This window comes from Culex pipiens, chromosome 2, assembly GCF_016801865.2.
Source record: "Culex pipiens pallens isolate TS chromosome 2, TS_CPP_V2, whole genome shotgun sequence".
Taxonomy (NCBI): domain Eukaryota; kingdom Metazoa; phylum Arthropoda; class Insecta; order Diptera; family Culicidae; genus Culex; species Culex pipiens.
The window spans coordinates 132,865,351-133,153,708 of record NC_068938.1 but is presented as its reverse complement, the minus strand read 5'-3'; the positions used below and the strand labels follow the sequence as shown (position 1 = coordinate 133,153,708).

Here is a 288,358-nt window from a genome sequence, read left to right as displayed (position 1 = left end):
TCGTCGGTGAGTTTGTCGGTTGTGTGCGCGCGTGTGTGTGTGAAGGTGCGGCTGGCTCTGGTTGAAAAAATGACAGTTGAGCCAGTCCGTTTTGCGATGCCTGTCTGTCGGGTCGCGTGTTTTTTTCGCGTCGTTCGTCGTCGGTGAGTTTGTCGGGTGAGTGCGCGCGTGTGTGTGTGAAGGTGCGGCTGGCTCTGGTTGAAAAATGACAGTTGAGCCAGTCCGTTTTGCGATGCCTGTCCCTCGGGTCGCATGTTTTTTTCGCGTCGTTCGTCGTCGGTGAGTTTGTCGGTTGTGTGCGCGCGTGTGTGTGTGAAGGTGCGGCTGGCTCTAGTTGAAAAATGACTGTTGAGCCAGTCCGTTTTGCGATGCCTGTCCGTCGGGTCGCATGTTTTTTTCGCGTCGTTCGTCGTCGGTGAGTTTGTCGGTTGTGTGCGCGCGTGTGTGTGTGAAGGTGCGGCTGGCTCTGGTTGAAAAAATGACAGTTGAGCCAGTCCGTTTTGCGATGCCTGTCTGTCGGGTCGCATGTTTTTTTCGCGTCGTTCGTCGTCGGTGAGTTTGTCGGGTGAGCGCGCGCGTGTGTGTGTGAAGGTGCGGCTGGCTCTGGTTGAAAAATGACAGTTGAGCCAGTCCGTTTTGCGATGCCTGTCCGTCGGGTCGCATGTTTTTTTCGCGTCGTTCGTCGTCGGTGAGTTTGTCGGTTGTGTGCGCGCGTGTGTGTGTGAAGGTGCGGCTGGCTCTGGTTGAAAAAATGACAGTTGAGCCAGTCCGTTTTGCGATGCCTGTCTGTCGGGTCGCATGTTTTTTTCGCGTCGTTCGTCGTCGGTGAGTTTGTCGGGTGAGCGCGCGCGTGTGTGTGTGAAGGTGCGGCTGGCTCTGGTTGAAAAATGACAGTTGAGCCAGTCCGTTTTGCGATGCCTGTCCCTCGGGTCGCATGTTTTTTTCGCGTCGTTCGTCGTCGGTGAGTTTGTCGGGAGAGCGCGCGCGTGTGTGTGTGAAGGTGCGGCTGGCTCTGGTTGAAAAATGACAGTTGAGCCAGTCCGTTTTGCGATGCCTGTCCGTCGGGTCGCATGTTTTTTTCGCGTCGTTCGTCGTCGGTGAGTTTGTCGGTTGTGTGCGCGCGTGTGTGTGTGAAGGTGCGGCTGGCTCTGGTTGAAAAAATGACAGTTGAGCCAGTCCGTTTTGCGATGCCTGTCCCTCGGGTCGCATGTTTTTTTCGCGTCGTTCGTCGTCGGTGAGTTTGTCGGGTGAGTGCGCGCGTGTGTGTGTGAAGGTGCGGCTGGCTCTGGTTGAAAAATGACAGTTGAGCCAGTCCGTTTTGCGATGCCTGTCCCTCGGGTCGCATGTTTTTTTCGCGTCGTTCGTCGTCGGTGAGTTTGTCGGTTGTGTGCGCGCGTGTGTGTGTGAAGGTGCGGCTGGCTCTAGTTGAAAAATGACTGTTGAGCCAGTCCGTTTTGCGATGCCTGTCCGTCGGGTCGCATGTTTTTTTCGCGTCGTTCGTCGTCGGTGAGTTTGTCGGTTGTGTGCGCGCGTGTGTGTGTGAAGGTGCGGCTGGCTCTGGTTGAAAAAATGACAGTTGAGCCAGTCCGTTTTGCGATGCCTGTCTGTCGGGTCGCATGTTTTTTTCGCGTCGTTCGTCGTCGGTGAGTTTGTCGGGTGAGCGCGCGCGTGTGTGTGTGAAGGTGCGGCTGGCTCTGGTTGAAAAATGACAGTTGAGCCAGTCCGTTTTGCGATGCCTGTCCGTCGGGTCGCATGTTTTTTTCGCGTCGTTCGTCGTCGGTGAGTTTGTCGGTTGTGTGCGCGCGTGTGTGTGTGAAGGTGCGGCTGGCTCTGGTTGAAAAAATGACAGTTGAGCCAGTCCGTTTTGCGATGCCTGTCTGTCGGGTCGCATGTTTTTTTCGCGTCGTTCGTCGTCGGTGAGTTTGTCGGGTGAGCGCGCGCGTGTGTGTGTGAAGGTGCGGCTGGCTCTGGTTGAAAAATGACAGTTGAGCCAGTCCGTTTTGCGATGCCTGTCCCTCGGGTCGCATGTTTTTTTCGCGTCGTTCGTCGTCGGTGAGTTTGTCGGTTGTGTGCGCGCGTGTGTGTGTGAAGGTGCGGCTGGCTCTAGTTGAAAAATGACTGTTGAGCCAGTCCGTTTTGCGATGCCTGTCCGTCGGGTCGCATGTTTTTTTCGCGTCGTTCGTCGTCGGTGAGTTTGTCGGGTGAGCGCGCGCGTGTGTGTGTGAAGGTGCGGCTGGCTCTGGTTGAAAAATGACAGTTGAGCCAGTCCGTTTTGCGATGCCTGTCCGTCGGGTCGCATGTTTTTTTCGCGTCGTTCGTCGTCGGTGAGTTTGTCGGGTGAGCGCGCGCGTGTGTGTGTGAAGGTGCGGCTGGCTCTAGTTGAAAAATGACAGTTGAGCCAGTCCGTTTTGCGATGCCTGTCCGTCGGGTCGCATGTTTTTTTCGCGTCGTTCGTCGTCGGTGAGTTTGTCGGGTGAGCGCGCGCGTGTGTGTGTGAAGGTGCGGCTGGCTCTGGTTGAAAAATGACAGTTGAGCCAGTCCGTTTTGCGATGCCTGTCCGTCGGGTCGCATGTTTTTTTCGCGTCGTCCGTCGTCGGTGAGTTTGTCGGTTGTGTGCGCGCGTGTGTGTGTGAAGGTGCGGCTGGCTCTGGTTGAAAAATGACAGTTGAGCCAGTCCGTTTTGTGGTTACCTGTATGTTTGTCTATTCCTTTCTATTGACGTGGCTTTTTTTCTTCTTAGGGACCATCCACAAACCACGTGGACACTTTTTAGGAAATCTCAACCCCCCCCCCCCCCTCGTGGACAATTGTCCATACAAAAAAAACTTTTTTGTATGGATCGTGGACAATCGCCATACCCCCCCCCCCCCCTAAAGTGTCCACGTGGTTTATGGATGGTCCCTTAGTTAGATTGTAAAGTTCAAATATCGCGATCGTCTTTCTCGTTAGTCAGTCGGGTTTCTTTGTTCTATGATTCGCGATTGTTTCATGGGAAGATTCGTTCTTAATTGCCTTAGCATATAGCTTTCGTTTCTCGCGAAATCACCTTTTAGCATTATAGCTCGTAAAGCACGGTGACAAATATTGTTTCAACGCGATTGTTCAAGTCCTTCAGATAACTCATAACTCATCAGTAATTAATTGGTCGCTCATCTTATAAAAACTTAAAAGTATAAATAGTCTCAGGTCAACTCTACGTAAATGTGTTACGCTGAGTATAATATTTCACCTTTTAATTACACACAATTTTGATTCTATCTTTCCACAGCCGGCTGTCTAAGATTAAATCATTTGTGCTAAACTCCACCAAATAACCGGGAATGGTCTCATCCGCATCATCCGATTGTTTGCCTTGAGAATGCATAATACATCACCCTATCACTCAACGAAATTCATTGATTATTGGGCCACATCATCATCCTCTATGATGAATCCTGGCCATTACCCTTTCCCACTAACAAAATCCCAAGTAGAAGTAGTTTTCCGGCACACGCGGGGGTGTGGATATCGTATAGAACCCACCCTTGGTAGCAGCCTGTGCTAACTAACATTCCCGTCCCGTTCCCTCGAGATCTACAAACTGACATGGCGGGCGCCGTTGGTGGCCAATGACTGTTTCCTATTAGCAACGGCTCTAGTTTTGATGATCGTGATGTTTTATCTTTTCAGCGCATTCATGCATGCTGTTGATAAGGGAAACATTATTTGATCGTTGAAGCGTATGACCGGTTGTGTTGATAGGATATTACGGTTCTGTTCAGTAACGGAGAAGGACAACCATGGGTGGTCTCTCATGCTCATGCTCATGCTCATGCTAATTCAGTATTTCAAGTATTTCTAAGTCTTAAACTTTCTCGTTGGGAGCAGATGGGCATCAAACCCAGGACCATTCGCTTACAAAGCGAATATCGTAACCAGTCGGCCACGGCCGCTCCTTAGTAAGATTGGCGTAGTTGTCTTAATTGGATTGTATGGATGTTAGAGTAGGGTGAGTCACAAAAGCAAAAAGTTGAGCTAGATCGGATAGGCGGGCAGAATATCATAGTTTCATATCTAAAGAAGCTCTCCTGAAATTTTCAGCCAATTCGGTTCAGAATTCGAGGTGCCCAAGCGATTTCAATTTTGTATTGGATATTGGGCCAGTTAGTATGGGGAAAACGGCACTTTTTATACTTTATTCTTCTAAAAATCCAGAACTGGACCGAATAACATACTGTGTAAACTGTTTATAGATTTTTTTATGGGGAACATCTTTGTAGAACATCGCGAAACGATCTGAGCAGAACTGGCTTAGTTATAAGTGGTTTAAGCTAAGTTGTTTTTCCAGGGTTAAATCCAGGACTAAAGTATAGTCTTTTTATCTTATCGGTCACTATGATCTGTGAATGTTTTTTTGACATGTGGTGGACTGATTTTTCAAACCGTTTCAATTATTCGTTCAAACTGGAATGATGGTGCGAACAAGGAAAGAAACCTCGCTTTATTTGATCGGTGCAGCAAGATCGGAGCCGTTAAGCAACCTGCAGAAGCTCCCCACCGTGCGTGAAACGCTGCTGCGGTTTGCATTTCTAGCATGAGAGCAACGAAACGTGAACCAGGCTCTCCTGGTGACGACAACTGAGCTGCTTGAGATATGGCGACGATCTTCAATTCCGGGTAAAGACCGAAAAAACGTCAAAAAATGTGTCCAAAAACAGGTTGACCTCTGGAAGCTGCTGAAAAAACACAAGAACAAAGAAACAGAAAGAAAAAACTATTTCATCAGCCAGTTGGACACTTTGTTGGACATTTCCTCTGCAAAAGTGGAAGAAGAACTTTTGATTCTTTTTTTAATGACCAGGGGAACGAGCGCAGATTCAATCTATATTCGATAAATGCCTCAGTTCTGAAGACGAAACTGTTGAAGATTATGCTGCAGAAGATGAAGCTACGGGAGGAAAAAAGGAGAAGTTGTGGGAGGTGAAGAGGCGGAAGACGCGATGACGGTAGATGATGTGGCTGGTAGTTTAAGTATCTCTCCCTTATAAATATAATTGAGCTTCTTATTTATAATAATAAAAAAATAAACCAAATATTTTAGAGTCCTATCAAGACGTATCAAGAGATGACCCGGACTACATTCCGGAACCAAAACGAGCTAGAATAACCCGGGAAGGCCAGAGCAACCAAGATTCCGTAGATGTTCTCACGGAACATGTTGTCAGCGCTCTGGACCGCAACAAAATTTCTAATCGCCAAGCATTGAAGATAATTGCGCCGGTGGCAGCTGCTTTTGGTGGAAAGTTGGCTAAAATACCACTTTCGTGCAGCACGATTCGACGCAAAAGGAAACAGTGTCGCCAAGAGATCGCGGAAAGGATCACGGCCGAATTCGAAGCAGCTGGACCTGTGGTGGTACATTGGGACGGTGTGAAGCTCGAGAACATATCCAACTCTGGCCATTTAGAAAGACTCGCGATATTAGTATCGTGGGATGGAAAAGAAAAGCTTCTTGGTACGGCTACACTGGAACAGGCCACAGGTATTTATTATTTTTATCCTTAAAAAATAGAATAAAACAAACAAATATTCATTTATAAGGTGAAGGAGCATCGAACGCAGTTCACAATCGCCTGGAGGAGTGGATATGCACACCGCTGGTTCGAGGTTTATGCTTCGACACGACCAGCGTTAACACTGGAAGGTTGAATGGTAATATTTTATCATTAGTTTATGTCAGATATCTTAATTTTTTTTAAAAAATGATAAATTTGTAGGTGCTTGCGTAAACCTAGAAAGGATGCTCGGCCGCGATCTGATGTGGCTGGCATGTCGGCATCACGTTCTGGAACTGGTTCTTGCCAAAGCGTTTTGTGTATGCTTTGGGCCTACAAAATCTCCCGAGACACCGCTTCTCAAACGTTTTCGAGAGAAGTGGCCAGAAATATCTAAGGACAAAGTCAAGCCTTTGACCGTTACAAAGAAGTTCAAGGAGCAAAAGGAATTTGTGGTCGATTTCCTCAAAACTTCAACGGAATGGTCTAGAAACGACTACAAAGAGCTAAATGACCTGACGTTGTTAGTTTTGGGGAACCGACCCGAAAGTTGCACATGAAAAAGCCCGGCCCCAGCCACCACGCCCGGTGGATGGCCAAGTTGATATATGCGACAAAAATCTACCTGCTACGTGGTCTAGGAAGAGCGTTTGAACTCACAAAAGAAGAGGTCAAGCAGTTGCACCGGTTTGTTCGCTTCGGAGCATTGCTTTACGTAAAGCCTTGGATCGAAGCACCGCTTGCCGCGGAGGCTGCATTCAACGACTTGAGCTTATGAAGGCAGCTACAATCATTTCGTTCTACTGATCCTGAGCTAGCGACAAAAACTTCCACCGTCCTGGAATGGCATTTGTGGTATATGTCGGACGAGCTGATCGGTCTTGCGTTCTTTTCGGATCAGGTTGCTGTAAATATATTTTTAAAAATTTACAAAAAATAAATAAAGTAATTTCAGCTGACCACAAGCGAGAAAGCAAGAATGGTTTCGGCAATGCAAAAGAAACCCGAAGGCGTACGATCGGTGGTTGCCAATCCGGAACTGCTTACGAACTCCTGCTTTGATTGCTTTGTGTCCAAACGAACAGCCAAATTCTTCACCCAGCTGATGATTGACGATTCATTCGTCCGTCTTCCGCCGGATGAGTGGTTCGAGAACGAAGCGTACCGGGATGGACAGCGAGTCGTTCAAAACCTTCAAGTGGTCAACGACTTGGCCGAGCGCGGCGTTAAGCTGTCCAAGGATTACAACAAGCTTCTTACCAAGGATGAAGCTGAGAACGAACGTGTGCTGCAGGTTGTCGAACAGAACCGGAAGCAAATTGAAACAAACTGCACGAAGACTTGTTTTGATAAAATGTTTTCTTAGATTTTTATTTTTTATTGTTGTTTGCGTTACCATGTTCTGTTACAATTCATTGTTTAATCCTTAAAATATCGATTTCACTTTATAAAGGCAAATCTGTAAAATAACAAATAAAAATAATATTGGTTGACTCGTAGCTCCACGTATTTATTTCTGATCATCAGTATGTCCCAGCTTCCAAATATCTCAGCAGATTCTTCTTCATCGCACCTTATGTGAGGCCTCGGCTTCTATTCTGGAGTATTCTTTGGAAAAGACTTGTTTTTGATGCCACAAGACCAGCAGTCGATGACCGTTTTCCCTTGCAAATCTTTTCCTATTTTTACAGGTTTCTGTCCATTTTCTTAATCGCCGTCGAACTCTTGCAGTCAACCCAGTCCGACCTTGGACCCGTTCTTGTGGATTCCTTTCTGCGTTGACAATAGGTTTCCGTCAATTTCGGATTTGGTTAGCCCATAATCTGTATTTTTCTAGTTTTGTCCTTGCCACAGAAAGGCCTATAATGGTATTCGGGTATAAAGAGCTGTTTTGGATTAAGTTCAATATCTACATAAACTTCCACTTCTTATAATTTTAAAGGAATATTGTCAACAAAAGAAAACGACTTGTCATGACTTGACAACGTTTCTCAGATCATAGTGACCGATAAGATAAAAAGACTATACTTTAGTCCTGGATTTAACCCTGGAAAAACAACTTAGCTTAAACCACTTATAACTAAGCCAGTTCTGCTCAGATCGTTTCGCGATGTTCTACAAAGTTGTTCCCCATAAAAAAATCTATAAACAGCTTACACAGTATGTTATTCGGTCCAGTTTTGGATTTTTAGAACAATAAAGTATAAAAAGTGCCGTTTTCCCCATACTAACGGGCCCAATATTCAATACAAAATTGAAATCGCTTGGGCACCTCGAATTCTGAACCGAATTGGCTGAAAATTTCAGGAGAGCTTCTTTAGATATGAAACTATGATATTCTGCCCGCCTATCCGATCTAGCTCAACTTTTTGCTCTTGTGACCCACCCTAATGTTAGAGTAGATGAAAGAGTTATTTGAACAATATTATGGAAAGCTCTCACCAAAAACACGAAATCTTCAACAGCTTGATTCCAATCTTCTCGGCACGTTCCTCTTGAATCATCAGCAGGAAAAATCATCAGTAGAATTCCGGGGAGCGAACCTGGTACCGATACACGACTTTGAAATAAACGGACGATGATCACCACCCACACCTTCTTTCTCGATGTTCCAGCAACGCTTGTATTAACAACCACTTCGCGATTGTTGTTCCTGCCTTTTTTGCTTTCGTTGATGTGGAAGTTGAATTTCTTATGTTCGTATGGCTTACAATTGTAACAAGACCTTCAAATTTTAACTTATTTCACAAATTTTAAAGAAAATTTTAAGACGATCAGAAAGTGAAAAATGACAGCAAACGAAAAAAAAAACGCGTCCGACCCCAGGCACAGCTTGCTTCGATCCTCGGATTGGGCAAATCATTGTTAGTTTAAAATGATAAAACTTTTGTAAATGTAAAGAACGTTTTTTCGGCATGAATCATTTTGATCGAATCGGTGAACCTTGGTGGATAAAAGTACAACTTGTGCGGAGAAAACTTGTAGCACAAATTACATTTTTTTCCTTTGAATTGCTGCATACGTGACTTGAAATTTAAATTTTACCTTTCTGGAATTAGAAGAAGAAAAAAACCACTTGTCTGTGGCATCCCTAATCAATCCCAGCCTGGAAGGGATATCTGCTCCCACAGCACTGGTAACCCGACTATGGCGAAGCCCACAGCGCAGATATCGCCAAAGCAGGTGCGATAAGGATTTATAGCAGGTACCGCGATGATTCTTCGCGTCTCGACTCCTCATTGTGGATTAGGACTTTGAATTTGGTGGACGTTTGTCGTTCGTTTTCTCTTGCAGAAGCCAAACTCTGTGAACGCGAAAACAGTTTTTTTTTTCAAATTGTCATGTGCGTCAACCGCCAACGGCAATAAAAGTTTGTGTTAAGCAGAGTTGAGTGTTTTAAATCTTGGCACGTGTTTCACAGGAAAATCAATTATAGTGGCGGGAGCAGCAACAAAAGTACAGAAGTTTATCGGGGTGTAGATGAGTGATTGTGAGTCGACGGTATCGATTAACTGATAAGAGCTTTGTTTTTGCGAGCTAAGCCAGACGAATGCGACAATGTTCTAAAGACGCTCAGCTGAGCTAAGTCCGAGGGCTGAACGAGTGAACGAGCGTGAAAAGGCACGATGCGCCAGGACTTGAACAGCAGGTCGACGGCGGAGTCAAGTTCGGTGGCGCGTGGTTCGTCCATTCAAAATAGAAGAATTGATAAGGATTTGAGCTGAGATAACTCTCAACGGACGGAACGGGAAGTGATTAGGTCATACGGCTTAGTCCGCCATGACAGGGGCTGGTGGGGGTGGGGCGAAGCTACCGTTGACTGTGTTTATCACCCTGATTGGGTTAAGCTTCCTGCAATTGTTTTTGGTGCTAAGTTTGAGTTCCGACCTCGGTGGGGCCGCCCAGGGCACGGTCAGTGAAGATGTGGCGAACGTCAGACAAAAGCTGTCAGCTCTACTGGGGCTGCCACCGGTGTCCAACGAGTATCCACTTAAGGCACAACTTCCGGTGGACCATAACCAGCAGCTGCGGTTCAAAGCCGCGGTGAACGCACTTCGACCCTTGGTTCGAACCAACGACGAACAGCTGTTGGAAGCAATACGGGATGAAATCATCAAGGCTAAAATTACCTCAGCATCGAGTCCAGACGAAGCCGACCCGGAATGCATTCTAGGACGAGCTCATCATTACCTAGCTCACTGGTTGAACGTCAACGGATCGATCAACACGGCCAACACAGGTGAGTACGTCTGAAGATATCGAACTTCAGGTGGGCCACTTGGCGTCTAAATGTGAAATAATTGGCGGAGGAGGAGATTAAAACCAGCTTATCGAGACCATTGTTTCTTTTTTTTCAACCTCTGCAAGGATTTTGTTTGTGTAAATATGTCAGCACTTTTGGTAGGAATAATCTGGTTTCTATCGGAAAAGGCTATCGCGAATAGCAGATTTAATGCACTGAAAGGTCTTCCACAAGTAATGGTTCCCTGACCTTCCACTTTAAAAAAAAAAAAAAACGAAACTATTGGCACTACGCCCCCCGGGGCATGGCCTTCCTCTAACGTGGGATTTCTGCTCCAGCGCCTCTGACGAGACAGGAGAAACCGGGACCGACGTTTTACTTTACCATCCGATAGAAGCTCAGTGGATAAGGCGGGAATCGAACCCGCGTCTCATATCATCATCGGGATCGGCAGCCGAAGCCGCTACCCCTGCGCCACGAGACCCATCCACTTTTTTTATCATCATCATATTTATCATACAGTCATCCTTCATATTCGGAACAGTTTACAGATCGGCCAATAATGCTCAAAAAATCATGGCAATTCGTTAAGTAAACATAATGACTCGCTTTTACCTTCATATGAAAGCTTTTCTTGTGATCTTTCGATTGATTTTTACGTTTTATATCAAGTTTTCAAAGAAAAACATTGACCCTTGAAACCCACAAATTCAAAACACTTTTTCTTACGGATGTAAACAAACTTTGAGCAGTTCTCTCAGATTTCGTGTTTGGATTTTTTTGTATTATTTAATCCGGCTGAAACTTTTTTGGTGCCTTCGGTATTCCCAAAGAAGCCATTTTGCATCATTAGTTTTTCCATATCAATTCCCATACAAATTTGGCAGCTGTCCATACAAAAACGATGTATGAAAATTCAAAAATCTATGTCTTTTGAAGAAAGTTTTTGATCGATTTGGTGTCTTCGGCAAAGTTGTAGGTATGGATAAGGACTACACTGAAAAAAATGATACACGGTTAAAAATTGTGATTTTTAGTTTAACTTTTTGTCACTAAAACTTGATTTGCAGAAACACACTATTTTTATTTTTTTTATTTTTTGATATGTTTTTGGGGACATAAAATGCCAACTTTTTAGAAATTTCCAGGTTGTGCAAAAAATCTTTGACCGAGTTATGAATTTTCGAATCAATAATCAAATTTCGAATTCCTGGGAAATTTTAAAATTTCCCGGGAAACGGGAAATAATTTTATTTCGGGAAATCCCGGGAATTTCCGAGATTTTTTTCCCAAGACGGGAAATTGGACGCTCTACATGCAAAGGTTTAAAAAGCAGTAAAATTGATGTTTTCTAAGTCTCACCCAAACAACCCACCATTTTCTAACGTCGATATCTCAGCAACAAATGGTCCGATTAACAATACTAAAATATAAATATGAAACATTCGTGAATTCGGGCCAAACATTCAATATTACGCCTTTTTGAAATGTTAGTCTTGATTAAAAAAAATAAAAATATGTTTTCGAAAAGATCGGAAAATTGTTTCATATTTTAACATTGAAAATTGGACCATTAGTTGCTGAGATATCGACGTTAGAAAATGGTGGGTTGTTTGAGTGAGACTTAGAAAACATCAATTTTACTGCTTTTTAATCCTTTGCATGGCAATATCTCAGCAACTAAAGGTCGTATCAACAAAGTTCAAAAAAGCAAAATATAGAGAATTTTCTCAGCCTTTCAAAAATATTTTTTCAGAAGTGGGCAAACATGTGCACTAATTTAAAAAAAAATGGAAAACTGCGACTATTTTCAAAAACCTAAAAATGGCTATAACTTGAAAACGGTGCACTTTATGAGCATGGTTGACTGCCAATGAGCTGCTACTCCGTTATTGACCGTTATTGGTAGATGATATGACCAGGAAGTGAAACATAATCGTTGCCTTTCGAGCTTCGACGCTATGAGAAGGACGTAATTAGGGGGACAGGGGGTAATATGCACCCCCTAAGGGAAAACTGTGATTTCTCATCCATAACAGCATTTCTGTGAAAGAATTTCGTTAGATGTTCATAAATAACTATTATTTAACGTCATCCAAGTGAAAAAAGTCTTTGAAAACCTCAAAATTGTTTAAAAATAGCAGATTTCTAAAAATATTTTTGATTCATTTCAAACAACCATGCGGGGCAATATGCACCGCAACATTGGGGCAAAATGCACTACAACAACGGGGCAAAATGCACCACAACATGGGGCAAAATGCACCGGCTAAAAGCAGTTTTCACTAGTCACCACTAGATGACACCGCTGTTTTTACAAAGGTGCTTCACAGCGGTGCATTTTGCCCCGACCACGCTTTTTGCAGAAAATTTATTAAAAATGCATTTTTTGATGTTTTTGGACTCATCTATCTACAAAATGATGAAGATTATGGCAAAACAAATATGCCTCAACACTTACAATAACAATAAATGCTTTTTATATTGTTCAAAAATCATAATGAATGTTCAATGAAAATTAGATGAAAACACAACAATTTAAAGTTTTGCAAATAACTTAAGCTGTTTTTAAACCACGATGCTCAATTTTTTCCAGCATGGTTTAGCAGTGTTAAGCTTACAATTTCTATGATTTTTTCCCCGGAAAATTCTTCCAAATACCGAGAAAAGCAGGGGGTGCATTTTGCCCCGGGGGTGCATATTACCCCCTCTCCCCCTATATACTCAATCCCGTAATTTTTTAACTTCTTACCGTCGGCGTGCCATCCGGGCCACGATGCTAAGGGAAGGGCTTTCTAAACTATATGAAATTTTTAGCAACGTATTATTCGTTATCATGTAAACCTCAAATAGTGCTGATACAACTAACTGTTTCAATCGATTTCATGAAATTCTTCGCGCACGACTGCAACAAACTTCACCACGAGTTTACCCAGTTCGGACCGCGAACAACCAGCTCAACAACAGAGAGACAATATATACCCGACGGCGCGAAGCCTTCTATCAATAAATTCAAGAATCTTCTAGAAAGTCGTGGATTCTCGCGCGTCGATTCGCCAACAGATCTCTCCCACGAACACCTCACGACTGAGGGCCCACCTCCAAGGCCACGACGCGACACATTTTTCAATAAATACCAGAATCTTCTAGCACTTTCTCGCGGAATCTCACGCGTCGATTCGCCGAAAACGGTGCACTTTATGAAAATTCCACTAAAGTACTTTTTGATTGCAAATTTGATTTAACATCGAAAAATGAAGTTAAAACATTTTTGCGACCAATATTTTGATTTTTTTTTAAATCAGATTTTTTGCACAACCTGGAAATTTCTGAAAAGTTGGCATTTTATGTCCCCTAAAACATATAAAAAAAATAGTGTGTTTTTGCAAATCAGGTATTAGTGACAAAAAGTTAAACTAAAAACCACCAAATTTTTTACGATGCAACGGCTTCGAGATATAGACATGTTTAAATCACAACATACAAAAATATTTAAATATTTAAATAGCATACGCCCTTCTCAAATGTTATTTTCGAGTACAATTGGCTCCATATACACAAAAATGGCTTATATAGGCCCCGGACAACAGTGTCTAAAAAGTTTCATTGAAATCGGAGAGGGTCGGGCACAAAAGTACCAGAAAAATACCCGATTTGAGCTGGAATTGCTCTTTTATGTCAAAAAGAGCCCCGCACAGCAACCAAGGAAGCTGTTGTCTTCTTATTCCAAAAATGTCAAACTTACGGACCCAATCCTGCAATAACGGGATTGTAAAATTAATCAAATTTTGTGGACAGTACTTTAGGGGATGAATAAATAGTAGTTTTTACAACAAGTTGCAAAAAGAAGATTTTTTCAGCACGTGTCGTACATTTATCCAACGAGGTTCACCGAGTTTCACTTTTCAGCATTTGTTTTGAAATGTGTTTCTATTCGATTCTATTATTTTTACTAGATAAAAGTAGGCTGTTTCGTCACGCGAGAATGACAGGAAAAGTAAGTAGTTTCACGACGGAATTGCAAAAACAATATTTCGATAGTACTTGTAGTTGTGAAGATACTAAAATGTCTGTAACAAAAATCTGGGTGTCAAAGCTCTGGTTGATGTGCACCGTTAAACATCCACTTAAAATCCTTTGCGGTCGTACAAAGGGTCATTGTACTCAGAAAATTAAGCTTTATCGTTGTGAACAATAATATCAGCAATTATGTGGTCAAATCTAATTTAAGGACATTGTAGTCTTACTCATGTCCTATCAAATGACATAGGAATTTTGAAGAAATATTAGTTTTTATATGAAAATGACAATGTTATTTTTGCCTTTTATGCATAACTTAACAAGGAAGCGACCATAACTGAAGCCATTTTGATGGCAGAAATCTTCCAGCAGACACACGTTTCCCCCAGAAACGAGCCTTATTAGTTGAGACTAAGATTTCTGAGAGCCATGTTATCATTGTTCCTCCAAATGGATTTTTAACAAGGATAAGTAACTACATATTTCTTTGTTATCACAGCACTACGAGGAAAATACCTGGATCTGTCGAACAACGTGATTCTCAATCTGTACAACCATATCAAACCGTTTTTAAGGGTCACCGACAATAAGGTTTGTAGTTTAGATGATCTTTTGGCATAGCAACTAAATTCACTTCTTGTGTTTCAGAAACTTGTCTACCTCTCCATGGCAAACAGTGGCATCAACAGCATTCCCTCATTCGAGCTGACCTTAGTCAATGAAACTTTGGCTTACTTTTCCCTTATGGGCAATACACTAACTTCGTGTAAGAAACAGATTACCAACAACTCAACAGATAATACCAACCTTGATGTCTTTCCACCCCCAGCATTCGCCCTTCCTGAGCTGAAGAATCTTCTCGTGCTGGACGTTCGCCGTTGCAACCTTTTCTATCTCCCAAACAACGCATTCGCCAACACTCCAAACCTGGAAAAGCTGTTCCTTGCTCACAACTCGTTGATCAAACTGCGTTCAACGCACTTTACCGGTCTCTTCAAGCTTCGCCACCTGGATCTGTCGTACATCACGCAGTACCGGTACTCCAGCCTGTCCGGCTATGGCGAACAGGATCCGTACACCTCGCTGACCGAGGGATTAGAGCTCGAGGACAGCTTGTTTGATGGGCTGGGAAACTTGAGCTTTTTGGACTTGTCGCACACGAAGCTGTTGACGAGCAGTGCCAGGGCGTTCCAGCATCTGACGGTGAAGCAGCTGAGCTTGTGCTACACGGGGATTCCGATTTTGGTGGGTACGATGATGCGAGGGACGCTGCAGGTGCTGGATATTTCCGGGAATCCGGGGATTGCTTCGGCTATTCATCACGATAAAACAGACGCCAGAGGGTTCAATGGCAATTTGGAGATTTTGGTTTGCGAGAACTCGACCGTGAAGCACTTGAGCTGGCTCAGTGGGATGACCAACTTGAGAGTGCTGATGCTTGCTTCGAACAATATCAATCAGCTGACGAATAATTCGTTTGCCAGCATGGCTAATCTGGAGATTCTGGATTTGAGCAGTAATCACATTAGCAATTGGCACCAGCGGGTTTTTGAAGCGAACCCAAACATTTACATACTGGACCTGTCCGATAACAACATCAACGTACTGACGAACGAAATGCTGTACGACTTTGCAAATGTTCAGTTTCTGGCGATTGGTCAGAACAACTTCGTTTGCCACTGCCTTTGGCGAGAATTCATAGAATTGGCCGCGAAAAACGCACAGAGCATAACTTGCCTGCTGAACAGCATCCTGAACCAACTCTCGGATCCATCCAAGGCACAAGATGATGAGGACGAAAATGCCGCCAATTCGAGTGAAACAACAACGATCAAATCATTACCCGACAGAGATTTCTCACTCATCGAGAGAATACCAATCACGGAGGAACCCCCGCTGGAAATGCTGGAAGTCTCCACCAACGAGTACAACGTTCTGTTCCGTGTGGTTCACAGCTACGTTTCAACGATTTACGACAGCAGTGAAAAGTTCCTGACCTCGATGGAGAAGTACAACCTGGGCAGGGCACCCCTTCGAGTTTACCGCAAAATGGTCGAAGCACGGGTCAATGCACGCTTCCGATCGAACATCTGTAGCGAAGAGCCGGCCTCGCCAACCGATCCGTCCACCACGACTACGATCGCCGCCGAAGAAGACGTCAACCCGCTGAACGGACTAAAGATCCAAATCATAGACTTTGACGAAGATCACTACAAGTGCATAGATCTGGACGATTCCGAGTTCTACCTGTTTGAGCAGGAACGGTGCACCTTCGACAGATCCTTGCTACCCAGCCTCAATCTGCCCACCTACAACGGCACAACGGCCAACATTATTAAATTTACCCTAATATTCTTCGGCTTTGCACTTATCGCCTTTATCATCTATATCTCCAAGTGGGACCACGTCAAGTACTTTTGCATTATCGTCCGGAATGCAACCATCTTGAGTATGATGAAGCACAAAAACGAATCGATGCTGAACGGACGGAAGGAAAGCCTTACGTCGGTGGTTAGCGGGGGCTACATGTACGATGTGTTTGTGAGCTACTCGGAGCAGGATCGGCAGTGGGTGCTGGACGAGCTGCTGCCGAACATGGAAAAGACCGAGGACATTAACGTGTGTTTGCACGAGCGGGACTTTGAGGTGAGTCGCTTTTTTTTACTCGGCAGATTACGAGTGATGGTCTATTAATACTAGAGCGTTATAAAATCCCACATTTTTTTTTTAACAAGTTTGTCGAGAAAAAGGTTATTTATTAAATTTGTGGGTGGTTGATGCCCTCCTCATTATTTTTTTTTTTTTTGTAAAATAAAATGGCAGATTACAGTTATTCTCTGAATTATACTTTAAGCTAATGATAGTCAGGTTGTCAGATCTTCAAATTTCAAACTCAAACCGGTGTTGACAATTCAGCAATGGGTTGTTGGACGATATTTGAGCACGTGGTTTCATGTTTTTGATAGCTGTCGTGGAGGTATTAGACAATGACAAACAAACTCGCACGTTTTGACAGTTTGGCCTGAAAAAGTTCGATTTTGATGGATGGTCATAGTCTTATATTTCCTTCTGTCGTTCCAATTAGGGGATTAGAATTCGCTCATTCGATTGTAGTTCCATTCGAATTAGCGAGGCCGCTCTGTATTTGGTTAAAAAGAACTACTTTTCCTAGAGCAGTTATCTACGGAATAGATATTTTTTTCTTTAATTTTATTTTTTGTATTTTTTAATCCGGCTGAAACGTTTTTGGTGCCTTCGGTATGCCAAAAGAAGCCATTTTGCATCCATTAGTTCGTTCATATAATTTTCCATACAAATTTGGCAGCTGTCCATACAAAAATGATATGTGATAATTCAAAAATCTGTATCTTTTGAAGGAATTTTTTGATCGATTTGTTGTCTTCGGCAAAATTGTAGGTATGGATATGGACTACACAGTAAAAAAATTGTGATTTTTAATTTCACTTTTTGTCACAAAAACTTGATTTGCAAAAAAACACTATTTTTATTTTTTTTATATATGTTTTAGAGGACTCCCAACTTTTCAGAAATTTCCAGAATGGGAAAAAAATCTTTGACCGAGTTATAATTTTTTGAATCAATACAGATTTAAAAAAAAATCGAAATATTGATCGCAAAATTTTTCAACTTGAGTTTTCGATGAAAAATCGAATTTGCAATCAAAAAGTTCTTTAGTGATTTTTTGATAAAGTGCACCGTTTTCAAGTTAAATCCATTTTAAGGTAACTTTTTTGAAATTTTTTTCAGTTTTTCATTTTTAAAATTAGTGCCCAAACTTTGATTTTTTTTTTGAAACACTGAGAAAATTCTCTACAAATTCAAAAAAATATTTTCAAAAATTTAAAATCAAGACTAAAAAAATATAAAAATTTTAATAACAAGCCATAGTCTTCACATTTAAATGAAAAAAGTGTTTTAAAATGCATTTTACACTAGTTCAGTTGTTTTGCAATCATTAGTTTTCAAAAAATCTAAGATCTGACAAAAACAAAAATTGTATCGAAAAAAAAGATTTGGCATCGAAAATTTTCAAAAAATCTTAAGATTTTTTAATAAACCCAAACATGTTAAAACTGATTTTAAACGCAGGAGAAAAAAAACGAAGTTGACTTTATAGCTGTCGGCCACCATTGCTAGTACCAACCACTAGTGTTCTTCCTTTTATCTACAAGGACTTCGCCGCCCTGGGCTCCTAAGTGTATGAAAGTATGGCACGGAGCGACGGCGCCGAATACCCATATTTACACAAAGAATTTTAGAGCGCCCGCCGCGGGATTCGAACCGGCGACCTCTGGATTGTGAGTCCAGTGCGCGGTCCGATTGATCCACACGGGCGGGACGGAGAACGCAGGAGAATGTATTTTAATTTGATTTCAGTTGATTGCACTAGAATTTTCATTGAAATTTTGAAGTTTATTGTAAAAATTTTTCGGGCCAATTTTGAAGGGGGGGGGGGGGGGGGTGACAAAAACTTTTAAAAATATTTGTACAAGCCTTATCACAAATTCACTAAAGTACTTTTTGATTGCAAATTCGATTTTCAAAAAATGAAGTTGAAAATTTTTTGCGACCAATATTTTGATTTTTGGAAAAAATCTGTATTGATTCAAAAAATCATAACTCGGTCAAAGATTTTTTGCCCATTCTGGAAATTTCTGAAAAGTTGGCATTTGATGTCCTCTAAAACATATTAAAAAAAATAATAAAAATAGCATTTTTTTGCAAATCAAAATCACCACATTTTTTTACTGTGTATCATTTTTTTCAGTGTAGTCCATAACCATACCTACAACTTTGCCGAAGACACCAAATCGATCAAAAAATTCCTTCAAAAGATACAGAATTTTGAATTTTCACATATCATTTTTGTATGGACAGCTGCCAAATTTGTATGGAAAAGTATATTGACAAACGAATGATGCAAAATGGCTTCTTTGGGCATACCGAAGGCACCAAAAAAGTTTCAACCGGATTCAAAAATACAAAAAAAAATCGAATGACCGAAATTTCAGAGAATTGGTCCCTAGTCTTCCTATTTTTAATATCAAATAAGAGTTCTGCAACCCCGTTTTAGTTAAATTTGAATATTGAATGGTTGATTACCATACCATGATCAAATGCAATTTTTCAGTATTTCATGACCACCATTTCGGCCGCCATCTTGGATTTCAAAGTTCTAAATCACTTTAGAATAGTTTAGGGGCTATACTAAAGTTTGACAATGAAAATTAAGACAAAGAAAAAAATGACTCTAGTAAAGTTGACAGAATAGTTGCATTTGGTATTCTATTGATTTTGATTCCCCATCCGATGGAAGGTTGGAGCAGATGGGAATCGAACCCATGATCTTCCGCTTACGAAGCGGACAGGTTTGCCATTCGGCCAAGCCTGCTGCCAGCATGTAAAAAATATAAAAATCAAAATTTTGTCAAACCAAAATCTCTTTTTAAGTCACTTGCCAGATCCTTTGTGGATAATATTTTAAATTAGACGCAATTTAAACTAGTTTTCGGCTTTATTCATTTGGTGAAAAAAATAAGAACAACCACAAAAACAAAAAATAAGAAGAATTTTTTTTCCTAAATGAGAGGATAATCGTGACTTTTTGCCTTCCTCACCTCACTGAGGCAAGGCTATAAAATCACTCGAAAAATGAGCTTCTTAAATACACCTCCTAGATATACCTTCACGTATACCTATCGACTCAGAATCAAATTCTGAACAAATGTCTGTGGGGATGTGTGTAGACATGATTTTTTTTTCCACACGATTATCTCAGAACTGACTGAACCGATTTTGGCCGGATCCGTCTTATTCTGTTCGTTTTGGGGTCCCCTAAGACCCTATTAAATTTTATTCTGTTTAGTTAGGTATTTAAAAAGTTATGCCAAGAAAAAGATTTTTGTAGATACAAAAAGGGTGATTTTTTGCCTAACCTCAAAAGACCGGGTCTTTTTGTTTACGTGTGAGAGTCGCGCCAGATTCAAAACGCCCGGTTGCCACATTGCTTCAAATGAGAGTCTGCATGTTTTCTGGAAAAGTCTGTATCAGGTATATATTTTTTTTCATAAACTTATTTTCATTATTACTTTGTAAATGTGAGGAAGGCACCACCACCTAATGGTGGATTAAGAAACGTTTTTCTAAATGCAAAATTAGTGTTTGTGAGTTTTGAAATCAGCCAAATGAGCTAAGCCATTGGATTTCAAGTACCTACAATAAGGAAACAAAAAAAAAACACATCATAGTGATTGCAAACTGATGAATTGGCTTTAGGCATTGACGCTAAAATTTAAAAATGATTATAGTTTAGTATTGAAAATATGACCATTAATTGCTAAAACATCTGAAATTTAAAAATAAATGCTTGTTGGGTAACACCTAGAAATTCTAAAAATAATGTTTTTTTCACTCAGGTTGGCGTCAGTATCCTGGAAAACATAATCCATTCCATGGACAAATCCCGAACCCTCCTACTAGTCATATCGGAGGCCTTCCTGCTCAGCCACTGGTGCCAGTTTGAGATGCATCTCGCCCAGCACAGGTTCAACACCTCAAACCCATCTTCCCAAATCAATTCATACTTACACGATCTTCTCTCCTCACCAGACTCCTGGAAACTCGCCGCGACCAGCTGATTCTGGTGCTGCTGGAGGAAATTCCTCGCTCGAAGCGCCCCAAAACGCTTCACTACCTGATGAAAACAAACACGTACATCGTTTGGCCACGCCCGGAGCCGGAAGTCAAGCCCTCAGCCAAGAGTAAACGTGCCGACGCGAAGAAGATTGCCACGCGGAAAGAGAAGAGCGCCCAGGCGCTGGTCGAGGAGCGGCGGCTGTTTTGGAAGCGACTACGGAAGGCGATCACCGGCGATGTCGTCTGGGAACCGGACATTGGAGGGGGTGGTGGAAGTGAGGGTGGTGGTGGTGGTGTTAGTAGTAAGGTTAAAGTTCCTCCCGAGAGTTCGTGCTGAAGGTGTAATGTAAATAGAGTTTAATAAATCCGCTTTCAAGGCAATAAACTGTGATATGAAGAGTTTGTGTTTTGTTCTTCTGATGTTTTGTTGTTTTTAGGTGAGAAATGAAATTCTGTTTGTTTTGCTTCCGTTTTTTCATTTCCTTTTTATATAAATATCTTCTTTTTATGTAATATATCATTTTATAATATTTTTTTATAATATATAATAACAATTTTCTGGTTTTCTCTGATTTGAATGTGAATTTAAAAGTTTTGTGGCTGTAGTCAAAACGAGTTTTCCTCAACTAATACAAAGGTGTTTGTGTGGTTGTGTTGTTTTTACGTTCTAAGGGGATGCAGTTTTTCTTCTGCGGAATTTCTGTTCCCTTTGCCTTGAAGCAGTAGTTAAAGTGAAGTTGTCAGCCGGAATAAGAGCAATAATAATCCGCCAAATGAAAAACGAAAAACAAAAACTTCTATTAAGTATACTAGGAGTGTGTTACAATTGAACAATGATTAACCGAAGGCAATCCGTTCCTCCCCACGAAGGTTCTGTGGTCAAACGGATGGAAGGTGACGACACTCCCCCGGGGTGGGTGGAATCGGTTGAATTCCGGAATTTGCCGCACGCGTGCTACTTTAAAACGGAGCTCTTTTTTTCTTCTTCTTCTAGTACTAGATTTCTGCGCCGCGCGTGATCACGATTTGCTTTCTCAGAATAACTTTTCTCTTACTAACTTAAACTTGTAGTGACATTCCTTACTTTATGTAGGACCGAATTAAAAAGTGTTTCACCGTGTTTGAGGGGATAGGAATTGTCAAACGGAGCCGCGATCTATTTTTCTCCCTAACTTCTTCTATTGCGCTGGACGACGGACGTGCACTACTTTCTTCACTTTATTCTCTAGGTTAGTCAAAAAACTGCTCGACAAAAACGATCCACTGCTGACTAAAAGGCGGACTTGGGTGGCCGGCGATCGTTTCGAGCTAGAGGGGGGCGCCAGAAAATGTTGTCTTCTTCGTTTCTTTTCTTCTACATCACACAAATAACAAAAAACAAAACAAAGCTGGATGATTTTGCTCCACACCGAAGTGTCTTTTCTCTTTTGTTGTTGTATATTTTTTAACCTGTGTGTGTGTTTGTTGTATAACTGATACTTTCATAAACATAAAAAAAAATATTTTAATAATCCTCTAAATCGAAAGCATCGTTGTCCAATTCATCTAGTTGCATACTTTGGAAATCGACCTTGTAGCGCAAACAACCTGTGGGAGAGAAAGAAGATGAGATTATTAGGAACCCCTTTGTAACGATGATTAGAGAACTACTTTTAATGTTAAAATAAAGCAATGGAAAAACAAACCATTGATAACGGTACTACTAACTGATGGAAAAACATTTATAACATAAGATAACTTAAAATGTCTGCGGGTAACATAACAACAAATAGTTCACTGTTTAATTTTCATTATTCCAACGCAACACATATAGACTAGGTAAGGTAAGGCGGATTTTCCAGCTGTCTAATAAAAGTTGGCGCGAAAACCAGATTTTAAATAGCAATTTTCCTAAAAGTTTATCGAAAACGCTTTTTGAATTCTTTTTTTTAACACTTTCGCCGCCATCTTGAATTTAAAAAACTTTAGCATAGTTTAAGTATCATGCTAAAGAAAAAGAAAAAAAAAAGTATGGTTGGATAATCGAATCATAATTGTTTTTTTTTCGAATCGTAAGTGAGATTTTTCCAAAACATTCGGATAATCGAGTCTGGACTCTATTTAGATACCTATACATACCATACCATGATTGGCCCATCACTAGGCTAAATTCCAAATTTGAGCTCATTCTGACCATGGGAAACCCTCCCTCTAATCGCTTGAAGTTTTGCATGGGAAAAATCGTCAACATGCATGGGAAAAGCAACTGTTTCTGTTTTTTACCTGTGGAGGTCGCAATATAGTCGTCCAATCTTTATCAATTCTCAGATGTATATGACCTTCATTAAATTTTGAACAACTTTCCCGAAGATACCATATAAAACGATCCCTTTCGAAAGCTAATAACTTATCAACAATCTTAACGTGAAGACTTCCATCATTGTCATGATTTTTCGTTCAATGATATAAATTTTGCGTCGCTTTCAATATTTTGACAAAATTCCTTCAACAAAATGTTTAGAATTGTGCCCTACACATGTTGATTCCTTTTGGTAACGATTATGTCATTCCTTGTAAAGTTATGGAAATCGTCATTAATCAATGATTGCGAACTTGGGCGTCAATGATTGTACCACAAAATTTTATAAATTTTTAAGCATAATTGAATTAGATCAAAAATTCTTTATGTGGCTTCAAGAAGGCAACAACCGGCACTTGCTGATTCATTTTGGTGCAGATATTCGTTGAAATGAAATTTATACAGAGTATTTTATAGTGATGATCAATTTTCTTTAAAAATTATCAACAGCTTCACCTTAAAAATATGGTGTCTTCGGGAAAGTTGTTCAAAGTTTAACGAAGGTCATATCTGGAGTTTTTTTTTTGAAAAGGTCCAATAAACCAAATTTTTAGTTTTTGTTTTTGGGTGTTTTTTAATACCCCTGACTTGAGGCGGTTTCAAAAACACTCAAAAAGCAAAAACTGGAAACTTGGTTTATTGGATCTTTTCAAAAAAAAAAACTCCAGATATATATCTGAGAATTGATAAAGATTGGACGACTATATTGCGCCCTCCACAGGTAAAAAACTGAAACAGTTGCTTTTCTCCATGGGTAATTTTCCGCCAACTCACACAGCAGTTGCCCCGACCCCTCTTCGATTTGCGTGAAACTTTGTCCTAAGGGGTAACTTTTGTCCCTGATCACGAATCCGAGGTCCATTTTTTGATATCTCGTGACGGAGGAGTGGTACGACCCCTTCCATTTTTGAACATGCGAAAAAAGCTTGGAAAAAAGAGATGTTTTTCAATAATTTGCAGCCGGAAACGGTGATGAGATAGAAATTTGATGTCAAAGGAACTTTTATGTAAAATTAGACGCCCGATTTGATGGCGTACTAAGAATTCCGAAAGAACGTATTTTTCATCGAAAAAACACTAAAAAAGCTTAAAAACTCTGCCATTTTCCGTTACTGGACAGTAAAATTTTTTGGAACATGTCATTTTATGGGAAAATTAATGTTCTTTTCAAATCTACATTGACTCAGAAGAGCATGAGCATGAGCATGAGCATGAGAGACCACCCATGGTTGTCCTTCTCCGTTGCTGAACAGGACCGTAATATCCTATCAGCACAAGCGATCATACGCTTCAACGATCTAGTGATGTTTCCCTAATCAACAGCATGCATGAATGCGTTGAAAAGATAAAACATCAAGATCATCAAAACTAGAGTTGCTGTAGATAGGTAATAGTCATTGGCCACCAACGGCGCCCGCCATGTCAGTTTATAGATCTCGAGGGGATGGGACGGGAATGTTAATTAGCACAGGCTGCTACCAAGGGTGGGTTCTATACGATATCCACACCCCCGCGTGTGCCGGAAAACTACTTCTACTTGGGATTTTGTTAGTAGGGAAGGGTAATGGTCAGGATTCATCATAGAAGATGATGATGTGACCCAAATAATCGATAAGTTTTGTTTAATGGGTTGATGTATTATTCCCAAGGCAAACAATCGGATGCTGCTGTTGAGACTATATCCGTTTATTTGTGATTTATTTACGTTTAGATGGATTATCATAGACAGCCGGCTGTGGAAAGATAAAACCACAAAGAATGTATTTAACAGGTAAAATATTAAACTCTACGTAAAGTGTTTAATTCGAATGGATCATAGACGATTTCAACTTTTGAATAATTATAAGATTAGCGACGGATAACTGATGAGTTACGAAACTACAAGAAGGGCTAAACAACCGCGTAGGATAAATACTCGTTATCGTGCTCTCCGAGCTATAATGCTGATAGTTTTTTCATGCGTTTTACGGAAAACGTCTTTTCAAATTTAAAATTTATACCTCGCGCAAGCGTATAGCGAACCTACAAAACACATATTTTCAAATCGTAGAAATAATACAAGGAAAAACGGCTATATCACTTATCAAACTCGGCGACGGACGCGCAACACAAAACTGACCCGACGCGTTGCTAATCGGACTAATCTATCGGACTAAATTTCATTATTTATAAACATTAATAAAAATAAAATCGATCTCACGACCACCGAGAAATGCTTCAAATCTAAATTGACTCAGAAGGGCCATTTTTTTCATTTAGAACTAGTAGTTTATGCAACAAGTTGCAAAAAGAGGATTTTTTCAGCACGAGTCATACATTTATCCAACGAGGTTCACCGAGTTGTATAAATACGAAGAGTGCTGAAAAAATCAAGTTTTGCAACGAGTTCCATGCAACATTTATTGCAATTCCAAAAAAACACACACTGAGTGAAATTTTATGTCAAATTTTCATGTATTTTGTCAATAAATCGTTTAAATCAAAAAAAAAAATGTTGAAAAGTGTTACTTTTCGAAACAAGTGCTAAAAAGTTCAACTTTTCAGCACCCATTTGAGTGCTGAAAAGTAGAACTTTTCAGCATTTATTTTGAAAAGTGTTGCTATTCGATTCTGTTGTTTTTGGTACAGAAACGTAGGCTATTTCGTCGTTCAAGAATGACAGGAAAAGTAAGTATTTTCACGACGGAATTGCAAAAAAAAAAAATCATTTTAAAGTTTCGTGTTTTTTCTAACTTTGCAGGGTAATTTTTAGGAGTGTAATAATGTTGTACAAAGTTTTAGATCAGACAATTACAAAAAAATGATATATTTACATAAGGGGTTTGCTTATAAACATCACGAGTAATCGCGATTTTACGAAAAAAAAAGTTTTGAAAAAGTTGGTCGTCGTCGATCATGGCCGTTCATCGTCACCCGCGACAGACACGGCATCACATCGGACGTCTAATTTTACATAAAAGTCCCTTTGACATCAAATTTCTATCTCATCACCGTTTCAGGCGGCAAATTATTGAAAAACACCTCTTTTTCGCATGTTAAAACATTAAAGGGGCCGTATCGCCCCTCCATCACAAGATATCAAAAAACGGACCTCGGATTCGTGATTAGGGACAAAAGTTACCCCTTAGAACAAAGTTTCACGCAAATTGAAGAGGGGTCGGGACAACTTTTCCCGATTTCGTGTTAGTTGGTAGAGAATAATCCCCATTCATGTTGACGATTTTTCCTATACAACTTTCAAGCGATTAGAGGGAAGGGTTTCCGTGTTCAGAATGAGCTCAAATTTGGAATTTAGCCTAGTGTTGGGTCAATCTTTGATTTCAGAGGGTTGCCCCGAGAAAGCCTGGATTTGGACCACCCTAATCAGCTTGCAGGCTCTTTTCCGGACCACTTCCAGAAAAAAATCTGGCCATGTTTATTATCATTAAAATCTTCATTCAGCTTGTGTTTTTGACGCAAAAATATTGTAATAGTTTACAAACTTTATTTTATATTTGTTTGACATATTTTTGTATGCATAGATTATATAAAAAAGACCCATGTACAATAGGGTGCCCAGAAAAAAAAAATCCCCTGCTCCACAAGCGAAAAACGGTGTTTTGGGTAATTTTATGTATCTTTGCAAATTTTGAGCGAAATTGGTTGAGGTTAACCCATTGACACCTAAAGTTGGTGAAAAATTGTTTTTTTTTATGCAAAATGACTTTTTGAATTGCTAATAACTTTTCAATCTCAAGTTTTACAGCTTTGGTATTTTCTACAAAGTTGTAGAGCATTAAATTTTCAATGAGAATTTCACTTTTGGAAATATTTAGATGGAAGTAGCGCACCGTGCAAACCAAACCGTAAGAAAATGGAATTTTCGATAAATTAGAAAAATAAGGGTCGAGTAATAACAACCTGAAAAATCTTGTTTTGGGCTGGAACTGCTCAATAGGCTACCAACTATTCAAATTTGACTAAAATGGAGGCGTTGAACTCGAATTTGATTTTTCATGATTCGATTATTCGAAGTCCCATACAAACCTTCGGATTATCGTGTCGGAAACAATATTTTTATGAACTTATGAAAATGTGACATTACTGAAAATCGACGGCTAAAAAAACCTTTTTTTAAGTTATATCTGTTGGTGGTGATAGTGAGTTATTTTTAAATATTTTTTTAAAAAATTAAAGATGCTAAACAGAAATCTAAAACTATTCATATAAAATTTATAATTTTCAGGGGATTTTTTCAAATAAAAGGTTCTACAAACTGAAAAAAAAAACATTTCAAATTAAAAGTGCTTAATGCATTTAAAAAATGTACTAAAAACACGCAGAGCCGTTACCTTATTCCTATCAAAACCATCAGTAGCGATGTGCGTGCAGGGGTGCCTCAACGTTCGAATGTATTGAAAAAAGTCAACCGTGTGTCATTTGTGTGATTCGTGAAAGAATTTGTGAGTTTTAAGTGTGTTGTTTCTAAATTTCCTCCCCTCTCGTTACTCGTCTATTATTTCCTGTATCTGGTACTAAGTTCTAAATGTTTCACGGAAGCTTCTCTCCGCACACTTCGGTACAAGTACACCTAAATTCGCTGGCAAAGAAAACGAATCTTCCGCAGGGCAACCTTCCTTCAAAGTGTGACTCGCGCGCGCGCCCTCTCAACTATTCATTGTTCAAATGTTACGCGGTTTGGAGACGAATTCGAGTTGCAATTGTTATTATACACGGTATTTTTTTGTTTGTTTGTTAGTTTGTTTCTTGAATGATATATCAGCATAAAACGAGGCGCTCCGCCGGAAGTGGTGTGAGCCTCTCCCGGAAGATGCCCGCCAATATTTATATAAATAGTTTTTCTTTATGTTTTTTTTTTGGTTTGTTCGCTTTTTACCTAAATACACGCTGCTCACGGTAGGCTCGGAACCGACTTCTGTTTTTCAACACATGTTATCAGTTTTTGCCCGCATAGAATTTACTGATTATATTAACTAATTTCATATATGTTTGTAAGTTGTGTTGTGGGTGTGTTTTGTGTGTTTGATGTTTGCTATCCGGATTTTTGCTTGTTTACCTTTATTAAAATCGAATCGAATGTGGCTTTCGTATTTTGTTTGTTCTTATTGGAGAGAAATTGGTTGCACAAAACTAACTTTTTTTCCGCGTAATCTGGTGTTTTTTTTTATAAATTTTCTGCTCAGTTTGGTTTCTCTAAGTAGTTTATCGGCTTTTGGAACGCGACCATTTCGGCTGATTACAAGTTTGGAAAGAGTACCTAGAAAGTTGTGTCTGCTTCTCGCGTCGTGTAGTCCCTCAAAGAGTACAAGAAAGTGTTTGTCGGAATCGTAATTGATTTAGTAATCGTCAAGGTCAACGTCGTCCAGCGGCTCGTCGGCCTGGAGCGACTGGAAGTCGACTTTGTAGCGGAGAATTCCTGCGCACACGCACACGCAAACACATACAAACCCGCGCACAGAAGAATAGGTTATTAGTAGCGAGTTGTGATTAGTTTTGGGTTAGCATTTGGGAATAGAGAGAATTACAGATTAGCGTTTAGTCACTCAACTAGCGATATTGGAAACCGGTCGCCACGCGCGAAATTTTGCACCACTTAGCACAACGAGTGTGTGTTAGGTTAGGAAATAGTGGCCAGAAATAAAAACGTACCTCCAATTCCACCAAATCCTCGCACAAACTGGCTGCCCTCCTGGGACTTGTCAGTGATAATTTCCAAAGTAGCACCGAAGCTCTTGTAGTTGTTGGCGAGCCATTCCAGCAGCGGTTGAGATTCGACCAGTTCCATCTCGACGCCACTCTGCAAGTGGAGGGAGGAATGGGGAGTTTAGAACGCATGTTTCGGTGAGAAATGAGAGTCACGAGGCTTCATTTCAAAAGGCTGAAGTTGGTTCATCAGAGTGACGATCATCTTACTGGTCGTCACCGTCCTGGCAGCAGCGTTGCACAGATGCTTGTGCACCTTCCATGGAGGGTCGAAGGTTCATCTAACTCAATCCTGTTTATTTGACTACTCATCACTCAGGGTCGGTATTTAGACGGTTTCAGTCGATAACGATGTCATCGACATTGGCATTGGTGTCTCAGTCCTTTTGAGGATTGAGGCTTAATTTAAGATAGTCGTAGACCGAAGATACTGATTACTCATCACTCACTAGGCTTATGTTGAACAGCGCACAGGTTAAGCCACCAGCTTGAGTAGCGAGACAAGGATCTCGTTGCTTCTCGTCCTTGCCAGGAATAGAGGCTATATTTAAAGGTAGTCGTAGACCAAAGATACTGATTACTCATCGCTGCACTGCTGCTCTCCAACGAATCCCAGCCTTCAGCCTTTTGAAATGTCCGCCTTGATCGCCCCGCAAACCCTGCGTACCTCCTTGTCAGTGAAGTGCGACTTGTCCTTCTCCTGCTCCGGGGTCAGGTGCAATACTGTTGTGGACGTCGCACTGACGTGGTTCTTGAGCACGTAGCGTTGAATGTCCAAGTTCTCCCAGCAGATCAGCGTCTCGACCGAGCCCAGTTCCAGCGCCTTGAGCGTGTCCTCCACGCCGAAGCAGTACTTGCCGGTGTCCTGCGGGATGAAACCATAGATTCATACCATACTACGGAGTGCGCAAAACTCAACCAAACTCACCTGTGAAATTTCGTCAAAGTATCGCCCAATCAGTTTCTTCTCCTGGATGAACTTTACGTTCTGCAGTGATTCAGCTGCCAGCTCGATGGCCTGGTTAAAACCGTTCTCCCCGCCGTACGACACGTCCACCAGTTTGATCACTTTCGATTGCAATCGCTGAAAGAAACGAGAGTCATCACTCCGAATACAACAACAACCTCCCGGCAGGGGAATAACTCACCGGATCGAACATGTCCGACTGGCTGAGCTCGGTCTTGAAGTCGGCACTACCGGCCAGGATGAGGCCGGCAATGTTTGGCTTGTCGTTGGTGATGAACAGCTGGGTGGCCACCTCGGCGACCTTGCGCACGTAGTTGTGACGCTTCTCCATACGCAGACGCGCGAAACGCAACGCGGACTGACCACCACGGCCGTGCTTCTTCGGCAGGTCCACGGTGAATTTGTGCAGAACCTCGCGGGTGTTGCCCTGCAATTGGAGAATTTCCGTTAACATATTGACCTCCAATTCCGCAAATCCGCAAACTCACCTGAAGTGTACCGAACAGCGCACCGTTACCGTCCATCACGATGAAACCGAACTTATTGTCGTCCGCGAGCAGGGCCGTCAGCGCTTCGGTGTGGAATTTATTATCGCATAAGTATAAAGAGGTATTGATCGGTTTGAACGGTTCAAAGTCAATGTTGACCTTCTTCTCTTTGCCCTCTTCGGTGACGATCGTACCGCAGTAGATCACGAGTCCATTCGGAGGCACTTTGGTGTATAGTTTGAGCCGGTGCTGGACCGAGGTGATGGCACCGAGCACGGACAGACGGTTCACGCGGGACTTGATGTTGGACGCCGTGCCGAACTCGTCCGCCAGCATCTTGCTCACCCGGCTGATCTGGTCCTTCGGCGGGATGATCAGCGAAATCATGCTGGTGCCATTTCTGGAAACGGGAGGAAAGCAATAAACCAAAATTAATACGATTTTCTTTTAATCCATACGAAAATTTCTAAAAATGTCTTCAAGTGGCTTTTCAATATTTCCTTATAGTAGCAAAAGGTAAAGGACGTATAAACAAACAAACAAACTTTTTGACAGTTTGACTGCTCTGTTTGTTTGCAGAAACGTCAGTTTGCATACATTTGGCTTCGTTCGGCAAACTGTCAAACGCAAAAAAGTGCCAGTTTGTTTGCGCTCTACAATCATGTCCAAGAGCGTTATCAGCGATTTAAAAATGACGTTTTTGTAGGACTGATTTGTTTTTATCAACTTTAACGGTTTATAGCGGCCACTAAAACTTACACAATTTGGCTCAAAATTGACACAGATGCTTAATTTTGCCTAAGGAATCGAGCTCGGGAACGACCCTAAAATCTTCTTTTTTGTCACCCTGATGTTCATACACAGCGTATGTCATGATCGCCATTACGATGTGACCATCAAGGAGGTATTAGACTATGGCAAACAAACAAACACGTACTTTTTTGCGTGGAAAGTTTGCGAAACATGCAACTTGTTCGCGGAAAACTGGAAAACAAAGCCAAATGAATGCAGGCTGAAGTTTCTGCAAACAACTGTCAAAAATTGCAAGTAAGTTGGTTTGTTTGTTTGTGATAGGCTAATACCTGATTTAAAATACACTGAATATTGTTAGTAAAGACAATTTTACGCTGGGCAATTCTCTGAGATTTCGGTCATTCGATTTTTTTTGTATTTTTTAATCCGGCTGAAACTTTTGCATCATTAGTTTGTCCATATAATTTTCCATACAAATTTGGCAGCTGTCCATACAAAAATGATGTATGAAAATTCAAAAATCTGTATCTTTTGAAGAAATTTTTTGATCGATTTGGTGCCTTCGGGAAAGTTGTAGGTATGGATACGGACTACACTGAAAAAAAATTATACACGGTAAAAACAAATTGGTGGTTTAAAAAAAAAACACTATTTTTATTTTTTTATATGTTTTAGGGGACATAAAATGCCAACTTTTCAGAAATTTCCAGGTTGTGCAAAAAATCTTTGACCGAGTTATGAATTTTTGAATCAACACTATTTTTTTCAAAAAATCGAAATATTGGTCGCAAAAAATTTTCAACTTCATTTTTCGATGTAAAATCAAATTTGCAATCAAAAAGTACTTTAGTGAAATTTTCATAAAGTGCACCGTTTTCAAGTTATAGCAATTTTTAGGTAACTTTTTTGAAAATAGTCGCAGTTTTCCTTTTTTTTTAAATTAGTGCACATGTTTGCCCACTTTTGAAAAAAAAATATTTTTGAAAAGCTGAGAAAATTCTCTATATTTTGCTTTTTTGAACTTTGTTGATACGACCTATAGTTGCTGAGATATTGCCATGCAAGAGTTTAAAAAGCAGGAAAATTGATGTTTTCAAAGTCTCACCCAAACATCCCATCATTTTCTAACGTTGATATCTCAGCAACTAATTCGATGCCAACATTTCAAAAAGCATCATGTACAAACCATGCGTTTTGAGAAAAACGCATTTGAATGTTGAGCATCCATTTTCAATTACCATTTTTATATAAAAGCAAAATAAGATGTTCGCAATTCGCAATTCGCAATTTTCAGTGTAAGATGCACCAGGTTCCCGACGAACACGCACTGCCCTTACACCTACATCTCACACTTGCTCTGAGTCAGTACGAGCAACACGCTAGAACACGCTTTGAGTGTTCGTGCCAGGCATGCACACCTTCTTTTCCGGTTACGCATTTTAACTCGGCCGGGGGTGGTACATTACGTAGGGTTTGATGTAAGTATAAGCGCCTAACCATCTATAGTGTGCCTATTAACTTTCATTAAAGCAAACACTGTTTTATTTTTAGTTTGAATTCAAAAACTTATTGTTATTTACTGTGTATTGTTTTCTCCTGAAATCTTCCCTATTGTTGAGTAGTGTTTATCTGTTGCTATTTCTTTTGTCGCGGTGTTTTGTTACAATTTTTGATCCTAAGCATGTTATAAAATTTTACCAAAAGTACAATAGTAATATTTGTGTTAATCCTTTAACCATTCCATAAATTGAGTAAGGGCTCAAACCTCACTTGTTTGAAAAAAGGGTGAAGATTAAAAACAATAGACAGTAAAAGAGAATTAATTTTATAAAAATCAGGTATCAATAGTAAGAGAATGATGAGCGTATTTTGAAGAATAAAAATGAGAAGCTAGATGTTTTAGATGTAAAATTTGACAATAGTTAATAAATAGAGATACAAAACAAGCTTAGATTATAGTAATGATAATTTATAGGACAGATAAAGAATTATTCAAATAAATAAATTCGCAATAAAATCAAAAAAAAAAAAGATTAGGCGAATGATAAATAGACTTGATTTTACTACTACATTAAGGAAAAGTATATTTTTAAGGAAAAAAAGAAAACAAAGTTTGTTACAGCAGTATCAATTGATAGAAAAGAGTGGAAAAGCTTTGAGAGATAAATAAAAATAGGAGATAGGTGGTAGCTGAGAATGAAGAGAAGAGAAACCCCGTTGTGCGATGTTTCAGGTACATCCACAGCAGTTGACTCAACATACTGCGAATCAAAACAATACCGTCTACAATCACAAATTACTTCCCTTTCCCACATTGTCGCGCCCCTTTCTTCTAGCCGTCTCTACTCTGACCCTCGCTGGTCAAAGGTTTACGAGTCGTTTCCACAGGCCACCAGCTAGGTTACACCTTGTCATCATGATGACTAAACCAAGCCAACGTGGAGGTAAGAAAATAGGACACTTGCAAGGAACCAGAGCCATGCTGTTTTGTCCAAACAGCACTACGGATGTAGTTGGGCTCTCCCGGGATGTTCCTCGCCTAGGTGTGTCAACCGACGAGTATCATCAGTATCATGCACCCTTGGCCTGCTAAAAGCAAAATAAGATGTTCTAATGATAACAAACGATGAAAAACGTTGCTTTTGTTGATACATGATCATCCATATTCAATAAAACATTATTTCCGTAATTTTATTTGAGAAAAACAAACATAACTTCTTTTGAAATCACCAACGTCGATATCACCCTGCTGTCACTGAGGGGGGGCGCTTTGTATGATTCGTTTTTCTTCGCCGAATGTACATGGCGCTTTTTTCATGTTGCTTTTTTTTCGTCACGAGGTTTATGTAGCCTTTTGTTTGACAGGTTGACAGGGCTATATAAACAGGGACTGCTGATGGCAGAGATTTTGTTTATGTTACTTTATTTAAAATCAAGATTAAACAGACTTTACTGAAGTAACTTTTTCTCATTTTTGGTGGAGAGGTAGCTTATTAGAAGTACTTTCAGAATATACAATAACCCAGAAAGTGTCAAAATGTACATGATGCCTTTTGAAATGTTACCGTCGAATTGTCCGATTTTTAATGTTAAAATATGAAACATTCGTGAAATTTTCCGATCATTCCGAAAAAAATATTTTATTTTTTTTTAAATCAAGACTAACATTTCAAAAAGGCGCAATATTGAATGTTTTACCAGTTGGTGTCAAACCATCGGGGTTTGGGTGTAATCGAGATTGGCCTGTATTCTAATCTAACTTTCTAACACCAATAAATTTCGGCTTTATGTGCCAAAGGCGTTTAACTCGAAAAATATATATATATATTTTTTTGTTTTAAAATGTGCATATAGGGGAAATATACCCATTTTAAGCCTAATAACGGTCGTTTTTGAATGATGCTGGATAAACTGGAGTGTTCCTTGAAATTTGTGTACTTGGTACACTGCCGCTCGAATCTAGTCCGTCCCATATGTAAAAAGTGAGTGCTGCGATAACGCCATGCAAAGTTTAAACAATGTTTCACCTTTTTTTACATTTTTAATCAACACATTTTCAATAGTGTTTTCAACAATTAATTCAATACTGGTTCAAAAAATACACCTACCCCAAATTTAACTTTAAAAAGCTAAAATTTACAGGTTAATTTGGTAAATTTTCGTGCTGGGACTGACCTGACTTTATTTGTCCACCAATAAAGGCAAGTCTGTCAGGTTATCAAGGTAGGCTTAAACATTTACAACAGAAATTTACCTGTCATTTGTTGGTTTGTTGTATGTATGTATGTATGATCCCCATACCCGCAGGCAACTTGGTCCTGGAACACATGTGAGCGCTAGGTGAACAATTCGATCATCTTTTACTCCGTAATCTGTACACCCACGTGCATAAGTTTTTTTGCACGAATTTTATTGCTACAAATACCGGCGCATAGATCAAAATGGTTTCCCGCTTCCCTTCCCAAGCGCCGGAAATTTGTAGCGGGTGTAGGGACACTTCGCATAGACGCCCTTGCTCCCATCACGTCACTGAGGGTATGGAGCGACGAGAAATTAATAAGCATGCCCCCCTAGTCGAACCTTCATTAGAGAAGCAGGCAATCCACAACTCACAGCGAACGACCAAGGGAACACCCTACCGCGTATATAATAAGGTTGGCTTGGTTGTCTTTAATGAATTGTCAATATGTGTGTGTAAATGAAAGTGTTCTTTTGTAATAAAAAGGAAAGCTCTCACCAAATTACGAATTCTTCGCATCCAGATGGGCATTTTATTCTTGCAGTCCAAGTTTTTTCAAGTCCATCTTTGAATATCCACGAAAGCTTCATTCTTGAGTTGCTCTTCTGTTCCTGGCACTGTTCCCGCCGTTTCTCGTGTTGTTTTTCAGGCAGCACCAATCAGTTTTGGCATGTTGGACAGCTTCCGGTGGGTCTTCTTAGAGATTCGATCGATCAGTCTTCACCCGGCATTCACCCGATTGATGATCTTGTCTCGAACACGACGACAAAATGGCCGGAGGTTTGGGATTTCCACTCACGGCGCGGATGAAGCAACTTTCTTCAATTTCACCTGACGCACAACGAGTTCCGGATCATTCACAAACCCTCAGAATGACTTTTTAAACCAGCAGAAACGACCATCTTGTCGCAAAACAGGGCTCGGCGATGCTCCCGGAAAAGATGCCAAAACCTCCGTTTTGACTCTAAAAACCACCGACTCACACGTTTAGGACACCACTCTCACAAAATAACCCTTTCTTTGTAACACTCGGTTTGAAACTAAAAATAACCGTGAAATTCCACCGAAATCTTAAAATTGAAGAAAAACGCAAAAACTTGACGCAGCAAAAACTTATCGCGCCCGCGCGCACCGATTGCTACGATCGAATCTCACCTGTCATTTGTTGGTTTGTTGTGGTAATTTTTGAAATATTTTATATTAAATATCTAAAAGTATGTTGATTTCAGGTTAATCTTATTTGACGAATAGTTTTAGTAAAATTCCTGAGTATGAAACTTTACCCGGGACAAGACAGTCAATTTCTTTCGCTGCCGTGAGAGGAGATATATGAATGCACGTCTCAGCATATGGACCCTTAAAATCTGCGTTGGAAGATAAACCTCATCCAGAACCAGGACCAACCAACCAATAAGGAACATAACTGATTTTTTTCTTAAATTGTTACAATGGTATGTAGTTTATATTCTAACCGTGGTTGTCACTTGCATGAGGAAAAAAGGCAGAATGGGTATCAAGTATTACTCTTAAAAATCTATGAATATTAATTAAATATCAACAACTACAGTATTTTTTAAGTTCAACAGGCTCTTAGAGACATAATCTGTGAGTTGTTTAGGGACCATCCATAAACCACGTGGACACTTTTTTTGGTAATATCAACCCCCCCCCCCCCCCCTCGTGGACAATTGTCCATACAAAAAAAATCTTTTTTGTATGGAGCGTGGACAATCGCCATACCCCCCCCCCCCCCCCCCTAAAGTGTCCACGTGGTTTATGGATGGTCCCTTAAAAAAAAATACACATTTTTTATCGATTTGTGAGACATTTCTAAACAAGAACTGACTTGCCTTTATTTTGCATATGGGACAGCACACAAGTCATTTTTATTTTGGAATTTCTAGAACAAACATGACTTTTTTATTTAATAGGCTTGAAGTAGGTGTTAAAACAAGACTTTTGTCGGGTTTATCTTAAAATCGATAAAAATACATATGGGACGGACTTGCTTCGAGCGGCAGTACATTTCTGTGAACATTTCTGTTTTTTTTTTCACTTTTCCTAAAAGTTATTCTATTCCTTTTACAAGCATCTGAAAAAAAATATTTCCAAAATGTATTCTAATCAAACGAAAATGCATTGGGCAATATCCATTTTTCTATTTTCAGCTTAGTTTTTTTTACTTCCAGCGTTCTTTTGGGTCTGCTTAGCGCTGCCAAAATTGAAATTTTAAGCAAACACTCACGAAAAGTAGCATTTATAGTGAAAATTTCCTGGCAGCACTGGCTCACTCCAACGGCGCTGCTGTTGGTGTTGGTGGCCACCCTTTGTTCTTTATTTGCCTTCGCTTCTCGTTCGGTTTTCTTCAGCCTTCAATTAGGTTTTACAGCGCGACGTCACGAGCACACACGCACACACATTTTTACTGAGACACACGGGCAAAAAATGTAAACAGTGCAGCCAAGCTGTCAAATTTCTAACCTAAAAACCGAGTCGGCGTAAAACCTAATTGGAATGAGTCGTCAAGATTGAAACGTCAAAAAAAAACTTGGCGCGTTTGTTTTTTTTTATAGAGTTATCTAAGCCCGCGCTCACGCACACTAGCACGCCATTTGGTTTGCTGGCTGGTACAAAATTTAACCTCAATCTTTTTCGTGTACGTACATGCAATACATGCGCGCGTAGATAACTCTATGGCACTTGCTAATTATTTACATGTTTCGGGATTATTTTTCAAGTGGGTGACCAACTAATGTGCAAAAGAACATGTTGCCAAAAGTTGGGGGCAGTTTTGTATCGAAAGCACCGTGAAAAAGTAAGCGAAAGTGAAAAGTTGATTTTGGCGATATTAATTAGGCGTTTGAGGGTTTCTCGCGTGTGTCATTGTGTGTGCCAACAAAATGATGGGAAATGGTCTCGCAAAATAGAAATTTTGATCAAAAGTGCATTAAATTTGATCTTTTTGGCCAGTAAGTGGCATACATTTGCGTGCTTACTCGAGGCGATACTGTTGCTGGTAAGTTTATAGCCTATATAGTATTTTTGGAGCTTCAATCGAGCATCAAACACTCCATATGACGAAGATAGGTGTTTGATTGGAAAGGGTATATTTCCCCACTGTCTATTGAAGTGAGCACTTATGTACAATTTACAAACCTTTTTTTAACAGCTACATTAAGGAAGTTTTCAAGATTTGTGGACATAAAAGTTGAAAATTACAAACAAGCCAAGGTTAAAACAAACTGAATCATTCTGGGAACCCTGTCAGCTCTGTGCGCTTAAAATTCATCCTGGGCTAGGATTCCTGGCTATGCGCTACCGTTCGCCACCAGTTCCGCAAAATTTGCAACCCACGGTGATAAACAAAGGAGATTCCTTCCCACATCTGGGAAGCAGACTAGAGAAGCACGACTCCGTGAATCGTCGGTGCACCCACGTCAGCCCACCCACAGAAGACGGTATTCGTAAATCGTAACCACCGTCGCCAAGTCTATGTGAATCGCCATTTAGTACACCGTCGCGCAGTCCACATCCCGAAGGAAAGTAGGACGACACAAAGGAAAATTCACCCTCCCAATTGAAATGAGGGAGGTGTGGGCAGACATGCTCCTGTTGGCGTCTGGTGTGGGACGTCACTCGACGACGACGACGACAACCACGAGGACTCTCCCTCTCTCTCTCTCTTGGTGGGAATCTATGGAGTTTGTAGTGGGTGGTTGCGCGACTGTGTTTGTTGCAAACAAATTTTGAGAGAGGGAGAAAGAACTTGAGGGATTCAGGCAGGGAGAACGTGACTGAAGCGACACAACACACAAGGTTTTGTACTTTAGAACCTCTACCTCTGTATACAGTGAGAGAGTCGGACTGACTTTCGTGTTGGGGGTTTGAGGGTTGGTTTCAGCAGGGAAAAAGAAAGCTTAATCCGATGCCAACCAATACACAAAATGTGCAATATGTGAAGAAAGTGTGCACTTCCCTCCTCAGCGAGCAGGGGGGAAAGGTGAGATGCACCTTCTTTATCATCATCAATGAGGGGGAGTGAATTGTGGTTCAGCTGCATTCACAACCGAATCACAGACCTTGCATAAGCACAGACTTTCTCCCCTGCCCCTTGAACCCTTTCTCTGCTTAAATAAGGAGCACTTGAAGTCCTTGAAACTACTTCTACTAAGGCTATCGTTACGGTACTCACCCTCGGGCCATCTCCAAGCTCTTGATAAGCTTCTTGATCTTCCAGATCTCCACATTGCGATCGGCGGAAGTTTCCTCGAAAGACATCTTGCTGCTGCTGGGTTGGCTTACTTCTGGCTGTGATTACTGTAGCTGCTGCTTCTGGTCTTCAATTTCCTTTTTTTTTTCAAGCACACACACACTGGTTCTGCTGCCGCGGTGACCTCGTTCTTCCTCGTTCTTCTTCTGCACACGCACGCACACACGAGACACGACTCTGGATCTACACGACAGGGAAGGAAGAAGGGAAAGGTGTCCACAGGTTACACTTGTACGTATCTACAACCCGCGCGTCAGGATTACATCCGTCCGAACTCCGTCCAAGTCTCGCGCGCCCGAGATAATTGGAAATCGGACGGAAAAAAATCGGAATTCGTGGCAAAAATGGCGTTCAGCAGCAGCAGCAGCAGTACAGATAGATAGAAGAGAGCACGGAGCGCGCGCCCCACCACCACACCACAACACGACGACTTCGGTCCGACGACGATGACGACCACCAACCAACCCGTCCACGGCAGCACTGTTGGCTGGCACTCTCTCTCGCAAGTGGTGAACCCATTCATCGTAGACCGTACCTTGTACCTCCTCGGCCTCGCCAAAAATCCCCCCGCGCGCGCATACTCGAAAGGGAGCGCTTAATCATCTCACGGATTCGCAGAAGTATACCACACCGTGGGGTTTCAATCAAAACATACGTCAGACAGGATTTGGTTTGTGTCACTGCAATGTAAAGCGAGCCTGTTGGTGGGTGTCCTTGCTAGAGGACCTCACAACTTCTTGTACCACAGTCGAATCCTTCCAGGTTGCTTCGATTTCCTCCGCAAAGCACACCGTGAAACGTCCTGCTCTCTCTCTCACTTCCAAAACAACTCTCATTCTCTCACAAACTCTCTCCCTCTCTGGGCGTTCTCTTTTTAGCGACTGTATTCAGTTTACTCCTGTTTAATCTCGACCGAAGAACATAAATCGTCGATGACGGACCGACGATGGCACGCGCAAAACGTGTCGACACATAACTCACCCTAAACATATGGGAGGGCGAAAGGACTAACGGTATGAGAAGGTTTGCTATGCAATATTAGAAATTTAGTAGAATTAGCTGTGTGATTGCGTCCACAGTATGCACACTAAACATGTGCTCAAAAAAAATCAAATTATTCGCTCTACAGCATTGCCTTGGCGTACGAAAAAGTGACCAACCACCAGGGGTTGAGTGTATCCGGAATCCGGATCTCATTTATATGCTTTATGCATGTAAACGATGTCCGGATCCATCATCCGACCCATTGTTGGTAAGGTAATCGAGAGTCCTTTCCAACGAGTCCAGAACATTGAAGATCTAGCAACCCTGTCTTGAGTTATGGCCACTTAAGTTATATCTGCAGGGTTGTTACGGGAGAGTCGAAAAAAAATCCGCGCCAAATCAACGCCGACCTAAAATCCGAAACCGCGCAAAATCCACGCCATATAAAAAAAATATCGCGACCAACATTTAAGAAATTTTATTTTGTAATTCGCAATTCGCAATTCGCAATTTCGCAATTTTCAGTGTAAGAACGGGCCTTGACCGATCTTATGCACTAGGTTCCCGACGAACACGCACTGCCCTTACACCTACATCTCACCCTTGCTCTGAGTCAGTACGAGCAGCACGCTAGAACACGCTTTGAGTGTTCGTGCCAGGCATGCACACCTTCTTTTCCGGTTACGCATTTTAACTCGGCCGGGGGTGGTACATTACGTAGGGTTTGATGTAAGTATAAGCGCCTAACCGTTTAAAGTGTGCCTATCAACTTTCATTAAAGCAAAAACTGTTTTATTTTTAGTTTGAATTCAAAAACTTATTGTTATTTACTGTGTATTGTTTTCTCCTGAAATCTTCCCTATTGTTGAGTCTGTTTATCTGTTGCTATTTCTTTTGTCGCGGTGTTTTGTTACAATTTTTGGTCCTAAGCATGTTATAAAAGTTTACCAAAAATACAATAGTAATATTTGTGTTAATCCTTTAACCATTCCATAAATTGAGTAAGGGCTCAAACCTCACTTGATTGAAAAAAGGGTGAAGATTGAAAACAATTGACAGTAAAAGATAATTTATTTTATAAAAATCAAGTATCAATAGTAAGAGAATGATGAGCGTATTTTGAAGAATAAAAATGAGAAGCTAGATGTATTAGATGTAAAATTAGACAATAGTTAATAAAAAGAGATACAAAACAAGCTTAGATTATAGTAATGATAATTTATAGGAAAGATAAAGAATTATTCAAATAAATAAATTCGCAATAAAATCAAAAAAGATTAGGCGAATGATAAATAGACTTGATATTACTAGTACATTAAGGAAAAGTATATTTTTAAGGAAAAAAAAAAAACAAAACAAAGTTTGTTACAGCAGTATCAATTGATAGAAAATAGTGGAAAAGCGTTGAGAAATAAGATAATCAAATGAATAAAATCGAAATCAAATGGATGATAGTAAACAGAAGCCGCGTTAGAAAATCAGTGAAACAAAATAAACAGAAGATAGGTGGTAGCTGAGAATGAAGAGAAGAGAAACCCCGTTGTGCGATGTTTCAGGTACATCCACAGCAGTTGACTCAACATACTGCGAATCAAAACAATACCGTCTACAATCACAAATTACTTCCCTTTCCCACATTGTTGCGCCCCTTTCTTTTAGCCGTCTCGACTCTGACCCGCGGTGGTCAAAGGTTTACGATCCGTTTCCACAGGCCACCAGCTAGGTCATCATGAAAACCAAGCCAACGTGGAGGTAAGAAAATAGGACACTCGCAAGGAACCAGAGCTATACTGTTCTGATCAAGATAATTCGGATGATCTAACAGAACTACGGATGTAGTTAGTTACGCTCCTTCCAGGATGTTCCTTACGTGGACGTCAACCGAAGAGCACGCAACAAGGTCAGTGCCATAGAGAATTTGCAGCAAAGCTAAAAGACACATGTCGCCACCTATCAACAAATAGCGTAAACCTATGATTTTTCGAAAAAATGTGTTTTTACCTTCAAAATCATTTTTTTTATAAAACTCATGCCGGATTCGGATGAGAAAAATTATTTCCAACAATTTGGTGTACAACTTTCCAATATTTGTTTGATTTTTCTATGAGAAAATTGTAAATTTAGTAAAAGATAGTAATTTGAACTATTTGGCAACAAAGTCTGTCAAAAATCAATAAAAATTGTTAAATATACGTTAACACATCTGTTATCAACTATATAACTGTTTATTTCATTGATATATACCGGGAAACTCATTTTTTCGTGTTCTGAAACATGTTTTTTGAAGAAAAAGTTCACAAATTTTTGCGCGCCCAAAAATTGATGTTCATTATTTTAAAGCAAAAAAATTTTCTCGTCTTTTGCAACCAGTTTCATTAAGATTGATGCAGGGAATCATGAGAAATAAGCGATTTTGTTCTTTAATCCAGCAGAAAGGAATACGATTTTTGGCAAGTAACCTCATTTTGGCGCCACCTACATTTGAAACACAGGCGCGCTGCAAAACCTCAATTGCATGCTCTTAGGTATCAATCCTTGGCCTGCCAGAAATTTTATTTTGTAATGAAGAAAAACTAATTCAGAAAGTATTTGATAAAAAAAACTCGTTTTATGGTTAAAGGCTCAAAAAGAATGAACGCAATACAATTTTAGAATTTTAGAATTCTAGAATTTTAGAATTTTAGAATTTAGAATTTTAGAATTTTAGATTTTTAGATTTTTAGAATTTTAGAATTTTAGAATTTTAGAATTTTAGAATTTTAGAATTTTAGAATTTTAGAATTTTAAAATTTTAGAATTTTAGAATTTTAAAATTTTAGAATTTTAGAATTTTAGAATTTTAGAGTTTTAGAATTTTTGAATTTTAGAATTTTAGAATTTTAGCATTTTAGAATTTTAGAATTTATAAGCCTAAGAATACTTAAATCATTTAAGATTTGAGAAAAAAATTTCTATATGATTTTGAATTTGATATTTTTTAGTTTTTAAATTTAGACTTTTTAATTTTGATTTTTTTTAATCTTCAAATTTTCGATTACCCATTTTTTTGTATTTTGAATTTAAGAATGCTAAAATTTTAAATTTCAAAATTTCAGATTTTTCAAATTGCGATTTTAGAAATTTCGAAAAAAAAATAATATGTATGTATTTTTTTTCTACCGATTAAATTCCATTCCAAAATTCTAAAATGGAGGCCAGCTTCTGTTACGTCCAATCAAGCTCATATTTGGCGCCCACCAGAACAAGCCCCAATAATAGTTTTTGTTTCACATTCTAATGTCTATATCTTAGGGAAAAGTTTGTAATATTTGATTTGCAAAATTAAAAATTGAATAAATCCAGTATAAAATTAAAAATAAATAAGGTTAAAAATCATTACTCAAAACTCAAAAGAAATTAAATATTCAGAGCCGGAGATGTTAAGAAATGACAAGAAACATTTCAAAAATAATTTCTACATAATCTTTATCTTCATTTTTCGACGTTTCGTACTAAGAAAATACAAACAAACATTTTCAAAATTGTCATCCGCGCGAAATCCGCGCATGAGCAAAATTAGCCAGCAAATCCGCGCCAGATCCGCGCTATCCGAGCCATCCGCGCGATCCGCGCCGTCCGTAACAACCCTGTATCTGTGTACTTATTTTTCTGGATCCAAAAAAAAAAAATTAAAATATTTGTCCAAACCACTCATATTACCCATTGTTGGTAAAAAGTGAGCAAGGCATCAACCACATCTAGGTGGATTAGGTTAATTTGCGCCAAACATTTCATTAGGGTTTTGTGATTGAATAGTGTAGATAAGGTATGTGAAACATAAAAATTCTTCAAAAGTGTACTGAACAGCAGCCGCGGGACCGTATTAAATATTGTTTTTTGACTAAGTTTTTCTCTGCAGAAATCCTTGGTGAAAACTAAACCAAACTTTTTTTTGAAGTGAATTTGTGTTAAAATGTATGAAAAGTTAACTTTACAACACAAAAAGATCCTCAAGTACGAAAACCTAACGAAAAATAAAAGGGCACATTTGAAAAAAAATTTTTTTGGTTTGCAGTGAACATGGTTATGTGCCCTTTTGTGTTTTTGATTTTTTCAATAGGAAATTGTTTGTTATCAATCTGATTCTTGGAGGGCATGTAGGGAGTGTACTAATGAATGGAATAGTGGAATAATCCCGAATGTTTACGTTTTGGTTTTGTGCCCTAATGAAATGTTTGGCTCGAATTTTAAACATATTCAGCATGTTTGAGATCATTTGAAAATTCTATTTGTGAAATTCCGATGTACATTTCCGCAAAAAGTAAATTTCGTTAACACTTGGTTTTTCATCTAAATGTTGAAACCATAGCTTGTAATTTAAATTTTTATATTTTTGTGTCGTCAAAGATATCTCTGAAATCGACGGTAACATTTCAAAAGGCATCATGTACATTTTGACACTTTCTGGGTTATTGCATATTCTGAAAGTACTCCTAATAAGCTATCTCTCCACCAAAAATGACCAAAAGTTACTTCAGTTAAGTCTGTTTAATCATGATTTTAAATAAAGTAACATAAACAAAATCTCTGCCATCAGCAGTCCCTGTTTATATAGCCCTGTCAACCTGTCAAACAAAAGACTACATGAACCTCGTGACGAAAAAAAAAGCAACATGAACAAAGCGCCATGTACATTCGGCGAAGAAAAACGAATCATAACAAAGCGCCCCCCTCAATGACAGCAGGGTGATATCGCCCCGTAAAAAAAAATCCGACTTTTCGCATAACTAAGTCGGGTCTAGTCGGGTGGTTTCGGCCGATTCGTTGGCCAACGAATCGGTCGACCGGGCAACAGACTTCTGTGTAATCTTTACATAAGCGTCTGGTGGTAAATCGGTTGTCGAAATCGGCCGACGAAATCGGTTACAAAAATAACCGATTTTTAACCGATTTAGTCTGTAAATAAAATAAAATCTGACTCAACCCAATTTAATCGGTCTAATCGTAGGGCGACTAAAAATCTTACTCCTGACGAATCCCGACTAAATCGGCTAACTGGTTGGTTGTTTTTGATTACCCGATTTCGAAGGGTGTTTCGTTAGGTCGAGAACTGTCAAATTTTTTACGGGGCGACGTTGGTGATTTCAAAAGGAGTTATGTTTGTTTTTCTCAAATAAAATTACGGAAATGATGTTTTATTGAATTTGGATGATCAAGCATCAATAAAAGCAACGTTTTTCATCGTTTGTTATTATTAGAACATCTTATTTTGCTTTTATATTAAAATGGGAATTGAAAATGGATGCTCAACATTCAAATGCGGTTTTCTCAAAACGCATGGTTTGTACATGATGCTTATTGAAATGTTGGCGTCGAAATACAAAGTAAAAGCTTGTGATGTTTAAGAAAAATCTTAAAAATTGTAAAAGTGTTTACATCCCTTTATGTCTTGTGGTTTCGAAAATCAAACTGGATTTTCCAATCACTTTACACTGGCAGCTGTATGGGTTCTCGCTCTCATTAATAATCCATTCTGAATGCAATTTTTATCTCAATATCCGAGAAAGAGAGTGAGAACGAGAGAACTTCTCATTCAGACGCAGAGAAAGAGAATCGACCACGATGGCAGTGAAACGGCATCATTTTCGCGTTAATCCCTTTCCATTCACTCTCGACGTTGACGTAAATCGAACGTAACTTCGATTTTTTGGCAACTGCTTCACTTGTTTCCTTGGTACCTGATCTCTGACCGACTTGAACCGCTTGAACATGAAACCAAGGAGACGACTTCCAAAAAGCGAACGAACGGCGACCAGAAAACGGACCGCAGTTGACAGCCTGTCATCATCGGTTTGGTTGGTGTGTGGGGAAATGTCAATGATCGTCATCGCCCCGCGACAGCGCAGCAATCCTCTGCCACCAGCACGAAGAAAACCAAGACGAAAAAGAAATCCGCCAGCCGAGCTGCTGCTGCTGAATTCGCCACGAAATGAAGGCCACTTTTTCACCACCTTACGCACCTTTAACTCACGCTCACGCACGATACGCGTCACCCGGGGGTCGCGACGGTTGATTTAACAAGATTTTCTGCGGTTTTTGAACGATTTTAGCGAATACATCAGGCTTTTCGGACGCGAACCACACGGAACTTGGAACTGCCTCGGCACGAGCTCGTGTAAAAAGGAATGAAGGCTGCGAGGCCAGGGCCGAACGCAGGCGACTGACCGCGGTTGACAGCGCGAAATGACAGCTCTGCCGAATGTGATCTAAAACTGTGGCGTGCACCGAGGACATTACGTGCAAAAGGTTAGCGTTAAATTTTCTTTCAAAAGATGTTGTCTGTTTTTATTTGTAAGGGCCAATACCAAGCCAATTAGGTACCTGGGATGGGATAAACAGAGAGAAAAAAACCTATTGTCAAACTAAACCACTTTCAACATGGCCGCTTCTGTCAACCTAAACCAGTCCTTTCTTATTAGGAGAAAATTAGAAGAATTGTAATTTGAGTTGAAAAAAATTTAAAAAAAATTTAAATCAATATCACAAATAATTGTAAATTGCATTAATAGATTGTTTAAAATATTTTCAATTGAAAGGCATTTATTTCTATCGTACACCGAATGTTGACTTATCAGCATTTTCATTTTAAAAAACAATACATTTCATGAACTGACTATTCTTTTGCCCATTTAAAACTATTGTTATTTTTTTTCGCGTTACATAGAAATGTCATCTAGATTGAACAATATTAAACCTGTGCTTCCCATGAAATTAAAATGTGGCGTGAAGAAACAACATCGTACTGGATTTAAAGAGTAAACAAAGAAAAAGGCCACAGTTTAGCCTATTTGATTTTTTCGCACCTTTTTATTTCAACTCTTTGCCACAAATTGAAAAACAAACTTTTTTGCTATTTGAAGTGAATTAATTGGTACAAATTTGAATTTTTGCCAGCCATTTCTTTCGATTCTGACACCTTAGGGCGTGCGACCTATGGAATGTTAACTTTCTTTAAAGTTGAGTAAAAATTGCCGTTGAATTCGACGTGCTCCTCTTTGGGGAACTGGAAAAGATTTATTTACTTTCTTTGCGTAACGGGACAACGACAGGAGCAGATCTATGAAAAAATCTCCCCTCCCAATTAATGACTTGCAGGCTCGCTTGTATGCTTTTTAGGATTATTTTTAGATTGAAATAAGAAAACGCATTTGAATCGTATTGCATTTTTCACATCCAAATGAAAATTAAAAATCTTTCATATAAAAAACACATAAAAAATGAAGAAGTGAACATTTTTTGACTCATCTTTGATTTGCCAACAATTTCAAGTAATTTGTATCCGGCAGCTCCTTATGAACGGATCCACGATCCACCGTAAAACGATGTAACATAAACTCAGGGTTCTCCACCCACGTCCAACCGCAAATTTTAACAGCCAAATTCTGCTAGGAAAAACTAAACAACATTTCAACCAAAGAAAAAGTCATCCGCATGCTTGAGCACTGAGTTGAAAAACATCATCAAGAATTTTTGAATTTTGAATTTGAATTGTCAAGCTATCTGAATCACAGATTGCTTGATATTTGTTTTCGAACACGAATTTTCTTGCAAAAAACAGAAGAAGAATACAAACGTAAACACTCAAAAAGAAGACTCTATCCAGCCGTCCCGTCCCAGTTAGGTACTAAAGCCCTATGTCAATTTTTATGTACAACGGTAAAAAACACGATTAAAAAACACTTCTAATCACTTTTTTTTATTTTAATGCAAAAAAAATTGACAAGACAACATTTTTTCGATTGATTCTGTCAAGAAGGACCATGAAGTATTTTTTTTAAATTAAAAAAAATCCTTTTTAAATCCTTTGTGGTCATTCAAAGGGTCATTGTACTCAGAAAAATAAGCTTTATCGTTATGAGCAATAATATCACCAATTTAAACTTCATTTTAGGACCCAATTGGGTGCTAAAGCCCTATATAAATTTGTATGTACAACGGTAAAAAACACGATTAAAAACCATTTCTGATCACTTTTTTCATTTTTGCCAAAAAAAATGACAAGACAACATTTTTTCGATGGATCAACTATGGTCCCCTTGGAACGAGCTGTCAAGTAGGAGCTTTTCTGTCAAGAAGGACCGAGAGGTAAATTTTTCAAAATTGATTTAAAAATCCATTTTAAACTCTTTGTGGTCGTACAAAGGGTCATTGTACTCGAAAAAAAAAAGCTTTATCGCTGTAAACAATAATATCAGCCATCTAAGCTTCATTTTAGTTTTGATAGTGTGCGTGACACCCCTTTTACACAGAGTTCACACATGCTACACTCAACCCCCGGTGGTTGGTCACTTTTTCGTTTGACACTTTTTTAGTTTGTACCCCGTTGGTTGGTCAAAGTCAAACTAAAAAGTGACGAACTGTCACTTTTTACACGGCGCTCAGGCACACTATCAAAACAAACGTTTGGTAGTGTGTGTGAACTCCGTGTAAAAGGTGTGTCAAACTAAAACGTGACCCCGTTCGTTTGACAACAGTTGGTGTCAAACCATCGGGGTTTGAGTGTACCAAACGTTTGTTTTGATAGTGTACGTGAGTGCCATGTAAAAAGTGACAGTTCGTCACTTTTTAGTTTGATGTTGACCACAGAGTAACCCAGAGTGACCAGTCCGAAGAAACGTCATTTAATTTTTTGGCTCCATAAGGTTTGCTGGTAGCAGGCGTGCGATGTACCTGCGATGTACCACAAAGTTGAACCAAAAATCAAGAGGCAGTGGTAACTCTGTCTTACTCTGTGCTTTGACCAACCAACGGGGTACAAACTAAAAAAGTGTCAAATGAAAAAGTGACCAACCATCGGGGGTTGAGTGTAGGTACTAGAGTGTAACAAAAATGACTTTTTGGCGGACATTCAGGGGTTTGTTCCGGTGGGCATACTGTGCCCAAATCCCAAATATGAGCTTGATTGGACGTAACAGGAGCTGGCGCTCCGCCCTTCAATTTTAAATGGGATTTAACCCGTAAAAAAAGATTTTTTCAAAAATGTCAATTTTTGAGGCATTTTGGCCACTGAAGCGTTTACCAAAAACATTACTGGCGTGTAGGCCAGATCCTTGCGCATCTTTTGTTATATATATCATTGAAGTTTGGAGCACCCTGGAGCTCGGTACAGACCTTCAAAGTTTGGCATTTTTTCGAAAAACCGGCCCCGGCAAAAAAGATATGCGTCGCGTCTCGCGACGCCCGAGACGCCATTTGATTTTGCTGGGACCGATTTTTCGAAAAAATGCCAAACTTTGAAGGTCTGTACCGAGCTCCAGGGTGCTCCAAACTTCAATGTTATATATACCAAAAGATGCGCAAGGATCTGGCCTACACGCCAGTGATGTTTTTGGTAAACGCTTCAGTGGCCAAAATGCCTCGAAAATTGACATTTTTGAAAAAATCTTTTTTTACGGGTTAAATCCCATTTAAAATTGAAGGGCGGAGCGCCAGCTCCTGTTACGTCCAATCAAGCTCATATTTGGGATTTGGGCTCAGTATGCCCACCGGAACAAACCCCTGAATGCCCGCCAAAAAGTCATTTTTGTTACATCCTAGTAGGTACGTGGTATAAACCATTTGACCGCTGTTAGTAGAGCGAATTAGCGAATCCGCTCTGTAACATTTAAATTAAATGTGTCCTGCCCAACGATGCCAGATTATTTTTTGGGAAATCTGTATTTTCTTAAAAATAAATCTGTATTTTATCTGTATCATGTCGAATTCGAAGCCATAGAAGAAATTTTTAATTTTTTAACAGCAGATTTAAGCTTTTTAATAACATTAAAGCATAATTAAGTTTCTATTTTTTTTAATTTTTTAAAAATAATCATTTAAAAAAATCTGAACATACAGATTTTTGTTATTTTTGAGATCGAAAAATCTGTCAAATACAGATTTATCTGTATATCTGGCATGGCTGGTCCTGCCCCTTGCTCAGCAGCAGCCTCTGGTTTAGATTAATTTCAGAATTTTAGATCACATTCGAAAGTGAAGATTTCGTTTTCACCTTCCCGAACTTGGACAGGCAGCTGTCATCGCGCGGCTGCAGCAAAACTTCTGTCATCAACAGAAAATACACAAACGTTTCGCGAAGCAGTCGCATCAGCGCTCCCGCAAATATTTCTTACCGAATAAATAGAATTTGTAATTAATCAATCCTTGCTAGACTAATATAATCGATGTTTTTACTAGACGTTGTAGTTCCATTAGTGATGTAGTGAATTAGAATACAAATTTTTATAAAAAATTAATTAATCGCCCGCGTAGTGTAAAAAGATTACGGAAAACTAATCTAACCTAAAAAAAAGAAATCCGGAGCAATGTCCTACCTTTCCCGGCGCGAGCTGGACGAGCTGCGTCCCAGCTTGAACAAGATTGTGTACAAGGTGCTGGGCGAGACGGACTCTTCGGTGCTGTCCACGCTGGAGAGCAATCTGCACAATGGATTCGACCGGCGGAAGTTGATCGATAAGCTGTCGTCGTTTGTGGACGGGAAGAAAGCTTCCCGGCTGTCGGACAAGGTTGAGGACTTTCTAGACGGACTGAAGACGTCCTCGCACCGGTCCAAAAAGCGAAGTCATGAGGAGGATCCGCGCGAGAGGGACACCAAAAAGGTGAAGACAAAGTATGAGGACGACGGGAGGAAGGGATCGGGTGAGGAGAGGGCGAGTAGGAAGGAAGGGAACGGGTCAAAGGAGGTCGTCCGGGAACCCCCGAAGGAGGAACGGGTGCCGGCGCTGAATGCTTCCTCGAACCAGATCAAAATGATGATGGAAAATGCTCAGAAGGAAATTGAGGAGAGGAAAAAGAAGCTGGAATCGATTAAGGCGGCGAAAGCTCCTCCGGCGTCCGCAGTGGCCGCAGCAGCTGCCGTTTCGGCGAAGATTTCTGCTGCAGCAGCGGTCAGTGCGGCAGCTGTTCCGGCGGCGCCTGCTGTTCCAATGGATCAGGACCGATCGCGCAAGATAGCTCAACTGCAGGAACAGATTCGTGCCAAACTGTCCGGGACGTTGGCAGCGGTTCTCCCGCCAATCATCCAAGACAAACCGAAACCGCTGATTTTGGACGCCGAAGGTCGCACCGTTGACGGCAGTGGCCAAGCGGTTGAAGTCCCAAAATTGACACCCACGCTGAAGGCAAACATCCGCGCGAAAAAGCGAGAAACGACCAAAAGTCACCAGGCGGAAAAGCACCACCAGGAAGAATCCGCCGAGGCGCACTTTTTCGACGACCGGATCACCGTCAAACCGGCCGTGCGGAACAAGCGAGCGTTGCGCTTCCACGAACCGGGCAAGTTCCAGCAGCTCGCCGAACGACTCCGCATGAAGTCTCAGCTGGAGAAGCTGCAGAATGAAATTTCACAAATTGCGCGTAAAACCGGCATTAGCTCGGCCACGAAGCTGGCCCTGATTGCGCCCAAGGCGGACACCCACTCGAACGAAGTGCCCCAGATGGAGTGGTGGGATTCGGTTATTCTGACCGACGATTTGAACACACTGAACAAGGAGGGCAAAATCTCGATCCGCGAGTCGGCAATTACCAACCTGATCGAGCATCCGACGCAGATGAGACCACCGAGTGAGTATCTTTGTAATACTATATGGGATCGGGGTTGTCGTTTCACAGTGTTTTGGCGTGATACTTAAATGCCACTGACCTCATTCTGAGACAGAAGCGATTTTATCAATATTTAGCGTGATGTGATGCCAGCTTCCCTTTTGAATAATGGCAAATCGAATTTATTTTATTGTAAATAAAACTTACTTGGCGTATTGTACCCAGTTAACTCAATTAGAATTCTGAAACGGAATTCAATTCGAATCGTTTACGTATTCCGTTTCAAACGCAACAACCGATTCCGTGTACGTCCTGGAATACGTAAACGATTCGAATTGAATTCCGTTTCAGAATTCCGATTGAGTTGACTGGGTAGCAGCGTAGCAGGCCAAGGGGTGGATAATACTCATCGGTTGACGCCCAGGCGAGGAACATCCCGGAAGGAGCCCAACTACATCCGTAGTGCTGTTGGATCATCTTGGTCAAAACAGTATGGCTCTGGTTCCTTCCAAGTGTCATTTTTTCTTACCTCCACGTTGGCTTGGTTTAGTCATCATGATGACAAGGTATAACCTAGCAGGTGGCCTGTGGAAACGGCTCGTAAACCTTTGACCGCGGATCAGAGTCGAGACGGCTGAAAAAAAGGGGCGCGACAATGTGGGAAATGGAAGTAATTTGTGATTGTAGACGGTATTGTTTTGATTCGCAGTATGTTGAATCAACTGCTGTGGATGTACCTGAAACATCGCACAACGGGGTTTCTATTCTTTCCATTTTTATGTACCATTTATCTTCTGTTTTTATTTTGCTCAACTGATTCAAACTTATTGCCTGATTCTTCTGTTTACTATCCACAATTTGGTTTTGATTTTATTAACTCTTGATTCTCTTAACTTTCAAGGCTTTTCCACTATATTTGACTAACTAATGCTGCTGTAACAAACTGTCAGTTTTCCCTTAATTTGGTAGCAATGTCCATTCTGTTTATCATTTCTAGAGTTTTTTTTTAATAGGTCCTATAAACAAAAAAAAACTCTAGATTTGCCTTTTCTTTATATATCTATTTGAATAATTTTGCAGGCCAAGGATTGATACCTAAGAGTATGCAATGGCACTGATCTTGTTGCGTGCTCTTTGGTTGACGTCCAGGTAAGGAACATCCTGGAAGGAGCGCAACTAACTACATCCGTAGTTCTGTTAGATCATTCGAATTATCTTGATCAGAATAGTATAGCTCTGGTTCCTTGCAAGTGTCCTATTTTCTTACCTCCACGTTGGCTGTGGAAACGGCTCGTAAACCTTTGACCACCGCGGGTCAAAGTCGAGACGGTTGAAGAAAAGGAGCGCGACAATGTGGGAAAGGGAAGTAATTTGTGTTTGTAGACGGTATTGTTTTGATTCGCAGTATGTTGAGTCAACTTCTGTGGATGTACCTGAAACATCGCACAACGGGGTTTCTCTTCTCTTCATTCTCAGCTACCATCTATCTCTTGTTTTTATTTTGCTCTACTGATTCTCACTTCTTCACTGATTCTTCTATTTCATATCCATCATTTGATTTTGATTTTACTAACTTTTGATTCTCTTATCTCTCAAAGCTTTTACACTCTTTTTTACCAATTGATACTGCTGTAACAATCTTTGTTTTGTTTTTTTTTTTCCTTAAAAATATACTTTTTCTTAATATACTAGTAATATCAAGTCTATTTATCATTTGCCTAATCTTTTTTGATTTTATTGCGAATTTATTTATTTGAATAATTCTTTATCTCTCCTATAAATTATCATTACTATAATTTAAGCTTGTTTTTTATCTCTATTTATTAACTATTCGACGGTAACATTTCAAAAGGCATCATGTACATTTTGACACTTTTTGAGTTATTGCATATTCTGAAAGTACTCCTAATAATCTACCTCTCCACCTAAAATGAGCAAAAGTTACTTCAGTAAAGTCTGTTTAATCATGATTTTAAATAAAGTAACATAAATAAAATCTCTGCCATCAGCAGTCCCTGTTTATATAGCCCTGTCAACCTGTCAAACAAAAGACTACATGAACCTCGTGACGAAAAAAAAGCAACATGAACAAAGCGCCATGTACATTCGGCGAAGAAAAACCAGAAAAACGAATCATAACAAAGCGTCCCCCTCAATGACAGCAGGGTGATATAGACGTTGGTGATTTCAAAAGAAGTTATGTTTGTTTTTCTCAAATAAAATTACGGAAATAATGTTTTATTGAATTTGGATGATCAAGTATCAATAAAAGCAACGTTTTTCATCGTTTGTTATCATTAGAACATCTTATTTTGCTTTTATATTAAAATGGGAATTGAAAATGGATGCTCAACATTCAAATGCGTTTTTCTCAAAACGCATGGTTTGTACATGATGCTTTTTGAAACGTTGGCGTCGTATTGTCTTATTTTACATCTGCTACATCCAGCTTCTCATTCTTGTTCTCATTTTTATTTATTAAAATTCAATCATCATTCTCTTACTATTGATTCTTGATTTTTATAAAATATATTTTCTTTTAGCAGGCCAAGGGTGCATGATACTGATGATACTCGTCGGTTGACACACCTAGGCGAGGAACATCCCGGAAGGAGCCCAACTACATCCGTAGTGCTGTTTGGACAAAACAGCATGGCTCTTGTTCCTTGCAAGTGTCCTATTTTCTTACCTCCACGTTGGCTTGGTTTAGTTATCATGATGACAAGGTGTAACCTAGCTGGTGGCCTGTGGAAACGACTCGTAAACCTTTGACCAGCGAGGGTCAGAGTGGAGACGGCTAAAAGAAAGGAACGCGTCAATGTGGGAAAGGGAAGTAATTTGTGATTGTAGACGGTATTGTTTTGATTCGCAGTATGTTGAGTCAACTGCTGTGGATGTACCTGAGCATCGCAGAACGGGGTTTGTCTTCTTTCCATTTCGGCTAACAGCTATCTTCTGTTTATTTTGTTTCACTGATTTTCTAAAACGGCTTCTGTTTACTATCCTAAAATTTGCAGTTGTTCGATACAGCATTCGAAAGATCGCAAGAAAAGCTTTCAAATGAAGGTAAAAGCAAATCATTAAGTTCAATTATCGATTTGCTATGATTTTTTGAACATTGGCCGATCTGTAAACTGTTCCGAATATGAGGGATGACTGTACCTACCTTCTGTGGAAAAATAAATTTATATAAAAAATCAAATTTTGAAATCTTCAAGAAAACTGCTCATGGGGAGAAGAAATAAAAAAACAGGTTTTTCAAGAACCACCACCATGGGAATGTCGCATTTCTCGCTCGTCCTGCGAAGGGATACCGACGGTTGCACCCTTTTTTTGCGCACGCACGACGCATATAATTGCATTCGCCGGGGCAATGATCTTTCCTTGCGCCATTGTGCGAACGATTGTGGGAACCGCGCCAAGAAAAGGGGGACTGAATAGATCTCTTTTTTTCCCTTCTCTTCCAGACGAATCGTCCCGGCCCGTGTACCTCCCGGTGTTCCTCACCAAAAAGGAGCGCAAAAAGCTCCGCCGCCAGAACCGGCGCGAGGCCTGGAAGGAGGAACAGGAAAAGATCCGCCTCGGGTTGGAACCGCCGCCGGAGCCGAAGCTGCGCATCTCCAACCTGATGCGCGTCCTCGGCACCGAGGCCGTCCAGGATCCGACCAAGATCGAGGCCCACGTCCGCGAGCAGATGGCCAAACGGCAAAAGGCCCACGAAGAGGCGAACGCGGCCCGCAAACTGACCGACGACCAGCGGCGGGACAAAAAGGTCCGCAAGATGAAGGAGGACACCTCGCTGGGAGTGCACGTGACCGTGTACCGAATCCGCGACCTGCACGACCAGCAGGCGAAAAAGTTCAAGGTGGAAACCAACGCCAAGCAACTGTTCATGACCGGCGTGTGCATCCTCTTCCGGGACTGCTGCGTGGTCGTCGTCGAGGGTGGCCCCAAGCAGCAGAAAAGGTACAGACGCCTGCTGCTGCACCGCATCAAGTGGGAAGAGGACCTGGTGAAGAACGCCGACGGCAACGAGGTGCCCAACTCGTGCGTCATGGTCTGGGAAGGAACCGCCCAGCGGCGCCACTTTGGCGAGTTCAAGTACAAGTCGTTTCCGATGGAAAAGAGCGCGCGGGAATTCTTCCAAAAGCACCACGTCGAGCACTACTGGGATCTGGCGTACTCGGGGGCGGTGCTCGAGGCGTCCGAGGACACCTGAATGCTGCGCCGACTAGTGTAGATGTAAGTTTTTGTTTTCACTTTAAACTCGTTTTCCACAAAATTCGAAAAGAAAAAAAGAAGGTTTACTTTTTGGTTCGTATAGCGGAAAATGAAGATACCGATTGTGTTTTGCTTTTCGAGGACACATGAGAACATTGCGCGAAATAGGTTTATTACTAAATAAAGTTTTGGATGCCACTTTGGTCACTTCAAAGATGTGTAGAGAGAGAACGTGATTTAATCCGAAACTTCCCAAACAGGTCCTGTTAAAATTACACCTAGAATGTATAAAATTATGCAGAGACTTTTTCTTTCTCGAGTATAAATATCTGTGTTTCCAAAGGTCCTTCCTCTTTTGAAATATTCTGTGAGATTTTCTTTAGTTTTTTTCTTTAGTAGTCTGAAAGTTGCCTTGTGTGTTTAATTAATTAAATTGCTCGTTCCTAAAACAGAATTTGGGTTTCTCAGTGTCAGGGAAGGTATTTGCCGATGGGCCTCCAAAAAGCTTTTTTAATTTATTTCCTTCCAGTTAAGGAATTTACTATAACCATGTATGGAGCACTTGTAGATATTTTACTAATGAACAACTTTGTAGAACATTGCTTTGTTCTAAACTTAATGCTGTTGACATTAGAGCGTAAACAAAAATCCCCTCACCATCGCGAGTGAGGGACGCCGATGGTGGCATTTTTAGACATTGTTTACGCTCTAGTGTCAACAGCATTCACTTTGGAACAAAACAATGTTCTACAAAATTGTTCGTTTGTACAAAATCTACAATTGCTTCATACATCATTATAGTGAATTCTGTAACTGGAAGGTAATAAATCAAACGAGGGCTTCGCGATGGTTTTTTGCCATTTGCCATCCCTGCTCAGTGTAGTTCGGTGGATGGTAGTAACCTGGATTGTAAATTAGCTCACATCAATAATAAAACTAGTAATATTTAAAAGTGGTCAAAGGCAAACTTATTAAAAATTGGACGGGCTTTCCGATAAAAATATTTATGGATAATCAAGTTGGTCATATTGAAATTGCCAAAAAAAAACTTGCCAAACCGCCTGTTTCACTTCGCAAGGATTGGACTTAGGACGTTAGGACAATGGTCAGTATGAAGACTTTTATGTAAAATTGTCTGGAAAATCAATTCTCGCGTCAAGAAGGACCTTTTCTGTCAAGAAGAGCCGCGATGTTATTTTTATTTATATTGATATAAAATTCAATTTTATTTTCTTTGCGGTCATACAAAGGGTCATTGTACTCAGAAAAATAAGCTTTATCGTTGTGAACAATTATATCTCAAATTTAAGCTTAATTTTAGGACCCAATTGAACGGGCTTTCTGAAAAAAAAAAACACTGAAATAAAAATACACGCCACTTCTATGAGATTTTTTGATTTTTATGTTAAAAAGTAAAATTTGAAGGTGAGCCCACGATTTTTTTTCGTTCAAAAGTTCTAATCGTGTTTTCTAATCGTGTTGTATATAAAAATAGACATAGGGCTTTAGGACCTTATTTCCTAAAAGTGTGTCTTTGACCACTTATTGATACGATGCAACGGCTTCGAGATACAGTAATATTTAAATTATGAAATACAAAAATATTTAAATAACTTACGCCCTTATCAAGTGTCATTTTCGAGTGCAATTGATTCCATATACACAAAAATGGCTTATAAAAGCGTAGGATAACATGTCTACAAAGTTTCAGCGCAAAACACTACCAGCAGTGATTTTTATTCGCTTCGAGTGCCTTATCAGCAATGGGACCGCGTGTTTGTGAAATAATTATCCGGTGATTTTTTGTGTGTGTTTTTTACTTACGTACTCGTTTATCTCGACTGGGACAGTTAATATGGCTGTTTCCGGCTTAGCAGTCATAAATAATCAATCAAAAACGATCCGTTTTTGTTCTACTTCCGACGTTTCGATGTATTTGACATCATCTTCTTTTGCTCTAATCCCTGAAGATGATGTCAAATAGGGGCAGGGGGGGGCAGAATGGACCGCCTTAGGGAAATGCACCAAAAACCATAGAAAAACATAAAAATTTATGAATCCAGTGTAGTAGGCTTATGCTTTGGGATGTTCCCTTCAATGTTGTATACTTGGTTGATGAAATTTTTTTAATTAAAACTATTTTTGAGCCACTTTAAAAAAAAAAAATTTTCGACTAACTTTCCAGGGTGCGGGGCAGAATGGACCACCCTGCGGGGCAGAATGGGCCACCTTAGAAAACAAGCCATTTCTTCTAATACAACGTTGAAGGGTGATAAGAAATTACTTGAGGGACCTTTCCATTATAGTTTCCAGGAAATTTGATCACTTTTATAAAAATAGTAACTTAAAAAAACAAAGATTTTTGAAAATAGTGTAAATATGTCAAAAAAAGACACTATTTTTACAACTAAGCGTCGAAACAACTAAAAAAACAACTTTTGTTGCATTAAACGTGATTTGTGAAGCTACCAGGAGTGAACTAATCCATTTAGCTCAATTTTTTTAACTTTTCATTGTTTTTATAAGGCAGGAGAAGGGTGGTCCATTCTGCCCCCAAGTGGATTTTTATTTAACACTTCCACCACCAAGCCTCTAAATGATTTTAAGGTTCCGTCGTTGTTTGTATACCTTGGTAGTAGCATCTAGTAACGTTATAAGCATTGAGCGAACTTTTTCAAACAATCCAACTTTTCAGAAAGCTTATTTAAAAACCTCTAAATAAACAACATTTGCGAGGTTTTTCAATAAATTTACATTTTTGCTTATAATTCGAAAAATTCAATGAATTCAAACGTCGTTTTCGGTATGGTGATGTTATTTGACGTCCTTTATAAGACCCTTTCCTTACAGTTGGTCTAAATCTATTCTAAAGCCCAAAACCAAGGGTGGTCCGTTCTGCCCCCATGGTCCATTCTGCCCCCCCTGCCCCTACATCGAAACGTCGGAAGTAGAACAAAAACGGATCGTTTTTGATTGATTATTTACGACTGCTAAGCCGAGAACTGCCATATTTTTGTACTTATACGAAAATTTCTCGTTTGTTTACTGCCGTTCTACGCATAATTGTCCCATGTCAGTTTTGGACGATTTTGACTTTATGACATTTTTAAGTTTAGTCTGATGTGTAAGAAGAACACATAAAATCTGGTACTTTGTTCGGAAACTCATTAAAAACAACACCAAGTCTGTTTGTTCCATCGTTGAACTTCTACGCATAATTGTCCCACCAAGTATTTTCTATCACGAAATCATGAGTTTTACGAAGCATTTTATATTGTTAACCTGTTTACCTGCAAGAGGATTACAAATAAGGGTGATAAAATGTTAACCGGGGTGATTAGGGACACATAGGGCGAATATGAACCCACGGGACAATTATGCGTAGAAACACAGAAATCGGTCGAAATATTTCAATCGCGTTTTTCTCAGTTGCACTTTTTTGAACATGGGACAATTATGCGTAGAACGGCAGTTTAGTGCGTGCGTTTTCAAGAAGACCTTCCTATATTATCGTTGATCGGAAAGCACGGCGTCATGGAAATGAATGCATAAATCGTAAAATGTTCATATTGATTAAACCTTCTGCAATATAACAAGTCCTTTCAATATCATCGTTGATCGAAAGGTACGCTAGCTTCGTAGCTCGGAGGGCTCGACGTCGGGTGTACATAGGTATGTCGCGCCTCAAGCACTTTTTTGTCATTATAAATAATTGTAGTACATTCGAGAACACCCGAAAATGAATTACAAAAATTAAAGCTGCCAGTCCTACTGCGTTGTGTTTACCGCAGAGAGGATTCTGAGAACGGATTACATTTCTCAGAAGGATGCGATGACATACCGTACCAAACGCTCCGGTGTTGCTACAAACTTCATGTCTGCTGAGATTAATGCTTCTTTTTATTATACTTGATGAATTTGAAAAAGAAGGGTATTTTTTATTGAGAACTATTGAATCTATAGAGATTTTCCTTTCAACTTATTAAAATTTGAAAACAAAATATAAAAAAGAAGGGCACATTTTTACGAGATCTGTGCCATTCCTCAGATTTGTCCTTCTATTGAAAAATTTCAAGATAAAAACGTTACTCAATCCACCTTTAGGTGGTTGGTGCCTTCTACGCTATCAGAAAGTGAATACACTACACAGCCTCAAAAAAGTGTATAAATCAAAATCAAAATATCTGAGATCGGGCCTCAAAAAAAGTGTATTAAAACACTAAAGTACTTATAACTTTTGATAGGGTTGTCAGATCTCCAATCTTTTGGGCTCGTTGAAAAAGTCTTTTGATTAGCTATCCAACGACGGGTCGCATGATAGATCCGGACAACTTTTTTTATCAAAATATTTGAGATCCGGCCTCAAAAAGGTGTATAAATAACACTTTAGTGCTTATAACTTTTGATGGGGTTGTCAGATCTTCAATTTTTTGAATGCGTTGGAAAGGTCTTACAAATACCTTTCTAACAATATATAGCATGACGGGTCTTACAAAAACCATCCTTTTTACAATCTTTCGAAGTTTAGCTGAAACCGTTTTTTAGCATAACTTTTGAAGTACTTTTCTAAACTTCAAAATATTAACTAGGGTCTTGTGGGACCCCAAGACGGATCTAATGAGACCAAAACGGTCCAAATCGGTTTAGCCAGTCCAGAGATAATCGTGTGAAAATTTTTCGGTGCACGGACTCACATCCAGACACACGCAAAGACATTTGTTCAGAATTTGATTCTGAGTCGATAGGTATACGTGAAGGTGGGTCTACGAGGTCGAATTAAGAAGTTCATTTTACGAGTGACTTTATAGCCTTTCCTCGTTGAGGTGAGGAAGGCAAAAAGGTTAACCTTTTTAGAGAAACATAAAATTCATAGAGTTACATACATTGCCGTAATTGCCGAAGTCACCAAATCGATCAGAAAATCCCTTCTAAAAAAATCCTGCATTTTGTATGATCGCCCCCAAAATTGTATGGAGACATGTATAAAAAAATGATGCAAAATTACATCTTTTGACATCGTGAAAAATGTGAGAAATTGTAGAGAACAACTCAATTATACAATTAAAAAAAGTGAAAATTCGAAATATTCAATTTAAATAAATAAGTTTTTTTTAAACTGAATATGCAACAAAAAAATAATATAAATGTCATTTAATTATTTTTTTTCGTTGTTTAAGTTACTTGTGTAAAATTACTATCCTAAGCTGATATGTGGACTACCTTTCAATAGCTGATCAATTCATAGTTGGGAACAGAGTTTAGTGCTTAAAAATCAAATGTCAGAAATTCAGTAAACTCAACAATCCCTAAAAATTTAAACATTTGAAACCTTTAGAAAAGCAAAATACTAAAAATATAAGAATATGTTTAAAAATTTATTTTTTGAAAAATCTTAAAACCCCAATCATTTTAAAAATGGGCATGAGCATGGTTAACTGCCAATGAATTGCTACTGTTGTTGTTGACAGATCAGCTGAAGTTAATGCAACAATTTACACGACACCGTGCCTCCCGATCAACGATGATATAGGAAGGACTTTCCTGCAAACCCAAAACAGTTACAAACGCACTGAACAAAACAGGAAGTATTCTCATAATTAAAAATAAGGGTAATCATCTCTCCCAAGCAAGCTGGTCACGACACGAATGCGAGTCCAAGAAACAATCAAATAAAAATACTCTAGATCGTACAAAATATTTAGAAAATATATTTTTTGATAAAAATGTTTATTTACTTTTATTTAGAAAATAAAAGGATAGATGCAACGTAAATAATGAACGTCCCCTATTTGAATACATCAGTCATGACTTGCATGCAAGTTTTGTCTCGCATTTGTGTTAACATTAGTTTGTTTGGCTTTACCTGTCATCTGTCACAAACTCGAGAAAGTATTTACCTAAAACTAGACAATCTCTTAAATTTTAAGGGAAATCCTCAAAATTCACTGCTTTTCATAAACTTCGGACCATTCACGCTCCTTCCCTCCAACAACCCAAAAATGGCCAACAAAGCCGCCTTCAACGTGGAAAAGTACAAGACCTTCTACGAGTGCGACGAGCACTGGGAGCTGCGGCGGATGTTTATGGAGCGCCACAAGGACCGATTCGACGAGGACGAGCTGGTTTGTCTGGCGCAGGTCTTTACCAACGTCGAGTTCCTCGGTTGTCGGTATCCGCAGGAAACGATGACGCTGATTGCCGAGCTTTCCAAGGAGGTGGCGGCCGAGTATCGCCAGTCGCGGGAGAACAAACTGAAGCGGACGTTTGTGGCCGCGTCGGATGCAGCTGCGGCGAGGTACGCCAAGAAGTAGGAGGGACGGTTCGGATGATGAGAAGATTGTGCCGCGGAGATCATTTTTAAATACTGCACATTTATTTTTTTTTTGATCATTAAACTGTAATGATTCTAGGATAATTTAGTGTGACATATTTCAAGTGTATAATTTCGTTCCTTCGAAAAAAAAGTATGACAAAATAAAAATAAAAGTTTACACTTCTAATACTAAATCAATTTTGTGTTTTCGTGTTCTTGCCAGGAGAAACTTAATCCAACAGTGATTCCTTAGCTTTTTTCATTAAATAGTTTTGTTTTTATAATATAGGAATTCCCTTTTTCTTTTCTCGTATAAAAGGCCAATTAAAATAAAATTAGAGGGTGGCTCTCTCTCTCCTAAAATCAGATACTCGCACAGTCTACCCAGCCATTACTTCATTATTTAGTTAGTCAACTAGAGGGGGTGTGTGTGTGTGTGTTACTTAAAATCTACTCAAAATCCGACAAAATTGTACAGTTGGGCCGTGCCAGCTTAAAGTTGCGCACGCCCTCGGCCGTAACCGAAGTGCCGGTCACGTCGAGCAGCTTCAGGTTGGGCGCGGCCGATTCGAGATGGTCCAGCGAGGTGTCCGTGACCAGTTTGTAGTTGCGCACCAGCAGCCGCTCCAGGCTGGTCAGGTTCGGCCGGAAGTACTCGCGGATGAAGGCCGCACCGCCGAGCTCGTGTCGTGAGACGCCGTACGCGCAGATGCCACGATCGCTGACCAGGGACACGTAGTTGGGGCCGGGCGCCCCCGGCCCAAGGTTCAGATACTGGTAGAACGCGTTCGCGGGGCGGGCCTGGTTCTGGTCGGCCACCTCGGCGACCGGGTTGTTGTTCTCGACGCCGCGCACGATGATCACGTGGGGCATGATTCTCGGGTGGTTGTTCTGGATGGCGCCGTGCAGGATTACGCGGACTGGAAAGGGGAATAAAAACGGAGAAGAGGTTGCAACAATTACTCGCCATTCGATTCGAAATTTATTCAGCTATTTTTGCTTCAAATTTTAATAGAAAATAGCAGAACAACCGATTTAAAAAAAAAAATTCAAAATGCATAGAATTTTCAAGTAAAATGCCGACGGGAAGTTCAGGTACCTATAATGCATAAAATTTGCCACCGAAAAAGCGCTTCCCTATCACGGATGTGAACTTTGAGTACCTAAAACGCATACAGAATTTAAGGTTATTTCGGGGTAGGCTTTTTAATTTTTTATCATTCACGTATGACACGTAATGGTATTTTTTTTTACTCCTTTTTGGTTTGTTATGTTAGCTACTAGATCATAAAAAATAAATTTAAAGCATGAAGCAGGCATTTTGGACAATATAGTCAATGTTTGCTCAGGGTGGCCACCTCGGGAAAAAACCGGGAAAAATCCGGGATTTTTATCTACCGGGAGAAAACCGGGAAAAACTCGGGAATTCGACTGACAAACCGTGAAAATATTTTAAGTTTAGTTAAAATTTGACAAAAGCCTCTTGAATGTATTCAATATCTAGAGTTATTTTTGAATAGGTTCTATAAGCATATAAAAGACAATAGCTTATAGGACCTTTTCATAAAACTATGTTTGAATTTGTGTAATAGACTTATGCTTTTTTGCTTTTAATTTTGTTTTTCTGTTTTATCCTATGATTTTTTTACTCGGCCATTTTTTTTTTAATAAAGCAAATTGTTTGCTCTACAGCAGCGGTTCTCAACCTGGGGTACATGTACCCCTGGGGGTACCACGAGCGTTCTCAGGGGATCCGGAAGACAAACCCCGTAATGGCGGACATTTGTCCCAAACAAACTATTTGAGAGAAAAAAAAAAATAACAAATTGTTTTGAAGCAAAAAAAATAAGACCAAGCCCTAGTCTCAACAGTTGAATGCAAAAAGTGTTTTAAAATGCATTTTACTACAATCTGTAGTCTTCAAAAAATGTAAGATTTGACGAAAACAAAAATTTCAACGAAAAAAAACTTTTTGCGGTACTAAAGATCGAAAATTTTAAAAAATTCAAAAGACCCAAACATGCTAAGAAATGCTTCTAAACGCAAGGGAATGCATTTTAAATCCAGTTTCAGTTGATTGCACTTAAATTTCAATTGAAATTTTGATGTTTTTCAAAAAAATAATTTTGCCACCTGATTTTTCGGGCAACTTTGAAAGGGGGGACGAGAAAAACTTTAAATAAAATTTGTACCAGCCTTATGTTTTGTTGAAATAATCGCCGCACGGTCATTTTTACGATTTTTACCATTTTGTGTTTTGGGTTTTTAGAAAGTTTTTTTTAATTAAAATTATTTTCGAAAATTTATCCCATCAATACATACAAACTTACCGAAGATACTAAATCAATAAAAGAAAAGTTTCAAGATAAATACCATCATCATGTAAATTTTGACACTTTCTGGGTTATTGCATATTCTGAAAGTACTCCTAATAAGCTACCTCTCCACCAAAAATGAGCAAACGTTACTTCAGTAAAGTCTGTTTAATCATGATTTTAAATAAAGTAACATAAACAAAATCTCTGCCATCAGCAGTCCCTGTCAACCTGTCAAATAAAAGACTACATGAACCTCGTGACGAAAAAAAAGCATCATGAAAAAAGCGCCATGTACATTCGGCGAAGAAAAACGAATCATAACAAAGCGTCCCCCTCAATGACAGCAGGGTGATATAGACGATGGTAATTTCAAAAGAAGTTATGTTTGTTTTTCTAAAATAAAATTACGAAAATAATGTTTGAAATTAAATTTGGATGATCAAGTATCAATAAAAGCAACGTTTTTCATCGTTTGTTATCATTAGAACATCTCATTTTGCTTTTATATTAAAATGGGAAATGAAAATGGATGCTCAACATTCAAATGCGTTTTTCTCAAAAAGGATGGTGTGTACATGATGCTTTTTGAAATGTTGACATCGATTTGTATGGCACTTTTCCTTCACTGCTGCCAAAAGACGTTTTTGGTTAAAAAGAATGTATAATTTTAGCAAAAAAAATAATAATATTATTGCACAGAAATTGATAATTCTTGGAAGAATCATTCTTCTTGAATTCACAAAACCTTTCTTCAAAGAAAATTTACGAGCATTTACATAATTGTTGATACCAATATATTTTTGCAAATCTTTTCTACAACATTAATAAATTGTTAATGCCATTTCCTGCTTTCTAGTAATAATTTATGTTATTCTAAAAAATAAAAACGTTTTTTATTATTATTTTGAATTTGTGAATGAAAAATCCCAATCATTAGGGAAATTAGAGGTTTGGATTGGAAACAGATAAAAACGGCTTCGTTTACAACTTACTTACTTTGCACTTAAGATAATTGAAAGCTTCCTTGAGGAATTCAAAATTTGAACCAAATGTACTGCCCACGGGTCCCCCACAGACCGTTATTATGAAAAAAAAAAATTCCACCCAAACCAATGATTGGACATGGTTTGTGGGACCATTCTGACCCTCTGGGCCGAGTTTCAAAATATTTGCCGGCAGAAATTTCGAATACGGTCAGTTTTAGTATTTTAAGTAGAAATTAAGGAGAAATCACTTGTAAAATGCATAGGAAAAGATCAATGTTTCAATGTTTTAACTCCAAAAAGTTACTGGTCATGGTTTTAAATTGTACTTACATGTAGCAGAATGATATAAAAACGATTTACGGCACTGACTTAGCCGGATTAAGCCTAAATCAAGTGACTTAAGTACATTATTTACAAGTTTATACCTTAATATTGCAAAAAAAAACTCTTACTTCAGGGAATTTTAAGTCAAGGAAAACTAGACTGCAAGAAATAACTTAAAATGGGGTGACTTTGTGCCAAAGGGGTGACATTGTACCAACCAGGGCTGCGGAGTCGGGTCATATTTCAAACGACTCCGACTCCGACTCCGGCTTATTGAGATTAGCCGACTCCGACTCCGACTCCGGCTCCGGCTTCCAGATCCAACTGACTCCGACTCCGACTCCAACTCCGGTCTACCAACTCTAGCCGACTCCGACTCCGACTCCGACTCCAGCTTTAAAAAAATGGTTGGCTCCGACTCCGACTCCGACTCCACATATTTTTAAATGTTTCAAAAGTTAGTTAACTATTATTTCGAAAACATTGACAAATAGGATTATTCAAAACTCTCTAAGTGGAAAAAACGGAAAAAAGTTTCTAGTTTTACAAGTTTTAGACGTTATTGAAACAACAATAAAAAATCTCCAGTTTTGAAGGCATTTTCAGAAAAAAACCGTTTGGTAAGTAAATTTGGATTTATTTACTTAACTTCAAATTTTTATTAAATTTATTTAAAGCTTAAATATTAAATTGTTATTTTTTGAACGATCGATATAAATTCAATTTGCTTACTTTAAGGTTGGCATTTATAAGAAGGACAGTGACTATCATAGTCACCTTATTTTTTTTAAATCTCAATTTTAAACGAAACTGTTTCTTAAAGCTCCATTGATTTTTTTAAAGACGTACATGGACATCACGCAATGGCCGAAGAAGATTATTATTACAAATCAATGTATCTTTAAAAAAAATCCTCGTGGTAAGGACGCTTAAGGAGTCCTTTTCAAATATCCGTGACCTAGAAAATATTTTACCTTGGAATTATGGATTTGTGTGATTTTTTTAATTTTTTATAAGCGATATTTCTTCTATACTTCTTGCATCTTCACCTAAAACGAAACTTTATGAATGGGCGTGCGCCACCATCAAAATATATGAAAAAAAAACTTAGATTTGGATAAATAACTAAAATCCACAGGTTAAATATTTTCTAGGTCACGGATATTCAAAAAGATCCTTAAGCTACCTTTCCATTTTTTAGATATATTTAGTTGCAATCATAATCACCTTCCGTGATATTGGCGTGGGACAAACAGTATGAGAAAATTCTTACCGGTTCAACAATATTTTGATTTTGATTTTTTTGAATAATATATATATCTATATATATTTTGTATCTTGAAATTTTATATTATCCAGGAATCTTGAAATTTCGTCGCCATCGTGCTAACTTGTCGTACGTGCATTTTGGGCCAAATTGAGTTAAGAACGCCATTTTGTGCAGCTCACAATGCCTCACCTTTTGACCTTCACAGATCCCCAAAATTCGATTTCAATCCTGAGATATTCAACAAAAACCGAAAAAACTCCGTGCATTTTTGTCACTTTACATATGAAAGTAGTTTCAATCTTGTCGTGCTATCTTGTCACTCCATGAAAATTGATGTAAGTGCGACAAAAGGCCAAAGGGATTTCAGGCCAGGAAAGTCAGGATGCGTTTGTCGCACGTACAAGCTAGACTACCGTAAACATTTGTAATTATAACTCGGGACTCCAGCAACCAACTTCAACCAAACTTTGGGACAATGCACAGAATGGTGAGCCAAACAAAACGTGTTTGTTATTGTTTACATTGCGTGCTCTCGTTTTTGAATATTCAAGGTCAAACATTAAAACGCGTTTTTCTCGGAACGTCAAAATGGCGGGTGCGACAAGATAGCACGACGACGTCGATTTGTTCAACGATAATTTGCAACAATATCAAAATTGTTTGCCTGAGAAGCAACATTCTCAGATTTTAGTAGAGAAATAGTAAACATTACGATAATCGATATATTTAACATATTTAGTGATGATTTCAAAATCAGTTGCAATTTTTTTATATTTGTTGTCAGTTTCAAATATGTTAAGCGCGACACTTTGATTTTTATGTACATAGTTATATTTGAAATACGCATGTTGAGTTCCAAGTACTAGATTGTTATAATCGTTGAATATTTGTAAGAAAAGTTATACTGTCAGTATTTTTTTTTTCGGATTTTCATAAATAGTGATTATTATTTTTTATCTTTTGATGTACCTCGTAACTTTTTTCCTTAACATTGATTTACTTTAAACCTCCACTGTGTGTGAACTTTTTTCAGAAAGAACTGGATTAAATTTGGTTAAATTTGAATTTACAGGGTATATAAATATCGGCAAAAGGATGCAGTCAAAAAGCAATTAAATATTTCTGACTACAAAACCAATATTGTTTTAATTTTTTTGAGTTATGATGATACTACATACTTGGGTTAGAGCTGATTAACAGGTTATTATTTAGTGATCATAGATCTCTAAAAAAATGAAAAATGGCAATGCAAGCGCATTGAAAAACAATTAAAAATAAAAGAAGTTTTGTAAAATAAGCTGATTTATAGCAAATACTGATAAATAAAAAAAACAAAATTTTTGTTGAATTTAAGATAACTCCGACTCCGACTCCAACTCCGGGTAATCAGAAATTTTCGGCTCCGACTCCGACTCCGACTCCAGCTAATAAAATTTAGCCGACTCCGGCTCCGACTCCGACTCCAGCTGTTCGAGTTTTGACGACTCCGACTCCGACTCCGACTCCAGGCTTCCCAAAAAGACCCGACTCCACCGACTCCGGCTCCGACTCCGACTCCGACTCCACAGCCCTGGTACCAACAAGCGAATAAAGATTGCTTTGATAAGCTTGAGTTTTACGTTTATGTATTTATTTGTAGACGGATTAATTTGATCTATTTATTTTCCTACAACACAATTTGATGATAATCCAACGCAAATCTGCTTATTCTGTTTGAATAAAGCCTGTTGATTAAACATTAAATTAACTAAAATTAACTTAAAATCTCCTGGAAGTGACAAATTCGAAAATAATGCGCATATTTTTTAGTTCTGAATCAATTCCTACTGAAATCAAATAAAACAATCAAAATATTAGGGCAACAAATTGTGTGACTTGGCAAGTTTGAGACATTGCAATTAAAATAAAAATGTGCCGTGCCAAGCTTTTTGATTGTTTGATTATGTTTTCACTTTGGGCAGAAGTAGGTTTTGTTTTGATGAATACATTATTAGTGAACGTTCTTGATGGTCAATAATATGTTTTATTGAATTCTAACTATGAGTGTATCAACATTACTTTAATCAATTATAAAATATAATATTTCTTGACGATAACTACAATATTGAAAAATAATTGATTGGTTTGAAATATTAAACCTGTGGGGAGTTGTGTTATTAAACTTTTGTTAATTATAATCATTACACAGGACAACAAAAATATATGATGGTTGAAATTTGTAAACGATTTGAAAAAAAGCACAATTTTATTCTAATTGCAATGTCACCAACTTGCCAAATCACAAAATTTGTTGCTCTAATATTTTGATTGTTTTATTTGATTTCAGTAGGAATTGATTCAGAACTGAAAAATATGCGCATAATTTTCGAATTTGTCACTTCCAGGAGATTTTAAATTAATTTTAGTTAATTTAATGTTTAATCAACAGGCTTTATTCAAACAGGATAAGCAGATTTGCGTTGCAACATCATCAAATTGTTTTGTAGGAAAATAAATAGACCACATTAATCCGTCTACAAATAAATACATAAACGTAAAACTCAAGCTTATCAAAGCAATCTTTATTCGTTTGTTGGTACAATTTCACGCCTTTGGCACAAAGTCACCCCATTTTAAGTTAATTCTTGCAGTCTAGTTTTCCTTGACTTAAGCTTTACTCCCTGAAGTAAAAGTTTTTTTTTTCAATATTAAGGTATAAACTTGTAAATAATGTACTTAAGTCACTTGATTTAGGCTTAATCCGGCTAAGTCAGTGCCGTAAATCGTTTTTATATCATTCTGCTACATGTAAGTACAATTTAAAACCATGACCAGTAACTTTTTGGAGTTAAAACATTGAAACATTGATCTTTTCCTATGCATTTTACAAGTGATTTCTCCTTAATTTCTACTTAAAATACTAAAACTGACCGTATTCGAAATTTCTGCCGGCAAATATTTTGAAACTCGGCCCAGAGGGTCAGAATGGTCCCACAAACCATGTCCAATCATTGATTTGGGTGGAATTTTTTTTTTTCATAATAACGGTCTGTGGGGGACCCGTGACTGCCGTTTTACGCATAATTGTCCCATGTTCTAAAAAGTGCAACTGATAAAAACGCGATTGAAATTTTTTGACAGATTTCTGTGTTTCTACGCATAATTGTCCCGTAGGTTCCTTAGCAATTTATCACCCTTATTTGTGATTCTGATTTGTGGGGTAATGTATTTGAAAAGAGGAAAATGACAAGCTTTAAGCATCAAGTTGGAAAACGTTCATCTAAACTCCGCATATCTTGAGGTCCTAGGTACTTGACATTCACGTCCGTGTTTGGGAAACGCAAGATTTGCTTGTAAATGCAAAGAATTTCAATGACATGAAGGAGGACATCATCATGCGGCAATGTGAAGAATAATGTAAAATTCCCCACTCAACTCACCGTTCATATCCTCCTGAGGCACCGGTGGTTCCGGTGCATCGGGTGCCGCAGGCGCAGGTCCCGCCACAGCACCGTCATTGGCAGCCGCGGCCGGAGCCTGTTCAGCGGCAGCCCCATTAACCAAAGCTGCTTCCGCTGCTCCATTCTCGTTGTTTTCCGCCGCAACTCCATTCACCAACGGGGCTGCCGCCGGTTGCTGTTCGTGCTCTTGTGCTGCCGCCGCGGGTCCTGCGACGGGTCCATTCTCCACCCGGTCCCGATTGCCGGCTTCGAAGATCTGCTGGTAAGCCGCTTCCACGGGCGGTGGCAGAACGCCCTGAGGTTGTTGAGCGCCGCCGGCGCCGTTTTGCTGCTGCTGCTGGTCATTGTTGTTGTCCTCGACGTTGTTGTTCCGCTCGAGGTGGTTGATGATGCGGATGATGTTGCGGCGGTTGTTGTACACGATGCGTACGTGGCGCTGCCGGATCTCCTGGTTGTTGTTGTCCGCCGGCAGCGGTGGCAGTGGGGCTAGCGGAGGTGCCGCCGGTCGTTGTGGCTGTTGGTCCTGGTCCTGGTTGGCCGGCTGGCCATTGGCTTGCGGTTCCGGCTGATTGGCGGCGGCTGCCGGCGGGTCCATTTCGGCGCGGTTTATGATGCGGATAATGTTCTCGCCGGGGTTTTCGTGCAGATTCGGGAAGAAGTGCCGATTGACGAAGCGAAACACGTTGCGACCTTCGCCGAGAAAGTGAGGTCGAGGAGGACGCGGTGGCGGGGCAGGTTCCGCGGCGTTGTCTCCGTCTCCCTGTTGGGCGGCGCCATTCTCTTGCTGATTGGCTGCCGCTGCTCCTTCTCCTGCTCCGGCAGGTCCGGCCTGGCCTGGTTCTTGGCGACGAGCCAGCGGATTTATGATGTCCTGGTTTGCTATTCGTCTGAGCTGTTCAACGCGCTGCCGCTCGGCCTCGTTGTACTCGTTGAGACCCCGCTCGGTGCGCAAATACTCGGGACATTCGAGGAGCAGCTCCTTCAGCGATTGAACAATGTTGAAGCAGCTCACGTCCGAGTCGGAGATGGGCGTGTCGCGAAGGTCCAGAGTCTACAAGGAATCAAACATTAGCAACGAGCTGGAAAACAACACTTAATCGCTTACCTCCAACTTCTTGAACCCGAACCGTGTGGCAATGCTGGCGTACGGAACGCTATCCTTCATGTTGGCACAACCCTTCAGACTGAGATATCGCAAATGTGGCACCTTGGACAAGGCCATGAAATCGTGCGTATCGAACCAGCTGCAGTACTCGATGGTTAGCTCCTAAAACAAAATAAAAGAAGACACCACACCAATATTTGTCACGAATCAATCAAGCCCGCATTCGTTCCCACCTCCAGCTTCTGCAGCGTCCGGTCAATCTTCGACAGAAAGCCCATCCGAATCTCCGACGCCATCGAGCGGTCCGCTTCGCACTTGCGGAACACCAGCGTCTTGATGCTCTGCGGAAACGAAATGATCGCCATATTGTTCGTGTCCATGTAGCCCTCGATGATCTCAAAGTGTTCCAGCCCCGGGCAGCGCTTGTTGATCTGGGCCAGCATGTTCGCCGTCAGCGTCGGCGTTTTCCACTTGTCCAACGGGTACACGCTCGTCAACCCTCGGATCTTGAGCGACTTCGTCTCCACCTGCAGGTGATGGATCTTCCGCAGCAACTCCTGGGCGCCCAGCTGGGACGAGCTAAAATCCGCCTTGGCCCACAACTTCTTGTCCTTGATGACGCTGTTCAGCCGCAGGCAGCACTCCGAAAGCGCAATCAGCGAGTCCGAGTCCAGATTCAGGAAGATCTCCATCAGTATCTCGTCACTCAGATCCATCAGCGATACCTGCAGCTCGATGTCGGACAGCTCCACCGACAGGATCTTCATGTTGGGCTGCTCGTTGGTGCACTCATCGCTGGACAGCTTGCGCTTGCGCCCACTGGCGGATGACGATGAGGAGGAGGTGGGGCAAATCCCCGAGGTGGACGGTATTGCCGCGTCCGGCTGCTCGGCCGTATCCATCGTGGCGGTTGCTTGATTCTGCGCGTTTGGTTTATCAGTTCACGTTTACTGGAAAAGAGGAAGGAATCCAATTTATTTTACCTTCAATTGACAAGAGCTTTTCACCTGTTTAAAACATAGTAAAGGGGTAAATTTTTGTCCAATATCTCTGAAATAGTTTTTCTTTAGCCCACAATCATTGAATTCTGGTTAAATTTTAAAATTTAGTGTGGTGCACCAGAGCTCCACCAGGATGATAAGGAACTTTTTGCCTTCTTTACCAAAATGAGGAAAGGCAATAAAATCACTCGAAAAATGAACTTCGTAATTTGACCTCGTAGACCCACCTTCACGAATACCTATCGACTCAAGGAGCTATTAGACTATGGCAAACAAACTCGCACTTTTTTGTGTTTGACAGTTTGCCAAACTTCCGAACTTGTTTGTGGCAAATTCGCAATTCGCAATTCGCAATTTTCAGTGTAAGAACGGGCCTTGACCGATCTTATGCACCAGGTTCCCGACGAACACGCACTGCCCTTACACCTACATCTCACCCTTGCTCTGAGTCAGTACGAGCAACACGCTAGAACACGCTTTGAGTGTTCGTGCCAGGCATTCACATCTTCTTTTCCGGTTACGCATTTTAACTCGGCCGGGGGTGGTACATTACGTAGGGTTCGATGTAAGTATAAGCGCCTAACCATTTATAGTGTGCCTATCAACGTTCAATAAAGCAAAAACTGTTTTATTTTTAGTTTGAATTCAAAAACTAATTGTTATTTACTGTGTATTGTTTTCTCCTGAGTCTTTCCTAGTGTTGAGTCGTGTTTATCTGTTGCTATTTCTTCTGTCGCGGTGTTTTGTTACAATGTTTTGAACCTAAGCATGTTATTCAAAAGTTTACCAAAAGTACAATAGTAACATTTGTGTTAATCCTTCAATCATTCTATAAATTGAGTAAGGGCTTGAACCTCACTTGTTAGAAGAAAAGGGTTTAGGTTGAAAACAATAGACATTAAAGGAGAATATACTTTATAAAGAATCAATAGTAAGAGAATCATAATTGTATGTAAAAAAGTAAAAAGTATAAGCTTGATGTAGTAGATCTAGAAATAGGCAATAGTTAATAAATAGAGATAACAAACAAGCTTAGATTATTGTTATGATGGACTAGATAAAAAAATAATCAAATAAATAAATAAAGAAGTAAATCAACAAAGAATAGGCAAATGATAAATAGACTTGGTATTACTAGTACATTAGGGGAAGGTTTATTTTAAAGAAAACACACAGTTTGTTAAAGCAGCATTATTTGGAAAAAGAGTGCAAGCATTGAGAGATACGAGAATCAAGAGTTAATAAATCAAAACCAAAATGGTAAACAGAAGAATTAGTGAAGAAGTACGAATCAGTAGAGCAAAATAAAAACAGGAGATAGATGGTAGCTGGAAATGGAAAGGAGAGAAACCCCGTTCTGCGACGTTCAGGTACATCCACAGCAGTTGACTCAACATACTGCGAATCAAAACAATACCGTCTACAATCACAAATTACTTCCCTTTCACACATTGTCGCGCCCCTTTCTTTTAGCCGTCTCGACTCTGACCCGCGGTGGTCAAAGGTTTACGATCCGTTTCCACAGGCCACCAGCTTGGTCATCATGAAAACCAAGCCAACGTGGAGGTAAGAAAATAGGACACTTGCGAGGAACCAGAGCTATACTGTTCTGATCAAGATAATTCGGAAGATCTAACAGAACTACGGATGTAGTTAGTTGCGCTCCTTCCAGGATGTTCCTTACGTGGACGTCAACCGAAGAGCACGCAACAAGGTCAATACCATTGCATGCAAAGGGACACTTTTTTGGAAATCTCGCTTTGTTTGTTTGCCTGGATTTGTTTGTACAAACGTCAGCTTGCATACATTTTGCCTTGTTGTCGAGTTTGCCGCAAACAAGTTTGCGAGTTTGGCAATCTGTCAAACACAAAAAAGTGCGAGTTTGTTTGTTTGTTTGTTTGCGATAGTGGAATGGCTCCTTGATACGTCCTTCAAAATCAAATTCTGAGCAAATGTATGTGTGAGTTGGATGTTGATCAAAATAATTGCACTCGATTGTCTCGGGATTTGCTGAACCGATTTTGACCATTTTGGACTCATTCAATCTGTCTTGGAGTCCCATACGTCACTACACTCAACCCCCGGCGGTTGGTCACTTTTTCGTTTGACACTTTTTTAGTTTGTACTCCGTTGGTTGGTCAAAGTCAAACTAAAAAGTGACGAAATGTGTCAAAAGTCAAAATATTGCGCGTATTCCCCAAAAAGACAGGCGGCATATCAGCCTCGAAACGACGCGCCGCACTTTCGTCAAAAGCTCACTGTCAAATCCCATACTGCGCATTTTGTTTTTGTTGATCTTCTTCTTCGAATCGCCTGGCAGTGTTGCCAGGTATGTTTTTTATTGCACCAAAAATGCAGAAAATCGCTGGCAACAATGTCTACTGCACAGTCAGAAATGCCGCGCGGCGTGTACTTTTGAGAGGAACGTACAATAGATTGAAATAGTGAAAGTAACCTTCCATTTAAAGTAAGTTACTAAAGAAGAATTGAGTGAATTAAATTTGAAAATTGTGCAAAATATTACAACATTATTCAAGATTTTGAAAATATTTTTTAACAGGTATGCTTGGGATTCCTGACTTTTCTCGACTTTTTGACAAAAAATCAAAAAAATACCGACTTTTTCCCGATTTTTTTTTTGAATTCCCGACTTTTTCCCGACTTGAGTGGCCACCCTGTTATACTGCCCCTGATCGCATAAATGTCCCATATGCATTTTCATCGTTTTTGATAGAGGTGTGCAAAATAAGAGCGAGCCACTCTAAGAGCCGGTTCACTGAAAAGAGCGAACGAACCATGGGTCACAAAAAAAGCCGCGGTTCTTTTTGAAATTATTTTCTTTGTAAAGATCCGTTCCAAGATGGATCTATTTTAATGTTTATAAATAAAATTCATTGAATTTCCAACAAATTATTGAATTAAAATAGTTTTTGAGAGTTTAAAATGCAATACCAAATATTTCAATTCAAAAAAAATAAACGCCAAAATTGTCCCACAGTGTACTGTTCTAGTTCTTCAGGATAAATAAACGACAGGTTAAAGAGGGTTCATTTTCCGCCGTTTTGAGATTTTTAAGATTTAAGTTTGAGTGCCATTTAATTATTTTAACGTTTAGGTTTGAGCATAAATCTTAACATCGAAACCGCCAAGACCTATGGTTTTCAAGTGCATTTTCTCGTTTTAAGGTTTTTTTTTTAAATAATTTATAAAAGTCAAATAAAAAAAACTAAATCACACCATTCTTGAAAATAGTCTTTTCATAAAAATGTTGAAAAAGAGCGAAAGAGTCGTTTAAAAGAGCCGCTCTTTTTAATGAGCGAACTAAAATGAGCGGCTCATAAAAAGAGCGGTTTTGCCCACCTCTAGTTTTTGAGTTATTGATGCAGTTTGGTTCAAAATTGTGTGCTCTTTCAGAGCCAAACAAAGTACTGCGGATGTTAGACTTTGTTCTAGAAATCAGGAGGAAATCCAGTTTTTTCGCGAAAACTTAACACGTAGCCTTATGTATGGGACAAACTTCAAATGCGTTTTGCTAAGCTTGCTGTTTTTGCATATGGGACATTTATGCGAACATGGGCGGTATAGGTCTTTAAAAAAAACTCTAGATATGTTTACTAAAACATGTATACTAGATTACAGTAGAATTTAAGATTCTTCACATTGCAAATGTAACGTCCTGTAGAAGAACTGATGCTAATAAAAACCCTAATTAAGTTAGATAAATGAGAAAGGAAAATAAAGAAAGCATAATTTTGAAATATATTATCTTTTCCATTTTTCACACAATGAATTTTGTAGTATTTCAGACTATGTGAAAAACAAGCAAAACATTGAAAAAGTGGCTGTGAAAACATAAAAAAATAAAGACAAATGGTAATAATAGGACATGGTTATAAAAGCTAAATACTATCAGAAACAAAAATAAAGTTAACAAGATAAATACAAAACAAAATACTAAAAATTAAACAAGAAAAACATAGGAAAGGTATTTTTTCGTAGAACGAAAGTTTTTCAAAAAAACCTCCTGAACGTGGAAAAATAAAGATCTGGTAACCCTGCATACAATTATGTGCACTTTCAGTAATATGAATTTCCTTATTTTACTTATCTGCATGGACATTTTATCAGGATGTCGTTCAACCTATGTTGATAGACTCAAAATAGAAATGTGATGTTTCCCCAATAACACTATATCACTTTCTGGTATCATTCAATGAAAATGAGTAATTTTTAATTAATTGGTTGTTATTGTATTCGTTTTGTCACTGGCTAGCCTCATTTAATTTACAATATTTCGTCAGATTTTTAAAAGTTGATAAGAGTTGAATGTACTTAACACTTAATGATATTTTTTGCAATAATTAAAAAAAAATCAACAATTAATTTCAGAAATCCTCAAAAAGCAAATACATTTTTTACTCCTCATTCCGGGAACATTTTCCACACTCACCAAAGAGGAACCTCCTGAGCCGAAAAGCAACAGCAGCAGAAGCAGGAGCCGCGGCGGCCGATGTTGTCTCTCTTTCTCGCTTGTCCACACGACGGGCGGCTCAGCACCGCCGCACAACACTCTTGGATCGCGGCCCAGCTTCCTCCGCCCACCCCCGCTCTCTCCTTCTTGCTCTCTCCACCCACCCGGTCTCAGCCCCAAAAGCGACTTCGCAGGCAGCCCCGAGAGCCGAGTCAGCCAGCAGAGAAAGGGTCAATGATTTTTTTTTCCTTTGCTTCTTTTCAGCCAACCTACGGTCGGGGAGTTCGAGTAGCGCCTCCCCCCGGCCAAGTGCCCTCGCGGAAGATCTTCTACACGGTTGCTATTCGGTACGGCGGCCCTTTCCCGGTGCTATCGCATCTTTTCTACGCACTTTGCACGATTCCAAAATGGAGCACTGCACTAATTTTTTCGAGTAGTAAAAATTTTCACTTTACTTTTTTGCTGGTAGTAGGCTAGCTGTCAAACAAAACTCATCAAAGAAGGCGCAAGGCGCGTGCAACGATGAAGGTGACGCGCGTTTTTGGTGGCGTTTCGGCTGCGGTTGTGTGGGTGCGAGTGTACGTCAGATTTGGCAGGGACAGTGAGCTTCCGAGTTTATGACACTCCTTGTAAATTGCAGTCTTTTTATTTTTTTTTAACTTTTCAAATTTGGTTTGCGCTAAATACAACTACATATTTTAGAGTTTTTGCGTTCCTCACTGAGGAAAGGCTAAACAAAGGAGTGACCAAATTACGGACCGCGGGCCAAATGTGGCCCGCGATGTGATTTTTTGTGGCCCGCGGATCTATTTTGATCTAGATTTTGATAATGTATATAATGGTTCTTTGGTACAAAGTTAAGTGATTTTAAAATTATGGTTTAGTGAATATTTGTAGTTTTGGGACCATCCATAAACCACGTGGACACCTTAGGGGGGGGGGGGGTGTATGGCGATTGTCCACGGTCCATACAAAAATGTTTTTTTTTTGTATGGACAATTGTCCACGAGGGGGGGGGGGGGGGGTTCGAGATTTCCAAAAAAGTGTCCACGTGGTTTATGGATGGTCCCTTTTGACAATAACATAAAACTAATGTTTTATCCATACTTTGATCCTCAATATATGAAACAGATATTTTGTTGAAAAATATAAAAATATAAATCAATTAACCGATTTTTTTTGAAAATGAGTATAATGAAACGTTCAAATTTTACTGAAGAGGAAAACTATAAGACTGCATATTTGGGTATTCCATATTAATTGGAAAGTCATGACGCAACATTTTTATAGGCTGTACCCTAAACTTTTTTGCAACTATGAACCACTCACCTCGGGATTTGAAATCCTGACATTTAGCTTACGAATAAGGTCCTAAAGCCACGCCTAAAGCCCTATGTTCTATGTTAATTTTGTACAATGGTATTGCGCGTATTAGGATTAATTATCATTCCGCTGCGATAGTATCCCGCCGTTGCGGAAATCGCAGAGGTCCCTTAGTAGGCTCAATTGTTGGCATGCTCGATCAACATGCTTTATTTCATATCTGAATATTTAAGTCACGTGGTTGCAAAAAATCTCAAATAAGCATGCTCGGTTTGCCATGCCGGTTTTTGGTATCCTGAAATGACACTTGGTCACTAATCAAAGTGCGCTTTATAAAAATACGTTAAAACCACGATGAAACACTAGCGCCGCCAGTGTTTACTTTAGCAAACTATATTTGTTTTGATTCTACACTCAAACCCCGATGGTTTGACACCAACTGTTGTCAAACGAACGGGGTCACTTTTTAGTTTGACACCCCTTTTACACTGAGTTCACACACACTATCAAACGTTTCTTTGATAGTGTGCGCGAGCGTCGTGTAAAAAGTGACAGTTCGTCACTTTTTAGTTTGACTTTGACCAACCAACGGGGTACAAACTAAAAAAAGTGTCAAACGAAAAAGTGACCAACCACCGGGGGTTGAGTGTATTCCTTATTCAGTCAAAATGTGGTCATGCTGCGGTGATTTTAAAATGTCTGTTCCTTTTGCGGTGAACGGTAGTTGTACAATTTTGATTGATAAAAACAATACCATCTGGAGCGAATCATTTGTAAATAATCAAATCAAGTAGGATGTGGGAAGTTCATGCCGAATTTAGGAAATTTAGCTAATTTTTTTAAATTTTCTTAAACTTTGACTTTTTCATCACTTTAAGCTCGCGATTCTGCATCAAATTTCCCGCTGTCGTAAACAGGAATTAACAAATATTTCAATGCCATTCCTCAACTGTCCAGATTTTCAGCTTTCAACAAACCAAAATAAATAATTAGGCAAACTGTCAGGTAGAGCAAACTGCGAGGCAAACTGTCAAATTTTGTTTTGACATAAGCGTTCGCGTTTGGAAGGCAAGCAGAAAAATAAATAAGAAAAAGAACAAGAAGACCCGCTTCAAAATTCAAATGCTCTTGTCATGTCCGTTCATCCGTGGTGAAACCACAGAGTAACACAGAGCGAGCAGTCCGAAGAAATGTCATTTTATTTTTTGGCTCCATAAGGTTTTCACAGCTGGCATGGAAAACTTAATAGAAGCTTGACAGAAAGTTTAAATTCAAATTTTTCCTTGCCCTGATACAAAGTGTAAACTAACAGGATCAAAAATCAAACCATCCACATTAACGACCCCCGGGTCTTTTGTGGTCTCTATTGCAAGTTTCTGCTCGAACCTAGGAGTCCGAAGGACTTGAATGGGGAGAGCACCCAAACCTCTTTCTACTCCAAGGAACCTTCCACCCCAGTGTTTGAACTGACGACCTTTGGATTGCGAGTCCAACCGCCGCCAGCGATTCCACCGGAGTAGGCTTGGTTTGGTGTGTTGTTTGTACTTATGGCATGGAGACGACTCCTCTAGCGACTCCTACACCTGGAATGACTTAACGGCCTAACAACAACTAAGGCCGGGACCGACGTTTTACTTCCTCATCCGATGGAAGGTTGGAGCAGATGGGAATCGAACCCAGAATCATCCGCTTACAAAGCGGACAGCGTAACCATTCGGCCACGCACTGTCCATAAACTAACAGGATATCGTTATCAAATAAATTACAATTACAATAAAAAAAAATCCTTGTTGCACTTTTAATTTCTCGATGCGGATTTGATCTAAAATCACTGGAAACTTTATTAAACGACCTCTTCAGTTCTTGGTGCGATGAAACGTAACTTCGAGAGCTCAATCTGGTTACGCAGAGCAGGGCAACCGATCCGACCGAGTAGGACATCACTAGAGGTCACTGTTGACGGCGTCGTACGTTGGAAGTCCACGGCAGTTGTCTGAGGGCATATCGCACAAACCTCCGTTGGATAATTACTTTCGAGGCGGCAAACAGCGTTGTTGTTGCGTTGAGCAGTTCTCTGGAGTGAACTAGTGAGCAATACAGGGTCTTTAGCAAGGATTTAGGACCGAGCGCTGGATGATTCTAAATATGTTTGATTGTATGGAGAAGAGTCACAAAACGGATTCGAATTAACTGATTGCGGCCTAGCGAATTGGGTACTAAAGCCCTATGTAAATTTTTATGTACAACGGTAAAAAACACGATTAAAAAACCATTTCTGATCACTTTCTTTCATTTTAATGCAAAACAATTTTTTTACAAGGCAACATTTTTTCGATGGATCAACTATGGTCCCCTTGGAACGAGCTGTCAAGTAGGAGCTTTTCTGTCAAGAAGGACCGCGAGGTTAATTTTTCAAAATTGATTTAAAAATCCATTTTAAACTCTTTGTTGTCGTCACGTTGTCGTTCAAAAGGTCATTGTACTCAGAAAAATAAGCTTTATCGCTGTAAACAATAATATCAGAAATCTAAGCTTCATTTTAGGACCCAATCGACTCTGTAGCAGGTACCCAGTCAAATCAATCCGAATTCTGAAACGGAATCTAATTAGAATCGTACACAAATTCCGTTTCAAACGCAACAACCGGTTCGAACACGGAACCGGTTGTTGCGTTTTAAACGGAATTTGTATACGATTCTAATTAGATTCCGTTTCAGAATTCGGATTGAGTTAACTGGGTCCCACTCAGCGCGTTCCGTTTGAATTCCGTTTAGAATTCCGCTTGAGCGAAAAAAGTTCGATTCGAATTCTAAACAGTGTTCGTTTCAGATTCTAAACCGCATTCCGTTTCAAACGCAACAACCGGTTCCGTTTGAATTTTCGCCGCAAATCGGTTCAAGCGGAATTCAAACGGAATCGAAACGGAATGGACAGGTTGATTTGACAGCTTCTTCTTCTTCTTGTTTTTACTTATTGATTTTCGTTTTGTTCTGGTTGATCTGAATTTCAACCAAGTGTGAGAGTGATAAGACGATGTTGTACTAATTTAAGCCTTTTATTTGTATTCCGGTCAAAATTCCGGTAAAACTATACATAAATAAAAAAAGCTACCCAACCCCAAAACCCACACTCAACATTTAATGTAATCAAAAAGTTTTACAATGAAGGGATAAGGAAACAGCTAACTATTATGATGTTAAGGTTGTGTGCAGCTAAGCTGCTGGAGTTCTGGATGGCGTGGCGTGCAAAGTTCTCGTCGAGCCGCGCGTCAAGACTTCCAAGGTCGTGGCGGTCATCGTCTTGACCGGAGTGTCTACTTGCTCGGCGATCAGGTAAACTGGTTCGATGGACGACGGGCACTCCGATGATGGTTCCGCCGTTTGGTTAAGGGAAGATTTTCACATGAGAGTTTCGCAAGAGACATTTGCTGGGCGGTGGGATGACCGTGTGCTGCAACCCGTTTAGCCGCCGACTTCGGTGCTGCATCCACAAAGGACCTCCCTCATCCGTAAACACGATCGCCATCTCAATCTCGGTCCCCCTCGTTGAACCTGCCACAGCAGACTGTTGCCTTCTTGCGGCCTGATTTGGCCGGAACTGCTACTGATACTGCCGCGGGGGATTTGACCAGGGAAGCTGCATCTGAAAGGAAAAAAAAAGAAAAAAGTGTTATGTTGATTGATGAAGTCAACTCGCTGCATCAACTTCTGCTGCATCGACTTCCGGGACATACACAAGAAATTCTTCCTTCCACACCGATCTGCTCCGGCTCCGATTCGAGGTCTTCGGCTCCACCGCGTGTTTGTCGATGGGCTTCTCATGCAGTTCCACGAGAGCGGCAGCCGAAGTTGCGCTGGCAGGTTCTCGCGCCAGGTCACGGGGTTTCTCCAGTCGGATGCGGGCAATGATTTCACCTTAGGTTCCCTTCCAATCCGGCCAAACAAAATAATTTTGTAAGACTGGATTGACTGCCGGATGTCGACGAAAAAAAATCACGAGCAAACAAGTTTGACGCTTAACTTATACTGTCACCAAATACTAATACACTGACAAAAAACCGATTTGGCGAACGGCGGCGAAATGTCACCGTAGTTCCACCATACACCAGCAGGTGTCACTAATGTGCAAAACTGGCTCAAACGGAATCTAAACGGAAACCAACCGGAAATTCCGTTTAGAAAATTTCTAAGCAATTTTCGAAGCGGAATTCGAAGCGGAATGAAACAGTCAAGCCGTGGATTTTTTGATTGGGGTAAACCTTAGAAAAGAGAGATGTGAGCCGATACAGCGCACGTGATTTGTTGTCAGTTGAAGCAATTTTTGAAAATCTTAAACTTTTGATTTGCAATCACGCGCTTATCACTTAAGTTTTAACAAAAACCTAAATCATGTCCGAAAGCGACTCCAACTGGCTGGTAAGTAGAATTTCGATTTCATCGCAAGGTTTCTGCTCAAAAACTCCCCTCTCCCAGGACACCGCCATTGACGGGCTAACGCAGTTTGACCGGAACGTGACGACCCTGCTGGACTCGCTAAACAACGCGCCAACGGCGCAGGCCGGCACATCTCAATCCCTGGACGAGGACATAACCGCCCTGGAGGCTTCCAGCGGCGCTCTCTGCGGCTCGCTGGGCAAGCTGCTGGAGGTTGTGATTCCGAGGATTAGTGAGGGTAAGATTTGAGGAGCTGAGTTTTGAGGGAGTTGTTGAAAGACTGGTTTTTTTTAGAAATTAATTCGAAAAATGAGGAGTTGGAGAACCTTCGCGTTGCCTATCGTAACTACGAGCGGCTTTTGGCGTCCAGAGACGAGAAGATTAGGCGTTTGGAGTCCGATCTAAGCAAGGCTAAAGAGTAAGTCATGTTTGGTAGATTGAAACGAGATTAACGCATATTTCACTCCAAGTCAAGCGCTGAGCCAGTTCGAGTCCATTTCCTGGATCGGTTCGACGATGGGCGCCCTGCTGTGGAAGGCGTGCAAGCAACGGGACTCGGTTCGGGCGCTGGTCGGCACGGACAATCTGCAGGACTTTCTGCCGATGGCAAACTGCGTGCTGGACAGTTACGTGGCGAGTTTGAACGCCGGAATCGGGCTGTCCGCGGACTCGGAGGATTACAAGTTTATGGCGGCGATTTTCGGGACGTTGGTGAATCTGGCGGCGCATCCCGAGGGTCGTCAGTATCTTGCGGGGGAGGTGAGTGCGCTCGGGTTCGCGACCAACGCGTTGAGCTCGGTGAATCTGTTCCGGGCGCCGGACGGAAGGTGGTTGCGGCGGATGACGCTGACCTATGTGTACAATATCTGCCTGGAGGAGACGGGGGTGGAGTTTATGATGACGGATAGGGGACGGCTGCAGGGCGTGGTCAATTGTTTGACATGCGGGAACGCCGAGGACGTTCTGATTTTGGCGGTTAATTTGCTGCTGATGCTGATTAAGGCGATGCCTGAGGCGAGAGGGAAGGTGGCCCTTTGCCAGATGATTCCGAAAGGGACGGTGAAGCAGCTGGCGCTGAGGGACAAACCGGAGCTGAAGGAACCTGCGGCGTATTTGCTGCAGTTGATCGAGTTTGATTGGATGAGAGCGGCTGGGAATTAGTTGTGACGAAAGATATTTATTTAAAGCTCTGATTAACCGGTGGGATTACAGCGTATTTTGCACACAAATCCGAGTGTCCCTTCAGGACTCCTTCCTTGATTTCACGCAGCGTGAGCTTCTTGCTTATGACGAGCTGCTTTTTCTTGCCAATCATCTGGGGGAAGAGCTTCAGCGATGATGCCAAACTAAAATAAAATGTTTTGATTACACTCAAACCCCGATGGTTTGACACCAACTGATGTCAAACGAACGGGGTCACTTTTTAGTTTGACACCCTTTTTACACGGAGTTCACACACACTATCAAACGTTTCTTTGATAGTGTGCGCGAACGCCGTGTAAAAAGTGACAGTTCGTCACTTTTTAGTTTGACTTTGACCAACCAACGGGGTACAAACTAAAAAAAGTGTCAAACGAAAAAGTGACCAACCACCGGGGGTTGAGTGTAGTTTTAAATTTCATAAAAAAATAAGCAAATTCCCAACTCACTCTCTCAACTTCTGCACCTGATGCACGGTAAACTGCGGACTAAACACCAAATCGTACAGCGCATTCCCCGCCGCGTACTGCTTAATCGCCAACATGAACGCCTCCAGCGGAATCTTCTGCGGCTCCGAGCTCTCCGCCCCCAATCCGACCTTGTTGTTCTTCTTCTGCACTCCAATCGGTTCCAAAATGCCCTCCTCGCTACTTCCCAACGATCCACCGCTCCAACCCTGCTTCTGCAGCATCCTGAACCCGATATTCCCCTCCTCAATCTTGTGGTCCTTAAATTTCTGCTTCCCACCCTCCGTCATCTTCCGGAACACGTTCCTTCGCGTGTGAAACTCCTTCAACCGCCTCACCGAGTAGCAATAATAGCCCAAAATCCGCACCAACTCGTCCCGCGCCTTCGTGTGCGCTTCCTGCTGCGGACCAACGGCCCGACAAATCTCGTGCTCGTTCACCGTGTACCGGAACACCTGCCCCACCTCATCGTAATGGGTCTCCAGCAGCAGTCCCGCCTGTTCGAAGCTCAACTTGAGCGAAATCCTGTCCTCGCCGTAGAAGTAAGCGATGACGTCCTCGATTCGCCGCACGGTGCGCTTGTCCAACCCCGGATCGGTCGCGGTGGCCGCGGGTTTCTCCTCGCTGGATTTGACAAAATTTGGGTAGTTGTACGAGGGTTTGACCTGAACTTTGGCGGGAGATTCCGTTCCGTCGACGTTGTCACTCTCGATCCAGCCGTTGACGAACTGACGGATTATTTTGCTCTTCCAGCTGAGTTCGCCACTTGATTTGCGCTTACTTGCGCGTTCTACCGGCATTTTAACTAATTTAATGATAACACCGATTCCACCAGATCTCAGCATGGGTTTGTTGTTTGTTTTGAACATGCGGCCCGCGCGCGTAGAACTGTCAGAGAGCGGGAACGGCCATGGAGATGTGATACGCGAAAGAGTTGCCCATTTACTTTGTTCTGCTTGATTTTGTTCGACTTCTGTCACCGCTGACAGATTGCGTTGTGCAGTGAAAATCCAAACTGAAGAGGTGTTGAATCAGTGGTCCGATGTTTTAATTGATTTTGTGCAAATTTCCAACTATTTCGCGTTGAAAAACATTTCCCCGCACAGTGAAAAGTGTTCTGCCGTTCCAGGAACTTGCTCGAGACCAATCCTGACGCGTCCGTTTAAACCCGAACCCCGTCTCATAACGTTAACCCACTTGAACTGATAAAAAAAATCCGTACCATCATCCGACGTTCGTAAGATAAAGATGGATGACGAGAGTGCTTGCAGTAAATAATCCGGTTCCCCAGCAAAGAGAGATCGACGGATCGATTATCGGTTGTGTGAAACTGCTACTGCCGCTGCATCTGCGAGGGGAAAGTGGAGAAATCGATCCAAGGTTTGGGTTATTTTCAGTTTGTCATGAGTCATGGCCACTGGCCTCTGCTGGATGCTGCTCTGGCCTTGAGACGGTGTGGCCCGAGACACTAGTGGGAAATTCTGACCTAACGGGAGAGGAAAACATTCTCGAATGTTGAAAGTTGTGTATCGTGGAATGTTTAACTGATAAGTGCTTGCAAAACTTTGAATACAACTGTGGAAACAATAAAAGGTAGTGAAGAAAGATTTCAAGAAGTGTAAAGAATAAGCTTGAGCCAATACTTGAAGGAAAATTACTATCCTGCACGTTATGGACGCAACTGTTGGTTCTTCAACTAAAGTCGTTAGAAAAGGTAAGATTTAAAAACGTCAACGAAAGCAACTGGTCAAACTCTATAAAATTACTTGAACCAATATCTGATTTATACAAAAGATTTTATATTATAACTCACAAGATGCAAACAAGAAAACCAAAATCTTTCTATCAAAGCGTAAAAAAATCTGTTTATGATTTTTAAATCTTTGATTCCTTATAACACTTTTTGAAATTTTCTTGATAAATCTATGAAGCTTTCTTTCGCCGAATGTAGTGGCATCAAATTCGCTGAATTGCATTAAAACAAATACAGTACTTGTTCGGTAACTGGGCTGAGAACGTAACCCAGTTACCGAATGCTGCTCGCTAACTGGGCTGATCGAAAAAATGACGAGGGGATCATCGATGCACAATATTTGTCTAATTAAATATAATAATAAAAGTTACAAAATTGGTTCCAAAGCTTAGCTTTCAAGTTTCCTCAAATTTTGATAGAAATTTTATAAAAATTTAAAAAATGTTTTTTTCATAAGGAAACTTGATTTTTGGAACTTTGACCCCTCGGTTCTGTTCGTGAGTTATTGTTTTTTGACGTTTGTTTGCTTTTTACGGAGGCTACAGAGCGGATTCATTAATTCGAATTGAATGTCCGCTAATTCGAATGTATTCGAATACTCAAACGTCAAAATTAAGTTGTCAAGGAGCCATTACACTACCGCAAACAAACAAGCAAATTCGCATTTTTTCGTGTTTGACAGTTTGCCAAACTCGCAAACTCGCAAACAAGGCAAAATGTATGCAGGCTGACGTTTGTACAAACAAATTCAGGGAAACAAACAAAGCAGGCAAACTGGAAAACTGTCAAAAAGTGCGAGTTTGTTTGCTGTAGTGTAATGGCTCCTTCAAACTAGTGTTAAAATAATTTTACATTTCGACCCCTTTGTTCGTCATTTTCCGAGCACGTGGTTTCGTGCTTTTGACAGCTGTCAGTCGTTGCGATGAGCGAATTCGGATTCGCTATTTTGAATGCAGTTCCATTCGAAATAACTGCCCAGTGCCCTCTCTGTACTGCCCAGTTATCGAGATCAAGTGTATTTTTCTTTGTGTCAAACAGAAGAACTACTCATGTTTGAAAAACTGCAAAAACGCATATAAAATTATTACACTTATCAACACATTTAACAAATTTAGTTCACGTCAAAAGTTTTAACTTAAAACTCACATAGCGACAAACTTCTTTTTCAAAAAGAGAAATTGAATTCTGCAAGATAAATTTAATCAATCAATCAATCAATCAATCAATCAGATTCCTGTTTGTAAATTTGATGGTGCCAAAATGCCCGCAAAAAAATCTCAGTACGATAAAAGTTCCACATATAACCGCTCGAGGTCAGAAGTCAAGGAGATCCGATTTGAAAATTCGCAAAAGGCTTCATCCATAAAGTACGTCACGCTAAAATCGGCCAAAATTGACCCCCCCCCCCTTTGTCACGCTTTTCCTATTTTAATGAAAAAAGTGTTTAAAAATGCATTGTACACCTGTCCAGTTGTTTTGCCATCATTTATTTCCAAAATATCCAAGTATTGACGAACATTTTATTTTTTGCGAAAAATATTTTTTTTGCGGTGCTGTATATTGGAATTTTATAAAAATTCAAAACATTTTCAAACAAGCCCAAACATGCTAAATATTACTATCAATGCAGAAAAATGCATTTTAGAATGTTTTCAGTTGATTCGACTTCTATTTTCATGAAAATTTTGAAGTTTTTTGGAAAAATATTTTTTTTGCCCCCTGATTTTTCAGACCAATTTTGAAGGGGGGGCGACATAAACTTTGAAAAATATTTGCAACGGCCTTACTTTTTTATATCAAAATAAAATAAGAAACTGTGAAAATTTTGAGTGAAATCGGTTAAGGGTTAAGGGTTGCATTTTATCGTTGAAGTTGGTGAATAAAATCTTTTCATACAAAAAAGTCTTCTTTAAATCGCTAATAACTCGTCAGGGCTAACTCGGATCGATTTGCAGTCTTCGACAAAATTTTACATAAGAATCTCACACTTGGCAATGATCCGACACATTTAACGCCATCTTGTAGGTAATTCAATTCCCTACAACTTTATTGAAGGGTGCAAACGCTGATTATTGGTGATTTTTATGTAAAAAGTATTTTCTTATATACTTTTTATAAACCCCTTATGTACTTTCAAGTAAATAAGACGATTTCTTTTCATCACATTGCTAATAACTCAGTAACAACTTTTCAAAGGGGCAAAACCCTTAGAGGTAAACAAACTGATTTTTCATCAGAATCATGCAAAAAGAACAAAACTGTTTATAAAACACCCTCCAACATCTCAAAATTCGGAAACTACGTAGTTTTACAAGCAAAAACAAAAGGGCTAATCAATAACATCAATCAAAACAAACCAAATTGAGTATCCGCCCTTGCGTTTTCACCCAATCATGAGGGGCGAATGTAGTGTTTTCTGCATGTTCCGACGTATCAGCGATGGAATAATCATCATCAAAAGAAAATCATTGGACGTTCATCAAGAGAAAAAAAACCGAAGGGAGCATTGCTCTTCTCTCTCGCGCACGAAAGATCGGTAAAAGGAATCTAAAAAAAATCATCATCTTGATAATTCGGCGGAACATCTTTTTCACTACTACACTTGCAAGGTCGAAATATGACCTGTCACATTTTGTAGATGGGCAATGTGTGTAAACAAAGTGAAATAAATATGTTAAAGTTGTGCTGACAAGGAAATTCACAAAAAATCATCAACAGAATGATTTTGTTGGAAAAGTTCGGGAGCGATTTTATTTTGCGTGATTTGCCTCCTCTCTCTTTCGCGGGTGAAGAAAGTTCGCAAGCGAAATTGATTTTTTTGCGATTATTCCATCCCTGCGACGTATATTTAGAAACAATAAATTTTCGTTATAATTAAGTGAATTTTAACCTGACAATCCTCAAAATTGATCAAAATGTATGTTTCTGATGTCTCTGAACACAATTCCACAACAAACACAGTCAGTTAGTTCAATATAGACCACATCGTCAAACCAACTTGCTACTTACGGTTTATCCTGAATCTGACTCCTTCTGAAGGCTCTCTAGACCAATTTCTATCACAGAGGTCGCAAATATCACTGTATTATCACTGACTGTAACGTTTCACAATGATAAAATAGTTTTTCAACCACTTCTTTCCTTAAAAAACCCGAAAAACTAACCCAACACAAAAGGGCGAAACTGTTGTTTACTTCTGCTTTGTGGTGTACCCTGACGGGCGATACATTTGTTATGGTTGGGTGGATGGCGAATACGGTGGGGCAAAAATGTAGGCACGCTCTTCAATAGAGCGTAATTTATTTTTCTCAATTTTTAATAGCAAAAATACCTTAATTAATTTCAAATTGCTCTGTATGATGTAATTATTGCTATTTTCTATTACGTTCTGAAAAAAATTGTGGTTTTCATGCTTTTTTGTGGAAATTGGAATGTCTTCTTGCAACCTTCGACAAAGTTGTAGGAAATTGATTTTCCTAGAAGAATCTCACACTTGGGCAATTTTGGGCGAGATCTGGGCGAGATCTGCGCCACCCGCTGCCAAAATCCTGAATAGATAATGCTTTGACATTTTGTTTTGATTAAAAAAATAAAAACACAAAAAATTTAAAAGGTGGCTTAAATTTTGATAAACAGCAGATAGGCAAAATATGCTTGGCGTTTTTTGGGGTAGGCCGGAAACTACCAATATAAAAAAATAAAGCAATATAAATGCCTGTAAAACGTACTAAAATGAAGAAAAACAATAAACAAGAAAAGTTTTTCGTTTAATTAAAATTGAGGGTAGAGGGCTAATACTTTGCACTGAAACTCTTGCTTAACAATACCATCCTGTCAAGTGCCAGTCAAAGTTCAACCCCGTGTAATCTTCGGAGCGGGCTTACTCCTATCGAATTAAGGCCATCGAACAATTAAGGTTGCTGATAAAGAGCTATCAAATGTTATTTTTGTTGCTCTCTATCTCCGTTCTTGTTATCATCATTGTGAACCGGGAAAGAAAACACACCTACACTTTTTTTTTGTTGTTGGCTATTAAACACCTCCCGAGAAGTGCAACGTGATTTATCGACAATTTCCTGGGAAGATTCTCTGACAGAGGGGAAATCACGTTCCGTTACATTATTTAATGAGTATTACTTCCTTGGAAGTATCAAATTTATTGAAACATTTTTTTAATTATTTGCTCACTCCTTCGCAGAACAGTCTAGATTTGTTGTCTTATTGCGATGAACTTTGCACCTTCCTTTGATTTGAGGCAATAAAATCTACAGTGTTTGTAAAACAACTCCATCAACCAGCAACAGGTGTATTTGTTCCACAAAGTTTCACCAAAGATAACACGCACACACCCCCTGCAAATTATCATCATCGTCCATATACAAAAGTTTCATGTCGCTATCTCAATAGGCTTGAAGAGATAACTTTGGTGCACGAGCCTCTCCACATACTTATTTGCGAAAATCAAGTCGTATGTACTTTAAAAAAATGGATCACCCGCAATGTTGCATAAAAAAGAGCAAACCAAACTCACACCACCATCTTCACAAACGGCTACATTTTTGCCCAGTGCAGATTCTCCAGCAAAAATAATGGCATTGGTCATGGTCTGCAATGTGTGAATGAATCGGTAGCAGTAATAGTAGTAGTGGTAGTTTTGTTACTTAAGCAATTTAGCGTGTTGTTGAACACGCGCCATGCGCAAGCATCACGCACATATTTGATTTTCGCACACACAAGCACAGGATATAACTGAGCTTTTTTTGCGTTTGCAAATCTGTACCTGTCGTCAACTTAACACTATCGAACGATAAATTGCTGTGTTTCTCGTTTATGAATATTATGTGTTAATGACAATTAATATTGTTTATTTTGTCAGTATCATTTAAATTTTTTGCAGGTTGATTTTTTTGTTTAGAAAATACTGCTTTTACTAGTGAAATAGCAAGAAAATGTTCGGGCACATGTAAGAAAGGCCAACAAACGCGACTTCCCGAAGGTTATATTCTCAGCAAAGTTGTTGGTGATAAACAGGGAAATTCTAAAAAAAAATCATGTGGCATGATGACATGTTATATTTACGAAGACATAAATGATATCCAGCAATAAAGTTAAAGCTTTACCTTTCTTTATTAAGAAAGGACACCTTTTGAGTAAAAGAGAAGTATGGTAAAAATCAAATTTCACGGAAATATAAATCTATAGTTTCCATTTTTGGATATTGAAAATGGGACAAATAATTGCTGAGATATTGTAAAGAATTAAAATAGAGAAAAAATGATATTCTAAGTGTTTTGCAATAAGCATAAAATATTAAAAGGCAAAAACACAAATTTTGCTCCCCAAAAATTTTACCCGGATCAAAAAATACAAATGAAATACATTTTCTGGTTTTCGTGGGTAATTTCTCATCTCCAAACTGGAATATTTATAGCCATTTTTTTTGGTATTTTGGATTAAAATGTGTCTTTAAATGTTTCTTTGGCTTCCTCAATTCAGGATATTATTATAGCAATTTGATGTCTCCTAGACATTTTTAGAGATCATAAAAACAAACATTTCGAAACAAAAAGACTGAAAATGAGTTCATTTAAACGAAAGTTAAAGCCGATTAAAAAGACGTCATATTGAAATGTTAAATCTTAAATTAAAAAAAAGGTGTCCACGTAATTTATGGATAGCCCCATGAGAGACAACGAATTTAAACTGAAATATTCCAGGAATTTATTTTATAATCTTAAATAATTATCGAGCGCACATAAACTAAGAGTTAAAATTTCAGATGAATATTCTTTTCGGATCTTCCATGTGATCTGTTTTTGGTTAAGGGGTTTGGAAGGCATCAACCACATAAAATAATTAAATTATATTTATTCTATTTTGTGTTCTTTAGAGTTTCATGTTTTCAATAATAAACCATTTGTTATAACTTTATTTTGCAATTCTATTGTAAAACTACTAATTTTTCTTGTCATTTTTGAACCACGAAACGGCCTCCTTTTCAACGCCAAACATATCAGTTTTGGAATAGTAGTTTATACAACAAGTTGCAAAAAGAAGATTTTTTCAGCACGAGTTGTACATTTATCCAACGAGGTTTACCGAGTTGGATAAATACGACGAGTGCTGAAATAATCAAGTTTTGCAACGAGTTGCTTACAATTTTTTTGCAATTCCGAAAAACGCTTCTTTGATGGAATTTTATGTCAAACGTTCATGTGTTTAGTAAATTCATCGTTCAAAACAAAAAAAAATATTGAAAAATGTTACTTTTCGATACAAGTGTTAAAAAGTTCAACTTTTCAGCATCCATTTCAGTGCTGAAAAGTAGAACTTTTCAGCAATGTTATTGAAAGGTATTAATTTACCATTCTGTTATTTTTGGCAGGGAAAAGTAGGCCGTTTCGCTTCTCCAGAAGGACAGGAAAAGTTGACAGTTTCACAGTGGAATTGGAAAATAGTAGTTTATGCAACAAGTTGCAAAAAGAGGATTTTTTCAGCACGAGTCGTACATTTATCCAACGAGGTTCACCGAGTTGGATAAATACGACGAGTGTTGAAAAAATCATGTTTTGCAACGAGTTCCATACAACATTTTTTGCAATTCCGAAAAACACCCATTGAGTGAAATTTTAAGTCAAATTTTCATGTATTTTTCCAATAAATCGTTTGAATAAAAAAAAATGTTGAAAAGTTTTACTTTTCGAAACAAGTGCTGAAAAGTTCAACAAAAAGTAGAACTTTTCAGCATTTATTTTGAAAAGTGATGCTATTCGATTCTGTTATTTTTGGTAGGAAAAAGTAGGCCGTTTCATTTCTTCAGAAGGACAGGAAAAGTTGACAGTTTCACAGCGGAATTGCAAAAAATATTTTAGAACTTTTCAGCATTTATTTTGAAAAGTGATGCTATTCGATTCTGTTATTTTTGGTAGGAAAAAGTAGGCCGTTTCATTTCTTCAGAAGGACAGGAAAAGTTGACAGTTTCACAGCGGAATTGCAAAAAAAATATTTTTTGCAATTCCGCTGTGAAACTGTCAACTTTTCCTGTCCTTCTGAAGAAATGAAACGGCCTACTTTTTCCTACCAAAAATAACAGAATCGAATAGCAACACTTTTCAAAATAAATGCTGAAAAGTTCTACCTTTCAGCACTGAAATGAGTGCTGAAAAGTTGAACTTTTCAGCACTTGTTTCGAAAAGTTAAACTTTTCAACATTTTTTTTTATTTAAACGATTAATTGGAAAAATACATGAAAATTTTACTTAAAATTTCACTCAATGGGTGTTTTTCGGAATTGCAAAAAATATTGTATGGAACTCGTTGCAAAACTTGATTTTTTCAACACTCGTCGTATTTATCCAACTCGGTGAACCTCGTTGGATAAATGTACGACTCGTGCTGAAAAAATCCTCTTTTTGCAACTTGTTGCATAAACTACTATTGCAATTCCGTCGTGAAACTACTTACTTATCCTGTCATTCTTGAACGACGAAATAGCCTACTTTTCTGTACCAAAAATAACAGAATCGAATAGCAACACTCAAGTTTTGGAATTGAACTCGTTGCAAAACTTGATTTTTTCAACACTCGTCGTTTTTATCCAACTCGGTGAACCTCGTTGGATAAATGTACGACTCGTGCTGAAAAAATCCTCTTTTTGCAACTTGTTGCATAAACTACTATTTCAGCATCCATTTGAGTGCTGAAAATTCCAACTTTTTAGCACTAGTATTATGAAGTAATACTGTTTGATACTGCTTTGGAGTTTGACACTTACCGGTTAACCTCTTCGGCAATATTTAGGTTCGTGCTGAAAAAATCTTCTTTTTGCAACCTGTCGCATAAGGCCGTTGTAAATATTTTTCAAAGTTTATGTTGCCCCCCTTCAAAGTCGGCCTGAATAATCAGGGAGCAAAAAAAAACTTAAAAATTTCAATGAAAATTTAAGTTTAATCAACGTAAAACCAGTTAAAATTGTTTTTTTTCTGCGTTTATAATCATATTAAGCATGTTTGAACTCCTTTGAAAATATTTCAAATACCAATGTACAGTCAAATGAAAAGTTTTTTCGCGAAAAAATTGTCCGTCAATACATCGATATTTTGAAAACTAATGATTGAAAAGCAACTGTACGCGTGTAAAGTGCACTTAAAAAAAACTTTTTTCATCCAAATGTCGAAACCTAGGCTAGTAATTTAATTTTTGTAGATGTAAACGAACAGTCTATCCCACTTGCTATAGTGACAGTTCACGTTGAGTAACACTTGTAGCACCAACGGGGTTAAAACTTACGCGAAGCTCCAAGGAGGTCAAAAAAGTTGGAAATGCTACTTCATCCGGCTGTATCTTGCGAAAACTCAACCGATTTGGATTATTCTTGTTTCATTCGATCCGAAAGGATGTCAAGAATCACCTACAACAAGGTAGATCCAAAACAGATGCGTCTACCTTAACTTACAATGAAAAATGCTTTTCTAACTTTTTTTTCCAAGTGTTCAAAGAGCCGGTGAAGTTGCATTTCCTACTTTTTAAACCCCGTTGGGGCTACAAGTGGTAAGAAAGGGACAGGCTGCTTGTTACATCTAGGGGAGGCGGGGGTAAGACGGCCACCCTAAGGTTAAACCTCTTTTAAAATTAAAATAAATAGTTATTTTCAACTCCAACTTTGTACAGTTGGACTTCACCTTCATAGAAATGACCTAACTTGGTATATTTAAAATAAACCTTTCTTTACTTTTTATTGAATAAAAAAAAGCTTTTTTGATCCTTCCTCCTCTTGCAGGGGGTAAGACGGCCACCGTTTTTTGCAACTTTGATAACTAAGATAAAAATACATAAAAACCTAATATTTGTATCTGATAATGTTAAGGACATTATTATCATGACTGTGAAGTGAAAACTTGTAGTAATATGCTCCTAAATGTTTTAAAACAATAAACAAACAAAGCACTTTTTTCAAATGATAAATATCACGTCACATTGGTGACTACGGCATTTTTTTTACTTATCAAAATTTTGTTAGAAAATCACTTTTTTGTTTTGCAAAAAGTGGCTCAAAGTAACTTATTTAGCCTAAGGTTACAATATCATTAGATATTTGGGTAACTTTTATCATGATTAATAGTAAAACAAGCGCATGGCCGTCTTACTCCCATCTCCCCTACGGATTCGCCCTATTGAAAAGTTAAAACGGCATTTTTTATTTTTAAAACTTATACTCTAAGTTTAATTAAGTTCAAGATAGAAAAATCATTGGATTTTTTTTGGAAAAATATTGATTGCTTCAGCTTTCTCAACAAATTTTAAAGCATGAATCACAATTTTGTACTGAAATGCCTAAAAGTTTGCAGAAATGGAAAAAAATCGCTACAAGTGATAGCCTTGATTTAGTTTTGTTAAATTATGCAAACCGCATCGCATCGTGTTAAGAAATCAAAGATAAACATAGAATCGCCTACCTGAGGGATTGCTAAATTCAGTCTCTAGTAAGTTACGATTTGGCTTAGTCACGATTTGGGTTTGACAACCGAAAAACCTTCCCATAACATCGCAGCTTGGTAGGCATGGCGAATTCAACAAGACCATTTCATAACTTCGTAGCTCGGAAAGAATCGGAAACGATGAGTTCACTGGAAATGAAATACCAGATGTCAAATTCCTATTAATTGCAAGAACCCCTGTCCACCTATTAGCTCTAGCCAACAAAGTATGAGTATAACTCATACGCACACCTGCCTATAGAAAGCATCGTTAATCCAGCGCCACCAGCGCCTCAAAGGAGTCGCGAAACGCTCAACACCCGACGTCGACATGACCATTAGTGCTGTGGTATTAGGGTATACACGAACACCCGACAACGACGACGAGCCCGTTGATAGCTTCAGTCCATGCAGTCCGCCATCGGGTTTCAGTATCGCTCGGTAGACGGTTCAAAGCGGACGTTTCTCGGTCGTACTCTCGTGGTGTAGTCGTGTCAAGTCAAACCTTAAGTCGCGCTCAAAACATCACGCGATTGTAAGTGCCCTCTGATTGTGGTTCTGGAAGTTCCGCGCGATCGTGTCACTTTGCGCACGTTGACTTACTTTCGTTCTTCTGGAAAGTCGTTTGCTGGAACGTGAAAAAAACTGGGTTTAAATTCAGCGATTGAAGTTGCCAAGTGAAGAGGATTTAGAATGTGTTTGGGCACGGAAAGAAGCGTTTTTTGGTGTTGTTGTGAAGATTTTCGTACGAATTTGTAGACAGTGATTTGATGTGATGGTTAAGACCAAGAGTCCAAAACAAGACCAAGACAAGAGACCAATAGACTAAGACATGAGTCCAAGACAAAACCAAGAAAAGTGGGTAAAATGTAAACAAAAACACGGTTGTAACCTTTTTCGTCCGCATTTCTCTCGCCGTGCAGAGAGAAAGGGGGGGCCTGTTCATCAACGGAAGGCCCACCCTGCTGCAAGCAAAGTGCGATATTCGCTGACTGATCGCGTTATGACTTGAAGCGAGCGCGTGTGGCGTGATGTCCGCGGGCCACTTTGGTTTGGGGCATTGTTGTGTAATGAACTTGTAACACACTGAGTGTTTGGCGGTGGCGGCAGATCCAAAATTGTGCGATTTTGACTATAAATAGCCCGGAATTCGCTTGGAGACACCAAAAAAGATCAAGCTATTTACGGGTAGACACCCAGATATGATCGATAACAGTGCGGTTAGGAATGTCCAAGAAATGCCACCTTTGCGTGTTTGAAATTCCGACGACCTGACCGACAAGACTTGAACGCAATTAAACTTTCAAAGTAGCTACCCTGGTGGTTTCCGCGCGCACGGGTTAGCAGGTCGTACTAAGTAACAATACCCACTGTATAGTTGAATGGAAATTCGCTCCGCGAAACTTGACGCGGCGCGTTGAGAAATGTGTACTCGACCGTTGTGAGATGTTGCGCGACGAGGACGAGGACTTGGCGCTGCTGCCAGTTCAAGGTTCTGTTTGTACAGCGCGAGTCGTCGGCGTTTTTTGAGTTTGTTGTTAAAGGTGCGAAAATTTGGCGGAACGTTTGATGATTCAAGTTTAAGGATGATACGTAGTGGGTGTTCACGTGAAGAAAGGTTACGACTTGGACAAGTGAAATTAATAATCTTTTAGTAATCTTTTTGATTTGAACTTAATGAACTGTTGTTTAAGTTTAAAATTGGATTGAATTATGCATAGTCATTCCTAAATCTTATCAGTAACTTGAAAACATTTTGTTGCGATAGCAAAATCAATCGTATTAATGTGCAAAGCCATGAAAGTGACATTTACCTTTAGTATTACTGCATTTAGCTTTTTTACTTTTGAATACAAGTAGTGATAATTGCATGAACAATAATGAATTGAAAAGTATAACGAAATAAAAGATTAAATTTTGAAATTAATTGAAATTTGATTATTTGTACAGTTGTATGTCACAAAAAATCATTGAACAAAAAAGAAGTGTTAAATTTAATAGAATTCTTTAACAACAGTTTAAGCAATGTTAATTGGTACAGTTGTTATCCTGAGCTGATATATGGACAAACTTTCTACAGCTGATTTGTTCGAAATAGAGAGCGAGTTTGGTACTATACTAAAACCAAAAGAGTAAAAATAGATCAAAAAAAAAAATCGTGAATTAAAACTTCTACCAATATTACGAACGGGTCATTTTTTTAACATTCGAAATTTGGACCAACAGTATCAGAGATCAGAGTTGTCGGCATTCGGAAATCATGGGCTGTTTGGATGCTCAACCAAACCCCGATGGTTTGACACCAACTGTTGTCAAACGAACGGGGTCCCTTTTTAGTTTGACACCCCTTTTACACGGAGTTCACACACACTACCAAACGTTTGTTTTGATAGTGTGAGTGAGCGCCGTGTAAAAAGTGACAGTTCGTCACTTTTTAGTTTGACTTTGACCAACCATCGGGGTACAAACTAAAAAAGTGTCAAACAAAAAAGTGACCAACCACCGGGGGTTGAGTGTACCTGAAAACAATATTAATAGAAATTTCTGGCTTTTGTTAAAAATCAAACTTTAAGAGGAGTGTGTCTCTACAAAAAATGCGGAAAAATCCCAATATTTTTATTTGACTTTGTTTTACAAAAAGTAATAAATTCCGAAAAAAAAACATTTTTTTGATATTTTAAGAGGAGCATTTATGTAAGTCCTGGTTTTGAAAACCAGAAAATATTTTTTCACGACTTTCCCTGGAGTTCAAAAAATTACACGCAAGTTCCCCTTTTCAAGAGCGCACAGCAACCAAGGAAGTTGCTGTCTTTTTATTCCAAAATTGTCAACTACGGACCCAATCCTGCATCAATCTGATTGCAAAAAAAGTCAAACATTGTTGCAAATAATGTTGTAAACGGTACTTTACTAGATGAATAGAAATTCATTTCTATAGTTTTCGTAGTTTTGAAGATACTAAAAAAATGGTTATTTCTCAAAAAAGTGCAGTTTTTAAAAAATCACTTAAGGGGTTACATACATGTAAATCAGCAAAAATGTCAGAGGTTGGTTTGAGCACACACTTAAACTTTTTTCAAAATCTGTTTTCAGGGCATTAAAATATTCCTTTTCATCTATTAACAAAACAAATTTGAAGACATTTGGTTGTAGCATTGCCGAGATATAGCTATTTGAAGTTAGCAGTTTCAAAAAACGGGTGCCACGATATCTCAACATTGCTTCGACCAAATCGGCTCAAAATTTTGGTGAAGACTCGTTAAACCGGTCTCGTGTGCATGACGAAGGCCGATTTTCAAAAAGTTTATTTAAAAAAAAAAAGATAAAAATATTTTTCAGTTTTTCATATAAAAAATCTCCAGTTTTTGATTTTTGTATTTTTTGAAAATTCAAAATTTCAAAATCGGGCTACGTCATGCACACGGGACATGTCATGGGAGTCTTCACCCAAAATTTCAGCCAATTCGGTCCGTCCCATCTGGAGATATCGTGGCACCCGTAAATCAACTTGGTGTTCAGAGAAAAACGCTCAGAAAGTTAGACAGTTTGCTTTGCGCATGGCAAAACTCTGAGCTTAAATCGTCTCTAACTCAGTTAAATCATGAAATACCTTCATGAAACTTTCAGGAGTGATTGAAAACCATCTTATAAGTGGATTTAATAACTTTTCTGTAATATGAAATTTTGTGATTTTCTACATGTATGTAACCCCTTAATTACTTTTCGATTGATTTCAATTTAATATCTAAAAATGATTTTGCGACATTTGTTTATTTTGCTACTCAACCAAAAAACACTATTTAAAAAAATCCTAACTTGACCAAAAACAAAACGTCCTTTATACCCCATAGATCAAAAGTTGGCACTTTTTGTCTACTAAAACGACTAAAACAAAAAAAAAAAAAAAAAAAACGAAATTACAAAGGTTGTCAAAAACTAGTTTTTTTTATGAATATTTACTTAAAAATGGGGTATTGTTTAGAGTGTTATATTATTTTTCTGAATAGTTCAAATCATAACCTACAACTTTGCCGAATACACCAAATTGATCAGAAAATGTTTTCCTGAGATAAATACTGGATACTTGTCACGGTGTATTTTTCCGAGAACATTAAGATAAACAATTCGGCAAGTCCCGATATATTGTGGGGTCCCGCGAAATATTTCGTCGGGGGGTTCAGAGCAACTTTTTTTTGTAGATTTTTTTTTTCAATTTTATAGGATTTTTCTTCAGAAAAGTCGATGGAAATTGATTGGTTCATGTTCATATCCATCAAATTTCTTCTGAATGTGCCTCAAGAGACTCTAAATTATTTGACCTCAAATAAAAAATTTCCAACCCAAGTTTACCAGATTTCTAGCTTTCTTTGAAATAACCCCAACATCCAAGATGGAAACCTCAAAACGACCAAATAAAAATCTTTTCTTTATACAATTTGTCATAAAAATACAGCAACAGATTGCCCGGATACAAATTCGAGCTTAAACCATTGCTAAACTTAGAGTATTTCATTTTAAAGCTATTTATTACCCAAAAGGTTCCCAACATTATTTTTTCAATCCTCTGCCATACAACACTAAAGTATCTTAAAACATTTTCGAATCAATTACATTGTAGAGAACAGTTTTCTGAACAATTTCCATAAAAAAGTATCAATTTTGGTTCAATATAAGCAGAGATATACCTAATTTCGTAAAATAAAAAGTGACTTTCTCCAAATTGTTTGGATTTGATTCCCATTCAAACGATAAACACCGCCTACTGAGTTGGATTTGGGCTGGAAACTTTTTATTTGAGGTCAAATATGTAATTTAGAGTCTCTTGAGGCACATTCATAAGAAATTTGATGAATATGAACATGAAGCCAGCGATTTCCATCGACGTTTCTGTAGAAAAATCCTATAAAATCGAAAAAAAACTTAAAAAAAAGTTGCTCTAGACTCCCCGACGAAATATTTCGGCGGACCCTGCAAAATGTCGGGAAAGAGCCCTTCTTTCATGGTGCCAAATATCAGATACGCCGAATTTTTTATCTTAAGTTTGTTCTAGGAAACACACCGTGTATTGTATGACGAAATTAATGATGACAAATTACGTATAAAAAAATGATGAACTTAGTTTATTACAAATAAAAATACAATGAAATGCCGATTTGCGAAATTCTAGATGAGGAAAAATGTGTTACTGTGTTAAAATATTTAAGATTTTTGGAAAAATGAACATAAAATATTTATTTTTGAATAGGGGAACCACATCTAATTCCAGCGTGCCTCTAATGTTGCCATATCAGCACTTTGACATTCAATTACAGCTCATTAAAACCGTTTTTAACTGAAATCGAGTGATAAATAGTTCAATAAGAAGTGAGCAAGCAAGTTTCTATCAAAAGTTTTGCAAAATAAGTTATTTAAATAGTGAGAATCAGCAAATTGGATGGAGTTAGAGGCAAGTGCCTAATCTGCCAAACATACGAGAATTTCCCCTACGATGTAAAATTTTCAGTCGAAAATGACCTAACTATGTGTGTGATAATGTTCGCCATTTTCTAGTTTTAGGCATTTTGAGGTTAGCATTTTCAAAAAATCCTCATTTTTTGTAATTTAAAAATATTTTATGAAGGAAAGCACCAGAATAAAATATAGCTCAGAATATTTCCTTCTTTTGTCAAACTTTGTTGATCGGACTATGTACTGGTTGTTGAGTTTTTGTCAGTACTCAGTATCAAACAATTAGCGCTCATTTTGAACGGGTTTTATCTTGGTAATTTATGGTTCGCTTTTCGATATTAAAATATTATCCTGTTGTGAAATTTGCTACACTTACGGTTTTAAAGGGCTGAAAATGATAATTTTATGGCATTTTGAAATGTTAGGCTAAAATTTTAATTTTTGTTCGAAATTGTTTCTACTGAAAAGAGCATAAAATTTTACAACAGATTAATTTTGTAATATTGACAATGAAACCAATTATGTTATGAAGATTCAACAAACATATAAATGTTTATAACATTTCGGCTTCTATCATGTTTTGACAGTATCAATAGCCCCACCAATGTTGAGTTAGACTCTGACTAAGTCGAATTCCTTAGGCGTTTTGTTTAAACAATAGATAATTAAACACGGCTTCCCCCTGATGAGTGGGATTTATGCTGATACGGGAACTCCTCTTATCACGCAAGCGGAAGTCGAATTTCAAAGTCCACCTTGAGCATGACTCGTTATCTTGTAAAATTGTGTATGTTTGGGATAACAATTGAAATTCAGGTGTTTTTTTTCACTAATCTTCAAACGAGTCATGCCTTGCATCCCAAAAGAGTCCACAATTGTCAACTGGAGTTGATGATTTCCTAATCTCCTTTGATCACAAAAATCACAGAAGAGTCCAAAGTGTTACTCACTTTGAGGCTCAAACTTTTTTGAAATTGTGAAGGACTTGGTGGTCTTGGTCTTATCAGAGATGAGTTGAAATAATTTAATATTGAATACATGATAAGATGCGAAAATTTCGTCAAGGATTTGTAGTTGTTGCTAAACATTCAGCACACCGTCTTTCACAGTCAAGTCCAAGAACGAAGAAATGAAGCTTCTTGATCATCGAATGGCAAAACTTGCCCGCTCTTGTTCACGGTTGCATGCACTATTTCGATGAAACAACACCGATAGCAACCCTAAATTACATTTTTACCGCACAATTTAGTGTGAAAGAGTTGCCCCCTCGAGTTGGGTTGCATGGCGAAAACCCATTCGAGCGGAAGCGTGCAAGTTTAGTTGGTTCAAGTCGAGTGCGAAGGTCGACGCCGCGGGTTTTTTCAAGAAATTGGGTTAACAGTAAATAGAGAGACCCCATCGACCATCGGTGGCAAGTGTGGTCATGACCGACTCTGAAGGGGGGTGTGTGCCTTTTTGCGTTGGTTTGGCCCCCGGGCAATCCTTACGAAAGAGCGCAATTGTGAAACTTGATGGCTGATTGAGGAAACTTGAGCCACTTTGTATTTTCTTTTTCTGGCTTCCTGATTGAGGTAGTTGGCAAAATTACTTTGCTTTGGGGAGGAAATTGACAGATTTTTAGATAACTTAACAGTTATTCCAGAACTCTTTAAAAAAATCTACCTTTTGTTTTCCTAACGTTCCAACTCTGGATCGTATAACTTGATGTAGCAACAATGTATGAGTTGATAAATGAAAGTGAAATCCATCCAACAATGAAAGCAACGTATGGTTGAGTTGAGATCTCCAGCCTAACTTAACCAGACCTTGACCATGAAACCAAACTTTATGAGGCTTGACGTGCTGTAATTGTTTTGTAGATTAGATATGATTTTGACATATAACAACAACAAAGTTTTTTAGAAGAATACTACACTTTCATAAAAATAAGACAAAACTAACCATGACATCAAACCAAACAAAAACCAACAAAAAGGCAACAACACTATTCAAATCCGCAAGTTGAGTGATCGAGAACAGAACGTAAACAGTGTGTGTGTGAGTGTGGATTTTTCGCGAACTAACGTAAATACAATCGCGTGCGTGGTTTGGTAAAGCAACAAAAACAAACAAACAAACAATCCAGCGAACGTTCTCCAGCAAACGATCAATCAAGCGGGATGGGGGTCGATTAGATTAAACCGTTGTTATTCCTTCCGTTTGGATGTAGGAACTTTGTTTTTATCTGCCAACTCGATATATGACGCGTGTTTCATGTTACTTTTCAGAAGCAAACTAATTGGCTGGTTGGAGGAGGAAGAAGAGAAAAAAAAACGAAAAGAGTAGTGTCGGTGCAAGAAAAAGTGTTTTATTTTTTGTGACGACGAGATTTAAAACGGCTTCAAGGTATACTATGAAAATTTTCTAAGGTTTTACGGTTCAAGTGGTATCTTCTACCTGTGGGTGATATTCATTCGCTTATCAACAGTCAACAAACATTTTGGTATTAATCTACGTTTCCATACAATGCATCATTGAAATCATTCGTTTGCAGAACAGAGACTTCCCATGAGTTCAATAAAACTTGATTCATTGAAAAATTACTACAAATTTCCATTTATTAGCATTCAAATTATTTCTCTAAAAAAAAACAGAATATTATTCAAACACTAGAGTGAGCGTTACAAACTGTACGTTTATATCCAAGGTTTCGTCCTTTTGAAATGTTTTTAATGATTTTTTTAAAAACACCCTTACCAAAAATCATGATTTTCTGAGTTCAATATCCCACTTTTCATACGATTTTTTGAGTTCAGGTACTACAACCATAAAAATGGTTATATGGGTTGAACTGAAAAATTCGTATGAAAAGTGGGATATTGAACTCAGAAAATCATGATTTTTGGTTAGGGTATACCTTATACTATACGTCAATACGTTCTTATACAAGTTGTGGTAAAAGTTCCGAAGGATGGTTTGAATCCTCAAATAACGGGTTTGGTCTTCCTACCTTGAGCACACCTGACGCCAATCGGCTGCTATTCATTGAGCACAAATAATTCTTGATATTTCTCGCTACGGTGGATTTACGTCACATCGTGATGATGATGTTGACCATCCTCATGGATGGGACAGGAAGGTTCCAGCACATTTTTTTTGCTTAAAATTCGAAATGGAAGAAGCTGACGCACTTTCCAACCGCCCAAGATTCCTAATTTATTTATTATTATTTTTTAATTTATGTTGCACAGTCCAAACTCGATTATCCGAACTTCCCGTTGAAATTTCTCATCGGGAAGTCTACACCCAAAATTGGGCAGTGCTTGTCCGAGAGAATAATGACCTCGAGTCGAGAGAATAGTGGCCCCATTCACGGACACAGAGAACATAGCTCGAGATTGGCGAGAGAATTATTCTATCGAGGTTCATTTGCCAAATAAGTTCATCCGTCAAAACAAAAAACCAAAAGTGTCGACAACGGGAATCGAACCAGAAACCTTTGACATACTAACTCAATAACTTAACTGCCTCGGCCACCACAGTTGGTAGTATTATTCTCTAGATTTTGGCGCTAAGCCCTCAATAAACTTTGAGGGAACGATTCTCTCGACTCGGAATTTTGGGTGTAGTCTCTGATCTTTATTGTTGTCTTATTTTGGGTCATTGGGATCAAATACCATCAAATAAATTAATCTGGAAAAATCCAACCGAAGAAGAAAAAACCTCCCCTTTTTTATTTTGATGAAACTTAGGTCAAAATAAGCCATTCTGCATCTTTAGTTTCTCTAAACAAGTCTCCATAAAAATTTAGGGGCTGTCCATATAAAAGTGCTATGCAAATATTGGAAAATCTTTACCTTGAGAAAAGAATTTTCTGCTCAATTTGTTGTTATCACAAAATTGTAGGTTATGTTACGACTAGGACTCTTCGGAAACACGTTACTCGGAAAAATACCCATTTTTAAACTATTAATAAAAAATGACAAAATTTACCCCCTTCGTTTTTTTAATTCTTGGATAGTGGACCTTAAGTGCCAATTTTTGAGCTAAAGGGTATGACGAACGTTAAGTTTTTCGCCAAGTTAAGAATTTTCAAAAAATAGTGTGCTTTGAAAAGTATTGAAAATTCACTTAAAAAAGTTTTATGTTTTTTAAAAAAAAAAGGACCCTTCAATCAAAATTTTTGGCCTCACCAAATGTAAGTCGTGTTTTAAAACATTGTTAAATTTTTTTTTCCAATGTGTGACTAAATTTCACACGATTTCCACATCAGAGCAATTCTCTACGAAATCGGTCTTTTTTCTTCAATTTTATTTTTTGTATTTTTTAATCCGGCTGAAACTTTTTTGGTGCCTTCGGAATGCCCAAAGAAGCCATTTTGCATCATTAGTTTGTCCATATAATTTTCCATACAAATTTGGCAACTGTCCATACAAAAATGCTGTATGAAAATTCAAAAATCTGTATCTTTTGAAGGAATTTTTTGATCGATTTGGTGTCTTCGGCAAAGTTGTAGGTATAGATACGGACTACACTGGAAAAAAATGGTACACGGTAAAAAAAATTGGTGATTTTTTATTGAACTTTTTATCACAAAAACTTGATTTGCAAAAAAACACTATTTTATTTTTTTATTTTTCGATATGTTTTAGAGGACATAAAATGCCAACTTTTCAGAAATTTCCAGGTTGTGCAAAAAATCTTTGAGCGAGTTATGAATTTTTAAATCAATACTGATTTTTTCAAAAAATCGAAATGAAACTTTGATAAAGTGCACCGTTTTCAAATTAAATCCATTTTTATGTGACTTTTTTGAAAATATTCGCAGTTTTTCATTTTTTAAAATGAGTGCACATGTTTGCCCACTTTTGAAAAAAAAAAATTGAAAAGCTGAGAAAATTCTCTATATTTTGCTTTTTTGAACTTTATTGATACGACCCTTAGTTGAGATATTGTCATGCAAAGGTTTAAAAACAGGAAAATTGATGTTTTCTAAGTCTCACTCAAAAAATCCATCATTTTCTAATGTCGATATCTCAGTAACTAATGGTCCGATTTTCAATGTTATATTTGTGAAATTTTCCGATCTGTTCGAAAAAATAATCAATTTTTTTAAACCAGAACTTACATTTTAAAAGGGCGTAATATTGAATATTTGGCCCTTTTGTAATGTTAGTCTTAATTTAAAATTTTCAAAAATATTGTATTCGAAAAGATCGGAAAATTTCACGAATGTTTCATGTTTTAACATTGTAAATCGGATCATTGCATTGGTTGCTGAGATATCAACGTTAGAAAATGGTGGGTTGTTTGGGTGAGAACATAGAAAACATCAATTTTCCTGTTTTTAAACCTTTGCATGGCAATATCTCAGCAACTAAGGGTCGTATCAACAAAGTTCAAAAAAGCAAAATATGGAGAATTTTCTCAGCTTTTCAAAAATATGTTTTTCAAATGTGGGCAAACATGTGCACTAATTTAAAAAAAAATGAAAAACTGCGACTATTTTCAAAAAAGTTACCTAAAAATGGCTTTTTTTTAACCGTAGATTTGCAAAAACGTACAATTTTTAGGAGCTTTTTGTGAAAACCTTTCCAAAAACAGTTTTTCGGCTGAAACTATGTCAAATTTTGATTTAAGACGACTTTTATATCTATAAAATTAACTAAATTGATTTTTGTTTCGCTTCCAATTTATTTATTTTCCATGTCTTCTAAAATTAGACCAGTCTTAACTTGTTCAAGCACAACTCACTCCTAATAGAGCGCTCCTTTCCGTGTCGCAAAACTCGCGTGACTCCATTTTTGGCGGCGGCGGCAGTAAGATCACGCCATGCTGTCTGTGTTGAACACATTTCCAGAAATCACGCCACAGGCGGCACCCGGCTGTCTAGTGGGTCTACTAGTGGTCCCACTAAACTGATACTATGCCTAAAGCGAGTCTGAACACAGCTGCTGGGTGCTTTTTTATGGGCCCAAATTGGGCTAATTGGGGTAAAATAATACAATTTTGACATTTTAATGTTTTGTTTATTCGACAAAATTTATGAAAACATATTATTTTAGGGAAAAACGTAGATTTCAACAATTGTTTGCCCCATTTTATCAGATTATTCTAAAAAAAACAGAGCCTGATGGTGCCACAAGTCGTGTGTCGTCATTGAGTGGCATAATTTTCGCGTCGCCACAAAAACCTGCTGCTCGTCAAGCGGTCCGAGGTCCGAACCGGTTTCCCAGTTTGGGCGCTGGTCTGGTCTGTGGTCGTGTGCTTAATCCACGCATGGCAATGGACCTTGGACAGGCAGTCCATCCCGGATATAGAGAAGTGGAATGTTGGCTCACGTGCAGGTCAATAATAGATTTGTGTATTGGCTGACGCAGGTGGGCTTGGATATTCTGTAGAATATTTAATTCTGGCAAACAACAATTTGTTAAGCTTCAAGATTATTGAAAATATTAACAACTAAACGACAATCAATCACTATAATTTTACTTATTTGATGTTAGGAAAAGATTTTTTTCATAATTTGAAAATCAAAAGCTACTTAGAAGATCTTCGGTTCTTTTTTATATCAAGATACTAACATATCCATTCAAGTATCATCACGTCATTCCACCGCGTATAGTGGATTTGGTGTTGGTGATATTCAAGACTAAAGGTTCAAAAGATCACCTCACCAAGCCACTTTCCATTTGTTTGCATTGCAACTTTGACGTCAAAGTCGTTGCTCGTACGATCCCGGCCCCGTACGAACGTAATTAGTTTAATTTGGTTAACAATGCAAAATAATGAACTATCAACTTCGCTTTCCTGTTTGTTTCACTTTATTTCAAATAATTAACTTTATGTTAATTCAAAAAATACGTTAGAAATCATAAACAAATTAAACATCAACACACAAAAATGGCTTATTATATCAATTTTCTAATCATTAAAATTTTACGATAGTAATCGTCTTGGTGCGTGAACTTGTGAATGTGTTTCCACAATCATGTTTGATTAAAGCGTTATCACCAAGCACCAAGAGAAGATTGCTTATCGACACGGCGTCTGGTCGTGGTCTGTGAGTGTGAGAGTTTGAGCAGCAAGTGCAGCCCACAGTGATTTAGCTGTTTTTTTTATTCGTGTGCCATAATCGCACGATTGGCATTTACATGGTTCATTTGTAAGCTAAATAAAGGTACACGCAAATTTGGTTTCGACCTGTCTCCACAGGTTAAAGCTAGCTTTTTTTGGGGCTTCGGTTGGCAACAGCGCAGCGATGTCGGCAAGTGGATTTATTTTCGCACGATATGATAAAATGATAATTAGCATTCGATATCCATTCATTAGGTTTCTGTGTGATTGGAAGCTTGTTTTGGTAGAATTTTCGTGCATCTGTTTGGATAGTTTTCTATCATTTGAGGTCATCGCACTTGGATTTTTAAGGGAAACTTCTTTTGAGAAATATATTTTATTAGGAAATATAAATATAAACATAAATGCTTCAAAAACTGAAATGTTGCAATTTTCCATCAAGGGAGCGTTCATTTATTACGTAACGCAGTTGGGGGGGGGGGGGGGGGGTGGGGGTCGAAGGCTGTGTTACGCTCCATACTTTTTTTTTTGAAATTTGTATGGAAACTTAGTTACGAGGGAGGGGGTCAAAAATCAAAATTTTTGCGTTACGTAATAAAAAAAACGCTCCCCAAGTTTGCGTTGAAACAGGATTTTTAGATAATACAGTCCAGACTCGATTATCCGAAGGCCTCGGAAAAAAATCACTTCGGATAAGGGACCATCCATAAACCACGTGGACACTTTTTTGGGAATCTCAACCCCCCCCCCCCCTTCGTGGACAATTGTCCATACAAAAAAAATCTTTTTTGTGTGGAGCGTGGACAATCGCTTACCCCCCCCCCCCCCAAAGTGTCCACGTGGTTTATGGATGGTCCCTAATCGAAACTTCGGATAATCGAATCAAGAAAAAAAATTGCCGAGCTTAGGTATGACCCCTAAACTACGCTAAAATGATTTAGAATTTTTAAATCCAAGATGGCGGCCAAAATGGTGGTTATGCAATATTGAAAAAAAAAAAATTATTTTTGAATATGCAATCAAGAACACAAATTTGACTAAAATGGGGTCGTAGAACTCGAATTTTATGTTAAAAACAAGAAAACGTGATTCTATTATCCGAAGACCCATACAAACCTTCGGATAATCGAGTCTGGACTGTAGCACTACGCGTAAACAAATCATGATAATATTACATTAAAAAATTAGGATAGATTCCATGTTAAAAAATGCGTAATTTTACATAAAAAGAGTACCAATTCACCACCCTTTATGTACAGTTTTGATGATCACCGAGTTTATAGCTGCAATTTCTGTATAAAAAATTATAATATTCATGCCAGGGTGGCAAAGTTGTGGTTTAAAGATGATGTCTTTTAAGAAACGTTTCAGAAACAGAATTCAATTCGAATTTCGTTTTAAACGCAACATCCGGTTCGGTGTTCGTATCGGTTGTTACGTTTGAAACGGAATTCATATACGATTCGAACCGAATTCCAGTTCAGAATTCGAATTGAGTTGACTGGGATACAATTTAGAGAGCTTTCCATACAAAAGATCTACAAAAAGTGCCGTCTTTGAGCTAATGATAAACATGTTTTTCTGGCCAAGCTATAATTCCACAATCTCAAAGAACTTTTGTGAAATTTTTATATTTTATATGTTTGCATAATAAAGCCTTTTTTAAAGGAAGATGAAAATAATAAATTCCACATTTTCAATTTTGATAATCTTTTTCCTTGAATCTGTTCATAATCAAATCTATATCCGCCATAGGACAGAGTTTTCTAAATAGATCCAAAAATAATGTAAATTTTGTCAATTTTTGTAAGAATAGAAGTTAACCTAATATTTATAAAAAAAATGAAACAATCAGCGTTGAAAAATAGTGAAATGTTTTACAAAATATCAAATTTACTTATTCTATACCAAGCATGATTTTTTTGTCTCTAGCTTTTGCTTGAAAATGTGTGTTATGTTTAGAAGAAGACCTGCATTTTAAATTGGATTTTTCAATTTATTTATTTTATGGGAAAACATTAAAATTTCTTAGAACACGATTTCAATAATACCAAAATATTTTAGAATTCGTGTAAAATATTCTTTAACATGTTTTGTGTTTGGTTTTGTGTATCAAGTACTACAGTACTTGTTCGCTAACTGGGTGTTGTTTAACTGGTCGCTCGATAATTGTAAAGCAGTTAAAAAAACAGACAAACATCAAAAAACAATAACAAAGCAAAATGATCGAGGGGTCAGTGTATGCAAAAATGAATACCTTCGTCAGCTTAGTTAGCGAGCAGCAACCGAAAAAGTACTGTATTACATTTGCAAAATTAAAATAGTTTGAAATTTGATACTGAATACTAATCGAGTAATCGAGTTATCAGCATTTAAATTTTTAAAATGGTTTTTTTAGTAGTGAAAGAATCTAGATTATGAGAAATTAATGAAGTTGTCACACATTTATGCGAACTCAATCATTACATTTTTACTACCATCAGTGGGGGTGACATTGGGTCTGGGGAGTGAAATTGGGTCAAAGTGATTTTTTACGGATTTTACCATTTCTCAGATTCTTCTCAATGAAACTGAATTCTGTTTAAAGGGTTGTGTAGGGGACATCTTAAGAAGACTTCGCTAAAAAAAAATCTCGTTCCTAGAACAAATCCTGTTTTTTTTTTCGTCTAAAGTTGAGGTACGTTTTTGGCCAAAAATGACCTCTCGAAAAATCATTTTTCTAATATTTTTGTTGGAATTGCTCGAAAACTACCCAAATGTTTGAAAATCTCCACTTCAAACATTGTAGCATGTCAATACGATTCCCTCGAACAAGAAACACTGTTGGATGACTTGTTTTTACCATATCGTTGTGTTGGAGCATCATGTTAGTTTCATTTGACCCAATGTCACCCTCTCTAAGGGGTGAGATTTGGTCAATTTTCAAACTATTGGCATTTGAGGTAGTGTTCATCAAAATCCACCATATTTTGGAAAAATGTTAGTAAACTATCTAAGAACAAATCTACGTTGAAAGATTTTCGATGTTATTAAAATTGTTTTTGTTATTAAGAAATTACGAAAAGTGTATCGTTTTTTGACCCATAGTCACCCCCACTGACGGTACTTAAATTTACCTTTTCATTATTCAGTAGTTTAAAAAAGTAAAGAAACATAATATTTGAAGGCAAGCACTCACGACAAATTGAGTATAATTGATTAAAATGTTGTATAAAATATTGTTTTTCCTGATATTCCTGATTTTTCCCAACTTTCTGGCAAGAAATCACATTTTTTATACTTTTTCTAAATTTCACGACTTCAATGACCACTCTGTATTTATTATTAAAAATCAAGGGATTTTTTCCACAGTGTAACTATTTTTTGTTTATTTATTAATTAGGTAGCGTGAGATTTAAAACTTGCATCATTGCTGATCCGTTATTGTTATGGTGTCATTCGAGTACACTCAACCCCCGGTTGTTGGTCACTTTTTCGTTGGACACCGTTGGTCGACAACGTCAAACTAAAAAGTGTTGAACTGTCACTTTTTACACGGTGCCCAAAACAAACGTTGGGTAGAGTGTGTGTAAGGTCCGTGTAAAAGGGGTATCAAACTAAGATGGACAAACTTTCAATCAAATAAAAAAATCAAAAGAAAAATCGATTTCCGAAAACGTAGAGAATCGCTCCGATATTATTTTCAGCCATCGAATTTCCAAAAGAGTGTTTTGCTGAGCTATACTTAGCACGATACGTATACTTCGCTGCATTTGTAAATCTTTCCGGCAAACAACAATATTTAGCCCTGATCATCTTGTGTGGATGCTTTCCGAACAATATTTGCCCGAGCACGGCTGTCTTTTGATAACTTGATGGAAAACAAACTTATTGAACAGGAACACACACACACTATGCACTTTGATGACGTGCAGAGCAATAGAATCACGCTCGTAAAATTCCATGAACTCATGTAATTCGTTGTTAAACAAATCTCTGACAGAAAAGAGACATTGCTAGTAAAATTCCTTAGAACTGCTAACAGAGAGTGTCTAATTGTACAAATCACACAGTCCTGTGTCCCAAAACTAATTGCCATTGCTTTCTCGTTGCTCTTGTGACGTTTGCTTTATTGTTTGTTGACTCTAGCGATTCCTTCATCATACTATCCATATCCATGTTGTTCTATAGAAATCAGTAGTTACGCACAACCAAATAACCAAAACAAACCTCCCCGTCTCTCTCTCTTTCTCTCTTCCCTGCTCGTTCCCCTTTTCTTCCCCTCTTTTCTCTTTTTCTTCCCCTTTCCGTGTAGGTGGCGCTATTCGCCGTGATCGAGAAGCGCTTCCGTGCGCGCCCACCTCCTCCGGTATGCCTTCCGACGCCGCCGGCCACTCCACCCTCGTCGGACACTGGTGGCGCCCTCTGTAGTGACGTCAGCTCCAACAGCTCGAACGGCACCAACAACTCGCGGTGCACGTACGCCACGTACCGGTACTACCGGCGAACCGCCGCCGATCAGCAGAAGCATCAGAAGCGTCACCGCATGTCCTCGTCCAGTCCGAAAACGCCAGGAACAGGAACAGGGACGAAACCGTACCGGGAGTTCCGGATCATGGCGTCCAGCTCACCGTCGGCGTCCTCCTCGACCTCGTCCATCTCGTCGAGCGTGGTCCCTGGTGGAGCGGCGTTGACCTCGGTTCGGCTTCAGCGCCGGCGCCGGAAGAAGAAGCGCGTGCTGCAACCGGCGGCCAAGGTCGAACCGGAAGTGGCCGGGGGAAGCTCCCGGGGGTCGAAGAAGGTCACGAGGAATGTAGCACGGGAAGAGGAGGAGGAGGAGGACGAGCGGGATACAACGAACGATGAGGACGGTTCCGACGATGAGGACGAGGACTTCGAGTTTGACGAGACTGATCAGTGTCGCCGGTTGGCGGCCGCCAGCAACGGGAATGGAGCGGAGGAACCGATATGTAAGATATACTTTCGATACTTGTTAAATTGATTATCCCTTTTTCTGTACCTATTTGTACCACACTAACAGCTTTGTCGATGTGACCGATGTGCCCCGCCCCTTCTTTTTAGAGATATTGCTTGCCACTTGATGCTTTGTGTACTGCAATTAAACGCACTGTTTAGAACTTTACTCGTGTAGTCGAAAGTTTTTTTAAAACAAGCCCATTCATATCATCTGCTGAGTTAGATGCCTCACAACACACACGTGATTGAACGATACATTTTGCATTGATTGAAAACAAACATTGATAATTTTATTTAAATTCAACTTAAACTACAGTTGAATTCTCTAAACAAGACAGTGAGCCAGAGAGTAGCTCCCATTTCTCTGATTTTTTCTGCTTACTCCATAAACGAAAGAAAACGAGAGTTAAAAAGAGAAATTAAGAGAAATGAGTGTTGCTCTCTTGCTTTTCTCCGTCTCGCTCAACTGTTGATCCCTAGTTTCATCAGGGAATATGAACGTTTTGAGAGAGGCGCTAGTTGATCAGTATTTCGATTATTTCCAAAAAATACTTTTTTTTTCCAAAATTTTAAATATGGGACCATCCATAAACCACGTGGATATTTTTTGGAAATCGCCACCCCCCCCCCCCCCTTCGTGGACAGTTGTCCATACAAAAAAAATCTTATTTTGTATGGAGCGTGGACAATCGCAATACCCCCCCCCTAGGGTGTCCACGTGGTTTATGGATGGTCCCTATATAACTCGGCGGCAACATTTTGACCATATTTCTCTGAGGCTCAAAAATTGCGCGTTTTGATCCCCTTGAAATTATTTATCAAAAAAATCTCGAAAAACAAAAATTTACAATTTTTTGAAATTGAGTTTTCTTAAGTTAATAAAAAAAAATCGGCAAGATTTTTTTTAGTGTATTTATTTTTTGCTGAACAGTCCTCATCAATACTTACAACTTTGCCCAAGACACCAAATTGATCACAATTTTTGTATGGACAGTAGAGTGGTCCAAATCAGGGCTTCCTCGGGGCTACCCCCTGAAATTATAGATTGACCCATCATTTTTTGCTGAAAAGTTATTAGCTTCCGAAAATGAATTAAGCCTAGTGATGGGTCAATCTTTGATTTCAGGGGGTAGCCCCGAGAAAGCCCGGATTTGGACCACCCTAATGGACAGCTGCCAAAAATGTATGGAGACTTGTATGGGTGAACCAATGACACAAAATGGCTCCTTTGATCATAGGTACACTTTGCCGATATGATATATGTATAAAAAAAACTGTCAAGGAATTATTTGGATTAATTTGAAAAAAACCTATAAAAAAATAAAAAAAATATTTAAAAAAAAACTAAAATATAAAACATTGTCATTTTTGCAGCTAACTAGAGTATATGACCCTATTTTGGACCTATTTTTATTAATCAGGTAGTTTAGGCTTTTAAAGTACGAATTTACTGAATCCAACCAACAGAGAGTATAAGCAGGATCGTTTTGTAGCTTACCTCTTCCAAAAATGTTAACATTTTTGATTATTTCCGCTTTTTCAGCCACTTTTTCCAATGCCACTATAATTTTCCTAGCACATCGATTAGGTCCAAAAATTTCGGCCTCATTGCTTATCAGTTTTGGCTCGGGACACCTTGTACAACTTTCTGTTTTTCACTAGCATCAAGCTTTTTTCAGCCGGTTTCCGAGTAATGTAAGTGTTATTTATTTAATACTTATATGTTTTTAGTCACTAAACCGTTGAAATTACTGATCTATAGTTTAAAAAAACTCAATTGAAAAAATATTTTCAAATCAGCCGCGTTGGATCAGTTTTTGGAGCTACTTTTCCTTCAGTTCAAAGCTATCACCAATACATGTATAACAAGGTGTTGCAAGTTTTGTTTTTGAATTTATTTCGATACTTAATTGAAATTTAATGCCAAGTTTTTACTTAATAATTTGGTTTTCCGACTGTAAATATTTCAAATCAAACTAAGCTTTAAAAAGAAAATTATAAACATAAACAATGAAAATATGATTTTTTAATTATAAAAATGCAAATTGATGATAAAGATGCCAAGTTTTTACTTAATAATTTGGTAAAAATGCAAATTGATGATAAAGATAGGGATGATTCTTAAGACTGATTGCAATCTGGCCTTAAATTTAAACTGATGTTGATATTTTTTTCTCGCAACCTCATTTTCACCAATTTAGCTGCACATATTAATTAATGTTTGCTTCAAAAATGCAATCTGGCTACCCTGCTGGAATTGAACTGGAAACGATTGAAAAACCAAAAGGGCCTAGTTCATTCAATCGTCAGCTGTCACCGCGACAGGCGCTGCCAACATATGCAATATTGCTTACGAGTGGTTTTGATAAGGTCGTATGAATTTATTAAAAAAAAACTAGGGTTAGTTTTAAAAAGGTCCTAAGCGCTAGTCGATCAGTTTTCGATAAATTTACGAATTATAAAACTTAAAAATGCATTGAATAGTTATCTGCACGTCTTTCAAATGCTCTTTACTGGAAAACAATAAAAAAAATCGACCTCAGGGATACCCTTTGACTCGATTCCTTAGGCAAAAATAAGTATTTGTGCCAATATTGAGCCAAATCGCTAAGGTTTAAGGGTCGCTTTTTATCGTTGTAATTTATATGGGGAAAACGCAAAAATGCAGAAAAACATCGTTTCAGTATTTTTCTGCCAGGTGGCGCGGGTCTTGCCCAAAATTGTCCAAGTGTAAGATTCTTGTAGGGATTCCCTACAACTTTGCCGAAGGGTGCAAAACGATTCGAGTTGATCCTGATTTTTGGTGATTTTTTTAAAATTATTTTCTTATGTACTTCTTATATACCCAGTATATACCTTCAAGTATATAAGCCGATTTCTTTTCATCGCATTGCTAATAACTCATCAGGATCAACTCGCATCGTTTTGGACCCTTCGACAAAGTTGCAGGGTATTTCCTACAGGATCTCACACTTGGACAATTTTGGGCGAGACCCGCGCCACCTGGCAGAAAAATAACAGATGCGAAAGTTTCACACCAAGTTACAAGCTATAATCTCCCTTTAAAATTTCTTGATTGTTTAATAGGTAATATTTGAATATCAGCTCTGCGTAAAATTTAGAACTGAAGATAAACATTTTTTTTTGTAACTTTTTAAGTATCTCTGTCATTCATTTCACATAAGTTGAGGTGGTTTTATTGCGAATAATAACGTCTCAACCCTTTTCTATGTTCTTATGCTTGAACATTTTGTCGGAAAAACACGCAAATTGGAAAATGGGATAGCGACCTGCTAAAGATGTGTGAGTTTTCCATTCAATATAACTAAAACACGTTTTCAAATCCATTATTTTATAATAAATATTTAAATCCTGAAATAAATATTTTCCCATTTAAATCGTGGATTATTTATCAAACCGAGTTTTTGTAAGTGTGCGTGTTGACGCCGCACGCCGCAATTCAAGTTGTCAAAATTTCAACCAATCAGAGTGTGGGTCCAAAATAGGTTCAGCGATGTCTCCAAAATACATTCAATAAGTCCAAAATGCATCCAAAAAATGTTTTACTTGAAATGCTTATTACTATTAACCCTAAATAGGGAGACTGGCAGACTTTGCTGAATCGATCTGGCAACGTATGTTTTGTGCTTGCCAACACTGCCAAGTTTTGCTGGGTGTAAAGTCAAATGCTCTTTTGGATACGTCAAACTTGTGTCTGTTTGGGATGTAAAATTCACATCGACCAGTCTCCCTATTTAGGGTCCCTAGGAAAACTATCCGAGTTATCCCTTTAAAACCAAACTGACAGTTAAATCAAAATTTTCTACTGGCAAAAGCTTTAGCCGAATCTAAAAAATCAATTCAATTTTAAACTAAGTTTTAAAAATTCCGTACAAATCCGTATTAGGCAAAAAATTCCGTACAAAAATTCCGGCCTGTTAAAAATCCGCGAAGAGGGTCGAAAATCCGTACGGTAAGGAAAAAATCCGTACAGTTGGTAGCCTTAATCATAGGGAAGGCCCCCGATTTCGTAGAGAATTGCTCAAACTATTATGCATAGACCATCACAATCCCTTGAATCACTCAAGTAATAGTACGTAACTTACAGCCGTCATCTACAGTCAACTTAGAAAATTTGAGTTGCTATGCAGTTGTTTGTTTACCTTTAATATGGAAACGTCAACTTAGCGTAGATTTTAAAATATTCCTAATCTTACGTCATGTTAATAATTTACGTATTTTTTCATTGTAAAAGATTACATTCCATTTCATGGATTCAAATTTTTACGCTACGTACAATATTTTAAATTTAGTGATTGTAGATAAGCCATAAATTTAGTAGCGAATTAAAATGGTGTGAATGACAGTCTTTGCATTTTAAAGAAATTCATAGCAAAAAAGCAAAAACTGCTTAACACTGGAACGCCCAACGCATGTCCAACTTACACGGACGCCCAAGCCTCCCAAAAAAGTTGGAACGGTAACTTCAACTCGCTGGTTCTCGGGCATAACTCAACCAATCGGGACGATTCTTGATTCCAGGGATTTGTTAGGATGTCTAGATGATCCTAGAATTTTGCAGAACTCAATTTGGTCAAATCTGTAATTTTTGCGATCAAAAACATCGTTCCAACTTTTTCAAAAAGACTGCCTCCGCGGAATTTTTGGCGAATTTTTTTTTACACGCGAAAAAAAAAGTTGGAACGATGTTTTCGATCGCAAAAATTACAGATTTGATCAAATTGAGTTCTGCAAAGTTCTAGGATCATCTAGACATCCTAACAAATCACTGGAAAAAAGAATCGTCTTGATTGGTTGAGTTATGCCCGAGAACCAGCTAGTTGAAGTTACCGTTCCAACTTTTTTGGAGCCTTGGGCGTTGGAATGTTAAGGCGTCATCCATAAAGTATGTCACGCAAAATTCGGCCAAAATTACATTACGCGATTTTTTCTACATTCATAACATTCGGACGCCTAGAAATGAGCAGAGACTTGCAACAGAGACCACAAAAGACCCGGGGGTCGTTAAAATGGATTGCTTTGCTTTTTGCTTCATAACATTTGTGGCAGTGAATAATTGCACAATAATACGCGCAAATTTGAGTTATTTATCACTGCCAAACTAATTTCGTTTCCAGTAACATTCCATCACAAATGATCCTCTCAAACCAAGCTCACGCCCGTTCAACGCGCGTTCCAAGTTGTAACCCCGCTATCGCCTTGAACTTGCCACTCGTACTATGACACGTTGACTGAGTACGTCGTCGTCGGTGTGGCTTTGTGTGTCGAACTTGAATGACCGCCGACCGGCTGACAAAGATCAACGCCGGCAATTCAACATTCTACGTTATGCATGTACTACAGCGTTGCACTTGACCTCAAACCGCTTCTCCCAGACTAGAACATGACTGCGCGCTGTCAGCACCGAAGCCGAACCGGTTCAACCGATTTTGATAAGCAGGATCGAGTCCGAGTCGGAGCGGGCACGTGAAGCTTCCTGGTTTTGGCAGTGATCAATCAGATCGGATTACGAACGGATCATCGACTCCGGACGTCACGTGACGTTGCGCGTGATTCGGACGATTCCGTTATTTGTGTCTGTCGGCTTGTCTGAACTTCATACAAATGATTGGCGTTTGAGGCATGTAACGACTCTAGAATAAACCTTTGGACTGTGGGCTTGGTTTTTCGAGATTAGTTTGCGCGCGTGTAACATCAACATCATCTTCGCGGTCAACAGAAAAGGGTGCAGTAGATCCGGTCTGGGCCCGGGGTTGTCCTTGGAACACGGGTACTTCTTGGTAGATGATGCATTCATTGATAGTGATTGGCACGCGATGACGTTTTGATCAACGTTTATTCTGAATGGAACTTGATTGATTTGTATTAAACTAAAAATATTTGAGGACTCGGTCATATTCGTAAAAATACGCATTTTTTGGCAAATTCCAATAATAACAAATCTGCTTGCATTTTAATTTGTATTCTCTATGAAAAATGAATCCATTTTACATGCAATTGAGTTCTTACAACTTCGAAAGTTTTTTTTTATATAAAAACGTTTTGTAAAGACTACACACAAAACTGCGCAGCACTTGTTCGAGAGAAGCCGTTTTGAAAATCTTCTTTATCGTTCTGTAGCACGCAGAAAAATATTTTGTTTTTGTCAACCTACACGAGGTTTAAATGAGCAAAAAGTACTTTTTAGCACTTATATTGAAAAGTAATACTGAGTAAATCTCCACCAAAATCGGAAATGGTTTTTATTTATATAATTTGAATTGGCTCAAACTTTTTAGGGGCCTTTCCTATGACCAAATAAGCCGTTGGTTTACCTATACAAGGCTCTATACAATTTTGGCAGTTGTCCATACAAAAATTGGTACGGAATTTTCTGATCGGTATGATATTTTCAGCAAAGTTTCAGTAACACAAAAAAAAACAATTTTCCGAAATCCATTTTTTTATTTTTGAAATTTTTTGATATTTTTTAGGGGACAAAAAACCACAACTTTTGAGCCACAGAAAAGAATGGATAAAAATTTTGCCGCCGTGTTATGATTTTCTGAAAAAAAAAAAATAATGTGAAATCAAATATTTTATTTGATTTATATATTTTGATAAAGTGCACTGTTTTGAAGAAATAGCCTCTTAAAATTTAAATTTAACTGAAAAATTCTAGTTTTTCGATTTTTTTTAAAGTAGCCTGAAGATACTTTCCACGAAAGATTAAGAAAATTTCCAATAAAATAAGAGAAATTCTCAGAGTCTCATCCAAACAGCCTTTTAATTTATAGTACCCATATCTCAGAAACTAATGGTCCTATTTTCAATGTAAAAAAATTAAACATTTGTAAAAATTGTCTGATCTTTTCGAAAAACTTATTTTTAAAATTTTGGAATCATAACTAACATTTTAAAAAGGTTAAAACAAAACAAAATTTTCTAACGTGGTTTACCGGGACGGAATCCGTGGTCAGTTCCCAACCGTTCTTTCGCGTTTTTTTCATTGCGGTTTTCTGAGAAAACAAAAAAATCTTTGGTGAGTGTGCGTGAACGAGGGGAAGAGAAGGAGTGATAGAAAGATAATGCTCTTGCTAGCAATCACGAGATAAAAGAAGAGAACTCACAAGCTACAGTGACGGTCGCTATATCTTCTGATATTTTGGTGCAGCCATTATCAAATGACAGTTTTTTTTCTATCACTCATTTACAACTCTGCGTCGGACAATCGAATCACAAAAAACTATCTTTTTGGGTCTTTGAGTTCAAATATGACCCAAACAAATGCGGATGAAATGAGAATATGTAATTCAATATGGTGATTCACAGCAAAAAACCGATGGTAAAATCGCATGCAAAAGCATGCACATCCCCTTTGTGAGCAAAAGCATGTAATATTGCACGCAGGAAAATAAGGCATATTTGAATCAACAAAACGTTTTGTTGATTTGACAATCAAGATTTATGTTGAATCAACGCTAAACGTCAAAGCAACTTTTTCAAAACAAAAAAAGATTTTTGTGAAATTTAGAAAATCAAGGTTTGTTTCAAAGCAAAATCAGCGTTGATTATATTCAACAAAAATATTGTTTAATCAAACCTCGTACAGGCTGATTCTACAAAATATTTGTACCGAAGAAAAAAAATTAGGTCTGCTCACCCCAAAAATAACTTTAATTCGGCAAGAGTCATATTCAGATTACCAAGTCCGCGCCTAAACCCTCTCGGCTATCTCGTCGCTATGTATATACTTGGATTTTCACCGATGTAGCTATAGGTTCCCCATACATCGTATGCAGTTAACACAGTATACGACGTACGGAAACGTACTGTTACATTGGCATTGATCCGATCATTTTCACAGCGGCGAGATAGACTAGCAAGTTGGGGCGTGGAATTGGTAACCTGAATATGACTCTCGCTAGATTGATGTTATTTTTGGGGTGAGCAGACCAGTTTTTTTTTCTTCGGTACATGCTTTTTGTGTACATGTTTTCTCATACAATATTACATGCTTTTGCTCACAAAGGTGATGTGCATGCTTTTGCATGCGATTCAAATAAGCTTAAGAATGTTAATGATAAAATCGTCAATTAATGGCATGTGGCAATTATGCGTAGAACGGTAGTTCCGATAATCGAGACTTCGGATGTGTTACGCAAACTCCCGGGATATCTAACTCTCTAGTTGTCGTGATGTGCTATCTTGTCGCACGTCGATTTGGGACAAACTGAGTAAATGACGCCATTTTGTGCAGGTGTCAATGCCTCACATTTTGACATTCACAGTTCCCCCATATATGATTTCATTCCTGAGATTTTAAATAAAACCATGAACTCCCAGTGCAATATCTGATCGTGGCGTTTTGTCAAACGTGCATACTCATTTACATTTATGATTATAACTTGGGACTCTGGCAAACAAATTCAATTAAATTTGGGGGAAAATTACAGAATGGTCAGCCAAACAAAATGTATTTGTTATTGTTTACATTGCGTGCTCAAGTTTTTGTTTAATCAAGGTCACACTTTTAAACACGTCGTAGTGACGAATGTGTTGTCAGGGAGCTGACAAGTTGCGGAGATTTGGTGACGAAGGGGGCAGTGAGTTTGAATTTGTGGAAGAATCTTATAGATACCTAAAGGGAAACTGAATAATTGCAGTTTGATAAACGCGTTTCGTTCAAATTATGTTGCTCTTATCGAGGTCGTGCTTTTTTGCCACTTGTGATTGTGCACATTTTATACGGAAGATTGGTAAGATCACACGTCAAAAATTTGCTGAATATTATTAAATCGAATTAGGACCAACATGTGACCTTTCATTAATTTCTACAAACAATCTTATCATCAAACTTTTATTGATGTTCCTTCTATGCTTATTTTTGTTCCTTCCAGCGATGCCATGGTTCGGCATGGACATCGGGGGCACCCTCACGAAGCTGGTGTACTTCGAGCCGAAGGACATCACGCCGGGCGAGCTGGACCAGGAGGCGCGCATCCTGCGCAACATCCGGCGCTATCTGACGAAGCACTCGGCCTACGGCGATACCGGCCACCGCGACACCCACCTGCAGATGGACGACGTGGAGATCCGGGGCCGGCGGGGGTCGCTGCACTTTATTCGCTTTCCGACGGCCGAGATGGACAAGTTTCTGGCGCTGGCCAAGCGGAAAGGGATGGCCCAGCTGGTGACGACGGTGTGCGCCACGGGCGGGGGTGCGTTCAAGTTCGAGGACAACTTTCGGCACGAGGTCAACATGAAGCTGGCCAAGTTCGACGAGCTGGACGCGCTCATCAAGGGAATTCTGTTCACCGAGACGCACAACTCGTGTGAGTGCTACTACTGGGAGAATGCTAGTGATATTAGGTGAGAGTTTGGAGAAGACTCCAATTCCTGGTCTGAACACCTAACAAATTCTTCCTTCTTTCAGTTTAAGTACAAAGAAAAAGTTTGACTTTAGTCAACCGTACCCGTTCATCCTGGTGAACGTGGGCTCGGGAGTGTCGGTGCTGGCCGTGCGCGGTCCGGACAACTACAAGCGCATTTCCGGCACGAGTTTGGGCGGCGGAACCTTCCTGGGGCTGTGCTGTCTGCTGACGGGGTGCGAAACGTTCGAGGAGGCCATCCAGCTGGCCACCCGCGGGGACCACAAGCGGGTCGACAAGCTGGTGAAGGACATCTACGGTGGGGACTACGAGCGGTTCGGGCTGCCGGGGGATCTGGTTGCGTCGAGGTGGGTGATTTTGAGTAAGATGTTTTTGAGGCTGGTGCTAACGGTTTTACTTGGTTGTAGCTTTGGCCAAATGAACCTGTTGGAGCGGAGGGCAAGCGTATCGCGGGAAGATCTGGCGAATGCCACGCTCGTTACGATCACGAACAATATCGGTTCGATTGCGCGGATGTGCGCTAGCAACGAGAAAATCGATCGGGTAAGTTTCTTCAATATTTTTTTTTATTTACACTTTGTCATCTTAGAGTTTCGAATTTGTCTGATTTCTAAATATTTGTGTAAATCTTGAGAGCTAACAACTAGATGGTCGTCTAATCTAATCTAATCTAATCTAACACAAATGCAGCCAGTCCGATGAAAGCATGCTGGAAAGTCTTGTGATTAGATTACGACCTAAGCACTTTTCTTGTCAATATTAATAATTGTACAGTAGGGTGCCCAGAATATGGGACTTTTCTCAAAACCTCGCTCCACAAGCTGAATATTGTTCCTTGAGCTATTTAAGGACTCTGGGCCAAATATGAGCAAAATCGGTCAACATTTACCCATTGATACTCGAAGGTGAAGTTTGTATGGACAAATCGAAAAAATGTATGCAAAACCCTTTTATCCTATGGTTTGGTCTGCAGGGTGCGCTACTTCCATCAAAATATTCCCAAAAGTGAGATTCCCATTGAAAATTTAATGCTCTACAACTTTGTAGAACATACCAAAGATGTAAAACTTTACCCTGAAAAGTTATTAGTAATTTAAAAAAGTCATTTTTGTATGAAAAACATTTTTTTTCACCATATTTAGGCTCGAGTATCAATGGGTTAATCGCAACCAATTTCGCTCAAAATTTGTACAGATGGTTAAAATAACCCATAAACCGTTTTCCGCTTGTGGAGCAGGAGGTCATTTTTTCTGGGCACCCTATTGTACAGTCGACTCTCTGGTTGTCGATCTTCTCGATATCAATATAGTTCCATCTACTGAAGGTTTCTTCAGTCCCTTCAAACTGCATGCTTCAATTCGCTCCCTTCCTCGATATTTTCTCTTGCTTGAAGAATCACTTCCTCGACGGTCCCATGAATTTTGTTTGCTCTAAACATCTCTTCCGGTTGTCAATATTTCCACTGTTTCATGGCATTTTTCCTTGCGAAACGAAGCTTTGAAGGATGTTTGACTTTTGTTTGTTTTTGTTCGTTGGACGTTGCCATGTTTTCTTCATAGATGGGTATAAAGAAAAAAAAATCACAATCCAGTTTTCATTTTGCATCATTCTGCAAAAGGATGCTTCTCTTCCTCGAAGGTACCTTGGATATTGACTACCATCTGAGAACACCCGAAAATGTAATACAAAAATAAAAGCGGCCAGCCCTACTGCGTTGTGTTTACCGCAGAGAGGATTCTGTGAATGGGTCACATTCCACAGAAACTACAGGGGAGGAATGATGCATGGACATACCGTACCAAACGGAGAGCTAGCAACTAGATGGTCGAAGAAAACATTACACGTTTAAAGGAGGTATTAGACTATGGCAAACAAACAAACAAACAAACTCGCACTTTTTTGTGTTTGACGGTTTGCTAAACTCGCAAACTTGTTTGCGGCAAACTCGCAAACAAAGCCAAATGTATGCAGGTTGACGTTTCTGCAAACAAGTGTAAGCAAACTGCCAAACTGTCAAAAAAATTGTTTGTTTGCGAGTTTGTTTGTAATAGTCTAATAAGTCCTTAACATTTTTGAGTTTGTACCCCGTTAGTTTGAGAAAGTCAAATTAAATAGTGACAAACATTCAACGCATAACTCTGGTTATATGGTTATAATGTTTATAAAATGCAAAAGATTTTGAAATACGACATATAATAAGGCATTTACTTGAGCCACCATTTTTTAAATTGATATTTTTTTACCATTAAAAGTTGAATTCCCGAAATCAAGGGTCCTGACTCATTTACTCGCGAGTACAAATCGAACGCGACGCAAAATGCTCTGACCACTTCCTACCGTTTGTCACTTTCAAACCAAACCATCGCTACTGAATACTCTCTCCCTCCCTCCACTCTCCACTCCCTCTCACTCCAATCGGGTAGTACAGCGAATGGCTCAGAGAGACCGATTGCGTTCTATCGTTCAAAGTTGACTTTAGCAATTTTAATCATAACACAACATCAAAGACACATTTGAAAGCAATTTCTACCTTGTCAAATACAAAGTTATGGCAAACTGTGGTAGCGCAGGCCAACTGAGTGCTGCGCTGGTATCTAGCGAGTCGTATTCGCTCACGAATGGTTGCGCGCTCCAGTCGGCAAAGATTTGTTCGGCCGATGAGTGAGTGATTTCTGATCTTTGAACCGAAAATCAGGACCCTTGTCCAAAATACATATTTTTAGTTAAGAGCGAGTTTTTCGCCAATGTGAAGCAGGTCATATCGATAAAGTTTTACGCAAATAAGAGCAATTTTAAGATTTATTTTAATGTTTTCTGGACCTCAAACTTCAAAGCTCGTTTTACCCCACTTCCCTTTGACGTAGAGGGCTCATATTTGGCATGAGTTCATCTCATGTATAGACAAACAAACGCTGAAAGTTTCATCCAAATCGGAGCACCTCGATGAAACCTCTAGAACAAACCGAGCAAAATTTAAAAATACTGCCTCTTAAATTTTCTGATATATTTTAAGGGATATTTTCGAAAAGCTGCGAAAATATCCTAATTTGTGACAGTCCAAAGTGTGATCTCTAGACGTAACATTTGAACAACACCTCAGGGACCATCCATAAACCACGTGGACTCTTTAAGAGATACGATTTGCATGTAAATTTTTATGTACAACGGTAAAAACACGATTAAAACCATTTTTAATATTATTTTTTTCATTTTAATGCAGAAAAAATAAATTAACAAGACAACATTTTTTCAATGGATCAACTATGGCCCCTCTTGGAACAAGCTGTCAAATAGGACCTTCTCTGTCAAGGAAGGCCGAGAAGTATTTTTTTTTAAATTGATCTGAAAATCCATTTTAAATCCTTTGCGATCGTACAAAGGGTCATTGCACAGTGGTCCAGATCGCAAAATTAAGTGGAAAACGGATTTTCCGAAAAATGGTGAAGTTTTGGAACTTTGGTGTCTTCAGAAGAGTTGTTGCAAATGGAAAGGAGCAACTTTTGGTTTTGTTGAAAATTAGGGTGGTTCACTATTAGGGTGATTTTGAAAATCAAACTTTCAGGAATATTTTTGGGAATTTTTTTGTCTTCTAGAAAGTTGTTGGGTTTGCCAATCCAAGCAACTTTGTCGAAGACACCAAAATTTTATCTCGTAATCTACGCCTTCTAAGACCAAATTAATAGAAAGCATCTAAGCAAACCTTCAAAAATCAGTTTTTTGAATCTGGCAATTCAGGGTTAAGTTTTAGAGGAAAGTGATGTTGGGGGCACTTTTAGAGCTCTAAAAAACAAACAACTTTATTTATTGATAGGTCAATTTGGACTTAAGGGTCAAAAGTTACAGCCATTTTAAGGTAAAAAAAGATGCAAATTTAAAACTTAAATATCTCGAAAAGGCGCAAGCCAAATTTTAAGCACTAGGTTGCATTTGAAAGAAGAGATCCAGCACTACTAACGCTGAAAAAAATCCCAGGGGTGATTGTCTTTAAACTCGAGGTATCTTCATTTGACAAAGGCTAATTTTCAAGGGAAAACCATATGGGACCACCCTAACGAAATTCGAAAATTTTCCAAATATATGTTTTTCCATGTAATTTTGCCCGCTGAATCTGAATCTGCTCTCAGAATTGAGCCAAAGTGTCGCAAAATCGATTTTTGGTCATATTTTGGGTTTCCATGTAAAATTATCATTTGAACCCAAAATATGACCAAAAATCGTTATTTTGACAATTTGGGTCAATTCTGAGGGCAGATTCAGATTCAGCGGGCAAAATTACATGGAAAAACATATATTTGGAAAATTTTCGAATTTCGTTAGGGTGGTCCCATATGGCTTTCCCTTGAAAATTAGCCTTTTTCAAATGAAGATACCTCGAGTTTAAAAAAACATCATTAAAAAATATCATTTCCTTTCCAACCCGTCCCGTCTCACAGGTGGTCTTCGTGGGAAACTTCCTGCGCGTGAATCCCATCTCGATGAAGCTGCTCGCGTACGCAATGGACTACTGGTCCAAGGGCACGCTGAAGGCGCTGTTCCTCGAGCACGAGGGCTACTTCGGTGCGGTGGGCTGCCTGCTGCAGTTCAACGGCGAACTCAACACCCATCTCCACAACGAGGGCGAACTGCTGCCTTAAACGGTTGGATTGTGGTTTCAGTTAGGCACGTGAGGGTTTGTTTCTGGTTTTGTATTTGTTTTCTTGATTGCACACAAAACGATGCACACAAACACACATACACAAACAGGCACGCATAAATTTACGAGTTAATATGCTAGAAATCAAGTGAAAATTATATACAACTTATTAAAACAAAAAAGAATAACAAATCACATTCGGTAGCGTGTAAGGCAAGCAACTTGCAGGAAAGAATCCTTACTAGGGTAATGCAATTGAACAGAACTGTGCGTTGAGAGAGAAAGATGAGAGAGTGCTAGAGAATGTTATATCATGAATGTGAAGTTAAACATATTCAAATGTGAATCAAAAATGGTCCAGACAAATTTTGGTCGTTTTTTCCCCTCTTTACTTCTGCTAGGCTATTTATAGTAAGATAGTGTCGTTTTTATGTTTAAAACCTACTTTTTAAAATAAATCAAACTGTTTCGGTTTTCGAAATCGATTTATTTGTTTCTTTTTTAGATAGTGCTAGTAGCGTTGGCAACAGGGAAATCGTAGAGCCGTGAGAGATAGCTGGTTTTGTTTCAAACTTTATCAAATTTCCACTAGCGTTAGAAGTGCGTATGTTAACATTCTAAAAATATATAAGTGACAAATTTTCAAATCCCCTTGAGTAAGACAAATTGTGAAATAATTATTTATCTGATCTTTATCGTTTACTGTTCTTTTTTTTTTTTTGTTGCGGTGTAGGATAAACTATCAGTTACTGTTACCAAAATATACCCTACGACACTAAATACAATCAAACTGAATTGAAGGCAACTTATCCCAAGAGCAAACAAAACAAAAACACACAAATCTTGACCTATCCAAAGCTATCAATAAATATCATGCATTTTGAATTTAAAACAGCTTTGAATATCGCTTTTCTGGGATTTTGCTTTGCGAGAATTCAATTCGCGTTGATTCATCATACACACAGACACAAATACAAGCACGTTCAGATTTTGCGGTGAGGCCGTTGTACAAACTTTAATTTTTCGCAATAGACATGAATTGTAGAGAAGAGGTTTGTTTGTGCGCATTCTTTGCATTTTTAATTTCAACCAGCGAAAAAAAACTTTTGGAAAATATATTAAATGCATATTATGGTATAAATTGGCTGCGTTTTGTAATGTTTGTTTGTTCAGATATCACAATTTCTTTAACTGTCCTGCAGGATCCCTCCGTTATCGCTTCTCGCCTCTTGTTTGGGGAACAACTAAGAGAAAATCAGAGAGAGAGAGTTGCTCTCTTGCTTTCTGTCTTGTGCGTGTTCGGAACTCTACAAAATTTTTGATGATTTTTGAAAATCATTTCAAACAGATCGGCCTAGCATTACCCTTTTTCCGGCATGTCTTGAAATCCAATTTGAAAAAAATATATGTAAAATTGACCACCCCTCATTCGCAAAAGTGCATCCCGGTCTCGGGAGTGCAATTCCGCTCTCTCACGTGAAAAAAGCAAAACAAACCGAGAGAGCCCTTGAAATTGCGATGCGCGTGTTATTGGGCACACACACACATACCCACTTAGAAAACGAAAGAGAGTGGGAGGAAGAGACACATCCACCATGTTTGTTATTATTTTGCTCTCCGCGCAAAATTCTCTCTCGTGAATTTTCCGGAGCCCCAATCATCATCATTGTCATTATGCTCGTCATTGAGGCTTTTGATATTAAACTTACCATAAGTTAATATTATTTTAAGAAGAACTTAAACATTTGTTTGATCTTGTTTATTCAAATATGAATAAAACTTAAAATTAGAAAACATGGTTCCCAACATCATGGTTCTGAAGTTATCATCAACAATCATCACAGTAAACATCATCATGATCATCGAGAAATAATTGGCCACCAAAATCTCACCGAGCCGGGATGGGGGGTTCTCCATTTTGGCCGTCGTCTGCGGACGTCATTAGTGATCGGGCCGTCGGTCAGTTCTGTCGTGTTTCCTCCGCGTTTCGGGCGTAAATCCGGATTTTTTGTGGCTCCCCTTCTGTGACTCGCGCGCCGGTACTCCTCCCCATCATCGTCACTCTCGCTCTGTTTTGTCTCTCTTGATCTCTGCAGGTGTGCGTCCTGTTTTGTGTGTATTATTCTTTGGATTGTTTTGTTTTTGGGTGGCTTTTCCTGTGATTGACAGCCATTGTGATTGGCAGTGAAAATTTCGATACATGGGATATTTTTCATTTATGTAGTTGATTTTTATACACATATCCATTAAAAGGACTTCAAGCTTTTGGAAAGCTAAGAAAATTGTGTCATGGCCCAGGTCTCTCTATTAACTAATTTATTTCATCTGTTAAGTTTATACTTTATTTTTTATAGCGCAAAACGTGACAACGTGATAACAAATCGAGAAAGTGATCGGAAAATATGAAATATCTAGAGTTTTATTTGAAAAGGTCCCGTAAACATATAAAACACAATAGCTTATTGGACCTTTAAAAAAACAAAAAAAACTCTAGATATAATGATTGGGAGATATATTACAAAATAAATGCATTTGAGGTTGATACAGTCCAGATTTGATTGTCCAAAGTTTTTTTTTATTTCTCACTTTTAACTTAGGCCAAATGGAGTGAGAGAAAATCACGCTTACCACTACACTACCGGACCCGGCCTGTTTCATTACCAAATGCATTTTCTCGATATTTAATCACCGGCATTTTTGCCACCATCTTCAAATTAAAAAAATCAAATTAGTTAGCATTTTTGGGGGTTTGCTCATGAGCTCAACGACTCGAAACAAGACAACAAACAAAATTCTTGATTCGTTTCAAATTGAAATTATTTCAAGATCTTCGGATAACCGAGTCTGGACTGTACAGTAGCCTGTCCCATTTTGAGGTCATGTCGAGGAATTTCAGGTGCTCACTTCTTAAATGATAGATTATGATGTCAGGAACAATGTTTTCTTAGACAAGAAAAATTAATAAAATACTTTCTCGCACCCCCTAGTCGATTTACTGAAAAAAGTCACTTTTTTGAACAAATTTTCTAAAATCGCTTGGAATCAATACAAAAACTGTTTCGATCAGGTGTGTATTATCTTCAAACGATAGGTTTTTGTCCATAGATTAAGATGCACTATCAATATTGGACCAAAATTTAAGTTTTTGGACTCTCCCAGGCGGATTTGTGTCGAAAAAATCGCATTTTTTCGAAACTTTTTTCAGAAATGTTCATTTAATTTAGGGTAGTCTATTTTTCCAAGTGAAACCAATACATGCAGCTTATAGGAAATTTCATGGCGAACATTTTTGCTTCTGAGAAAATCCAATTTCGACACTCCAAAGCCGAGATATTTGAGTTTTAGTGAGGAAAAAAGTGCCAATTTTCAAAATTTCTCAAAATTCAGTAGCAAGGCCTACTAGTTACACGATGTAGCAAGCATATGTCTCAATGGTCAGGGTATGCTTTTTTATAGTAATTTTGGCCGCTGAATCCGAATCTGAAATCAAATTTCGTGTAAACAGTGATGTTTTGGAGATACACCCTTTTGGAATGTTATTTGCGTGTTTAAGAGGCAGTTTTTGTAAATATTGCTCGGTTTGTTCTAGAGGTCGTATCGAGGTGCTCCGTTTTGGATGAAACTTTCAGCGTTTGTTTGTTTATACATGAGATGAACTCATGCCAAATATGAGCCCTCTATGACAAAGGGAAGTGGGGTAAAACGGGCATTGAAGTTTGAATTTTCCGAGGATTTCGAATATGACAAAAGTGAGACTAAAAAGTGCCGCTATGGATGCCTACAGAACAATAACTAACGTTGTAAAATGGAGCCTAACATTTCAAAAGGGCACATAACTTTTGTAAACAATAGTGTATCCCTTTCACTCGAATGACAGTTTACATAAAGTGTGAAAGGGACACACTCTTGTCTAAAAAAGTTATGTGCCCTAATGAAATGGCAAGCACGAAATGTTTGTTATAGAAAAATCGAAAAACTATGAGAAAAACTGCGATTGGCCAACAAGTTATTACCGTAGGCTTAGAGTTCATTAAATTTCCTAACTTTTGAACCAAAAGAGTATGGGTGTTGCTGGCTGTTGCAAAAAGATATTGAGGTGTAAAAAAAAAACATTTTTAACAGAAATTTGCAAAAGCTATGAGAAAATGTTAAACCAATCCTGGATGTCTATGGCTCATTTTGAAGTGCTTCAAAAGACCTTTCGAATGCATCTAAGAGAGTTGGAATTGATGAAGTTTTACTAAAATGCGAGCAATTTTAAGATTTTTTATGTTTTTTGGACCTCAAACTTCAATGCCCGTTTTACCCCACTTCCCTTTGTCATAGAGGGCTCATATTTGGCATGAGTTCATCTCATGTATAAACAAACAAACGCTGAAAGTTTCATCCAAAACGGAGCACCTCGATACGACCTCTAGAACAAACCGAGCAATATTTACAAAAACTGCCTCTTAAACACGCAAATAACATTCCAAAAGGGTGTATCTCCAAAACATCACTGTTTACACGAAATTTGATTTCAGATTCGGATTCAGCGGCCAAAATTACTATAAAAAAGCATACCCTGACCATTGAGACATATGCTTGCTACATCGTGTAACTAGTAGGCCTTGCTACTGAATTTTGAGAAATTTTGAAAATTGGCACTTTTTTCCTCACTAAAACTCAAATATCTCGGCTTTGGAGTGTCGAAATTGGATTTTCTCAGAAGCAAAAATGTTCGCCATGAAATTTCCTATAAGCTGCATGTATTGGTTTCACTTGGAAAAATAGACTACCCTAAATTAAATGAACATTTCTGAAAAAAGTTTCGAAAAAATGCGATTTTTTCGACACAAATCCGCCTGGGAGAGTCCAAAAACTTAAATTTTGGTCCAATATTGATAGTGCATCTTAATCTATGGACAAAAACCTATCGTTTGAAGGTAATACACACCTGATCGAAACAGTTTTTGTATTGATTCCAAGCGATTTTAGAAAATTTGTTCAAAAAAGTGACTTTTTTCAGTAAATCGACTAGGGGGTGCGAGAAAGTATTTTATTAATTTTTCTTGTCTAAGAAAACATTGTTCCTGACATCATAATCTATCATTTAAGAAGTGAGCACCTGAAATTCCTCGACATGACCTCAAAATGGGACAGGCTACTGTACAGACTGTTTCCAGATTTTTAAGCGAAGATGGCGTTACGAGTGGTGCACGCCCGATATGTCAAAATCACGCAGTGGTACCAACATTAAAAAAAGGGTTTCTGTTATGCCAAGGCACCAGGCCATCTTCGCTTAAAAATCTGGATAGTAATTCTCTGACACTTCTCTGGCATCTTTTGAGCTATGGCACAAGTTTGACCTTAACAAATGATAGGGTTTTTTTTAAATCAAATCATACATTTTTTTCTAAACTAGCATAGTGGCAGGGGTGCTCAAAGTTTTTGGACGCCGGGCCGAATTTGAAGCTCAAAACAGCTTGCGGGCCAAATTTACAAAATAAACTATTAAAAAAAATAATTTGCGTTATTTTTATTTAAAATTCTACAAAATACATCTACCAGTTCAAGTTTTTTAAATCAGTTATGTTAATTGTATTTTTTAGGTACCAAAATAAATAAAGAAATATTTTTGAAAAATGGTATTTAGTTCAATGTATTTGTGTTTACATAGCAACTATCAGTTTTTTTTTTTAGAAAATTGTGACATGTAGGCTTAGTGATTTTTCACGATAAAAAAATGCAATTTCACGGGGACCACTATTCGAAAACACGAAATTTCGCGGAAATTTCACAGAATGTGAAAAATGCTGTAATAACCTATAAAATCTTATGTAAAGCAATCGGAAAGAGTTATGTTATGTAGTTATGTATTTAATTATTTATTATTTTATTTTTTATTATTATTTATTTATTATTTGTTTATCTATTCATGTAATATAAGGCACGTGCCTTTTAATTCATTACATTGTGGCGGGAATTCACTTAGTGATGGAGTAATTCAATTTCACTAAACTTAAATAAATTAATGCTTATTTTCTCAAATTTACTACATATTTTCTCAAATGTATCACTGATTCGGGTTGTTGAGTTCGGCCAGGAGTTTGCGCTTGAAATAAGGTATAGACAAGACATACTTGTTTTGATATTTAAAGGTAAAAGATTCCAGGTTGAAATGCCTCTAACGAATAATGATTGATTATAATATGTAGAATAATGTTGAGGTATTGGGAATTGTTTAGGTCTGGATGATCTCAGAGGAATTATATTGGAACTAAGAAAATTAGGTTCACCTGTGTGCATTACTCTAAAGAGTGTGAGACATGATCTGTACTTGTAAAAGTCAGAGAAACTGCAGCCAATTATTTTTTTCTGATACTCGGTGATATCGAGATAAGTTGTAAACATATGTGACACAGGAATTTAGAGCCACTTTGAGTTTATTAAGGGACTCAACAGTCGCGTTAGGATATATAAAATCACCAAAAATTAAGTGTGGGTATAACAGAGATTTAAACAGTTTAAGTTTAGTATGTTAATTAAGAATTCTTGTAGTTAAGAGCTATATTTTTCCAATTTGAGAGTTAATTTGCTTGTCCCAATCTAGGTTATTTCTAAAGGGACCATCCATAAACCACGTGGACACTTTAGAAGGGGGGGGGGAGGGTTATGGCGATTGTCCACGCTCCATACAAAAAAGATTTTTTTTGTATGGACAATTATCCACAAAGGGGGGAGGGGGGGGGGGGGTTGAGATTCCCAAAAAAGTGTCCACGTGGTTTGTGGATGGTCCCAAAGATGACGCCAAGATTACAAGCATGATCGACAAATTCGAGCAGTTCGTTTTTGAGGAAAAGCTCTGGAGGATTTGGAGGTGTTTTTTTAAATTATATATTAAGCAAATAAAAAACGAAGTTGACTTTATAGCTGTCGGCCACTATTGCTAGTACCAACCACTAGTGTCTTCCTTTTATCTACAAGGACTTCGCCGCCCTGGGCTCCTAAGTGTATGAAAGTATGGCACGGAGCGACGGCGCCGAATACCCATATTTACACAAAGAATTTTAGAGCGCCCGCCGCGGGATTCGAACCGGCGACCTCTGGATTGTGAGTCCAGTGCGCGGTCCGATTGATCCACACGGGCGGGACTATTAAGCAAATAAGCTAAGTGATTTTTCAAGCTGAAAAATTTCCAGTTTCACGGGATCATCAAGTTTCATGGAAATTTCACGGGTTAAACAAAACTACAATATTTCACAGAAAGGCGGTTTTTTTTTAGATTTAAATAATATTATAAAGCCCAGGTACTTTAATCTTGAAAAAACCGAGTTTGAATAAACGGCGAAAAAAAACTCTTTGCTGAACTGTACATGTAATTTTCATTGATATTCAATCAAATTTTGAACGAGCGAAATCTTGGTAAAAGTGATGATAATTGCATCTAAACTGTTTAAATCAATTCAAAATCACAAAAAATCTAATTATTCGCTCTACAGCATTGCCTTGGCGTTCTCGATTGCGAAATTCCTACTCGAAACTAGGTGTCCGAAGGCTTGATTGTTGAGGCAATTGCAAACCTCTTTTTACACCTAAGCTTCCATCCACCCCGGGATTCGAACTGACGACCTTTGGATTGTTAGTCCAACTGCCTACCAGTGGCTCCACCAAGACAGAACTCAGGGAGACGACTCCTACACCTGGACTGAGCTGTCGATCTAACCTCTAGGTTAGACCGGGGCCATCATTTACTTCCCCGTCCGACGGAAGGCGTGATCAGACAAATCTCGTCTCGAAAAATGCCACCGGGACCGTCTGGGATCGAACCCAGGCCAACTTCTTACTATTTTTCCCAAATAGCCAAACCTTTCTTTTGCGTCTTAGACAGCTTAAATCGCATTTCATCCGTGCGGAGATATGATTTTTTGAAAAAAGTGGTTTTTGCGAAAAATGACGAAAATGTAATGTAAAAATAGGTCACCCTAATGGCAAAACAAAAAAATAAAATAGTATTGCTGTATAGAAAGAATTTGGCTTTTAATATAATATTACTTTATAAACGTAAGGAATTCCACCTGAAGGTGATAAAGTAACGTTTTAAAATGAAAATTAGTAAACGTCAGAATTACAATAAGTTGTAATCATTCCCATGTTGGGCCGGGCTTCTTACTTGGAGTTTGAGGATCCAAGGGGGGCAACTCCGCCAAATGTGATTACGAGTCGCGACGCGGCAATTTTTGCGTGTGCGTTTGTATTTGTGCGTGAAAACGAGGTGTATTCAACGAAACATGCACAGCAAAATTGGTTCGGATTGCGTGCGGAGTTCTCGACCAACGCGAACCCACCGCGGAGGTGGTTCCTCTTCCTCTGGACGAATCTCTCTCTGCAGAGTGTTGTGTGCGGAGCATATCGCGAAATCAAGGGCAAACGCAAAACTCCAGTGCAGTTTGGTTTGGGGAGAGTGGGGTATACTTAATTTACAACTACTCAAAATTAGAGCGTCCAATTTCCCGTCCCGGGAAAAAAATTCCCGGGAATTCCCGGGATTTCCCGAAAAAAAATATTTCCCGTTTCCCGGGAAATTTGTAAATTTCCCGGGAATTCCCGAAATTCAAGCGGAAGTAAATATTTTCTTAAATTTTTGGAACTACTTTTTGAAAATGCTCTGTAAAAATAATAAATGAACAAACTCAACATGATTTTGTTCAATTAAATGTATTGTTTGGTTTTCGCAATTCGCAATTTTCAGTGTAAGAACGGGCCTTGACCGATCTTATGCACCAGGTCCGACGAACACGCACTGCCCTTACACCTACATCTCACCCTTGCTCTGAGTCAGTACGAGCAACACGCTAGAACACGCTTTGAGTGTTCGTGCCAGGCATGCACACCTTCTTTTCCGGTTACGCATTTTAACTCGGCCGGGAGTGGTACATTACGTAGGGTTTGATGTAAGTATAAGCGCCTAACCATTTATAGTGTGCCTATCAATTTTCAGTAAAGCAAAAACTGTTTAATTTTTAGTTTGAATTCAAAAACTAATTGTTATTTACAGTGTATTGTTTTCTCCTGAAATCTTGCCTAATGTTGAGTCGTGGTAATCTGTTGCTATTTCTTTTGTCGCGGTGTTTTGTTACAATGTTTTGAACCTAAGCATGTTATTCAAAAATTTATCAAAAGTACAATAATGTTATGTGTGTGACTTTGATCATTCAATATATTGAGTAAGGACTCAAACCTTACTTGTTTGAAGAAAAGGGCGTAGATTAAAACAATAGACAATAAAGGAAAAAGCATACTACATAAAGTTCGCTACTGAAAGAATAATTGTATGTTGAAGTAAAGAAGAGTAAAAGCTGTATGAAGTAGATTAAAAATATAGGCAATAATTTATGAAAAAAGTTTGTGATAAAGGATATATAATATCATATAAGCTTAGATATGATTAATGACAACTTTAGGAGCTGATTAAAATAATATTTTAATTAATAAATAAATTAGACAATGAATAAAGAATATATCAAATATGAACAGGAATTAACCCGAGAATTAACCTCGTTCGCATATTAAGGAGAACAGTTTTTGTTAGGGAAAACACATAGCAGTTAAAACTGGCAAATTGAGTAGAGGAGACTTGAAAGATAAGTGAAACAGAACTAAAGTAGTTGGAGATAATAAGAAGAGATACTCCGAGTTGCGATGTTCTAGGTACATCCACAACAGTTCGTTCAACATGCTGTGAATCAAAACAATACCTTCTACAATCACAAATTACTTCCCTTTCCCACATTGCCGCTTTATAATGTAGTCCATGCTCTGCAAAGAAAGGGATGTAAGTAAAATATAAACACTTTAAAATAATGATACAGTTACTTGCGGAAACCTGAGTGACATCCGGGTTTCTGATGTTGTTGCTGTTGTCTCCAGTGTGATAATATCACTCCGAAGTGGTTGTCGTGGTGCAATCGTTCTCCAACCGTAGGCCCAGACACGACATGAAAATGGAAACAAACAAAAACAAAACAAAAAGATGCATTAGTATATGAAAATAAGAGAAACAAAGGATCATGCAATCAAAATAAAATGGTGGATAGTAAACAGAAGCCGAATTAGAAAATCAGTAATACATAATAAAGAAATAGAAGATAGATAGTAGCTGAAAGTGGTACATCCACAACAGTTAACTCAACATGCTGTGAATCAAAACAATACCGTCTACAATCTTCCATTCCCACATTGCGCATCCCTTTCTTTTTGCCGTCTCGACTCTGACCCTCGCTGGTCAAAGGTTTACGAGTTCGTTTCCACAGGCCACCAGCAAGGTCACGTGTTGTCATCATGATGACGAAACCAAGCCAACGTGGAGGTAAGAAAATGGGAAAATGCAAGGAACCAGAGCAGCTGTTTTGACCAAGATCAACTAACAGCACTACGGATGTAGTTCCGCTCCTTCCAGGATGTTCCTCACCGGGTGTCAACCGAAAAGGTATCATTTCACCCTTGGCCTGCAATTAAATGTATTGTTTGGTTTATATATAATTAATCAGATTATCAGAAATTGTGATATCAGAATTATTTCTGATAATATTAATTTTTGAAGCAACTGGGAATAGATCTTGCTTAATGAGTATTAAATTATTACAATTAGGTTATTTTTCAATAGATTGATGTTATTTCACCAAAACAATTTTAACCCCATACCTCCAAATTAAAATTGAGATTTTTTTACGTTTTTGTTTACCATGATCAAAAAGAATTAATTCAATTGGTTGAATACATAGTACTAAAGAAATTACAATTTAAGTAAAAGAATTATGGAGCACTGGTGCAACTACAGGTGTTAGAGGGTTAAATGTGAAAAAATAGAAGACTTTTGTGGAATGATGTTCGTATAATTTAAACCATGTTGCATAATAATACAAAAAAAATCATTGAAAAATTACTTTCTATTGTTTGTTCTCAAAAAATGCAAAAATATATTCAAAGCTTGCTTCAAATATTTGAAAACATGTGGTTGTTTGGAGTAAAACCATTACTAAAAAGCTTTACCATTTGTTCAAGAGCTGAAACCAGTATTTGTCATGAAAAACATAATTTCTGCATGTTATGATTGTGGATTATGGATTCATTTTACTTACAGTTTTGTTAAAAAATATTTCTCATCAAAAAATACCAAAATACATTTTCTTGTAGTCGAATGATTTTTTACATGCAGTCAAGCTGTTAATTGATCTTCACACTTATTTAAACCATTAATGTTGATGTCTATACAATTTTGTTTCATAATATTAATTAAAACCAAGATCATAACAATTTTCAATAAATTAAAAATTTCCCGGGAATTCCCGGGATTTCCCGGGAAATTGGCTGAAAATTTCCCGTTTCCCGGGAAATTAGTAACCCCGGGAAATTGGACGCTCTACTCAAAATCTAAAATATATGCTCAATTTACCCCCGTTCTCCCTACAAGTCTTTAAGGGCCAAGACGACTTTACGGTTTGACCGTGACGCAAACAAAGTCAGACCTGGACGGAGGAAGAAAGGTACAAAAACACGACAACTTCGAGGGGGTGCTGCTGCTGTTGCTGCTGGGGAGGAGGATATTATTGAAAGGCCAGCAATGCTTGGGTTGACCAGGCAAGCAGAAGGTCGGATGGGGTCCCGTTTCGCGTTATGTTTGTGCATGTCGAAACATGAAGAAACCGAATCTGGGGGCTTTAAAGAAAGGTCTTTAAAGGGACTTGTAGATATTTCGGTTTGATCGAGTTTAGGAAATGAATTGAATTAAGTTAAAATTGTCTTTATTGCTTTATGTTTCTATCTGTATTCAATAAGCTTTTTATAATTCAAATCCGTTGATTTAGCTTATCTTTCTGTTCAAAATGATTCCATGATTTCCCAACTTGTTTTTATCTTACTCAAATTGATTTTCAAAAGGAATGTGCATTTGCCCTCGTTAAAATGTGTTTATTATAAAATAAACACACATTTTCGTATCATTCCCGAAAATATCTTCCACGCCGGCAGTCAACCAGCTAACTTTGTATTTGTAAGTGTGTGAACATTCACTACTTGCAGTGTAGTGTATCAGCATTTCAGTAAACGGCGAGTGTCGTCATCTTTGCAAGTCGCAAATTCCCGTGTCGTTGGACACAGTTTGCTACACGTGCTTGAATGTATTTATCTGAGCGCAAAAGAATAAAAATGAGATGCGTTTGTATTTTGCCGCACATGAATGTGGCGATGCACTTTTATTATTATGCCCCCTGTTTGTTGGTACACACGGAACCCTTTCAAGACCAACATTTTGATATGGTAACAGTAATCACAGACAATTCAAACATTCAATATCTCGTGAACTAATAATAAAACATTGATCCCAATTGGAAAACCTACGTAAAATTTTCTCAGAAACACGATGGTGAGGTCACTTTCATTAAAATATTGCATGCATTGGAAAATTAAGCAAAAAATTTCCATTTGCGCAACAATCACTGAAAACTATTTGTTAACTAATTGAAACTATTTGAAAATAAAGTTTTCTAACTTTTTCTGTGAAAATGGCGAAATTTTTATATATTTATTCGTCAAAAATTCGTAGATTACATTGGGGAACAGCAATTAACTCCATCGTGCCTATAATGTTGCAATATCAGCACTTTGACGTTCAATTTCAGCTCATAAAAAGCGTTTTCAACTGAAATCGAGTGATAAATAGCTCAATAGGAAGTGAGCAAGCAAGTTTCTATTAACAGTTTTTTAAAATAAGTTGTTTAAATAGTAAAAATTAGCGAATTTGAAGAAGTTAGGAGCGAGTGCTTAAGAGTGCACAGCAACAAAGGAAGTTGTTATCTTCATATTCCAAAATTGTCAAACTTACGAACCCAATGCTGCAACAATCTAGTCTAAAAATTGGCAAACTTTTTATAATCTAATCTAATCTAATCTAACCCTAGCGCAGCCAGTCTTTCGAGGGCATCCTGGAAAATGCCTTAGGTTTATTAACACCTAGCATCCTCTTGTCATTATTAACATTTGTAGTGCTCCATTGCATTGAAACATGACAAACGTTAAAGCGGCCAGGCCAACTGCGTAAAGTTAACCGCAAAGATGATTTGTTGAATTGGATCGAGTTTGAGCACGAGTGTTCAAACAGCAATTCATTTCTGAATTCTAAAAATAGGCAAACTTTTTTTGTAAATAACTTTGAAGACACAACTTTAGGGTATGAATAAAAAATCTTATCGATAGTTCCCATACTTTTGAAGGTTCTAAAATGTCTTTAACAAAAATCTTGGTGCAAAAGCTCTGGTTTATGCGACCGTTAACCTGCCAAAGAGGAGAATTTCACATAGATCGTTGCGTTATTTCTTTTCTTATACAAATCAAGAGTAACATTTGTCACTGATTTTAAATTATAAAAAAATAATAAATTTTCATCAAAACAAATATATATCAACTTGCAGTTTCTGTCATCTGTCATACACAAACAATAGTTACAATATGTTTTTTTCCGCATTTGGTTGTGAAAGCAAAAAAATAAACTGAATTAACGAAAATGTCTTCATAACATTTTTGTTGCAATCACCCTAATTGAGAAAATTAACCGGCTCCGTGGCTTAATGGTTACGGCTTCTGTCTCCCAAGCAGAAGGTTCAGGGATCAAATCCCGGTCGGTACCTTTGAAATTTGGAATCAGGAATTTGAATATGAATAAAAACTAAAATGAATCAGGTGGGATTCGAACTCACACCTTTGGATTGGTGGTGGTCTGGGACGCTAAGCAGTCGGCCATCAGAAGGTTTACACTCTAGCAGTGAATTGATCCGTAGTGTTGAAACATGTTATCTCTTCTTCTCATATTATTAAATACGCGCTGATCCCTGATTTGCCTGAGGGGATTGGAAGTCTAAATATAGATCGAGATTCCTTCAGATGCTTGCTTCTATGTTTAGGCGGGGCCGAACAATGCCCAGTGACCTCGGAATTGGACCGCAAGGAGCCCTGTCATTCTGAAACGGGTCGTTGGAAGCAGCGCGAGGGCTATCACCACCTAATACCCGGGATTGAGATAAGTTGTATCAGCATTCGGCATGTACACAGTCTGATACAAATTATACTTTCCCATAATTTCGCTACCGGTTAGCGGGTATTGGATTGGACCACACACACACACACACACACAATCACCCTAATTGAGAAAATTCCATTTAATTTATTTTTTTGTGTTAAACTTTTTTCAAGTTTCAAGTTTACTCTACAAAAACGTATTTAAAAACTTGGAGACAAAATGTCAAACAAATCTTGAAATCTAGATTTTTTTTTAAATATATACTATTGTGTTTCATATGATTATAGGACCATTTCAAAAAAGCTCTAAAATATTCGTTGATATAAATCATAAAAAAACAATTATTTAATGTTTTTTTTTATAGTTTGGAAAGTTTATTTTTTGATTTAACAATGTTGAGCGTCAATGCTCTCCGAAGCCGTAGAGATCGACAGATTTGAAATTTTGTTCATTGAGGTTAAAAACAAAATCTAATTTTCAGATATAAATACTATAAACTCATCCTTAGAAACCAAGCGTCTTCATGGAATCATTCTAAGAAAGAGACGCTTATGATGTCAACATTATTTGGCAAAAAATATCAAAACTGCAAAGAAAATTTGCCCGACTTCAATCCTATTGGGGTAATTCTCTACCAACTCACACGAAATCGGGAAAAGTTGCCCCGACCCCTCTTCGATTTGCGTGAAACTTTGTCCTGAGGGGTAACTTTTGTCCCTGATCACGAATCCGAGGTCCGTTTTTTGATATCTCGTGACGGAGGGGCGGTACGACCCCTTTCATTTTTGAGATGCGAAAAAAGAGGTGTTTTTAAATAATTTGCAGCCTGAAACGGTGATGAGATAGAAATTTGGTGTCAAAGGGACTTTTATGTAAAATTAGACGCCCGATTTGATGGCGTACTCAGAATTCCGAAAAAACGTATTTATGATCAAAAAAAAAAACACAAAAAAAGTTTTAAAAAATCTGCCATTTTTCGTTACTTGACTGTAAAAATTTTGGAACATGTCATTTTGAGGGAAATTTAATGTACTTTTCGAATCTACATTGACCCAGAAGGGTAATTTTTTCATTTAGAACAATTTTTTTCATTTTAAAATTTCGTGTTTTTTCTAACATTGCAGGGTTATTTTTCTTTTGAAAGAATGTTTTGATCCATTTGGTGTCTTCGGTAAATTTGTAGGTATTAATGAGGACTAATCCAGAAAAAAATACACGAAAAAACTTTTTTTAATTTTTAGAAATTTGTGGGTATTTCTATTGTAAATAAATACCCCCAACAATATTTTCGAGAAAAAAATTGGAAGAATAGAAAATTCACTATTTTTTTAACAGCAGCATTCTACAGATCAAAAAAAAGTCACAAATCTATGTCTCTGTGCTCTAAAAAGCTTAACTTGCTGGGATAACTAGATAGGATATCATTAGAAAGCACAGAGGCATCGAAATGTTACATTTTTTTAAATTGAATAGTTGCTAGGTGCTGTTTGGGTGGTTCAATTTTTAATGTTCTTCGACGAAATTTCATGAAATTTTCTGAACTTTTCGAAAAAAAATTGTTACTATTGAAAAAAAAAACGAAAAACATCAAAAACATTGATTAAAGCTTTAAAAAAATCGAAAATTCATTACTCGGCGGTAGAATTTTTGCCTGTACTTCCTTATGGTTCATTTTCGAATAAATCTAAATTATATTTTCAAAAGGTCCTATCTGCATAAGAAAACCCATGGCTCATATGTTGTTTTGAAAATTTACTCTAGAATTACGTACCATTTCCGTATTGCTGCCAAAATTGTATTTAAACTTGTATGGGTAAAACAACATAACTTCTTTGATCTAAAAAAAAGTATAGCCAAAAAAACGCGCCTGATTTCCCAGATAATTGCTCATTTTTATTGGTCTTGCAAAAACTGAACATTATTATTGCATTTAAAAATATACAAAAAAGAAGAAAAAAACAATCAGGAAAAGGAAACTAATTGTTTTGGAGAAAAATCGTTGCTTAAAATACACATGACAAAAATATAAATATATAAAATAGTGACAGTAGATAATTCAATTTTAGTTTTGCTTTTGCTACTTATATTTGATGCTACATACTAGCGAAAAGAAGAATTCTGGAGTTTTTTTTTTCTAAAAGGTCCAATAAACAAAATTTTTATATTTTTGGTGTTTTTGATTACTTTCTGACTCAAAGCGGTTTCAAAAACACTCAAAAAGCAAAAAATAAAATAAAATAGGAAAAAAGGAACTTTCGCCCAATCATATTTTTTTGTTGAGAATTTATAAATTGATTGATTTTGATCATATTCTCATTTAAAATGGAAAATTGATTTTACAAAACAGTTTGAAGGGTGCAAAACCGGGTGCACTTGCAAACATTTTTATCTGACACTCTTGCGAGTTGTTTGTCCGATTACAACAGTTTTGCGATAATGTTGGTGTTCTTTGAGATGATGATGATGCATATCGACACATTCACACCAACAATGATGGTGATGATTTTTATGGGGGGACATTGGGGAAGTAGGTGGGGAGGCCACCCTCCAGCAAAGACAGAGAGTAAAACCGAAAGAGAGAGTGAGCGATGAGACGAGTCCAGCTCAGCCAAGTACCAATACCAAGTTCAGTTCGTGTTTGAGTCGACTCTGGTTCGGATCGCGCGAATAAAGTTGCGGTGATGCGTTTTGCGCCTCGCGATTTTTTTCGGGTCGAAAATTGGTGTAAATTCCGTGGGTTAATTTGGAAGAAAATGCGTTCTCAAGTTGCAGGGTTATTGGTGTAATCAAGAGGAAAAATTCTGTTGTGTATGTGTGTTTAAATAATTACACCGGTGAGCACGCAGAAGAGGGGGGTTGGTGGAAAATTAAAGTCAGTCTCAATAATTGGCCAGATCGGGAAATCCCCTGGCCAGAGCTCCAAGTGTTTCTGTGTAAGTGTGCAAAGTGGTGTGTTTTGTTCACACGAGATTAGCCCAAAAATAAAAGGCTAAAAAGGAAAAGAAGTTAGAAGAAATCAAGTGTTTGATAAGTAAAACGTAGAACCGAAATTTTGTGACGACCGTCGGAACGCGAGAGAGAGAGAGAGGATTATTATTTTGCTGGCCTCAGCCGGTTGAATTCGCACGGAGAGCGACTCAAAAGTGCGAGAGGATCGCATCGTGCACGGCCTGTGCGAAAAGTCTTACAAGTGAGTTTGAGCGGGTTGTTGCAATATGTGTTGCATGTTTAGGGGAGGAAAAACGGGGTTTGTTTTTGTTTTGTTTAGATTTTGAATTAAAAGCAACTGTTTCTTAAATCGTTTCCCAAATTTCAAGCTCTTACTTGCTTTAAAAACTGCTGTCCCTATTCAAACTGTAATTGTTCCTCAATATGTGAAAGTGAACATAAAAAGACGTAAATTTACACATTGTTAAGAGTTAATATTACACATTATTCTTAGATACCTGTAATTGGGTCCTAAAATGAAGTTTAGATTGCTGATATTATTGTTTACAGCGATAAAGCTTATTTTTCTGAGTACAATAACCCTTCGTACGACCACAAAGAGTTTAAAATGGATTTTTAAATCAATTTTGAAAAATTAACCTCGCGATCCTTCTTGATAGAAAAGCTTCTACTTGACAGCTCGTTCCAAGGGGACCATAGTTGATCCATAAAAAAAATGTTGTCTTGTCAAAAAAAAAAAAAATGTTGCATTAAAATGAAAAAAAGTGATCAGAAATGGTTTTTAATCGTGTTTTTTACCGTTGTACATAAAAATTGACATAGGGCTTTAGTACCCAATTCTGTACGCAGCTGTTAAATATATTTTGCATTGTTTTATGAAATCGTATGTAACATTACTCCCAGAAATATGTAGCCCATTAGTATGCGAAGCCTACTTGAAACCTACTCACTCTTCAACTGTTTGATAGACGAGAGGACTAAGTCGCCAGTCATCTCTGTGAATGTTGGGTTTGAATCTTGGTTTGAATCCAGTCGGTTGCTATTTTCTTGTGTGTGTGAAGCAAATTAATAATTTCAGGGTGTAATATTAAGTGACTTTTCCGACAAAGATAATGTGCAGGTGCACACTGCATACTTTTTGCAAACGATTTTACCGTCGTTTTTTTTTTTTTGCTTTGTAGAGGAACGTTCTCTCCAAGTATGAAACACTCAAAATTCTCCAAGAATACATATTTTCAACAAAATAAGCCAAACCCCCAAAATAAAATTTCTTAAATATTTTCCATTTATACTGCGGATGTTGAATTAAAGCATTTTCTAAAAGGGTTGATTTTTTTTTAAATACTGCGACAATAAAGAAAAAGTTAATTATAAAGATAGTAATAAATAACAAAGTGTTTTAGAAGTTGGACTTTTATTGAAAGAACTGCTCCTCCCATGTTCGCATAAATATCCCATATGCAAAAACAGCAGAATGAGAAAAACGCAAAACAAGTTTGTCCCACACATAAGGCTACGTGTTTTAGTTTTCGCTAAAAAAAACTCGATTTCCACCGGTTTTCTAGAACAAAGTAGGGGAAATAAACCCATTTTAAGCCTAATAAGCGGTCTTGTTTGAATGATGCTGGATAATCTGGAGTGTTCCTTGAAATTCAGTAAAACCAAGTACACCAACGAGTAGAGCAACTTTTTGTGAACATTTTTGTTTATTTTCACTTTTATTAAAAGTTATGCTATTTCTTTTACAAGCATTTTAAAAAAAATATTTCAAAAACGCATTCTAATCAGTCGTGTGCATTGGGCCACGCCCATTTTTCTATGTTCAGCTTAGTTCTTAGGGCTTTTGTTAATTTGATTTGGTTAACCGCGGTGGATTTTCTTGAAATAAATCGAACTGTCAAAAATCCACCAAAGCATCTACCACATTGATCGCACAAAAATCTGTGGTAGAAAAATATCCACCGGTAGATGCTTTGGTGGATTTTTGACAGTTCGAATTATTTCAAGAAAATCCACCGCGGTTAACCAAATCAAATTAACAAAAGCCCTCTTTTTTTCTTCCAACGCTCGTTTGGGTCTGCTTCGTGCTGCCAAAATTGATGAAATTTTATGCGAACACTCACGAAAAGTAGCATTTATAGAGAAAGTTTCCTGGCAACACCACAAGCGCTGCTGGTGGTGTTGGTGGCCACCCTTTGTTCTTTATTTGCCTTCGCTTCTCGCTCGGTTTTCTTCAGCCTTCGTTTGGAATGGGTGGTCAAAATTGAAACGTCAAAAGACATAGCGCGTTTGTTTTTTTGATGGTGCTTGCTAATTATTTACATTTTTCGGGATTATTTTTCAAGTGAGTGACTAAGTAATGGTGAAAGGAACATGTTGCCGGTAGTTGGAAGCAATTTTATATCTTAAGCGCTTTGAAATCGTTAGCGCAAGTGAAAAGATATTGATGGCGACTTTCGTTAAGCAGTCAACCTCTGATCTTGCGTGTGGATGTGTGTGCCACCAAAATGATGAGAAATGGTCTCGCAAATTAGAAATTATGATCAAAAGTGCATAAAATTTGACCTTTTTGGCCAGTAAATGGCATAAATTTGCGTGCTTACTCGAGGCGGTGCTGTTGCTGGTAAGTTTATAGCCTAAATATTATTTTTGGAGCTTTAATCGTGCATCAAACTCTCCATATGACGAAGATAGGTGTTTGATTAGAAAGGGTATATTTCCCCTACTGGATCTTTTTAATTTGCACATTTACAATTTTGAACCGAACTACAACAAAAACTCAAAAGTGATGAAAATGCATATGGAGCAATTCCATGTCAAATAGGGAATCGGTTGTACCCGACCCTCTCCGATTTCAATGAAACTTTGTAGACATGTTATCCTAGGCATATATAAGCCATTTTTGTGTATATGGAGCCAGTAACACTCGATAATGACATTTGAGAAGGGCGTACGTGTTTTCAATATTTTTGTATTTCGTAATTTAAATATTGCTGTATCTCGAAGCCGTTGCATCGTATCAAAAAGTGGTCAAAGACAAACTTGTAGGAAATTTGACGGGCTTTCCGAAAAAAATACACTGAAAGAAAAAAACACTCCACTTTTATGAGATTTTTTGATTTTTAAGTTTAAAAGTCAAATTTGAAGGTGAGCCCACGATTTTTTTTCGCTCAAAATTTTTGTGAAAATAGCCTGAGATGTTACAAAAAGACTCACGAAAAATGCAGGATGGAGCAACTCACCTAAAAAAATACAAAAATCATTTACTGAAACTGTTTTTTTGAAAAGTGCTCTAAACGTCAAAATTTTCAAAAGCCGAATACGGGAATCGATTCTCCAGACAATTTTACATAAAAGTCTCCATATTGACCATTGTCCTAAGTCCAATCCTTGTGAAGTTACAGCGGTTTTAAAAATAAAAATGTTGATGGTTGATGGTTTTTGGCAATTTCTATATGACGGACTTGATTATTCAGTTTCGAAAATATTTTTACCAAAAAGCTCGTCTAATTTCCCATAAGTTTGTCTTTGACCACATTTCAATTGAATGTATAGGCTTACAGATATAAGCTAATTTATTATCCAGGATACTTTACTACACTGAAAAAATATTATGATTTCAGTTATGAGCAATGTAATTAGCTTATATCTGTAAGCCCATACATCCAATTGAAATTTGGTCAAAGACAAACTTATGTGAAATTGGACGAGCTTTTCGATAAAAATATTTTCGAAACTGAAAAATCAAGTCCGTCATATAGAAATTGCCAAAAACCATCAAAAAATCTATTTTTTCAACATTTTTATTTTTAAAACCGCTGTAACTTCACAAGGACTGGACTTAGGACAATGGTCAATATGGAGACTTTTATGTAAAATTGTCTGGAGAATCGATTCCCGTATTCGGCTTTTGAAAATTTTGACGTTTAGAGCACTTTTCAAAAAAACAGTTTCAGTAAATGATTTTTGTATTTTTTTAGGTGAGTTGCTCCATCCTGCATTTTTCGTGAGTCTTTTTGTAACATCTTAGGCTATTTTCACAAAAATTGTGAGCGAAAAAAAATCGTGGGCTCACCTTTAAATTTGACTTTTAAACTTAAAAATCAAAAAATCTCATAAAAGTGGAGTGTATTTTTCTTTCAGTGTATTTTTTTCGGAAAGCCCGTCAAATTTCCTACAAGTTTGTCTTTGACCATTTTTTGATACGATGCAACGGCTTCGAGATACAGCAATATTTAAATTACGAAATACAAAAATATTTTAAACACGTACGCCCTTCTCAAATGTCATTATCGAGTGTTACTGGCTCCAAAGTTTCATTGAAATCGGAGAGGGTCGAGAAAAAAGTACCTAAAACATTCCTGTTTTGGGCTGGAATTGCTCTATGGGAAATTTATGCGATCAGAATTAAAAAACTCTCAAAAATATTACGACAATCAAGATAAGGTAATTTTAACAATAGAAAAAAAATATTATTTTAGAAATCAGACTTTTTTTAAAGAACTGCTCTTGTTTGAAAGAATGGAAATACTCACCAAAATATTATGACAATCAAAACTAGGTTGTTTTTTTTTATAAATAAAACAACACAAAAAATAAATAAAGGTTCGACGTTTTTAAAAGAACTGCTTATGAATGGAAAAAAATACAGAAAAATACTGATTTGCTTGCAAGAAAATAAATCTTGAGTTTTTTTAAGTTCCTATACGCTAATGTGTTTCATATGTTTATAGGACCCTTTTTAAAAAAAACTCTAGAAATTCTACCAAAAGATTAAAGAAGCCTTTTGTCCTTTCGACCTTTTGGCCATTTTCGACCTTTCGGCATTCGACCTTTTGTCGCACATAGATGATGCAAATAATGCAAAATTTATTTTACAGCTAAGCTTTTTACACGCGCTGAATTACTACTTGTTTGGTGTTTGGTCCAGATAATTTTTTTATATCTTTTAAACCTTATAAAAATCTTAAAAAAATAAATAGTATATAGGGGAGAGTGAGGAGACTTGAACACCATTTTTTGTATCGCACATAACTCTCTTAATTTCTCATAAAATAATGAACTTTTTGCATGAATTGAAAGCTTAAACATTCAACTATGTTTGGCTGAAAAGGGAGTTTAATCAGATGAAGTGTTTAAGTCATGCCATGCGTTTTAAAAAAAATATTTTAAACCGTAATTTTCAAAATGTTAGGTTGGAGAAATCTTAATCAAAATGATTCTTTTTCATCCAAACTATTGATTTTCTACCAGTTACAGCAATTTCACATAAAGCCTGAACGTTTTTGTTCAAAACATAACAAGTTTAGTATGTAAAATTTTTTAAAACATAAAATATTCATTTTTAGACCAAAATTGAGCATGTTTACAAAAGCTGGTAATTTGTGTTTACAAAATATTTGAAAAATTGTTCAAACTGCAGTAAGTCATCTACAACTATACTAAAGGAGACCATGTACGAAATACCAAACCAATTAATTAAGCTTGAGGCTGATTCCAGTGTGTAACAATGCAGGGTCAAGTCTCCATAATTGCACTTTTTAAAATAATTAGTTGTAAAAATAGTATGACGATAAATTTAACGTCAAATACGTGAGGGTTTTGTAGTTGAAAAGTTTATCAAACAATTCAAGAATAAAAAATATTTTTTGAATTAATTTCAAGTGTTTTCTATACATATCAAAACAAAGAAAAAAGATCTCTTGGAGGTTTTTTGTAGCACTTTTTAGTAAAATGTGTGTAACTCAATTCGATCATTTTGTAATTTTTCTTTGTTTTCCACAATTAATTTGAGTCAATTTCGCACAACTTTCTAGAACAAAGCTATTTTTTACCCACATGCTAATGAGATACATACAGGCTAAGGATCAAGTGTCCCCGGGGATCAAAGCTCTCCACTCCCCCCTAATTGTAACCAAATTTTGGCTTTGAAAATTTTCATTACAATTTTCCCGGCCTATCGTGGCACCTCTGAGGAAAAATAAATGTTTTGCTTCTGTCGTCACTAGAGCGAGAACTCTCCCCAAAGTTCCCACCATAATTTCACGAGAGTGAGCATAACATTCGCCAGAGAGCAATTGAGAGCTAGACCTACTAACAAGTGAAAAAAAAAACATCATTACCGGAGAAGAACGCAGCGACTTGCAAATAGAATAAGAAATTTTCAATGTCAACTTTGTTTGTGTCGCGTTGGCCAGTCTGGCGCGGCCTGCTGCTGGGCTGCGGTTCCACCAAATGCCGGCAAAACTGAACCGGAATGAATGACAACTGCTTCAGGTTGGACGACCCTATTTGCTGGTGTGATTGAAGGCTTTTTGCACGGATGGAGCGGTGCAAAATTCAGAAATGACGTAGTAGAATTATTCCCTCGTGATGGATGATGATGATTCAGGGCACACCAACATCAGAGCCTTTTGAGAGTGTTGGAAAACCGCATTAACGCGCGGTGTGTAAGTGTACAGATAGGCTTCGAATAGGGACGATGACGACGACGCCGACTGATTGACACACACAGAAAAAAAAATGATGGTAATATTCATCAGGAAATGGTGACAGATATTGTGGCAAAAAAAATGATAAATTTTACCTTAGAAAATGATGAATTTTCATCAGAAAATGATGAAATTTACCTCAAATAATGATGAAATTTACCTAAAAAAATGATGAAATTTACCGCAAAAATGTTGAATTTTACGAAAGAATGTGTATTATTGCATTAAAAAATGTGTAATTTGTGGCTGAGAAAGTGGAAAGAAAAAATATTGAGCTGTCATCAATTTCAGAGAACGTAAATAAAACATTTAATTCAAGCGAATATTTTTTTCATGACTTTCAGGGCACTTTGTGGGTGGCAATCAGTTAGCGGCCAACTGCTTGATCGCTCTAAGGACCCGGGTTGGTTTTTTAGCAAATATTACTTTAAGGTTAGACGGAACGCCAGTTCTTGGACAACTTTTGTTCAACTTAAATAAATGTCTGAACTCGACAGGTTGCTCGCTATCGACCTATTTAGCGTCTGCAACAGACAGAACATGTTTAAGTTACGGTGTTTTCTTTAAAGGAGCTTCCAAAATGCTAGTCGTGGTATCAATATGGCGCTGCTTTCCCGTTTTACCTTAATTTATATCGTTGGAATTCAATAATATAGATTTTTTTTTTTTTGAAAAGGTCCTATAAACAAAATTTGCATTTTTTTCTTTTTGGGTGTTTTTAGAACCGCCTTGTGTCCCAAAAACCCAAAAAGCAAAAAATGAAAATTTGGTTTATAGGACCTTTTCAAAAAAAATCCATAATTATTCAATTTATTATTTGTTTTTAAACATTGCACAAGATTAAAAATAATTTCAGCAGAGCTGCTAATTCAGAGCCTTCGTAGGCGGAATCAAACCTGTTTAACGATTTGCAGTCGACAAATTTGGAGAAGCAGAAATTGGAAAATTATTTAAGCCAGAGACTTAGGATTGAGCCATTTCTTTTATAATATACAAAACGTAAAAGCACTGATATAATTAGATATTAAATTATTTGATTGCTTAAAGCCAACTTGGCTTTAAAATTGTACGCATTCCAACTGAATTGTTTTAACCAAGGGGTAGGACAGAGAGTAACTGAGTGACTCAATTTCTCACAATTACTCAATGTTACTCAAAGTTACTCAATTTTCCTCTAGAACGATTTTTCAGTCAGGTTACGGAATATTTGAATACGTATAGATTGACAGATGAGCGTGACAATTAGGTTAGAAAATTTTTCCGGTTACGGTGCTGCCCAATTTCTCAAATTCAGAGGCGATTTCGGAGCAAAAGGAACCTTTCCAGGAGGTTTATCGGAAGGCCATTTACTATTAAGGCCTGGAGGATATACTGCTGTCGATGTGGTGACCAAGTTGAGACCCCTTTATGGCCGTTAAGCGTAACCGTTCCGGCCAAGTGTTGACCTCTTGCCAGTTCCAAGTGACCCCAGCACTGGTCCGCTGCGACAATCTCAGGGTGCGAGACCGCTGCACGAACAAAACGGTTCCATCGGTTGACTCTTTATAAATACCACTGTCGCAGCCGTCGGAACGGTCCCAGCTGAAAAATTGTGTGGTTCAAACCAAATATTTTAAATTTCGGAGCCAGCGGCCGGTGGAGATTTTGGCCACGTTGACGTCCATAGCGCTGGAATCTGCCACAAACTCGATTCGTGTTTGTGCTATCAGACACCGCCGCTAAGGCTGGTAAAAATATTTTTAAAAGTTTTTGTCACCCCCCCCCCCTTCAAAATTGGCCCGAAAAATCAGGGGGCAAAAAAAATATTTTTACAATAAACTTCAAAATTTCAATGAAAATTCAAGTGCAACCAGCTGAAATCAAATTAAAATACATTCTGCTGCGTTTAAAATCTTTTTTAGCATGTTTGGGTTTATTAAAAAATCTTAAGATTTTTTGAAAATTTTCGATGCATAATCTTTTTTTTCGATACAATTTTTGTTTTTGTCAGATCTTAGATTTTTTGAAAATTAATGATTGCAAAACAACTGAACTAGTGTAAAATGCATTTTGAAACACTTTTTGCCTTCCTCACCTTACTGAGGAAAGGCTATAAAATCACTCGGAAAATGAACTTCTTAATTCGACCTTGTAGACCCACCTTCACGTATACCTATCGACTCAGAATCATGTTCTGAGCAAATGTCTGTGTGGATGTGTGTAGGTGGGTGGACAAAAAAATTGTCACTCGATTATCTCCGGACTGGATGAACGGATTTTGACCATAGTAGTCTCATTCGATCCGTCTTGGGGTCCCATAGGTCTCTATTTAAAATCAGCAAGTTTAGTTAAGTACTTCAAAACTTATGCTAAAAAAACGATTTTGGCGTATGTCCGGAAGATTGTAAAAAGGGTGGTTTTTGCAAGAAACCCTATCATGTTATACATTTTCAGAAAGGTATTAAAAAGACCTTTCCAATGAGTCCAAAACATTGAAGATCTGACAACCCTATCAAAAGTTATTAGCACTTAAGTGTTATTTATACACTTTTTGGAGGCCGGATCTCAGATATTTCAATGATAATGTTGTCCGGGTCCATCATGCAACCCATCGTTAGTTAGATAATCGAAAGAACTTTGAAATGAGCCTAAAACATCAAGGATCTGACAACCCTATCAAAAGTTATTTGCACTTAAGTGTTATTTATACACTTTTTGGAGGCCGGATCTCAGATATTTTAGTAAAAATGATGTCCGGGTCCATCATGCGACCTGTCGTTAGTTAGATAATCGAAAGACCTTTCAAATGAGTCTAAAACATCAAGGATCTGACAACCCTATCAAAAGTTATTGGCATTTAAGTGTAATTTATACACTTTTTGGAGGCTGGATCTCAGATATTTTAGTAAAAATGATGTCCGGGTCCATCATGCAACCTGTCGTTAGTTAGACAATCGAAAGACCTTTCAAATGAGCCTAAAACATCAAGGATCTGACAACCCTATCAAAAGTTATTTGCACTTAAGTGTTATTTATACACTTTTTGGAGGCCGGATCTCAGATATTTTAGTAAAAATGATGTCCGGGTCCATCATGCGACCTGTCGTTAGTTAGATAATCGAAAGACCTTTCAAATGAGTCTAAAATATCAAGGATCTGACAACCCTATCAAAAGTTATTGGCACTTAAGTGATATTTATACACTTTTTGGAGGCCGGATCTCAGATATTTCAGTAAAAATGATGTCCGGGTCCATCATGCGACCTGTCGTTAGTTAGACAATCGAAATACCTTTCAAATGAGTCTAAAATATCAAGGATCTGACAACCCCATCAAAAGTTATTTGCACTTAAGTGTTATTTATACACTTTTTGGAGGTTGGATTTCAGATATTGTGATAAAAATATTGTCTGAATCTTCCATGCGAACTATCGTTGGAATGGTTTTTTTTTGCCGATGAGCCAGAAAAATTGAAGGTCTGCGAACCCTATCAAAAGAAATTAGTAATAAAGTTGATTTGTAAAACATGCATGTTAAGGGAATGTTGCTATTTTTACTGAATGTATTGACTTTATGAATGTGAGGAAGGCACCAACCACCTAAAGGTGGATTAAGTAACGTTTTTCATTTAAATGTGAAGACAATGGCTAGTTATCAAAATTTTTATATTTTTTTATATTTTTGCCCCCCCTTGACCTCAGCCAGGGTCGAGGGACAAAAACTTTTTTAAATATTTGCAACGGCCTAATGACGCTGATACTCATGAAAACTTAGTTTAATTTTGAGTTTTTCTACTGACGCGAAATCCGAAATGTTTGGCACAGGGCCCAATTTTCTTCAATACAATAAATACAACTTTCATATTCCTTCTCATCAATGCCAATTTCCCCGTTTCCTCGTTCGTTTCAATGATTCTCCTAATGTGGCTACCGGAACTCTCCTCCCGAAGAAGCCTGCCTTAGCATCCGTCGAAGCAAACGGATTATAAAGAGAGAAAGAGCTTCTATTGATGACCATCGCATCGAAGACCAGCCGACCGTTCAACACCGTCCTTTGGGCGCCTCCTCAAAATCCACCGGTTGCTTCGCCACACAATCCGATGGTCTGGGTTTCGCATCGTTCCAGTCATTGACCGAGATCATCTGCGTGGTGGTGGCACCAGTGACGGCCGGCACGGCAGCAACAGCCGCAGGCAGATCGACTTCCACCCGCCTGAATGGCCAGAATCGGCTAGTCGGTGTCGGTGTTTCCTTGGTGGCCTCCAGCAAAGCAGCCTGATCCTTCTCCGGGTCATGATTGGGCATCAGAACCAGAATTTTTCAGTCGCTTATTTGTTTCGTTTACTTATTTAACTTATTTAGTACTTTTTCCACCGATTATTTTTTTGCATTTGTCAACGTCGATCGTCATCGCTGTCAAATGTCAGTGTCAAAATCCGTTACGTCGTTCGTGAAGATTAGGAAATTCTGAGTAACTCAAGTGGCTCAATTTGACTCAAAATTATTCAAAATTTCTCAATCTCACTCACTGTCCTACCCCTTGGTTTTAACAGTTAAAGCAGAGAGAAGGGAACAATGTTGGACATAAATTTGTGCGATTGTAGGAAGTTTGATAGAAAATTGTGACAAATTTTGAAAATAATGCATAATACGTGCATTTTAGATTCGTCTGGACCGAAATATTAGCGATTGAAATTTGAAGCACTGTTTTCTGCGAAATGGTACCCCAGCACCTTCGAGTAAGACGTTATTCATCGTCAGTACAAAAAGGAGGATAATTCAATGAAATAATGAAAACAAGATACCATGCAATTTAAACAGGAAAAAAAAGTATTAATCTGACTGCGTGTAAAAAGCCTGGTTGTAAAATATATTTTGCATTATTTTATGAAATTTTATGTAATATTACACCCTGACATATGTAGCTCATCATTATGGGAAATCTACTTGACCGATATGTCAAGCTCATAGATTCCTTTATCCTTTTAATTCTTCATCTGTCTGATTGCGATCGGGCTAAGGCGCCAGTCCATACTGTTAATGTTGGGTTTGAATCCCATCGGTGGCACCTTTTATGTGTTTCCAAAAATTGTACATGCAAAGTGTAATGTTACATTACTTTTTTCCATAATGGTGATGTGCATGCAATTTTACCATCGGATTTTTCGCTGTGTACTTACCCAAAAAAATGCTGCAAGCAGTAGCTACCTTCCCAGACGAAGTTTCACCAGTTGAAATCCTTGAGATATTATCCCACATGAAATATCCACCTGCAAAAAAAAACGATTTTTTTACAAAGTGTCATATTCTTAAGAAAACAAAACTTATCTAAAAGTGGAAATAGACGTCGACTAATGGTTATTAGATCCGAAAAACAAATTTTGCACAGTTATGGCGGCTGCTTTTTTCACGTTGGCTTTGGCATTTTCCAAGAGTCGTTTGTCCTGAGAAGCTGTAAAGATGAGTTGATAATTATGTTTAATGATATTTAAAATTGTCATTAGAACTCTTAACTGTTGCGGTGTCAATCCAGTAACGAAAAAGTGACGCGAATTACGCGAGAGGGGCCATCAAAGAATGCTTCTCACCAAGCCAATTTGATAACACTCAGAAAAATAATTAAAAACAATATTTTAGGAATTTATTAGTCCTGTTTTTACTTACAAAATGAACATGAGGTAATTTACTTCAAATTTAACGTTTGTTGTTTATTTTGGATGAATAAGTACGATAAACAAGTCATCCCGACTACGACGATTGAATCCTGAAATAAATGGATCGTACATCAGATTCTTCGTGAACTGTTCAAACTTCAAAACTCGATAGGCAACTTCCTCCAAACTTACCCGAAAAAGCACCACTTTTTAAGAATTCTTGGATGCGCAAGTGGCCAAAACACCCGGACTCTTCTTCCAAACCAGTCCGGAAGAAGCACTAACAAAAACTCACCAAAACAAACGACGACGGCGGCACGGAATCTGCGACGATTCCTGGACGTAAACACCCGGACACACTGGCAACTTCTCTCAAACCGAACCGGAAGAAGCACCAACACAAACTCACCAAAACAAACGACGACGGCGGCACGGAATCCGCGACAATTCCTGGACGTAAACACCCGGACACACTGGCTCCTTCCTCCAAACCGATCTGCGACGATTCCTGGACGTAAACACTCGGACACACTGGCAACTTCTCCCAAACCGAACCGGTAGAAGCACCAACACAAACTCACCAAAACAAACGACGACGGCGGCACGGAATCTGCGGCAATTCCTGGACGTAAACACCCGGACACACTGGCACCTTCCTCCAGACCTATCCGGAAGAAGCACCAACACAAACTCACCAAAATAAACGACGACGGCGGCGCGGAATCGGCGACGATTGTTTGACGCACGAGCGACCAAAACTCCCGGACACGCGACGATTGAATCACGATCCGACAGGCTTCTGCCAACCACTTTTCAAAACTTTGCGTTTGACAGTTGTCAAAGTCCCTGGGTCAAAAGATGGTTGAATAATGTACCTAAATTTGATGAATATTACTCAAGTATACGTGTAGCAAAAATAATGTTGAATATTCATCAAAAATTTTGTAATATTACACATTTTTTGTGTAAAACCTGTTTGACAAACAAAAAATTCGTTATTCAACAATTATAGAGGTAAAATTCATCATTCTTTTTTTCAACATTCTATTTTCAACCTTCCATTTTTACATTATTTTTTGCTGTGCAGTGAACATTTTCGATGTGGGGGAGCTCTCCACTGGGTTCGGGTTTTGATGGTGTGAGATTGCTGCGTCTGGGGAGATTGTTGTGAATTTAGCGTTTTTGATTATGGATTTTTGACAGATTTTTCAAACTTTATAAGTTGATATGATTTTTTCAACTAAATTTTTTAAACCAAGCAGGAGAGACGATTCAACGCTTTCAAGAAAGCGATAGTTAGGGGAAACTAGTGCGATTACTCTGATTGCTAATTTTATTCGCTCCTACCTAAAGTTCAATTCAGATCCACATTACCTCCTTTCTCTGATCTACAATGTTAACTTGCAGGATATCGTTTCATTAAAATTACAGTTATTATTGTTGCTTTAAAATCTTAAAAATTACGTCCATGAATAGGGGGAGAGAAGGGGGTTTGCAGTTTGTGACAGCTCATGTTAAAGGTATAGGAAAAGTGCGTGTCAGGGGGGGGGGGTGTTGGATGTTTTTTTTATATTATACTTATTATGAAATAAAAATAAATCGAATGTTCATTGTTTTCAGTACAGAATATTTAAAGGACGTGTATCAACCTCAATAATGCATTAGGTTGTTCATCATTCTTTCTTAAACATTTTTGAGGTTGATAGTTCGTAAATTGAACGAGAATCGAGCAAAAACGGCCTACTTTGCAATTGGCACTTAGGACCTTTTGAAAACTAACCCGAGATATACTGCCGCTCGAAGCTAGTCCGTCCCATATGCAATTTCGTAAATTTTGAAGTAATGATGCAGTTCGGTTCAAAATCATGTAAACTATCAGAAAACCCATCTGATTTCGGCAGAATTTTGCCGAAGTTCGGCATAAAAATCTAAGTGTGTAGTCTTGGTTTAAAAATTTTGAAAATATTTTTTCGAATAGATCGGAAAAATTCACGAATTCATATTTTAATATTGTAAATCAGACCATTAGTTGCTGAAATATCGACATTCTCGGCTTTTCAAAAATATGTGCACTAATTTTAAAAAAATTAAAAACTGCGAGTAGTTTCCAAAAAGTTACCTAAAAATGGCTATAACTTGAGAACGGTACCCTTTATCAAAATTTCACTGAAGTACTTTTTGATTGCAAATCTGATTTTACATCGAAACATGAAGTTGAAAATTTTTTGCGACCGATATTTAATTTTTTTCAAAAAATCAGTATTGATTAAAAAATTCACAACTCGGTCAAAGATTTTTTGCACAACCTGGAAATTTCTAAAGAGTTGGAATTTGATGCCCCTAAAACACATAAAAAAATAAAATAGGGTTTTTTTTGCAAATCACGTTTTAGTGAGAAAAAGTTAAATAAAAAATCATCATTTTTTTACCGTGTATCATTTTTTTTCAGTGTAGTCCTTATCAATACCTATAACTTTGCCGAAGACACCAAATCGATCAAAAAAATCCTTGAAAAGATACAGATTTTTGAATTTTCATATATCATTTTTGTATGGACAGCTGAAAAATTTGTATGGAAAATAATATGAACCAACTAATGATGCAAAATGGCTTCTTTGGGCATACCGAAGGCACCAAAAAAATTTCAGTCGGATTGAAAAATACAAAAAAAAAAAATCGAATGACCGAAATCTGAGAGAGCTGCTCTATTGAGAAAAAAGCAGGGCAAGTTTTTCTAACCTAATCTAATCTAATCTAATCTAACCCTAGCGCAGCCAGTCTTTCGAGGGCATCCTGGAAAATGCCTTAGGTTGATTGACGCCTAGCATCCTCTTGTCATTATTAACAATTGCAGTGCCCCATTGCATTAGATTGCATTGAAACATCACAAACGTTAAAGCGGCCAGGCCAACTGCGTAAAGTTTACCGCAAAGATGATTCGTTGAATTGGATTGGGTTTGAGCACGAGTGTTCGAACAGCAATACATTTCTGAATCTACAGGGGAGGAAGAGTTTTTCTAACCATAAGGAAACATGTGAAAATTTTGTGAAAAAGGTGAGGTTATATCAAGTTTTCTAGAATTGGGAACTAACTTTTTACGAACGAAAAAATGTTTACATGCTTGAGAATAAGGCAGCAGCATTTTCTCAAAAGTCGGGGCATTTATGCAAACAAGAGCAAGGGCCCTTAACCCATTTAGAAAAGAATTTGGTTTACATTTCAAGATAACTACCAACTTAATTTTAAATTTTCAAAAAAAGCAAAGCAATCCACTTTAACGACCCCCGGGTCTTTTGTGGTCTCTGTTGCAAGTTTCTGCTCATTTCTAGGCGTCCGAAGGTTATGTGTGGTGAGTCACCCAAAACCTCTTTTACGCAAATGGACCGACGTTTTACTTCCCCATCCGATAGAAGGCGTGATCAGACAAATCTCATCTCGAAAAATGCCACCGGGTCCGTCTGGGATTGAACCCAGGCCATACTGGGGTGAGAGGCTACCACGCTAACCACTGCGCCACCGGACCCGGTAAATTTTCTATAAGGTTTGAAATTGAATATAACTTCTCTCTCAGTGACATGATTTTCACTGAAAATGAGTTCGAATCGGAAAACTGAATTCATTTACAGATTCCTGGACAATTTTGCACTTGAGCAATTCTCTACGAAAACGACCGATTTCGACCATTTTTATTTTTTGTATTTTTTGATTTCGTTCAAACTTTGTGGGGGCCTTCCCTATGACCAAAGAAGCTATTTTGGTTCAAATTAAATCAAGACCAACATTTTAAAAGGACCAAACATTCAATATAAAAAGGCCTTTTGAAATGTTAATTTGATTTAAAGTTTATAAAAATATTGTTTTTGAAGAGATCGGAAAATTTCACGAATGTTTCATGTTTTAACATTGAAAATCGTTAGTTGCTGAGATATCGGCATTAGAAAATGATGGGTTGTTTGGGTGAGACTTAGAAAACTTCAATTTTCCTGTTTCTTTTTCTTTGAGCCACTGTATCTCAGCAACCAGAGGACCAATCTTCAATGTCTTTTGGACAATTTTATAGCAAATTTTCTGAACTCTTAAAAAAAATATGTTCTGGAGTGGTCACTCATGGTCACTATTTTTTAATATCGAAAAACTGCGAAAATTTCGCTTAAGTGGCTATATCTTGAAAACGGAGCCCTTTATCAAAAAAACTGTAAAGTACTTTTCGAATTCAAATTCAATTTTACATAAAAAATAGGCAATTTGTTTTTGTATAGAATTTCGAATTTTTCCAAAAATCACTATTTTTTCAAAAAAAATCATAACTTAGCGGCAGAATTTTTGACCATGCTTCTCTATGGCGGGTTTTGGTCCCCTGAAACATATAAAAAAATCTCGAAAATAAACAAATACGTATTTTGGGAAATTGAGCTTTTGTGAGAAAAAAGTTAAATAAAAAATCGGCAAAATTATAGGGAGTTATTGACATCCGTGTACCTATTTTTTTAATCAAAAGTCCTCAACAATACCTACAATTCTGCGCAAGACACCAAATTGATCAGAAAATTCTTACGTACCATTTTTGTATGGATAGCTGCCAAAATTGTATGGAGACTTGTATGGGTGAACAAATGACACAAAATAGCTTCTTTGGTCATAGGAAACGGTTCCACAAGCCAAATAAAAAAAAATACAAATAATTCCATTTTCAGTTTTGATAGAGAATTGCTCACTTAGAATAGTTAAAATTAGTTTTTTTAGTAACAAATTTGAGGTGTTGTTGAAACAGAATTTAAAATCATTTTCAGATTTACAGTAAATTTAGGAAAACAAATAATGCTACAAAATTTGTGTTGATGGCAACAATTTTTTTTATGAACAACTTAACTTAACGACTTAATAATCTAATGAAAGTTTATCAAACTTCTAACTTTTTATATATTTAGAGCGAGTTTTTCATCAGTGTCTAACAAGGTGCCTCGATTTAGATGAAACTTTCAGCGTTTGTTTGCCTATACATTAAATGAACTCATGCCAATGATGACAAAGGTAAATGCGATTAAACGGACATTGAAGTTTGAGGTCTAAAACAATCATAAAACTGCTCGCATTTTCGTAAAACTTGTTGAAATTCTTGTTGAAGTTTTTTTCTCGAAGCATTTGCAAATTACTGTTAAAAAATAATATTTTTGTAATTCCGTCGTGAAACTACTTCCTTTTCCTGTCATTCTTGAACGACGAAACAGCCTACTTTTCTGTACCAAAAATCACAGAATCGAATAGTAACCCTTTTCAAAACAAATGCTGAAAAGTTCTACTTTGATGCTTTAAAGTTGAACTTTTCAGCACTTGTTAGGAAAAGTTATACTTTTCAACTTTTTTTTGATTTAAACGATTCATTGACTCAATATTTGGACATTTGTTCTATTATTCTGTTCAAATGGTGTTTTTCGGAATTACAAAAACGTTGTATGGATCTCGTTGCAAAACTTGATTTTTTCATCATTCGTCGTATTTCTCCAACTCGGTGAACCTCGTTGTCCCGCCCGTGTGGATCAATCGGACCGCGCACTGGACTCCAATCCAGAGGTCGCCGGTTCGAATCCCGCGGCGGGCGCTCTAAAATTCAATGTGTAAATATGGGTATTCGGCGCCGTCGCTCCGTGCCATACTTTCATACACTTAGGAGCCCAGGGCGGCGAAGTCCTTGTAGATAAAAAGGAAGACACTAGTGGTTGGTACTAGCAATGGTGGCCGACAGCTATAAAGTCAACTTCGTTTTCGTCGGTGAACCTCGTTGGATAAATGTACGACTCGTGCTGAAAAAACCGCTTTTTGCAACTTGTTGCATAAACTACTATTTTGAAACCTCAATATCTTTCTGCAACAGCCTCCAACACCCTTACTCCCTTCGGTCAAAAGTTAGGGAATTTTGTGGACTTGAAGCCAACGGTATTAACTTTTTGGCCATAGTTTACGATTTTTCTATAACAATCTTTCAACACTGTTAACTGTTTCCCTGTAGGCCAACATGACGGCACTTTTGGGCTCGATTTTGACATATTCGGAATTCTCGGAAAATTCCACGTAGTTTGAAGTGTTAGAGTTAAACATTTGATTGGATAAGTGCCACTTAAAATAATTGGAACATTTTTTTTTACAATTTGTTGGATAAGGGGTGAAACGGGTATTCGCCTACTTGATACATCATTCGACGTATTGATTACAGAACAAAGAAAATCTCGTTTATTTTAAAATGTTTTTTTTTTTTTGATTATTTTTCAAATCTAATTTACTATTACAACATTTCAAAGTTATGTATTGACGTATTATAAGATAAACCGTAACTATGAAAAAATAAATAAATCAATTTTGGAAAACGTTAAAACAATGCTAAACATGTGTCAAAATGTCTAAAGCAATACAAAAGTCGCATATCAAACATTGTATGAGTACTTCAACAAAATTGCAATGCACAAACAAAAGCAACAAAAAAAAAAGGCACACAGTCAAAGACTGAAAAACAGAAAAAAAAAACAAAACCTCCAAACTGGTTTCGATTTCGGGGCCTCGAACGTGTCGCGGCTGCTGAACCAGACGTCGGCGGGTAGCCTCTCTCGTCTCGATGTTGTAACTGTTGGTTCGCTGATTGGTCTTGGTGTTGGTCTTGGTCGGTTCGTTGGCTCTTCGGTTCCCCACGACGACGACCCAAACCCCAGACCCAGACAGTTCAACCTGGTTTCGCGAGTATAGTGCGCGAATATTCATATTCCGTTTCTTCGTCGGCCGGGCTTCTTTTTGTTCTTCTTCTTCGTTTTCTTGTTGTTATGATTGAGCCGGCGCGCCACGGTAAGCGAAACCGGATGATGATGCCGATGGCCGCCGCCGTCGATCTTCGGTTTTGGTCGTGCAGATTCGGCTGCTGTGGGCAACCGGTTTAAATGTACCACCTATTGTATGCCAGATAATGCAGAATTTTGGATGTACGGAAGCACTTTTGGTGTTGCTGTTAGTAGACATTTAGTGTTGTATCGATTATTTTTTACCTGAAGTGTCTTTTTTATTTTCATCCTTATTTTTTAAACGCACCATTCGACTCTACTACTTTCAAGGACCTTGTATATGCTATTCTATGTACTTCTGTTTATTCTGTTTCAAAAAAAAAAAACAGCTGAACAAAAAATTACAGAAAGTTGAGAAATTTCTTTCATTTTCATTTTTGATCTTATCTGATTGCTGAGCAAAAGCCTTTTCTAAGTTTTTTAATTTGCACTCATTTTTTATAACGACCTTGTGTTGGAAATATACTTTCAGTTTTCAAGATTACAACTTGAGTTCCCAAATTTAAATCTCATATGCAATGCTTTAGAAACGGGTCAACATGCACAATATGCCCCTGTGCCACTTTCTCAACTGCATTTTTTCGTCAATCCGACAATTTTGCAGTATCCTCTCGAGAGAGTACCGTTCGTAGAGGAATCTTTTTCTGGCCCCCCTCCCCCTGGAGTCAATCCGTAAGAGAGGGGATTTCCATGAACCACGATTCTCAAAATTACACTACCCCCTCTTACTGTTGATACGTGTGGCATTCAAGTCCGCTGAAACGTAAAAAAAATATCATTTTCCGTCGTGTATCGGTTATTAAGCTGACCGGAGGAACGGCCACCAAAAGGCCAGTTTGAGCCTTTCACCTCGTGCTATTTTTGTTCTCCGTTTCGTTTTTTACCCCTTCAAGCATTGTATTTTTAGAGGTCTGTGCTAAATTTCGTTAAAAAAAGTGTACACACAGACACACGCTTATATCATGATCGCTTACGGTCGAGACTGTGGGTCCAAAGTGATCATTACGGACCTCCGGGATGGAAGTATGGAGGGGAGGTAAAGTCTGACACCTTTCAATGCGTATTCATTGGCTGCAGAACTGCATATGATTGAAGAGTCCATCGATCTAACCGAGACGTAAGACAATACTATGAATATGAACTATACGACAGCTCTCCATTGACCGAAGTCTATGAATATGTCACAATAAATTAATATTTATCGATTGCAAAAGTTGTTGACCTTTTTTTTTTGCTTATAAGAAGTATCCTTAGGAAATGACCTGTGATTTCATCAATTGTTCTTTTTGTTCTTATCATTTTGAAAGACATTTTCGAATTCAAATGTTGGAATAAATATTACACTTTTTATATATTTTCTAAGAGATAAGATAAATTAACAACAATTTAAAATTGTGTGTGTGTGTGGTCCAATCCAATACCCGCTAGCCGGTAGCGATATTATGGGAAAGTATAATCTGTATCAGACTTTGTATATGCCGAATGCTGAAACAACTTATCTCAGTCCCGGGTATTAGGTGGTGATAGCCCTCGCGCTGCTTCCAACGACCCGTTTCAGAATGACAGAGCTCCTTGCGGTCCAATTCCGAGGTCGCTGGGCATTGTTCGGCCCCACCTAAACATAGAAGCAAGCATCTGAAGGAAACTCGATCTATATTTAGACTTCCAATCCCGTCAGGCAAATCAGGGATCAGCGCGTATTTAATATGAGAAGATAACATGTTTCAACAGTACGGACCAATTCACTACTAGACTGTAAACCTTCTGATGGCCGACTGCTTAGCGTCCCAGACCACCAATCCAAAGGTGTGAGTTCGAATCCCACCTGATTCAATTTCGTTTTTTTGTTCAAATTCCTGATTTCAAATTTCAAAGGTACCGACTGGGATTTGATCCCTGAACCTTCTGCTTGTGAGGCAGAAGCCGTAACCATTAAGCCACGGAGCCGGTAAATTAACAACAATTTGAAATTGACCTAAAAAAGGCGCCACATATTTTTTTTCAATTTCGTTTTTTTTGGAGAAATCTTGAAGATTTTTTGAAGTCTTGTACAAAATTGGCCCGAAAATCATGGGGCAAAAAAAATATTTTTTTCAAAATATCAAAATTTGAATGGAAATTTTAACTACAATAAACTGAAATCAATTAAAAATGCATTTCCCTGCGTTTAGAATTATTTTTAGAATGTTAGGAATTTTAGAAAATTTTCGATGTTTCAGTTTTTTGTTTCGCAAAAATTTTTGTTTTCGTGATTCATAATCGTGATAATGTGATTATGATTTATTTTTTTTGTAAAAATATAAAATTTAAGTTGTTTTTAATATTCATTAACACGATTCGGAGATATGATTTTTGAACATAAAAACTGGGAAAATGACGAAAACGGGTAAAAATCAACTTTTTTTCGCTAAAATTGCGATAACATGAAAATTTCAGCGATGACCTATACATGTTTGGGTACCAAAAGTTGCGTCTTTCAATTACGAAAATTACGTGAGAAAAACTTTAAAAACAATTTGTACGAGCCATCCCATTTTTGGCAATACCACGTGCTTTTTATGTTGCCAAAACAAACATATTTTTAAAGCAAAAACTAGTAATATTTGTGTGAAAACCTTCAATAAACATCGTTTGCTTTTCATAATGACGGGTGTGGTTTAAGGGAATAATCGTAAATCACTTAATAAACAAAATAGATGATTTTTTGACATTAAACAAATAATTGATTTAATTATTTAATGTTTTGGAAGTATTACGAGACCAACAATATGAAATAGAATTTGAGTGTTTCCGAAATCGGAAAATTTAGATGAAATTGTTTCCCAAATCGTGTGTTGCCAAAACAGAATGGCACTGTATTTGCAACGTTTTCAAAATACCAAGATTTAGAGAAAAAAACTGGTGGCACTGCCAAAAAAAAATGGCAGTCTGAAAGATGGACGCTCTAGTCATCTGAAACATATCCTAAAGTTGAAATTAGCCCATTCACCAACCATTCACATTGTTCTGTTAGATTAATACAAGAGCAATTCTCTGACACCGTTACGTAACATTTTTAATTAAAAATAACAAAAAGAAAGGTTGTCGAAATGTCAACCCAAAACAATATCGCATACAGCAGTTTTAGAAAATTTTCATAAATTTTTGATTGAATTTTTTTTATAGAGATATTAAAAAAGCAACGTTGTGTAGTAGTTCACCGAATAGTTAAAAAATATTTTGAGAGGTGTTTTACAGTCTTTGTTTTCAAATTGCAAATAAATGCACTACACTTCTTTTAAAATTTCCAGTTTTAATAAAACTCTTGTGACTACTTTTTGAGACAAATTCAGGCTTGAAATTTTTTACCAAAAATTAAGAAACCTGAAGTACAACGAATGTTCTGTTTCTTTAAGGGACCATCCATAAAATACGTTGAAATTGTTGAGACAGGGTCCAAACAAAAAAATAATATTTGTATGGAATTGCCCATAAGAGGAAGTGGTCTGAAATTTCCAGAAATTCATCGTGGTTTAAGGATGGGCATATAATATTTTAGGAGATGTGAAGAAGTCTCCACAGTCAAACATGCAAACTTATTTCAGGTTTATTTTTAGATCGAACTTCGGAACCAATTTCGCTTTTTCCATCATTATTTATTCAAAGGGTTCTGACATTTGGCCTTTTTCCCTCTTTGACATTGATTGGACAGGACACATGACTGAAAGCAAACAAACGCACAAAAAGCGTCCAGCCTTTGTCCTTGATCCTTTCGCCGACCTCCCACCTCCAAAATTCACATTCCGGCCGGTCTCCCAACCTTCCCGTTCCGTGTTTTGAAGTGAATTTCAAGGCCTTCTTCAATCATGACTAAAAGTGAGAATATCCGCCATGTTGGGTTGGGTGGGGGATGGAAACTACCCCCTTCATCTATGAGCTTTTTCTAGAATGATTCCATAAACAAACACAAATAACGTAAAAACAAAACAAACATAGCAAAACATAAAACCAACATGGAGTCGCAGCAACTCTCATTGATTTCCCGGAAGAACGCAAAATATTACTTTATCCTACAAACTTGGAGAACTTGAACTCATTTCCTGTGGGTGGCGTTTTCACTCTCATTTACCACCCCCCCTCGCACACAAACAGTGTTTTTCCCCTTTGGGTTGGGGGGTTTGTTTTGACGTCGTTGCCTCTCGGCCGTCATCGTCATTGTCGGCGTCATCGTTCTTTTTGGAGAGCGAGAGAAATAGAGCAACGTTGGGGAGAGATTTTTTTTGCTCTTTTCTCTTTCTTTTACCCTCGGTGTGGTGAGCTGGCTGGAATAGTTCAAGTTCATGTTTTTGTTTGGGTTAGACGGGTGGGTGGTGTACATAAAAGTGGGTGGAGAAGTGGGTTGGGGAAATGTTTTGGATTCGGAGCGGGTGGTGGAACCATTGTGATGACATAATTTTGGAAAATTTCGGCTGGCCCTTGTTTGTTTTGTTTAATATGTTATCATCTGTCTGTCTACCGTTTTAAATTTTTTGATGCAACTTATTTTAGTTTAGGCCACTTCTCGATTCTTTTTTAAAAAGAAATAAAAAAAAAGCCTAAACTGCAAATGCCTAAACTGTGTTTAATCAGTTTTTTTTTATATGTATATAGAGAAAGCATGTCATTCCATCTGAAATCCAACGTTTGCTCATATGTTTTGAACTTTTGAACAAATGAGGAATAAACGAAATCAAATTTTGAATTGCCGGGCTTCCAATTAGCGGAATTTGGGCTGACGAATCGTTTCTCAGTTATTCTCTGAGACGGACAACGTTTTTCATTTTATTTATATTTGGATGAAACTTTAAATGAAATTTTTACGACCAAAGAAGACATTTTGCATCATTAGGTCGTCTATTCAAGTTTCCATAAAAATTTGACAGATGGTCCATAAAAAATGGTATATAAATATTTTAAGAATCTGTATCTTGAGAACGGATTTTCTGATCGATCTTGAGCAAAGTTGTAAGTGCAGGCTAAGGGTGGATGACCTCTCGGATGGAGCCCAATTACATCCGTAGTGCTGTTAGATCATCTTGGTCAAAACAGTTTTGCTCTCATTCCTTGCAAGTGTCCTATTTTCTTACCTCCACGTTGGCTTGGTTTCGTCATCATGATGACACGATGTGATCCAGCTGGTGGCTTGTGGAAACGGCTCGTAAACCTTTGACTAGCGAGGGTCAGAGTCGAGACGGCTAAAAGAAAGAGGCGCGCCAATGTGGGAAAGGGAAGTAATTTGTGATTGTAGACGGTATTGTTTTGATTCGCAGCATGTTGAGTCAACTGTTGTGGATGTACCTGAACATCGCAGAACGGGGTTTCTCTTCTTTCCATTTTCAGCTACCACCTATCTTCTGTTTTTATTTTGTTTCACTGATTTTCTAACATGGCTTCTGTTTATTATCCTCCATTTGATTTTGATTTTACTTTTTTGATTCTCTTATCTCTCAACGTTTCTCCACTCTATTTTACCAATTGCTGTAACAAACTGACTGTTTTCCCTTAATTTGGTAGCGATGTCAACTCTGTTTATGATTTGCCATTTTCTTGATTTATCTATTTGAATAATTTTTCATCTGCCTTATACGTTGTCCTTAATCCAACCTAAGCTTGCTTGTTACCTCTTTTCAATAACTATAGATTTTATTTCTACATCTACTACATCAGGGGTTCTCAAAGTTTTTGAGTGGCGGGCCAAATGTGAAAATTATTTATTTAAGAAAAGTAAAAAACGTTATTTCAAACTATAAAATTGTAAAATACATCAATCAGCTGAAGTTTTTTGAAATTCTAGGCATTTCTGATCATTTTCGTCATTTATATATTAGAGAACATGAAATGAAATTTTTCCAACACTTTTATTCGATTGGTTCAATTTTTTTTAAATAAAAAAACAAAACGAAAATAGATCAGATAATTATTTAAAAAAAACCCGATTTAGTATCACCAGAGGTGAAATAGAGCCTTTCTTACAAAATGGTAAAACTCCGACAAATATATTTGTGCAATTAATTTTTCAGAAACATAATGATACCACCCAGTGAGAATTTGACCTAAAGCTTCCAATCTTTTTAGGCTAAACCTTGAATGCCATTGATTTTAAATTTCAGAGGTACATTATGGGTCGCAAGAAAATTAAATTTAATTAATAAAAACATATTGGATTTACATTATCAGAAAAAAATAAAGGATACTCAGTAGGATGTAACAAAAATGACTTTTTGGCGGGCATTTAAGGGTTTGTTCCGGTGGGCATACTAAGCTCAAATCCAAAATATAAGCTTGATTGGACGTAACAGGAGCTGGCGCTCCGCCTTTCAATTTTAAATGGGATTTAACCCGTAAAAAAATATTTTTTTCAAAAATGACACTTTTTGAGGCATTTTGGCCACCAATGCGTTTACCAAAAACATCACTGGTGTGTAGGCCAGATCCTTGCGCATCTTTTGGTATGTATAACATTGACATTTGGAGCACCCTGGAGCTCGGTACAGGCCTTCAAAGTTTGGCATTTTTTCGAAAAATCGGCCCCGGCAAAATCAAATGGCGTCTAGGGCGTCGCGAGGCGCGACGCATATCTTTTTTGCCGGGGCCGATTTTTCGAAAAAATGCCAAACTTTGAAGGCCTGTACCGAGCTCCAGGGTGCTCCAAATGTCAATGTTATACATACCAAAAGATGCGCAAGAATCTGGCCTACACGCCAGTGATGTTTTTGGTAAACGCATTGGTGGCCAAAATTCCTCAAAAAGTTACATTTTTGAAAAAATCTTTTTTTACGGGTTAAATCCCATTTAAAATTGAAGGGCGGAGCGCCAGCTCCTGTTACGTCCAATCAAGCTCATATTTTGGATTTGGGCTTAGTATGCCCACCGGAACAAACCCTTGAATGCCCGCCAAAAAGTCATTTTTGTTACACTCTAATACTCAGTCATTAAGCCCGTGGGAGTCGCTCAACCTGCATTCCTGTCACACATGAGGTCTGCACAGCTGATTCCACGTAGATTTTTCCCGCCAGTAATGACAGGAAACGCTGACAAACGGAATATGTGCCAAAATCATAAGTGGTTTTTAACATATGAAGGGAAATCATCGTGAACTGGAACTGCCGGTCGTTAGCCCGGGTAAAGTGGAAACGTTGAGATGATTGTTGTCCTCTGCTCTCATCTAGCAAAAAGCCATACAGAGAACCACATCCCATTCAACCGGCTCCGTGGCTTAATGGTTACGGCTTCTGTCTCCCCCAAGCAGAAGGTTCAGGGATCAAATCCCGGTCGATACCTTTGAAATTTGGAATCAGGAATTTGAATATGAATAAAAACTCTATGAATCAGGTGGGATTCGAACTCACACCTTTGGATTGGTGGTCTGGGACGCTAAACAGTCGGCCATCAGAAGGTTTACACTCTTGCAGTGAATTGATCCGTAGTGTTGAAACATGTTATCTTCTCATATTAAATACGCGCTGATCCCTGATTTGCCTGAGGGGATTGGAAGTCTAAATATAGATCGAGTTTCCTTCAGATGCTTGCTTCTATGTTTAGGCGGGGCCGAACAATGCCCAGCGACCTCGGAATTGGACCGCAAGGAGCTCTGTCATTCTGAAATGGGTCGTTGGAAGCAGCGCGAGGGCTGTCACCACCTAATACCCGGGACTGAGATAAGCTGTATCAGCATTCGACATATACACAGTCTGATACAAATTATACTTTCCCATAATTCGCTACCGGTTAGCGGGTATTGGATTGGACCACACACACACACACACACACACTCTAATACTCAGTCATTAATACATTATGGAATACATATATTTTAAGTCTATGATTAACTTAAAAAAATATGTATCGATATTGCACTTTGTCGATCTATTATGAGAAGCCAGAAAGAACACTTTCACGCGCAACGTAAAACGCGCAAGCGTAAATGTGCTGGCGTTTATGCTTTGACTTGACGACTTGTCGATCTTTCGAGCGAGAACGAGCAGAGACTTTGAATTTGATGTTCAGTATATGATTCTGTATAAAACCAAAAAATTTATGAGAAAAAATAGGGTAAAAATAAGACGAATAACACTAAAATAGCTATATCTCTGGAAATACATTTTGGAAAAGCTTAAAATTTTGGGCCCAAGCAGTTTATGGCGCATGTTTTCGAATGGCTTTTTGTTTGAAACTAAATTCTTTTAATTTGATGGTGTTATCTGTAAAATAGTACAAAAAATACCTCTAAAAACGGCATTGACCACATTTACTGGTAGAAAATTGTGAATCGAAAAATAAAATGTTCGTCTCCGACCCCACGGCTACAGATCTGAAATATAAAAAATTGTGGGTTTTACGAGCGGTTTTCCAGTGATGGAAGACACAAATTTTTAAGAGCGGATACAGACATCGGCTATGTATTTCAGAAAAAAGAGCTCTCAAAAATCAGACTTTGAGTTCCGGGTTTCGGGCCAAAATCCAATCAAAAGAGCGCATTTAAACCTTCAATTTAGTAATAGGACTTTTTCCTGGGACGATTCCTCGCCGTGCACGATTTTTTTCTGATTTCTGAGAAAAGCGTTTTTCCAAAAGCAAACCTTAAACCTTTCTTTTGTAAGAAAGGCAAAAAGTATTCCACGACCTGATTTAGGTTGATGGATGATTGATACTTTTGTGACTGAAGACAGTTGTTGTTGAACAATGCAATGAAATTGAGAAATGGTCTTTTACTTGTATTTTAACATATTTTTTTTGTGAAAATATTTTGAAAGAGGTGATTCATACTTGGAAAAATAGTGTAAGTTTATTTTTAAATAAATTAAAAATCGGTGCAAAGAGATTTTTCAACAATTATTCCTCCAATTTCAATAAATTTTGGTCAGCCTGAATCAGATGTTCGTACTCAAGTTCGTGCAAAAAAAGTTTGGGGCCCAGCCTATAAAATATTACGTCAATTAATATGGAATACATATATTTTTGCTGTCTTTACAGTTTTCAACTTAAGAGCAATTCTCTGAGATTTCGGTCATTCGATTTTTTTTTGTATTTTTTAATCCGGCTGACACTTTTTTGGTGCCTTCGGTATGCCCAAAGAAGCCATTTTGCATCATTAGTTTGTCCATATTATTTTCCATACAAATTTGGCAGCTGTCCATACAAAAATGATGAAAATTCCAAAATCTGTATCTTTGGAAGGAATTTTTTGATCGATTTGGTGTCTTCGGCAAAGTTGTAGGTATGGATAAGGACTACACTGGAAAAAAATAATAAGCGGTAAAAAAAATTTGGTGGTTTTTAATTTCACTTTTTGTTACTAAAACTTGATTTGCAAAACGCACTATTTTTAATTCTTTTTTATTTTCTGATAGGGGACATCAAATGCCAAGTTTTCAGAAATTTTCAGATTGGGCAAAAAATCTTTGACCGAGTTATGAATTTTTTAATCAATACTGAATTTTTTCAAAAAATCGAAATATCGGTCGCAAAAAATTTTCAACTTAATTTTTCGATGTAAAATCAAATTTTTAATCAAAAAGTACTTTTGTAAAATTTTGATAAAGTGCACCGTTTTCATGTTACAGCCATTCTCAGGTAACTTTTTAACAGTTATTTAATTTTTAAAATTAGTGCTCATGTTGGCCCACTCTTGAAAAACATATTTTTAAAAAGCTGAGAAAATTAACTATATTTTGCATTTTTGAACTTTGTTGATACGACCCTGCCCGCCCGTGTGGATCAATCGGACCGCGCACTGGACTCACAATCCAGAGGTCGCCGGTTCGAATCCCGCGGTGGGCGCTCTAAAATTCTTAGTGTAAATATGGGTATTCGGCGCCGTCGCTCCGTGCCATACTTTCATACACTTAGGAGCCCAGGGCGGCGAAGTCCTTGTAGATAAAAAGGAAGACACTAGTGGTTGGTACTAGCAATGGCGGCCGACAGCTATAAAGTCAACTTAGTTTTCGTTTCTTGCAAAACCGCGCTTTTTACAATCTTCCGAACATACGCCAAAATGTTAGGATAACTTTTGAAGTACTGAACTAAACTTGCTGATTTTAAATAGATTTCGAAAAGAACAGACACAAAACAACTAAAGTAGTACCTCTACAACTACAAACTTGATGTTTTTAAGTGATCGCCTACAGAATTGGCATAGAAAGGGGTTAGAGGAAAACTTAAAGCAAGATCGCAGAATTATTTTGTCTGTTGACGTCGAAGAGCAGCGCTGCACGAGGCTATCCGTTAGACACGTATTTGATCATTATAATATATATAATTTATATATTAATATTATAATATATATTATAGCTAGAGCTCTCCAAGCGCCATGAAGTGTTCTGTCTTGTTCCGGCAGGCACGAATGTGTGTTAATATTTCACCGCGAGGTCGAAAAACTCTGACAAAGTGAAAAGGTCATCTCCAGACACAGTTGCTTCTTCCGGAAAAAGTAAAAATTTCAAATGTTCATTAGTCGTGCCACCGATTCAATCTCTATTCAAGCCACTACGCAGTTACAATCCCACCCAGCACCTCTCATCAAACCAAGAAACCCAAACATTTTATTGGCACTTGTGAGGGCGGAGGCATGTGTGTGATAACTGCCTAGAGAAAATTTCATCACTTTATTACAACTGCTGCAACAACAACGCTCGTCCGCGTGACTCAACGTGATGTGCACTCTAGTAGTGCCATAATTGCCAACGAGCTGGGATTTGAAGCGTTTTCACGCGACTCGCGTGAGAAAATGGAAGCAAATTAGAATACAATTTGCATGGTGGAGGGGGAGGGTGAAATGCTTATCGCATAACTTGACTGTGACAGGGAATTCTTTTCTTTACACTAGAGAAAACGAGTTCGAAATTGGTTTTTTAAGTATTTTTTTATTAGCTAATAAATCATTTTGTTTTTGTTTCAAACAAGCACCTTTCAATCGACCGGCTTCAGCGTGATAAATCGGGAAAGAATGAAAACAACCGCGATCGTGGCCGTGACAAAGCAAACCACAAACATGTAGAAGCTTTCCTCGGTGAAGACGTCGGTAAACGCGGGGATCTGGTGGTACCAGTTCTCGATGATGGCCATGTGGCCGCCACCCTTTTTCTGGCGCATTTTTTTTTTGGTTGCTTTCCTAAATCAAACTTCTAACGTCTTAACAATTACACAAATGCGTTCTCTTTATCGTCGCTTGCCGCCGCCGGCCTTCTTCTCGGACTTGGTCTTGACGGTGCTGGTGGCGATCTCCTTGGGGGCGAGCGCCGTGATGTGTTTGTTGCACAGCTGCAGCAGTTCCAGCGTGGTCAGGTTGGCGCCGTTCAGTTCGATCTTTTTGAGCTTGGCTTCCGCCTGGACCGAGGGGATGAGCTGGAACACGACCGAGGGCGGGCGCCGGTCGCAGACCACTTCCGAGCGGAGCACGCACGAGGGGTTCGTTTGGCCGATCTTGGGCGCGGACAGGTGGTGCAGGAACTCCCTGTGGGGAGAAGATTGAGAAAAATTAATTAGAATTAGATTAAACAGGCCCCTGAAAGACGACAGAAAATGATCTGAGACAGCACTTTGTAGGCCGCGTTGAGAATAGTGACGGCACGATAGTTCTCACATTCCAACTTTTCTCACTTCTTGTAGATCGGGCATATTACTCCCTCTTTCCACTCATCCGGTAGCTGTTCTGTGTCCCAGACCTTGACTATCAGCCGGTGTAGACAAGCCGCCAGCTTGTCCGGGCCCATCTTAATGAGTTCAGCTCCGATACCATCCTTCCCGGCTGCTTTGTTGTTCTTCAGCTTTTTGATGGTATCCTTAACTTCCTTCATAGTGGGGGCTGGCTTGTCACGTTTCCCTCGTCGCCCTGGTACCGTTTTGCTCGTCGAAGTGCTGCTTCCATTTTTAGATCACCCAGCGCTCGTCCGTCAAGATTCCCCCGTCTTTATCCCGGCATATTTCGGCTCGCGGCATGAAGCTTTTCCGGGATTGACTGAGTTTCTTGTAGAACTTACGCGTTTCGTTCGAGCGATACAGCAGTTCCATGTCCTGGCACTCCAACTCTTCCAGGCGGCGCTTCTTATCCCGAAAGAGATAGGTTTGCTGTCTTCGCAACTGTTTGTACGACTCCATGTTCCCACGGGTGTTATGCAGCAGCCATTTGTCCCTCGCTGCTTTCTTCTCGTCCCAAATCGCCAGACATTCCTCGGAGAACCATCCGGTCCGTTGGACTTGGTCCACGTACCCGATGGCGCTCGATGCCACTGCGGTGATAGCTGCTTCCATAAAGCTCCAGCAGGCCTCCAGAAGGGCTTTGGCTAGTGCACCCTCGTCAGGCAACGCAACTTCGAGTTCCTGCGCGTACTGGGTAGCGACTTCATGATCTTTGAGTCGCTCCAGATTATACCGTTTACGGTACCGGATCTTGTTGGCTTCGGACAGGCGTTGGCGCAGTTTTGCCTCCAACAGGTAATGGTCCGAGTCGATGGCCGCGCCACGGTAGGTTCTGACGTCGATTATGTCCGAGAAGTGCCGACCATCGATGAGAACATGGTCGATTTGCGTCTCCGTGTCGTTTGGTGATCTCCAGGTGTACTTGTATAGGGAGGTGTGCTGGAAGAAGGTACTACGTATGGCCATGTTTCGGGAGGTAGCGAAATCGATGAGTCGTAGGCCGTTCTCGTTCGTCTGCTGGTAAGCGCTGAACCTCCCAATAACCGGTCTAAACTCCTCCTCCAGGCCAACTTGAGCGTTTATGTCGCCGATGACAATCTTGACGTCCTGTTTTAGACACTTCCTGTACTCGCGGTCAAGAAGCTCGTAGGAAGCGTCCTTGTCTCGGTGTCGCTTCCCGTTTGCAGGTTGTGCACGTTGATGATGCTCAGGTTGAAGAATCGGACCTTGATTCACGTTGCTTTGTCGCTATCAAAAATTCGCAATAGTTGAACTTAAAAAAAACTCGTAAACTTCCTTTGCCTAAAACTAACTTTAAAATAACCACAGATTCCCTTTCTATTTCAGCGCTTCCTCGCTAACCCGGTTGTCGCCACCCGGCACCTCGTCACACCAAGCTGGCGGAAATGTCGACAGAACGGGAACTCACTCCCGGAGGGCCCCCGCCGATGCACCCGCTGTCCTACTCGGACCTGGCCTCCCACATCCAGCTGAACGGCGTCAACGTGATGGCGAAGAACTTTAGCGGTATGCTTCCTTCTTTAACTTTGTTATTTTGGTCACTTTGGTTCTTTTTACCCCCGGGAAGATTGCGTTACGCCGTGAATCTTCTCGATTGTTCCGGGGTTGTGTTTTGGAAGTGACGTTTCTTGAGGAATTCTGGATGTTTTTTCAACCAACCTTGATAGCGTTTAGTTCCTTCTATCTTCCAGACTGTTACTGTTATCGGTTCCAACGATTTAACTGTTCAAAATCGTAGAATTTTTCCAATTTTCCTTCACGCACCTTTAGCTTTGCCTCCTCTCGTGAAAATCCAACTTCAAAATGTGTAATTTCCCTGTCGTTTTTTTCCGATGAGCAATATTTTGACACACGCTTGCGCACTTGGTCCCGGAGTCTCTTTCCCCTTCCCCCTCGTAAAAACCAAACTCACCTCGTCGGAACGGCATTCTCGTGGAACGGATCAAAGGTGACCGTAATGCGCTGGACCGCCTTCAGGTTGAGCATCTTCAGCTGTTTGCCGATCGCGGACACGATGCCGCCGGACCGGCTAAACGTTCCTCCCACCTTGATGGACATGGTTCTGGGGTTGTTTGTCTGACTGCCGGAAAAATAAACTTTTCGACTCAACTGATTTCATAACACACGCGCAGTGCAACACCGCGGCTACAAAATGTAAACTTGACAGATTGCGTAGTTTAGACGGGGTTTTGACGTTTCTGCGAACTCGTCTAAAATTGTTGAAGCGGCACAGATTTTTACAGCGGCATGGCACAGTGGGTGAATTGGATAAATAATTTGTTGTTTGTTTTTTTTACGAAATTGTTTTAATCACATTAAAATGTTTCAAAATGCAGTTACGATTTTTGTGTAACATTAAAAAAATATATACAGAGAAACCTCTTTTTACGCGGTGGCGTTACGCTTTTTGTTTCGTCGATTGCTCTTAAAATACACAATATTTTTGCAAGCTTCAAAAAGCAATTTGTAGAGCTCAACAAAACCTACACATTGCTTTTAAAAGATTGCAAAAATGTTGCGTCGTTCCAGAGAAATCGACGAAATAAAAAGCGTAACGCCACCGCGTAAAAAGAGGTTTAACTGTATATATAAATTTCGTTTCGTCAAGAACTAAAAATTAAAATTTCAATTTAACAAAAATGTTAAATTATAAATGCAGCTAGAAATGCAGTTTAAACAATAATTATGTTTTGTGTAGACCCAATTGACACTACCGTTTTTTAATACGTGTTAAATTTAAAATCTGTTTCAACAACTTATTTTTAACAGTTTGTAAAACATGTTTAACATTTAAAACATATTTATACTCGCTATTTAGAGCAATTCTCTCCTAAATCAGCCGATTTCGACCATTTTTATTTCTTGTTTTTTTTGTCATGTTTTCACCCACACAAGTCGTGCTTGCCATTTCATTAGGGCACAAAACTTTTTTAGACAAGAGTTTCACACCTTATGTAAACTGTCAATTGAGTGAAAGGGATACACTATTGTTTACAAAAGTGATGTGCCCATTTGAAATGTTAGGCTCCAAGTCTCCTTACAACTTTGGCAGCTGCTCTTGTACAAAAATGCTACGTAAATTACTTAAACTTTACAGATTTCCAGGGTTCGGAAAACCACTCACACTCACAAATCGAGTAGGCTTCCTCACAGCAAACACTCTCGATACTCACCGTGAGTGTGAGGGCTGAGTAAATTTACTCATATTTGAGTAAAATGAGGGTGTGAGTAGGCCGTTTCCAACAATTTGTTATTTACAAAATCAATGACCACATCAATCCAAAATCAAGTGTCTTTATCAATCGGTTGTACATTCGAGGTAGCGTCAATGTCTATAAATCCGAAGGTTCTGTGTTGGTGTGGTATAAATATATATATATATATATATATATTTAGGCATCCGTCTGGATTTTTTTTCATTGCTGCAAAAGAAACACTGGATTGTCAAAGACCAGCGGTCGGTGGGGGATTATTTTCACAATTTTAAGATCGGTGGTCGGTTGATTCCGTTGTGGATTGACTTACCGCAGGGTAAATCGGAGGCTGCTCAGCCGAGGGGCTGCTTCTGCAAGTGGATGTTGGCAGCCATACCAAAAGAATATGGACGTGTTGCTGTGGGTTATGGTCACTCCCGGCCTTCGACAACTGTGTACGGGTGAATGACCGTGTTGCTGACGTAACTGGCCACCCCCGGTCGTTGACAGTTGTACCAATATGTCTTGCTTAAGAACCAGGACACGCCGGTGGAGCATCATCAAAGCTGTCCAAAGCACTGGATCGGCTTTTTTTTTAGTGAACCTCCAACCCAAAGCCACCGGCGGCTACTGCAACTTCTTCGGCATGTCCCGATTCTGAAGCAAAACACATTTGTACAACTGTCACGGCCATCCACTGCTGGTAAAGCTGTTAAAATCCACCCGCAGAGGCATCCCCCGTCTAAACAACCTTCGACCTATCAATCAGTAGGACAAAACTCGCTGAAAAAAAAAACAGATAGAAATCAGGATTTGAACCACTGTGATAAAAAACTTCTAATTGATAGCACTGCGCCTCTACCATTAGGACTACTATTCCGCTGTTGAATAAGCAAGAAATTCGCCAATGTAGAGTTTGACATCTCGAAATTTGTTTTCTAAAATAGCCCTCGTGAGCCCTCAAAGCACTCTTTGTGAGTAAATGAGGAAGGCCCTCACACTCACAGAGAGTGTTGAGTAATTTACTCACAGGTAACTTAGTTTTTCCTCATGGTTGAGTAACTCGTGAGTGAGTTTCCGAACTCTGCTCAGAAGCCACAGTAAAAGTCCAGCCGGGGATGCTGGAAAAGAGGAAGACATTGTGGGGGAACGAAATAAACATACAAGTTTTCCTGGTTCCGTCCTCGTTTTTTGATAGAAAAATCTTCTCCTTCAGACGGCCACCACCCCGTCCACGTCTTTTGTAGAGATAGTTCTTCCTCCGACGGCTCAGACTAAAATGGCACACAGATTCCGGATCAGATCCGTTTTTAACTTTCTTTTCCGCTACAGTATTTTAACCTGAAAAATCGTGTGTCAGGCAAGCACATGTTTTTGTTCATCAGCTGTCAAATTGAATCGAGATTTATAATACACGGTGGGAACGCTAGCTCAACTATTTGTCAGTCTATTGATAAAAAATATCAAAACCCTCGTCAATAGATTAACGAATAATAAAAACATTAATTCTGTCCAACCCCTAGACATGCCTATTCAATTGGTGTTATTGAGCATGAGCATGAGCATGAGAGACCACCCATGGTTGTCCTTCTCTGTTGCTGAACAGGACCGTAATATCCTATCAATACAACCGGTCATACGCTTCAACGATCTAATGGTGTTTCCCTTATCAACAGCATGTATGAATGCGCTGAAAAGATAAAACATCAAGATCATCAAAACTAGATCTGGAGCAAATAGGTAACAGTCGTTGGCCACCAACGGCGCCCGCCATGTCAGTTTGTATATCTCGGGGGATTGGGACGGAAATGTTAGTTAGCACAGATTGCTACCAAAGGTGGGTTCTATACGATATCCACACCCCCACGTGTGCCGGAAAAACTACTTCTACTTGGGATTTTGTTAGTGGGTAAAGGTATTGGCCAGGATTCATCATAGAGGATGATGATGCGACCCAATAATCAATAAATTTTGTTTAATAGTGTGATGAATTATGAATTCTCAAGGCAAACAGTCGGATGATGCGGATGAGACTATTCCCGGTTATTTGGTGTTGATTTAGAATAAATGATTCAATCTTAGACAGCCGGCTGTGGAAAGATAAAACCAAATAATATTCGAAAAAGCGAAAACGCGAAACCGCCCGGATAGAAAAACAAACGCAATCGGGGGGACAACAAAGACGGAAACGGCAACGAAAATCTTGCGTGATGACCGCGACCCGCACCGTTCAACTTCACGAAAGCACATGCCTATTCAATTGGTGTTATTTTAAAAAACAATTGAATTGAATAATTGAAATTTTAAAACGTCTTCGGTTTGATTTTATTTACAGCGGCACGTGAAACTCACACACGCGTGCAACATGGCCACCTATATTACCACAACCACCTTGCCCCGTTTTAGACGAGTTTTCGCCCAGGGGCAGGGCGGCCAGTTTCGCTAAAATTTGATTTGTGTGCAGACATTTGTTATGCTGCAGAACATTGGAAACCTGTTGGATTTCGAGCTTGAATGAAGTTTTGTTGCATTTTAAGAGGAATCTTCTAATTAAATTTTGATTTTTGTAAATTTGGGCGTCCACTCCTCCCTGTTGTTTTGTAAAACTTCAAGATTTGCGTTGATTTCAGCAGCCAGATCGGCTTTGCAGAGATTTCCACCATCGCCTCCACAGACTCGCGCAAAACCCCGTCTGGCACCGCTTCCCAAGCAGCCATCAAAATTTCGCGACGACTTGCCAGCAGCAGACGTGCGCGTTTCGTGAGCGAGAAAAAAAAGAAAAGTTTCGTGCGTTTTTGCCGTGCATTTCGTGCCCTCCCTCCGTGAGTGCCTCCAGTTCGGTGTTAGGGTAGCGTGCGTGCGTGACAATGTACCCCGTGGGACAGCGTAAGTAGCGTTCTTTGTCACGGGAAAAAAGCTGCCAGAAGAGTGTGTCTGTAAATAGTCTTCTTTGGTTCGACTTTTTTTTTCTCGTCTCTCTTTGACTTGTGATGGTGTGCGTGTCGTCGTCGCGTGGTGATGGTGTTTGGGGTGTTGTGTGCGTGTGTGAAGGAAGGAAGAACAAGAAGGGAGCTCTTTTGGATGTTGATGATTGTGTGACAGCAGCTTGAAAGGGGGGCAAAACAAAAACAATATTGCAAGTGAAACGTCAAACAGTGTTTTGAAAGTTTTATGGACTGCTTGGTTTGATTTGCTTGTCCGGAAGTCCGGAACCACAAACGAAAACAAATCCCCGGACTAATGAACTCTGCACGTTCTTTTTGTGTCTACACGAGAAATCTAACGGAACTGTCCGAGTGTTGGTGTGTTGCTAGTTTGCTGCGTGCGTGTGTGTGTGAAATGTTCTCGCTAATCATGCTCCAGAAAAGGGTCCGGATTTGACCGCCCGGAAGAGCGCCATCCGGAAGTGAATTCCGGCACCAAAATACTCTCAAAAGGAAGTTGATCACCCAAGCTCCAAAAATCAAACAACTTCCACCGATTCCACCCTGCGGCCGGTCGGAAATTCCTCACCTGAAAATGTCCCAATTGCGTGCAGGTGTATTTGTAGAGGGGGGGATCCGCGCTGCATCGCACCACTACACACCCACACGAGACCGTCGTCCGTATGCATCATCATCGTCATCGTCGTAGCAAGTTGCTGCCCGAAAAATTTCGTTGTTTCCCAACACTAAACGCGCCTTAGATCATGTTGGAACGAGGGATGGAAGGGAATCGCTGGTGGCAGTCTGGCTGGATTCCACAAACCCCCTACTCCTCCGTTTGAAAGCTATGGCTGTTGACCCGTTCGTGGAAGTTAAAGGTGGCACACCTGCCTGAAAGATGCAGCTGCGGGAATTCCAACGAATGAACTGTGGAATCAGTCAGAGGTGCACATTTTACGGGTCATGAATTCGTAATAAACTCAGACTGAAACAAGTCAGAACCTGAAGGCACAAGAAACAACGGATCAGAACCTGCCAAATCTTGGAGATGGAATGTTTCTGGACTGCGATAAGAACCTAAATCTTTCAGTGGTCTCAACAGCTGAGCTAACCGAAAACAGGTGGATGATCTCCCTCGAGAGTGGCGCCTAATCCATCTCACTTACCACCGGAACTCTGTTCAGTGTTCAGAAACTGAAGGCGGAATGTTTCTGGACTGCGATCAGAACCTAGATCTTTAAGTTGTTCATAAACAGAACGCAGAATGTTTGTGACTGCGATCAGAATCTAGATCTTTAAGCTGTTCAGAAAATGAAGGCAAAATGTTTCTGGACTGCGATCAGAACCAAGATCGTTTAGTGTTCAAAAACTGAAGGCGAGATGTTTCTGGACTGTGATCAAACAAAACCTAAATCTTTCAGATGTTCAGAAAAACAGAACCTAGATCTTTTAGTGTGTTCAGAAACTAAAGGCGGGATGTTTCTGGACCAAGATCAAAATTTAGGTCTTTTAGTATTCAGAAACTAAAGGCAGGACGTTTTTGGATTGCAATCAGACCCTACATATTAAGTGCGCGGGAACTGAAAGCAGAATGTTTCTGTATTGCGATCAGAACCTAGCTATTACAGTGTTCGGAAACTGAAGACAGGATGTTTATGGATTGTGATCAGCACATTCACATATCAAGATTAATCCTGTGTGTAATCTGTGTTAATTTCTGATCAAGGGGACAGAACGCAAAAGTAGCAGACAAAATGCAGTTGTGATAAAAGATCATAGGATGAATTATCGAGATATCCCAATTAAGTTTACTACATACTACATACAGTTTACTGTGCATTTAAACTTTTTGTAACAACGGATCAGAACCTTTGAAGTAGAAACTATTAAATATTACAAGCAAAAAATATAGCAAAATGCATCTTAAGGACGCAAGGTAGCCGAAAATGGCTCCCAAATTTTTTTTTTTACTAAAATGATAATTTCTCGAAAACTACAACACCTATCAATCTAATTTATAGTTGGTTCTCTTGGGGGATGTCTAACGAAGATTTTCCGCCAGGATTGAGGTTGATAAGTTGAATATGGTGTTCTCATATTTTACCAAAACTTAACATTTTATAAAATTTTGTGGATTTGACGAACTTCTGGTAAAGCGTGGAGGCACAATGCCATACCGAGAGCCCAAATCAAGTACAAGCAAGCTTCGCAAGTCAATTCTCTCTGGAACGGCGTTTAGTTTCATTTGGTTTGATTCTTAGTATGGTAATTAGAAGCAATTTTCTAAATAAATATTTTCAATATTTTCCAACCATTCGACATCATGCAACACGCGTGCAACACGCGCGTGGCATACATACGTTGCGCGTTACAACAACAACAAAGCAAGCAAGCAGCCTTGCAGACAGAAATAGGGTATTCACTGTAACCAATTTATGAATGGTAACTTTTACAAACATCTTATTCATTTTACTAAATAGTTTTGTTCGTTTTTTTTTAGTTTTATGAAATTTGTGTACAATCGATTACGATTTTATATTTCATTTTTCGTTGAAATCTGCTCATTTCATCATCGATTCTTTCCCAAATTTTATTAGATTTTATTGCTGTGCGTATAAAACAAAAAAGTTCAATATTGTATTTCAATAAAGCTTCAGAACTCAAATCAATATTTTGTAAAAGAAGTCATCGGTTTGAGTATTACTCTATTACCTTTATGCGGGGCGTCTACCACGTTTGTTTTTGCTGCGCATGATAGTAGTTGTGCTGGGCCAAACGGGCATGAAACGTGGTGGTAGTGAAGTGTGCTTGCTTGTTGTGTTGCAAACGGATGCGGGATGATGCATGCATTTCATAACTTTTAAGATTCTCAAAACATTAAATATGTTTAGAAAACCAGTTGAAGTCTTTAGTATACGGAAATGACCTTTACATAAACTATTTATTGAACAATTTTTTTCATAAAATTTTCCAAGAAATGAGGATATATCTACTGAACAAATTGTCTGATCGATGAGTTGTCTAGGGACAAAATGAAGATGCCTAAATCAAGAAATTTTATAAAAGTGTATTAGGCTGATGTAAATATTATATAGAAGTTTATGTCCCTCGACACAAGTAAAGATCGCAAAGGGGCCCAGTCACGAAATTCTAGCAGAGTTCTAGCATAGTTCTCACAGAGCTGGAAATTCTTACAGCATTCAAGCATAAATGTTCCACGATTGTAGCATGATTCTGGTAGAACCAGATTTACTAAAATATTTCGTGACTGGGGAGAGGGGAAGTAGAATAAAAAGTAATATTTCAAGCCACGATTTTAAAATATAAAAGAATAAAATAATAATAATTCGCTGGCCCATATTTTTTTTTAAACATTTTTAAAGGAAAGCGTAATAAACTCTGAAAAAATTGCTTCAGACCTATTTGATTTCATATTATTATTGGTTGGATTGATGATAATTTCGAGCATCCCCCCCCTCCCCCCCCCCCCCAAACATTATACTGCCCCTGATCGCATAAATGTCCCATATGCATTTTCATCGATTTCGAGTTATTGATGCAGTTTGGTTCAAAATTGTGTGCTCTTTCCAAAGAGCCTATAACATCCAGTACTTTGTTCTAGAAATCAGGAGGAAATCCAGTTTTTTCACGAAAAGTTAACACGTAGCCTTATGTATGGGACAAACTTCAAATGCGTTTTTCTCAGCTTGCTGTTTTTGCATATGGGACATTTATGCGAACATGGGCAGTATACCTCTGTACAAAATCGACATCCAAAATCTTTTGAGTAAAAGTTGTTTTGATGTATTTTTCAAAATAAAAAAAAATAATAAAATTAAGAAAAACAGAATGTTTCGAGAAACCTACTTTCAGACAAGAAGTTGATTTATTGATTGAAAAATTATATATTTTATAATGCATTCATAATTTTTCAGCGGGACTTTTTTACTAAATGTTGTTTCGCGCTATGGACGTTTTGATGTAGTTTATTCGTTTGAAATAATAATTTGGAGCCTAACGATTTCATCGAATGATAAAAAATAAACAAGACTAATTGGGAAAATTGCATCATCGATTAAATTTATCAAAAATAATTTTAAAATGTATTTCTGTCAGCGTTAGAATATTTTCAAACATAAGTAGTTAAAAACAATTTGGATTTTTTTCGCTTTTCCTTTCCATTTATTTTTAACAAAAGCAAGTCTTTATTTGTTTAAAAATTTAGTTTATGAGCGGTTCCCGACTTTTCTTTGTATTTTTTTATTTGGATGAAACCCTATGTCAAAAGAAGCAATTTTGCATCATTCGTTTTTCATGCCAATCTCCATACAATTTTGGGGGCTGGTCATACAAAAGGGTATTTAAATGTATGAAATTCTGTATCTTGAGAAGGGATTTTCTGATCGATTTGGTGTCTTCGGTAAAGTTGTAGGTTATGATTAGGCCTTTTCAGAAAAATCGATTTTTTGTTAGTCAATTTTTTTATCACGAAAAGTAAAATTCCCAAAATACGTATTTTTTAAATATTTTTTAAAAGTTTTAGGGGATTAAAAAAGACAATTTCTAAGCCATAGTGCGTGATGGTGCAAAAATCTGGTTTTGAAGATATATTTTTTTTAAATATCGAAAACCTGGACAAAATAATTATTAAAAATCATTTTTAAAGTAAAATCAAATTGGCAATCCAAAAGTACTTTAGGGTAAAGTAGTCATCAATGAGACATTCATTGAGAATTGAAAAGTACTTTTCGGTTGCAAATTTGATAATTCAATAATTAATTAATTATAATTATTTTTTTTCCATAAGCTGTTTTTGCACCATCACGCACTATGGCTCAGAAGATCTCTTTTAAAGTCCCCGAAAACATATAAAAAAAATCGAAAATTAAAAAATACGTATTTTGGAAATTTTACTTTTAGTGATAATCATAACCTACAACTTTCCCGAAGACAACAAATCGATAAAAACTCCTTCTCAAGATATACATTTACATACCCATTTTGTATGACCAGCTCCCAAAACTGTATGGAGACTTGTATGGAAAATCAAATGATGCATGGATAAAGTTTCATCTAAATAAAAAAACTGAGGAATCGTAAAGAACTACTCTTATACATATTTTTGCGTTCATGCATTTTTGAACGGTGAGAAACTCGTGAAATATAGCAAAAGTATATCTAAAAAAATCATGTGAGTTTTTGCAAACGAGCAGCCTTCGCATAAATGTCCCTTATTCAAAAACAGCAAGCTGAGAAAAATGCAAGGCAACTTTGTCCCACACAAAAGGCTACGTGTTAAGTTTTCGCGAAAAAACTGGATTTCCTCCGGTTTTCTAGAACACTGCATATTTTAGTTTTTTTTTATTTTTAAACAAGCTGCATCAATAACGCAAAATTCATGAAAATGCATATGGGACAATTATGTGTTTTTTGAAATAAATTGGTTTTCAATTTGAAAAAATCCATGAAGTTTTGCATTTTTTCAAAAAACAGAGCAATAGTAGCTATTCAGCTGCGTGTTATAAGCTTGGGGTTTAAAAAAATAAACGATTAATATTTAAAAGTTTATACAATATTACCTACTTGACCAAGATGCCAAGCTCATATTGACGTTCTTCCTCCCCACTCTTCGACAGTCTAATAGCCGTGTGGGCTTAGGCGCAGTCCTCTTTTTGTGTGCTGTGTGGTTTGAATCCTGTCGGTTGCATTTTGACTCCATTTAACTATTGTTGAGTATTTGACTATCTTCCAGACATCATTTTAAATTGAGTGATTTGGAAACCTTTCAACTGAGATCAATTGATAACTTCTCGAGAGAAGGTATATATTTATAGGATTAAATTTGGCATGTTAAGCTCTCTTTGAGGGAAATGAGACTTAAAAAAAACAAATTTGGTGAGTGTTTTACACTTTTCTGATTTTGAAGCGTATGGGCAAAACAATACAAGTAACAACTGGAAGTTTGTTTTCTTATTTTAACTAAATGATTTTAACAGTTATTAACAATATTATTCTTTGCTGCTCACGAAACCAAGAGAGTAATATATAAATTTATTTATTTGTTTCAAAATTTAAAGAGTCTAAGCCAAAAATATTTGAAACATCGCTTTTTAAAATTTTCAAGTTATTCATTAAAAAGAGGGAAAATGATCTGAACACCTTTTTGAAAATCCCCTGTACAATTTTTTTTTTAAATGAAACCAACTACTTATCTAAAAAATTAACTTTTCTGCTCGAAAAGGAACAATTATTGAGCAATTCTCTGAGAACACGGTCATTCGATTTTTTTTTTGTATTTTTTAATCCGGCTGAAACTTTTTTGGTGCCTTCGGTATGCCCAAAAAAGCCATTTTGCATCATTAGTTTGTCCATATTATTTTCCATACAAATTTGGCAGCTGTCCATACAAAAATGATAGCTGAAAGTTCAAAAATCTGTATCTTTTGAGGGAATTTTTTGATCGATTTGGTGTCTTCGGAAAAGTTTTAGGTATGGATATGGACTATACTGAAAAAATATTATACACGGTAAAAAAAAAATATGGTGATTTTTAATTTCACTTTTTGTCACTAAAACTTGATTTGCAAAAAAAACACTATTTTTATTTTTTTATTTTCTAATACGTTTTAGGGGACACCAAATGCCAACTTTTCAGAAATTTCCAGGTTATGCAAAAAATCTTTGACCGAGTTATGGATTTTTGAATCAATACTGATTTAAAAAAAATATCGAAATATTGGTCGCAAAAATGTTTAACTCCCTTTTTTGATGTAAAATCAAATTAGCAATCAAAAAGTACTCCAGTGAAATTTTGATAAAGTGCACCGTTTTCAAGTTATAGTAATTTTTATGTAACGTTTTTGAAGATCATTTTTTTTTTTAAGTTAGTGCACATGTTTGCCCACTCTTGAAAAAAAGGTGCAGGTGGTTATGTTACACATGACCAGAATGACAAAGAACTTTGCACAAAGCTCTCGAAATAAAATCTTTTTTTTTTTATGAAATCAACCCTTTGAAATGTGCCCTTTAAAATTGTTGCTTCAGTTTTAGCAATAAAATTGTTTCCTGAATGGGTCCGTAAATTCAACAATTTCTATACTGAAATAAAAAAAAGTATCAAATTCCTAAATTTTAGGAATTTTGCCTCCCGATTACTAAATAAGGAAAGGAGCCAAAATTCCTAGAATTTAGGAATTTGGTACTTTTTTTTATTTCAGTGTAAGAACGGAACAACTGTCAATCGACAAATTGAGATAAATGAGAACATAACTACAGTCGACTCTCTGGCAGTCAATCTTCTCGATATCAATATTGCTCTAGATGTCAATGAACTTTTCAGTTCCTTCAAGTTGCATGCTGAATTTTGATACACATATTGCCCCGAGTCGATAGGTTCGATAAATGTCCCCACGGAAGAACCTTCCCCCAGGGCACTGGCCACTTCAGGCTTTGGCAAATGCGGTCAAAATGGCAATTTTCAAAATTTCATATCTAGAATCAAAAATCATGAATTATACCCATATTGCCAAAACTTGTATGGTTCGATAAATGTCCCCCGGGAGATCCTTCCCCTGGGGCATTGGCCACTCCGGGTTGTGGCCAATATACTACCAATTTGATCCCAACCCCATTGCCCCAAATCATTCTGGTTTTCCGGTGACCGCCCTAACAATCTTCATTAGAACAGAATTCCTCCCAAGTTGGTGCACAAACTGTTTCTTTCAATGCGTGTGTGTGTGTGTTTGTGTGCAATAAAATTACCACCGTCGTTCCGTCTCTGACGGATGTTCGATCAACACTAAAATTTTCAGAGGCTATCTCTTAGCTTAAATAGTTTGCACGAAATGGTGCAAATTTTGCCTCGTCTCCTGCTTTCTTGGAATAGTCACGCGATAATGTTGCACCATAGACTCTGTGGCGCGTTGCGAGGGCCATGCGTAGAGGTTCCGTTCCGAACGAGAGTGTGGAAAAATCGGACAAGTGGATATTGGATTTCGCCAAGAAGGTGTGCCCGGACTCGGTGCCGACACAACCATCATTCGACGTTGTTGATGGGAGCGATTCTAATCCTCCCTTCTCGATGGTAGAGCTCTCCATAGCACTATTGACGGGCAACAACACTGCTCCTGGTCCGGACAAGATCAAGTTCAGCTTGCTGAAGAATCTTCCGGACGTCGCCAAGCAGCGTCTGTTGAAACTGTTCAACACGTTGGTGGAGCAGAACGTAATTCCACACGAATGGCGACAGGTCCGGGTGGTTGCCATTCAAAAGCCCGGTAAGCCGGCGTCCGAACACAACTCGTATCGTCCAATCAGCTTGCTGTCGTGTCTACGCAAGTTGCTGGAGAAGATGATCCTCGACCGCCTCGAACCATGGATGGAACGAGAGCACTTGCTGTCTGACACGCAGTATGGCTTCCGGAGAGGCAAGGGAACAAGCGACTGTCTAGCCTTGCTGGCCACAGGGATCGACATAGCCCGTGGTAAAAAACAGCAAATGGCTTCTGTCTTCCTAGACATCAAGGGTGCATTCGATTCAGTCTCCATCGATGTGTTGGGAGTAAAGCTGCGGCGGAGCGGTCTCAATCCGACGATGTGCAACTTCCTCATCAACCTGTTGTCAGAAAAACACATGCACTTTGTGCAAGGTGATCTGGCAATCACCCGGATAAGTTACATGGGTTTGGCACAAGGCTCACGCCTTAGTCCATCCATGTATAACTTCTACGTCAGCGATATCGATGATTGCTTGACCGGAGACTGCACCCTTATACAGTACGCAGATGACGCAGTGGTTTCAATCGCTGCCAAGAAGGAAGTCGATCTGCTAGAACCCTTGCAAGATACCCTGAACAACTTGGCCCATTGGGCAGTTGGAAAGGGTATTGAATTCTCTCCGGAGAAGACGGAACTGGTCGTTTTTACGGGGAAGCATGAACCGCCGCAGCTCAATCTTTCTCTCTCGGGAAAGACTATCGAGCAGTCGGACCACTTCATGTACATGGGAACCATCTTTGATCAGAAGGGAACATGGGGGAAGCACATTAACTACCTGAAGCAAAAGTGCCTGCAAAGAACTAACTTTCTGCGCAGCGTCTCTGGCAACCGGTGGGGTGCTCATCCTTCTGACCTGCTTCGACTGTACAAGACAACGATACTCTCGGTGCTGGAATATGGCAGTTTCTGCTTCCAGTCAGCTGCGAAATCACGCTTGTTGGTTCTCCAGCGGATACAGTACCGAAGTCTTCGCATTGTCTTGGGATGCATGCACTCAACTCACAACATGACCCTCGAGGTCTTGGCGGGAGTGTTGCCTCTGCGAACTCGTTACTACGAACTGTCTTACCGGTTCCTGATCCGGTGTGATTACAGGAATAAACTGGTAATTGACAACTTTGAAACGTTGCTGAACCTTCACGTTGAGTCTCGGCGCATGCTTCTATATTATGACTTTATGTCATCGTGGGAGTGGAGCCCGAGCACAACGGTACAGCGCACGCCTCCGTTAACCAGCAGCACCCTGATTGGCTTCGACACGTCCATGAAAGCCGATACTCGCGGTATCCCAAACCATCTTCTGCGGGGAGTTATACCGTCGATCTTCGCATCAAAGTACAACCATGTTCCTCCAAACAACAGATTCTTCACCGATGGCTCCAAGCTCGACGGCTGTACGGGCTTCGGTGTTTATCATGAATCTTATCAGCTGTTCTTTAAGCTGAAGGACCCGAGTTCGGTTTATGTCGCAGAGTTAGCCGCGGTTTACTGCGCACTGCGAATCATCGAGACCATGCCACCTGACCACTACTTCATCTTCACCGATAGCTTTAGCTCTGTTGAGGCTATCCGGACTCTGAAGCCGACCAGGGAGTCTACGTTTTTCCTCACGGAAATACGCAAGACTTTAAACAACCTGGCGGCTCAGTCCTTCAGCATCACGGTGGTATGGGTCCGCGCTCATTGCTCGATTCCGGGTAATGAGAAAGCGGACTTGCTCGCCAAGAAGGGTGCTGAGAGTGGAAACATTTTTGAAAGGCCAATTAGCCTACAAGAATGCTACGGTTTTCCGAGGCAGCGTGCGCTTCTGGATTGGCAAAATCAATGGGACGACGACACCAAAGGACGTTGGATGTATTCCATACGACCTAAGGTGCAAAGAAAAGCCTGGTTCAAGGGAATGGACTTGACGCGTGGATTCATCAGAACGATGTCCCGCCTTATGTCGAACCATTACTCGTCCAAGGCTCATCTTTACCGTATCAACATGAGTGATACGAACTTATGCCACTGTGGGCAGGGTTATCAGGACATCGACCATCTCGTATGGGCGTGTCCAGATCACCAGGCTCACAGAATTAAGTTGAAAGATACCCTCAGGGCCCGAGGAAGACCACCAGAAATCCCGATGCGAGACGCGCTATCTCAGCTAGACCTTGATGTTCTCTATCCTATCTATCAGTTCCTCTCAGATTCCAAAATATCTATTTAGTTTTCTTCCAGTTAGTTTCTCTTCAGTTAGTTTTCCTCTATTTAGTATAACTCGCCTTCACACAAAGCCGTCGTTTCTGGTTTGCACCGGAAGCAAAGCAAGATCGCCCCAGCAGCTGGACACCGAGTTGCGGCTGAGGACAAAACGCAAAGGCCAGAAGAGCCAACCAAGACCCCTACACAATCCCCCTTCCCTTCCCACGCCTTGTCTTTAACATCAATCCCTTCCCTACTAACCCCGAGTAGGCCGCGGGTAATCGGCTCCCCTTCCACTAACATTTACACACAAGATCCTCTGTAATTATTAAGTTTTTTGTAATTACAAAAGCCGACTCGGTCCTAACCAGGTCCCAGTACCGAAAAGGACCTAATAAAAATAATTTTATGAAAAAAAAAAAAAAAAAAAATGTTGCACCATGGTTGCCACATTTCGTGTGAACTATATAAGCTATCAGATAGCCTCTGAAAATTTTAATGTTGACCGAACTTCGATCAAAGATGGATCTCACGGTGGTGGTATTACTCACACACACACACGCACATATTGTGCACCAATTTGAGAAGAATTCTTTTTTTTTTTTTTTTTTTCATAAAATTATTTTTATTAGGTCCTTTTCGGTACTGGGACCTGGTTAGGACCGAGTCGGCTTTTGTAATTACATTTGACTTAATAATTACAGAGGATCTTGTGTGTAAATGTTAGAGGGAGGGAAGCCGATTACCCGCGGCCTACTCGGGGTTAGTAGGGAAGGGATTGATGTTAAAGACAAGGCGTGGGAAGGGAAGGGGGATTGTGTAGGGGTCTTGGTTGGCTCTGCTGGCCTTTGCGTTTTGTCCTCAGCCGCAACTCGGTGTCCAGCTGCTGGGGCGATCTTGCTTTGCTTCCGGTGCAAACCAGAAACGACGGCTTTGTGTGAAGGCGAGTTATACTAAATAGAGGAAAACTAACTGAAGAGAAACTAACTGGAAGAAAACTAAATAGATATTTTGGAATCTGAGAGGAACTGATAGATAGGATAGAGAACATCAAGGTCTAGCTGAGATAGCGCGTCTCGCATCGGGATTTCTGGTGGTCTTCCTCGGGCCCTGAGGGTATCTTTCAACTTAATTCTGTGAACATGGTGATCTGGACACGCCCATACGAGATGGTCGATGTCCTGATAACCCTGCCCACAGTCACAAAGGTTCGTATCACTCATGTTGATACGGTACAGATGAGCCTTGGACGAGTAATGGTTCGACATAAGGCGGGACATCGTTCTGATGAATCCACGCGTCAAGTCCATTCCCTTGAACCAGGCTTTTCTTTGCACCTTAGGTCGTATGGAATACATCCAACGTCCTTTGGTGTCGTCGTCCCATTGATTTTGCCAATCCAGAAGCGCACGCTGCCTCGGAAAACCGTAGCATTCTTGTAGGCTAATTGGCCTTTCATAAATGTCTCCACTCTCAGCACCCTTCTTGGCGAGCAAGTCCGCTTTCTCATTACCCGGAATCGAGCAATGAGCGCGGACCCATACCACCGTGATGCTGAAGGACTGAGCCGCCAGGTTGTTTAAAGTCTTGCGTATTTCCGTGAGGAAAAACGTAGACTCCCTGGTCGGCTTCAGAGTCCGGATAGCCTCAACAGAGCTAAAGCTATCGGTGAAGATGAAGTAGTGGTCAGGTGGCATGGTCTCGATGATTCGCAGTGCGCAGTAAACCGCGGCTAACTCTGCGACGTAAACCGAACTCGGGTCCTTCAGCTTAAAGAACAGCTGATAAGATTCATGATAAACACCGAAGCCCGTACAGCCGTCGAGCTTGGAGCCATCGGTGAAGAATCTGTTGTTTGGAGGAACATGGTTGTACTTTGATGCGAAGATTGACGGTACAACTCCCCGCAGAAGATGGTTTGGGATACCGCGAGTATCGGCTTTCATGGACGTGTCGAAGCCAATCAGGGTGCTGCTGGTTAACGGAGGCGTGCGCTGTACCGTTGTGCTCGGGCTCCACTCCCACGATGACATAAAGTCATAATATAGAAGCATGCGCCGAGACTCAACGTGAAGGTTCAGCAACGTTTCAAAGTTGTCAATTACCAGTTTATTCCTGTAATCACACCGGATCAGGAACCGGTAAGACAGTTCGTAGTAACGAGTTCGCAGAGGCAATACTCCCGCCAAGACCTCGAGGGTCATGTTGTGAGTTGAGTGCATGCATCCCAAGACAATGCGAAGACTTCGGTACTGTATCCGCTGGAGAACCAACAAGCGTGATTTCGCAGCTGATTGGAAGCAGAAACTGCCATATTCCAGCACCGAGAGTATCGTTGTCTTGTACAGTCGAAGCAGGTCAGAAGGATGAGCACCCCACCGGTTGCCAGAGACGCTGCGCAGAAAATTAGTTCTTTGCAGGCACTTTTGCTTCAGGTAGTTGATGTGCTTCCCCCATGTTCCCTTTTGATCGAAGATGGTACCCATGTACATGAAGTGGTCCGACTGCTCGATAGTCTTTCCCGAGAGAGAAAGATTGAGCTGCGGCGGTTCATGCTTCCCCGTAAAAACGACCAGTTCCGTCTTCTCCGGAGAGAATTCAATACCCTTTTCAACTGCCCAATGGGCCAAGTTGTTCAGGGTATCTTGCAAGGGTTCTAGCAGATCGGCTTCCTTCTTGGCAGCGATTGAAACCACTGCGTCATCTGCGTACTGTATAAGGGTGCAGTCTCCGGTCAAGCAATCATCGATATCGCTGACGTAGAAGTTATACATGGATGGGCTAAGGCGTGAGCCTTGTGCCAAACCCATGTAACTTATCCGGGTGATTGCCAGATCACCTTGCACAAAGTGCATGTGTTTTTCTGACAACAGGTTGATGAGGAAGTTGCACATCGTCGGATTGAGACCGCTCCGCCGAAGCTTTACTCCCAACACCTCGATGGAGACTGAATCAAATGCACCCTTGATGTCTAGGAAAACAGAAGCCATTTGCTGTTTTTTACCACGGGCTATGTCGATTCCTGTGGCCAGCAAGGCTAGACAGTCGCTTGTTCCCTTGCCTCTCCGGAAGCCATACTGCGTGTCTGACAGCAAGTGCTCTCGTTCCATCCATGGTTCGAGGCGGTCGAGGATCATCTTCTCCAGCAACTTGCGTAGACACGACAGCAAGCTGATTGGACGATACGAGTTGTGGTCGGACGCCGGCTTACCGGGCTTTTGAATGGCAACCACCCGGACCTGTCGCCATTCGTGTGGAATTACGTTCTGCTCCACCAACGTGTTGAACAGTTTCAACAGACGCTGCTTGGCGACGTCCGGAAGATTCTTCAGCAAGCTGAACTTGATCTTGTCCGGACCAGGAGCAGTGTTGTTGCCCGTCAATAGTGCTATGGAGAGCTCTACCATCGAGAAGGGAGGATTAGAATCGCTCCCATCAACAACGTCGAATGATGGTTGTGTCGGCACCGAGTCCGGGCACACCTTCTTGGCGAAATCCAATATCCACTTGTCCGATTTTTCCACACTCTCGTTCGGAACGGAACCTCTACGCATGGCCCTCGCAACGCGCCACAGAGTGCTCATGGACGTATCTGCTGGTAGTCCTTCAACGAACTCCCGCCAGTACAATCGCTTCTTCCGCTTCAGAGTATTACTGTACCTGCGATCAAGAGCTCTGTACTTTTGGAAGTTCGCTCGGATTCCACACTTGCAGAAGTCCACATAAGCTTCTGACCTGGCCGCCGAGAGATCCGTACACTCCTTGTCCCACCAGGGAAGTGGAGGGCGCGTACGGATGTACGGTCCCGGGACGGGTTTCGTCTGAGCTTGTAACGCACTGTCATAGATCAAATTAGCCAGATACGCATATTCTTCAAGCGGTGCCAACCCTGCTCGCAACTCAACTCCAATGGAGACTGCCTCCGCGTACTGTTTCCAGTCGATATTTCGCGTCAGATCGTAAGGCATCTCCACCGTTGTCGATTGCTGTGGGCCATGGCTAACCAGAATAGCGATCGGCAAATGATCACTGCCACGAGGATCTTGGAGCACGTTCCAGTCACAGAGAACTGCCAGACTGTTGGAACAGAGCGACAAGTCGATGGCACTCGCCTTCGTACCGGACGTGGTTGGCGTTGGTGGTGTTGCAATGCGCGTAACTTGCTTGTCCCTGTTTAGGAGGGTCATCTGGAAGTCGTCGCACAGTTCATGAATCAGATATGCTTGAGGGTCTGTCTTGTGACTTCCCCACTCGGTGCTGTGAAGATTAAAGTCACCCAAAACCAGTCGCGGTGCCTGCAACAGCTCAAGCATACCCCACAACTTTTGTCGAGTTAACGACACCTGTGGGGGAACATAGACGGACACAATGCAAATGTCCAGTCCTCTGATCCTGGCCTGTACTGCGACTGCTTCGATTCCTCCTAGCTTCGGGAGCGTGACCTTTCTAAAAGTGTGGCATTTCCTGACCCCAATCAGTACGCCTCCACCTCTATTTGGTCCTGCCCTGCTCTCTGTGATGATGTTGTACCCCCGGAAAGCTGGCGTCTCATCTCCGATAAGAAACGTTTCGCTCAGCGCAAACACATCACAGTCCCGTTCGAATGCGAATTGTTGAAAATCGTTTAACTTGGGGGTTAAACTTCTACAATTCCATTGTAGGAAGGAGATGCCATTTTTCGTTTTTGGTGTATTACCCATCAAAGGAAATGAACGACAAGAGGGGCATCGTGCTAGCAAGCTGTTTCCCGATGTGTCTAGCAAGAGGCTCAAACCGCTTTATGATTAAACGCGTCGGTTCACTCACAAAAGAGCACAGCCATTCCACGATAGTGGAAAAAGGAAGGACTCCTTTGAAAACATCGGTGATCGGATTCGGTTGAGGAACCGGTTTCAGGGGGATCTTTGGCAGCTTGGGAACGGGCTTCAGCGGCTTGAGAACGGGCTTCGGTGCCGGCTTCGGAGCGGGCTTACCCGACGGACCGAAAGGAAAATCCTCCTCGAAGTTCAACGAGTCACTTTCCTTACCCTTGCCGCCAGCGGCTTTTTTGGACTTGGAAGCCTTGTTGCGCTTCGGGTTTGGCCCGGAAGAGTCACTTTCCTCGTCTCTCTGGAAGAGGACCTCCACATCGGAATCTTCGTCCCCCGAATCTTCGTCCGCCAAAGGAGCGAAGCGATTGGGGTGGGTCACCTGACTAAGGATTTCCGCGAAGGACTTCTTGGAGCGTTCCCTCAAGGATCGCTTCATCTTGTCCTCGCGCTCCTTGTACTTTGGGCACTGTCGAGTTTTGTGCGGTTCCCCGCCACAAAGCAGGCATTTTTCAGCCTGCTTTTGGCAATCCACGTCCTTGTGGTGGCCGGCGCACTTTGAGCACTTGCTCTTGTTGCTGCAGTAGGTCTTGGTGTGTCCCAACTGCTGGCAGTTTTCGCAGCACATCACTCGCGGAACGTACAATCGAACTGGAAGCCGAAGCTTGTACAGCTCAATGTAGTCCGGCAGAGCTGACCCTGCAAAAGTCACCCGGAACGAGGCAGAAGGAATGAACTTCTTCTGGCCAGCCTCGGTGGTGACGTTGCCCAGTTGCCGGCACTCGAGTACCTCCACAGCTGGAAGTTTAGGGTTCTTGAAGCGTCCCACCGCCCTTGAGAGGTCGACAAGCGACAGACTGTCATCGGTCACCACGCCGTCGATCTCGACTTTGTGGGCCGGAATCCAAACACGGTACTCAATGCTGAACCGCAGATCAGTTACGATCTGATTAGCTTGCACCGCGGAGTTCACGATCACGCGGAGCTTGCTCTTGTTCAGCTTGGTACATTCGACCACCCCAGGATAGTGCTTCTGCAAATCCTTGGTGATCTGTACAAAGTTTAACGGCTTCTGTTTGGGCCGGAAGAAGACCACCCATTCCGTTTGCGATCCCTCTTGATACTGACGAGGACGAGGAATCGGTTTTTGGGAATGAGGATTCAGGGGCGGGGGGGGGGATTTGGATCCGGATTCGGCACCGGTGTTTTAGGAGGAATTGGATCTGGATTGGGAGGAATTGGATCTGGATTGGGAGGAATCGGGTCTGGATTAAGGGGAGGAATCGGTGGTTGAGGGGGAACCGGATTCGGATCTGATTTAGAACGCTTTCGCTTCGTCCTCTTAGACCCGTCCGAGGATCCCCCTTTACCGCCAGGATCCTTATCCTTCAGGAAGAGGTCCCTGTTGGTGGTGTTTGAAGGAACTCCCAAAACAGAGTCCTCCATTTCCACGTCCTCGTCACCCTCAAGGGTTGAATCGGAGTCGAATTCCTCATGGTCCGACTCGGTCGGATCCATGTTTGCGAAGAAACGCGATAAACTAAACGAAAATGAAAGTGATGAAACTAATCGCAAAAGTAAAAAAGGAGAAAGAAAAAAAAACTAACCGAAAAAAAAAACTATGAGAAAAAAAAAAAAAAAAAAAAAAAAAAAAAAAAAAAAAATAAACGCTAACAAAAAACTTGCCTTTCGCACTCACCGCCGAACTGGCCGCACTGGCTGCCGCCCGCAGCGGGATGCGCGGGAAGCTCGTTTTCGCGCGCTTGTTGTTGTTGTTGTTGTTGTGCTGCCTGCTGCCAGCCACGTAAACAACGGGGTTGTCTCCGACCTGGCCTGGCCGAAAACTGGTCCGCCGACCGCAGTCGACTCTCCGGGGCCGATTCCACCGACCAACGACCGTCTCTCGCCTCAGCTGCCTCCGCGGCCGCTGCTGCTCACTCCTCCTGCTGCTGCTGCTCGGATGCAGGAACTCGTTCCTCTTCCGCTGCTGCACCGCCGCCGTGTCCACGACGACCAGATTGTGGCCTCTCTGACCACCGGAACGGGCTTGTCCGCTCGCACACGCCTCGGAATCGCCGTGAAAAACGCGCCAAACACACCGCGAAAAAACACGACTAACCGCTGAGACTTCTGCCGGAGCAATGGAGAAGAATTCTGTTCTAATCAAGATTGTTAGGACGGTCATCGGCAAACCAGAATGATTTGGGGCAATGGGCAAAGCAATCCACTTTAACGACCCCCGGGTCTTTTGTGGGCTCTGTTGCAAGGCAATGGGGTTGGGATCAAATTGGAGCCTGGAGTGGTCAGTGCCCTGGGGGAAGGTTCTCCCGGGGGGACATTTACCGAACCATTTGATTTAAAGAAATATGGGTATCAAAATTCATGATTGGGGTGCTCATCCTTCTGACCTGCTTCGACTGTACAAGACAACGATACTCTCGGTGCTGGAATATGGCAGTTTCTGCTTCCAGTCAGCTGCGAAATCACGCTTGTTGGTCCTCCAGCGGATACAGTACCGAAGTCTTCGCATTGTCTTGGGATGCATGCACTCAACTCACAACATGACCCTCGAGGTCTTGGCGGGAGTGTTGCCTCTGCGAACTCGTTACTACGAACTGTCTTACCGGTTCCTGATCCGGTGTGATTACAGGAATAAACTGGTAATTGACAACTTTGAAACGTTGCTGAACCTTCACGTTGAGTCTCGGCGCATGCTTCTATATTATGACTTTATGTCATCGTGGGAGTGGAGCCCGAGCACAACGGTACAGCGCACGCCTCCGTTAACCAGCAGCACCCTGATTGGCTTCGACACGTCCATGAAAGCCGATACTCGCGGTATCCCAAACCATCTTCTGCGGGGAGTTGTACCGTCGATCTTCGCATCAAAGTACAACCATGTTCCTCCAAACAACAGATTCTTCACCGATGGCTCCAAGCTCGACGGCTGTACGGGCTTCGGTGTTCATCATGAATCTCATCAGCTGTTCTTTAAGCTGAAGGACCCGAGTTCGGTTTATGTCGCAGAGTTAGCCGCGGTTTACTGCGCACTGCGAATCATCGAGACCATGCCACCTGACCACTACTTCATCTTCACCGATAGCTTTAGCTCTGTTGAGGCTATCCGGTCTCTGAAGCCGACCAGGGAGTCTACGTTTTTCCTCACGGAAATACGTAAGACTTTAAACAACCTAGCGGCTCAGTCATTCAGCATCACGGTGGTATGGGTCCGCGCTCATTGCTCGATTCCGGGTAATGAGAAAGCGGACTTGCTCGCCAAGAAGGGTGCTGAGAGTGGAGACATTTTTGAAAGGCCAATTAGCCTACAAGAATGTTACGGTTTTCCGAGGCAGCGTGCGCTCCTGGATTGGCAAACACAATGGGACGGCGACACCAAAGGACGTTGGATGTATTCCATACGACCTAAGGTGCAAAGAAAAGCCTGGTTCAAGGGAATGGACTTGACGCGTGGATTCATCAGAACGATGTCCCGCCTTATGTCGAACCATTACTCGTCCAAGGCTCATCTGTACCGTATCAACATGAGTGATACGAACCTTTGCGACTGTGGGCAGGGTTATCAGGACATCGACCATCTCGTATGGGCGTGTCCAGATCACCAGGCTCACAGAATTAAGTTGAAAGATACCCTCAGGGCCCGAGGAAGACCACCAGAAATCCCGATGCGAGACGCGTTATCTCAACTTGACCTTGATGTTCTCTATCCGATCTATCAGTTCCTCTCAGATTCCAAAATATCCATTTAGTTTTCTTCCAGTTTGTTTTTCTTCAGTTAGTTTTCCTTCTGTTAGTATAACTCGCCTTCGTACAAAGCCGTCGTTTCTGGTTGCACCGGAAGCAAAGCAAGAACGCCCCAGCAGCTGGACACCGAGTTGCGGCTGAGGACAAAACGCAAAGGCCAGCAGAGCCAACCAAGACCCCTACACAATCCCCCTTCCCTTCCCACGCCTTGTCTTTAACATCAATCCCTTCCCTACTAACCCCGAGTAGGCCGCGGGTAATCGGCTCCCCTCCCACTAACATTTACACACAAGATCCTCTGTAATTATTAAGCCAAATGTAATTACAAAAGCCGACTCGGTCCTAACCAGGTCCCAGTACCGAAAAGGACCTAATAAAAATAATTTTATGAAGAAAAAAAAAAAAAAAAAATTCATGATTTTTTTATACTGGTAATGAAAATGGCCATTTCGGCCATTTTTGGGTGTTTTTGAAACCGCCTTGAGTCAGGGGTATTAAAAAACACCCTAAAAGCAAAAATTGGAATTTGGTTTTTTGAACCTTTTCAAAATAAACTCCAGTTTTTTTTTTATATTGCAGCCGCAAAAAAAATTAATCTCTCACGGCTTCCAAAAAAGACTGGATTTCTTAGGGGTCCAGACTACCACCAAGAGCATTCCTAGTAGCGAACTAGCAAGCAAATAGAAATGAAGAACAACTCTTTCGTGATAATGGTGGTTCTAAAAAGAACCATATTATTTTGCTGGTGCGCTCCACTGCTTCTCCGGGTCGATCCTTGACTGGCTGCTCCGGGTGGTCCTCCAAACTGCTTCCTCCAAGTGGCCAGTACGATGTCCAGATTTAACTTATTATATTTTACTTAAAACTCAGGCCACTTTAAGATATTGAAGCCATAGTGCGTTAGCGATGGCTACAACGTCACGAAGAAAATTACGTACATATATGATGTGCCGACGGGAGGAAAATGGGAGAAGAGAGGACATTGAATGTAGAGAGTCGCCAGCGCATCAAGCATCTCTCTCTCACTCCCTCCGTTATCTGCCGTGGCTCATGAGTCACGATGTGCCCTCTTCCACAGCCAGAATTATTCTGAGCTTGAGCATGACCTGCATGACCGCTGGGTCGAGGCTCCAACTTGTCAATCGCAACTGAACCTCGACCCAGCGAGAGGGCGTCGGTCATGCAGTTTTCGTTTGCCATTGCGCGTGTGTGTGTGTGTGTGAGAAAAGGGAGAGCACATGGCGCGATGAATTTTGCTCTGCAAGAGCGGCACCCCAAAACAAAATGGCGGTCAGCTGCTCGTGAAGAAAAATTTTGCTGTGAAAAGAAATGATTGAATAAATTGCGCAAATGGCGCGAAATGGATTTTTTTGATTTGAAAAGAATAACTCTTTCGTGAGTCTTGAAAAAGACTGTTTAGTTTTTGGGTTTTTTTGGTGGTGTTGATCCGGAACGGTCCGTTGGCCACGGACTTTTGGCAGCCAATCAAATCCTCCACGGAAATGGTCCTCTCCCGACTGGTTCTGGGTGACTTTAATCTTCACAGCACCGAGTGGGGAAGTCACAAGACAGACCCTCAAGCATATCTGATTCATGAACTTTGCGACGACTTCCAGATGACCCTCCTAAACAGGGACAAGCAAGTTACGCGGATTGCAACACCACCAACGTCAACCACGTCCGGTACGAAGGCGAGTGCCATCGACTTGTCGCTCTGTTCCAACAGTCTGGCAATTCTTTGTGACTGGAACGTGCTCCAAAATCCTCGTGGCAGTGATCATTTGCCGATCGCTATTCTGGTTAGCCATGGCCCACAGCAATCGACAACGGTGGAGATGCCTTACGATCTGACGCGAAATATCGACTGGAAACAGTACGCGGAGGCAGTCTCCATTGGAGTTGAGTTGCGAGCTGGGTTGGCACCGCTTGAAGAATATGCGTTTCTGGCTAATTTGATCTATGACAGTGCGTTACAAGCTCAGACAAAACCCGTCCCGGGACCGTACATCCGAACGCGCCCTCCACTTCCCTGGTGGGACAAGGAGTGTACGGATCTCTCGGCGGCCAGGTCTGTAGCTTATGTGGACTTCTGCAAGTGTGGATCCCCAGCGAACTTCCAAAGGTATAGAGCTCTTGATCGCAGGTACAGTAATACTCTGAAGCGGAAGAAGCGAATGTACTGGCGGGAGTTCGTTGAAGGACTACCAGCAGATACGTCCATGAGCACTCTGTGGCGCGTTGCGAGGGCCATGCGAAGAGGTTCCGTTCCGAACGAGAGTGTGGAAAAATCGGACAAGTGGATATTGGATTTCGCCAAGAAGGTGTGCCCGGACTCGGTGCCGACACAACCATCATTCGACGTTGTTGATGGGAGCGATTCTAATCCTCCCTTCTCGATGGTAGAGCTCTCCATAGCACTATTGACGGGCAACAACACTGCTCCTGGTCCGGACAAGATCAAGTTCAGCTTGCTGAAGAATCTTCCGGACGTCGCCAAGCAGCGTCTGTTGAAACTGTTCAACACGTTGGTGGAGCAGAACGTAATTCCACACGAATGGCGACAGGTCCGGGTGGTTGCCATTCAAAAGCCCGGTAAGCCGGCGTCCGACCACAACTCGTATCGTCCAATCAGCTTGCTGTCGTGTCTACGCAAGTTGCTGGAGAAGATGATCCTCGACCGCCTCGAACCATGGATGGAACGAGAGCACTTGCTGTCAGACACGCAGTATGGCTTCCGGAGAGGCAAGGGAACAAGCGACTGTCTAGCCTTGCTGGCCACAGGGATCGACATAGCCCGTGGTAAGAAACAGCAAATGGCTTCTGTCTTTCTAGACATCAAGGGTGCATTCGATTCAGTCTCCATCGATGTGTTGGGAGTAAAGCTGCGGCGGAGCGGTCTCAATCCGACGATGTGCAACTTCCTCATCAACCTGTTGTCAGAAAAACACATGCACTTTGTGCAAGGTGATCTGGCAATCACCCGGATAAGTTACATGGGTTTGGCACAAGGCTCACGCCTTAGCCCATCCATGTATAACTTCTACGTCAGCGACATCGATGATTGCTTGACCGGAGACTGCACCCTTATACAGTACGCAGATGACGCAGTGGTTTCAATCGCTGCCAAGAAGGAAGTCGATCTGCTAGAACCCTTGCAAGATACCCTGAACAACTTGGCCCATTGGGCAGTTGAAAAGGGTATTGAATTCTCTCCGGCGAAGACGGAACTGGTCGTTTTTACAGGGAAGCATGAACCGGCACAGCTCAATCTTTCTCTCTCGGGAAAGACTATCGAGCAGTCGGACCACTTCATGTACATGGGTACCATCTTCGATCAAAAGGGAACATGGGGGAAGCACATTAACTACCTGAAGCAAAAGTGCCTGCAAAGAACTAATTTTCTGCGCAGTGTCTCTGGCAACCGGTGGGGTGCTCATCCTTCTGACCTGCTTCGACTGTACAAGACAACGATACTCTCGGTGCTGGAATATGGCAGTTTCTGCTTCCAGTCAGCTGCGAAATCACGCTTGTTGGTTCTCCAGCGGATACAGTACCGAAGTCTTCGCATTGTCTTGGGATGCATGCACTCAACTCACAACATGACCCTCGAGGTCTTGGCGGGAGTATTGCCTCTGCGAACTCGTTACTACGAACTGTCTTACCGGTTCCTGATCCGGTGTGATTACAGGAATAAACTGGTAATTGACAACTTTGAAACGTTGCTGAACCTTCACGTTGAGTCTCGGCGCATGCTTCTATATTATGACTTTATGTCATCGTGGGAGTGGAGCCCGAGCACAACGGTACAGCGCACGCCTCCGTTAACCAGCAGCACCCTGATTGGCTTCGACACGTCCATGAAAGCCGATACTCGCGGTATCCCAAACCATCTTCTGCGGGGAGTAGTACCGTCGATCTTCGCATCAAAGTACAACCATGTTCCTCCAAACAACAGATTCTTCACCGATGGCTCCAAGCTCGACGGCTGTACGGGCTTCGGTGTTTATCATGAATCTTATCAGCTGTTCTTTAAGCTGAAGGACCCGAGTTCGGTTTACGTCGCAGAGTTAGCCGCGGTTTACTGCGCACTGCGAATCATCGAGACCATGCCACCTGACCACTACTTCATCTTCACCGATAGCTTTAGCTCTGTTGAGGCTATCCGGTCTCTGAAGCCGACCAGGGAGTCTGCGTTTTTCCTCACGGAAATACGCAAGACTTTAAACAACCTGGCGGCTCAGTCCTTCAGCATCACGGTGGTGTGGGTCCGCGCTCATTGCTCGATTCCGGGTAATGAGAAAGCGGACTTGCTCGCCAAGAAGGGTGCTGAGAGTGGAGACATTTTTGAAAGGCCAATTAGCCTACAAGAATGCTACGGTTTTCCGAGGCAGCGTGCGCTTCTGGATTGGCAAAATCAATGGGACGACGACGTACGACCTAAGGTGCAAAGAAAAGCCTGGTTCAAGGGAATGGACTTGACGCGTGGATTCATCAGAACGATGTCCCGCCTTATGTCGAACCATTACTCGTCCAAGGCTCATCTTTACCGTATCAACATGAGTGATACGAACTTATGCGACTGTGGGCATGGTTATCAGGACATCGACCATCTCGTATGGGCGTGTCCAGATCACCAAGCTCACAGAATTAAGTTGAAAGATACCCTCAGGGCCCGAGGAAGACCACCAGAAATACCGATGCGAGACGCACTATCTCAACTAGACCTTGATGTTCTCTATCCTATCTATCAGTTCCTCTCAGATTCCAAAATATCTATTTAGTTTTTCTTCCAGTTAGTTTTCCTTCAGTTAGTTTTCCTTCTGTTAGTATAACTCGCCTTCGCACAAAGCCGTCGTTTCTGGTTGCACCGGAAGCAAAGCAAGAACGCCCCAGCAGCTGGACACCGAGTTGCGGCTGAGGACAAAACGCAAAGGCCAGCAGAGCCAACCAAGACCCCTACACAATCCCCCTTCCCTTCCCACGCCTTGTCTTTAACATCAATCCCTTCCCTACTAACCCCGAGTAGGCCGCGGGTAATCGGCTTCCCTCCCACTAACATTTACACACAAGATCCTCTGTAATTATTAAGTCAAATGTAATTACAAAAGCCGACTCGGTCCTAACCAGGTCCCAGTACCGAAAAGGACCTAATAAAAATAATTTTATGAAAAAAAAAAAAAAATGGTCCTCTCCGTCGGATTTCGTCTAAACGTGCCGGCCGTTTCGTCCTCGTCGATGTTGTGCGTCCAACTTATCAATCGCAACTGAACCTCGACCCAGCAAGAGGGCGTCGGTCGCGCAATTATCGTTTGCTACTGCGCGTGTGTGTGTGAGAGAGAGGGAGAGCATATGGCGCGATGAATTTTGCTCTGCAAGAGCGGCACCCCAAAACAAAATGGCGGTCAGCTGCTCGCGAAGAAAAATTTTGCTGTGAAAAGAAATGACTGATTTAATTGCGCAAATGGCGCGAAATGGAAATTTTTGATTTGAAAAGAATAACTCTTTCGTGAGTATTCGTGAGTCTTGAAAAAGACTGTTTGGTTTTTGGGTTTTTTTTTTTTTTGTGGTGTTGATCTGGAACGGTCCATTGGCCACGCACTTCTGGCAGCCAATCAAATCTTCCACGGAAATGATCCTCTCCTTGAGGGTTTGATTCGAAACGGTCACGTTGGTCACGGATTTCTGGCAGCCAATCAAATCCTCCACGGAAATGGTTCTCTCCGTCGGATTTCGTCCAAACGTGCCGGCCGTTTCGTCCTCTTCGATGTTGTTCGTCCAACTTATCAATCGCAACTGAACCTCGACCCAGCAAGAGGGCGTCGGTCTCGCAATTATCGTTTGCTATTGCGCGTGTGTGTGTGAGAGAGAGGGAGAGCACATGGCGCGATGAATTTTGCTCTGCAAGAGCGGCACCCCAAAACAAAATGGCGGTCAGCTGCTCGCGAAGAAAAATTTTGCTGTGAAAAGAAATGATTGATTAAATTGCGCAAATGGCGCGAAATGGAAGAGTTATTCTTTTCAAACTATAAAATTCCATTTCGCGCCATTTGCGCAATTTAATTAATCATTTCTTTTCACAGCGAAAATTTTCATTACCAGTATTGAAAACCATGAATTTTGATACCCATATTGCCCAAAATCTTATGGTTCGGTAAATGTCCTCTCCGGAGAACCTCCCTGAGGGCACCGGCCACTCCAGGTAGTGGCCAATACTGTCAAAATGGCCATTGTAATTACCAGTACCAAAAACTAAGAAGTTTGATACCCATATTGCCGAAAATCTTTTGGTTCGGTAAATGTCCTCCCCGGAGGACCTCCCTGAGGGCACCGGCCACTCCAGGTTGTGGCCAATACTGTCAAAATGGCCATTGTAATTACCAGTACCAAAAACCAAGAAGTTTGATACCCATATTGCCCATCTTATGGTTCGGTAAATGTCCTCCCCGGAGAACCTCCCTGAGGGCACCAGCCACTCCAGGTTGTGGCCAATACTCTCAAAATGGCCATTGTAATTACCAGTACCAAAAACCAAGAAGTTTGATACCCATATTGCCCAAAATCTTATGGTTCGGTAAATGTCCTCCCGGGAGAACCTCCCTGAGGGCATCGGCCACTCCAGGTTGTGGACAATACTGTCAAAATGGCCATTTTCATCACCAGTATCAAAATCCAAGAAATTTGATACCCATATTGTCCAGTCTCGTATGGCCTTCCATCGGAACACCCCTGAGGGTTCTGGCCACTCCGGGTCTTGTGGCCAGAATATTCCGGCTGACCTGCCTCCGCTTGGGCTGCTCCTTGCTCCAGGCCAGCTGCTTTTCGGCCAACTGCTTCTGGGCCTCCAGGCCATCTGCTTCCAGGTCCAGGTTGATGTTTACTTCTCGGCGTCCAGCGATAGAATGATTTTCCTGGGCTGATCGAGCGGGGTTTATATTGGCTCGAAATGGTGACGCAACAGTGCCTTGTTGCGTCGCAGACCTGTTCCCCAGTACCAAGCATGCAACATTTTCGTAACGCGCGACATTTTTCGTTTTTCTGGATTGACACCTCACCAGAATAGAGCCCTTAGGACAAAGTTCTTTGTCAAAAAAATCGAAAAGCTGAGAAAATTCTCAGTATTTTGCTTTTTTGAACTTTGTTGAAACGATCTTTAGTTGCTGAGATATTGCCATACAAAAATTTAAAAAACAAGAAAATTGATGTTTTCTAAGTCTCACCCAAACAACCCACAATTTTCTAATGTCTATAACTCAGCAACTAATGCTCCAATTTTCAATGTTAAAATGTGAAACATTCGTGAAATTTTCCGACCTTTTCGAAAATATTGTTTTAATTTTTTTTCAAATCAAGACTATTATTTTAAAAGGGCCAAACATACAATATTACGCCCTTTTGAAATGTTAGTCTTGATTTGAAAAAAAATGAAAATTTAGTTTTCGAAAAGGTCGGAAAATTTCACGAATGTTTCACATTTTAACATTAAAAATCGGAGTATTAGTTGCTGAGATGTCGACATTAGAAAATGGTGGGTCACTCAAACAGAGTGAGACTTAGAAAACATCAATTTTCCTGTTTTTAAATTTTGTATGGCAACATCTCAACAACTAAGGGTCGTATCAAAAAAGTTCAAATAATCAAAAATTCGTAACTCGGTCTAAGATTTTTTGCCCAATCTGGAAATTTTCTGAAAAGTTGGCATTTGATGTACTCTAAAACATATCAGAAAATAAAAAAAAATTAAAATAGTGTTTTTTGCAACCCAAATTTTAGTAACAAGAAGTGAAACTAAAAATCAGCAAAAAAAAATTACCGTGTATCATTTTTTTCAGTGTAGTCCTTATCCATACCTAAAACTTTGCGAAGACACCAAATCGATTAAAAAAATTCCGTCAAAAGATACAGATTTTTGAACTTTCAGCTATCATTTTTGTATGAACAGCTGCCAAATTTGTATGGAAAATAATATGGGCAAACTAATGATGCAAAATGGCTTCTTTGGGCATACCGAATCCACCAAAAAAGTTTCAGCCAATAACTGAACAATACATTTGTTATAGCTGAAATCTGTGAATATAAAAAAAAATAACAAAAACAAAATGGAAATAATCAAAATTCATTTTTCTGTGTTGATTTTTTGGTTTTAGCTTATTTCAACATATTTTGAATATAAGTGAAATTGCAAAGTGCAAAATGCATGTTGCATGTCTCTTAGATTTTTTTAAGTAAAGTTTTAATCCCTAGATATTACAGAGTTACAGAGCATTTTACAAATCTCATTGATTTACATTTTTTAAATCGCGGCTTGAAATTCAAATTCTTATTATTATTTTGCCATCCCTAATTTGGATCTTTGCCAAACAGGAAAATATATTTTACCTCCACATGAACAAAACAATATTATTTTCTTTCAAATTTATCGAGGAGCATAAACTTTTGGTATAATAGGGGACCTCATACAACACTGTGAGCCTCAAGAAACAAGCATTTTCGATCATTACCCTCTGAACGGCGATTTTTTTACATGATTGGAAACCTAGCATAACGATTAGATGTATTAAAACAATAATATTAGTCAATGTTTTCAAATCACCCAGCATTTTGTAGCATGCGCGTATGTTCAAAGTTCGCGTTGGTTTGTGCAACAAAACACATTGTTGTGTGTGTTTTGATGCACGCAGCAGCACAAACAATATAGCAAGGATCCACGCCGAGAGCGATAGGGTAATGTTACTTATGTTTCTCATATAACAAACATTCATTTTCTAAGAGTTTGTTTTTCATTTAATGGGCTTTAAATTTTGCTGGAATAAACAAAAATAATTTTACATTATGCTTGGTGTGAAATCATATAATACAAGATATTGAACAATATATTTCGAGATTTTTTGCTATACAAATTTTAGCCTAATATTTTACAATTACTCTCCCAACAATAACAAATATTTTGTAAATATATCTTCTTGTTGAAATAAAATAAATCAACTCTACATAGTTCACTTATATAACAATTACCCTATGAATCTCTTTGTGGCATCAACAAGCGTGCTGTCGCTGCTGTGCTGCGCAGCGTATGATAGTATTTGTGTTGTATCAAGCGAGCATGATAGTATACCTCCGGTGGTTGGTCACTATTTTGTTTGACACTTTTTAGTTTGTACCCCGTTGGTTGGACTAAGTCAAACAAAACTAAAAAGTAACGAACTGTCACTTTTTACACGGAACTCATCATTATTATCAAACCATACTTTTTTCAGTTAAAAAGAGTGTCAAACTAAAAAGTGTCAATTTAAGTGACAAAAAATGTTGTCAAACCGTCGTAATTTGAGTGTAGTTATTTGTATTTGCTTGTTTTATTGCAACCGTTTACCGAATTGCGATCTTGCATAATAATCAACGTTAGTTTTTATTTTATTTCAAATATTTATCGATATGCGAACATTTACTACTGATCTACGGAGTAAAAAGAGTTCCCAAAATCGTGAAAAAGCGTTCATGAAAATGGGAACCTCGAACAAAGTGTTCAAATCCCATGGTACGATTTTAAAAAACGTACCGTGAAATTTGAACACTTTGTTCGTGGTTCCCATTTTCATGAACGCTTGTTCACGATTTTGGGAACTCTTTTTTCTCCGTATGGAGATTAGAAGATATCCTAGACTAGAAATTAAAAAATCAACTAAAAAGAAACTGAATTAGTTCATTAGTTTATCAGTTCATTAGGGAGCGTTCTTTTATTACGTAACGCATTTATTTTGCTTTTTTACCCTCTTTATGTGAAACATTCTCATCACACTTATTTTCATTAGATTTTTTCCATGTTTAAATCATCAAGAAATTACTTTATCCAAAATTTCCTTATAGATAATTCTCCGCCAACTCACAAACTTTGTCCTAAGGCAGCGATTCTCAACCTTCTTCTAGGCCGGTACCCCCTGCCATGTAAATCAAGTAGGCCCGGTACCCCCATTGAGAATCGCTGTCCTAAGGGGTCCCTCCGCCACGAGATATCGAAAAATTTAGCTCTTATTCGTGATCAGGAACAAAAATTATCCCTTAGATCAAAGTTTCACGCAAATCGAAGAGGGGTCGATTCAACTTTTCCGATTTCGTGTGAGTTGACGAAAAATTACCCCTATACAAGTGCCTTTTCTGGCTGGCCATGATGCAGACTTCCAAAATTATTTCAAAAATATCAAATAAATAAATAAATTGTTCGCTTTACAGCATGGTCTTAGAATTCTTTTTTTTTTGAAAGATTCCTAGGCCGCGACCTACATTTACTCCCCATCCGACGGAAGGCGTGATCAGACAAATCTCGTCTCGAAAAATGCAACTGAGCCGACTAGGATCAAACCCAGGCTATCTGGGTGAGAAGAAACCACGCTTACCACTACACCACCGAACTCGAAATCATTGTCAGAATTTCATTTCGCAGAATCGATTCAATTTGGTTTATCTGATTTACTGAAATGATGGCCAATATGGCATTGGTAGAATATTGAGAATTTATAATTAGTTACCAATAAGCTGAACTCAAACCAAATAACCTAAATGTCGAGTAATAAAGTACGGGCTGTTTTTGAAAATGTCTGGTGAAATTATTTGAAAAAAAGTATTCAAATTTTGATCTCTTATCTTACTGATTGTATTGATAATTAGTAACAAATGTAATAAGCATTTTTGTATAATGAAAATTGTTTTCAATCATTGTAGGAAACAATTTTAGCTAAAAGCATGGGAAATGTGAATGTGCTGTTTATGTATTCGTAACATCATTACGTCAATCAAAATGTTGCGCAACATGTTCAAAAATGTAGCACGGAAGAAGAACAACACAACTTCCCGGCCTACCTTGGGTCCTTAAAGACTGGTCAATTGGAAACAATACAAAAGTGCATCGGCAATATTTCCTGAATAAAATTTAAAAAAATCTTCATAATGAGTTATAAGGCATCGACATGCGGTCATAATTTTCAATTTCATGAAATTTGATATGCCACATGAAAGGACATTTCTATACTCAGTACACTTCCTCCGGTGCCACCAGTAACCGGTTCCGGAGTGGTCCGATCGGGTCAAAGAATACCGGCATGATAATAGATGACTAATGATTTTAATTTGACGAAGTTTGATAAGCAACAGGTCGACTTTTGAATACCACCACAGAGTAATCCAGAGGACGCAGTCCGAACAAAAGTCATCGAATTTTGTGGCTGCGTTAAAAGCTTACCCTTTGGTATCGTAGCTGCGTTATGCGTTTCCTGATGAATATTTTCATCATAGTAAACTCAGGTTTTTTTTCGATTTGTTTGTTTTGACAAGTGCTGAGCATGGAACGACAAGGATATTAAAATTGTCAATCTTTCTTTAGAACATTTAAAAGAACTTGGGGAGCTGTAAACTTCTAGCAACTGTTAGAAGACGACCACCTCAAGTGAAGTTTTTGGGATCTTTGTGATGAACCTTTTAATCAGAGCCGTACGCCCAAGGGGTCATTTGATCCTCCTCATAGCGCTGAAGTTTACAATGAATCAACATCCCCGTTGGACCAGCTCAGCCGAACCAAAATAGTCGACTAAAATTGTGCTAGGACTGTTGGATGTTGCTTCCATCCTGACATCACAGGGCCTATGTGTACTTTAACCAGGTGGCCATGAACGCCAACGGTGGAATCTGCAGGCACTGGGTCAATGTTTCAATTCAGCCCAGTATGAGGATTATAAACTAAAGTATATTAAAAGCAAAAAGCTTCCATCGACACATATATTTCTTGTATGGTCCGTTACTCCCCAAAGAAATTAATTAGAAATATTAAATAGGTAAATTCGACAATCTGCTCTTTTTGTCCACGACAAAGAGTTCGGTCACAACGGTAAACTTTATGTTCCGACTTCAACGCACTGGAGAACCGCAACAGCTCCAGAAATCTTCTTCAAACACAGCCAACGCCCTGAAATTTCCGCATGCATTCTTTTTGATTCATTTTAGAGCCATCAGAAAATTCACATTGTTGATTTTGGAATTGTGAAAAAAATTGACAGCTTATAGAAAAGTCATCAGAACCTAAGAGCTCTTAGATCTGAACGCTTGAAAAAAGTAACGCTCAAATGTCAGTTTGCCTCGTGCGTTACGCCAACCGAAAGTTTTGCTGAAGGGGGGATGTACCACGATGTACCGCGTAACGCAACCATAAATCAAATGCCAGTGCTCCCTCTGGATTACTCTGTGATACCACCATCATCGGAACCATTTGCGTGGTACCACGGAATCGATTCCGGAGTGGCCACAGATACCCTGAACTGACCCAATGTAGTCAGTATACCTATGTACTACAAACAACGTTTCATAACATTGGCTTAAATGTCATTTGAATGACATAAGCTTTAAACTAACATGCTTGATGGATGTTCCGGGTTGCCGGAACCGGTGGCCACTTTGGACAAATTACCTCACCGGGAGCTCATAGTCACAGTTAATGTCCGTAAAATGCAACTGGAAGTAACTCGCTAGATGTTACCGTTCGGAAGATACAGGCCCTCAAAGTTGGGGATTAACGCGTTAATTAACGACCTCACTATTTTTTGACGATTTTCTAAATATCTTTTTATTCTTTTTGGGGATTTTGGGGAGGGGAAATCGATGGTTTCTTCCTACGAAGTTCGTAGAATTACGGGATGATTTCTGCTTCTACAAATGTCATTCGTTATGCATAATTAAAAGCATATATTTGCAAAAATATAACTTTTCTTCTCTTGGACTTAAGGACCCAAGGTAGGCCGGGAAGTTGTGTTGTTCTTCTTCCGTGCTACATTTTTGAACATGTTGCGCAACATTTTGATTGACGTAATGATGTTACGAATACATAAACAGCACATTCACATTTCCCATGCTTTTAGCTAAAATTGTTTCCTACAATGATTGAAAACAATTTTCATTATACAAAAATGCTTATTACATTTGTTACTAATTATCAATACAATCAGTAAGATAAGAGATCAAAATTTGAATACTTTTTTTCAAATAATTTCACCAGACATTTTCAAAAACAGCCCGTACTTTATTACTCGACATTTAGGTTATTTGGTTTGAGTTCAGCTTATTGGTAACTAATTATAAATTCTCAATATTCTACCAATGCCATATTGGCCATCATTTCAGTAAATCAGATAAACCAAATTGAATCGATTCTGCGAAATGAAATTCTGACAATGATTTCGAGTTCGGTGGTGTAGTGGTAAGCGTGGTTTCTTCTCACCCAGATAGCCTGGGTTTGATCCTAGTCGGCTCAGTTGCATTTTTCGAGACGAGATTTGTCTGATCACGCCTTCCGTCGGATGGGGAGTAAATGTAGGTCGCGGCCTAGGAATCTTTCAAAAAAAAAAGAATTCTAAGACCATGCTGTAAAGCGAACAATTTATTTATTTATTTGATATTTTTGAAATAATTTTGGAAGTCTGCATCATGGCCAGCCAGAAAAGGCACTTGTATAGGGGTAATTTTTCGTCAACTCACACGAAATCGGAAAAGTTGAATCGACCCCTCTTCGATTTGCGTGAAACTTTGATCTAAGGGATAATTTTTGTTCCTGATCACGAATAAGAGCTAAATTTTTCGATATCTCGTGGCGGAGGGACCCCTTAGGACAGCGATTCTCAATGGGGGTACCGGGCCTACTTGATTTACATGGCAGGGGGTACCGGCCTAGAAGAAGGTTGAGAATCGCTGCCTTAGGACAAAGTTTGTGAGTTGGCGGAGAATTATCTATAAGGAAATTTTGGATAAAGTAATTTCTTGATGATTTAAACATGGAAAAAATCTAATGAAAATAAGTGTGATGAGAATGTTTCACATAAAGAGGGTAAAAAAGCAAAATAAATGCGTTACGTAATAAAAGAACGCTCCCTAATGAACTGATAAACTAATGAACTAATTCAGTTTCTTTTTAGTTGATTTTTTAATTTCTAGTCTAGGATATCTTCTAATCTCCATACGGAGAAAAAAGAGTTCCCAAAATCGTGAACAAGCGTTCATGAAAATGGGAACCACGAACAAAGTGTTCAAATTTCACGGTACGTTTTTTAAAATCGTACCATGGGATTTGAACACTTTGTTCGAGGTTCCCATTTTCATGAACGCTTTTTCACGATTTTGGGAACTCTTTTTACTCCGTAGATCAGTAGTAAATGTTCGCATATCGATAAATATTTGAAATAAAATAAAAACTAACGTTGATTATTATGCAAGATCGCAATTCGGTAAACGGTTGCAATAAAACAAGCAAATACAAATAACTACACTCAAATTACGACGGTTTGACAACATTTTTTGTCACTTAAATTGACACTTTTTAGTTTGACACTCTTTTTAACTGAAAAAAGTATGGTTTGATAATAATGATGAGTTCCGTGTAAAAAGTGACAGTTCGTTACTTTTTAGTTTTGTTTGACTTAGTCCAACCAACGGGGTACAAACTAAAAAGTGTCAAACAAAATAGTGACCAACCACCGGAGGTATACTATCATGCTCGCTTGATACAACACAAATACTATCATACGCTGCGCAGCACAGCAGCGACAGCACGCTTGTTGATGCCACAAAGAGATTCATAGGGTAATTGTTATATAAGTGAACTATGTAGAGTTGATTTATTTTATTTCAACAAGAAGATATATTTACAAAATATTTGTTATTGTTGGGAGAGTAATTGTAAAATATTAGGCTAAAATTTGTATAGCAAAAAATCTCGAAATATATTGTTCAATATCTTGTATTATATGATTTCACACCAAGCATAATGTAAAATTATTTTTGTTTATTCCAGCAAAATTTAAAGCCCATTAAATGAAAAACAAACTCTTAGAAAATGAATGTTTGTTATATGAGAAACATAAGTAACATTACCCTATCGCTCTCGGCGTGGATCCTTGCTATATTGTTTGTGCTGCTGCGTGCATCAAAACACACACAACAATGTGTTTTGTTGCACAAACCAACGCGAACTTTGAACATACGCGCATGCTACAAAATGCTGGGTGATTTGAAAACATTGACTAATATTATTGTTTTAATACATCTAATCGTTATGCTAGGTTTCCAATCATGTAAAAAAATCGCCGTTCAGAGGGTAATGATCGAAAATGCTTGTTTCTTGAGGCTCACAGTGTTGTATGAGGTCCCCTATTATACCAAAAGTTTATGCTCCTCGATAAATTTGAAAGAAAATAATATTGTTTTGTTCATGTGGAGGTAAAATATATTTTCCTGTTTGGCAAAGATCCAAATTAGGGATGGCAAAATAATAATAAGAATTTGAATTTCAAGCCGCGATTTAAAAAATGTAAATCAATGAGATTTGTAAAATGCTCTGTAACTCTGTAATATCTAGGGATTAAAACTTTACTTAAAAAAATCTAAGAGACATGCAACATGCATTTTGCACTTTGCAATTTCACTTATATTCAAAATATGTTGAAATAAGCTAAAACCAAAAAATCAACACAGAAAAATGAATTTTGATTATTTCCATTTTGTTTTTGTTATTTTTTTTTATATTCACAGATTTCAGCTATAACAAATGTATTGTTCAGTTATTGGCTGAAACTTTTTTGGTGGATTCGGTATGCCCAAAGAAGCCATTTTGCATCATTAGTTTGCCCATATTATTTTCCATACAAATTTGGCAGCTGTTCATACAAAAATGATAGCTGAAAGTTCAAAAATCTGTATCTTTTGACGGAATTTTTTTAATCGATTTGGTGTCTTCGCAAAGTTTTAGGTATGGATAAGGACTACACTGAAAAAAATGATACACGGTAATTTTTTTTTTGCTGATTTTTAGTTTCACTTCTTGTTACTAAAATTTGGGTTGCAAAAAACACTATTTTAATTTTTTTTATTTTCTGATATGTTTTAGAGTACATCAAATGCCAACTTTTCAGAAAATTTCCAGATTGGGCAAAAAATCTTAGACCGAGTTACGAATTTTTGATTATTTGAACTTTTTTGATACGACCCCTTAGTTGTTGAGATGTTGCCATACAAAATTTAAAAACAGGAAAATTGATGTTTTCTAAGTCTCACTCTGTTTGAGTGACCCACCATTTTCTAATGTCGACATCTCAGCAACTAATACTCCGATTTTTAATGTTAAAATGTGAAACATTCGTGAAATTTTCCGACCTTTTCGAAAACTAAATTTTCATTTTTTTTCAAATCAAGACTAACATTTCAAAAGGGCGTAATATTGTATGTTTGGCCCTTTTAAAATAATAGTCTTGATTTGAAAAAAATTAAAACAATATTTTCGAAAAGGTCGGAAAATTTCACGAATGTTTCACATTTTAACATTGAAAATTGGAGCATTAGTTGCTGAGTTATAGACATTAGAAAATTGTGGGTTGTTTGGGTGAGACTTAGAAAACATCAATTTTCTTGTTTTTTAAATTTTTGTATGGCAATATCTCAGCAACTAAAGATCGTTTCAACAAAGTTCAAAAAAGCAAAATACTGAGAATTTTCTCAGCTTTTCGATTTTTTTTTTCAAGAGTGGGCAAACATGTGCACTAACTTAAAAAAAAATGATCTTCAAAAACGTTACATAAAAATTACTATAACTTGAAAACGGTGCACTTTATCAAAATTTCACTGGAGTACTTTTTGATTGCTAATTTGATTTTACATCAAAAAAGGGAGTTAAACATTTTTGCGACCAATATTTCGATATTTTTTTTAAATCAGTATTGATTCAAAAATCCATAACTCGGTCAAAGATTTTTTGCATAACCTGGAAATTTCTGAAAAGTTGGCATTTGGTGTCCCCTAAAACGTATTAGAAAATAAAAAAATAAAAAATAGTGTTTTTTTGCAAATCAAGTTTTAGTGACAAAAAGTGAAATTAAAAATCACCATAATTTTTTTTTACCGTGTATAATATTTTTTCAGTATAGTCCATATCCATACCTAAAACTTTTCCGAAGACACCAAATCGATCAAAAAATTCCCTCAAAAGATACAGATTTTTGAACTTTCAGCTATCATTTTTGTATGGACAGCTGCCAAATTTGTATGGAAAATAATATGGACAAACTAATGATGCAAAATGGCTTTTTTGGGCATACCGAAGGCACCAAAAAAGTTTCAGCCGGATTAAAAAATACAAAAAAAAAATCGAATGACCGTGTTCTCAGAGAATTGCTCAATAATTGTTCCTTTTCGAGCAGAAAAGTTAATTTTTTAGATAAGTAGTTGGTTTCATTTAAAAAAAAAAATTGTACAGGGGATTTTCAAAAAGGTGTTCAGATCATTTTCCCTCTTTTTAATGAATAACTTGAAAATTTTAAAAAGCGATGTTTCAAATATTTTTGGCTTAGACTCTTTAAATTTTGAAACAAATAAATAAATTTATATATTACTCTCTTGGTTTCGTGAGCAGCAAAGAATAATATTGTTAATAACTGTTAAAATCATTTAGTTAAAATAAGAAAACAAACTTCCAGTTGTTACTTGTATTGTTTTGCCCATACGCTTCAAAATCAGAAAAGTGTAAAACACTCACCAAATTTGTTTTTTTTAAGTCTCATTTCCCTCAAAGAGAGCTTAACATGCCAAATTTAATCCTATAAATATATACCTTCTCTCGAGAAGTTATCAATTGATCTCAGTTGAAAGGTTTCCAAATCACTCAATTTAAAATGATGTCTGGAAGATAGTCAAATACTCAACAATAGTTAAATGGAGTCAAAATGCAACCGACAGGATTCAAACCACACAGCACACAAAAAGAGGACTGCGCCTAAGCCCACACGGCTATTAGACTGTCGAAGAGTGGGGAGGAAGAACGTCAATATGAGCTTGGCATCTTGGTCAAGTAGGTAATATTGTATAAACTTTTAAATATTAATCGTTTATTTTTTTAAACCCCAAGCTTATAACACGCAGCTGAATAGCTACTATTGCTCTGTTTTTTGAAAAAATGCAAAACTTCATGGATTTTTTCAAATTGAAAACCAATTTATTTCAAAAAACACATAATTGTCCCATATGCATTTTCATGAATTTTGCGTTATTGATGCAGCTTGTTTAAAAATAAAAAAAAACTAAAATATGCAGTGTTCTAGAAAACCGGAGGAAATCCAGTTTTTTCGCGAAAACTTAACACGTAGCCTTTTGTGTGGGACAAAGTTGCCTTGCATTTTTCTCAGCTTGCTGTTTTTGAATAAGGGACATTTATGCGAAGGCTGCTCGTTTGCAAAAACTCACATGATTTTTTTAGATATACTTTTGCTATATTTCACGAGTTTCTCACCGTTCAAAAATGCATGAACGCAAAAATATGTATAAGAGTAGTTCTTTACGATTCCTCAGTTTTTTTATTTAGATGAAACTTTATCCATGCATCATTTGATTTTCCATACAAGTCTCCATACAGTTTTGGGAGCTGGTCATACAAAATGGGTATGTAAATGTATATCTTGAGAAGGAGTTTTTATCGATTTGTTGTCTTCGGGAAAGTTGTAGGTTATGATTATCACTAAAAGTAAAATTTCCAAAATACGTATTTTTTAATTTTCGATTTTTTTTATATGTTTTCGGGGACTTTAAAAGAGATCTTCTGAGCCATAGTGCGTGATGGTGCAAAAACAGCTTATGGAAAAAAAATAATTATAATTAATTAATTATTGAATTATCAAATTTGCAACCGAAAAGTACTTTTCAATTCTCAATGAATGTCTCATTGATGACTACTTTACCCTAAAGTACTTTTGGATTGCCAATTTGATTTTACTTTAAAAATGATTTTTAATAATTATTTTGTCCAGGTTTTCGATATTTAAAAAAAATATATCTTCAAAACCAGATTTTTGCACCATCACGCACTATGGCTTAGAAATTGTCTTTTTTAATCCCCTAAAACTTTTAAAAAATATTTAAAAAATACGTATTTTGGGAATTTTACTTTTCGTGATAAAAAAATTGACTAACAAAAAATCGATTTTTCTGAAAAGGCCTAATCATAACCTACAACTTTACCGAAGACACCAAATCGATCAGAAAATCCCTTCTCAAGATACAGAATTTCATACATTTAAATACCCTTTTGTATGACCAGCCCCCAAAATTGTATGGAGATTGGCATGAAAAACGAATGATGCAAAATTGCTTCTTTTGACATAGGGTTTCATCCAAATAAAAAAATACAAAGAAAAGTCGGGAACCGCTCATAAACTAAATTTTTAAACAAATAAAGACTTGCTTTTGTTAAAAATAAATGGAAAGGAAAAGCGAAAAAAATCCAAATTGTTTTTAACTACTTATGTTTGAAAATATTCTAACGCTGACAGAAATACATTTTAAAATTATTTTTGATAAATTTAATCGATGATGCAATTTTCCCAATTAGTCTTGTTTATTTTTTATCATTCGATGAAATCGTTAGGCTCCAAATTATTATTTCAAACGAATAAACTACATCAAAACGTCCATAGCGCGAAACAACATTTAGTAAAAAAGTCCCGCTGAAAAATTATGAATGCATTATAAAATATATAATTTTTCAATCAATAAATCAACTTCTTGTCTGAAAGTAGGTTTCTCAAAACATTCTGTTTTTCTTAATTTTATTATTTTTTTTTATTTTGAAAAATACATCAAAACAACTTTTACTCAAAAGATTTTGGATGTCGATTTTGTACAGAGGTATAATGTTTGGGGGGGGGGGAGGGGGGGGATGCTCGAAATTATCATCAATCCAACCAATAATAATATGAAATCAAATAGGTCTGAAGCAATTTTTTCAGAGTTTATTACGCTTTCCTTTAAAAATGTTTAAAAAAAAATATGGGCCAGCGAATTATTATTATTTTATTCTTTTATATTTTAAAATCGTGGCTTGAAATATTACTTTTTATTCTACTTCCCCTCTCCCCAGTCACGAAATATTTTAGTAAATCTGGTTCTACCAGAATCATGCTACAATCGTGGAACATTTATGCTTGAATGCTGTAAGAATTTCCAGCTCTGTGAGAACTATGCTAGAACTCTGCTAGAATTTCGTGACTGGGCCCCTTTGCGATCTTTACTTGTGTCGAGGGACATAAACTTCTATATAATATTTACATCAGCCTAATACACTTTTATAAAATTTCTTGATTTAGGCATCTTCATTTTGTCCCTAGACAACTCATCGATCAGACAATTTGTTCAGTAGATATATCCTCATTTCTTGGAAAATTTTATGAAAAAAATTGTTCAATAAATAGTTTATGTAAAGGTCATTTCCGTATACTAAAGACTTCAACTGGTTTTCTAAACATATTTAATGTTTTGAGAATCTTAAAAGTTATGAAATGCATGCATCATCCCGCATCCGTTTGCAACACAACAAGCAAGCACACTTCACTACCACCACGTTTCATGCCCGTTTGGCCCAGCACAACTACTATCATGCGCAGCAAAAACAAACGTGGTAGACGCCCCGCATAAAGGTAATAGAGTAATACTCAAACCGATGACTTCTTTTACAAAATATTGATTTGAGTTCTGAAGCTTTATTGAAATACAATATTGAACTTTTTTGTTTTATACGCACAGCAATAAAATCTAATAAAATTTGGGAAAGAATCGATGATGAAATGAGCAGATTTCAACGAAAAATGAAATATAAAATCGTAATCGATTGTACACAAATTTCATAAAACTAAAAAAAAACGAACAAAACTATTTAGTAAAATGAATAAGATGTTTGTAAAAGTTACCATTCATAAATTGGTTACAGTGAATACCCTATTTCTGTCTGCAAGGCTGCTTGCTTGCTTTGTTGTTGTTGTAACGCGCAACGTATGTATGCCACGCGCGTGTTGCACGCGTGTTGCATGATGTCGAATGGTTGGAAAATATTGAAAATATTTATTTAGAAAATTGCTTCTAATTACCATACTAAGAATCAAACCAAATGAAACTAAACGCCGTTCCAGAGAGAATTGACTTGCGAAGCTTGCTTGTACTTGATTTGGGCTCTCGGTATGGCATTGTGCCTCCACGCTTTACCAGAAGTTCGTCAAATCCACAAAATTTTATAAAATGTTAAGTTTTGGTAAAATATGAGAACACCATATTCAACTTATCAACCTCAATCCTGGCGGAAAATCTTCGTTAGACATCCCCCAAGAGAACCAACTATAAATTAGATTGATAGGTGTTGTAGTTTTCGAGAAATTATCATTTTAGTAAAAAAAAAATTTGGGAGCCATTTTCGGCTACCTTGCGTCCTTAAACCCTAGTGTGCTTGCAGTTAGAAGGCTACAAGATGGTACGCAGTTGGAGTCCCATTGCACTGAATCCAAGTAGGCTCAGTAGCCAACTGAATTGTACAGGTTTGACACTCTCGCCGGTTACCATGGAAACACAATCAGAGAGCCAGTAGTTGCTGTTAATTCTTCATAAGGCGTCGGCACTTTCTCTATGATGCAGGAGAAGCGAGAGGGGAAAGGGGAGGGGGAAGCACTGTGACCTCCAGTGACCGATTCCGGAAGGATCAACCCTGATGACGTCAGTTTGGCCTTTCAATTTCATGAATTTTGATATGCCACATGAAAGGACTTTTTCTATACTCAGTACACTTCTTCCGGGGCCACCGGTAACCGGTTCCGGAGTGGTCCGATCGGGTCAAAGAACACCGGCATGATAATAGATGACTAATGATTTTAATTTGACTAATGATTTTAGTTTGATAAGCAACAGGTCGACTTTTGAATATCACCATCATCGGAACCATTTGCGTGGTACCATGGAATCGGTTCCGGAGTGGCCACAGATACCCTGAACTGACCCAATGTAGTCAGTATACCTATGTACTACAAACAACGTTTCATAACATTGGCTCAAATGTCAATTGAATGACAAAAGCTTTAAAAAAACATGCTTGACGGATGTTCCGGGTTGCCGGAACCGGTGGCCACTTTGGACAAATTACCTCACCGGGAACTCATAGTCACAGTTAATGCCTGTAAAATGCAACTGGAAGTAACTCGCTAGATGTTACCGTTCGGAAGATACAGGCCCTCAAAGTTGGGGATTAACGCGTTAATCAACGCGTTAATTAACGACGTTAATTAACGTGCTCCGTTCACGTTAAAGTTAAGATCAACGTAGGCTCCGTTCGCGTTCACGTTAATTTTAACGATTAACGGACGCGTTAACGTTAATTAACGTTTAACAGCACTGGAAAAGACCTTTCCAATGCGTCCAAAAGATTGAAGATCTGACAACCCTATCGAGAGTTACGAGTTTATCTAGCAAAACAATGCAAAATAGCCTATGTGGGTTTGTGAACAAAGAATGTACCACTTCCATGCTAGATGTTAACATCCCCTAGTATGAGCAGAACACACTCCTTGTTAACAAACCCACCACGGCCCTTTTGAATTGTTTTGCTAGATAAGAAGTTTTATTTAGAGAACATTTGTAGGTTACCTATCCTTGAACATATATATTTTACAAAAGAAAAAATCATATGGGACCATCCATAAACCACGTGGACACTTAAGGGGGGGGGGGGGGGTTTATGGCGATTGTCCACGATCCATACAAAAAAGATTTTTTTTGTATGGACAATTGTCCACGAGGTGGGGGGGGAGGGTAACAGATTCCCAAAAAAGTGTCCACGTGGTTTATGGATGGTCCCATATGAGGAAGGCATCAATCACTTCACGGTGGATTAAGTAACTCTTTTTTTATAGAGAAAAATGGGTTTTGTCGTTTTACAAAAAAATCAATTGAATTAAAAAAAAGAGACCATTAAAAAAATATAAAATTTTACCTCATCTCAATTACGGACTTCAATTGGTACTGCATACTTGGCTATTTTCAAGTACGAGATGACTTGAAGTTGAGTTTATTGCTTTTTGGAATGAACACATTCACAATGAAAGGATAAAGCATTTTACGAAATCCTGAAACTATTTTATAACTCCATCAAGTATGTTATGAAACTGTGGCAATCAGGTCTTGTGCAGTTGCCGATTTTTTTTTGTGCGAGACAAAATTGATGGTTTCTTCCAGGATGATTTTTGTCTTTGTTGTGATAGGATTGCAGCAAATATTCGCAAAAAATATCATTCGGATTACTTGGACTATGGATAAATTTTGTTATGTTTGTCGCTTGTAATTTTTAATGGTTTCTATTTCAGAGGATTCTATTCCGCTGTTACAAAAAGGTTAAGTAAAGATTATGTAGTATATGAAACTAAATTGGGATAATTAACCTGGCATTCTGAACGACTAGTCCTAGACAATCGGGTGTCTTCGCTTTCATCAACACAGCATTTAATGTTGTTTCTCCTCGTCTATCTTTTAAAACATCAAAAGCTCAAACATTCTTCAGGGTGTGTAAGGGTGTATTCCACTATGGGAAACTTCGTTTGGAACCTAGACAAAAGGTATCGCAGAACGTCTTGGCCAGTTTGCAAACAATGTTTACCATAATGAAATACCACCTTTAATGATGTTTCAAACATGACAATCAATTTCAGCCCTCTAACCCGCTCTTTGTTTAGCCAACCCCCTCTGCCTCTCCAACAGAGTAACTTCGTTTTCCAAAAAGAACGTCGTCAACAACATGCGTTCGTGTCTGGGTCTGTTCGCCTTGACAGTCGCGTCGTCTCGCTTTGAAGAACTGACCCCTCTCTCCTTCTCCCCTAACAAATTTTCCCAACCCCACTTCCGTTCTGTCGCCACAATACTAGTGTGTGGCGCTTCTTGCACTAAACGACGACGACGATGAACATCAGAACCGACCTGGTGTGACGATATCTCGTTAACGTGTGTGCGACTTCTTTTATTTTTAGGTCATCGACTCTTTCTCTCTCTATCGCTCTCTCTCGCGGGCGCAGCGATTTGAGATGAATATTCATTTGAATATGTTTTCCTTTTGTGTCTGCATTTGTTTGCTGTGTTTTGTGTGTATTTTGCGCGCAGAAACGGGGAGATAATGGGTTTGTTTTGGTTTTTTTTTCTGGGGTGGGAAGCTGTTTATTCGCGGAACCTTTGAGATTTTCAAATTTGATAGCTACAATTGTTTGGTTCTTATTCTTATTTTCTGGTGTGGTTGCAATTGCATGGTATTGTTTGTTTTTAGACAATTTGCTATATTTTCATTTCTTAGATTGTTTTAGATGTGTGATTTTGCCCATTCTTTTCGATTGATCCCTTTTGATATCTTGGGAATGGAACCCGAAGTTTGAAAAACTGCTGTGATATTTTCTTCCTAAACACTCCTTGATAAATTGTGAAATACTGCTAAAAAATCTTCTTCGATCAAAAAGTCCCTTCGTGCCGTTGCCCACCAACTCAACCTGAAGAATCTTTTGTTATTGTTTTCTTCTTCTCTTTTTTCTTCTTTTTCTTTTTTATAGAAACGCCGTGGAATACTTCGCCGCCAAGGCCTCCAAGTCCGACTCAGTCGCAGACCAGCTTCGATACACTCTCACGTAAACTGACAATCCAAAGCTCTCTCTCTTTTTCCCTATTTGACAAAACGTAGCTCTTTTTCGAACGGTTGTAAACTTGAGAAGGTTAGGTCAAAAACAAAAGTAGAGTAAATTGATTTAAAACAAGATTTTAAATTTGCTAGGATTTTTCAGGATTTCTCATTGGTTTTTAAGGTTAGGAAGGTTGGAATTAAAAATTGATAGCAATTTCTTGAAAATTTAAGAAACAAGCAAGAGTCTATCACTTTTGAATTCCAACAGAAAGGTTTACAAAACCGTTCGAAAAAGCTAAATCAAAAAAACGAAATCATGCATAAAACCACAGAGTGCCTTATTAGCTCTTAAAGAAAAACAGTCAGGGATCACACAGTTCAGTTCGCGTACGCATTTGAGTTTGACATTTGTCTTTTTGCCGAGTTCTTTGCGACAACAATCACCTACACAAACACAGTTTCACACAAGCCATTGTTGTAGTCCTGTTGTGTTTTGCTCATTTCGCGCTCACCCTTACAAACACAAATCCGGTTGAGCTCGAGATTTTTTCCTCTCCCTCCTCTTTCATATCATGTGTTTTTTAGCTTAGGCTTGATCTTGTTTTGAAATAAAGTGCGAGTGTGGGTGTGAGTTTTCAATGATGAACAATAGAAGGAGAGAAAGAAGTGGTGCGAGATTGAGAGTGTCGTGAATTGTTTCTTTGTTAGCGTTTCATAGTGTGTGCGTGTGCGAGAGTGTGCTGTTCCTTTTCAGCAGCAAATCATTCACAGAGTTTTAAACGCTCACACTATCCGTTTGTCACTAATATTAACAGCCTCTTATTTGTCATTGTGTGCAACTACCGTGTTATTAAAGCACTTAGCAACTATAAAAAATCATTGCGGTAGTCTATTGTGTTGTCACTAATATTCATGTACATATTTCTTTGGTTTAGTATTCTTGTTTTTTTTTTGTCTATTTTTAAAAGGAATTATAAAACGCATTCCAACATTCCACTCATAATGAGAATTATTTGTTATTTTTGTTTGTTACTGTAACTAACTCCACTCACTGCTTAATCATTTATGTTTATTCTGTCTATATTTAAGGCTTCCTTATAAGTGTTGCGGTCAGCTATTTATTGTAAGATTCAGATAAGAAAAGGTTTAATAGTAATAGTTCCTGTGAGTATGAAAACTTAAAAGGAGGGTTATTCTCGACCAACTGCCCTAAAAATGACACGTCTTCAAACTACGCTCTGTTTAACAGGTTATGATTCTAGACTTTAGGACAGCTACTCCATAGTGCTGGAAGACCTCTTCTAGTGTGATGGCTAAGAAGAAGGTTATTCCTACCAGCTGTCCTAAAAATGACGTCTTTAAACTACGCTATGTCTAACAGCAGGATTGTTACGGACGGCGCGGATCGCGCGGATGGCGCGGATTTGCTGACTAATTTTGCTCAGGCGCGGATGGCAATTTTGATAAATAAATAGATATATAGATAGAATTACTTTCAAGTTATGAGGAAAAATATTATCAAGAATTACGAGAATTTTTTGTCCATTGAATGCAATTTCAATTTCTTATAAATAGATTTTTTTTTTCTGAAAATGTTTGTTTGTATTTTCTTAATACGAACCGTCGAAAAATTAAGATGCAGATTATGTAGAGATTATTTTTTAAATGTATGGTTGACAATTTTTAAATAAAATTATTACTACACTTAACTCATTTGTTAATATATCCGGCTTTGAATATGTAATTTCTTTTGAGATTTGAGTAATGATTTTTTTAACCTTATTTATTTTTATTTGATAGTGGATATATTCAATTTGCCTTTGAATTTTAGATGGGATTTCCCGTAGAAATATTTTTCTAAATTTCAACTTTCTTGGTCCATCATTCAAAATTCAAATTTCAAAAATTTCAAACTTTTTTTTATATTTAAATAGTTTTTTTAATCAAAATTTGTAAAATTCAGATTAGAAAAATTTCGAATTTCTAAAATCGTAATTTAAAAAATCTGAAATTCAAAACTCCAAAAAACTAAAAAATCAAAAATTCTAAATTTAAAGAAAAATTCAAAATTAAAAAAAATCTAAATTAGAAAAAATCTATATAAGAAAAAATCTAAATAAAAAATTTTAAATTCTTAAATTCTTAAATTCTTAAATACTTTAATTCTTAAATTCTTAAATTCTTAAATGCTTAAATTCTTAAATTCTTAAATTCTTAAATTCTTAAATTCTTAAATTCTTAAATTCTTAAATTCTTAAATTCTTAAATTCTTAAATTCTTAAATTCTTAAATTCTTAAATTCTTAAATTCTTAAATTCTTAAATTCTTAAATTCTTAAATTCTTAAATTCTTAAATTCTTAAATTCTTAAATTCTTAAATTCTTAAATTCTTAAATTCTTAAATTCTTAAATTCTTAAATTCTTAAATTCTTAAATTCTTAAATTCTTAAATTCTTAAATTCTTAAATTCTTAAATTCTTAAATTCTTAAATTCTTAAATTCTTAAATTCTTAAATTCTTAAATTCTTAAATTCTTAAATTCTTAAATTCTTAAATTCTTAAATTCTTAAATTCTTAAATTCTTAAATTCTTAAATTCTTAAATTCTTAAATTCTTAAATTCTTAAATTCTTAAATTCTTAAATTCTTAAATTCTTAAATTCTTAAATTCTTAAATTCTTAAATTCTTAAATTCTTAAATTCTTAAATTCTTAAATTCTTAAATTCTTAAATTCTTAAATTCTTAAATTCTTAAATTCTTAAATTCTTAAATTCTTAAATTCTTAAATTATTAAATTCTTAAATTCTTAAATTATTAAATTATTAAATTATTAAATTCTTAAATTCTTAAATTCTTAAATTCTTAAATTCTTAAATTCTTAAATTCTTAAATTCTTAAATTCTTAAATTCTTAAATTCTTAAATTCTTAAATACTTAAATTCTTAAATTCTTAAATTCTTAAATTCTTAAATTCTTAAATTCTTAAATTCTTAAATTCTTAAATTCTTAAATTCTTAAATTCTTAAATTCTTAAATTCTAGATTAAATTTTCAAAACAACCTATCCCTCATGGGTTTCCTATGCAGATAGGACCTTTTGAAAATTTAATCTAGAATTCTTAAATTCTTAAATTCTTAAATTCTTAAATTCTTAAATTCTTAAATGCTTAAATTCTTAAATTCTTAAATTCTGAAATTCTTAAATTCTTAAATTCTTAAATTCTTAAATTCTTAAATTCTTAAATTCTTAAATTCTTAAATTCTTAAATTCTTAAATTCTTAAATTCTTAAATTCTTAAATTCTTAAATTCTTAAATTCTTAAATTCTTAATTTCTTAAATTCTTAAATTCTTAAATACTTAAATTCTTAAATTCTTAAATTCTTAAATTCTTAAATTCTTAAATTCTTAAATTCTTAAATTCTTAAATTCTTAAATTCTTAAATTCTTAAATTCTTAAATTCTTAAATTCTTAAATTCTTAAATTCTTAAATTCTTAAATTCTTAAATTCTTAAATTCTTAAATTCTTAAATTCTTAAATTCTTGAATTCTTAATTTCTTAAATTCTTAAATTCTTAAATTCTTAAATTCTTAAATTCTTAAAATCTTAAATTCCTAAATTCTTAAATTCTTAAATTCTTAAATTCCTAAATTCCTAAATTCTTAAATTCTTAAATTCTTAAATTCTTAAATTCTTAAATTCTTAAATTCTTAAATTCTTAAATTCTTAAATTCTTAAATTCTTAAATTCTTAAATTCTTAAATTCTTAAATTCTTAAATTCTTAAATGATTAAATTCTTAAATTCTTAAATTCTTAAATTCTTAAATTCTTAAATTCTTAAATTCTTAAATTCTTAAATTCTTAAATTCTTAAATTCATAAATTCTTAATTTTTTAGAAGAAAATATTTCAAATATTGGAAATGCAATTTGTTTCGGAATTAAATTTTAGTGAGGAATTTGGAATACAATCTGTGTTCATAGATTTTGAATTTTTATAATTTCGAAATCTTAAATTTAATCATATTAAAATTTTAGATTTTGGTTTTTTTCTGAGTTTATATTTTTGAAGTTGACTTTCATTTATTAGATTTTTGAATTTTGTTTATATATGGTTTATAATTTTCTATTTTGTTTATATTGGTCAAAATTATTGTTAAGTACCCGGGCAGACGGTAATAACAAAATTCATGCCATTTCAATAACAAATACTGTTAAAATAACAGAAAGTGTTATGGAATCTTCTTGAAAAATCAATTTTTACATAAGGATTTAATAACAGTGTATGCTATCATAACAAAGTTTGTTATTGGTCTGATATTGGTTGAAAGCCAAAACAACTTGGGAATAACATTTTTTGTTATGGAAGAATACCGCCGTCTGTTATTGGGATGATCGGATTAGTTGTTAAAATTACAAAGATTTGTTCGAAGAATAATTAAAAATGTTATTAGTCTGTTATTACAATAACAATCCAATAACAAAAAAATCATAACGACGAATAACAAATTTTGTTATAAATAACATAAAATGTTATTGGCCTAGTATTTTCAAATATCAAAAAATGTTATTCCCAAGTTATTTCCGTCTGCTCGGGTACCCCTGATTTGCAACAAGATTTTTTTTGTGACACTTTTCTTGACGTCTCTTGGGGTTTTTTTTTAAAAGGATTTTTAGCTTTCATTCCTTCATTTTTTTTATCAAATACTTTCTGTATTAGTTTTTTTCTTTGGAAATAACATTTCTTGAATGTTGGTCGCGATGTTTTTTATATGGCGCGGATTTCGCGCAAATTGGGGTTTCGGTCGGCGCGGATTTGGCGCGGTTTTTTTTTTTCGACTTTCCCGTAACAACCCTGTTATGATTCCAGTCCCTAAATAAGCTTCTTCATAGTACATGGTATAGGAAGACCTCTGCGAGTGAAGAAGAGGGTTAATCTCGACAAGCTACTCTAAAACATCAGTTTTCAAACTATGCTCTGTCTAACAGGTTATAATCCCAGATCCTAAATCAGCTACTTCGAAGTGCATAGTACTGGAAGACCTATTTGAGAATAATAACAAAGAAGATGGTTATTCTCGGGCAGCTGCCCTAAAATGTCACTAGTTATCATGGGTGCGGGACATTTCGCCGAATGTCGTTTCGCCGACGGTCATTTCGCCGAAGGTCATTTCGCCGAATGTCGTTTCGCCGCATGGGACGTTTCGCCGAATGGGACGTTTCGCCGAATTGACAAATAATCGTAAAATAAATATATAAAATGGACACAAATTGTATTGAAATATTTATTTTGAAAAAGTATAATGTCCCTAAAAGGTGATTTTGCAATCTTTTTAAAAAATAATTGTTGTTTCTTAGTATGTTATTTTTAATATTCCTCTAATTGGTCGCAGTGGTCATAAGGCTCAACAAAAAATAAATGTTATTTTTATAAGTTTATGCATTATAACATGCATAAACAATCGCTTAAAAAATTATCTAGTTGAAAAAAATTGTGCGAGTTTTTGCATTCTTTCAAATATAAGCAGTTATTTAATTACAGCAAACAATTTTAAATCATTTCTGTGAGTTTTTGCATTAATTTCTGTTAGTTTTTTGCATTCTTGTTTTAATAAATCATTTGAATTATTTCTGTAAGTTTTTACGTTTTGTTAACCACGAGCAGTTCTTTTAATTTTCTGCTTATAATTTTGATAAATTTCTGTTAGTTTTTGCATTCTTTGTTTTTTAAGCATATTATTTGTATAATTTTTGTAAGTTTTTGTATTCTTTCCAACATGAGGAGTTCTTTTGATTTTCAGCATAACATTTTGGAAAAATGCCGGTAGTTTTTGCATTCTTTACTGAGCATATTTTTTTTTATAGAGTTTTTGCATTCTTTCAAACATGAGCAGTTCTTTTGATTTTTAGCATAACATTTTGGAATTTTTTTGTTAGTTTTTGCATTCTTTGTACACAGAAAAAAAAAGTTGAATTTTGGAATGTTGAAAATTTGGTAGGTTGAATATTACCTCTTTTTTTGAGTAATATTACATAAAAAATGTGTAAAAATGTGAACCTGATGAATATTCATCAAAAACTGATAAAAGTTCATCATTTTCAGAGGTAAAATTACTCATGTTTTTCGACACAAAATCTGTCACCATTTCCTGCTGAATATTACCATAATTTTTTTTCTGTGTATTTAAGCATATTTTTTTTAATTATTTCTGTGAGTTTTTGCATTCTTTCAAACATGAGCAGTTCTTTTAATTGGCTGCTTATAATTTAGATTATTTCTGTTTGTTTTTGCATTCTTTGTTTTTCCCGCAATTTTTTTGTATAATTTTTGGGAGTTTTTGCATTCTTTCAAACCTGAGCAGTTCTTTTGGTTTTCAGCACAACATTTTGCAAAATTGCTGTTAGTTTTTGCATTCTATATTTTTGGCATATTTTTCAATTATTTCGGTGAGTTTATGTATGTTTAGTTTTTAAAGCATATTATTTCTATAATTTTTGTTAGGTTTTGCAATCTTTCAAACATGAGCAGTTGTTTTGATTTTTAGCATAACATTTAGAAAAATTTCTGATAGTTTTTGCATTCTTCATTTTTTAAGCAAATTATTTGTATTATTTCTGTGAGTTTTTGCATTCTTTGAAACATGAGACGTTCTTTACTTTTTCAAATTATTATATTATTATCTTGCCACTCCTTCTCAAGTTTGCATTAGTGAATTACAAGATGGCACTGCAGCGAACAAATAGCATAAATTGTATAAAAAAGTTAATTTTTATTCAATTCGGCGAAACGTCCATTCGGCGAAATGACTTTCGGCGAAACGTACCATTCGGCGAAACGACATTCGGCAAAATGACCGTCGGCGAAACGACATTCGGCGAAACGTACCAGATCCAGTTATCATAGGCCGCGAGGTTAGCAGGGCCTTGAATGGTTATAACGTCACTACGTAATCCATGAAAAGAGCCCTATTGTTCTAAACCTGAGTCGATAACCTTATTGATAACAACAGGTACATTGATTGTATGGTTCCACTTCCAGACTTTTGTACCTATTGGTAAACGTCTGGGATCCTTAGCTTAAATTTCAACAATGGGCAACTAGAAGACCCAAATTGTAAAGGGTATCTTAGTCTTCGATTCCTAAAAATGTTAAAAGTTTAAAATTGCAATCATGAGCACTCGAAACTGTGGTATTTCCGTAGTAAACCTATCACCCGTTGCAACATTCCCAAAAAAATCAGACATCAACTCACTCAGAAACCCAACCTTCCAGTAGGACCGTCCGACATCACATCGACCGAGCATGCCGTCGATGCATTTCTCGGAACGACAACGGAGCTGACAGACCTGACGACACAGCTAGACGCGACGACCCAACGGCGCGACGCTATCCGCAAGGAACGCAAAGCCAAACGAGGTATGACGATGGTAATTGGTTATATGAGTCATACCACGTGGGTTGATTCTAATTGCAGGTTGACTCACTGCAACGCTTTTTTGTAAGCCTTGTTTTGAGTTTTTTTTTTGTTTCATTTTTAATTTTATGTTTTGCTCATTTCATGTAAATATAATGCTCGTTTCCAAGTACCAATTAGGATCGAAAGCTGTGCTAACATTGTACAATAGGTCGCGTCAGGAAAGCAGGAGTTGGCGAACTGATGAGGGAAAATCTGTAACCAAAAAAGATCAAGCGCAAGTTCTAGGAATAATGAAGTCATCACTAACCATAAGAAACTGATTTGCTCATCGACAGGGTGGAGAATTCTCCATGAATTGTGTTCTGAACCCATTGTAATCTCATTCGTTATTTGTTTCTTTTTCTTCGCCCAAATTTTCTGGTCCCCGTTAAAATTGTATCATTTGATAAAACCAAAATATTGTTGCTTCTGTTATGCTCGCAATAACAAAATCACAATACCCGATTGGCAATCGAAAACCCGAAACAGCTCCTCCAGCTGGTGCGACCGTCAACCCGACCCCGACGACCACTTCCGGCGCGCAGAATGTCGCGACCAGCGCCCTCGGGGTCGTCCCGGCGACGCCGCCAGCCCCGCCGGATCTGCCGGTGTTCACCTGCCCGCGGCGGCCAAATCTGGGCCGCGAGGGTCGTCCGATCGTGCTGCGTGCGAACCACTTCCAGATCACGATGCCCCGGGGCTTCGTGCACCACTACGACATCAACATCCAGCCGGACAAGTGCCCGCGCAAGGTCAACCGGGAGATCATCGAGACGATGGTGCACGCGTACAGCAAGATGTTCGGCGCCCTCAAGCCGGTCTTCGACGGGCGGAACAACCTGTACACGCGGGATCCGCTTCCGATCGGGAACGATCGCGTTGAGCTGGAGGTGACGCTGCCCGGAGAGGGGAAAGACCGGGTGTTCCGCGTGACCATCAAGTGGGTTGCGCAGGTTTCGCTGTTTAACTTGGAGGAAGCGTTGGAGGGACGTACTCGGCAGATTCCGTACGATGCGATCCTGGCGTTGGACGTGGTGATGCGCCACTTGCCCAGCATGACGTACACGCCGGTCGGACGGAGCTTCTTCAGCTCGCCGGATGGGTAAGGAGTTGGAGACTTTGAGTTGATCAGTACTGACCGTTTCGCTTTTCAGATACTACCATCCCCTTGGAGGTGGTCGTGAAGTTTGGTTCGGTTTCCATCAGAGCGTGCGGCCCTCGCAGTGGAAGATGATGCTGAACATTGACGGTAAGTGAGAGCTCCGTGAATCTTGTAGCTACGAAATTGACAACCTTTTCCACCTCACAGTGTCGGCCACCGCCTTCTACAAGGCCCAGCCGGTGATTGAGTTCATGTGCGAAGTGCTCGACATCAGAGACATCAACGAGCAGCGCAAGCCGCTCACCGATTCGCAGCGCGTCAAGTTCACCAAGGAAATCAAGGGCCTCAAGATCGAGATCACCCACTGCGGTACGATGCGCCGCAAGTACCGGGTTTGCAACGTCACCCGGCGTCCGGCCCAGATGCAGTCGTAAGTGTTGATCTCTACACTATTTAAGGAAGTTGAGATTAATCTGCCTCTTCTCTCGTAGCTTCCCGCTGCAGCTGGAGAACGGCCAGACGGTGGAGTGCACCGTGGCCAAGTACTTCCTGGACAAGTACAAGATGAAGCTTCGCTATCCGCATCTGCCGTGCCTGCAGGTCGGCCAGGAGCACAAGCACACCTACCTGCCGCTGGAGGTCTGCAACATTGTGGCGGGGCAGCGTTGCATCAAGAAGCTCACCGACATGCAGACGTCGACGATGATCAAGGCCACGGCCAGATCCGCTCCGGATCGGTGAGTTGTCAAACCTTTCTTCAAGAAATATCCCCTAATCCGAGTCTTTTATTTCAGTGAACGCGAAATCAACAACCTGGTTCGCCGCGCCGACTTCAACAACGACGCGTACGTGCAGGAGTTTGGCCTGGCCATCTCCAACAGTATGATGGAGGTTCGCGGGCGGGTGTTGCCGCCGCCGAAGCTGCAGTACGGAGGGCGCGTTTCCAGCATGAGCGGACAAGTAAGTCTATTGAAAGGGCTGGCCGCTTTCGCTTTTATTTGCTTTCTCGATCTCTCGGTAGTGTTTAGTTGCGGGGCTCTGTGGGGTTGAGTGATCGTGTTTCGAACTACGCTCTGTCTAACAGGTTATTATCCAGCTGTCCTGAAAACGAGAGGTTTTCAAACTACACTCTGTCTAACAGGTTACGATTCCAGACTTCAAATCAGCTACTTGATAGTGCATTGTTGGCAGACCTGAAGTGTGAAGGCTAAAAAGAAGGTTATTCTCGAGCAGCTGCCCTAAAAATGACACGTCTTCAAACTACACTCTGTCTAACAGGTTATTATCCATCTGTCTTGAAAACGAAATGTTTTCAAACTACGCTCTGTCTAACAGGTTATGATTCCAGACCTTGAATCAGCTTCTTCACAGTGCATAGTGTTGGAAGACCTCTTCTAGTTTGATGGCAAAGAAGAGGGTTATTCTCGACCAGCTGCTCTAAGTTCTCAAGTTTTCACACTACACTTTGTCTAACAGGTTATGGTCTCAGAACCTAAATCAGCTTCTTCATAGTGCATTATTCTAGATCAGCTACCCGGAAATTGTCAATTTTTCAAAGTACGCTCCGTCTAACAGGTTATGGTCCTAGACCCTAAATCAGATATTACATGAGCAATTCTCTGCGAAATCGGTCTTTTTTTTTAATTTTAATTTTTGTATTTTTTAATCCGACTGAAACTGTGCCTTCGGTATGCCCAAAGAAGCCATTTTGCATCATTAGTTTGTCCATATAATTTTCCATACAAATTTGGCAGCTGTCCATACAAAAATGATGTGTGAAAAATCTTTTTATCTGTTAAATTTGTATCTTTTGAAGGAATTTTTTGATCGATTTGGTGTCTTGGGCAAAGTTGTAGGTATGGATAATGACTACACTGGAAAAAAATGATACACGGTAAAAAAATAGGTAATTTTTTTATTTAACTTTTTATCACTAAAACTTGATTTTTAACAAAACACTATTTTTATTTTTTTTATTTTTTGATATGTTTTAGAGGACATAAAATGCCAACTTTTCAGAAATTTCCAGGTTGTGCAAAAAATCATTGACCGAGTTATGATTTTTTTAATAAATACTGATTTTTACAAAAAATCGAAATAGTGGCAAATGGTTCGTATTCATGATTGCTGAGAGTCGCAGGACTCTCGCCCTTTGCTATTAGTAAGTATCCAGCAAAGCAAAGGCAACATATAGTCCAAACATTCAATATTACGCCCTTTTAAAATGTTAGTCTTGGTTTAAAATTTTTGAAAATATTGTTTTCGAAAAGTTCGGAAAATTTCACATATCGAGCCAAACATTTCATTAGGGCACAAAACCAAAACGTAAACATTCAGGATTATTCCACTATTCCATTCATTAGTACACTCCCTACATGCCCTCCAAGAATCAGATTGATAACAAACAATTTCCTATTGAAAAAATCAAAAACACAAAAGGGCACATAACCATTTTCACTGCAAACCAAAAAAAATGTTCAAATGTGCCCTTTTATTTTTCGTTAGTTTCTCGTACTTAAGGAACTTTTTGTATTATAAAGTGAACTTTTCATGCATTCTTAACACTAATTCACCTGAAAAAAAGTTTGGTTAACTTTTCACCAAGGATTTCTGCAGAGAAAAACTTCGTCAAAAAACAATATTTAATACGGTCCCGCGGCTGCTGTTCAGTACACTTTAGAAGAATTTTTATGTTTCACGTACCTTATTTACACTATTCAATCACAAAACTTCACCAATTATCAAAATTTCTACTGAATTCCTCATTATTTCTAACTAAACAAAAGGGCCCGTAAACATCATTCAAATCAACAATGCGGTGACAGCGCTTTAGTGCCCTTTCAGCTCTCTTCGAAATTGCATTTAGAAAGGGCCCATTATGAACAACAGTTGAAAAGTTAAAAGGGCCTAATAACGAGATTTTCTTAAATTATGAGTTTTATTGCGAAAATCAACAAAAATTAAGAAGCATTTAAGCAGAGTTGAGGATAATGATGTGTTTTGTCGTGTCATCAGTAAAAATACCAACAGTCAAGCTTCTTTTTTAAATAGGAATTGAAACAAGTTGTCCATTTTTTGCAAGCGATTTTCTCGAATCGCGGTTTTTGGTTTTGTGCCCTAATGAAATGTTTGGCTCGATATGTTTCATGTATTATCATTGAAAATCGGACCATTAGTTGCTGAGATATCGACATTAAAAAATTGTGGGCTGTTTTGGGTGAGACTTAGAAAACATTAATTTTCCATTAATTTTCCTGTTTTTAAACCTTTGCATTGCAATATCTCAGCAACTAAAGGTCGTATCAACAAAGTCCAAAGAAGCAAAATATAGAAAATTTTCTTAGCTTTTCAAAAATATTTTTTCCAAAAGTGTGCAAACATGTGCACAAATTTAAAATAATGAAAAACTGCGACTATTTCCAAAAAAGTTATCTAAATATGGATTTAACTTGAAAACGGTGCACTTTATGAAAATTTCATTAAAGATTTTTTGATTGCAAATTTAATTTTACATCGAAAAATGAAGTTGAAAAATTTTTGCGACCAATATTTCGTTTTTTTTTTGTAAGAATCAGTATTTATTAAAAAAATCATAACTCGGTCAATGATTTTTTGCACAACTTGGAAATTTCTGAAAAGTTGGCATTTTATGTCCTCTAAAACATATTAAAAAATAAAAAAAATAAAAATAGTGTTTTTTTTTTGCAAATTGAGTTTTAGTGATAAAAAGTTAAATAAAAAATCACCAATTTTTTTTTTACCGTGTATCATTTTTTCCAGTGTAGTCCGTATCCATACCAGCCGTCCCCTAACATGACAGTTTTCGTGAGTTGCGCATATCCACCGACAGATGGCAAGTGGGCCTCGTCGGAGTCCGCCCATTAAATACGCAACTCAAAATTTGCATGGGAAACTTTTTTTTCGTGACGGCTTTCGCGGCACGCTCCCTTCAACTGTTCGAGACTAATATTTTAACGTGGCGTATCTCTAAACAAGTTTTTCAAGAAAATGATTCCAGAATGCTTATTTCGTCGTTTTAAACCGAAACAAGGCAAAAACTATATTAATTTTAACTATTCGCCATTTTCAAATGTTTGGCTAGATAATATCGAAAGCCACCATCTTAGGCCCACTGGGCCCACAAAACGGGGTACGCTCAGTTTGTATGGGAGCTGTCAACATGCTCCCGGGCTGATCCATACCTACAACTTTGCCGAAGACACCAAATCGATCAAAAAATTCCTTCAAAAGATACAGATTTTTGAATTTTCACTTATCATTTTTGTATGGACAGCTGCCAAATTTGTATGGAAAATTATATGAACAAACTAATGATGCAAAATGGCTTCTTTGGGCATACCGAAGGCACCAAAAAAGTTTCAGTCGGATTAAAAAATACAAAAAAATGAATTACCGAAATCCTAGAGAACTGTTCACATAAGCTTGACAAGATCTGTTCGAGTATGATGGGAAAGCTTATTATTTGAACTGCCTAGAACGTCGGACGTAGTTCAGGGTATTTTTCAACGAACCCCAACTCGTTGCTTAACTCAATCACTCAACTACCCGCCCCATTTTATAGCACATAGCGATATCCCCCCTAGACTTTAAGCACCTTCCCCCAAGAAACCTTAGCAAGTGGCACGTTAAAATCAGCGAACAAGTTACCCTCTGGTCCACAGAACAAGGTGAGCTTAGCATTACCAAACCAAGGGGTTTGGGACATGCGAGGCAAACAATTTTTCACTGGCGTCGAGATCCGCGTGTGGGCCATCGCCTGCTTCGCGCCCCAGCGAACCGTCCGGGAGGACGCGCTGCGCAACTTTACCCAGCAGCTGCAGAAGATTTCCAACGACGCCGGAATGCCGATCATCGGGCAGCCCTGCTTCTGCAAGTACGCCACCGGGCCGGACCAGGTCGAGCCGATGTTCAGATATCTGAAGAACACGTTCAACCAGCTGCAGCTGGTGGTGGTCGTGCTGCCCGGCAAGACTCCGGTTTATGGTGAGTTGTGGTTGATGATCTTGAAGGTTTGACTGTTCTTGTAACGATCATTTCGCTTTCAGCTGAGGTCAAGCGCGTCGGCGACACCGTCCTGGGCATGGCCACCCAGTGCGTGCAGGCCAAGAACGTCAACAAGACGTCCCCGCAGACGCTGTCGAATCTGTGCTTGAAGATCAACGTCAAGCTGGGCGGCATCAACTCGATCCTCGTGCCATCGATCAGACCAAAGGTAAAGTCTACAAACATCTTGAACTTCAATGTTACTAACATCAACCATTCTTCCTCAGGTATTCGACGAACCGGTCATCTTCCTGGGCGCGGACGTGACCCACCCACCGGCCGGCGACAACAAGAAGCCCTCGATCGCGGCCGTCGTCGGCTCGATGGACGCCCATCCGTCGCGGTACGCCGCAACGGTTCGCGTCCAGCAGCACCGCCAGGAGATCATCCAGGAGCTGAGCAGCATGGTGCGCGAGCTGTTGATCATGTTCTACAAGTCGACCGGGGGCTTCAAGCCGCACCGGATCATCCTGTACCGGGACGGGGTGTCCGAAGGACAGTTCCCGCACGTGTTGCAGCACGAGCTGACGGCGATCCGCGAGGCGTGCATCAAGCTGGAGGCGGACTACAAGCCGGGCATTACGTTCATCGTGGTGCAGAAGCGGCACCACACGAGGCTGTTCTGCGCGGACAAGAAGGAGCAGAGCGGCAAGTCCGGCAACATTCCGGCCGGAACGACGGTGGACGTGGGAATCACGCACCCGACCGAGTTTGACTTTTACCTGTGCAGTCACCAGGGTATTCAGGTGGGTTTTTGGAATGGTTGAGTTTGGTTTTTTTTTTCAGGATTCGTGAAGGTTCAAAACATACAACCTCGGCTGCTGAACCACCTTCAAGCAAGTCACTGGCAACAGTTGGATGAAGTCGTTGTAATTCTCAACGAAGTTTCTTGAGATTTCTTCCCTGAAATACTAAATGAATCCACCGTGCATTTATTTCAAATGAAAAAAAAAAAAAAAAATGAAAAAAGTGGAAGTGGAAAGTGGAAAAAAGTGGATTAAATTTTAAACCCAAAAACTAAAAAAAATTATGAAATTGAAGAATTTCAACTCACAATTGTAAAATCGACGGTAACATTTCAAAAGGCATCATGTACATTTTGACACTTTCTGGGTTATTGCACATTCTGAAAGTACTCCTAATAAGCTACCTCTCCACTAAAAATGAGCAAAAGTTACTTCAGTAAAGTTTGTTTAATTATGATTTTAAATAAAGTAACATAAACAAAATATCTGCCATCAGCAGTCCCTGTTTATATAGCCCTGTTAACCTGTCAAACAAAAGACTACATGAACCTCGTGACGAAAAAAAAACATCATGAAAAAAGCGCCATGTACATTCGGCGAAGAAAAACGAATCATAACAAAGGGTGATATAGACGTTAGTGATTTCAAAAGACGTTATGTTTGTTTTTCTCAAATATAATGACGGAAATAATGTTTTATTGAATATGGATGATCAAGTATCAATAAAAGCAACGTTTTTCATCGTTTGTTATCATTAGAACTTCTTCTTTTGCTTTTATATTAAAATGGGAATTGAAAATCGATGCTCAACATTAAAATGCGTTTTTCTCAAAAAGGATGGTGTGTACATGATGCTTTTTGAAATGTTGGCATCGAAATGCCTAAATTCTAAGATTTTATAAGTATGTAATTCAAAAATTCCAAATTATCGATTTTGTCAAATTTTAAGACTGTTAAAATCGGTTAAAATTCATAATTTTAAAACTGTAAAATAAGTTCTGAAATTCTAGAACGATTTCACATTTTTTTTCGAAATGAAACTGAGAAAATCAAAAACAGATTAATTTATTTCAAAAATTCTGAAATTCTCATATCTTTATAGTTTTCAAATTTCAGAATTCTAAAAATTCTAGAATTTTCATAGCTTTTACTCTGAACTTTAAACTTTGAAATCCTAAAATTTAAAATTCTATATTTTCAAATTATAACACAATAGAATAAAAAAATTACAATACAGTCCAGACTCGATTATCTGAAGGTTTGTACATCACGTTTTTTTTCATTTTCTTGTTATTAACGTAAAATTTGAGTTTTGCGATCCCATTTTAGTTAAATTTGAATTGTTGATTGCTTATTAAAAAATTAAATGCATTTTTATAATATTGCAATACCGCCATTTTGGCCGTCATATTGGATTTTAAAATTTTAAATCATTTTAGCGTAGTTTAGGGGTCATACGTAAGCTCGATAATCAAAATTAAGACAACGAAAAAAAATGTTTTTCGTGATTTAATTACCCGAAGTGAAATTTTCACGAGGCCTTCGGATAATCGAGTCTAGACTGTATTCTATAATTGTAAAAAAAAAAAAAAAAAACACAGGATTACAAAAATTACAAAATACAAAAGTACTAAAATATAAATAAACAAAAAACGCAAAAAACAATACTGAAAAATGCTAAACAAAAATTAAACTAAAAAAAACAAAATGAAAAAAAAACAATTAAAACTTAAAAACCAAAAACTATAAATCTAAACTCAGTATAAATTTAAAATTTGAAACATAAAACCTTAAAAACTTAAAAATAAAAACATAAAATTTTTAAAACCTAAAACCTTATAAACTTTAAACTTCCAAATTTTAAAATTTTGAAACTTAAAAATTTTAAAGCTTAAAAATTTATAAACATAAAAAATAAAAAACTTATAATTTAAAAAACTTCAAAATCAAAAAACTTTAAAATTTATAAACCTCAAAATCAAAAAACTTTATAATTTAAAATCTTCAAATCTTAAAAACTAAAAAACTTAAACTAAAAACTTTAAATCTTGAAATTTAAAAACTTGAAAACTTCAAAAAATTGAAGCTTAGAAACTTTAAAACCTAAAATCTTAAAAACTCAAGCTTATCAAAAAACTTTAAAAACTTGAAATAACTAAAAACTTAAATTTAAAAACTTAATTATTGAATGAACTGAAAAACTTTAAATCTTAAATTCTTGAATACTTCAAACTTTAAAAACTTCAAAAAATTTAAACTTAAAAAAATTAAAAACTTAAAATCTTAAAACAACTAGGAACTTAAAAACTCATAGCATAAGAAATTTAAAACTTAAAATACTTAAAAACTTAAACTCTTTTAAACATCAAAAATTAAAAACCTAATTTAAAAAACTTCAAAATTTAAAAACTGCAAAACTTAAAAACTTTATATAACTTCTCGATTAAATTTTTAAAAGGTCCTATCTGCATAGGAAACCCATGACTCATAGGTTGTTTTGAAAGTTTACTCTAGACTTAAAAAATTGCAAAACATAAAATCCTAAAAAAACATCAAAAACTTCCTAACTAAAATCTAACAATCTTCACAACTTAATAACTTAATAACTTAATAACTTAATAACTTAATAACTTAATAACTTAATAACTTAATAACTTAATAACTTAATAACTTAATAACTTAATAACTTAATAACTTAAAAACTTAATAACTTAATAACTTAATAACTTAATAACTTAATAACTTAATAACTTAATAACTTAATAACTTAATAACTTAATAACTTAATAACTTAATAACTTAATAACTTAATAACTTAATAACTTAATAACTTAATAACTTAATAACTTAATAACTTAATAACTTAATAACTTAATAACTTAAAAACTTAATAACTTAATAACTTTATAACTTAATAACATAATAACTTAATAACTTAATAACTTAATAACTTAATAACTTAATAACTTAATAACTTAATAACTTAATAACATAATAACATAATAACTTAATAACTTAATAACTTAATAACTTAATAACCTAATAACTTAATAACTTAGTAACTAAAATTATTTTTTAACTTATTAACTCAAAAACTCGAAAACTGCAAAACTAAAAAAACCAAAAAAAAAACCTAAAAAAAACTACAACACAAAAAAAAACAAAAATTCCGAACCAAAAACTCATAGAAAACAAAATAAACATAAAAATAACAAAAAATCATAAAAATAACAAAAAATCATAAAAATACAAGAATAAAATAAATAAACATGAAGAATATAAAAAAAAACAAATTAATATTAAAAATATAAAACCATAAAACAAATCAAAATATGAAAAAAAACGCATACATACAAAAATACTAACAAACAAAAAAAAAATCTAAAATGAAAATAAAGCGGAAGTTTCTCTTGTCATGGCTAGGCGCCACAAGCTGACACAGCTGAAGATCTCAAATTTGGTTGGTGAGCTCTTGAAATTTTATAGAAAGGGGCTTGGACGCTTGAATTGGTAAGGTTGATTATCTAGGATCCGCTCTAAGCAAGTGTTACGACCACTTGCAGAAATTTCCGTAGTATCATTTCAATAGGGTGAATCTGCGTTTGTAAACAAGCAGTCTATCCCCCTCTAACTTGACGTGAACTGTCACTTAAGCAAAAGGGATCGACTGCTTGTTTACAAACGCAGATTCGCCCTATTGAACTGTTACTACGGATTTGTTCAGATAGACTTGTCTTTTGAAAGAAAATCGTTCAAGTTATTCCGACAAACTAAAAACACGGCTCTTCCGTTCAATCCCTCGCAGGGTACCAGTCGCCCGTCGCACTATCACGTCCTCTGGGACGACAACCACTTCGAGTCGGACGAGCTGCAGTGCCTGACGTACCAGCTGTGCCACACGTACGTCCGGTGTACGCGGTCGGTGTCGATTCCGGCACCGGCCTACTACGCCCATCTGGTGGCGTTCCGGGCCAGGTATGTAACCTTAGAAAAGCTTTGTTGTTTATTTGAACTTTTTACTGATTTGAATCGAATTTTTGCGCCAAAGATACCACCTGGTCGAGAAGGAGCACGACTCGGGCGAAGGATCTCACCAGAGCGGTTGCTCCGAGGACCGGACGCCGGGCGCGATGGCCCGTGCAATTACCGTACACGCAGATACCAAAAAAGTTATGTACTTTGCTTAAAGTATTTCACGTCGCTTTTTTTTTTATTACCTTGTATCGATTCGGTTCAAAGTTGTGTTACATGTACCAATTGTACTATTTATTTACCCCTAAAAAACCCGGGACGGCGAAACGCACGATTTTCTCGCAAGATTTTCAAACACAAAATTGTACATTTCAGTAGAAGCGATACACTAAAAAATACGTTGGAACCGTAAAAGCAAATTAAGAAACAAACACCAACAGAGAGAGTTGTTTAGTCAGGATTTAACACAAAAAGTAACGAAAACCTATGGAATTATTTAAAATAGAATATTTGTATTTTTCAAACCTTCATTTCTGATTTGATCTTATATTTAGCTACGACTTAAAGCGCATACGTTATATAGGTTAGGTTTAGTTCTTGTACGCAATTCAAGGTAGTAGAAGTAGTAGTACAGTGGAGCGTTGGCGAAAAGAGGCTCCGCCCACCCCTCAAAAAAACTCGAGCAATAGCAATGCAAACAGGGCGGAGTCAGGATTCGTCACGTCACTCTCACACCAACACAAGGGAAAACAACAAAATCAAACAAAAAAACGCAGAGGTTTCTTTAGTCAGTCTTTACTTTTGCTCAAAGTATACAAATCAAAACAAAAAAGTACACGCTGAAAACATCCTGAATAGGTTTCGATATGGCTTTAATCCAAAACTGAGAGGAGAAAGAAAAACAAACACAAAGGTTAGAAATTTTCCAAGCTTCCAATTTAGTTTTAACACACAAACACACACCATTTCTAGAGCGTGCGCGCGTTTAGATTTTAAGTAAAGAGGCTTTTAACAAACACACTTTTCGCAAAAGTTTGCAAACTTACTACCCCTTTTCTGCTTTACTTAGTGCTTTATTTACAATTTTTTTTCTGCGTTCGTGTTAGGTAATTTAACAAATTTTGTTCTCAAACTCTGAATTGTGCGCGAAATAAACGAATAAACGAACATGATAAAAACTAATACACACACAAAACTCAGCTTTAACAAAAATCTCTAGAAAACTAAAAAACAAACAAACAAATCAAATCACTATTTAGGGAACAATCTCAACCCGCACACAGACGCAATTTTAGACATTCCTCAAACAAGAAAAAAAGTAAATAAAAAAAGGTCGGACCGCTTTTATATCTCTGTGCAACGCAACGCAACGTGTGTCGAACAAGGTAAACAAACTCGATCCCGATTAAATGGTTGTTTTTATTTGTGTTTTCTTTGTGTTTAGAAACAAAACTCTCGTTCTCAAGTAAGCAGATTTAACTTATTCGCATGCGTGCGTCACGAAACAAGGGAATAATTTTGTAAGTAGTTGAAATCTGTTTTTCCTATTTTTTTGTCGTCACTTTAATAATTTTTGCGACAAAAAAATTAAAGATTTATTTTTTCTCTCAGTGTAACGGTCTGTTATCTATTGTCTATGGCATGTTTGGTCGGTGAGGCAATTATGTTGGTTATTTTCACTCAAATTTCGTCAAAATTTATCCTAAATTTTATCGAAGAAAAAAAAAACATTGTAACAACTTCAGAATATTACGTTTGCTCTGGCATGTTGGGTCGATGAGGAAACACCGGCCATTTTGTTATTTTTTGCGCTATCGACCAAATAGAAAACAAAAAAAAAATCAATCTAACCCAGTTAACTCAATCCGAATTCTGAAACGGAATCTAATTTGAATCGTATACAAATTCCGTTTCAAACGCAACAACCGGTTCCGTGCTCGAACCGGTTGTTGCGTTTGAAACGGAATTTGTGTACGATTCTAATTAGATTCCGTTTCAGAATTCGGATTGATTTGACTGGGAAAACCCTAATCATACTTTTTTCTTATGTGTTTGGTCGATAAGGAATCCGAACATTTCCAAACAAAAAAATTCTCAGTTTCTGCATTTGGTCGATGAGTGAGTTTAACCTCCAAAAATGTAAAATTTTGTGTAATTTGAGAATTTAAGACATTTAGGATTTAAAGAATTTAGGAACTTGAGAATTTAAGAACTTAAAAATTTTAAAATTTATAGTTTCAGATTTTTGAATTTTTAAATTTCAGAGTTATGTTTTTTCGATTTTTTTCTTTTTTTGTTTTCAATTCCGAGGTCATTGGGCAATGTCTGGTTCTGTGTTTGGTCGATGATGTCAATTATAGTTATGCACTCAAATGTTGTCAAAAGTAGGTCAATTCCAAGGCATATTTTATATGGAGATTTTCAGAAAAGTAAAAATTTGACAATTTTCCAGGCAAATTTAATCTGATTTTTTTTTCCTGTGGGGTTTCACCTTTCTGATAATCGCCTTATAACATTCGGTTTTCGTGCCAATAACTTTTTTAACAGCTGGAAAACCCACCTTACCTTATCTAATCTACTCACCTTGGTCAACCAAAAATTTTTGTGTATCAATTGGTCGATGAGGCAACTGTGCCATTTTGAGTGTTTGACTCGTTGACCAAACGCCTAAAAAATCTATTTACAATTATTTCGAATAAATAGAAGATTTTATTCCTCAATTTTTCTATGGGCGATGAGGCATTTGAAAATTTTGTCATACTCTCGAAAAATTACCATTTCTGGAATATTTCCAGAGTTTTTTTTGAAAAGGACCAATAAACTATTGTCTTTCATATGTTTATAGGACCTAATAAAAAAAACTCAAGATTTGTCTGATCTAATCTAGCACAAACGCAGCCAGTCCGATGAAAGCATGCTGGAAATTCTTGTGATTATTAATAATTGCAATACTTCCGAGGACAACCCGAAAACGCACTAAAAAAATTAAAGCGGCCAGCCCTACTGTGTTGTGTTTACCGCAGAGATAATTCTGTGAAGGGATCACATTTCACAGAATCTACCGGGGAGGAGGAATGTGTGGACATACCGTGCCAAACGCTCCGGTTTATTTTTCAACATTTTTTTTTTGAGATATTTGTATTTAATCACTGTTCTTCATTTGCCCCATCGACCAAACGTCAAACCACAAAAACGTAGACCATGTTTCACAGACCAATCACTGAGAGAAGATCGAACTTTTCATCAAATTTTCGTACCGACGACGCCAACTAGAGGAGCCAACAACCCAAGTGAGAGCCATTTCAAGTAAAATGAAAACGAGTAAGCAAATTGTGGACGATAACGACATTTACGGAAGCCACTAAACTTCAAATATGGGAATAAACAAAGTAATGTTAGCAAGTGACTTGTAGTTGTACTATAAATATTTTAGCTAGTAAGTGTAAGCAGCGGATCAACCGAAACTTTCAAAACCCCCCCTCTCTTAAAACAAAACACGCAGTATATTAAACGTGAATCACTCGTAAAAGAAACATAAAATGGAACTCAGTGTAAGAACGGAACTCATCTTAAAAAATCAAACCTATCAAGAAACACATCCAGCAACTTATTAAATAATTATAAATATTGCACAATAGATGTGAAGAACGTAATTTATTAGAAAAGAACCCCCCAAAATAGACACAAAATCTGAAACTGGGTGAAATATTAACGAATAAGAAAGTTTTAAACAAACAATCTACAGATGTGAAGCAGAACACGCATTGAATTTTAATTGTTGTGAAAAATAGTGGATGTGAACAAATAATAATGCAGCAGCTAGAACAATCGTCGAAAGAAATAGAAAAAAATGGAACAAACGTAACCTTAAAAAAATCATCCCCTCTGAACAAATGCCAAAATTGTTAGTTTTTTTTCGCCACTTTCGGATAGCAGAAGAACCAAAAAAGTTTTACACTATTTTGTTGAGTGTTTTGTTTTCTTTTTAATTTAGGAAAATGTGTCAAATCTCACCAATTTGCGAGCGTGTACTTCGTTTGACAGCTTGACTTCGTTTGGTGAAGGAGGTATTAGATTATGGCAAACAAACAAACAAGACAAAATGTAAGCAGGATGACGTTTTATTAAAACTGTCAAAATGTGCTAGTTTGTTTGTTTGTTTGTTTGCCGTAGTCTAATACCTGCTTCAGTTGAATTCAAAATGACCACCATTTTGCTAAATTTTCTTTTGATTCATGTTCAAACTATCAAAGTTTGAAAACATTCAAAAACAAAAGTGTCAGAAATGACATTTGGTCGATTGAGCCACCAAATCGAATTCAAAATGGCCGCCGTGGCTTCACTGCATGGTCAGTGATGCAAACATAGAATTCGTATCTGTCAAATGAAGTCCACCTTAAAATTAAATTTGTTTTCGGTCATGAAATCACCAACTTGACCTTAGCAGCATCCATTTTGTCTTCTTTTCATGGTAGAGCCTTTCGTTGTCTTCCTAGAAGAAACGTTCTAAGTTTTTCATCTTCCGATCTGGCAATTATTGCACCTTATATCAATAGTACCATATAAACAATGAATCAACACAGCAACTAACGGATAAGCAGCAGCAGCAGCAGCACCACAATTGAATGAGGTTTCAGCCCAGCAAGTCTCATCTCATTTTTTCCTCGATGTAACTTTCGTTTCGCCACTCAAAACCTTTTAAACTCCCCCAGAAAGCGATCATCATAAGTAAATAAAGAGAAAACAGAGTAATAAAAACTAGTTTGTAAGGCGCGAGATATCGTGAGCAACCATGCAAACGTGACATCAAGAACCGGGAACTTTCTATTATTAATGTTAGGCTGTATTTTTGTAAGTAGAGGAGGAGAAGGCGATGATGAACTATCTTAAAAATAAAACAAGTGAACCAGCAACATATAACAGAATAAACGTAGAAATAAGTAAAATGAAACAAATGATTATGAAAAAATGAGGACAAAGAATCAAAGATATCAAACAAACTTAAAAAAAACAAGCAGAGAAGGTGAACAATAAAGTAACGTGAAAGCGGATAGAAAAACAGTAGAATTCTGCGAAAAACAAAAGAACACAAGCTACTAAAGAAAGAATAACAAACAAGGGATTTTCATTGCTAAGTAGATAATAAGTGTTGAATAAAGAAACAAAAAAAAAGAATTAATTAACAGAAGCCAAGTTTTGCATGTAAGTAAGCGTGAAGAAGCCAGGACACAGTGATTGTAACAAGGGCGTCTATGCAACAGGATACACAAACATACAAAAAAAAAAAGAACACACATTTATAACAAAACTTATAACTTATGATTGAAACTATATGTTTTATTGGACCACGTTTAGTTAAACTAATTTGTAAGTGCTCTAGTGAAAGCAAGCAAGGAATCTTAGCATCAAACAAGTACTTTACTCTCTCTCTCTTCGAAGTTTCCTTTACCTTTGTCAAACAACTATTTTACGTACCTTTTCGTATCTTTCGTTCATTGCTTTATTAGTTTGGTTGTTTTGTCACTTCGAAATGCCACAATGAAAACGAGTTTTCACACATTATATACTTCAATTTTATGCCTACAGATTAGAATAAACTGTTTCAAGTTTAGAGTAATTGTAAACTGTGCGTTTCTTTCTGACGTCAAATGAAAGTGTGTAATATCACATCCCAGTCGAAACGTTTTGCATCGTTTGCAGAATTTTGCTGTAAACTTTGAGGTAAACTTGCGCGTTGTAGATGAAATCCATGTGGTTCCAGTTGGGAAGCTCGTAGCGGGTGCGGCACGACGGAAGTTCCTTGGTAAGTTTTTGGAAGTCCTACAAGACAAAAAGATAACAGTTAACGTGAAGAAGTTGATACTGGGTTAGTTTGTTACCATTGGTGACGTTAGAAAATCCTTGGTTCCGTAGAAAAGAGTGAAGGGTACGGAAATTTTGGAGAGGTTATACTCTGGTGGTTTTACCTGCCGGTACCGTTGCATGTTGGTTAGGTAGTTTTTGTAGTCGAATTGCTGGAATTTTTCTGAAATTTAGTAATGGTTTCAGTGAATTCACAAAATTAGGTGTTACAAGCAGTGGTTGACTAAAATCACGATAAATTGTCTGTTCATAATACAATAAGGATGAAACAAGGTTAAACAGAAAACCGGATTGACAGAAGGAATGGATCCTTCGATTTTTCACAAGTGCCTTTTAGAGGTAGGATGATCAGGTTGTCACCAGTACAAACTAGTAAGAAATGGCGAGCATAATCGCCTGGAATAGGGTTCTAAAGCCCTATATAAATTTTAAAGTACAACGGTGAAAACACTATTAAAAACCATTTATTATCACTTTTATTATAAACAAAAAATAAATTGACAACATTTTTTATGGATCAATTATGTGATACAAGCAGTATACAACTAAGATCATGAGTTTATATTGTAGGCGATGAATTGTCTGTTCGTTATTGAAAAAATATTGAATACAAAAATTATGTTGCCGTAATGAATTGGATGGATGGAATACCATCAACAAGATAAATGAAAAAAAAAATGTTTAAAAAAATAAAACAAGACAAGGTCAATATGAACCTAGAAGGATAGAAGTTTAGAGCTGGTCCGGGTAGGTCGATCTGTACAAAGTAGTAAACAAAAACGAGCTTCTTCGCCGGGAATTGCAGGATATGCAACTTGGCGTCCTATACGAACCTTGTATTGCGTTTCTAGAGAATCGTGTCATCTGGATTCGTCGAACGGTTAAGAGTGCTACATTTTAAAGGCAGTTTGAATATTTGATGTCCGTAATTGAGGAGTACAACGACCAATGATAGAATGGTTCATAATAGTGTAAGAAGTTACTCGAATAGAATATTGTTCACGAGAAATCCGGAAAAGTAGCCCCAACTTCTCTTCGATTTGCGTCAAACTTTGTCCTAAGGGGTAATTTTAGTTCCCGATTACGAATCCGAGGTCCATTTGTCGATATCTCGTGACGGCTGGGTGGTAATACCCCTTTCATTTTCGAACATGCAAAAAAATACGTGTTTTTCAATCATTTGCAGCTTGAAATGGTGATGGTGATGGTCACGAGATATCGAAAAACACCCCAAAACAAAGTTACACGCATATCAAAGGGCCATTTTTGTATATATGGAGCCAATTGTACTTGAAAATAACATTTAAGAAGGGCGTAAGGCTGGTACAAATTGTATTTGAAGGTTTTGTCTCCCCCCTTCAAAGTTGGCCCGAGAAATCAGGGGGTAAAATTTTTTTTCTAAAGACTTCAAAATTTCCATGGAAATTTAAATGGAATAAGCTGAAAACAATTTCAAATGCATTCCACTGCGTTGAGAATCATTTTTAGCATTTTTGGATTAATCTAAAAATCTTTAAAATTTTGGAAAATTTTCGATGTTTAGGCCCCCCTTCCCCTTCAAAGTCGGCCTGAAAAATCAGGGGGCAACCTTTTTTTTCGGAAAACTTCAAAATTTTAATGAAAATTAAAGTTTAATCAACCGAAAACCAGTTAAAATGCATTTTCCTGCGTTTATAATCATAGTTAGCATGTTTGAACTCTTTTGATGACATTTTAAATTTTCATAAATTACCAGTGTCCTACCAGTACCAGTCCCACAAAAAGGTTTTTTCTCGCGAAAAAAAAAATGTCCATCAATACATCGATATTTTGAAAACTATTGATTGGAAAGCAACTGGACGTGTGTAAAATGCATTTTAAAACACTATTTTCATCCAAATGTTGAAAGCTAGGCTTGTAATTTTTTTCCCCTCTTCGACTTTGGTCAGAGCTGAGGGACATAAACTTCAAAAAATATTTGCAACGGCCTTAGTATCGCAAAAAAAAAAATTTCGCTGAAATTTTTATTTTGTCGTATCTTACATTTTTTGAAAACAAATTATTGCAAAACAACTGAACTGCCCATGTTCGCATAATTGTCCCATATGCAAAAACAGCAAACTGAGAAAAACGCATTTGAAGTTTGTCCCACACATAAGGATACGTGTTAAGTTTTGACGAATAACCGGATTTCCTCCCGATTTCCAGAACAAAGTACTGGATGTTATAGGCTCTTTACAAAGAGCACACGATTTTGAACCAAACTGCATCAATAACTCAAAAGTGATGAAAATGCATATGGGACATTTATGCGATCATGGCAGTGAACTAGTGTAAAAGGACGTCAAAAATTTTCGCTGCTGCTTTTCTTTGATTTTTTGTTCCAAAAAATAAAAAGTGGTTCCGGAACTAATCAGTGCAGTGGTGAATGGTGTTGTTCGTGGTGGAAATGTTCAAGCAATGGTTCCAGCGGAGGATTTTGAACAGGACGGTTCAATCAAGGACGTGGCTCGTTCCGGGTCGGTCGCGATACTGCTATGGAACGCGGAGGCCTTCGAAACTTCCCCGACGACCAGGGTGGATGTGGGTTCGCCTGGAAATGGACAACTTCCGGGAATCTGAAGGAACTGAGGTTCCGTTGCCGCAGTTTCCACGAAAGGAGAGAAAGGAAGACGTCGGAGCAGATTACGAGTGGGGCGGCGGCAAGCTGAAGCAGCTCAAGCAGGAACCGGTCTTTTTCGGTGTATTTCGGGCTTGCGTGACCTTTGAAGAGAAGTAGTCAAGGCACAAAACCCGAAAATAGCGATGCAAGAAGCAAATCGTGTAACAGGCCAGTTTTTTATGGATCTAGACTAAATCGACCCTCCTGAATCCGAATCTGCCTGTTGATTTTCCCGATTCTCAAAGGGAACCGAGATATTCAAGATGGCGTCCAATATGGCGGCTGAATGGAAAAATCACAATAAAAGGATTTTTAAGTTCAATCAACTACTCAAATTTAACTAAATTGGGGTCGCTGAACTCGAATATGATCCCTAGAATACTCCAAAGTACTCAGGGAATATGCAATCCAAGATGGCGGCCAATATGGCGAAGTTAGAATATTGGAAATGTTAATACAGAAATGTAACAGGCTATCAACAGGTCAAATTTAACTAATTTGGGGTCGCTGAACTCGAATATGACCCCTAGAATACTCTAAAGTACTCAGGGAATATGCAATCCAAGATGGCGGCCAAAATGGCGAAGTTAGAGTATTGGAAATGTTTATACAGAAATGTAACAGGCAATCAACAGGTCAAATTTAACTAATTTGGGGTCGCTGAACTCAAATATGACCCCTAGAATACTCCAAAGTACTCAGGGAATGTGCAATCCAAGATGGCGGCCAATATGGCGAAGTTAGAATATTGGAAATGTTTATACAGAAATGTAACAGGCTATCAACAGGTCAAATTTAACTAATTTGGGGTCACTGAACTCGAATATGACCCCTAGAATACTCCGAAGTACTCAGGGAATGTGCAATCCAAGATGGCGGCCAATATGGCGAAGTTAGAATATTGGAAATGTTTATACAGAAATGTAACAGGCTATCAACAGGTCAAATTTAACTAATTTGGGGTCGCTAAACTCAAATATTACCCCTAGAAAACTCCAAAGTACTCAGGGAATATGCAATCCAAGATGGCGGCCAATATGGCGAAGTTAGAATATTGGAAATGTTTATACAAAAGTGTAACAGGCAATCAACAGGTCAAATTTAACTAATTTGGGGTCGCTGAACTCGAATATGACCCCTAGAATACTCTAAAGTACTCAGGGAATGTGCAATCCAAGATGGCGGCCAATATGGCGAAGTTAGAATATTGGAAATGTTTATACAGAAATGTAACAGGCTATCAACAGGTCAAATTTAACTAATTTGGGGTCGCTAAACTCAAATATTACCCCAAGAATACTCCAAAGTACTCAGGGAATGTGCAATCCAAGATGGCGGCCAATATGGCGAAGTTAGAATATTAGAAATGTATATACAAAAATGTAACAGGCTATCAACAGGTCAAATTTAACTAATTTGGGGTCGCTGAACTCGAATATGACCCCTAGAATACTCCAAAGTACTCAGGGAATATGCAATCCAAGATGGCGGCCAAAATGGCGAAGTTAGAGTATTAGAATGTTTATACAGAAATGTAACAGGCAATCAACAGGTCTAATTTAACTAATTTGGGGTCGCTGAACTCAAATATGATCCCAAAAATACTCCAAAGTACTCAGGGAATGTGCAATCCAAAATGGTGGCCATTATGGCGAAGTTAGAATATTGGAAATGTTTATACAAAAATGTAACAGGCAATCAACAGGTCTAATTTAACTAATTTGGGGTCGCTGAACTCAAATATGACCCCTAGAATACTCCAAAGTACTCAGGGAATGTGCAATCCAAGATGGCGGCCAATATGGCGAAGTTAGAATATTGGAAATGTTTATACAAAAATGTAACAGGCTATCAACAGGTCAAATTTAACTAATTTGGGGTCGCTGAACTCGAATATGACCCCTAGAATACTCCAAAGTACTCAGGGAATGTGCAATCCAAGATGGCGGCCAATATGGCGAAGTTAGAATATTGGAAATGTTTATACAGAAATGTAACAGGCAATCAACAGGTCAAATTTAACATGCACATTTGACCTGTTGATTGCCTGTTACATTTCTGTATAAACATTTCCAATATTCTAACTTCGCCATAATGGCCGCCATCTTGGATTGCACATTCCCTGAGTACTTTGGAGTATTCTAGGGGTCAAATTCGAGTTCAGCGACCCCAAATTAGTAAAATTAGACCTGTTGATTGCCTGTTACACTTTTGTATAAACATTTCCAATATTCTAACTTCGCCATATTGGCCGCCATCTTGGATTGCACATTCCCTGAGTACTTTGGAGTATTCTAGGGGTCATATTCGAGTTCAGCGACCCCAAATTAGTTAAATTTGACCTGTTGATAGCCTGTTACATTTCTGTATAAACATTTCCAATATTCTAACTTCGCCATATTGGCCGCCATCTTGGATTGCACATTCCCTGAGTACTTTGGAGTATTCTAGGGGTCATATTCGAGTTCAGCGACCCCAAATTAGTTAAATTTGACCTGTTGATAGCCTGTTACATTTCTGTATAAACATTTCCAATATTCTAACTTCGCCATATTGGCCGCCATCTTGGATTGCACATTCCCTGAGTACTTTGGAGTATTCTAGGGGTCAAATTCGAGTTCAGCGACCCCAAATTAGTAAAATTAGACCTGTTGATTGCCTGTTACACTTTTGTATAAACATTTCCAATATTCTAACTTCGCCATATTGGCCGCCATCTTGGATTGCACATTCCCTGAGTACTTTGGAGTATTCTAGGGGTCATATTTGAGTTCAGCGACCCCAAATTAGTTAAATTTGACCTGTTGTGGCCTGTTACATTTCTGTATTAACATTTCCAATAGCCTGTTACATTTCTGTATAAACATTTCCAATATTCTAACTTCGCCATAATGGCCGCCATCTTGGATTGCACATTCCCTGAGTACTTTGGAGTATTCTAGGGGTCATATTTGAGTTCAGCGACCCCAAATTAGTTAAATTAGACCTGTTGATTGCCTGTTACACTTTCGTATAAACATTTCCAATATTCTAACTTCGCCAAGTTGGCCGCCAACTTGGATTGCATATTAACTGAGTACTTTGGAGTTTTCTAGGGGTAATATTTGAGTTTAGCGACCCCAAATTAGTTAAATTTGACCTGTTGATAGCCTGTTACATTTCTGTATAAACATTTCCAATACTCTAACTTCGCCATATTGGCCGCCATCTTGGATTGCACATTCCCTGAGTACTTCGGAGTATTCTAGGGGTCATATTCGAGTTCAGTGACCCCAAATTAGTTAAATTTGACCTGTTGATAGCCTGATACATTTCTGTATAAACATTTCCAATATTCTAACTTCGCCATATTGGCCGCCATCTTGGATTGCACATTCCCTGAGTACTTTGGAGTATTCTAGGGGTCATATTTGAGTTCAGTGACCCCAAATTAGTTAAATTTGACCTGTTGATAGCCTGTTACATTTCTGTATAAACATTTCCAATATTCTAACTTCTTCATATTGGCTGCCATCTTGGATTGCACATTCCCTGAGTACTTTGGAGTATTCTAGGGGTCATATTCGAGTTCAGCGACCCCAAATTAGTTAAATTAGACCTGTTGATTGCCTGTTACACTTTTGTATAAACATTTCCAATATTCTAACTTCGCCATAATGGCCGCCATCTTGGATTGCACATTCCCTGAGTACTTCGGAGTATTCTAGGGGTCATATTCGAGTTCAGCGACCCCAAATTAGTTAAATTTGAACTGTTGATAGCCTGTTACATTTCTGTATAAACATTTCCAATATTCTAACTTCGCCATAATGGCCACCATTTTGGATTGCACATTCCCTGAGTACTTTGGAGTATTTTTGGGATCATATTTGAGTTCAGCGACCCCAAATTAGTAAAATTTGACCTGTTGATTGCCTGTTACATTTCTGTATAAACATTCTAATACTCTAACTTCGCCATTTTGGCCGCCATCTTGGATTGCATATTCCCTGAGTACTTTGGAGTATTCTAGGGGTCATATTCGAGTTCAGCGACCCCAAATTAGTTAAATTTGACCTGTTGATAGCCTGTTACATTTTTGTATAAACATTTCCAATATTCTAACTTCGCCATATTGGCCGCCATCTTGGATTGCACATTCCCTGAGTACTTTGGAGTATTCTTGGGGTAATATTTGAGTTTAGCGGCCCCAAATTTGTTAAATTTGACCTGTTGATAGCCTGTTACATTTCTGTATAAACATTTCCAATATTCTAACTTCGCCATATTGGCCGCCATCTTGGATTGCACATTCCTTGAGTACTTTGGAGTATTCTTGGGGTAATATTTGAGTTCAGCGACCCCAAATTAGTTAAATTTGACCTGTTGATTGCCTGTTACATTTCTGTATAAACATTTCCAATATTCTAACTTCGCCATATTGGCCGCCATCTTGGATTGCACATTCCCTGAGTACTTTAGAGTATTCTAGGGGTCATATTCGAGTTCAGCGACCCCAAATTAATTAAATTTGACCTGTTGATTGCCTGTTACATTTCTGTATAAACATTTCCAATATTCTAACTTCGCCATATTGGCCGCCATCTTGGATTGCACATTCCCTGAGTACTTTGGAGTATTCTAGGGGTAATATTTGAGTTTAGCGACCCCAAATTAGTTAAATTTGACCTGTTGATTGCCTGTTACATTTCTGTATAAACATTTCCAATACTCTAACTTCGCCATATTGGCCGCCATCTTGGATTGCATATTCCCTGAGTACTTTAGAGTATTCTAGGGGTCATATTCGAGTTCAGCGACCCCAAATTAGTTAAATTTGACCTGTTGATAGCCTGTTACATTTCTGTATAAACATTTCCAATATTCTAACTTCGCCATAATGGCCGCCATCTTGGATTGCACATTCCCTGAGTACTTTGGAGTATTTTTGGGATGATATTTGAGTTCAGCGACCCCAAATTAGTTAAATTTGACCTGTTGATAGCCTGTTACATTTCTGTATTAACATTTCCAATAGCCTGTTACATTTCTGTATAAACATTTCCAATATTCTAACTTCGCCATAATGGCCGCCATCTTGGATTGCACATTCCCTGAGTACTTTGGAGTATTCTAGGGGTCATATTTGAGTTCAGCGACCCCAAATTAGTTAAATTAGACCTGTTGATTGCCTGTTACACTTTTGTATAAACATTTCCAATATTCTAACTTCGCCATATTGGCCGCCATCTTGGATTGCATATTCCCTGAGTACTTTGGAGTATTCTAGGGGTCATATTCGAGTTCAGTGACCCCAAATTAGTTAAATTTGACCTGTTGATAGCCTGTTACATTTCTGTATAAACATTTCCAATATTCTAACTTCGCCATATTGGACGCCATCTTGGATTGCACATTCCCTGAGTACTTCGGAGTATTCTAGGGGTCATATTCGAGTTCAGTGACCCCAAATTAGTTAAATTTGACCTGTTGATAGCCTGTTACATTTCTGTATAAACATTTCCAATATTCTAACTTCGCCATATTGGACGCCATCTTGGATTGCACATTCCCTGAGTACTTCGGAGTATTCTAGGGGTCATATTCGAGTTCAGTGACCCCAAATTAGTTAAATTTGACCTGTTGATAGCCTGTTACATTTCTGTATAAACATTTCCAATATTCTAACTTCGCCATATTGGCCGCCATCTTGGATTGCACATTCCCTGAGTACTTTGGAGTATTCTAGGGGTCATATTTGAGTTCAGCGACCCCAAATTAGTTAAATTTGACCTGTTGATTGCCTGTTACATTTCTGTATAAACATTTCCAATACTCTAACTTCGCCATTTTGGCCGCCATCTTGGATTGCATATTCCCTGAGTACTTTAGAGTATTCTAGGGGTCATATTCGAGTTCAGCGACCCCAAATTAGTTAAATTTGACCTGTTGATAGCCTGTTACATTTCTGTATTAACATTTCCAATATTCTAACTTCGCCATATTGGCCGCCATCTTGGATTGCATATTCCCTGAGTACTTTGGAGTATTCTAGGGATCATATTCGAGTTCAGCGACCCCAATTTAGTTAAATTTGAGTAGTTGATTGAACTTAAAAATCCTTTTATTGTGATTTTTCCATTCAGCCGCCATATTGGACGCCATCTTGAATATCTCGGTTCCCTTTGAGAATCGGGAAAATCAACAGGCAGATTCGGATTCAGGAGGGTCGATTTAGTCTAGATCCATAAAAAAATGGCCTGTTACACGATTTGCTTCTAGACACGAAAAATGAGCACCTTTTTTGATTTCGTGCCTTGACTAAAGCTGATTTTGAAAATTTTATCAACTGGTGAGCTCGTTCTTTTTATAAGACAACCATACTTTCATTTATTCTGACATACACACACATCAATGAACACAAACCACGCCAATATTACTATATACGCGGTAGGGTGTTCCTTTGGTCGTTCGCTGTGAGTTGTGGATTGCCTGCTTCTCTAATGAAGGTTCGACTAGGGGGGCATGCTTATTAATTTCTCGTCGCTCCATACCCTCAGTGACGTGATGGGAGCAAGGGCGTCTATACAAAGTGTCCCTACACCCGCTACAAATTTCCGGTGCTTGGGGAGGGGAAAGGGGTTTCTTTTTATTCTTTGCGCCGGTATTTGTAGCACTAAAATTCGTGCAAAAAAACTTATGCACGTGGGTGTACAGATTACAGAGTAAAAGATGATCGAATTGTTCACCTAGCGCTCACATGTGTTCCAGGACCAAGTTGCCTGCGGGTATGGGGATCATACATACATACATACATACATGGCAGTGAACTAGTGTAAAATGCTTTTTAACACTCCTCCGTCCAAGGCGGAAAAAAAGTTGGAACGCTAACTTCAACTCGCTGGTTCTCAGCCAAAACTTAACCGATCTGGATGATTCCTTTTTCCAGAGATTTGTACGGATCTCCAGATGATCCTAGAACTTTGCAGATCTCGATTTGATCAATCCTCTAATTACTACGACTAAATTAGTCGGAGCAACTTTTTTTCCGCGTGTATTTCCGAAAAGCGACTCATGCGGGAACATTTTTGCTACGCTGCAAAAATACAATAACTTTGCTAAAATGTTAGCGAAACCCATAAAATTTTATATCAAAATTTCCGTTTTGATCTCAGGATTATGATGAACTTCTCAAATTTCCATTATTCTCTCAAAAAAATTCACAAAGCTACGTAAAACTACAGAAAAAATTAAAATGCCTCATTTTATGACTAAAACTTTATGGTAAAATCATTGATTTCAATGATTTTTTTTATGAAAATGTTTCAAGTGATCTAAATTATGTTTCAGAATCATTCTGGGTGTGTCTCTTCCTAAATACTACAATTTTTTACCAAAACTACGTAAAATACAGAAAATTTTATGCTTTCCTTTAGAACTTTATTTGCTTCATGGTAAAATCAATGATTTATTTTATGAAAATGTTTCAAATGATCTAAATTATAAGTTTCCGAATCATTCTGGGTGTTTCCTCCTGAATACTACAAAATTTTACCAAGCTACGTAAAATACAGAAAATTTGATACTTTCCTTTAGAACTTTATTTGCTGCATGGTAAAGTCGTTGATTTATTTCATGAAAATTTTTCAAATGATCTTTATTACAAGTTTCCGAATTAATCTGAGTGTGATTCTTACTGAATACTAAAAAATTTTACCAAAACTACGTAAAATACAGAAAATTTTATGCTTTCCTTTAGAACTTTATTTGCTTCATGGTAAAATCATTGATTTATTTTATGAGAATGTTTCAAATACTCTAAATTATAAGTTTCCGAATCATTCTGAGTGTGTTTCTTCCTGAATACTACAAAATTTTACCAAAACTACGTAAAATACAGAAAATTTTATACATTCCTTTAGAACTTTATTTGCTGCATGGTAAAGTCATTGATTTATTTCATGATTTTTTTTTCAAATGATCTAAATTATAAATTTCAGAATCATTCTGAGTGTGTTTCTTCCTGAATACTACAAAATTTTACCAAAACTACGTAAAATACAGAAAATTTTATACTTTCCTGAAGAACTTTATTTGCTTCATGGTAAAATCATTGATTTATTGCATGATCTTTTTTCAAATGATCTAAATTATAAGTTTCAGAACCATTCTCAGTGCGTTTCTTCGTAAATACTAAAATTAAATTACCAAAACTTCGTAAAATACAGAAAATTTTATAATTTTTATAATTTTATGTTGGTATTAGAATGTAGAGCATTGTTTTGAAAGCTTATTGTATGGGAGCAGTTCTCTACAGAATCGGTATATTTTCTTTAATTTTATTTTTTGTATTTTTTAATCCGGCTGAAACTATTTTGGTGTCTTCGGTATGCCCAAAGAAGCCATTTTGCATCATTAGTTCGTTCATTTAATTTTCTATACAAATTTGGCAGCTGTTCATACAAAAATGATGTGTGAAAATTCAAAAATCTGAATCTTTTGAAGGAATTTTTTGATCGATTTGGTGTCTTCGGCAAAGTTGTAGGTATGGGTACGGACTACACTGGAAAAAAATGATGCACGGTAAAAAAAAATTGGTGATTTTTAATTTCACTTTTTGTTACTAAAACTTGATCTGCAAAAAAATTTTTTTTTGTAAAGTGCACCGTTTTCAAGTCAAGCCATTTCTAGGTATCTTTTATGAAAAAAGTCGCAGTTTTTCTTTTTAAAAACTAGTGCCCAAGTTTGCCCACCTTTGAAAAAAAATATTTTTGAAAAGCTGAAAGCTGAAAAGCTGAAAATATCTTTAAAAGGGCCAAACATTGAATATTACGCCCTTTTGTAATGTTATTCTTAATTTTAAATTTTTGAAAAAAAATTTTTTCGAAAAGATCGGAAAATTTTACAAATGTTTCATATTTCAACATTGTAAATCGGACCGTTAGCTGCTGAGATATCGACATTAGAAAATGGTGGGTTGTTTGGGTGAGACTTAGAAAACATAAATTTTCCTGTGTTTTAACCTTTGAATGGCAATATCTCAACAACTAAGGGTCGTATCAACAAAGTTCAAAAAAGCAAAATATAGAAAATTTTCTCAGCTTTTCAAAAATATTTTTTTCAAAGGTGGGCAAACATGGACACTAATTTAAAAAAATGAACAAATGCGACTTTTTTCAAAGGAGTTACCTAAAAATTGCTATAACTTGTAAACGGTGCACTGTATAAAAAAATCACTAAAATAATTTTTGATTTTAAATTCGATTGTACATCGATAAATAAAGTTGAAAAATTTTTGCGACGAATATTTTGCTTTTTTGAAAAAAACTGTAATGAAGTTTATTTTGTAAAAGTCAAGGGGCATGATTTGATCCTAGTGCATTAGTTAAAATTTGGGTATAAATTCTTTTTTATAAGCACTATGGACACCACTTCATGCTACGAGAACTCGCTTTGTCGCAGCCCCAGGGCTTAAGCGTTGACCGATAAGCTGTCTTCGTGAACTAGGTAGTTCTCCGATAGTGAAAATATCACAATTGCACAAGACACCGCTGCTTCTGTGACTTTTTCACTATCACAATGTGGGATTTAGGTTGGGACTTCAGGATAGTACAATTGATTTGTTGCTTAGCACTAGCATTTAAAATAAATCTGTATCTTTTCCAAATCTATTTGATGATAAATTTAGTTGCAATTGTTAAGTTAGAGTAATGCTGTCAATAAACTTTGATAGATGTAGTATACTAGGCATTCTTTTATGTCAAATTGTCCATAGAGTCTCGATCAATCAATAATGTAATGATATCGGACAAAATTCGTTGATCTGTTGAACTAACGGTTTTCGGATTATGGTTGTATTGACCATTGTTGCGAATCGAGGAACTACGGATCTTTTGACGTAAATGATCATTTCTTTTTAAAATCGCGATTTCTATCCTATTTGTACATTAGTTCACAAATTTTTATTGTTTTTTTTTTAAGAAGTAGTACTGCAACAGTTAAAGGAACGTTTAGTTTTGAACATTAAGTTTAGAGGATTTTAGATTAAAATTTAGATTTTCAATCCAAAGTAGTTAGCAAATGAATATTTGGACTTAAATGAAAAATTGAAAAAGTTGGACTTATGAATAACACACAACTGTGCATTTATTCTAGAGTCAGATCCATACAGCGTCAGTGTTTATTTGGTCGTAGTGTACTAATTCATTGGCAGATCTGATTCTAGTTGTAATGTACGACAAGACTACTGACGGACGTGACAGGACGAGGGCCCAGTTTAGAGGTTTCAACATCAACGATGTGCGGCTGGACCACCCTCCCAAAAAAAAAAAAAAATATTACTTTTCGGATGAAAACATAAACAGAAAGTTTTGAAAACTTATAAATTAAAGTATTTGAAACATTTTCAAAAAATAAATCAATGATTTTACCATGAAACAAAAAAAGTTCTAAAGGAAAGCATAAAATTTTCTGTATTTTACGTAGTTTTGGTAAAATTTTGTAGTATTCAGGAAGAAACACACTCAGAATGTTTCGGAAACTTATAATTTAGATCATTTGAAAAAAAATCATGAAATAAATAAATGATTTTACCATGAAGCAAATAAAGTTCTAAAGGAAAGTATAAAATTTTCTGTATTTTACGTAGTTTTGGTAAAATTTTGTAGTGTTCAGGAAGAAACACACTCAGAATGTTTCGGAAACTTATAATTTAGATCATTTGAAAAAAAATCATGAAATAAATAAATGATTTTACCATGAAGCAAATAAAGTTCTAAAGGAAAGTATAAAAATTTCTGTATTTTACGTAGTTTTGGTAAAATTTTGTAGTAGAATCAGAATGTTTCGGAAACTTATAATTTAGATCATTTGAAAAAAATCATGAAATAAATAAATGATTTCACCATGAAGCAAATAAAGTTCTAAAGGAAAGTATAAAATTTTCTGTATTTTACGTAGTTTTGGTAAAATTTTGTAGTATTCAGGAAGAAACACACTCAGAATGATTCTGAAATTTATAATTTAGATCATTTGAAAAAAAAATCATGAAATAAATCAATGACTTTACCATGCAGCAAATAAAGTTCTAAAGGAATGTATAAAATTTTCTGTATTTTACGTAGTTTTGGTAAAATTTTGTAGTATTCAGGAAGAAACACACTCAGAATGATTCGGAAACTTATAATTTAGAGTATTTGAAACATTCTCATAAAATAAATCAATGATTTTACCATGAAGCAAATAAAGTTCTAAAGGAAAGCATAAAATTTTCTGTATTTTACGTAGTTTTGGTAAAATTTTTTAGTATTCAGTAAGAATCACACTCAGATTAATTCGGAAACTTGTAATAAAGATCATTTGAAAAATTTTCATGAAATAAATCAACGACTTTACCATGCAGCAAATAAAGTTCTAAAGGAAAGTATCAAATTTTCTGTATTTTACGTAGTTTTGGTAAAATTTTGTAGTATTCAGGAGGAAACACCCAGAATGATTCGGAAACTTATAATTTAGATCATTTGAAACATTTTCATAAAATAAATCATTGATTTTACCATGAAGCAAATAAAGTTCTAAAGGAAAGCATAAAATTTTCTGTATTTTACGTAGTTTTGGTAAAAAATTGTAGTATTTAGGAAGAGACACACCCAGAATGATTCTGAAACATAATTTAGATCACTTGAAACATTTTCATAAAAAAAATCATTGAAATCAATGATTTTACCATAAAGTTTTAGTCATAAAATGAGGCATTTTAATTTTTTCTGTAGTTTTACGTAGCTTTGTGAATTTTTTTGAGAGAATAATGGAAATTTGAGAAGTTCATCATAATCCTGAGATCAAAACGGAAATTTTGATATAAAATTTTATGGGTTTCGCTAACATTTTAGCAAAGTTATTGTATTTTTGCAGCGTAGCAAAAATGTTCCCGCAAGAGTCGCTTTTCGGAAATACACGCGGAAAAAAAGTTGCTCCGACTAATTTAGTCGTAGTAATTAGAGGATTGATCAAATCGAGATCTGCAAAGTTCTAGGATCATCTGGAGATCCGTACAAATCTCTGGAAAAAGGAATCATCCAGATCGGTTAAGTTTTGGCTGAGAACCAACGAGTTGAAGTTAGCGTTCCAACTTTTTTTCCGCCTTGGTCGTTCGTGTAAGTACGGGATGCCTTGGACGGAGGAGTGTTAAAACACTTTTTCCGTGCAAATGTTGAAACAATGGCTTGTTATTTCAATATTCATTTTTTTTTGCTGCATACCTATTTTGACATAAAATGTAGAGAATGTTAGCTAAAAGCAACATCGAAGTTTACCCCAGATTTTTTTTTCAAATCATGATCATAAGTCAGTTAAGCAAGTTATGTTATCAAACTCAAAATTTGATAATTAATCAAGAATTCTCAATTTATTTTTCAAAATTAAATATTGGTTGAAATATATTTGTTGACGAATTTTCAGATCCACTTATGTCTGGAGGCGGGGTTGGTTGTTAGAATGTTAAGGGGTAATCACTCTTGAAAGTTTCATGAAGATATTTTACGATTAATGTTAGTAGCAGACAATTTAAGCTTAAAATGTTGCCATGCGCAAATCGAACTGTCAAACTTGCCGAACATTTTTCACGAAGCAACAAATTAATTTACTGGTGCCACGATAGGGGAAATATACCCTTTCTAATCAAACACCTATCTTCGTCATATGGAGAGTTTGATGCTTGATTAAAGCTCCAAAAATACTATTTAGGCTGTAAACTTACCAGCAACAGCACCGCCTCGAGTAAGCACGCAAATGTATGCCACTTACTGGCCAAAAAGATCAAATTTAATGCACTTTTGATCATAATTTCTATTTTGCTAGACCATTTCTCATCATTTTGTTGGCACACACATCCACACGCAAGATCAGATGTTATCTGCTTAACGAAAGTCGCCATCAATATATTTTCACTTGCGCCAACGATTTAAAAGCGCTTAAGATATAAAATTGCTTCCAACTACCGGCTACATATTCTTTTGACCGTTACTTAGTCACTCACTTGAAAAATAATCCCGAAACATGTAAATAATTAGCAAGCGCCATCAAAAAAACAAAAGCGCTAAGTCTTTTGACGTTTCAATTTTGACCATCCATTCTAATCGAAGGCTGAAGAAAACCGAGCGAGAAGCGAAGGCAAATAAAGAACAAAGGGTGGCCACCAACACCACCAGCAGCGCTTGTGGTGTTGCCAGGAAACTTTCACTATAAATGCTACTTTTCGTGAGTGTTCGCTCAAAATTTCATCAATTTTGGCAGCACGAAGCAGACCCAAACGAGCGTTGGAAGAAAAAAAGAACTAAGCTGCAAATACAAAAACTAACTTAATCCACCTACGTGGTTGGAGCCTTCCTCACTCATTACCATCAATGGCTGTACACAAATTTCATCTATTTTTTAGATCTGGATTAAAAAAGAACATAAATATCACTTAAGTGGCCATATCTCGAGACAGGGTTGCCAGATCTTCAATGTTGTGGACTCGATGGAAAGGTCTTTTGATAACCTAACCAACGATGGGTTGGATGGTGGATCCGGACATAGTTTACCTAAATTTTAGTGAGATCCGGATATATGTGAAAACACATTTTTATACATAACTTTTGAACTACTTATCGAAACTTCAATCTGTATAAAACTCGATCTATGGGACCCTAAACCAAGTCGAATGCAACAAGTTCGGGTCAAATCGGTTCAGCCAGTGCCGAGAAACATGAGCTAGTTTGTTGGTCACATACATACATACACACACACATACACACACATACACACACACATACACACACACATACACACACACACATACACATTTGTTCAGTTTTCGATTCTGAGTCGATATGTATACATGAAGGTGTGTCTACGACGTTTTTATACAAAGTTCATTTTTAGAGCAGGATTATAGCCTTACCTCAGTGAGGAAGGCAAAATGGGCGTGGCCCAATGCACACGACTGATTAGAATGCGTTTTTGAAATATTTTTTTTAAATGCTTGTAAAAGGAATAGCATAACTTTTAATAAAAGTGAAAATAAACAGAAATGTTCACAAAAAGTTGCTCTACTCGTTGGTGTACTTGGTTTTAGTAAATTTCAAGGAACACTCCAGATTATCCAGCATCATTCAAACACGACCGCTTATTAGGCTTAAAATGGGTTTATTTCCCCTATCTCGAGATTGGATGGACTAAATTGGCTGAAATTTGGGGTGAAGACTCTCAAGACATGACGCATGACAAAGCCCGGTTTTGAAATTTTGTTTTTGAAAAAAATACGGAAATCAAAAACTGGCTGATTTTTAATGATATGAAAAACTAAAGAATAATTTTATCTTTTTTAATCAACTTTTTGAAAATCGGCCTTGCACACCGGTTTAACGAGTCTTCGCCCTGAATTTTGATTGAAATACTCACTCGATTGCAGCAGCTGCCCGTAGTGGACCAGCTGTTTGGTGGAAATCCCCGTCAGCATAACGTCCAGAACGCCGGGAAGCAACAGCTTTGCCTGCTCGGCGCTGTACCCGAAAAGCTCCGTCAAAACGTTGGAGCACATTTCGCTCGTTGGTGCGTCCTCAGAGCAGAGAAAGCCACCGAGGAATTTTGAAATCTTCTCCGATGGGGTTAGTTCGTAGATGTTGAGGGAATTGAGGGTGACCTGTAAAAAGGAGAACATGTTAGCAAGTTTAGCTAGAAATGTAGTTAGTTCAGCAAACCCAAAGCTGATCGTTGAACTTGACTAAATTTTGGGCGATTCCACTTTCGACTCCGTTGCCGAGGAATGCCAGTGGAGCCATTCCTGCGATGGTGTGGATTTTCCGATTGTACTTGGGTTTGTCCGCGAGCAGTGCCAACACTGCCGTGACGCCCTGGTTGTGACCAATGTAGAACAGCTTCTGGTGGCCAGTTTGCCGCAGGATGTAGTCGATGATGGCCGGCAGGTCGATGGTTCCGATTTCGTGCCAACTGAAATTTTGAAATAATGGTTTTGAAAGTTAGCCTACACAGAAAAAAATAATGTAAATTTGGAAGCTGTATTTTTTGAAGGTTGAATATTACCTCTTTTATGATGTAATTTTACCTCAATTTAGACTGAAAAAGTGACATTACACCAGAAAAGTGGTAAAATTACATATTTCCAGAGGTAAAATTACACCTTTTTTCTGACATAAAAGATGTACCCCTTCCCAGATGTAATATTACCATGATTTTTTTTCTGTGTAACTTTTTTTTTCTCTGCAATGCAAAATGAACCCTCTGGTAGGTGTCTCTGCTAGAAACCTCTTTTAAAACATGAAATTGTTAAATTGAGAGTGAACTGTCTTTAAAAATGTAATTTCGATTCCCGCCAAGTAACAAACTTCAACCCGAGGCACGTTCCTTGGTCATTATTCAGACGTCCTGAAACAGAGGGGCTCCTCTGCAGTCGCAGAACATCACACGAAAACGGTAATTAATTTATTCTCGCTAATTTCACACTTTCACATTGCCCACCCACCTCTCAACCCTGGGGGCCACTTCCGGTCGTTGTCAGGACAGAGAGAGAGAGCAAGAGAAACGTGCTTTGGCCAAAAACCGTTTGCAAAACGTGTCCGCTTGTGCGCTAATTTCGATTTAATAATGGCGAAATTAAATGCAGAGATAATTTCGTCTCTCGCAAAAAGGGCAAAAACGTTTGGGTCGTTTTTCAAAATGACTCGCGAGGAGATAAATGTAGAAAGTGTGTGCTTTCGGTTGCTTATCGTGAACCTTGCAAATAGCACCCGGAAGGACAGCGTGAAAATGAGAGGTGGGCGCCGTGAAAGATCACACTGAATTGAAAGTCACGCAGAAAGCGTCGCGACGCCTGATAAGACGACGGAAATTTTCTTTTTGTGCCGGATGTTCATTTGGCAAGTGTCTGGCTCCTGGCAAGAAAATATGATTTTTCTCGAGCAAGATTAGAACATCAATTGCATTATGAAAACAAACACGAACAAGTTTTGTAAAAAGTATCGGGGGTCCAGTATTGGTACCAGATATATGTAGTAATTTATGCAACTAGTTACATTTATCCTACGAGGTTTACCGAGTAAAATAAATACGACCAGCGCTGAAAAAATAAAGTTTTGCAACGAATTGAATACATCATTTTTGGCAATTCTGGCAAACACCCTCAGAATTTGTTTTTTTTTGTAAAACGTTTATTTTCGCTTTTGAATGTTATTTGTCGTGAAAGTAAGTGACCAACTCGAAAACAGTACCGTAAAGTATTATTTTTCGATACAAGTGCTGAAAAGTTGAGCGACAGAAACTTCGAAAGATATTTGCCACGGCCTTTATTAAGAACATTTTTTTGTAAGCTTTTGTAAACATTAAATAATAAAGGTTCATGTTCAAACATCAGAAAATAAATCTAAAACGATGCACATTTTCGAAACAATTGTAGAGTGCTTTCGATTAAGACATTGTATATATAGTCACAATTTTTTCCGACCATGATTGGAAAATACTCCCATTTCAAAAAAATATATCATTGTTGACATTTGTTGAACACATGAACTTCATAAATTGTGTTTTTGAGCAATTTGTTTTTTTTTTGTGTTAAAAAGTGACAGTCCAGACTCAGTTATCCAAAGTTCGATTATCCAATGTTCGATTATCCGAGGGTTTCTTAGGGGTTTGACTGTTAGCATCAAATTTGGGAAAAATGGAATATAGACTCGGAAAGTTTTTTTCTTCTTTCAAATAATTAAACTATATTTAAAAGTGTTATAAGGGATGTATTTAAAAGAATTTATGAAAAAAGGTCGAATGGAAAAAAGGTCGATAGACAAAATGTCGAATGTTTAAACTAACTCAGAGACATATTAGAGAAAAAATAAAGCAGTTTTTTTAAGATGACAAATTTTTTTGAAAGATTAAAATTGAAATTGAATTGAAAAAAAAGAATACCTTATTTCGACAGATTGTAAAAACTTGCAGAAATATTATATACACAAGAATAAATGAAACATAGAGCAATTCCAGCCCAAAACAGGAATTTTTAGGTACTTTTTTCTCGACCCTCTCCGATTTCAATGAAACTTTGTAGACATGTTATCCTACGCTTATATAAGCCATTTTTGTGTATATGGAGCCAGTTTCACTCGATAATGACATTTGAGAAGGGCGTAAGTGTTTTAAATATTTTTGTATTTCGTAATTTAAATATTGCTGTATCTCAAAGCCGTTGCATCGTATCAAAAAGTGGTCAAAGACAAACTTGTAGGAAATTTTACGGGCTTTCCGAAAAAATACACTGCAAGAAAAAACACTCCAATTTTATGAGATTTTTTGATTTTTAAGTTTTAAATTCAAATTTGAAGGTGAGACGATTTTTTTTCGTTAATTTTTTTTTGTGAAAATAGCCTAAGATGTTACAAAAAGACTCACGAAAAATGCAGGATGGAGCAACTCACCTAAAAAATACAAAAATCATTTACTGAAACTGTTTTTTAAAAAGTGCTCTAAACTTAAAAATTTGCAAAAAACCGAACACGGTTGTCGATTCTCCAGACAATTAGAAAAGTCTCCATATTGACCATTGTCCTAAGTCCAATCCTTGTGAAGTTACAGTGGTTTTAAAAATAAAAATGTTGAAAAAATAGGGTTTTTGATGGTTTTTTGCAATTTCTATATGACAGACTTGATTTTTCAGTCTCGAAAATATTTTTACCGGAAAGCTCGTCCAATTTTCCATAAGTTTGTCTTCGTCCACATTTCAATTGGATGTATGGGCACAAAAGTTCAAATTTGTATTTTAAACTAAAAAATCAAAAAATCTCATAAAAGTGGAGTGTTTTTTTCTTTCAGTGTATTTTTTTTCGGAAAGCCCGTAAAATTTCCTACAAGTTTGTCTTTGACCACTTTTTGATACGATGCAACGGCTTCGAGATACAGCAATATTTAAATTACGAAATACAAAAATATTTAAACCACGTACGCCCATCTCAAATGTCATTACCGAGTGTAATTGGCTCCATATACACAAAAATGGCTTATATAAGCGTAGGATAACATGTCTACAAAGTTTCATTGAAATCGGAGAGGGTTTGCTCCGTATTAAAAAAATGCTCAAACTTGAAAGTAAGGAGTTTTGAACAATAATTTTTTTTGTTACAGTTAAGGCGTCATCCATAAAGTATGTCACGCTAAAATCGGCCAAAATTAACCCCCCCTCCCCCCTATGTCACACTTTGTCACGCTGGTTTCGACCCCCCCTTGAAAAGTACGTCACGATTTGTTGCCCCCCCCCCCCCCCTTCCCATGTTGACTTTTTGTACAATCTTTATTAAATTTTCAAAAGGTCCTATCTGCATAGGAAACCCATTACTCATAGGTTGTTTTGAAAATTTGACGATTTAATTAATATTTAATTCGAAGTTCAATCGAGGAAGTTTTTTATTTTTAAAGGTTGTGTTTGGATTTTTTTTTAAATTTGATTTCTAAATATGATGATTCAGGCAAATTGCAGGCCAAGGATTGATACCTAAGAGCATGCAATGGCTCTGATCTTGTTGCGTGCTCTTCGGTTGACGTCCACGTAAGGAACATCCTGGAAGGAGCGTAACTAACTACATCCGTAGTTCTGTTAGATCATCCGAATTATCTTGATCAGAACAGTATAGCTCTGGTTCCTTGCGAGTGTCCTATTTTCTTACCTCCACGTTGGCTTGGTTTTCATGATGACCTAGCTGGTGGCCTGTGGAAACGGATCGTAAACCTTTGACCACCGCGGGTCAGAGTCGAGACGGCTAAAAGAAAGGGGCGCGACAATGTGGGAAAGGGAAGTAATTTGTGATTGTAGACGGTATTGTTTTGATTCGCAGTATGTTGAGTCAACTGCTGTGGATGTACCTGAAACATCGCACAACGGGGTTTCTCTTCTCTTCATTCTCAGCTACCACCTATCTCCTATTTTTATTTTGCTCTACTGATTCTCAATTCTTCACTGATTCTTCTATTTAATATCCATCATTTGATTTTGATTTTACTAACTTTTGATTCTCTTATCTCTCAAAGCTTTTCCACTCTTTTTTACCAATTGATACTGCTGTAACAAACTTTGTTTTTTCCTTAAAAATATACTTTTCCTTAATGTACTAGTAATATCAAGTCTATTTATCATTTGCCTAATCTTTTTTGATTATATTGCGAATTTATTTATTTGAATAATTCTTTATCTGTCCTATAAATTATCATTACTATAATCTAAGCTTGTTTTGTATCTCTATTTATTAACTATTGTCTAATTTTACATCTAATACATCTAGCTTCTCATTTTTATTCTTTAAAATACGCTCATCATTCTCTTACTATTGATTCTTGATTTTTATAAAATAAATTCTCTTTTACTGTCTATTGTTTTCAATCTTCACCCTTTTTTCAAACAAGTGAGGTTTGAGCCCTTACTCAATTTATGGAATGGTTAAAGGATTAACACAAATATTACTATTGTACTTTTGAAAAACTTTTCTAAAATGCTTATAGGACCAAAAATTGTAACAAAACACCGCGACAAAAGAAATAGCAACATATAAACACGACTCAACACTAGGAAAGATTTCAGGAGAAAACAATACACAGTAAAATAACAACTAGTTTTTGAATTCAAACTAAAAATAAAACAGTTTTTGCTTTAATGAAAGTTGATAGGCACACTTTAAATGGTTAGGCGCTTATACTTACATCAAACCCTACGTAATGTACCACCCCCGGCCGAGTTAAAATGCGTAACCGGAAAAGAAGGTGTGCATGCCTGGCACGAACACTCAAAGCGTGTTCTAGCGTGCTGCTCGTACTGACTCAGAGCAAGGGTGAGATGTAGGTGTAAGGGCAGTGCGTGTTCGTCGGGAACCTAGTGCATAAGATCGGTCAAGGCCCGTTCTTACACTGAAAATTGCGAATTGCGAATTGCGAATTGCGAATATGATGATTCAGGCAAATTAAATCTATTATCAAAAACTCTTTTTCTTAACGTGAAGACTTCCATCATTGTCATGATTTTTCCTTCAAAGATATAAATTTTGCGTCGCTTTCAATATTAGCATAGCATTGGTGTCTACCCGTAGTTGCTACTCTGTTATTGGCCAGGACCTCCAAGAATTGCTCCGTGGACCACAGATGAAGAGTAGGAACCAATCATCACCACTTCGCAACTTTCAAATGTCCCTATCATGCTAGCCAATCACATTTTTGCGTCGCTTTCAATATTTTGACAAAATTCCTTCAACAAGTTGTTTAGAATAGTGCCCTACACATGCTGATTCCTTTCCGTAACGATTATCTTATTCCTTGTAAAGTTATGGAAATCGTCATTAATCAATGATGGCCAACTAGGACGTCAATGATTGAGCCACAAAATTATATAAATTTTGAAGTACAATTGATTTAGATCAAAAATTCCTTCAGTGGCTTCAAGAAGGCAACAACCGGCACATGCTGATTCCTTTTGGTGCTGAAATTCGTTAAATTGAATTTAATACACAATATTTTATAGTGATGATTAATTTTCTACAAAAATGTTCAACGGCTTCACCTTAAAGCCTTGTATTTTGTTTCATTTATGAGTAAACTTTATCAAACATTAAACTTCTTTTTAAATATATTTTCAGCAATTCCATTTGAAAAGAGCCTAAACCGAAAAAAAAGTTCTCCGATCGAGCTCAAAATTTTTCTGGGGGTTCCTTGGCCAAAATAATTAGACCCGTATTTTTTTTGTTTGGCCATTAGGGTGACCTACATCGTGCTAGGGTGGTTCGAAAAATTGCAATTTTCGTCATTTTTCGCAAAAACCACTTTTTTCTAAAAATCATATCTCCGCGCCATTTCATCCGATTTTAGCTGTCTTAGACGCAAAAGAAAGGTGATGAGTTTGGCTATTTGGGAAAAATAGTAAAAAGTTCCAAAAATCTAGCTTAACTATTGAAAAAGTCGTATGAAAACTTAAAATGGCGTTTTGACCGTGTCAGGACCAAAAAGCCTATGCCTGAAAATATTTTTATCGGATTCCTCGGAAAATTTCACATAACATATCAAAAAATTGGCGATGTCGAACCGTACGTTTCCAAGATATGATTTTTTGAAAATAAAAACTGAGTTTTTCGACGCGCCACGCGCAAAAACAGGGAAATGACGAAATCGGCAAAAAATCAACTTTTTTCACTAAAACTGCGATAACTTAAAAATTTCAGCGATGACCTATATATGTCTGGGTACCAAAAGTTGCGTCTTTCAATTACGAAAATTTTGATACCCAGACATGTATATTTTCAATTATATTTTCAAAAAATTATATCTCGGAAACGTACGGTTTGACATCGCCAATTTTTTGATATGTTATGTGAAATTTTCCGAGGAATCCGATAAAAATATTTTCAGACATAGGCTCTTTGGTCCAGACACGGTCAAAACGCCATTTTAAGTTTTCATACGACTTTTTCAATAGTTAAGCTAGATTTTTGGAACTTTTTACTATTTTTCCCAAATAGCCAAACTCATCACCTTTGTTTTGCGTCTAAGACAGCTAAAATCGGATGAAATGGCGCGGAGATATGATTTTTAGAAAAAAGTGGTTTTTGCGAAAAATGACGAAAATTGCAATTTTTCGAACCACCCTAGCACGATGTAGGTCACCCTAATGGCCAAACAAAAAAATACGGGTCTAATTATTTTGGCCAAGGAACCCCCAGAAAAATTTTGAGCCCGATCGGAGAACTTTTTTTTCGGTTTAGGCTCTTTTCAAATGGAATTGCTGTTTTAAGACTAAATTTTCATTATTCAAAAAAAAAAAAATAGTCTTGCGTGTCGTCACAGTCTCACGAACCCCCCCTCCCCCCCTTGTCACACTTTGTCACGCTTGCGACAACCCCCCCTCCCCCCCCTAGAGCGTGACGTACTTTATGGATGACGCCTAACTGAGCTAATCTTTCGTGCTCGTTTAGCATCCGATTGATTTTGTTATGGCTCTCGCTCACACATTTCCGAACCAAACACCTCTCTCATTCACGCAGTGCTCATTCGTTCGAATTCTACCGAAATTATGATCACTGACTCGATGACTGCATTCAATTGATTGCAGTCACCACACTCACCCGAACAAGTAAGAAAGAGAAAGGAAAAGAAATAAAGAGAAAGAGCGTGTCATCGTGCGCCCGCCCGTTTGAGTGTTGAGCTTTGCCTTATCTCGTGTCAACCATGGCTTTCTACCTAAGGTACTCGCAATTGAGTGTGTAGTGGTGCGGTTGTCAAAATCGCTCAAACCAAGTTCACGAGTACCTTTGTAATACAGCCTTGCGTGTCAACTTTGTGCTTGAGTTAACAGTCGATCCAAATCTAGAGTTTTTTATATAGGTCTTTTGACATTCGACCTTCAACGTCCTTCAACCTTATCATAATATAAATTCTTCTGTTTCAATATTGCTAAAATTTTCCTGTGTTTTATTTTTTGCATGGTTCAAAATGGATTGCAAAACGATACAACAGCGATTTCACGTCAAACCAACGGGATCCGAATAAAAAAATATCCGATTTGGGTAATTTCGTAATGAGCTCCTAGTACACCTTGTAGGAGACGCATGGTGCTTTATGTTCAATTAATGTACCGAATTCCGACTTTTTTTTAAAGATTGTATCTCAGAATCCTGTTAATGATTTGGATATTTACCATTTCTGGATTTCGAAGCCTATGTACTCTTATGCTAACTAGATAGGAAAACCAGCAAGCTTAAAAGAGCACAGAGGCAACGATATGTTACGTAAAACGTCCTGAAAAATCATAGAAAAAAAATCAGCTTTGAGCTCTTTGGTTTCGGGACCTTCAAATCAGCGAACAAAGTCCAACTAATCACCTTTCTTTTGAAATTAGTCAGATGTTCTGGAAATATGATTTTTTTTAAATGTTATTTTTGTAAGAATTGTTAATAAAAGCATTTTTTTGGACCACCCTATTTCGGAAAAGTCCACCCTAATTGCCAAACAAAAAAAAAATACGGGTCTAATTATTTTCGGCAAGGAACTCCCAGGTCAAATTTGAGCAAATTCGGAGCACTCTTGATCTGAATCCTGCTGGTTTGACGTGGAATCGCTGATAAGCAATTCTTGCTAAAGGTGGACCAGGACCTCTATTCACAAATAGTGTTTAAATATTTTAAATATTACCCTTTATTTACAGCTTTCTACAAGTAAGCTATTAAAACATTTTGGGTTGGTCGAATTTGTGCTCTCTTTGGTGGCAGCAAATCAAAATATTTTCACAAAATAGTCATGTTTTGCCGTGAACTTATACAAGAATTTTTAATCTTTCAAGTATATTGAGTGTTTATTGTTAGTTAATTATTGATATTGCAAGTTAATTTTATTACAGCCAAAATATTTTAAAAACTCTACCGAAATTGCCACAAAATCACACCCATAAATTTACCTAAAGTCCCAAAAGGCGGCCGTCTTGGGGCCCACGTTCAGGTTCTTCCGGGAGAAGCGTGTCCCGCGGGCGTTCGCCAGCCAAACGTCGTATCCGGCGTCGGCCAAGATAAATGCGAGCCCGTTTTCCGGCCCCGTTACGATGAAATCGGCCGCCGTGGAAAACAGACCGTGCATTAGCAGGACCACACCCCGGAAGTCGGCGGCGGCGACGAGATTTGGCGCGTTTTCGTCCCCGGGGCCATCTTTGTCTTCGTCTTCTTCGTTTTCATTTTGCAGGGCAGGATCGGGAATTCGGTGCACCTTGAGGATGTAACCGTCCCGGGTCGTGACTATGTGCAGCTCGGCTGGATAGTTGGCGGATTCGATGGAGCTCATCTGTGAGATTAGAAAAGATTTGAGTTAACAAAGATTGCCAACAAGAAACAAGAAACAAGAAACAAGAAACAAGAAACAAGAAACAAGAAACAAGAAACAAGAAACAAGAAACAAGAAACAAGAAACAAGAAACAAGAAACAAGAAACAAGAAACAAGAAACAAGAAACAAGAAACAAGAAACAAGAAACAAGAAACAAGAAACAAGAAACAAGAAACAAGAAACAAGAAACAAGAAACAAGAAACAAGAAACAAGAAACAAGAAACAAGAAACAAGAAACAAGAAACAAGAAACAAGAAACAAGAAACAAGAAACAAGAAACAAGAAACAAGAAACAAGAAACAAGAAACAAGAAACAAGAAACAAGAAACAAGAAACAAGAAACAAGAAACAAGAAACAAGAAACAAGAAACAAGAAACAAGAAACAAGAAACAAGAAACAAGAAACAAGAAACAAGAAACAAGAAACAAGAAACAAGAAACAAGAAACAAGAAACAAGAAACAAGAAACAAGAAACAAGAAACAAGAAACAAGAAACAAGAAACAAGAAACAAGAAACAAGAAACAAGAAACAAGAAACAAGAAACAAGAAACAAGAAACAAGAAACAAGAAACAAGAAACAAGAAACAAGAAACAAGAAACAAGAAACAAGAAACAAGAAACAAGAAACAAGAAACAAGAAACAAGAAACAAGAAACAAGAAACAAGAAACAAGAAACAAGAAACAAGAAACAAGAAACAAGAAACAAGAAACAAGAAACAAGAAACAAGAAACAAGAAACAAGAAACAAGAAACAAGAAACAAGAAACAAGAAACAAGAAACAAGAAACAAGAAACAAGAAACAAGAAACAAGAAACAAGAAACAAGAAACAAGAAACAAGAAACAAGAAACAAGAAACAAGAAACAAGAAACAAGAAACAAGAAACAAGAAACAAGAAACAAGAAACAAGAAACAAGAAACAAGAAACAAGAAACAAGAAACAAGAAACAAGAAACAAGAAACAAGAAACAAGAAACAAGAAACAAGAAACAAGAAACAAGAAACAAGAAACAAGAAACAAGAAACAAGAAACAAGAAACAAGAAACAAGAAACAAGAAACAAGAAACAAGAAACAAGAAACAAGAAACAAGAAACAAGAAACAAGAAACAAGAAACAAGAAACAAGAAACAAGAAACAAGAAACAAGAAACAAGAAACAAGAAACAAGAAACAAGAAACAAGAAACAAGAAACAAGAAACAAGAAACAAGAAACAAGAAACAAGAAACAAGAAACAAGAAACAAGAAACAAGAAACAAGAAACAAGAAACAAGAAACAAGAAACAAGAAACAAGAAACAAGAAACAAGAAACAAGAAACAAGAAACAAGAAACAAGAAACAAGAAACAAGAAACAAGAAACAAGAAACAAGAAACAAGAAACAAGAAACAAGAAACAAGAAACAAGAAACAAGAAACAAGAAACAAGAAACAAGAAACAAGAAACAAGAAACAAGAAACAAGAAACAAGAAACAAGAAACAAGAAACAAGAAACAAGAAACAAGATACAAGAAACAAGAAACAAGAAACAAGAAACAAGAAACAAGAAACAAGAAACAAGAAACAAGAAACAAGAAACAAGAAACAAGAAACAAGAAACAAGAAACAAGAAACAAGAAACAAGAAACTAGAAACAAGAAACAAGAAACAAGAAACAAGAAACAAGAAACAAGAAACAAGAAACAAGAAACAAGAAACAAGAAACAAGAAACAAGAAACAAGAAACAAGAAACAAGAAACAAGAAACAAGAAACAAGAAACAAGAAACAAGAAACAAGAAACAAGAAACAAGAAACAAGAAACAAGAAACAAGAAACAAGAAACAAGAAACAAGAAACAAGAAACAAGAAACAAGAAACAAGAAACAAGAAACAAGAAACAAGAAACAAGAAACAAGAAACAAGAAACAAGAAACAAGAAACAAGAAACAAGAAACAAGAAACAAGAAACAAGAAACAAGAAACAAGAAACAAGAAACAAGAAACAAGAAACAAGAAACAAGAAACAAGAAACAAGAAACAAGAAACAAGAAACAAGAAACAAGAAACAAGAAACAAGAAACAAGAAACAAGAAACAATTAAATCTCAGTTTACGGTATACAGTTTTCCTACGGGTGCAATGAACCATTCATAGATCCAAATCAAATCCACACCGGCCCAACATTACCACGAAATCCCGCTCGAAACCGGACGACCGCTGCTTCCTGATCGCCCCGGGCCCGGACAATTCACCACCTGATAAAACACTCTCGCCATAACCGTGGTGGTCGTCGCTGGAGTAGTTTCCACTGCTCGTACGGACGAAGCTCGAAATTACAATTAAAACTAATTGTGGAATAACTTTCATCGCACATGGATTGCAAATCCAGAACCGAACCGACTGGGCTGTGATGAGCTACTGTAGAGAGTGTGGAGTTGAGCCTTCTGGTTCTGGGCTAGGCCGAGCGCGAGACTCGGTAGACCGAGGAAATGACCGTCCCAAATTGTCATTTGCTGCAGTTAAGAGAGGTGGACCAGAGTTTGGTGTCATAATCCGAAATATTGCGTTTTGTCGCTCCGGTCGTTTGTTCCGATGTGATGGCCATGGTGCTGGGTGGCTAATTACTGTCTTCCATGGAGCGTGGGACGTATTAGTCGATTTGAGAGTGTGTTTTGTGTTGGAAATGCAGAGTTTTCTGGGCAGAACTTTAGTGCTGGTACAGATCTGTAGTGGATTTTTGCATTGGATTATTAGTACGATAATCTAACGTTAGTTGTCTCAAAGTTCGCAGTTTCCAGTTTGCACAATGTTTTGATTAAATATTCACTTTCGTTTAAACTTTATTCGATTTTTTAATAGTTTTGTTCTTATTTTTTTTACTTTTCTATTTCCACCATTTAATTTTCCCTTTTTCTTTTTTTCACTTCATCACTTTTCCACTTTTTTTTGTTTCCAGTTTTTTTTAAAGATTTTAGTGTGTTAGTTTGTTTTCTCTTTTTAATTATTTTTTTATTTTTTACTTTTCGCCATTAACTTCTTCAATTTTTACTTTTTCAGTTTTTTTTCTTTTTCACTTTTTTAGATTTTTTTCAATTTCAGTTTAAATCTTCACTTTTCGCTTTTAACTTTTTTGCTTTTCAGTTATTCACTGTTCAATTTTTCATTTTTCAGTTTCAATTTTCATTGTTGTATTTTTCACTTTTCACTTTTTCTCTATTTCGGTTTTTCTGTATTTGTCATTTTTAGTTTTTATTTGTGTTCAGCTTTTCAATTTTCAGTTTTCTGCTGTTGTTTTCAGTTTCACTTTTCACTTTCAGTTGTTTCAGTTGTTTCAGTTTTAATTTTTCCGGTTTTTTAGTTTTCCGGTTATGTTCTAGAGATTTTTTGAAAAGGTCCTATAAACATTTTCTTCCATATGTTTTGAGGACCTATTAAAAAAAACTCTAGAGTTGTTTTTCAATTTTTCAGTTTAAAAGTTTAAAAGCTTAAAAGTTTAAAAGTTTAAAAGTTTAAAAGTTTAAAAGTTTAAAAGTTTAAAAGTTTAAAAGTTTAAAAGTTTAAAAGTTTAAAAGTTTAAAAGTTTAAAAGTTTAAAAGTTTAAAAGTTTAAAAGTTTAAAAGTTTAAAAGTTTAAAAGTTTAAAAGTTTAAAAGTTTAAAAGTTTAAAAGTTTAAAAGTTTAAAAGTTTAAAAGTTTAAAAGTTTGAAAGTTTAAAAGTTTAAAAGTTTAAAAGTTTAAAAGTTTAAAAGTTTAAAAGTTTAAAAGTTTAAAAGTTTAAAAGTTTAAAAGTTTAAAAGTTTAAAAGTTTAAAAGTTTAAAAGTTTAAAAGTTTAAAAGTTTAAAAGTTTAAAAGTTTAAAAGTTTAAAAGTTTAAAAGTTTAAAAGTTTAAAAGTTTAAAAGTTTAAAAGTTTAAAAGTTTAAAAGTTTAAAAGTTTAAAAGTTTAAAAGTTTAAAAGTTTAAAAGTTTAAAAGTTTAAAAGTTTAAAAGTTTAAAAGTTTAAAAGTTTAAAAGTTTAAAAGTTTAAAAGTTTAAAAGTTTAAAAGTTTAAAAGTTTAAAAGTTAAAAAGTTTAAAATTTTAAAAATTTAAAAGTTTAAAATTTTAAAAATTTAAAAGTTTAAAAGTTTTAAAGTATTTTTGTTTTATTTTACAGTATTCAGTTTTCAGTTTCGTTCACTATTTTGTTTTCAGTTACAAACTTCATTCCATTCACCTTTCACTTGTTGGCTTATTAATTTACATTACTTATTCACTTTTTCAGTTTATTTGTTTTAGTTTCTTTGTTTTTGAGTTTTCAATTTTAATATTATTTTTTTCAATTCTTTACCTTTCGTCTTTCACCTACATCTTTTCATTTTTCATTTTGTAACTGTTTTTTTTTACTTCTTCGCCTTTCACTTTTTATTTTTCACATTGAATCTCACTTTTTTTGTTTTCAGTTTTTTTTTATTTCACTCTCTAAAACCCAAGCATTCACCCCCCCCCCTCCCTTTGTTACGTTTTTCCAACGATCCAAATTGCCATTCTTCCATCCACGTGGAACAATAGCCATTTAAGGGGCGAGTGTGTACATACTGCATTTTTAACAGCTGAATTATTACTTAATTTCAGCGTTTCCGCATAAAATAACAATCAATCTTGTTTGCATCCAATTACGACCGGAGCGCTTCGACCAAAAGGATCGCTCACACTTTGTCATGCACACACACACGCGGACACTCACACAGGGAAATATACACACCGTTTTCCTGTAGAACATGGAAAACGGTGTGGTGAAAAACCGTCCCATGATTCAAAGGCGAGTTTGTTGCGGGGTCAATTGGTCGAAGGTCGTGAAACATTCCCCAGAATTGATCACAGCAACCTTTAGGACGCTGAAAATATTTTTCAAAAATTATGTGTTTCTTGCCTCGGATCGGATTTTGAATTTGTAGCCTAATTAAATAAAAAAATGTTATAAAGCGAATTACAAAATGGCGACAAAATTTCAAAATTTGTAAATAGCCTTAATAAATAAAATAAAGGGATAAACGTTAAACAAAGTATTCAAAATTTAGCTATTTCGAAGGTTATTTTGTAGCTTTTTTCATTCAGTAGATTCACTCGGTTCATTAAGCACCCCAAACTCTGTTCCCAACTTTGAATTAATCAACTATTGAAAGGTATTCCACATCTCAGCTTAGGATGGTAACTTCACACAAGTAATGCTTGAACAACGAAATAAATGAAACTAAATGAAATGAATAAAGTATTCAAAATGGTTTACAAGCTATTTTACTTTTTCTTTCTTAAAAATTTCAACAGTTTTTTGTTAATAAATTGTGACTGACCTGCTTAAAATGAATTTAATTTAATTTTTCAATTCTCTATGGGAAATTTAATGTACTTTTCGAATCTACATTGACCCAGAAGGGTAATTTTATCATTTAGAACAAACATTTTCATTTTAAAATTTCGTGGTTTTTCGAACGTTGCAGGTTTATTTTTTACGAAATTTAAAAATTAAAATTTTTGTTCTAAATGAAAAAAATTACCCTTCTGGGTCAATGTAGATTCGAAAAGTACATTAAATTTCCCTTAAAATGACATGTTTCAAAAAAATGTACAGTCTGGTAACGAAAAATGGAAGAGTTTTTTAAACTTTTTTAGTGTTTTTTTCGACGAAAAATACGTTTTTAGGAATTCTGAGTACGTCATCAAATCAGGTGTTTAATTTTATATAAAAGTCCCTTTGACATCAAATTCCTATCTCATCACCGTTTCAGGCTGCAAATTATTGAAAAATACCTCTTTTTTCGCATGCTCAAAAAAGAAAGGGGTCGGACCGCCCCCTCCGTCACAAGATACCAAAAAACGGACCTCAGATTCGTGATCAGGGACAAAAGTTACCCCTTAGGACAAAGTTTCACGCAAATCGAAGAGGGGTCGGGGCAACTGCTGTGTGAGTTGGCGGAGAATTACACCTATTTTTAATTTTGTTGAAATCAAAGTGCAAATTATTAGAAAAAAATGTCTTCGAAAAAAGAACAAGTTTCTTTTTTCTAGATTTCGTTGCTACATACAAAATAATTTTAATATTTGTTAGAGAATAAGATTTGGGTAATTCTCTACCAACTCAAACGAAATCGGGAAAAGTTGCCCCGACCCCTCTTCGATTTGTGTGAAACTTTGTCCTAAAGGGTAACTTTTGTCCCTGATCACGAATCCGAGGTCCGTTTTTTGATATCTCGTGACGGAAACATTTTTTAACATGCGAAAAAATAGGTGTTTTTCAATAATTTGCAGCCTGAAACGGTGATGAGATAGAAATTTGGTGTCAAAGGGACTTTTATGTAAATTTCGTAGAATTCCGAAAAAAACGTATTTTTCATCGAAAAAAACACTAAAAAAGTTTTAAAAACTCTCCCATTATCCGTTATTCGACTGTAAAATTTTTGGAACATGTCATTTTATGGGAAAATTAATGTACTTTTCGAATCTACATTGACCCAGAAGGGTCATTTTTTCACTTAGAACAAAAATTTTCATTTTAAAATTTTGTGTTTTTTTCTAACTTTCCAGGGTTATTTTTTAGAGTGTAACAATATTCTTCAATGTTGTAGAGCAGACAATTACAAAAAAAAATAATATATAGACATAAGGGGTTTGCTTACAAACATCACGAGTTATCGCGATTTTACGAAAAAAAGTTTTGAAAAAGTTACTTTTTGCGTTTCTCTTTGTTTCGTCGTCCGTGTTTGTCGCGGGTAACGATGAACGACCATGATCGACGACGACCAACTTTTTCAAAACTTTTTTTCGTAAAATCACGATAACTTGTGATGTTTATAAGCTAACCTCTTATGTTTATAAATCAAAATTTTTATTATTGTCTGCTCTACAACTTTGTAGAACATTATTACACTCTAAAAAATAACTCTGCATAGTTAGAAAAAAAACACGAAATTTTAAAATGAAATTTTTTGTTTTTAATGAAAAATGACCCTTTTGGGTCAATGTAGATTCGAAGAGTACATTAAATTTCCCTTAAGGGAAGTTGTTGTCTTCTTATTCCAAAATTGTCTAACTTACGGACCCAATCCTGCAACAACGGGGTTGTAAAATTAGTCAAACTTTATTGTAAATTACTTTAGGGAATGATTTATAAATATATTTCGATAGTACTCATAATTTTTAGGATACTAAAATGTCTGTAATAAAAATCTGGGTGCAAAAGCTTTGGTTGATGTGCACCGTTAAAATGATATGTTCCAAATTTTTTTACAGTCAAGTAACGGAAAACGGGAGAATTAAAAAAGAAATAGCGTTTTTTCGATGAAAAATACGTTATTCGGAATTCTGAGTACGCCAATAAATCGGGCCTCTAATTTTACATAAAAGTCCCTTAGACACCAAATTTCTATCTCATCACCGTTTCAGGCTGCAAATTATTGAAAAACACCTATTTTTTCGCATGTTCAAAAATGGAAGGGGTCGTACTGCCCCTCCGTCACGAGATATCAAAAAACGGACCTCGGATTCGGGATCAGGGACAAAAGTTACCCCTTAGGACAAAGTTTCACGCAAATCGAATAGGGGTCGGGGCAACTGCTTTTAAATAAAATGACAATCAACATTATTACGAACTATCTTTAGCAAAAAGCATTTTTCAAGGCTAGTAGTAAAAAGCAACCTAGAGAGGCAAGCATCGTCCTCGTCTCAGTCCCACAGTAGGGCAATAACGGGAAGCAAAGGTAAATCATGCTCCTGCTAAAACTGCCATGACTCACGTTTAGGGCCCCATATCGTTAGTGTTCCTCTGGGCCATTTGGGAGCGCTTCTGTGTGTCCTCCTGCCCAGGGTGGCAAAAACCACGAAAAAAAGCCGCCCACGTTGAAAGTCATGTTCAAACACGTCGTTATTCCTGCGGAATCCACCTCCACTAGCGTTATATACATAAATATAGATTTATGGACGCTGGGTGTCATCAAAACGGAACTAAAAAAACAGGTAGCCAAACGACCATCCCCCACCTGAACGGACCACCCAAAAATGAATGGATCAATTTCCGGAGTAACAGGGAGAAAAAGCTGCAGGAACTGCGACAGTTGGGAAGCTTTGATTGCTGCCGGAATCAGAGCTCGGCGGGACTCCCCCAGAGTGCAATCAGAACTTTGAATGGTCGCTGGTTTTATGGGAACATAAATTAGAGGAGGATTATAAAAAAATGGCGGATGATTGGTATTGGCGAGAGCTATAAAACTAATCGTTTAACGGATTTATGACACGTTTTTTAGTTGGATTTTGTTTCACTGTAAAAAAATCTTGATTTCTTTAAATCAGTTTAATTTTGCGTTCAATTAACGAGATACTGAACTAAGAAATAAGAAATAAAGTATATCATACCTAAACAAAGTAAAAATCACAAAAATCATGCGTCTCCATTCCAACTTGATCTTGACACACATTTGAACGTAACGCACGGTGTATTTTTTCGAGACCTCAATGATAAAAAATTCGGTATGTCTGATATTTGGCACCGTGAAAGAAGGGCTCTTCCCCGTCATTTTGCGGTATATACCGAAATATTTCGTCGGGGGGTCTAGTGCAACTTTTTTTTTTGAAGATTTTTTTTCGATTTTATGGGATATTTGTTCAAAAAAGTCACAGAAAATCGGTGCATTCATGTTGATATCATTCAAACTTCTTATGAATATGCCTTGGGGATTCTTACCAACTATATTTGACCAATATTTGACCTTCAATAACAAAATTCGAACCAAATTTACTAGATTTCTAGCTTTCTTTGAAATTACCCCAAAATCCAAGCTGGAAACCCCGATACGACCGAAAGCAAATCTTTTCTTTGTACAATTTGTCATGAAATAACAGTAACACATTTCCCGGATAGAGATTTGAGCATTAAACAATGCAAAACATAGATTATTTTTTTCATAAGCTGTTTATTACCCAAGAGGTTCCGAAAATTATTTTTTCAATCCTCTGCCACATAACACCATTACATTTTAAAACATTTTAGAATCAATCACATTGTAGAGAACAGTTTTCTGAACAAGTTCCTTAAAAAAGTATCAGTTTTGGTTCAATATAAGCAGAGATATGCCCAATTTCCTGAAATAAATAGTGCATTTCTCCAAAATTTCTTAATTTAATTACCTTTCACACGATGGGCACTGCCTACTGAGTTTTGTAATGAATGCTATAGAATAATTTCATTAATTTCGTCAAAACTTGTTATAATTTTTATGTTTTAATAACATATTATCATCATAAAAAAAATTTTAGTAGGCAGTGCTCATCATGTGAAAGGTAATTAAATTAAGAAAATTTTGGAGAAAGGCACTATTTATTTCAGGAAATTGGGCATATCTCTGCTTATATTGAACCAAAAGTGATACTTTTTTATGGAACTTGTTCAGAAAACTGTTTTCTACAATGTGATTGATTCTAAAATGTTTTAAAATGTAATGGTGTTATGTGGCAGAGGATTGAAAAAATAATGTTTGGAGCCTGTTGGGTAATAAACAGCTTATTAAATAAATAATCTATGTTTTGCATTGTTTAATGCTCAAATCTCTATCCGGGAAATGTGTTACTGTTATTTCATGACAAATTGTACAAAGAAAAGATTTGCTTTCGGTCGTATCGGGGTTGCCAGCTTGGATTTTGGGGTAATTTCAAAGAAAGCTAGAAATCTGGTAAATTTGGTTCGATTTTTTTTTATTGGAGGTCAAATATTGGTCAAATATAGTTGGTTAGAATCCCCAAGGCATTCTTAGGCAAGGCATAAGAAGTTTGAATGATATCAACATGAATGCACCGATTTTCTGTGACTTTTTTGAACAAATATCCCATAAAATCGAAAAAAAATCTTCAAAAAAAAAAAGTTGCACTAGACCCCCCGACGAAATATTTCGGTATATACCGCAAAATGACGGGAAAGAGCCCTTCTTTCACGGTGCCAAATATCAGACATACCGATTTTTTTATCATTAGTTTGTTCTAAAAAATACACCGTGAACGCATTGTGGTTTGAATTGTTTTTTCGCCGATTATACATTCCTAAATTTTGATTTCTGAAATCGAATCAATGGTTTCTGAAATATCATTAGTTTAAAATGATGGATAATTAAGTGACACTGAAAAAAACTATTTATACTGTTCAGTCCAATAAATTGAATGAAGTCTCGTGTGGACGAATATGGCCTTTTAAGTCTCTGCTAAAAAAGAATCTATTTCTACTTCATAGCCCTGCCAAAAATAACCTTAAAAAATTACATTCCAAACAAAATATTGACTCTAAAAAAACTCTACGAAAGGAAGAACAGCCTTGGGAAAACCAGCAAAACTAACGAAGTGTGCAAGCTTGTTTAATATTCAGAAAAGTTTTCTCACACTTTCTAGAACGAAAAAAAGACAAGAGGGCCACCATCAACAACAAAAGCAAACTTTGAACCTCTTCCCCCCGCAATCAGCTTGATTTGAAAAACAACAGCGTGTTTGCACTACAAAAACCCACTTTGAACAATTCCGAAATGTTCCTGGGATAAAAACAAAAAGAAAGAGTCCGGACTATTGAAATGGAATTGATTGATTGAAGGGGAGTGATTTCGATTCGATTTGTTATCTTTATTTTAGGAGCTTTCTTTCGGGCTCTGTCCCGAGGCTTGATTTGTTGTTCGTTGTTTTTACCCACGTTCCATTCTAGTTTTTCTTCTTCGAAGCTGAATGATTGGCCCCAGGCAAATGTTGCTTCCACCCACCCAATTGGTGCTTAATTTAATTGAAAGCTTTTTCCCTCCCGCACTCTCCCTCCTCCCCACAAAGCTTTCTTTGTTCTAAACTTGATTTGCACACCCCACTCTGAATTGGAAGTTTTTCTTTCCAATTCATTCCCAATTTCGAACGCTTTCCACGATTTTGGGGCTCGATTCGCTGATGATGTCGAACTAACTGACGATTGTGCAGAAGCAGCATCCACTATCTCTGCTGACGATGCACTTCTCCACACTCTCGACAGTTTGAGCTTTCTCGTGCTGCTGCTGCTGCTCAAATGAGCTTTTCCCAAACCCATCAATCGAGTGCTTTGATGATCTGAAATGGGTATAAATTTTCTATTCCGTCAAGTGGAGTGACGGCGGAGAAGCACTTGGGAGCAGTTCTCTGGGAAGAAAGGCTTCTTTTTAAGCGAGAATGTGTAATATGTTGAGGTTTTTTTAGAGCTTAACGATAGATGAAATCTAGAGTTTTTTTTTATGTTCCTATAAACTATAAGATTCCTAATAAAAACATTATTTAATTGGATTGTTGAGTTGTTATCTTTACCTAAATTTCAACTTAAAATTCTTTCTCTTTTCTGCCTTTCAAATATGTTAAAAACCTATCAAAAATTCCTTTTTCGTTGACAAGTCTTATTATGAATGGAACTTTCTAAAATAAAGTAAAATTTGTCTAGTCATAAACAGTCACAAACCTTGGTAAATCACAAGCCTTGGTACTAACATTTGAATGAAAAAAGAAGCGACATAAACTTTTAAAAATATTTGCAATGGCCTAACACGAAATGGCAGCGTTTTCAAAAATATTGTTTTTATTTGTTAAAATTTACGCTTTTTCGGAATTTTGAGTAGGCACGTCATAAATTCGGGCGTCTAATTTTACACAAAAGTTCCTTTGCTTAGTAAAAATCTAGAAAAACGAAAGGGGTCGTACCGCCTCCGTCACGATATATCGAAAAAAGGACCACGGATTCGTGATCAGGGACCAAAATTGCCCCTTAGAGCAAAGTTTCACGGCAATCGAAGAGGGGTTGGATCAACTTTTTCCGATTTCGTGTGAATTGACGGAGAATTACCATATTCTAAAGACCTTCCAAACGAGTTTAAAAGCTCGAGACCTGGCAACCCTGACTCAATTTATGGCCACTAACGTAATATTGATACACTTTTGGAAGCCAGATCTTTAGGATTTAGTTGGTACTGACCAAAAAACCAAGGATGATGTGTGAGGTGGATTAAGCTTTTGCCTTCCTCACCTTACTGAGGAAAGGCTATAAAATCACTCGAAAAATGAACTTCTTAATTTGACCTCGTAGACCCACCTTCACCTATACCTATCGACTCAGAATCATGTTTTGAGCAAATGTCTGTGTGGATGTGTGTAGGTGGGTGGACAAAAAAATTGTCACTCGCACTGGTTGAACGGATTTTGACCGTATTAGTCTCATTCGATTCGTCTTGGGGTCCCATAGGTCTCTATTTAAAATCAGCAAGTTTAGTTAAGTACTTCAAAAGTTATGCTAAAAAAATGATTTTGGCGTATGTCCGGAAGATTGTAAAAAGGGTGGTTTTTGTAAGAAACCCTGTCATGTTATACATTTTCAGAAAGGTATTAAAAAGACCTTTCCAATGAGCCCAAAACATTGAAGATCTGATAACCATATCAAAAGTTATTAGCACTTAAGTGTTATTTATACGCTTTTTGGAGGCCGGATCTCATATATTTCAATGAAAATGATGTCCGGGTCCATCATGCTACCCATCATTAGTTAGATAATCGAAAGACCTTTCAAATGAGCCTAAAATATCAAGGATCTGACAACCCTATCAAAAGTTATTGGCACTTAAGTGTTATTTATACACTTTTTAGATGTCGGATTTCAGATATTGTGATAAAAATATTGTCTGAATCTTCCATGCGAACTATCATTGGATACGTTTTTTTATCAGACCTTGCCGATGAGCCAGAAATATTGATGGTCTGCGAACCATATCAAAAGAAATGAGTAATAAAGTTGATTTGTTAAACATGTTAAGAGGGAATGTTGCTATTTTTACTGAATGTATTGACTTTATGAATATGAGGAAGGCACCAACCACCTAAAGGTGGATTAAGTAACGTTTTTTAAATAAAATTGAAAACATGCACCGAAGCCATCTTTGATGTGATTTTAAAACATCTGGCCTTGTAGGGTTGCAAGTTTATTTTTCAATCAAATAACTTAATAGCAGAAAAAGTAAACTTTATATTTCACACAGAATTGCACTTCTTCACAGAGCGGTACTACACCGCAATCTGCTCTGCTGGGAAGAAGCAATTTTATCTGATTAGCATAAAAGCAAATGGGAAATTTTATGCATAGACATAACATTTCAGCAAAAGCATCGTCCGCCATCATCATCAGAAAACGACTTCATCTGACAAACCTGACTGACATTGAGGAGGGCAACCAGGCCAGAAACAGAGCAAAACATCTGGGACGGGTGCTTTATAGAACAACACCAAGAGGTCTATGACGGAGAGAGAAACATCTATTAAATCACCGTCACGTAGCCAAGCCACCCATCGTTTGCTTTTTAGGGTGGGTGGAGAGAAAAAAAACGATAAAACAACTAAAATAAATCATGTTTTGATTGCTGGATGGCAGCTAGAGAGAGCGAAAGAGGAAGATAGAAAGAAGAAATTTAACAATACAGCCATTCCACGTGGAACAGGAAGGATCCAAATCAAAAGACCTCCGATTTGGCTCAAATTTGGCATGAGAGTTTCTTGG

General features: G+C 38.0%; 11 protein-coding genes across 15 annotated transcripts; 6 read left to right on the top strand and 5 right to left on the bottom strand.

Moving 5' to 3' along the window:
- Window positions 1-8,878: 8,878 nt before the first annotated feature.
- Window positions 8,879-21,179, top strand: LOC120424420 (toll-like receptor 8). The gene is made up of 6 exons (XM_039588534.2): window positions 8,879-9,774; window positions 14,297-14,388; window positions 14,446-14,563; window positions 14,627-16,443; window positions 20,235-20,362; window positions 20,428-21,179. Exons 1-6 carry the CDS (start codon window positions 9,315-9,317, stop codon window positions 20,789-20,791), a joined length of 2,979 nt encoding a protein of 992 aa, XP_039444468.1. The 5' UTR covers window positions 8,879-9,314; the 3' UTR covers window positions 20,792-21,179.
- Window positions 21,180-21,847: 668 nt separating this feature from the next.
- Window positions 21,848-45,871, bottom strand: LOC120424427 (eukaryotic peptide chain release factor subunit 1). Of its 2 annotated transcripts, XR_008211969.1 has the most exons (9): window positions 45,696-45,871; window positions 38,635-38,895; window positions 29,951-30,350; window positions 29,644-29,889; window positions 29,424-29,579; window positions 29,163-29,360; window positions 28,442-28,589; window positions 27,124-28,208; window positions 21,848-22,041 (listed from the first exon to the last, which is right to left on the bottom strand). XR_008211969.1 is itself a non-coding variant. In XM_039588547.2 (8 exons), the coding sequence occupies exons 2-8, from the start codon at window positions 38,718-38,720 to the stop codon at window positions 21,959-21,961; spliced, it is 1,317 nt and encodes a 438-aa protein (XP_039444481.1). In that variant the 5' UTR covers window positions 38,721-38,895; window positions 45,696-45,870; the 3' UTR covers window positions 21,848-21,958. The 2 variants fall into 2 exon arrangements, 1 of the variants encoding a protein (XP_039444481.1); XM_039588547.2 differs by lacking the exon at window positions 27,124-28,208 and having other exon boundaries at window positions 45,696-45,870.
- A 3,905-nt stretch (window positions 45,872-49,776) lies between these two features.
- LOC120424197 (U4/U6 small nuclear ribonucleoprotein Prp3) lies at window positions 49,777-55,710 on the top strand. Its single transcript, XM_039588259.1, has 2 exons — window positions 49,777-51,294; window positions 54,741-55,710. The coding sequence occupies exons 1-2, from the start codon at window positions 50,037-50,039 to the stop codon at window positions 55,490-55,492; spliced, it is 2,010 nt and encodes a 669-aa protein (XP_039444193.1). The 5' UTR covers window positions 49,777-50,036; the 3' UTR covers window positions 55,493-55,710.
- Window positions 55,711-61,370: 5,660 nt separating this feature from the next.
- Window positions 61,371-62,005, top strand: LOC120424208 (partner of xrn-2 protein 1-like). The gene has a single exon (XM_039588265.2). It carries the CDS (start codon window positions 61,494-61,496, stop codon window positions 61,803-61,805), a length of 312 nt encoding a protein of 103 aa, XP_039444199.1. The 5' UTR covers window positions 61,371-61,493; the 3' UTR covers window positions 61,806-62,005.
- On the bottom strand, window positions 61,846-77,203 carry LOC120424181 (uncharacterized). The gene is made up of 5 exons (XM_039588240.2): window positions 76,702-77,203; window positions 71,484-72,200; window positions 71,251-71,412; window positions 70,125-71,196; window positions 61,846-62,727 (listed from the first exon to the last, which is right to left on the bottom strand). Exons 2-5 carry the CDS (start codon window positions 72,150-72,152, stop codon window positions 62,258-62,260), a joined length of 2,373 nt encoding a protein of 790 aa, XP_039444174.1. The 5' UTR covers window positions 72,153-72,200; window positions 76,702-77,203; the 3' UTR covers window positions 61,846-62,257.
- Window positions 77,204-82,358: 5,155 nt separating this feature from the next.
- On the top strand, window positions 82,359-83,639 carry LOC120424518 (uncharacterized). Of its 2 annotated transcripts, XM_039588677.2 has the most exons (4): window positions 82,368-82,460; window positions 82,518-82,716; window positions 82,773-82,896; window positions 82,949-83,639. In XM_039588677.2, exons 1-4 carry the CDS (start codon window positions 82,434-82,436, stop codon window positions 83,637-83,639), a joined length of 1,041 nt encoding a protein of 346 aa, XP_039444611.1. In that variant the 5' UTR covers window positions 82,368-82,433. The 2 variants fall into 2 exon arrangements, with proteins under 2 accessions (XP_052563322.1, XP_039444611.1); XM_052707362.1 differs by having other exon boundaries at window positions 82,359-82,716.
- LOC120424214 (NF-kappa-B-repressing factor-like) lies at window positions 83,636-85,026 on the bottom strand. The gene is made up of 2 exons (XM_039588273.2): window positions 84,128-85,026; window positions 83,636-83,824 (listed from the first exon to the last, which is right to left on the bottom strand). Exons 1-2 carry the CDS (start codon window positions 85,012-85,014, stop codon window positions 83,656-83,658), a joined length of 1,056 nt encoding a protein of 351 aa, XP_039444207.1. The 5' UTR covers window positions 85,015-85,026; the 3' UTR covers window positions 83,636-83,655.
- Window positions 85,027-108,062: 23,036 nt separating this feature from the next.
- LOC120424527 (pantothenate kinase 3) lies at window positions 108,063-128,000 on the top strand. Its single transcript, XM_052706989.1, has 6 exons — window positions 108,063-108,068; window positions 112,173-112,827; window positions 121,735-122,206; window positions 122,271-122,573; window positions 122,634-122,769; window positions 126,660-128,000. Exons 1-6 carry the CDS (start codon window positions 108,063-108,065, stop codon window positions 126,858-126,860), a joined length of 1,773 nt encoding a protein of 590 aa, XP_052562949.1. The 3' UTR covers window positions 126,861-128,000.
- Window positions 128,001-143,529: 15,529 nt separating this feature from the next.
- LOC120425053 (protein argonaute-2) lies at window positions 143,530-247,665 on the top strand. Of its 3 annotated transcripts, none has more exons than XM_039589437.2 (14): window positions 143,530-144,102; window positions 175,812-175,991; window positions 224,048-224,122; window positions 231,388-231,531; window positions 232,061-232,673; window positions 232,726-232,820; window positions 232,881-233,103; window positions 233,165-233,410; window positions 233,468-233,633; window positions 237,356-237,677; window positions 237,740-237,906; window positions 237,965-238,483; window positions 242,289-242,458; window positions 242,532-247,665. In XM_039589437.2, exons 2-14 carry the CDS (start codon window positions 175,871-175,873, stop codon window positions 242,668-242,670), a joined length of 3,000 nt encoding a protein of 999 aa, XP_039445371.1. In that variant the 5' UTR covers window positions 143,530-144,102; window positions 175,812-175,870; the 3' UTR covers window positions 242,671-247,665. The 3 variants fall into 3 exon arrangements, with proteins under 3 accessions (XP_039445371.1, XP_039445363.1, XP_039445378.1); XM_039589429.2 differs by having other exon boundaries at window positions 143,531-144,102; window positions 237,338-237,677; XM_039589444.2 differs by lacking the exon at window positions 231,388-231,531 and having other exon boundaries at window positions 143,532-144,102; window positions 237,338-237,677.
- On the bottom strand, window positions 173,670-176,618 carry LOC120425073 (uncharacterized). Its single transcript, XM_039589457.2, has 2 exons — window positions 176,398-176,618; window positions 173,670-174,279 (listed from the first exon to the last, which is right to left on the bottom strand). The coding sequence occupies exons 1-2, from the start codon at window positions 176,541-176,543 to the stop codon at window positions 173,985-173,987; spliced, it is 441 nt and encodes a 146-aa protein (XP_039445391.1). The 5' UTR covers window positions 176,544-176,618; the 3' UTR covers window positions 173,670-173,984.
- On the bottom strand, window positions 246,982-277,533 carry LOC120425083 (lipase 3-like). The gene is made up of 6 exons (XM_039589480.2): window positions 276,994-277,533; window positions 274,405-274,781; window positions 265,679-265,928; window positions 265,380-265,620; window positions 248,335-248,480; window positions 246,982-248,275 (listed from the first exon to the last, which is right to left on the bottom strand). The coding sequence occupies exons 1-6, from the start codon at window positions 277,171-277,173 to the stop codon at window positions 248,120-248,122; spliced, it is 1,350 nt and encodes a 449-aa protein (XP_039445414.1). The 5' UTR covers window positions 277,174-277,533; the 3' UTR covers window positions 246,982-248,119.
- Between the last annotated feature and the right edge of the window lie 10,825 nt (window positions 277,534-288,358).

Coding starts and splice junctions, on each gene's coding strand:
- LOC120424197 (XM_039588259.1), top strand. CDS start 50,037: ATGTCCTACCTTTCCCGGCGCGAGCTGGACGAGCTGCGTCCCAGCTTG. Junction 51,295..54,740: donor GACGCAGATGAGACCACCGA/GTGAGTATCTTT, acceptor CTTCTCTTCCAG/ACGAATCGTCCCGGCCCGTG.
- LOC120425083 (XM_039589480.2), bottom strand. CDS start 277,173: ATGAAAGTTATTCCACAATTAGTTTTAATTGTAATTTCGAGCTTCGTC. Junction 274,782..276,993: donor GTTTCGAGCGGGATTTCGTG/GTAATGTTGGGC, acceptor CTAATCTCACAG/ATGAGCTCCATCGAATCCGC. Junction 248,481..265,379: donor CGGGCAGCTGCTGCAATCGA/GTGAGTATTTCA, acceptor ACTAAATTTCAG/AAAAATTCCAGCAATTCGAC.
- LOC120424214 (XM_039588273.2), bottom strand. CDS start 85,014: ATGTTCAAAACAAACAACAAACCCATGCTGAGATCTGGTGGAATCGGT. Junction 83,825..84,127: donor CAGGTGCAGAAGTTGAGAGA/GTGAGTTGGGAA, acceptor ATTTTATTTTAG/TTTGGCATCATCGCTGAAGC.
- LOC120424420 (XM_039588534.2), top strand. CDS start 9,315: ATGACAGGGGCTGGTGGGGGTGGGGCGAAGCTACCGTTGACTGTGTTT. Junction 14,389..14,445: donor TAAGGGTCACCGACAATAAG/GTTTGTAGTTTA, acceptor CTTGTGTTTCAG/AAACTTGTCTACCTCTCCAT. Junction 16,444..20,234: donor TGCACGAGCGGGACTTTGAG/GTGAGTCGCTTT, acceptor TTTTTCACTCAG/GTTGGCGTCAGTATCCTGGA.
- LOC120424518 (XM_052707362.1), top strand. CDS start 82,434: ATGTCCGAAAGCGACTCCAACTGGCTGGTAAGTAGAATTTCGATTTCA. Junction 82,717..82,772: donor GATTCCGAGGATTAGTGAGG/GTAAGATTTGAG, acceptor GGTTTTTTTTAG/AAATTAATTCGAAAAATGAG. Junction 82,897..82,948: donor GATCTAAGCAAGGCTAAAGA/GTAAGTCATGTT, acceptor TTTCACTCCAAG/TCAAGCGCTGAGCCAGTTCG.
- LOC120424527 (XM_052706989.1), top strand. Junction 112,828..121,734: donor TGGAGCGGAGGAACCGATAT/GTAAGATATACT, acceptor TGTTCCTTCCAG/CGATGCCATGGTTCGGCATG. Junction 122,574..122,633: donor GGGGATCTGGTTGCGTCGAG/GTGGGTGATTTT, acceptor ACTTGGTTGTAG/CTTTGGCCAAATGAACCTGT.
- LOC120425053 (XM_039589429.2), top strand. CDS start 175,871: ATGTCGACAGAACGGGAACTCACTCCCGGAGGGCCCCCGCCGATGCAC. Junction 224,123..231,387: donor CAGCTTCGATACACTCTCAC/GTAAACTGACAA, acceptor CCAACCTTCCAG/TAGGACCGTCCGACATCACA. Junction 238,484..242,288: donor GCAGTCACCAGGGTATTCAG/GTGGGTTTTTGG, acceptor AATCCCTCGCAG/GGTACCAGTCGCCCGTCGCA.
- LOC120424208 (XM_039588265.2), top strand. CDS start 61,494: ATGGCCAACAAAGCCGCCTTCAACGTGGAAAAGTACAAGACCTTCTAC.
- LOC120424427 (XM_039588547.2), bottom strand. CDS start 38,720: ATGTCTTTCGAGGAAACTTCCGCCGATCGCAATGTGGAGATCTGGAAG. Junction 29,580..29,643: donor AGTCGGACATGTTCGATCCG/GTGAGTTATTCC, acceptor CGTTTCTTTCAG/CGATTGCAATCGAAAGTGAT. Junction 22,042..28,441: donor AGGATTTGGTGGAATTGGAG/GTACGTTTTTAT, acceptor TCTCTCCCACAG/GTTGTTTGCGCTACAAGGTC.
- LOC120425073 (XM_039589457.2), bottom strand. CDS start 176,543: ATGTCCATCAAGGTGGGAGGAACGTTTAGCCGGTCCGGCGGCATCGTG. Junction 174,280..176,397: donor GAGAATGCCGTTCCGACGAG/GTGAGTTTGGTT, acceptor TTCTCCCCACAG/GGAGTTCCTGCACCACCTGT.
- LOC120424181 (XM_039588240.2), bottom strand. CDS start 72,152: ATGGATACGGCCGAGCAGCCGGACGCGGCAATACCGTCCACCTCGGGG. Junction 71,197..71,250: donor TCGGGTTCAAGAAGTTGGAG/GTAAGCGATTAA, acceptor GATTCCTTGTAG/ACTCTGGACCTTCGCGACAC. Junction 62,728..70,124: donor GCCTCAGGAGGATATGAACG/GTGAGTTGAGTG, acceptor TCCCCTTTCCAG/TCCGCGTAATCCTGCACGGC.